Source organism: Tinamus guttatus, unplaced genomic scaffold (genome assembly GCF_059628265.1).
Source record: "Tinamus guttatus ecotype Peru unplaced genomic scaffold, ASM5962826v1 Tinamus_guttatus_pri_ptg000464l, whole genome shotgun sequence".
In the NCBI taxonomy this organism is placed as follows: Eukaryota; Metazoa; Chordata; class Aves; order Tinamiformes; family Tinamidae; genus Tinamus; species Tinamus guttatus.
In genome coordinates this window covers 722,106-1,010,463 of record NW_028288998.1, presented here as the reverse complement: position 1 = coordinate 1,010,463, position 288,358 = coordinate 722,106, and the positions used below count along the sequence as shown (strand labels likewise).

At 38.2% G+C, this 288,358-nt stretch overlaps 1 protein-coding gene across 1 annotated transcript; it reads right to left on the bottom strand.

Annotated features, from left to right (window-relative positions):
* Positions 1-142,363: 142,363 nt before the first annotated feature.
* On the bottom strand, positions 142,364-285,127 carry CHSY3 (chondroitin sulfate synthase 3). The gene is made up of 3 exons (XM_088532678.1): positions 284,440-285,127; positions 282,782-283,065; positions 142,364-144,590 (listed from the first exon to the last, which is right to left on the bottom strand). The coding sequence occupies exons 1-3, from the start codon at positions 285,125-285,127 to the stop codon at positions 143,028-143,030; spliced, it is 2,535 nt and encodes an 844-aa protein (XP_088388804.1). The 3' UTR covers positions 142,364-143,027.
* Positions 285,128-288,358: the final 3,231 nt, after the last annotated feature.

Sequence of the window (288,358 nt, the reverse complement as noted above, 5' to 3'; positions counted from 1 at the left end):
AGGTAGAACTTCTCATTTACTCATTAGCAAAGGAAAAATATGTTGTCAGCTCTAACAGATTTCCCAGGCAAGTTGGCTTCAAAAAATGCACATGCTATTGATAATAAACTGACTGCTTGCCAACAGAATCTGTCTCTGTGTTTGCATCGACTGCCTTTTAATATGGAGATTGGAACAAACCAATAACTATTGCTTAACACAAATTCACCTAAGACCACAGAAGCAGTCTACTGTATAGTTACCTCACTAGCAAAGGGATGTTTTCAATACTATTAGAGCAGCCCTAACACAGTTAAGTTTTTTTCTTCTTCACATTGAAATTCACCGTGAATAAAAGACAAACAAAAAATGCCTGTACATCAGCATCCACACACTGTATGCTGTAGTACCATTTTGCCATACTGACTGCAAACCTCACTTCATGACAAAACCATCTTCATGCGCTTCTCCTTGCTTAGTGACACATGAGCACTTGGTAATTTTACAATGTAAGCTATGCAATCTAAATATGGTATATTGAAAAACAATTCTGTGTAATCAGTAGTCACTTTTTTTCAGATGACTTTCTCTATGCACTATGAACCACCCTCCCATCACATACTTGTGCTCAGATGCTCTTAGGTAGCCTCTCAAATAATATCATTTAAATACAATACACTTCCAGCCATGTGCATGAAAACCAGGAAGGAGAAACAACTACATCCTTAGCTGGCAAACTGTCACAGACACTTTCACCAACTGTGACTCTCTCCCAGGATACTTACCATCCTCCTCTGTCTTGCAACCATCATACGAACAGTGTTTACAAACCTCAGTACAGGGTTATTCAGCCACACTCAGCATTTAGACTTCTAATAAAGGACATAATTTTGAGGTGCTGAACACCTATAAAATACATAACACATAGTCAATGGCAAACATTGGACAGATAGGATCTGTCACTTTGGGAAGAAAAAGTCAGTTTTGTTTCTTCCATTCTGAGATTTTTTTTTTTTAAGAACATTCTCCTCAAGACTTAGAAAATGTCCCGGGTGAGTAAAATTAGTTTCTAGATCTTAAACCCCCTAGCCTCTGTCACGGCACACATGTACATTCATAAGGCCAGAGTCATAAGATGAAATCTGCTTCTTCATTTTTCTTGATTTACACATAGCAAATGAAGAGGCTCTGTCTGTCACTTTCTACCTCCTAAGTATTTAACTTCCTCCCTGTAAGCCCTTTGACAGTCAATAAACCAACTCACAGGTTCCCTCCCACAAAAGACAGCCAAAAACACCCACCTACATTATTATTTTCAAATCACTACTAGGCAGGATATTCTGCAGTGAGGATAATTTGGAACATGTGGCAAAAAATCTACAGTGAAAATACTAGCTTTTCAAACAACAAAAGATTAAAACCACACTGTACTGAAAAAGAAAAACTCCATCTTACTAAAACTCAGAGTACTATTTTCAGCATCCTGTTAGTATTTTTAAGAAAGATGTGAAAGTTAAAGGATGCCAACTTATGGCAAGCTGCATGGCATTTTTACTAGCTTGACATAAAGCCAAGCTAGGTTTCAACCTCTTTTCCTTACCAACCTGTATTTTCACACAGAACTTATTCGTGGCTTCTTTACTGTTATTAATGCTTTATTTCAAAAAATCAATAAGCAACAAGTTGCACAACAAACAAATTTTTCTTTTTTTGTGGAAAAAATATTAAGGTTTGATCTCAACAAGATTAAAAAGCTTGCAGGAACATAAGTATAGTAGAGTTAGGGTAAGACACAGATGAAAAAGGTCTTCTATATCATACTGTGCCTGTGGGGACTGGAGATTTTTGAGCTGACACTGATGATGATAGCACTAGAGTAAAAGATGATATAAGTTTCACCTGTGTTCTTTGAATGAATTGGCAGAGAGTTAGTGCAAATATTTTAATGTTTTGTAGTAGGGCTGCAACAGTGGGAGTGAGAGATACGGAGCATCTTCAACTGGTTTGTTTTTTAAGAAAGTGCTACCGATACTGTATAGTGCCATTAACAGAAATAAAGTAATACTTGGCACAGAGATTGGTTCACTAAAACAGTGTTTAAAAAAATAATTGAAAGGGAATGCTATTATCTCCAATTTATTAATCCAAGAACTAAGACAAAGACAAGGCAAAAGATTTGACCAAAGTGACTCAACGAGCCGTTGGGACTTCCAACAGACCCCAAAGATCCATTCAGAAACTATAATCTAACTACTATCTATAGTTTTGGGGCAGAGGACAGAAAAAAAGAAAACTGCCTTCATGCATTGGATCCCTGGGAGATCTTCAGTACAAATTCTCAATATGAAATCATCATCTACTGTTTGGAAGATTTTTCCAGTTTCCCCAGTGCCAATAGGTCTCTGAAAACCTGAGAAAACACTGAAAGTATTTAAGTTGTAAGAACAGAGAAAAAGAGAAGGTGGAGAGGGAGCCAGATCACTAAAACTCACTGCAAGAACTACCCTGTCGCTGGAGGGCTGGCACCCCTGGCTATCAGAGACCTTGGAGCAGACCATGACTTTCTTCATGTGGCAGAATACTTTTTTTTTTTTCCCTTATTTTTTTCCCCCTATTTTCTTCTACAGATCCTAAAATACTAGTTTTTACATAACCTCTGGACAGATAAGTGAATACATTGCCTCTTCAGCACTCTGGCATTAGTCTCCACAAACTGTTTCTCTTCAATTGGTGCTAAAAGATGAATTCACCTAGCAGGATATATGAGGATCTCTGAAGACATTTATCCTAAATTACTGCAGAGAATTGAATTTGTAGTTCAGCTCAAACAGTAACAGTCTCTATTTAAAGTCACACAGAGAGATACCCACTGGCCTTGTGATACATGTTTTCCTGGATGACCTTTGGCAGGTGTCACTATCTCCCCTGACAGAATAGCAAAAGACAATGCAGCTCTAAATAGAGCCCTTCTTTGTTTGGTTAGTTTCTTTTATTTTATTCCGTAAATTAGTAGAGTTGCAACTATTGATACATTCATGACGTATAATCTCGCCCAGAATTGTAAAGCATCTGGGCCATTAAGAAAACCTGCATATAGGAATCTATCGGAATTGCTATTATTTAGCTGTGAAGAAACAGAATAATGTGTCAAATATTTTTTGGCCAACCTAGGAGATATTTTTGACAATCGCTTCTTTTTGCAGAAAAGCAATTTCACCAGCGTCTGCATTAGTATTTATATGGCTTCCAGACTATACTGAATCGTCAACCTGCAGTTCTGATGAACATTTGTTGGAGTTTACGGACCATCTGTAATAACTTCATACCCAGAAGCAGTGCACAAGTGCACATGGACTGATTCAAACCTGAAGAATTATTTTAACTTTGTAACAATTTTGATTCTAGTAAGTGCTAACTAGCTTCCTAACTAATTCTATGATTTTTTTTTCAAAAGTCTGATTACATCAGGTAAAAATAAAGTTAACCAAGCACATAACTTGATTTAGAGATTAATTTTGACTGAATTAAACAACTTTTGTCTTGGAAGAGATAAGATAATATGAACTGTCCCTTGACAAAATACCAGATCAAACTCTTCCCATTTATAATCTTCTGTAGAAATAGGTATGAATTCATCTGGCATTTCTCATACAGAGAGACACCTTCACTGTTTTTAGGAAAGGTTTGAAATTGGTATTAAAGCAGCTAGTACACACTATTTACTTGAATTAATTAATGTGAAAAACAGAAATATGCCGTTCCCTTGTAGGACTATCATCACAGGCTTTCCACTCTACGAATACTCTGGGAAGGCATCAGAAGGGTTTAAGAATTCACCTCTCTTCCCGTGGAAGCACCAGAGCAGGACTTCTACACAGCCTTGGAACATTCTGGGAGTAATTCCCCTGCTGTCCATACAGCCATTCCCCAATGCCGAGGCCATGAGGTTCACAGCGCCTCAGCCAAGGATCCCATGTCCCATCTTTCTAACCAGCCCACTTGCATTTCTACTCCCCACTCTACCTTGTATAAGGTATTTCTGAAGACATTGGCCTCTCAGACTCCATCAGGGAAACAAAAGCGAAGTGACTCTTTTCCTGCCAAGAGGATCAATGGTTTCCTATTGTGGTGGCTTCAGACCCAGATGGGAAGCTTTTTTTCTGGAGATAGGCTTTACTGAAAGAGGGTGCAAATCTCAGTAATAAGGTTTAATAGCCTGGGATAGGAACTCACACTAGAGGGTCTAAGAGTCACTTCTGGCTTTAAAAAAATTCATGACTCTCCATAACACTTAAGTCTTTGAAGGGACAAATGACCATTCGAGTTCTATATTTTCAAAAGTAGTAAATATTCAGATTACTATAAATTCTCATTACCTGGAATAAGAAGAAAACTTTCAGAAAGAAAATGAATTGCCAGAATAGCAGGCGATATTTTCTGTGATATAAATGTTAGACTGTAAAATGCCTTTCCAAGAATCTCTCTAAAGTGGCTAATTTAAGATGAGTGAAACAAAAATGCTAAACATGTATTTCAGTTTTCACTGACAATCTGGAGAAATGAGTGAAATAATGGATAGTTTACATTTCTAAATTCTATAGCCAATGTTTATATTCTAATACTGAGAATATACATAGGTCATGCAGAAAGCCACAGGTTATCTCACTGCTTCACTTGTGCTGCAGGATATGGCCTTCCTTAATGGGAAGCACTGATGCATTCATCAGTGAGGAGGCAAAGAAAGAAAGTTTCCTTACTGTAAGTAAAGGAAATCAACCCACAATCAACTAAAGGAAATCAACCTTTTAGGCAGGTACAAGCTCAGAACTTAGTGTATGAACATCACCCAGGGAGATATCCCTTCTCTTACAAAGAGAAGGAGATTTGAAGAGCCAAAATTCATCCCTTGGCCCTTCACAGGGAAGTTCTTATGTAGATAGGAAGTTCCTATCTTAAGATTCCTCTTCCTCTTTACAAATGTCTGCCATTTGGAAGACTAATTCTGCTGTGATGCAAAAAAAAAACCAAATATCTTTGAGCTAATATCCATGTATTCCATGTGTGCAAATCACATCAGCACTCACTTAACAAGAGTAATAACTGTACTGAAAGGGTTAAGGTTTTCCTCAGACATATGGTAGATCAAAGTACTTTTTTTTGTCTTTTTTTTTTTGGTTGTTTTTTTAATGCTGAGCAATCTTTGTTGATTTACTGAACATGAAAAGATACTTTTCAGTAATTTATAGAATTACCTTATTCTGCTTTATAGGAATATTGTCTGAAAGAGTACAGTGAGACCAACAGTGCTATGTTCGCAAGAGAGGATAAATTTTTAAAGTGCATATCCTAAAAATGCATATCCACTGTTATCTTGCTTGCAGAACTGAAGAAACCACACTTTTGATTCAGATTACTTACAGATGAATGTTTTATTTCTGCAGAACATTATAGATGGATTTAAGCATACTTTAACTTCAGAGACACAGAACTAATTCTGAATTTAGTGTGAATTTCAATCTTCACATGCCTCTAAAAATCCTCTATACTTGGAATTCCAGTTAGGATTTTGTATTTATATAGGCAAGATCGTATAATCAGATGCACGGATTGTTCACAAAATGAAAATTAAATTAAATGATTACAGATTTGTGGTAATGGAGGGAAAAAAGCCAAAGGGACGCCATAGCTACTTGCAGAAAAGACTTTCCGATGAGTGCCATAAGTAGACCTTAGTCACTGATAAATGTGCTGCATGATGCATTTTAATTCTGCTCTGTTGCACATTTCCAAAAAACAAGGGTAAAGTCCTTTAGAGACAACAAAGAATAATGTTTGACAAAATTATAGATTTGCTCTAAATAGTAACTTCTCTTTTAAAACTGTTCCACTGCTTTTAACTAGTCCATTTGTTTGGCATATATAGATGTGAATATTCTTACTAAATAAAGGGGCTAGTCCTGCAATACTTTGCTGTTCCCCCTGTTTTGACTGACTTTCACAACCTTTGGAGACACTTTTCACTTCTGAAAAGTGTCTTGTCTTCCGAAAAGACAAACATACTGAAAAAAAGAACACACCTGTTGCAGAATTGTCCAACCAAAAGATTCCTGTTTACAGGAGGAAAGAATTTTGTGGAATCTACAAAATACAGGAAGCAAATCAGAAATAATACGGATTTCATTTTATACACAGCAGCCAGGAAATACAGGAGGATCAAGCGTGGTAAGAAAATTCTGGAGGGGAATAGGGGCATTAAATAAGTTTTCCTATCTTCTTAAAAAAGCTATAAACAGGCAAATCTGCTCCTGTATTTATATAATAAACCACGTTACAGCTCATCATCAGAATGTGTGTAAGCTGGATAGTTTTTGCTTTGGGCACGTAAAATATCATTATGCAGAGGTGGTATTGAGGATGTGGGATATTAATTTGGTTATCTGGGGAGAAAGAAAAGTCATTAGAAATTCTATTAACTGACTAATGACTTTAATTTTAATTTTAATTTTGAAGAAGAGTAATGAGAACTTATAAACATTACAAAGAGAAGGCTGTACTGAGCCTTGATCCCTCACAGTAAAACAGAAAACAGAAAAAGTAGGCACAGAATGGAAGCAGTAACTGCCAGCATCTGCACAAGGTACAGTAGTAACAATACTTCCTCAAGGCATCTGGGGAACAATCTGGAGGTTTCAGACTATAGTTTGAACTCAGCCCTCTAAATTCACAGGATGCATTTTTGTCATTGGGCATGCCTGGAACTATTCCTCATCCTGTTGCTAGCTTGAATCACTGGAGAAAAGGAATGCTAAAGAAAAACAAAATTCATGTTCTGCCAAAAAGAAATGGGCATGAGGGTCCTAGCCACTGCCAGTGACTACAGAGCCCTGGATTCTGCTCTCTGCTCCTAATGATGCTCATTTTTCATCTAACAACCCCAATGCAAAATGCATGAGCTGTTTCTGAAGCAAGAATATGAATTTAGGGCTCCCCGATCCTCCCCTCTTCCCCAGGAAAACTTCTCAGCACTGAAAGCAGAGCCAAATTCTCTCTTGCTCGCTGTTTCCTCACTCCAACTAGGCTTTCTCCTTGTATTCCAAATGGTCCACTGGATTGAGACATAGATCTAGGAAATAAGAGCTGTCTGTTGAAGTACTTTCAGGGGGACCTTATGTCCTTCCCCAACTGAACAGGCTGCTACGAGAACACAAGATGTCTTGCCTGGGATAGATATAGTCCACCTAGCCTGTATTTGGTCTTTAGGAATGGCTTAAGGAGGGTACAGAGTCAATGGCTGTGCTTTGAGCTCAACTCAAATATGTCAGGTCTGAAAGACCAGGTTCTGAGGCAGAACTCAGGACATTCCTCACTGAAAAAGATCGCAGGCAGCTCCCAGTGAAACCCTGCTCTTTTTCAGCAGAAAACTGTTGTTCAAAATCAGGCATGATTTTAATTTAAAATGCTTGCAAGATTGGGCTGTCTTGCACAGTAGGTGATCTGATACATTTTTTTGAACCTGCATGCCTGTCATAAAGAAAGATCCTGGGTGACAGAGCCCATAAAGAGGTGTATGGCAATGAAAGATGTTCACATTTTAGAGGAGTGGGATTTGAGCTATGCTTGTATCCTCAGCACTTCCTAATGAGCAGCTATACCAACTGCATCCAGCATGAGGCTCACCTTGGGCAGCTGACTTAGCCAGTGCTGAGGTGCAAAACTCATCTCAGGTCTCAGCACAGAGAGGTGATGATACTTGTTCAGGCAGCTGCCTTCCATCATCTTCGAGATGTCATGGAAAGTGGGGAAAGTGCCGGAGGACTGGAAGAAACCATCGTCACACCAGTCTTCAAAAAGGACAAGAGGGAGGACCTGGGAAACTACCTGGGTGAGGCCAGGCAGCCTCACCTCCATCCCTGGAAAGGTGATGGAGCAGCTCATCCTAGAGACCGTCTCTAGGCATGTCAAAGAAAATAAAGTGATCAGGAGTAGTCAGCATGGATTCACCAAGGAAAAGTCGTGTTTGACGAACCTGATGTAGCCTTCCACAATGAGCTGGCTGGCTGGAAGGACGATGGGCAGCCATGGTTGTCTGCCTTGACTTCAGCAAGGCTTTTGACACCGTAGCCCGTAACATCCACATAGGAAAGCTCCAGAAGTGTGGAATGAACAAGTGGACAGTGAAGTGGATTGAGGACTGGCTGGATGGCAGAGCCCAGAGGGTGGTGATAAATGGGACTGAGCCTAGTTGGAGGCCTGCAGCCCGTGGTGTCCCGGAGGGCTCCGTACTGGCCACAGACCTGTTCAACTTGTTTGTCAGTGACCTGGACAAGGGCAAGGAGTGCACCCTTAGCAAGTCTGCAGAAAATACCAAATTGGGTGGAGTGGCCGACACTCCCAAGGGCTGTGTTGCCATTCAGAGGGATCTGGACAGGTTGGAGAGTTGGACAGAGAGGAACCTCATGAGGTTCAACAAGGACAAGTGCAGGGTTCTGCACCTGGGCATGAATAACCTCAGATACCACTATAGATTAGGGATTGACCCACTGGAAAGCAGCTCTGCAGAAAGGAATTTGGAAGTCCTGGTTGACAAGAAGTTAACCATGAGTTAGCAATGTGCCCTTGTGGCCAAAAAGGCCCATGGAGTCCTGGCCTGCATGAGGAGGAGTGTTGCCAGCAGGTGGAGGGAGGGGATCCTGCCCCTCTGCTCAGCTCTGGTGAGGCCGCACCTGGAGTATTGGGGGCAGTTCTGGGCTCCCCAGCACAAGAGGGACATGGAGCTTCTAGGGAGGGTCCAGCGTAGAGCCACAAAGATGATTAAGGGAGCATCTATCATTATGAGGAAACACTAAGTGAGCTGGGCCTGTTAGCCTGAAGAGAAGACTGAGGGGGGATCTGAGCAACATGTTCAAGTACCTGAGGGGTGGTTTGCAGGGAGAATGGGGCCAAACTCTTCTCCGTGGTGGCCAGTGATAGGGCAAGGGGTAATGGATATAAGTTGAAACACAGGAAGTTCCACCTCCATGTGAGGAAGAACTTCTTTCCTGTGAGGATGACAGAGCCCTGGAACAGGCTGCCCAGAGAGGTTGTGGAATCTCCTTCTCTGGTGATCTTCCAAATCCACTGCCCTAGGTGTCCCTGCTGGAGCAGGGGGCTTGGACTAGACAATCTCTAGAGGTCCATTCCAACCTAACTAGCTTTTAAATAACCAGATTGGCAAACAGGTTATTGCTTATAACCATCCTCCAAAAGAGGTCACTTCCACCAAAATATCATGTATTTTGTAAATTCCACATGATCTTTTCTGTTGCATGATTTTGCAACATGTAACTCCTGGCCTGCATTAGGAGGAGTGTTGCCAGCAAGTTGAGGGAGGAGATCCTGCCCTCCTCTTCATCTCTGGTGAGGCTGCACCTGGAGTATGGTGTGCAGTTCTGGGCTCCCCAGCACAAGAGGGATGTGGAACATCTAGAGGGGGTCCAACGTAGAGTGACAAAGATGATTAAGGGACTGGAGCATCTATCTTATGAGGAAATACTAAGTGAGTTGAGTCTGTTTAACCTTGAGTGGAACAAACAAGTTTGTGTCTTTACAAATAAGGGAGTTTCTCCACATTCTTTGATTGATGAGTTGGACAAAGGAGTATGTGCACGGGGGAGGACTGAGCTGAGCCAAGAGTGCATGGGACAAGGGAGCATATGCCAAGAGTCAAATGCCTTTACAAATGAGGGAATTATTCCCCATTCTTTGGCAAGGGGGACCAAGGAGTCAGCTGACCTCAGAACAGGACGGAGGAAGTGGAAGTTCGATATAGTTTGGCCGGGAAGTCTGCAACTGCAGAGCAGGTGAGAGAGAACCTGCCCCTCTGGCCCCCACCCCCTCCCCCTCCAGGAATATGCTCTGGTGGACTCTCTTTATTTGAATAAAGTTTTAGGACTCCTGTCTCTTTGTCAACATTTGGTTCTTGTCAGTGAAATTTTCCACACAGCCTGGAGAGGAGAAGGTTGAGAAGCGATCTTATCAACATGCACAAATACCTGAGGGGAGAATGTAGAGAGGATGGGACCAAACTCTTCTTGGTGGTGGCCAGTGACAGGACAAGGGGTAAGGACAGGAATTTCACCTCCATGTGAGGAAGAGCTTCTTTACTGTGAGGGTGATGGAGCACTGCAACACGCTACCCAGAGAGGTTGTAGAGTCTCCTTCCTTGGAGATCTTCAAAACTGGCCCAGGTACCAGCCAGGTGTCCCTGCTGGAGCAGGGGAGTTGGACTAGATGATCTCTAGATGTTCCTTCCAACTTCAACTATTCCATGATTCTGTGAGCTCAGAGAAATGCAGTTTATTTGGGGAGGGGGTAGTAGTCCTTTAATATTGTTAAATTGTCCCTTGACATAAAAGAACTAACAAATCTGCTAAAATGGAACAAAGACAAAACAAAAAAAGAATACACAAAAAGGCATCTTACGGCAGATAAAAGAGAAGAACTTGAAAGTGTCAGTAAACTTTAAATGAACTACTTTCTCCTTCTCAGAGAAAATCAATTATGGGCTTTTTTTGCCTGTAGTGATTTTTATTGTACTTCAATGTTTTTTAAAAGTATGGTAACAGAATACTATTGACTATCTCCCATCTGTCTCGTCATTAATTCATCTTATTCTTTGAAAAAAAAAAAGATTAAACAAAATTCCCTTGGTGTTTTCACTAAATATCATTAGAATTGATTTTAAACTTGATATTAATTAATGTATCGTTATGTACAATCTGTTATTTTTCTTGATTTTAGTGATGTACAGTATAGAAAAATGTCACAGGTAAATAACCTAACCAATAAGAATATGTCAGCAAAGAGTATACTCCACTAGTCAAACATCTCCTTAACCGTACCAACACTTAACTTTGTAACTAATCATAACATATGCCTCCTGACTGTAATTCTGAAGATCCTTTGAATGTGCACTGGGTCCATAACATAGACAAATGTTTGTATATACTTGAAGCACTAGAATTTCGATCAAGCAAGCACCTTGGGAAATAAGACATTTATTATCTTTTCGCAGTGATATCTCTTTTTGCTTGGACTGCCTCCAGCTCAGGCTCCAAACTCCAGGATCCGGGATCACTGGGGCTTCAAACATTAGATACAGTTCTTAGCAGCTCATTAGCTGGGAGATGGCTTTAGTGCTTAGCTGGGGCCTTCTGGCACAAAATAGAACATAGCAGTTTAGCAGTACCTAGGTGAGGGTTTTAAGGGTGTCAGTGATATTTGAAAAGTACTGTAGAGGGTTTTAAGGGTGTCAGTGATATTTGAAAAGTACTGTAGAGGAGAAAACTGGAACAGCTGGCACTTACTGACTGTAGCCCAGATGCTCTGCTGTATTGAGATGCATTTTAATGTAGCAGAGAACCAGCATAATAGGAAAACACAGTAAAGATATGTGACTAAGACCAGTGTTGGAATTACCTATCCTTGCCAAGGTCATGGTGAGGAGGTGGCAAGAGGGCATTCAAAAGAAAAATGCCCAGCATACCAAGGACCCAGAGTTACACCACAAGTCTGTCATGGCACAGTAAGCAGCATGCGTAGGATGAAGTGGCCAGAGGGAGTTTGTAAAGTGTGTCAGGATGGGAACAGAAAGGGAGCCACATATGGTGCTCACAGAAGTCTGTATTAATATGAGCATAAGAACTCTACTGCAGAGTTTTAGTAATAGAATTAAGGATTCATAATTTTCTTCTCCAAATTTTGGATAAAGAACTGAACTGCCTGCTTCATCATTAAGAATGCACATAGGGACAATGCAGTGGAAATTTTGGTTCTTTACGCAAGGACATGCTTTTCATTATTTCTGGTTTTATTTTTTTAAAGATTTTTGTCAATTCTCCTAAGAAAAACTGTTTTTTTCTCCCCTGAAGGTTTGTTGGGTGTTTTTTTGTGTGTGTTAGATTATTTTCCTGTGCTTTCTTCAGTAGTGAGAGTTGACTTTCCTTTGCCATTTTTTAATGGTACTGAGATGTCATGACAACTAAGGCCAGCTGAAGAAGCTGGTATACTTCTAACCTTTTGGAGCATTTCAGGAGGGCAATTACCCAGCCTCTTGGCCAACTGATAATGACAATTGTGTTGTTTTTCATCCACTTTTTCTTTCATTCTAAGACCCTTGAGCAGAAGACAAATTGGAGCAACTCCCTAGAAAACTATTGAATGTTCCAAAGCTGCTCTAGTATTCTCATCCCTGGAGTGCCTGGAGATCACATAAAAACACTTTTTAAAATTAGAATTATTGGTATTTTCTACAGCAAGAAGATTTTCTTTTGAATAGACGTGAGGTTATTGCTACTTATCTAGTATGGTAGCCATGTTTCCACATAGATCCATTCCAAGATATGGGACTTCCTTACTTTTTAGGGATAATATTAGATGTTTGGTCCCATGATATATTTGACTGGAATGCAAATATCTGCAAAGCCAGTATTTGAACAGAAGTTCTTTGTTAGAGTTACCTAAGGAGGAGTCAAAACAGGGCCAACAACTTCAGTTCCTGCCCAGAGCCAGAGGAATCATAGCACTGTTTTTGTAAGTGATCCCATTGCCTAACATAAACAAATTGTGAGTATGAGCACCCACAAAGTACCAAAGCATTATGGTCAGCTCTGGGAGAGGAGCTTGAGAGGGGAGAATAGCCCCCAAACAGCTTTTAATTACCCATCAATCAATTTGCACAACATTTAGTAGAGCAGCTATGAGCACAGGATAATTCTGCAGAATATGAATGTTATGCAAGATCCGTATATAGACAAAAGAGAACATCTGAAAATTGGTGTGAGGATAGAGGGCCTTTCCTGTTCTGGAGTACAAATGTATAGATGTACCTTAAACATGCTTTTTTTTTTTTTTTTCTCTAATTTGTTTGTTTGTTGTCTTAAAAAACAGATACTACAGTCAAGGCAAATGCTATTAAAAAAAAAATCTAAACTAAAAGCCCCAGCCTCAAGTGGATCAGGACTTTTCTGAAATACTGAATAATCCCATTAGAATTCCATCAAGATAGGGATGTAACAGAATAGCTCATTGAAAATCTTCTAGAAAAATAATACGGACGGCATAGCAGCTAGAAGAGATAGAATTTCAGAGGCAATCAGCTAAGAAGGTTGTTTTTAATTACTATTTTAGACCAAGTATTTGTCTCTCAACTTCCACAGGTCCACAAAGTATAGGAAAGCTGTTACCAATTGTTTTGATTGCATAAGTTCAGCAAGGGCAGTGAACACTCTTATGAGTCTCTTTTCTACCAGAGGACAAATTAAAAAAATGTTACCTTCCCCAAACACACTCCACTGTAACTCCTCTACGTAAACTTCTTCTTTTAGCTTGTCCAAGCCTCCACTAAAAGAAGTTGTTTTAGAATAATACCAGAAACTGTATTTTGCTACAAGTTCCCTGAGGCTTGAGAAGCAGCAATCCTATTCCTAACCCCCAAAGGAAAGAGGCATCTTTAGAAACTCAGGAATCCCAGATATTTCTAGATCACTGTATTTGTTAACACAGGAAAGCCTGTCAGCAAACACTGCAGCACAGTGGTGAAATACCTTCTCCAGATCAAAACAATGTCCTTCACTGCTCTGGGAGATAAAGAACAAACAAGACAAGACAAATTTATCATCTCCCAGAGGGAAGTGGGGCCTCTTTCATAAGCACTGTCTGACACAGCATATAGATCACGGGGAGGGAGAAGTTGCTCAGTGTGTATCTCCATCCCTTTCACCCAAGCATAGAGTGACTATGTCTACCTTAGGCCAGCTGTGTCCTATTAATATAATCTGAGATCCACATCTCTGCAAAGCACACATAGCTCATCCTCTTGCTGCCTTCCTTTTGACTCTGGACAAGAGCAGCCTCTGAATAATGCCACCAACCTTCAGCAGCCCTGACACATGATTACCATCTCCAGATTGGCCAATGACAGCAATGCCCCAAAGAGCCTATTTCAGATCAATGCTGTGCATTTCTGCCTTCTCCCCAGGTCAGGCTGCCATCGCAGCGTTCATGCCACCAAACCACAGTGACAAATTAACTGCTGAATTGCAGACACTGCACCACAGGCTCTTTTGCCAGGTCATTTGAATAAAGAGCAGCAGAACTGCCTGCTGTCAAGGTTTAACTACCTCAAGCTGCCCCAGCAAAGTCAGGTCAAGGCACTTGGCTTGATGTAGTTAATTTGCAGCAACTAGAAAGCAGACCGGCTCAACACAATGTCATCTCAATCACCTGGTCTGACACTGCCGTCTCAGCAAATTGCTAGAGTCTAAGCTTTACCACATACATAGCTGTTAGATTTGCTGAAAAAACAGCAGCTCTGTAACGTCTTTATCACACGCCTTTGACTACTTCAGCTTTACCTTACCTTCTAATCCATCCTGTGACCTATTTTTTTTTATTGGCAGCTGCAAACAGATAAAAAATAACCCGAAAGGTGCATTTTCTCTACTGTTTTATACATGTTCTTTGCCCAGCTGCTGGGGCAAAAGCAGATTAACTTTGTGTCTTCTCCTCATACTGCCTGTCAGGTAGTCTGAAGTCACTGTGAGAGGGTCCTATCTTAACAGATGCTGCTGTAACATCTCCTTCTTCCAATTCCAGCTCAGCATCCAAACAGGCTGAAGAAATTTATTGAGAGCTATCCAAGTGCCCTGTAGGTCCATCTATTTTTAGGATGATCACATTTGGGGGGATTAAGATACTAACCTTGATTACTTCTTGTAAGATTTTCCAGGCATAAGGCTTGAACAAACTATTCAGCCAATACTTGTCTGTCTTCTGCCTATTGTATCTCTGCAGAGGTCACTCAGTGTCTTGCAACTGTTTTTTTTTTTTTTAAACTCTAGTGCCTTGGCCGTATATAAGGGAATATCTGCAGCATAAAAATAGCACCAGGTAGATAGCACAAAGAGAAGGTATTCTCATTTTAAGGAGGTCATAGATATTCTCAGTGTTGGGAGTGAGGTGTGCTATCTTGCAGCATTCTCCAGCGAGTGCAAACAGCAGAGAGGTGGTAGAAGGAAGGCAGGTGACTATGCACAGTAAGAGAGCAAACACAACCAGTGCGCTGTAGATGATCAGTCTGAAAAAACCTGGCAGACCTTTTTGCAGAATGGCAGAATGCAAGTGCTTTGTGAGTCAACTAGGCCTGCATAAATTTTAGTATTATGTAAAAATAAAAGCATGTTCAACCATACTCATTTCCCACATAGCCCGTGCACTTTATACATGTCTAATAGAGGAAAGCAATTCAATAAATACAGATATTAATCATGACTGCATTCCCTACCAAGTGCTATTGTCTGCTTGAGAAAATATTTGCATTGGCTTGCCCCAATTTTAAAAATACTTAATTTCCAATTCTTTTCCATTCATTTTCTACATTCCATAGGAAAATGTTTTTTACTTATCTCTTTCCCTTTGATAGTCAATTTTGCTTGAGTTTATTTGATAAGTTTATCAATACAAGTGCACACAGCTGTAGCTGAAGAGCAGCTGAAAGGCATGTCTGTGTCAAATGCATGAAAAGAAGAACATGGTTAAAAGGCAATCATTGGTGCTGCCAAGGCTTTGATTATACAAGCTTTAATTTTCAAGTCTTAGTAGCAGTATATACTGACAGATCAGAGCACTTTCCAATTTTGTTTTTAATGTGGGGAAGCAGGAAGACACCCTGTGCACACTAGAGTTAAATTACATGTTTAGGAAAAAAATGTACTTCTATCACAAAACTTTCAAAGTGATAGAGTATAATCACCTTTCAAATCATATAGAATAACAAAAACTCTATTAAGGGTGGCTTAATAGTTAGAGCAAATGGTTAAAAAGGAATTTTATTCTCTGTTCTCATGCAAATCTCTTACTGCTGTGAGTAGTTAGTTGTGAGCCATTGTCTCCTCCATCTGTTCCCAAAATAAATTAGGAACTCACTGAACTACAGGGCCCTTGGATTTTCTAAGTTTCCATTTCCTCAACTGTGAAACTGGAATTGCTGTTTGAGGATTTAAAGCAAGGATTTTAGAGGGTGAGAACCATGCGTGGCCTTGAATGCATGCCTCTGTGCACACACAGAGCCATAACATCTTGCCACAAAATGTCCTTGGCTGATGCACAGTGTGGGCTTGATCCCGCAACCTGCTCTCAACTTGAAGACTTGTTTTTCATGCAGCTCCAATAAAATTCGTACGTCTGTCTTTCTACCCCTAGGAATTGCATAGAAAACTCTTTGCTGGTGATTTTCATTGTTTCAGAGGGATTCTCCCCATTTAAGTGTTCTCAAAAGAGAGACCATCGTCAAAATGTTGGGTCATTTTAACTACATTTACTGAACTGTGACTTAAGTGATTCTCTGAGTTGTAATTCACTTTTCTAGCAAACTATCAATGGAAACACATGCTCAACTGTTCCACAGCATAAGCTCGTTCACCTAAAAGCAATTTTAAAATAATATAGCATCTGAATAAAAGTAAAATGTACAGCTTTTAATGTGCTCCATACAGGATACGGCACTACATCAAGTACTTTCTAAATAGACAAGTACAAACAGCACCACAAATGTGGTTATTACTCACTGCCCAGACCAACAGGTGTGGAAATGATCCATTTATTCCTACTTTCCATACTCTGTAGGCAGGAGCCATGGATCATGATGAATGTGACTTAAAAGTGAAGTGGTGGTTGGGAAAGCATTGCTCATTTATTCGTTAAACTGAAACTGTAACAACTGATTCCCTGAATTTCTGTGGTATGTATTTCTTTTCATAAAAGAACACAAGGTTAAAACCGTTTCATTATCCTCCAAATATACATTTGCTTGCCATTTCTTGCCATCCACTTTTCCCTCTCATTTGTCCTGAATACAGCCAAAGTAAGTAAAACTGTAGAGCTGAATGTCAAGAATTTAAAGTGAGGGATGTCACTCCTTAACCACTGCATCTAGAAAGCTCTGAAGCACCACTCTGCCATCAGTACTACAGATCACAGTTTTTTGCTATTGCTGTTATGTGTCCAATTATCTAAGGATGCATGTAAATGTGGATTTATCTTCACCTACATCTTTCCTTCACACCCTCCCAAAGAGTTCTGTCATAGAGTACTCTATTATCTAAGCAACTTGAAGAAATTCTTTTGAAGTCATTAATATATATGTATTAATATATACCTAAAAAGAGCTATAAAACACAGAACTTGGAAACCATTGCTCAAAGACTTATTCAACACCTTTTTAAAAAAATCTCGGTTACAGAAACAAATCCTCCCTCTTTTTTCTTATAAGTACTGCTGTAAGTATTACTTACCCTCAATAACTAATGTTTATAATGAAAATTATAACCATTGCAACTACAGAAAGTCAGCTTCTTCATTTTTTTACTGCGACCTTACTACCAAATTTGGTAAGAGTTTTCCTTTTACTTTATTTTTTTTGTCCTAGCGGAGAATCAGAATTTCATGAAAATATTTAATGATTAGATTATAACATTGCCCAATCAGCCCAATCTTTGAATTTCAGACTGATAGATTACAAAAACCACTAGCAGCTGAAAGCCTAAGCGGTCCCTGTTTAAGCTACAGGGGAACCATGGCCTAAGACGTGTTTACAAATTTCCAGATAAGTGGAGTGCGATTTTTGTCATGAAAATGCATGAGAAAGAGAAAACTGGCAAGATGCTCAGACTGACTTGTCAGTAGCTTCACAATCAAACTGACAAAGTTCCATTAAAACCACTTAAGAATGAAAGAATGATTATTATCATCAAGATAAAAACTATACAGTTTATTGTATCTGTTAACCTTGATCTAAAGACATTCTTTAAATAGAAAACTGTTTATATTCTTTAGTACTGCATATTGGTTTTGTGCATGTACCAGTGCTTAAGTAAGATAGTACTTTTAAATGATTTTGTTTTGAAATGAATTTTGACAAGTTCTGTTGTTCTGCTTTCTTTGAAATCACAGGTACTTATCTGAATTCCTGTATACTTAAATGCACTCAGTCATTCTCTTTTGAGCTTAAATTTTTATGTGTAAGCTTCCAATTCAAAGGCTTTTCTGTGGATTGTTTCCTTTCTAATATAATCCTCAAGTACAGCTCTGGCCGTTAGAATGGCTGAATGAAGTATTGTTTATGAGCACTGGTTGTTCAACATATTTGGAGGCAGAAAACAGTTTCTTGCTCTAGATTGATTTGAAGAGGTTAGAGAACAGTGATGCTTTTATGGCATGTTGTATTCCCATTTTCTTACAAATCTTATATTGTGAGGAAATGCCTACCTTACACAGGTACTCTATGTAAGATGCAAATGATGTATGTAGTATCTACTGCCAAATATAATTCCTAAACAAAAATCTAGCTGAACACAGAAATGCCTAGATCCTGTTTTTATGCCTGCATTCACCTCTCTGGCATGAAGTTAACTGCAGGCCAAACTCCAAATTCCTGTGTTCAGATCATCCAAATATTGTTAAAGAGTGAGGAAAGAAGCAAAAAAAATCTTAATGGAAGAAAATAAATTTCCAGCTATTTTCTTTACTTAACTAAGTAGTTGGCCTTACCTTTTCAATTAACAAGGAATGCATCCCATGTACTGGATAGGCCAATGGACCGCCAATGGACCACTAATCTTTTTCTATTTGCACAATAGTAAAATGTTTTCTTAGCAACACTGTCTCTCTATATACCTTTTCCAAAATAATGCTTGCAAGTGCTACATATTTCTTGAGAAATATTGTGGTACAGAACACTTCAGCTGAACACATTTTAATCTGAAAGCTAATAGTAATTTTTCAAAAATACAAAGTTGTTACTTAAGTATGAAGTTCCATAATAAATAGGTATATAAAGAAGGAGAATGTAATTTGTGATAGCTTCCAGAGAAGGGATCTGGAAAGGGTGAATGAAACCTTCCTTGATGTTCAGCTTGTTTATATTAGTTGCTATTAGTAAAGCAGATTGTGCAGTCAACAAAAAGCACTCTTAGCTGTTAATTTACTATTTCGGTTGAATTTCCTATCTATCTACTGCATTTAATAAGAACACTAGAAGAGCCACAGCTATTAGATGCTGTGCTAGGAGCTACAAAGAAGATGCATGAGAGCATCTGTAAGCTCAAAGCACATTGCCATGTCCCTGTCCCAACAAACAAGACATAGAAAGAGTTGCAAATAGAGTGGCGAAATAGGTGAAGAACATGTCTTATTCCCTAAAACAGCTGTATGAGAAACATTCATAAGAGATATCCAAAGGACACAAGATTTGATTCTAAATAAAAGGCTAAAAGAACTTGAATATTTCACTAAAAAGGCCCCAAGTGGTTAAGACATGAGAGTACGATAAGACATATCATTGTTTTTCTTGCAGGAAAGCTATTACCAGAGTTATTAGAACATGGTCAGAATTGCTCATCATGGTGTTAGCAAAAGCCTACCCTGGATAGAGGAAAGTGGAGGGGGCTGACTTGAACCCTGGAGAGGTTAGAGGGAATGTTTGCTTTCTTTTTTAAACAGGAAGCCAATATTAGCTAAAATTACTATTGTCATCACTAAGCAAGATGAGATCAACATTTTCAAACCTTGTGCTTTTTCAAGGAAATGAAGATAACAAACACCGGATCTACAAGATGAATGTAAAACTGATTTCAGGCAGAGGTTCTTGTTGGCAGAAAAAATTACCTACCTGTTTTTCTCACTTTCCTGAGATAGTTTTGCTTAAAAAAATAATAAATAGGAGATTATGCATATCAACTGTTTTATTTTTAGATTATATACCTTCAGAGACATTCACATTTAAACAAAGTATAGTTTATATATTACTTTCCATTATTTCTATGCGTAAAGGTTTAGTCTATCTTAAATCTCCTAAGATATTCTAAAGGTTTAGTATATCTTAAATAATAAGATAGCTACTAAAAAGATGATATAGGCAGGCTCAGATCTAGCTATTTTAAATAGCAGCAGAGCATGAATGAAAAATAGATGGTCACTACTTTTTTTTTTTTTTTAAAAAAGCCAGTGTTAGAAATTAATGTCAGGGTAGCTAGGAACTTGCTGGTGTACAACAGTAAAGGCAAAACAATATAGCACAAAGAGCAGAGGTAAGTAACATCCCTACAGTGTTAGCCAGCTGCAGGACACCTACAACTGCTAAGTGAAATGTACAGATTCCAGCAGAAATAGAGAGGAATAAAGCTGTTGGGATGGCTGTTTATTCAGGAAGTTCCCAGAGAGGCAGTGATTACATCAGGCCATAGCGGCGAATCCCCAGGACAGCTAGAAATAATGGGTTGAATACAATCAGACAATGTGCCAAGATGTACCGAGTACTTTGTAAATTTCATTTTGACCTTCCTAGTTAGCTCTTAAGTTTGAAATTTATTATATTAATGCTAATGATCATTAGCTGCTTATGTTATATTTGGTTAGCAGGAGAAGGGATGAAAAACTGTATTTTTTAAGGAGCACACAATCTGAGCCCAGCTTTATTGTGTATGACAAACAACAAAAAAATGCTGATCAGCAAGACAGTTAATGAACCAAGCCATTCCTCAATTCAGAGCAACTCAATCCAAGACAACCTCTGCATTGCAAAGACATGACATTTCAAAACTTTGTTTTTTTCCCCTGCAGAAAAATGTCTAGAAAAACACAGGCACTTTTGCTACTATTTCCGGGAAACCAGGAGCTCTCCTCTTCCCTCAGGTTTCCCTACTTTCAAAATTTTAAAAATGTTGATGTGGTGTAGGAAGGAAAGTGGAGGTAATGATGGAAAGGTTCATCTTCCCAATTTCAGTGCCATTCCCTATCCACCAAAGCACACATTAAACAGCATCCCTTGAGTACAGCCAGCACATGCTCTAATCACACACACACACAAAAAAAAAAAAAAAAAAGAAAAAGCCAAAAGAAGGTTTCACGCAACGTATGTACTCTTTAAGTCTGGCACCAGCAAGAGCACTCTGAGAACAGACAATTTACTGGATGATGCAGCAGTGGGTTTCCTGGCCTTACATTAATACAGTAGCTAGAGATTTGCCTGTACTGGTAAAATATCTGACCCGCTGCTTTCACAACACTGCTCCAGGTTAGCAGTTTTAGAGAAAGATTATTCCCTGCTTTCACAGGTATAGGTGTCAGAGCTCTTCACCACCCTGACAGCAAGTTGCCTGCACCTAAAGAAATGGAGGCAGCTGAAGTCAGACTTTATTGTAATAATGATTCTCTATCAATGCCTTTTTCACTGTGCTTTACAAGTGCTAGCGAAAGAACATGGGCAGGATCCAGGATACTAAAGGATTTGGGCTTTTCTGCAGGTGAACTCTGTCATTTACACATTATAAAAGAAAGAAAAAAAAATCTATGTCAACCCTTCCCTTCTCTTCAGTAGTATTTCACCCACCAGCATACATTGTGTAGTTACATTCAATATTAGCAGATTACCTCCACATATCATCTGAAGGGCTCTTGTGAAACCAGCCACAAAACATGCCTACTGCTTTTATGTTGCTTCTTTCTACATAGTATTCTGATTCACTGCCATATTCAGAAACATTATCTCAAATTGATTATTGGGAAGAAGATATAGTTACAAATTGATGCCTAATTCCATGTTTGTAAGCTATTGATCATTCAGAACACAAAATCACATTAATTTAATAAGATCTACTACTACTCTTTTCTACTACATGAATCCCCCCTTTCAGATCATTCACACAAAATAATAAATTACAGGATCATGGATTTCTAATTTAGAACTGTAAACTCTTTGCGACATATGGTAACGAGAGAAAAACCTAACATAGAAGTGTAATACTGAATATCACATTGTCAATAACATCCCAGTGTTCCTTCTTCTGTTTTCTCAAGCTCCAGACATTGAATTGGCTATGTCCTCTTGCATTGATCTTAGGGTCACTCACTTGCATGCCTGTATGTGGGGGAAATAGGAAACTCTAACTCCTTACTCTGGAGTCCTAGCAAATATGTTTTAGCCGCTTGTATTGGTTAAGTCTTGTTTTTACTTCAGGACACACTCCATTCAGGATCATGCAACGCAGACTGTGAAGGCTGTCATAAGGACTGCATCCTTGGTGAAGGGAAAGGAAAACATAAGCAGAAGTAAAACAGTGACAAAACATAGAAAGCTCCTTTCTCTGCATTTTTCCTTCCTTACGCTGACTGGCACTGTAATGCTTTAATTCACTTGAGACGCCATAGTGCACTGTCCTACACTGTAAAATGGGAACAAGCTCAGCTGCTTTCTGTAGCTTTCCTAGGAAATTTTGTGGTTAATCAGATTCACGTTAAAAATTCACATTAAAAAAACAAAAGCCCTAAAATATCAAGGCTGTCTTGATATTCGTCTAAGGTGTATGCAGTATGCAATAGTAATTGCAAGTAGTTTATTACAAATTTACTAGAAGTATGCAGTAGTAAACTCTATCCTACAAATGTCAAAATCCTCTTGCAGCGACCCTTCTAGCATTTAAGAAGACCTTTTTCTTTTTGTTCCATAGCCATTTTCAGGGGCTGAGGACACTAATCAGCCCTAATGGCCATGAGTGGCCTCATCCACATTGGACATCCACATTGTCCCTGGGACTCGATTCAGCTCACTGAGGCCTCAGACCCACAGGAGAGCTGTCCTGTGTGGGATGGTGCCAGCCCCAAGCTCAGCAACTCATAACAAGAACAACTATTTTTGTGCTAGCATTGCTGCAGTAATACTAGGGAGTTTAAATTATGATGGTGGATAGTGACATATAGCCATAGAAACATTTTGAATGCCATCAATTTAACACGGGCATGTGCCCAAAGACTTTGATTAACTATTATTTTATTAAATGGATAACTTGAGTCCCTGGAATTGTTGTTTTTCTCTTAAGAGTATAGTAATTCCCAGTTTAGATTTTGTTTTCTTAGTTTATTACAAAGTTATCATTATCCCAATTTCATATTTCCCCTTATAAATTAATTAAGAATTTCTAAACACTGAAGTATGTATTTATATCCCCATAGACATTAACAACAGTTCAACAATTCTGCTCAGTTCTTGCACAAACTGAGAGGAAAACCTCTAGCATTTTTCTGCTTAACATCAGATATATGTATGCATTCAGTGACCAATGCATATAGGCAACACAATAAAAAGTAAAATGTTATTTGTAGTAACAGATGGCTTTTTCCTGCCTATCAATGCACAATGTTACAGGTATTAAGCATATAGCTGTACTTAATTATAACATTAAATCTTCACCGTCAGGAACCCAAGTACAGAAGAATGAATGGCAATGGGTCACTATAGAGAAAACTGTATGGTATTCTAGCCTGCATTCAGGGTAATTAGGATTAGTTAAATACATGAAAAAAGTACTTATACCAAAAATGTTATGATCTAAAACTTATCTGACTTTTCATTTCAGTTAGTCTAAGACTCCCAGTGACAAAGAAAGTCATTTTATAGTAAGATCTTTCTCATATAAGGACTAGGTTATGTTCTCTGGAGTCAAAAAAAAATGACCTATGACAGGCAAAGAAAGCCTATGCAGAACATATGTATTCCCAACATACTTCCCTTTAGAGATGTTCATGACATATTCATGATCTAAATGTCAAGTGAGAGGCTTAAAGCGTGCAATAGATGCTCATAAACGTGGGACTGTCCTTTGAGATAATGAGATTGTACTTGTGTCAACAGACAGAAGTGCCTAAATCTTTGCCTTCACAAACTAATTCATCTAAAAATATAAAGAATACAGAATAGACTGAAAGAGGCCAAAACCAAGAAGTCATTATGGACTTTGACAGCCTCCTAGAAGAGGATTGCTGTAAGGATGGTAAATGCCACGGTGTTTTTTGCTCAAAAACTCTGTTTGATGAGAGCTAGGGAATGTTCCTTCTTCATATGAGGAGGAACTTCTTAACAGTGAAGGTGACAGAGCCCTGGAACAGGCTGCCCAGAGAGGCTGTGGAGTCTCCTTCTCTGGAGATCTTCCAAACCCGCCTGGATGCCACCCTGTGCCCTGTGCTCTGGGTGTCCCTGCTGGAGCAGGGGGGTTGTACTAGGTGCTCTCTAGAGATCTCTTCCAAACTCAACCCTTCGGTGATTCTGTGAAAGGAAAAGCAAGAGATGTCTATTTGTTGGAATAGTAAAGACAAGCCTACTATTCCCTTTCCATTTCTGTTATATAGATGCATGTCGGTTTTATATTTTATCACCAGCAGGAATTCCCTGATGTCAGGAGATTTTTCTGCTAGGCTTTTGCTGCCAGTTTATCCTTATGCTGTCTCTGTATAGTTATACTTATTCTACATGATTTACAAGTATTCCTGTTTCACATATCTCTATGTGGAAGAGAATGTCTGCATAGATGTGGACTCAATTAGGATAATACTAACAGGTACAAACTTAGCAGTTTTCCTCACAGTTTAGTACAGTTTTGGATTGCATATCCTGACACATAATGATTTTATGTAACAGAACCAAAAATAGCTTCATCAATATTAAAACACGCAAATTATATCTTTTTAATAAAACATTGTCATTTGACTTTAAAATGTGCATCCACCTCTGCTTTCTAGGAAGAAAGAAAGATTCTTTAGACAGTATCTTATTTAGTTATGAACTATGCAAATCCTAGTCCATCTTTCTGCAAGTAGAAGACTACAGATTTCTATTTCAAGGTCTAAGTCAGCTTTTTCAGTTTTATGATTAAGTCCATTGTTCATAGAAATGGCATGAATGCTTATATAAATGCATCAATACTCAGCAGTTTTCTAAATAGGTACAGAATAAATGTTTATTGTTATGTCTCTGTGTACATATTTCCTAAAAAAAGTAGGATATTGTAGGATTTGTTTCTAAAACTAAGTAAATGACCTTCCTTAATTTACTTTTCTTGTGCAGACAGATCCAGCACATGCTGAAATGTATAAAAGAGTATTTGGACAGAGAGAGACATAAACAAAAGATGAGGCCCTACTTGAGTTGTCAAAGCTGCTTATAGCCCTATTGTCTGGAACAGAGGAACTCCAAGAAAAAGAGAATTTTGCTTAAGAATATCTGGTAGAAATCTGTAGGTTTATGTGGTAAACTTCTTATTCAAGTATGTGTATCAAGAATGAAGTTAATTATCTTGAGCACCATTTTCATTGTTAATGAAATAAATAAACTGCAGAGTTAGTGAAGGAGGTGTGGGACAGAGGGGAAGGAATGTATGGGAAAAGAAACCTTTTCCTGTCTGTATAGATTCTGATAAGAGGTACTTTGAGAGTTGCTTATCTGACTGTTGCTAGCTAAAGTTGGATCTCCAGGCTAACTCAATGCAAATGAAAGCTATCTGGGGAGATGCTAGCAAACTAGGCATAGAAGGATGTCAGTTGATCAGAGGTGGAAGGTGTGGGAGTTGTTGAACAGGGTAACTTGATAGAGGTGAAGCAGCTGCATCTTCATGATCCCAGGTCTGCCTCATGCATAGAAGGCCCCTTTAAGGAGTCACCTTACGCACCCGGTCTGCCCAGTAGCTGGACCCCGGATCCTCTGCTCTCCAGCTGCCTCGTGCATCAAGGCTCGCAAATGCAACAACTCTCTCAAGGAATGCTATTATCAGTCCTTGTTAGCCAGCAAAAAAAATAGTGGCAATGGTAAATGTCCATTAGCTAACTTAGTTGTTATTAAAATAACTTAGTTAAGTTTAAGTTGGAGGCCCTCTTATTAACAGCTGCCAAAGAATGTATTAAAGAGGAACGTTTAATCAAATTGCCTTTAGAAAGAAACTAGTAGCTCCATAATGAGAAATTACAGATTTGCACCAAATCTTAGGAAACTGCTAATACTGGGTGAAAAAATCATAGAATCTAATAATCTTACAATAAAATGAGTTGTCCCCTATACTGACTGAAGAAAGACATCTATCCATCCAGAAATTAGTCGGTAGTATAACCTCAGGTCGGACAGTGTGAATCCAATCCTCAGCCAATGGAATAACTTGCTGGAAACATTGACTTTTCCAATTCAGCAATGGAAAACTCTCAGAATCCAACTTTTAAAATGATCAGTGTTGTCTTTTCTTAAAAAGTGAGAAAAGTAAAGCTGCTTATTGCCTTCACTTACATGAGTTATGATTATATGCTGGCAGCAAATACTACTTGAAATACCCAATGTGGAATGCTTGGAAGTCTTTTTTAAAAGACTTACAGATTTAACTATTTCTTTATTACCTTAAACATGTTCTTAAGATCTAGAGCTAGAAAAATTAATAGCAGTAAAGAAAACAGGTGTCTTCTTTAGCAGAAATCTGATTTGCTGCTGAGTGTGGAGTTTCTGAAGACAGAAGAAAGCATTTTTAAAATAAAGCCAGTTAATTAAACGTAAGCAGGTTATTTTCATTTATTTGAAGAATCAGTTTTGCAAAAGAAATTACGCAGCTTTTTCTTATGCTTATACTAAGAAAGCAAACATAATTACTTAATTGATTTGATAAGTTACTTGAAGACAAATGCCCAGCTTCTTCTTCCTTTAAAACTCAATAAAAATAAAATTTTATTTGCATGTGCTTTTTTTACATCATAAATATGTAACACCTTCCCCTGACCAATTTGCTTTTAGCAATTATCTCAAGCTTCCTCTGGGCTTGTTAAGTGACATTTTGCATGACAAATCTTCCCATCTCATTTGCATAATATATTTCAATGAATATGTTCTTTTACACTTATTTTTCCATGAAAGGGAGTAAAAATGCATAGGAGGAAAGATAGAAGGAACATTTCACTTCACCTACTGTTATGCTGTAACTTTAGCAGAATCCCACATATCTTCAAGAAAAAAAACTCTTCATTTTTTTTACCTCACCTTCAATTTATGATAAGCGATATAATCAACTTGAGGATAGTAGAACACCAAAAATCTAAAGCCATACAATTCTTTTTTTTCTTTCTTTTAGAAAAATAGAGTGTGAAAACCAAAATGTTGTCATCATATCTAGTGTTTGGCAGACATATACTGTGCAATCTTCATGCAAATATAGTCATCATTCATATATTTCTTTTCCTGAAAGCTGTAGTTTTAATCTGATTAGATGATGTATGGTAATTATTTACTGACTCTCCATATACACAGCCATTCTCTTCCAAAGAATCATATAATTCCATAAGTTTTAGGTACTTTTAGCACTGTTAATTAATTCTGTGTTAAAAAAAAAAGGGAAAAAAAGGGGAAAAAAAAAAAGAAAATAAAAACTCTATCCTCTGGTGTGTTCCTTCTTCCTTTTTTTTTTTTTTTTTTTTTCTTTTTATTTCTCCTGTATTTCCAAATTAAGCTTTTAGGGAAATGTTCTTTTATTAAAGACTTTACAGTTGGTGATTTTATTATTATTGTTATTAAGCAGTTTAACAAGAAAATGAACACTTCCAGAATTGTAAAGTCTTAGAGTGCTTCTTTCAAATCAGACTACTATATAAGCTAAAAAGTGATCAAATGAACAGATTTTGAATTTTGAAAAGAAATATAATCTTTGGTTATGGATGAAGTTTTAGATTTATGTCTTCCATATTACATAGAGAGAGTTTTATGTATATTTGTTATTGTTATAAGCATGATGGTCTGAGATGTGAAGAACACCCTTTCTCCTCATGAGCGCATGCAAACCTAGCTGACAGGTTAAGAAAAAGGAATGGGGAAAAGAATGAAGCAGAGACCCTTCTGTTTCAAAAGCCTGTGAAGTAATGGACACCTCATATACACTAAGCAAACACAGGAAAAAGTTCCATTTATATTAGAGGTGCCACGGTGTTGTCTGCAAGCTGAACTGAAAAGCTACATTGCAGGAACACTAGAACAAAATACTTCAAAGGCTGCTTTAAAATGATGGCAATAGAAATAAAGAAGACTATTATTTTCCACAGAAAATCACCAAAAAGAGACTTTGTTTTAACAACATTTTACAAGGGCATATCAGAAGACTAGTTAAAGTATCAGAAAGACTAAGATCATTCAGTTCCCTCACAGTACTATTTTCTAAAGCAAATTTCAACTTTGCACTGAGCTCGTAGTAGAGCCTACTTATTTTTTATGATGTATCAATCTTTTCTATAGTGAATGCTGGGCCAGTGTCCAAAACTCTCTAATGCTCTGAAAACGCTTCTAGTGCCTGAAAATTTCAGGGTTTCAGTGGCTTCTGCAGATGGTTATTCCATTTATAGAAGCTTAGTTCACCTAATTAGACACCAGAAGTAAACAGTCATGCAGCAAAAACTGCCATTAATTCTTAAATTCACATTGAAATCCACACAGTCTATCCATAAATTACAGGGGAAAAGGCTACAATAGGGTCTAGGGAGTAACTGTGACTAACAAGTTGAGCTGAAAAAAAATTGTTTGCTCACAGGCATTCTGCCAACAGAAGAAAAGCCATGTACTTCCAGCAAACACCTAGTTGTCTTCATCTGCATAATGCAAGTGCTGTCACTAACAGCTGACAGCAACATCCTTCCCCTGGGATAGAAGCCGCTGTACTTCTAAGGATGTTATGTGTTGGTGCAATGGCCTGAGGGAGAACTTCTAACTACTGGTAAAAGCTCCAGAGGAGCCCAGAAGCACTGCAGTGATCTTAGAGCTTGTTTGTGCCATTTCCATTGAACTTTGCTTATTTATATTCCCTCATTCTAAAAAGCTAGTACAAGAAAATACCACTTGCTGTAGCAGGTTTATCTGATGTGCCAGCTGGAGGAGCGCTCTGTCTCAAACTTGCTGAAAATTGAGCACTTAGGTACACTTCAGAAAAATGTGCAAGAAACTTTATTAGGGATATGACAACCAGACCAGGTTGGAAAATACTCCCTGATCCATCTTGAAAGATACCTTTCCAACATCTTCTGCCTTTGCAGTAAAGCTCAAGGATTTTTACACTTAGCATGGTATATTTAAATCTATTTAGTATTAGGTAGATTGTGGTGAGGCACCATGCAGAGAAAATCAAACCAACAAAACTTCACTTCACAGTTCTTGGGGAATGTGTTGGTCCATTCTGCCTACCATATTATTAAAACTAGACATAACGTATGTCATATATTCTTCCTTTCCCATTCATCTTATCTCTCTATACCTAAATCCACAGTTTATTACAACCCTTTTAAGATTCTCAGATCTGTCAGAGTTTGCCATCAATCTTTAAAAGAAAATTTGCCTTACATATGGATGTGCGGATATTTATGTATGGAAGGAAGAGACAAAAGAGTAAATGAGCTTTCTGGAAGCAACAATGAAGTTTCAAGATTTAGAAGTTTCTAACACTTGCAAAGATTGTGTTTTAGCCCACTAGCTGTAAATAAAATAATGAAAACATGAAGTCTCCTAAAGGCACAGAAACCATAAGACCAGTAAATATAGCTGAATTTGTTTAATCGGTAGTTATTCCATGCTTAAATTTAGGAGATGTCACTAGAAAGTCAAAAAAAACCCACAGCATTTATTTACATTTAGGTATTAATTAATGTATTAATGTTCACATTGCATCAGTATCCAGAATCTTAATGTAAGTTTACCCAGAGACTTCCAGTAAGTCCTTTTTGTTATTGTTCCAGAGGAGGTATGAGTACATGAGCATAAAAAGCAGACAGCCATTCTGAAGACTTGTGTCTTACACCAGACAAGTTAAACACAATGGAATCCTCAAAAATTTCAGACAGTTCTTATATAACATAATCAAATATTTTTTAATGAACAAAACTAACCTTAAATATTCAGTGCATTTTTGCTCAGTCCAAATCAACTTTTCCTTTGTTTTTGTATAATATTTGTCCCATTTTTGAACAGACATTGTCATTTTCAGTAGATTTGCTGCTTGCATCCATCATGCCTGCTGCATATCTTTGCACCACATATGAATATTCAGTTGTCTTTGTTTACCGTCCTTAGAGATATCCAACATTATTATACATTTTATTTTCAAATACGATAATTTATTAGAAGCTGAAACAAAATCAGTCCAGTTATAACAGCTTTAAAGTTTTCCAGAAGAATATGAAGTCACTCTGAATTTTCTCAGCAAATATTTCTGACCACACATATCTGCCACACATAGTGAATGCAAAGTTTTGAATTGCTTAGTGAAGACTGGAATGTAGAAGAAAGAAGAAACTGTCAACATATGCAGAAAAGCTTGTGCTCTTCAATGTCACTGCACAGGGACAATCCTGAAGATGGAGAGGTAGTAGAGGTAGGAGAACCAGAACTGTTATGGAGCCCATTAGCATTGGGAAAGCAATTCTTCAGAGTCCCCCCAGTGCACCAATAGCACACAGAGCCTTTTTTAAACAGCATATACTGCCATATCCCTCTTTCTTACTACATACACACACAGAGATTGCTCAGTTAATCTGAGCCAACTGGGACAACTGTTATTTCCCCCTGGCCCCACGAATAAAGTCCTTATTCAACAATCTTTCTGGATGAATTCACCTGGTTTTGGGAACCTTATTCTAGCCTAGCAAACACCACTTTCATAAAGTCTCTTTATAAGTCCTGGTTAAAATTACGTAATAATGAGTTTAGATCCAGCGGTTTAAAAAACTTATTCTTACAATGAGGTCAGTAAGATGGAGAAGATGATGACGTACAATTCGGTGGCTGCAGCCCAGACCAAACAGTCAGCAAGCTAAGGTAAACAGTAATAGTCTGACTTTGGTCTGCTCTTCCTACCTGCACCTGCTGAAAGACTCATTCAGGCACCATATGTGAAATTAGGGTGCTCAGTATATACTATAAAAATGGTCTGCAGTTGCCGTGAGCTTATTAAATGTTAACCTGTTCATTAAGAAACAACCCACTCATTCTTCTCTCTGCAGATGTTTATGGTTTGTTTCCATTGTGCAAGTCACATATAACTACTATCTTAAACAAAAAAAGGCTCAAAATACAGTCTCTGAATATTACAAGGTGCAACTATATTTAAAAAAATCCATACTCAGATGCATTTTCCACTTACTTTCCAATCAGGCTCTCAAACAGAGACATTTATGTAGTCATATTTTACACCAAGTTCTAAAGAAGTCAAGAAAACATTGACACCTAATGCTCTTGCTGAATTTCACTGAGATTTGGACACTCTGATCTTATAAAAAAATTTGAAGTCTTGACAACAAGTATCAATCATTATCATTGTATTTCAAGTCCACATAATTAGATGCTGTCCTCTCCCCAGCAAGCCAATTTCTGTGTCTCTGTTGTATGTCACCCCATGTTTTACCTATGTCAGTGTGCAAGTTTGAGATAAATAAAGCAAGACAAACACTCAAGATTATATTCATCAGTGATTGCAGCATAGGACTTCTTGTACCAATAATTTTATTTGTAGAACAAATTAGGGAGGCAGTTCACCATTCTCATGAAATACTTTTCTATAAGTAATGGAAATATATGTGTTTTTTAGGTATGTAAATCTTAAGGACTTGGCCAGAGAATTTGTTCCAACACATAGGAACACATGCAGTAAAGCAGCCAGAAGCAGATTCCACATGTCCTTACACCCATAGCCACTCATTTTGTGGTGCTTAAGATAACTTCAAGAAGCTGCTATTTTAAAGCAGTCTTTCCTGGAAGAAAAACAAAACAATTTGATCTTGAAACTTCAAGCCCCAATTTTTCAGTACATAGCACAAATAACGATAACATATCAATCAAGAATTTTATTTTTCTGTTCACAGGGATACCAACTAGCAAATCCAAGCATCATGACAGCAGAAAAAAAAAGGAACTCAATGCAACTAAGACTAAAATTCCAGAACAGACAAAGTCAAAGACTATTGTTTTCCATTTTAAAACCAAAAGACAGAGATTAACAATTTCTTCTACTACACAATCAAGAAACACACTTCTTCCAGTACTCTCTAATGCAAGCAAGAACATCTTACTGGCTTGAATTCCCTTCCATTTATGCCACTTTGCATTTTTAAATGCAGCTTTCCTGCCTTTGGCTTGTATAAGTGGAAGAGAATTTTGCTTTCTTTCCAAGTCTTGTCTACTTTCAGATTTTGAGAAAAATATGATCTCAAGGTGGGTAGTTCATATATCATCTTTGTCTGTTCCATATGTCCCAGCTGACATCCACTGTGACAGAACAACATATTTCACACTTCACACCTAGTTGTTCCTTTTGGAGTGACAAAATACAAATAATGGTCGAATATTGCTTTAAAATGTAGGGGTTTGTCTTCATAAGAAAAAAAAAAACAGCAGTTGTTTTAAAGAACTAATATAATTTCTAGGATCACTTTAAATGATTCTTGACATTTTACCACTGTGCATCACTAAATGCTATGCTATAGAGTGGGAGTCAACTGCTGCTGCCTCTGCGTTTCCATGATTAATGTCTCAAAACTGATAAAATGGGCATTCTGTGGCCGCTTGGGCATTCTGCAGCTGAGGTCACCTGGCTATTGGAAAAGTGTCAAGTGGAGATATTTGCAATGCTAATTCCAAATATCAATAACTGCATTACATATTAGATTAGGCAAAAACAATTGGCTTTAAAGCACTTTTTTTTTTTTTTTATGAAATGGAAAAGCTCTTTAAATTGGTCCATGTAGGCCACAACCCTTACTTCATAGCAGACTTGAGGAGATAAGTTTTACTCTAGATTGTACCAAGCTAAACATTAAACAATTCCTCTGCATAAGCTGACCACTCTTTTGGCATCTATAGTGTATGTGAGAGCCCAGCTCAGTTGTATTTACGTACTGTGAGGCAGAGATCACAGCTGCTGCACAGCTAGCTCCTTAATATTAAATTAATATTAAATAAAAATATTGATATTAAAAGCACTAGCAAGGAAGGATTTCACCATAGCATAGGTCTTTACCTTATGTTGCATGCCATTTCATAAAAAAATTGTCAAGAACTATCAGTGTATTTATAAGATTACCGCATTCAGTAAGAGAATGCAAGAGAAGGCAGTCCTTTTGCCCCATTGAACACCAATTTTGTTCATATATATACAAATTGTAAATACAACTAAAGACCCCATTAGCTCCAACATGAATGCTGACCCAGTATATGAGCCTTTACTTGACCAGACAAGAAAGACCAAGGAGAGAACGGTTGTTTATTGTTCCTTAATTTACATTTAAATACTAAGCTCTTTGGGATGCTTTTTATTTGGCACCTTGTACATTACCTAGCATCATTTATTTTTGAGCAAAACCAAGACTCTTGTATATTTTTGGTGACATTGTGTAGATTTTTTCCTGGTACTTTTTATTAGCTGTTCCCCATACATCACCAAGTAGGAAGCTCTAAAGTTAGGAATACCTCCAAATTTCTGGGTCTGAAAAGCCAAAAAGCAGAATGGGTCAGCATATACACTTCTTCCACACATTCTGCTTGACACTTCCATCTCCTAAAATAATTATCTGCATGCATTTGGCACAAAAACGCTGCCTAGGCCCACTCCATGACTGAACATGACTGAAACACACCTGCTGAGTTAATTCTAGGAGGTTCAGAAGATGACAGTGTTTTGATAGTCATTTCCATATCTCAGAATGAACACTTCAGATAAGATGAAGAGAAGAACCTAGTGCTTCCTACCTCCTGCAGCATCCTGGGGAGCCACTAAAACCAGCTTAACAGGAGCACAAGAATAACAAATATCTTCTGTTAAGCTGAAAAGAAAATGTCCTGCAAAAGCACATAGAAAAAAAAAAAACTTACATAAACACCGTTACTTCCAGTTTAAGATACAGGATTTAGAAAACCAAAAATGTTTCAGATGGGTATACAGAACTGTCACTTTCAACTTTAATACTTTGTTTGAGGAGGCTGATTGCAGTTTCAGGAAGATATGTATATCATAGGGTGGATAAAGGACCACTTAATGTAAGAAAAATCAAGAAATTCATCCTAGAAAGAAACTAAAGGCCTAAGTCTTGCTTATCACTAAGGCACAACAGAGGGACTATGGAGAAATCAGCTCTGTGCCCACAACAGATCTGTTGATCGACATTTAAACATCCAAGGAGTTTTAATTCCAGCTACCTATAAGGTAAAGACAAAGCAGCACCAGAAATCTGAAGCATGACAAAGAATGGCAGTTTCCAAAATTTTAAAAGGCCTTAAAACAATCTCATTTGAACTACTTACATAAACCTTAGCTCGAATTTGGGATAAGTTAAGAGAATGAATGATAAATTTTCAATTGATGCATATCTATGTCATATACTGAAATGATGTTAAAGTTATCCTGTATAAGTCACCCAAATATCACCCTCACAGCTTTTCAAAAATCACTAAATGTGTGGTCAGCAAACTTAACTTTGTGAAATATTTTTGTATTGCTATAGCCCCTGTCTTAGAAGTTAAGAATGACTTTGATTTATGCTTCAAATCAGAGTGATTATCACAGTGAGTAACATGGGAATAATTTGATTCCAACATTGATTCTAATAAATGAGATATGACCCCAGAAGCAAAATTCCTAACATACAAGGATAGAGCAGACTCGTAGATCCCTTTAGACATTTTAATTCCAAAGCAGAGCCAGTCAAAAGTCAAATGATTGACAAATTCAGAAGCTACATTATTCTAGACCTGCAGCCACTAGAAAAGAAAATATTTTGCCTTCTTTACAATGAAAGTTACATTTTTTTTCCAGCTCAGATGACCAACTACCCTATCACAAGCAAGAGCTAAACATTACTACCATGGTTATATGACTTTTGCTAGGTAACTTTTGATCTGCACTACTGTTAGCCTCTGAATGCAAGGATCTCTGAACACTATAGTCATTGCACTTAATCTCATCAGCTCCCTGGAAAATATTAATAGACAAAACCTATTACACTTCCTCCAGAGTAAGCTCTAGTAAACTTCGTGATATTTGGTTTAGTTAACTTCTAAGATTAGAAAACTCTTGTTTGAAATACCATACTGAAAATTTTCTATAAAGATTTCCAAGATAAGTCATGCATGAAAATGACCATGTTACTACTAGATGATGGGATTTTAGAGAGAATTTTATCATTTCTCAGAATATTTGAGAAACTAAAGACAAAAGCTTGTAAAGATTTAAGTTACCAGAAAGAAAATCTTAAATATATCAACTGAAGACTGGTAGTTAAATGGAGTGTTGGGGCATCTAGGGGCATTTGGGGCATCTTTCAGCTACTTTTTACCTTGCTACTGGCAACTCTAGAATTAGTTTACTTATGCTGGCCATAAAAAAAAAAAAAAAAAAAAAAACTGATGCTTGACGTTAAGCCAAAATACAAAAATAGTTTCTGTTATGTGACTTCACTTCTTACTAATATTACAAGCACTATTGCAGGAAGAACGCCGAGTTCTTTAAAGGCTGGTAGCAACATAATTCACAGGAGTCCTGGAATCTGCTTTGAAAATGTTTCAGCTTTGCTTAACACTATTTGCATAAATAAACTGCACAACCTGTACTTCATGTTTCTTCGTTGCCTCTAGGGGCCTGATGAGGATGTGGGAGCCAGCTCTGCTGTGGTCTGTGTGTGTGCTCCAAAGCAAGCAGAAGGTTTCTATCTTTTTGTACCACTGAACTGACATGCAGCACCAGAAAATTCACCTAGAGAAGACAGGGTGAAAAATGGGAGTTTCGCTTCAACTAATAAGGACATTTAGCTGAGCGAATTGATTTAGCCTTCTCAAAATGCAGTGTTGTTTTCAACATTTTAACAAGGGCAAAGTTGCTATAACAATCAGTGCCATATTCTTTCACAAAAATGGCTTGTGAGTGATCAAAGTAGTGCAAAAGGATAACAATTTGTGCATTGTCTTCTCCTTCACCCCATTTTCAATTATATTGCTTAATTTGGGGGATAGTTGGTTTGGAAAAAAATATATAAAAGTATAAAAATATATTTTTTAATGTAAAAATGTATTTAAAAACATTTACTATAAAGAGAATTAGTATAATGTATTTATATAAGAAATGTCAAGTGCCCTTGTCCTTGAAGAGAGATTAAAGTCAGACATGTCAGTACTGATGTATTTGGCGTTGCAGATAGAACTGATGCACTTTCCTAAACTCCTAGCAGCACACAAAAACACTCAACATTAAGAAATACTGTCAAGAAAAGAACAGTGGGTCATCAGACCTGGGCACATTTACAGAAATGAACCTCAATTTCAAAATGTGGTCATATGGCAAACTCTTAAACTAAATCTTTTCTCCAAAAATAGGTCTATCCAGAAATCCAACTTCAATTTCTCATATACAGAAATTTCTAGATATACACATTCAGTTATGCTACAGAATATTGTTCAAGTCAGTCAAGGTTATCCAAGGTATTTGGATCCTCCTGTAAAATTACATGGGATGCTAAATATCTAGAAGAGGATGGCAATGAGAAGTTTGCACATCAAGATCCACTTGCAGAAGTTATTCAGGAAACAATTCTAAGTAACAGAGCCAAAAGCATTATAAGGAAACCTGGATAATTTGCAAACAGAATGACAGGCTGAACTTTGTAAAACTGCCTGCTTAGTGGAAGTACTACTCTGTAAGCACAGTGCAACTATTGGATTAGTATTAAAGGTAACCACCTGCTCACTAGCTCTCAGTCTACACTTCTTTAGGAGGCATATGTTCATTACTATCGGCTGAAATACTAGTTTGAAAGAGTTGTCAAAATTTCTTTTCTCTCATTCCTGTTGAGATACAGCACTTCACTAGTGAATGTTTTGCTGAACCATTTGTGGAGCTCACAGTGTGGGTCCTTATAATTAGGATGATTTTGCAATACTGCTGACAGCACCGTACCTGCACTTTGTCAAACTGATTCCACTCACCTCCGTAATACACAGATGAAATGAAGTTGTTACACTCAAATGTGTCAGAAAAGTTATTCAACTTTCCTGAGATGCCTGAGTTGTTCTGGCTAAAGTCTGAAAAAGTTGCTTTAATATCTCCATTAATTTTTATTACAGCTCATTACGTATTTTATATCATGGAGGTGGTTCTTTCAGATATGACATGACAATTGGCCAATCCTTCACCAGGAGTTAATTTCCAGAATTAATATGATTCAGAAAAGCATTTTAAGTTGTGGCCTTTATTGACTGTATGGAAGAAAGACAGTCACCCAGTATAGAATATAACCCAAATTCTTTAGCAATAGCAGAGATTAAAGTAAAATTGCTTGTTTTTTCAGAGTATCTATTACAAAGGGTTGACAAAGCAAAGCCTTCCCTTTCAGCAAGAACTGACACAGTCATCAGTAACTGGTCAATGAAAATCTTTTTATGCATAATTTCAATAAAATACAGAGATTGAGTTCAGAAATGCGAAAACAATTAGCTGTTTTTATGAACAATTCATTAGAATTCCTTAAAAACTTTGAACATAATGAATCTAAATTAGAGTCACTGTGAAAATGAAAGTCTTATGAACAGATACTGCAAATAAGTGAGACCTGAGTGACATCCATTCTGATAAATTTCAACCAGCTCTTTATCTATTACCCTCTTCCATTGTTTGCTGTACTATAGGTTTTTTATATTAGATCTTATAACCGAGGAGCCAAATATTTTATAAGATATGGAATCCCATCACATTTTCTTTCTTACTTGGTTTGAAGAGACATTTTAGAGTCTTGTAAATACTGGAACATTTTATTCTATTTTTAATTGAATTTAGGTGGGTGTGTTTGATGTAAGTGATGGTTCTTTTGGAGAGCTAGAGAGATAATGGCTTGTATCCAGCTTCCATTGAAGTCAAGGGAAGCACTTCAATTGATTTAATGGGTCTTGGAGCTGATCCAATATGCTCTTTGACTTAATTGAACTATTCCTGGGAGTAAGTATAATGCCTAAGTGCTCTTATGCAGTGAGTGTTTGTAAGGTCTACCCCTTAGATGTGAGTATCTGAGAGGCAGGAAAAGCCACTGTCATGGTATGACTACTTCTATATATATGCATATAATCACACAGAATGCAGCAACGTTTTTGCAAGAATAAAAATATTTATATCATCAGTGCTGAACAACAGACAATGATTTTGAATTTTGCATTTCTGTGAAAAATAAATATAGGACTCTTTTTTTTCCCCCCAGATTGTTAAAAGCCAAACTCTCAAGTAGTTGATTCTATATAGATATACTGCTGTAAATCAGATTTTGTAACTAACTGTAGTCATTTTTTGTGTAGTCAATAAGAATACAAGATAACTACTATATACACCATTTTCCTCCTGCAAGATCTTTTGTCTATGAGATTAAAAATGTAGATCAAATATTGAAACTGTGGCTTGTTATGTTTCAGTTATAATCTATTAAACTTTACTCACACAAATCTTTCTAGTAAGCTATCAATCTCTACAACACTATCTACTGAAAATGTTAAATACCTTTAAGAGAATTCACTATGAGCCATCACCATTTGCTTTTTAAACAACAGATTTTTAAACAGTTTCAAAATTGCTATTAAAAGTTTCCAATATATCACCTCCTTTCCCTACCAAATGGTGGTATTCCTGAGACTTAGGTTTGACTCTATCACACACACACACAAACATACAAAACTTAAATTTAAAACTAGTTCACAGTTACCAAAGTAATCATTTCTGAACTGCTTCCCACAGCAAGAGTTCTCTGACTTTCTCTTTCAAGATTTCACAGATCTTAACTGGTGTTCCAAAATACTCTGAAAGTATTACATTTTCTGACAGTTCATACCAAGAAATAGAGTTTCGAACAGCTAATGTCGGACATTTTTTCACTGCATTTCCAAGTGAAAAATCTGCCCGAGTAACTGTCGACTGCGTCCCTCTGCAATATAAAACCTCACTGGGCTGAAAATTATTGGTCGCTCTCAGACATGGACAGAAGCATGCCTGTTCCCCAGCAGCTTGGGTCCACGACACTGTGTTCTCCACACAGCTACCTCGTGTCCAATCACTTTACCACCAGCTCTGCCCAAGCTGCCTTACCCACTTCTCAGTCCACTCCATGCCTCTGCTAGTTTGGCAGCAATCAGGTTGCCATCACACCAACCTACAGCTCTACAAATCTGAGCCAGTGACAACCTCCCTGAAGTGCAGGAACTTCTCTGAACAAACCCTGAGACAACATAACCTCTCCAGAAAGCCGCCACTTAAAAGCATTAGCTTTTAGCTATGATAGCTGTGATAGTCCAATACTTCTCTCCGTCAGCAACTTTGAAAACGTGACTGCAGTAGACTTGCATGTGAAAATCCATTTCATGGGATCCTGTGTGACCCATCAGCTACAAATATACCCTGCTGAATGCTACACAGTCACACAGCTCCTAAAGAATTGCTACAAAGCAACAGAACTCAACACTTACAAGCACAAAAATAATAATTAAAAAAAACACCAGAAGGTGAAATTGTAAATTGTAAATGCTTGGAATGTTCAGAGAAGAAATTCAATTCAATTCTATTCAATTGTAACCTATGGGGTTACAATTTGTTTATCTTTCCTGTCTTCCTCTGTCTAGCTCTTCCTCCTTCTCTTTCTTTTCTTCAGTTCTTATACCCACAAATCCATGGGCCCTGATGGGATGCACCCCAGAGTGCTGCGTGAGCTGGCAGAGGTCATAGCTAAGCCGCTCTCCATCGTCTTTGAAAGATCCTGGAGAACAGGGAAGGTGCCAGAGGACTGGAAGAAGGCCAATGTCATGCCAGTCTTCAAAAAAGGCAAGAAGGAGGACCCAGGCAACTACAGGCCAGTGAGCCTCACCTCCGTCCCCAGAAAAGTGATGGAACGGCTCATACTGGCCGTTGTCTCCAAGCACATGGAGGACAAGAAGGTGCTCAAGAGTAGTCACCATGGATTCACCAAGGGGAAATCTTGCTTGACTAACCTGATAGCCTTCTATGATGGAATGACCGGCTGGATAGACGAGGGGAGAGCGGTGGATGTCGTCTATCTCGACTTCACCAAGGCTTTTGACACCGTCCCTCACAACATCCTCCTGGGCAAGCTCCGGAAGTGTGGGATAGATGAGTGGACAGTGAGGTGGATTAGGAACTGGCTGGATGGCAGGGCCCAGGGAGTGGTGATCAGCGGTGCAGAGTCTAGTTGGAGGCCTGTAGCTAGCGGTGTCCCCCAGGGGTCAGTCCTTGGTCCAGTCCTGTTCAATTTATTCATCAATGACCTGGATGAAGGCACAGAGTGCTCCCTCAGCAAGTTTGCTGATGACACCAAACTGGGAGGAGTAGCTGATACCCCAGAGGGCTGCGCTGCCATCCAGAGGGACCTGGACAGACTGGACAACTGGGCGGTGAAAAACCTCATGCAATTCAACAAGGCCAAGTGCAAGGTCCTGCACCTGGGGAGGAATAACCCCAGGCACCAGTACAGGCTGGGGACCGACCTTGTGGAGAGCAGCTCTGCGGAGAAAGACCTGGGTGTCGTGGTGGATGATAAGTTGACCATGAGCAGTGTGCCCTCGTGGCCAAGAAGGCCAATGGGATCCTGGGCTGCATTAAGAAGAGCGTCTCCAGCAGGTCGAGGGAGGTGATCCTGCCCCTCTACTCAGCCCTGGTGAGGCCGCATCTGGAGTATTGTGTCCAGTTCTGGGCTCCACAGTACAAGAGGGATGTGGAGCTGCTGGAGAGAGTCCAGCATAGGGCTGCAGAGACAGTCAAGGGTCTGGAACATCTGCCCTATGAGGAGAGGTTGAGGGAGCTGGGCCTGTTCAGTCTGGAGAAGAGAAGGCTGAGAAGGGATCTGATCAGTGTCTATAAGTACCTCAAGGGAGGCAGTGAGGAAGATGGTGCTGGCCTCTTTTCAGTGGTGGCCAGCAACAGAACTAGAGGTAATGGCCACAAACTGAAACACCAAAAATTCCATAGGAACTTGAGGAAAAATTTCTTAACAGTGGGGGTGACAGAGCACTGGAACAGGCTGCCCAGAGAGGTTGTGGAGTCTCCTTCTCTGGAGATCTTCAAAACCCGCTTGGATGCAGTGCTGTGCCACGTGCTCTAGGTGTCCCTGCGTATGCAGGGGGGTTGGACTAGATGATCTCTAGAGGTCCATTCCAACCCTAAGCATTCTATGATTATATTCTATGATTCTATGATTCTTTATTTCTTCTCATTCCTTTTCAATTTGAAAGCATCTCTTGGATAACTCTCCTTGATTCTATTTTATAAATAACAATATTTTCCACATTCTATTTGTGGTTCTCCATGTATTCCTCTCTCTGTCTCTTTGGATTCTGTGAGTGCTATGATAAAAGAGAGTACAGAAGAGGCAGGACAACCTGTAACTCAGTAACTCAACTCTACATGGTACAAGAGGTAGAGGCACAAGGGAATTCTGTACATGTTCCATTCACAGACAGTAAGCTGAGGTAACTCTGCAAAATAGGATATACAAACTGGCCTAAAAATGCTTTTTATTACTATGGTACATTTTCTCCCATATACACAAATTCAGCAGAAAAATTTCTCCGAGCAAAGTCAAAGTTACAGTATACTCTAGTAATAAATTTCCATGGCCCTTCAATAATCCCATTGCTCTTTTCAAGTCATATAGTACAAGATTAATTGCTGTCCAGCTCTCCTCTGCCAAACCCATCAGTTTAATGTGCATTTCAAAGCATTTACATTTGCTATTTTTCCAAATTTTATGCATTGGATTGAGTTCATCTAGAAAATCCTTTAATTTAACGGAGTTAATAGTAGAGTGAGTGGACCACCTTAATTCTTTTTAAGACTTATTCCAGCTGAACTGGCTTAGTGATTAACAAATTTTAAGGATAATGACAATAGTCTGGTAATATTGATTTAGTGGCCAAAGATTACATCAATAAGAGAATTGCAAATGCAAATTAAAACTGCAAATTGCAGTGACCCATGACTATAATTGACTTAAATACATACTGAGCATAAATAATGAGTTGCATCACACCTGAACTGTATTATATTACCATCTTACAGGCACAGCTACATGAACAAGTTGCTGAGCCCACATGACAATGAATAAATATTAAACCAAAGCACTAAGACACTTATAAGATATTGCACAGAATAATAATAATAATGCACTGAAGTTTAATGCATAGCAAGCTGAGTAATAATAATGTCCTCTTTATAATATTTTCTGTGGCTAGAGAATAAAATCTTCCATTAGATGAGCGTATAACAATGTCCAGCCGTTCAAGCTTTTTAACCATAACTGGCTTGACAACCTTGCACATTGGTGCAAGGCATAACGAGCTTGGCATTCCAAAAAACTCTTGAACAGATCAATATGTACATTTTTCTTGAAATACTGAAAAAAAAATGTATACAGAAGCAGTAAGAAAAAATGAAAACATCAAAATTTAAACGATGAGAGAAACTCCTTTTGCTCTTACAGGTGGCATATGAAAAGTAGATACTATTACTATAGCCATTGAGAATACTGCCATAAAAACTTGCTAAGATCATCAGGCTTGGGTCTCTGAGTACAGTGAGCCAATAAGTGTACCTAGGCAGAGTTCTTTTGTTGTGCAGTACTTTGCATAAGCATTGAGGTGCTTCTGAGACTTAGAAATTTGAGCTAAAGGGAAATAAGAGATATGAAGTGCAACTAACACACAACTGTTGGGAAACCAACTGGCAACATCTCAATCCACACAGCAACAAGAGCTGATCTTCACTAAGTACTGCAAAGGGAATTAATGTCCTCATGATCTCTATAAATCTACAGAGGCAGAAAATATTTTCTGGGCTTAAACAAGACATACAGCCAGGCAGTTAGCAAAGTAAAGCATCTTCACCAACACTAGCCTCTTCAGTACCTTGCCCCTCTTTGAAGTTCTGTAGCGGATATGTCACAAATTTGTTTGAAAAAAGTGTGCCCTGCAGAACACACTTGAACACTTAAAAAAAAAAAGACAGACAGAAAGACAGACAGACAGAAAGACAGACAGACAGAAAGAAAGTGTGTTCTGCAGCTCTGAAGATTACCGTTGTATTTAGAGTTATAGCTTATACCTACAGGCAGGCCTTGCAGGGCTTTGGAGAGGAGTGGTCTGGAAGCTATGCAGATTCACTGTAAAGACCACCACCAGAGATCACAGAGACTATGCAACTCCACCATATTTTCCCTAGGAAGATACTCTATATTTCAGAAAGTTAAATCAAATGACGCTAGGGAATTGTAAAGTCAGTTCAAGTATCTTTTCTTCTAATTAAACTCATTTAACTTCCCTGACAAATTTGACTAACTTCCAGCTTTTGGAATGACCTTCTAAAGGAGACAAAAAGTGTGCCCAAGCACCCTCTGGTTGAAAATGGTATTTGACCATCTAATCTGATCTAATACCTCAATATCAATGTATATTGATTGTTAGTTCAGTTCTGCAAATATTCATAACTGTTAAGACAGTGACGTTAGAAATATTGTGGTCTTTTAATTAAATGCCTCTACCCATATGGCCAACTTCAGAAGTGGCATGTCAGCAAAGGCGAATGAATATAGCAAAACATCAAAAAAAACTGATGATAATGAACTTCATCTCAGACTGATCTTACTTTAACAAACAGGCTTTTCTCTTTCACCTTCCTCAGAGTTCATAAGGATAGTGTTAAACAGGAGATGAACTTATATTTTGAAGTATTATACTGACAATGTTGTTTCCTCACAAACATTTATGCGACGTAAATTAAAACTTGTGAGAAATTAGAGCAATTTGAGAACAAGACAAATAAACTAAACAAAATAGTTCATGAAAACATACAGCTTAATTCCTTTTAAAGCTCTGATTGTAAAATATAAATTTATAAGAAGAATGTTCAATTTCCACAGGTACACTGTCTGATTAAAGTCTTACTTGTACTTTGCTCCTGGAATTTAAAAAAGAAAAAAAAGGCAAAAAAAAAGTTGTTTTTAAGAGCTAGAAGAAGGATTTTTTAAAAAAATCAGAGTCCACTTTCCATATGATTAATCATTCAAACAAGCAAAAAAAAAATCTTATTATCGGATAAAACTGGTGTTTTCTAACAGGAGGAAACCAAATGTCAGAAACTGTGTGGTCTGTTAAATCCTATGATTTCTTTTGATTAAAGTTAGCCATAATTAAAAGCTTTAGTCAATGAGATTTAATTGTATGGCCTGACTGTTATCAAACACTTCCGGGCAAGAGGCTAAGGAAAAAACAAAGGAAACACAGCACTCTTCTCTATTCTTCTGAACAGGATGATGTTTCAAGAAGGAAAAAAATTGAAGTCACATTCCTAATATTCCATGAGTTTAATAAGGTCTGAATTCAGCAGGTGTAGGTCTTTTGTTTGTTTTTGTTATTGTTTTTATTTGTAGGTATGCACAATATGAATCTTTGCAAGAATAGCTCACTTTTAAAGTTTATGTCTTGCCTTCAGACACCTGATATTGTGAAATGGTGCCCTGCTTTCACTTCAATTATAGTCTTGTGACTGATCAGCGCTTTGGATCTGCTCACATCTTTTTGATTACAATAAAAGTGTGATAGCACAATTAAAGACATTAACTTAAAGCATTCTCACAAAAACTCAAAACTTTTTTATCTATCCCAGAGAGTATAATTTAATTTGACAATTTATAGCTCTGCTCTGCCTTCGCTAACTTGGAGAGCCTATCAATCTTATAGTATATTAGAAACAGTAAAACTGAATTTTAATTTATATAAATAAAGTGATCACTGCTACGAAATAGAGTATAACCATGTATATTATATATATATGTATGTACGTATGTATGTTTAAAAAATTAACCTTTCTACTATACAAGGGTTATTTTATTCTTTATTCTTGTATTAAGGAATACTTTAAACACTGAAACACAGAGAAAGCAGCTATGCCAGGTTTTAGACAATTCCATTACCTGAAGTGGATTTCTAACCTTGACAACATATTTTATTCTTAAGAGACAAACCCATTCATAGCTCTGCCTGAGGTGCTTTAAATCCATATAGCTGATTAATGCCAAGCTTATTGAAGTAGCCTGTATCACCCTGATATTCAGCAGCTGCCACTTTCAACAGTGAGCTAGAAGTTACTCAAATCTTATAAATGCTGCAGACTAAGAAGTCATTAAAAAGGAAAGAACATCTGTTGCCTACAATGTACAGTAGCTGAATTTATTGCAGCAACCCTTTACATTTACTACATTCCCACATTTGCTTTTCCTAATATCTTTTTTGTCTGGCAGCAAGCCATAATGTTATTGCTTTATATTCCCAGTCAGTGCTAACCCAACTGTAAAATAAATGATGTGAGCTGTTTTAGAAACACTGAAGTGGCAAAATGCTACAATACAAATTATAGTAAAACTTCCCCTTTCTAATCATCAAACACAGACTTGCCAGAGAGTACAGCTAGAGCAAATTTGAGAGACATTCTGAGGAACAGAAAAGGCAAATCTTGGATTCTAAAGTGCTAAATAAGCTTTCAATTTCTTAGAATTTCAGAAGCCTTCATCACACTGTATGTAATCTTCTTATTCTCTGAAAAAATGAACATTCTCACTCTCTGGAAAAACCAGAGAAACAAGATTCCTGAAGAGGCATAAAACCTCAAAATTCTTCAAAATTTTAAGAAAGCAAAATTGTAACCTGTGTCTTGCTTCTCTGTTTCTCTGGTACCAGGTAAAAACTCCATGTTTCTTAACAGACCATGGAGTTTTCTGCCATAGAAGACTTTGACTCCCAAACCTCCATTTTGCAGTAAGATATTATCGGGTAGCATATAGTTTCACATTCTGCAAAAATTGCTTTCTTTGTGGATTTTCTAATTCACCAACACCACACAAAAAGCCCTATGAAAGAATAGAAAGATAGAAAACAGCTTTATTACCATGGTTGTGATGAAAACCAAGGTCATTATTTTTCAGCCATCTGAACCATATAAATAAAGTTAGAGAACTTTAAAGAGAATTAAAGAGAACAATCAAGATAGAAAGTCACTGGTTTTAAATTATCATTATAATAGCACATGAACTTATACAGGTGCATAGACTAACCAATGTTTACTTACTCCGGAAACATAAAGCTCCACAGAGATAGTAACCATTTCAAGAATGCCATCCTAAGCTGCTTCTGAATTCATGGTAACCATATATAGCTCATGAACCACTACCATAGAATTAAGAAGTCTGCCTCTTCCAGTGATGGAAAGTTTCTCTAGCTACAAAGAGAAGAGGTTGGGATAGTCCATTCTACTCTTAATGGCTTTATGTTTCACAGGTTAAAAAAATAACTAAAAATAATTAAAAAAAAACAGAGTCAGGTCTCCTCTGCTTTGTTTTCTATTTAAGCATTCCTTTTATCGGAAAAGAGCCTGGGGGAACACATTCCTAACAAGGATTTTAGCATGTCCCTTTAGAATTTACTATTACTTTGCATAAGCTAGCAGTTTTGCTCTCTGTTAGCAATGCAGTTAAGTGAAAGAGGAAACTAAAGAACCAGATTGCTTACTTAACATAAAGGGAAGTTTTGGTCCCCAGATCATCATCTAATGGAAGTTGTTCAGTATCTTAGCTAACAACGGCTGTACAAGAACTATATCCTCTCAGCAATCAAAGAATGTAGGCATCTTCTTTCTCTGCTCTAATGGTTAAGAGAAGGATTAGTCAAACAGACTTTTATTTTGTGGTGAGCAAGAGAATAACAGGTTTTTAATACTTCTTTCCCCCAAAGAACCAGGAGCATAAAGCTCTTTCATTTTTTACCAGTTGCCCACAAGAAACATAACACAGGTGGTCACTCTCTCGCACACAGGCCATTAGCTCTGCTTGCTAGTATATTCACTAGAACAAACAACATACCTGAGTCTCCTCATGTGCATACCCAGGGAGTTAATTCCATTAGCCTGTAGAAAAGACATAGCTAGCTAGGAAAGAAATGTACAAAATCCCCTCCATTGATATAAGACCCCATTGGGGCTCTGCCTCAATTTATGGTGCATTTATCTATGTACTCAGCACTTTACATTTCTGTAGCTGGTATGATGTTCCAATTGACTTAAGAACCTAAATTTATTTTACTAAGCTACCAAAATTGATGAACTAGAGACAATTTTCATTTGTTTATCTGTTTCAAAGAGTGATACAAAGGACAGGACTGTAAAATGAAAATTTATGTACTCAGGAAAGCAGAGCAAGAGATATCATTATTTTGATTCCAAATGCCTTAAAATAACTTAGAGAACACATTGCTATGTTACTTGTAGGAGGCATAAAGATTCCACAGGGAGGGCATTTTATAGCCTAATTCACTTTTCACCTCAATGGAAGGCACTATATAGAAACAACAGATCGGCAGGCCCAAATAACTGAATACATGACTAAAACCAATCTTTTCCATGTTTTTCTGTTTGCCCCCCGGATTTTTTTTTTAATATTAGAAAAGGTAAAAAAATAAAGCTGGGGCCTTCATACAGGCTCTTTGACAGTTATCTTTGCCAGGTATCTTTGACAGAAGAATAAGACACAATTGTGCCTTTGGTTTATTGCTCTGGTTTGCAAAGAGGATTTGAAGTTTATGGTTGTGGGCAACATTTGCGGGGGTAGAGGAGAAGCAATTTTCTTTAACAGAGGGTTGCCCAATGACGCAAGTCATTGGGTACATTTGCTGCTGGAAGGATGGCTCTGCTACCTTGAAGAGGAACACATTAAGAACATAGAACTCTAGGATAAAAGTGCTTGTGGTTTTCCAGATGCAAGGTGAAATTCTCAAGCATAAAAGAGGAAGCTCCTTAGTCTGACTTGCTGAATAGCTAGTTTAGGCTCCCAGCTTTCCCAGAGCATTAGGCTGAGCTCACAAACTCTCAGAAAGGAGCAATACAGGCTGTCAGATGCCACCATCAGACGCTGGGAGCCCCTGGAACACCAGCCTGCACTGTCATAGATTAACAGTCTAATTCTCTGGAAAATGAGTTCTGTCTGCCAGCCTAGCTTCAACTGTAACGAAGTAGCCAGAATTACCTCAAAATATAGCTTGGCAGTAGCAAAGCCCATCTTGAGCTCATCCATATTTGCCTGCAACAAGCAGAACATGCATTAAACCAGCAGCCCTTGCTGTGCTGGAGTCACACTTAGATGTAAGCAACATCGACACATAGCAAACTCAGCATTGCTGTCCTTCCTAAAACACAACTTTGCACACTTGCTTTTATCAGCTTACTCTCCCACCATGTGACCTCTCAATCATGGCCTCTGTCCTTAACTCAGAGACCCTTCTATACCCCATTTAATCTAAAACCAATAGCTCTTGTTGGTCTGAAATCTCCGCATCATGTAGTTCAACACTCATAGCAAACAGACGGTCTAAATACAGCCACAAGGTCTGTGTTGGTGCTAGTCTTAAACCATCAGTCCCTTTTGAACACAGCTATCCACCGAAAGTCATGAGATCCTAAACCTATCCCACCACCTTAACATTAGGTCAGAGATCTAAACCAACTAAAGCCCTTAACAGGAGAAGACAACATTGCTAGCACCAGCTGTAGCACAACCCTAGCAGTTTTACTTAGAGCCAGGCTTAATCTATCACAGTGACTCCTTACTGGAAGGCACACAAACCATCTACACCTGCACCTCCTTTTCTAAATATGGTATCAGTGAATCCATCCTGATGCAGATAAGCTGAGATTCAACTTGTTAATTATGCAACTCATTTGCTGTGAACAATGTGGATTAAAAGGGAGCTTTAAAGAAAATGGTAGAAAATAATTCCTCTTGCTAACAATGCTAGAAAATAACTCCAGGATGCCTGGCTCTGTTCTTAAAACAAGTGAAGAATAAAGCTATATCCTAGCTTGATTTGAATAGGTGAGTGAATGCAGCACCTGGAGGAAATGAGCAGCGAGGCAGCTAGTAATATGTCTTTAGGGAAAGTTGAGAGATTTAGCTAGCAGAGCCTCATATACAGCTCCTGCTGTTTACATCAGTGTGACTTTGTCCTTGGCAAGTGAGACTTGCTTGTGAAAACTCAAATCCTCCCTGTGTATAGGATAGGAAGCTTACCTGCTGTACACAGCAAGTCCGATTAAGATCCTGTAAGATGCACTGTTTTGCTTTTGGGCTGTAGAAGTGCCTTTTTTATTTATTTATTCACTGGGAATTTAAGGATTAGTTGTGGTCTGTATAATGATAGACTAAAGCAGCTATAGTTGATAAGACCTCTACAAGTCTACAATAAAATACTCAAGAATACTTAAGATGATGATCAGGGATAATAGAAGCAATGTTCTCACAATACCAACACTTGTACAGTACAAAGGGTTTATTACATGTACTGGCTATTTGAGGCACTCTGAAAGGGAAAAAAATGAAAGCACTTCCTCAAGAGATCTAGATATTGCAACCTATTTAGAAGTGCTCTTCATATCACTAGTCAGTAACAGTTGCAGAAGTGTTACTGTTGACATAGCCATAGGAGGATTCCTTTGACTCATGACCTACTAGCAGCACTTTTCCCTTACAACAGTCTTGGATCAAATCTGCATGTATGTACTGGAAGAAATCAATACAAGTAACATCTATGCAACTCTTCTGACCTACTTATTCCAGACACTGATTAGCCGATGAGTCTGCTCAAACGTCTGGCCAGCAGCTGGCTAACGCAAAAGGACAGCTACACTTCATCGAGATGCAGCCAGAGAATGCCAAGATGTTCTGACATCCTGATGGTAGTCATCTTTTCTTTCATTTCTCACTGTATACATTAGTATTTCCTCATGCAATTGGGTGCAGAAGTTAATGAGAAATATTCTTCTTCATGCTACTGTAGATGCTCTAAACCATGCTAAGAAAACGTATCTCAGAATGTAGTGGTCCTTTCTCTATATCCAAATATCTGGCTGTTCTTTCCACATGTCACCTGAATAGGGCAGGCAGGAATGCACCCTACTGTGCCCGAAGGCATCTTTTGTATTTCAGTAGCAGACAGAAGATACAATGAAAGGAGCAATTTTTCTTTTGTGCATGTTGAGTGCATTCAAAGCCTCATATTACAAACTGGTACATTTTGAGTGATTACAGATACAGCAACTCAATAGCAAAACTCTGCATACTTTTTTTCTGAGCCATGAAAAAGACAGCTGTGTAAGGTTTTTGGAGTACAACTTCCCAGTTGTAGCTAATATTTTTTCCACCTGTGGCAATGTGGACACTCCTGAGCCACGACAAGATAATTTATTTGCATTGGCTTTCATATATTGCTACATCAGAACTTTTTATTGAATATTCCCTTTTGAGCTGCTACTGTATGAACAAAGAGCATATTATTTCTTGTATCCAGATAAAAGGCAGTGTAGCAGGTTTTTTAAGCTAAGAAGGCACAATGAAAAGACCTCTGCCATGTAATTTCTCCTTCCCCATCAGCTCCTCCCTACACACTCTGAAATCACCTGATTTCTCTGCAGTTTGATTTCTGGCAGCTGTGGGCACTTTTGTGGCACCTGCTGTGCCTGATGGTTTCTTCCTGACTTCTTCAATCAATCAATCTCAATCCTGAAAGCACAATGACATGTAGCTCTCCTTTGGCATCCAGTCAGTCTGAAATGGTACATTTGTGAAACAAGCTGAGCTCTTAAATGTGAAGCCTAGGAAGATGGGAACACATACAAAATATCGTTAATCAATGACTTTTCCTGCAGATTCAACATAATCTGTCAGTATGTCCATTTTTCTAAAAGCAGCTTGAGGCTTTAATAATTAAACTAAAGATTTTTGAAAATAAAGTTACTTATGCTATTTTGTCTCCTTTTTTAAATAATGTTATTCATATTTCAGACCTGCGTCACTATTCTAATAGCGTAAACTGATTGAATTCTCTGAGGAAGCAGGAGGAAGAGGTATGCACTTAAGCAATCCAAACAAAACTAAGTTCCATTCATATAGTTAGAGTCCTACAGCACATATCATACCAAAGAGAAATGCTGAGAGGTAATGCCAGAGGAAAAAAAATGCTTCTGTCACAGGTATTTTTACAGAGTCTTTAATTTTGTGGGAATATTTTGCTAACGACTTGGTTCTTCTAGAGATTTGCCAATTATGAACATTTTATAAAGAAAACACCTAGCTTTAATGAGCTGTACCTCAATTAGGAGAACCTCATGAACATAACCAAGTCCTGTAACTATCTAAATCTGTTCAGACTGACTTCAGGACAAAACACATGTGAACTCAAAGAAAGACATATAGCAGCAGCTTGTGTTCTCTACCACAGATTTACCCCTGAGAGTTCATATATAGTGAACGAGAGCATTTTTGAGCAACAAATTCCAATGCAAGATGCAGATCCATCCAGCAAGGCACTAAATAAAAATAAGGAACTCCTAGTGCTTTGCACAAAGGACTATTCTCATAGGAAAAGAATAATAATCTCCTATTTTTCAGCTTTGATGCAGAAGTCAAGCACAGCTTTTCCTGCTTGCAATATTTCTCTGAATTGTCAGAAAATAGCAATTAGATCATAATCTGACAGGAACTTTTAATTGGACTGAAACTAGGTCAAAAAAATGGCTGTATTCTGTTACATAGCTGATATGTAAATTTGTTTTTTTCCTCCTTTCCTGTTACAAAAGTGATATTTGAAAATCTTGCGTATTACGCAAGACCTTTAGCATAACAAGGTTTTCCAAGGTGCAAGACAAGCTGTTTTTAAATTTGTATTCACCACCGAACTCCAAAATGAAGTAGAGTAGACTTCCATATCCTTCAGAGAAGCAAGGCAGTGCACCTCGGAATACAGTACTGTGTAATCTGTTAACATAGACGCTGATATCCCCGTAACAGTATCTTACAATAACAGTACCTCTATTTCTCATTTGTGCTACAACAGAGCAGAGATCATGCTAACAGGACCAGTGATGGATTATATCTGTTCTCTTTAGTTAAAGAGCAAATAAGACTACTGCCTTGTCCTTGTTGCTTGTACTGGCTCAGCTGGGAGAGGCGGGCAGCATGGCTAAGTTCAGCTAAAGAAAGCTTTTGGACTGGGCAAAGGAGACAATGGATGAGAGAGACAATAATTTGAGTGTAATTTTCTCTCAAAGGTAGTGAAAGCAAAGGGAATGAGATAACAAAGATTTTTTCATGGGGGGCAGTGGAGTTGGCCTGGGACTGATATAGGCTAGACAGCGAGAATTGTTTCCAAGTTCTTGTCTTAAGAGTCGCTCCCTTGAAAGATTTTGTTGATTCAGTACCCTGGACCTAGAGAGACCCCTTTCACTACTCTGCTGTGCTGATACTGATGAAAAGGTGCAGGCTGTTCTCTGAGGAGCTTTCTCAAATGCCTGTCTCAATCCCATGACTCTCCACCATTTATCATTGCATGTTTCTGCACCATTTTTGCCTTATCTTAATTTACGTTAAATGTACATTACAGGTTAATATGCACAGATTATGTGGGCAAAACTGTAGTAAAATAATTCCACTTAATTCCAATGTAAAGGGAAAAGTTTGATACTTTGGGTCAGATTTTTCTTGGATGTAACCAACACAAGGGCCTCTGCTAAAAGGCTTCATTATTAGAGCTAAATAGGTCAAAATCTTGATTCTACTTAATGCCAGTGTAACTGAGAACAAAACTTACCATTTAAGTTAAATGGAAAATTGTCTTCAATGGGATTTGGATCAGGCCCATAAGCTTTAGTTTTTGATTCCTGGTCTGAAAGAGAAACTTTTTTTGTTGTTTACTACTCTCAAAAGGTCAGAGGTGTAATGAGTCTTCTCAGTTTGAAAAATAAAGCTTAATATGCAGAAATGATTGAAATGTTAAACTCCTGTAAATTATAGATATTAAAAATTGCTAAATTCAGCACTGCTTAGGGTCCTTTATTATCTGTCACTTGCATGAACATGTGAGTAATTGCAGTTCTCCATTTGCTAATGCCACAGCACTCACCTCATCTGGCATGCTGTTTTTTCTCTTCCATAAAAAAACCCACAATGTAAGAAAGGGTGTTTATGCCTTTCCATAACTGTCTTGCAGTAAACTTTCACAGGAAAATACTACAGTGGCAAACATGTGAAAGATGATAAGAGCTATGCTTCAATCAGGATACAAAATTATTAATTTAATTTGTGCAGGCATCTGACTGCATCTTAATCAATTAGGCCATGATTCTTCTTGAATTATTTCTGTGGAAATGATTTTCCAAAGCTGCCTCTAAGCACAAATTTGGCATTCTCTCACCCTTCTTGCACAGAAAAGACCCAATGAGGAGGATCAATTTCTTGCTGTATCAATGACAAGAAGCCTTACCTTACTTTTACCAGGACTTGGGAAATGTTTCCTCCTGAATCACTGTCTAGTTTTATTGCAAAAATGGATCGGTGTTATGTATGACAGTAGCACAACCAGAATGTTACCTTCCAACTTCCTGCCTACAGTGGAGGAAAACTCTTCCTGCACAACATGGCCACATATAAAACACAAAATTCCTTTATAAAACTTAAGATATAGATATCACAAAACCCAGGATAGATCCTTTTCTCAGGGAGCAAAGATCAAAATCTGTCTACCTAGATGTGTAAGGGAGCACAGCCTGGAGCCCAGGAGCTCACATAATCCTCCTCACATATATGCAGTGTGCTGCAGTTGCCAGTTCAGTGGTTGTTACAGGCCTGCCAGTGCTTTCCAGCTAACTCTTGGAGAAAACAGAGAAACACTGGGGGAAAAAAAAGTATCTTCTTGACAGTCAAGTCAGACCCCTTAGTCTTATGGCACAGTTCGGAAAAGCACAGCTAAAGAGGAAACCTACTTCTAAGGCCTCAAAGCAGTGTTCACACATAAACACTGAAAATATGAGTTTTTTTATATGGATATACTTCCCACAAATCACTACTCTCTATTTCTAGCACAATCCAGTTATGAATTTGCAGTTCCTATGCCTATACGTCCTCTCTTCCTTCAAAAATTCTGAAGTCAAGGCAGGGAAATGACAGAATCACAAATTTAAATCATTAATACCATTGTATTAGTCCAGCATAAAAAAAGCAACAATTCTTCAGACATCACATATGCCATATGGGAAGGAAGCTTTATGAGTCCACTTGCATTACAGCGTATCTGCATATTATGGCACTCTACAGCTTGAGGCTGGCGTGGTCTTTTTAAGAAGAGATCTTAGGACCAGCTGTTCTTGCTCTCAGTCCCATCAAATTCAATACAAACTTTGCAGTACACAGTAGGAGCCAGGGTGACACACTGCCCTAGTTTTAAAAGAATACATGTGGGCAACATAACAGTGAGATGACTAGGAAGTTCTCGCTCTCCACTCCCACAGAACCAGTCATCGTAACAACCCAGCACTTGTATTAAACAGGCACGAGAAGATGCATCTCTTGTTTATCTGACATTTGTAATTTGTGCCTCTGATAGGACAAAAACTAAATAGATTTCTTCATGGTGGCAATTTTTTAAACCTTATCTTCCCTGCCAATAGGTTGTTTTTCTCACTCCTGTTTATGTTTTAAAAGATAACTGAGTTATCATGATCCAGTTTTTGCCAAAACTAGCAAAAACAAGTCACATGCAACAGCAAAAGACAGCAACATCTGAATGATTTCCAGCTATATGAGAAAACACGGTAAAAGTAAAACCAAGTCCTTTGTTACTTACATTACAGTATGTGCATTTATCTCAATAAAACATATATGACTTTAATATGAAAAAGACTTTTTTTCAAGGTTTTTTCAAGAGTACTTTTTATTATTCAAATATATTGAATAATTTAATAAATGTTTGTGCCATTTGTACAGTATTGAAAGAAATTTTAGCAAGAAGTACAGCATTCCAGTATTAACTTCCTCAGAGTATCTCATTTGCTTAGTTTTCCACTAGAGATATCCATCATTTCTTTGTTTCTTTCTGTGCTAAGCTCTGCAGATTCCTTCTAAACTCTAGCAGTGAGTGTATCTGTTATTTTGTTAATAATAATTTCCATTAAAAAATGTCACTTCATTATCTAAATCTGTTTTATCATTTTAGCTGCCACTGGTATAGAAAACTCAGAGAGGTGACAGTCAGATTTTTGTAAACACAGTTGACCTGGTGATTCATCAAGTGACAGAAATGAATGGGTAAGGTGAACAAATGTAACCTGGGAGTCAAGAGGAATATTTATGCATGCAGAACCAAAATTTTCCTGTTTACAATTATGTGGTTCTATTTTACCCCTTGCTGACATCTTGAAATTCATGAATTTCAATGTGACCTCCTTTTTTTGAAGGGCACTGCAATAGAAATGGTATTTGATTTGAAATTTATTTTTCCTCTGTTGGAAATAGGACTCAAAAACTGCAGGGGATTCAGGTGAATCTAAGGACAAAAAACAGTTGCTAGATTTTATCATAATATTGATAATGTCATGGACAGGAGGTACAAACGAGCTAGGTAATGAAGAAATTGAGATCATAATAACTTATTATGTGCCTCCTGAGGGAGTAAGCATAGGTACTTCATGCCCAGATTCCTATCTGTCCATGACACTATACTCTGTTTGAAAAATCAGAATAAAGCCTTTAGCGATATGAAAAGAGGACAGGATTAATTAGAATGAGAAAGAAAACTGGGAAGATTACAAACAACAGGGAAAAGGAACTTGGAAAAGGAATGGAAATATGGATATGGGACAGAAAATGATGTTTCTTTGGAAAAAAAAGAGAAACTGTGAGAAAATATTAAAGGGAGGGTTAAAATTAGGATATTGAAGGACAAAAATAGAGGTAGTGAAGAGCATGAAAAGAGATATGCTAGAAGAGTTACAGGATTTAGTTCCTTTCCTCCTATAGAGGTACCATTTGTCACACAGGAAATGTTTAATCATGTCTTGGAATGATCTTTCTTCCCTGTTGAAAGAACAAGAGCAAACATCTGGAAAAGGAAAGAAGACAAAGTCTGAAAATTCATTATTAGTCAATATGAGCTACACCAGAAGCTTTATGATCTTCTTGTAATTCTGAATCATAAAACTTTTACTGAGGTCTCAGAGTTGGTTTCCATTTGGAGATCTTCTGTGCTGCATAAACTTTAGAATGGCTGGTCGTAGGACTGGTTTATAAAGATACTTAACATTTCTGTTTCTTTTGCTCATAATGGAGAAAGGGATTGAGCCAGTTACTACTTTTTAAAGAATGCTGGACTAGCAACATTTAGTATCATCATTTAACAGACTAATTTTGAAGACTGTATGCTGTCTAATATTTTTCTCCTGAATAGTACAAAATATTGTAACCCATCGGCAGAGTGGCAGAAATTGGCCATAAATTTATGAGTTCCATTTTCATATAACGCACTGTCTGCAAGTGCTTCAATCTGATTTATCATTTCAGTCATTCCTATTCATTTATCTCGTGATTTACAGGTCCCATTTGCTGATGATTGTCTTCTCTAGTGCCTTCTGTTTATGTTTTCTTAACATTTATTTATTACAAAAAGAAAGGAAGCAGCTGTTCCTTCAAAGCACAATGCCTGGCTTTGGAGTGGAGAATAAGAAAGTATAAAAAGTATACGAGAAGACAAAGCATATGCAGCACTTTCATAAATGACTCAAAATGGATTCTACTAACCCCAAAAAGGAACAGTTGTCTAAAGAAGGTCATAAGCTAATTACTTACCTTTTTGTGCATTAACAATAACAAGAACCATAGGAGAAAGAACACTAGACAATCACTTTAACATTCTATGATGAGATCATGACAGGGTAATAAAGGGCTTTCAGTTCTTGTCAGTAAATGCAAGAATTTTATGCAGTCTTTTAAGGAATAAAAAAAATTAATGTCTTCATGAGATGCAGTACTAAACACAAAAGAAACGCTGATAAACATCTTAAAACTGGACTCTTCGAGTCAATTTTCAGAAATAAGTAGGGTGCCAGTGTCCTTTAAAATTTGGTACCTAATAATCAGACATCTTAATATATCTTGATCCATTAAATGTGGGCATCAATCAAACTTAAGATGTAAGATATAGAACTTTAAAAACAGTCATCTTTGAAAATTAAAGTTTGTTTGAAATGAAATATGAGATGGGTCCATTAATGGCTAAATACACTGTCAGAAAGAAAAGGAAGGTTTATAATGACATTAAAGATAGGCTTCTACATTGATAAAATGTGAGGGAAAATATTATAGGTATATGATTATTCCTAAAATAATAACCACAAGTTCAGGAAATTTAGAGTTTGAGTAATGCTCAAAGATGGATTGAATGATGGGCAAGAAACTTATAGTGAAGGTAGCCAGAAAAAAAACTTAATTCTGTGGTAGAAGTCCTGTGGTATAACTCATTTGGCTATACCTGAAAGATGGTAGTATTTATGATGTCTGAGATACAGCTCATGAAAAAAATAAATAATAATAATTGGATTCTCTCTTATTCCTATTTTCCTGCTCCTGATATTTTTAGAAGGAGGCAGCAGGGAGGTTGCCCAGTTGTATGGCAATGAGAGAGCAAAATGTTATGAGCAGTAAAAGCCCCAGAGAGTATAAAACATACAGTCATTATGCATGGAAGCAAATTATCACAATTGGATTGATTAACAATTGAATTGCTTCTTCAGAGTTGATGGTGCAATAACTTGCTATCAATAAAACATGCCTATATTCTGAACATCACAAAGCCTAGCAACTGCTCAAATTTGACCAGAACCTGTTGCACAATATGTCCAGCATTTCTGTAATTGGAGATTCAGCTGCACAACAAAGCTGTAAACCTTCATATTGGGAAATGGATATGCACATTTTTTTTTCCTAGAGGCAGCTCTAATCTTTGTTGTCTGCTGGTCATCTCAGCCTAAAATTTGTATCTGCGTGTACTTAGATGAATGAGTATAAAAAGACCATTCTTTTACAGAATAGGCACGGCCAGCCTATTCCTCTTCAAGATAATATTAACAAGACGTAAATACTTTGTTGTTATATCTAATAAAACAAACAAACAAATATAAAAAAATCCATTACCTGATGAAGAACACTGAATCCTTCTCCATATCCCTTTTGTGATTATCCAGTATTACCACGTCTACCTCTGAGTTTTTGGATCCTACACAGCCACACAACTGCTTCAGAAACCTGCAACGCTTTGAAGCACCTGTTAAAAAATAAACATGTAAAATGCATATATTTGTATATAAACATGAAGATCTATTGGCATGTGTATCCATATTAACAAGATGGTGGTAGTTTCCCCGGTCTGCAGCATGGTGCCCCCTCCCATGAGCTGGGCAGGAAGGCACCAGGGCCATGGACTTGCTGGGAAGAGGAGCTTTAACAACCATCACAGCATTGCCCCAGGCTCCCCTCCTGCCCAGCCATTGCAAAGCTTCATGTTGTTTTTCACTTAATTAGAAATTGAAGGCATATAGTATCTTGTTTGACAAAATAATGAAAGCGATATATACTATCTTATAGTGTCTTTCAAGGTACACAGGAAAGAACCTCTGCTTCACAGAGCCATTCATAAACTCAGCATGTAATTTGGCATAATGAAATAATTTTGAACATGATCTTTTTTCTTTCTTTCTTTCTTTCTTTCTTTCTTTCTTTCTTTCTTTCTTTCTTTCTTTCTTTCTTTCTTTCTTTCTTTCTTTCTTTCTTTCTTTCTTTCTTTCTTTCTTTCTTTCTTTCTTTCTTTCTTTCTTTCTTTCTTTCTTTCTTTCTTTCTTTCTTTCTTTCTTTCTTTCTTTCTTTCTTTCTTTCTTTCTTTCTTTCTTTCTTTCTTTCTTATCTTAACATCCACAGAACCCCTTGCTTAAGCTGTATGTAGGCATAACAACAGAATTTTATTTTCTGTGTTTGATGAAAAAAAAATGGTCCCAGTGAAGTAAGATTTCCATTGACTTCAAAGAGGCTAAAATTTAAATCTAATATGTATTAATTCCTTGCATGGCCATGAGGAAGTACTGTAGAGTACATCTTTTCTTTCTCTCCTTGCCTATGGGAACTGATTCTCTGCACATAATTCAATAGAAAGGTACAATCAATCAATCAGAGCTGTAAAAACTTGAGGTTTGTGAAGGCAATCTGTGCTAACACTTTGCTAAAAAACATTTAGCATGTTTAGCAGAAATTTTAGCAAGCAGAAAAGAAAGAATTCTGGGCTAAGTCAGAGCTGTATATTTCAAATGTTCATTTTTAGTGCAAGCATTTGTGAGAAACCAAGAACGTGTGAGTCACCGGGACAAAGTCTGATAGAGAGCATTACATGGGATTACACTACATTTCTGCAGAAAAGTGACCTGCATCCAGAATGAGTCATTTGTTCATTCCCCAGCAGTAGAGCAAACCCAGTCCCAGAAAAAATAAGCATACCAGACATTGTTGCTTGGTATTACTGGCAATTGCAAGAAAATTTTCACTGTATCTACATTGTCTTACCCATTGACCAGACATAAATCAAGTGACTCCTACTTGAAAAATAGACAGTCTAATGGGGGGAAAATCTCTGAATAGGTGTGACTGAAAAAAAGGCGACATTGTCTGTCCAGCCTGTAGACCTCTTTATTTAGCTATTCTGCGTTTATTCGTAGCATCCAGAAATGGCCCCGGTACGAGAGCTGGCTGCAATCACTTTATATTAGAAAAGATGGTTTTCCTTTTTTAAGGAAGCAGTTCAAAGTTAGTTTTGTTCAAGAATGTGTGCTATTTTTTACATTATCTTTTCCATATAGAAGTAGGCTAGAGAAAAATATACTTTTATTTTCTTCTTGGGAAGATATTTGTGTCACAATGAATGCTAATAAGGCTACTACTTCCATGATAACTTCAGGAAGACTAAGAAAGGAGCAACACTCCTATCTAAGACCAGTTGTGAAAAAGAAAATGGAAAGGGAAAGGAAAATTCAGATGCAGTACCTCAAATAATTACTCTCTCAAAGAAACACCCACACTCCTTTGTCATCTGCAGCACCTATAGACACTAATGTAAAGTTATATCAAAAAGGCTTCTTAGTCTTGTAGGAAGCCCTTCACTATTCATGCAGTTCAAATTCAACTTGCTTGAATCAGATCCTGCAGGTTTTTTTCAGGCAATTTTAGAATAACGAAAAGAAATGACAAGTGAAAGGAAGGACATTTTAATCTAACCACTTTCAGTTGCTGAGTATAAGTTTGAGAGATATACACACCCTGCAAAAATCATTACTGTGTAGCTTCACCAGTTTTTCTGACATCTTAAAGGCTTCTATCAGCTACTGATGCTCACAGAGACTTCTTGATTACCACAGTATATGAAATACAGTATTGAAAGACTGAATCACAACTCATTTCCCAGTTGGGAGGTGCTTGAGGTTGTGGGGTTTTTTGTTTGTTTGTTTTGGTTTGGTTTTGATTTTGTTTTTAATTTTGGGGCTGTGCATAATTGTCACCCAGGAATACTGAAATCATCCAAATAAGCACTGCTTTGTTTTGTTTGTTGTGTACATTCTTTCAGATACTGTTGTCTCATGAGCTCTAAAAATATAAGAACTGGAAAAAAAAAGGGGGGGCATGCTTTTAAAAAACTGCAAAATTGAGGGAGAAGCTACACATGAAATGTACAACATGTACGAGAGAAGAATAGCACAAGACATGGAATCTATAACTTTGCGTGGTGAAATTATGCAAAACTATCTGCTGTGTTAACAACCCTTAAATGGTGTGAATTATCTTGTTACTATACCAGAAAAAAAAATCATTTGATTAGCTTACAGTGTTCACTAATTTGGGATGATTAAGCTGTTGAGCGCAGAGCAGAGCAATCAGTAATAATGTTTCCATACACAACTTGTTTTCACACAGCCAACAACTAAATTGGCATTATTAATTCTTTCAATTATAACTGTACTTATTACAAACATATATATATATTTTCTAGCTTCTAAAAGGACATGTTACATTATCATGTGTATATATCATGCGTCTTATATAATACAGTTCATAAGCGTTACCTAGGCAGTTGTAAGTGCTAATTTCAGTATCTTCCTGTAATTAGAATTCTGTAATTTATCACGTCTATCTTGGTAAAGATGAGTCTTGAGAATCAATATTACCTGCTTTCATAGATCATCAGAAGTTCAGCTTTTATCTTAACTGAATTATGTAGAAAACACTAAGATAACTAATTAATACAGCAAAAAGATTAGTGTACTTTGAGGAGTGGACCTTTGTAAGGGCTCATCACAGCAAAAATATTTTATTCTTTAGTGCAATTCATTATACTAGAAAGGAAGTGGCACAAAAGGATTGTTTTGGTTATTCTTGATCTAAGATTGATGCATGATCGCTACTAACAAAGCAATCCTACTGTATGCTAATTTAATGGTTTGATAGTTCATTAACTTTAAAATAATAGCCACATTGTTTTTAAATTTAGATGTTTAATATTCCAAAAATCTTCTATGACATGTACTAGTTAAGAGTTAGCATTTACCAATTTCATTAAGTACTCTGCAGTTAGTATTTCTTGTGAGATGTGGTCACAGAATTCATGGTGAAGGAGAACATAGATCATCACTAAGATAATGAAGTTAGTAGCATAGAGTAGAAGGATCTTGTGTGCTACAAGATGTATGCAGGTTTTTAATACACAGGTAAATAGTTACACTGAAGCTAATTCTTCATTGTATCTTGGTATTTGACTCCAAATTACTACTTTTTAAGTTTCCTACTCCCTGAAAAAAAAAAGTACTTGGCAAGAACTTTGCTGATTTAAGTATGAAAAATACACGAAATTGGATTAAATACAACAAAGTGTCATATTTTCAATCATTAACTTTACAGAAAACAAGAGTTTACACAAGTCAAGAATCCAGTCTTTCTATTGAGCTGTAAGGATGTCTCAAATACTTTAGTTCAACATATTTCAACATATCATATCTCTCTATAAATACATATATATATATCTCTAAAGCATAAGGCATATACCATATGCAATACACATCTTCAGTTCCTAAATTTGCTTGCTTTGTAAATGTATTTCAAATACCAGTTTCAAAAGTTTCCTACAATGTTTCATTTGGTAATATAGACAGGCAGCAAAGCTTAAGATTTATGCGGAAACATTTTTTCAAAAAGACACTTTCCTATTGAGAAACATGTCAATAGAAACATCGCATATGAGAAATAGCAAGTTACTTTGAAGATGCACTCACTTTTAGAACATCTCAGATGTTCTGAAACATTTATTATTCACAGAAACTACTTGAAATCTACTGACTACTGCTCCGAGTGCAGGTTCTGGGTTAGCACCAGAGTTGTTATTCAATAACCTTGTCGCATTTTTAATGTCCTTACCTTCCTTTATTGATGTCTGCTTTGCTAAGAAATCATAGTCATGTAGTAAAGGATTTTTTTACTCTAATTTTCCATTTATTTCTTTGTCTTCAAATTTAACTATAACAAAAGCAATGCAGGATTATCAACACTGAAATGGGAGGAGACACCCCAGTCAGCTGCAAGCCTTACTGAAATAATATTTTTTCTCCACGGCACCACCAGTTGATCTCCTGAAGCTTATTTTTTTCCCAGGCCCATAAACTGAGGGGCTGGTGGACGACAAGTTGACCATAAACTGCTACAAGGTCTATGAAAAACAAGCTACAAGGTCTATGAAAACAAGGCACTAAGTGGAATGTGGAAGTTTACAGATCTATAAAGCCAGTTGAATGGAAGCAAAATCTATTAACTTAACCTTGAAAATTAAAAAAAAAAAAAAAAGCCTTTTTGAGAGAGAACCGGAGTGAGAACTGCACATGTATATATATATATGTATATATAAATAAATAAAAGATATATGTCTATGTGTATATATATATATATATATGGATGTGTATATACAGACATCCAAATGTGAATGTCTGCCTTCTCTACTCAGTTGTCTTATGGTACACTACAAACCTGCCCACTGAGAGCATACAAGCACTTCAAAAAGCTTTTGCACAAACCTTTTTTAAACCTACTTTCTGTGCATGAAATCTTTGCATACTCACCGTTTATATTTATAAAAGGGAATATATCTTTTGATTCTTCATCACAAGGGGATTTTTAAGTTAAGATTCAGATAACTGAAATTATTTTCATAATACTTTACAAATCGGCCCATATATTTTATCTGATAGACAACCAACACATACACTTATATCATCTTTGATGTTCATCTATTCTATTTGATACTGTACAGGTTGTAGTATCAGGCAACTATTCACACTTGCTCAAAAGTTATCAAGGAGCATACAGTAATGATTTTTAGTCAGTAAGTGATGCATTTACTAGTCATACATAGTAGTAGAGTAGAATGCACTGGAAAATACACTGAAAGTATCTAAAGGTATTTTTGTTAAGATATTGGAATCTTAACTGGAATCTTCACTGGAAAGTGATAGAACAGCTCATCCTGCCTGCTGTTTCCAAGTATGTGGAGGACAAGAAGGTACTCAGGAGTAGTCAGTATGGATTCATCAAAGGGAAATCATGCATTATTAACCTGATAGCCTTCTGTGATGGAATGACTGGCTGGATAGATGATGGGAGAGCGGTTGTTGTCATCTATCTTGACTTTTGACACCATCAGGGTTTTGACACCGTCCCTCACAGCATGCTCCTGGGCAAGCTCTGGAAGTGTGCGATAGAATGAGTAGATGCTGAGGTGGATGGAGAACTGGCAAGAGGGCAGAGCCCAGAGGGTGGTGATCAGCGGTGCCGAGTCCAGCTGGAGGCCTGTGGCCAGTGATGCTCCCAAGGAGTCAGGCCAGTTCAATTTATTCATCAATGACCTGGATGAAGGCACAGAGTGCTCCCTCAGCAAGTTTGCTGATTATACCAAACTGGGAGGAGTAGCCGATACCCCAGAGGGCTGCGCTGCCATCCAGAGGGACCTGGACAGACTGGACGACTGGGTGCTGAAAAACCTCATGAAATTCAACAAGGCCAAGGCAAGGTCCTGCACCTGGGGAGGAATAACCCCAGATACCAGTACAGGCTGGGGACTGACCTTCTGGAGAGCAGCTCTGCAGAGAGGGACCTGAGCATCATGGTGGACAACAAACTGACCATGAGGCAGCAGTGTGCCCTTGTGGCCAAGAAGGCCAATGGGATCCTGGGGCGCATTAAGAAGAGCGTCTCCAGCAGGTCGAGGGAGGTGATCCTGCCCCTCTACTCAGCCCTGGTGAGGCCACATCTGGAGTATTGTGTCCAGTTCTGGGCTCCACAGTACAAGAGGGATGTGGAGCTGCTGGAGAGAGTCCAGCATAGGGCTGCAGGGACAATCAGGGGCCTGGACCATCTGCCCTATGCAGAAAGACTGAGGGAGCTGGGCCTGTTCAGCCTGAAGAAGAGAAGGCTAAGAGGGGATCTAATCAATGTATATATATATATATATGTATGTATACCTGAAGGCAGGGAGCAAGAAGTACAGGCCAGCCAATAGAACTAGAGGTAATGGCCACAAACTAAAGCACCAAAAGTTCCACAGGATCTTAAGGAAAATTTTCTTTACAAAGAGGGTGACAGAGCACTGGAACAGGCTGCCCAGAGAGGTTGTGGAGTCTCCTTCTCTGGAGATCTTCAAAACTTGCTTGGATGCAGTCCTGTGCCCTGTGCTCTAGATGGCCCTGCGTGTGCAGGGGGGTTGGGCTAGATGATCTCTAGAGGTCCCTGCCAACCCTAGAGGATTCTATGATTCCATGATTCTATGATCTTATGTGATTTGTAAGTGGAGGCACATCATCTTTTTTGATTGACTTCCATTCTAAAACAGTAATTCTAGCTGTTAAAAAAAGTTTCAATAGCTTCTAAGTTGGCTATTATCACTCTAAAAAAGAGATCTGGATCTAGATATCTTTGAAAATATCATTGTTTGGTGGAATTCAATGGGAAAATACAATCGCAGAAATAAAGAGAAAAAAATCTAGAACAAAACAATTACACCACCAAATATGTCCCATTTGCCTCTATGTCCTACATTCTGCACAAGGATGCACAAGGATGCAATTATTTCATATCAAAAGGATATGATAGAGCTAAAAACCTACAAAGCAAGGCAGCGAGAGTTATCAGAGCTGTGGATCAGCATCCATATAAAGTAAAATTAAATAGACAAAAACTTCTCAGCCTGAAGATGAGGCAGTTGGGGAGTTTTATGTCACAAGTCTGTAAATTCCTGAAGGTGAGAAGAAAGAGAATGATTAAAGTACCTTTTTTTGAAAATACATAATTACAATGCAAAACTCGTTACTACAAGACGCTCAGGAAACACCGTCAGTTAGCTAAGAAAGCAGTAGAACAAATAGATTAAGTGCATTGAATGTGGATTCAACTTCTAGTTCAGAGAGTTCCTGAGCAATTGCTGGGGACAACAACTTTCCCCTAGAAATACTGCACTGCCTTTTCCCCTCCATAACTTTCTCTGGTAGCTAGTGCAAGCAAGGGATGCCAGGACCGAGACCAGCCATCATCTTCCTTAGCACACTTTGGCAGTACACCCTCATCCAGGCTCTGGTGACAGATGCGTCCCCTACTCTGATCAAAGAGTCATCTTGGGTTATGCAAACATGATAGGCTGGAGGACATTCCAGTAAGAAAACTGGTTTTCCTGAGGTCACCTGTGGCGCTGCAAGACTTGATAAAGAGTTATAAGACAACAGCTGTTTTCTGAGCAGGTTGTGGTGGGGAGAAAGTGAGAGATTTAAAAGCAAATCATTCAAGTATAAAATCAGGGGAAAGTCGAAAAAAAAAAAAAGAAAAAAAAAGGAGTTGCACATTGCATCCCTAGAAATGCATTTGGGAATGAGTTTGGGATTTGGGATTTTGTAAGCTGGGGAGCCAGCCTACAAAATCGTTTAGCTAGGAGACCGGAGGATTTTATTTCAATCCTTGTAAAAAACAGCATGTAAACTTTGATTCTTTTATAGAAGACTTTCCCCTCTTATCATAGTTACCTAGGAGTGCAGACTCAGTACCACACTGAAGGAAACATGAGATCCCTTCTGGACTTGGTTTCCCTATATGAAAGAGTTCCTCAGTGGGAAATGGTCTGTCAGATGAGTTTGGTATTGAAATTGTTTCTGTGCTCATTGCTTCAGCCCTCTCAGAGTCTGAATTTCTTATTAATAAGGTGACTTTGTCCCTGGAAATTAGTAAGTGTGGTAAAACAGATTATTATACCTGTTTGAGCTCTGTGACCCACAGGAAGATCAGGTAACAAACTGACACTTCCTAAATTATAGTGTATCAGTCATTCATGAGGGCATGTAGGCTGGGTAATGGGTAAGAGTCAAGTACTTTCTGAGCTCCTCTCTTATTCTATTTTCTTTCAAAATCAGCAAGAAGAGCACAGTTTTAGGGAGAATGGTGTTGTGAAATTGTCCTTGGAAATGACAATAAAACTTAAAGATACTGGATAGAAGAAGCAAATAAGAAAAATGCGTAAAAATTCACTCCTCAAAAAATAAAAAAAACACTTACAAGGCGGTTCAGTCTGTCCTGTTTTATGTATAGAAAACTCTTTCGACTCTTGTTTATTATGAGTTCCTCACCCGATTCTGCCCATCCTTCCTGAATTTCTCCAAATTCATCTTCTCCATGAGAATTATTCATTTTTTCCACTGTTACTTGAAATCAAATAGAAATCCACAGTCCCTAAATCCAAGACCTCTTAAGTATCTTCTGTGAAGATCCTAGTGCACTTTGGGGCCCTATAAAACACTAGTTTACTAGCAAAAAGGCCATTTAGAAAAAGCTCAGAGCAGGGCAACAACAGTATTTGTTGTGATCAACACTAATGTCCAAGTCACTGTGGAACGTTTTCTCTCTTTTAGTTCCTTTCCATTCATGATTCTCTTGTTTGAACTCAGAAATAGTATCACTGCATCAATACCACCAGAGGAATATGAACAAATTTAAATTGCAAGGAAAGGCAGTTACACAAATAGATAAAGCTAATCCACACATACATTTCTCTACCCAGCTTGCTGCACAAAATCTCTCATCCTTGAGGAATGCTCGTAATTTAACTTTCCAAAAAAGAGAGTTATTTCAGGATACTGGCTATGCCCACATGAAAAATCACTACTAAACATGTTTTATAGAATTAAAGCTCTCTGCTATTTTAATAGCATCTACAAGCTGGATCTGTAAATCAGGCATTTCAGAGTAATTTCCTCTTTTTTTTTTTTTTTTTAATTGAAGTTAAAAATAAAACATGAAAAATATCATTCAAAAGTTAGAGAAGCAAATGATTGAATGCTTTAACGACACAGTGATTATTACCGTGCTGCATTTGGGAACTGTCAATAAGAGGTTGATTTCTTTCGAAAATGGTCCCATCTTATTACGGCTTTGGGCTTCAAGGATTTTTGAAGATTGTGCTTGGCAGCCACTTGCCACCCATGAACCGTTGCCTATTAAAAACAGATTATAATTAATTAGATATAAGACATGATATTTGCAGTAGAGTTTTAAATAGGTATATTAATCCCCCTCCTTATGTTAAAGAGGAAAAGGTATCATTTCCAAAGGCCTTGACTTCTGAACGATTCAGAGCATTTTCTCACACAAGGCTAATGGAAAAAAATCCTTATTGTAATTCACATGAAAGAGAAAAGTCATAGTGTCACTGGTGAAATAGAATGATTTTCTGCAGTCTGCTTTTTAATAAATATTGTCATTTAACAGAAGAAGAAAGCCTTGTAAATGGCTTAAGGCTTTGCTCGGATGATACTTTTAAGTACATGTGAATAACTTCCTTGTTGAATTCTTCAACAATATTATTTCCAGACATCCCTGGCCAGGACAATCTCCTTGATGTCTGTTTGTGGATGCTCCTATATTCCAGCCTTGCTTCACTTCTCTAAAATATATATCTTGGTCACTATTCTCGGTCTTTTTTTCCATCTGTACACCTCAAGCTGTGATAAGTAGAGAGGTGAAGATAAGTTGACTATGCCATCCACATGCTGAAACTCACCTGAATCCTTTCAAGAGCTTACAGGATGGCTCAGTGAATGTTGCTAGGCTGCAGAGCAACAATTCGTGTTTATATGCTCTATGGTTGTCCTGCAAAAACTTTGCAAGTGGTTGTAACAAACTCCTGATGAGTGATGAGGGCACCACTAGGTTCTCCTTTTTAGTGTTACCTCATTTCCTCTAGAAAGGAAAGACTGGCTAGCCCATTACAGCAGTTTCAGCAGAAAGAGTCTTATTCCCCTCTAAAATGAAATCCAATGCATGAACATGCACCACTTGCCACACACTCCAAAGGTACTAACATTATACATAAAATGTTGGCTTGGCTAATTAACTTCTGTACTCAGGATGAGTAGCACAAAATTCATATTGCTTGCCTGAGTTCTTCTTAGTCTCCCAGGCATTCATAATTTGGGATTTCAAGCTATTTTTGAAACCCTGTGACAGTTAAGTTCTTATCATTTTGGTTAAATGTTTTAACAGTGTCCTACCAGAAAGGAGCATGTGATGTAATGGGCAAAGTCCAGCAGAGAAATGCATGGACTCCATCAGTACTGACTTTTGACAGCTAAAATATGTATATTTCAGCTCTCCTGCTCTTCCTTGCCTAGGGCAGAGACAGTGCACCATGCTTGCACAAACTGATCTCGAGCTGCTGAAAATATCCTGATGTTCTAAATATGGCTTAGCATCCAACATAGCATTCCATATTTTTAAATCTTCAGAAGATGTGAAAAGAGAACTCACATGACAAGAAAACTTGTCAGAATTGTGACATGTCCTTAAGTTTTACAGTATATTTTCCTTGCTTAGAAAGTAGATATTCATCTTAGATATATGGAACGACTGAAAGAAAAATGCTGATGTAAACTAGTAGCCCTGTCTTAAAGCAAATTATAGTACTTTTGAGGCACTACTATTAACTGACTACAGTGAAACTATCTTTCAGCTAGCCTACTTGCAGGCTGAGGGAACTTTTAGCAACTTAGAAATGTCAGATTCATTAAGGATTTTGGCTGAGAAACTTCATTTTCAGATCTTTCATTAATTAGACATCTTGGTATGTGAGCATATCAGCCGTGGTAATGAGGAGGAGAAGGAAATCATTTGCATTCAGTGTACATTAATCGAAAAGATCTAGATGTGCTAAAGATCTGCTGATCCTCTTGGAGAAATCTACTGTGGCCTGTGGCTTACACAAAAGTAGAAATACTTTTTTTTTCTTGTTTGTTTTTAATTGAACCTGTGAAAACAGATGTAATGGGCACATAGATGAATTATCTTGAAGTGCTTCAGAACCACACTGTGTTAATAAAGTGGCAAAAACACAAAGAATGTGAATTGGGCAACTTTTTGTGTATACTGTTACTTTGGCATGTTTTGTTAGAGGCTAAAAATGGGAAATAAGAGTTCAAATGGATACCTTGATGCTAAGATAAAGTGAAAATAGAATGTCTATTAGTGTCATAGGTTTCATTTTTCCTCAAATGTGACCAGACAAGAATTCAAAGATGTAGGAAGTAGGTCTTTTTTTTTTTTTTTTCTTGACGAGGCAATAACAGAACAAATTAATGTCCAAGATGACAATTCAAGTTTAGCAAATAGAACACTTTCACTAGTTATTTTAGTTTTTGATCTTCTGACCAGACAAACATATTTAAAAAAAAAAAAATCCCAGACCTACAGACACAACCTTCATGACTGATCTACACTCTTGTTTCAAATGGAGAGCGATTTGAACAATTAAATTTCTGGGTTTGGTAGAAAGTAATATACCATGGCTGAGCAATGAAGACAATAAACGGTGCAATCCCTTCCTCTATGCTTTGGCTGCTGCAAGGAACTCAAGAAAGCAGCGTACGTCTAGCTCTTCAAACCCTATTCTTTCTCTCCAATTGCATTCCTTCCCAAAAAAAGAAAGCTTCAAGATTTTTCTCTGCAATCTAGAGCAAATCCACTTCTATCTTTTGCACCCTAGAAATTTCTGAGTAAACATTTTCATCCTGCTTTAGTACTTTAAATTATGTATATTTTAAGAAAAGAAAATATGTCCCAATTTAGAAAACCTTTAATTCTTTTTTTTGTCCAGCACTTACTTTGCTAATGTTACTATATTCATGTTCAAGGAGAAGAAATGATGGCAATCTGTGCAACCTGGATTTTATGCTAGTTAATTTCTTTGGAGTTGGTATTTATTTATTTATTGACAGTTTGCTTACATTAATCTCCATGCTGTCTGAGCAGCTGCTTATTGTAATTTTTATATACAAGATAAGAAAGAATATTTCACAGATGTGTATGGGAGATGAAAGCGTTCTTTTGGATATATCATGCCTAGTTTTAAAAGGCATATTCATAAAGATTTTTAATATATGAATTACATATCCAAATACAGGAGAAGAATTTTATTCTGAACCTACAGTGGTCTAACATGTTGACAAGCACAGGATAAATATTTATTTTATACACACATTAATGATTAATGATTAATCCTGACCTACTCACTGGGTCAGTGTCATTCAGTTCTTCATTATATATGTTGCAGATGTCTTAAATTTTTAAAACAGCATTCAGAGAGATGGGTAGATTTTTAGATTCACATCAAAATATAAATCTCATAGTTAAGCAAGCTCATAGAGTGTTCGAAGCCCATCTATTTCAGGGATAAATCCAATATGTAAATAGAGAAACACAAAATTAATTATTACTTATAAAATGGTCAGACAAACATAACATAAATCAAAAGCTAACCAACCATGGCTGCTATCATTATCACAAAGTGAATTGCAATCATTTGGAGATTGGATGTTTTTATGATTAATATAATTTGTACTGTCTGCTTTTCCTAAGTACTTTCACAGTGAAAATGACCACAGGAATGATCTCTTCTAGTAATTTCAAAAGCAAGAGGAGGTCCTCATGCAAATTACTACCACATATATGAAATTGTGATATCTTCTAGTTTGAAACATACGTTTGCCTGATTATTTGAAATAATAGTAAGAGTCTTCTTATGCAGTATAAGTAATAATAATGGATCCTTAATTGATATTTAGATGTTAATTAAGCAAAGACTCAGCTCTCTTCTGAGGTAATATTACTGATACACAGCAATTTAAGGATACATGCAAGTCTGCTCAGAAAACAGTGTGCAAAACACCTCAAAATCCAAATGTGCATAGAAAAAAAAAATCAGGTACATCCCTTCCGATAGGGTAGGAATGGACTGTTTGGAACTTACTGAAACACAGTAAAATACATAACTAGCCTGATTAAGGGACAAATTGCCACCTTTGCCATATAGGTTTCAGCTCTTTAGCTGGGTGTAGGTTATAACTTCTTAACTGCAGACCATGACTATAAAAAAGACAAAAATCCTTCTGCCCTAGCAGGGACACATTCCATGAGGAATAAAGTGGAAGAAAGTGTGTAAACCAGGCTGTTTGGTTCAGGATCATCTAAGAGATATTCCTGTGATGTTAACTGATGACATTACAGTATTTGCAGGGAAACTAGTATGTTTCTCTGACCTCATATTTGGAGAGTGATGTCTCACAGAAGTACTGAGTTGCAAATCCCGACTCAGCGTTTGAAGAAGAAGAGCGAGCATCTTGCTCCACTACGACAGAGCTCACTGAGGGGCTCTGAGGGACCAAGAAATTGAGAGGGGTCTGAGATAGCAGAGAGTAGGGTCCTACCCGGCTGCCGTGTATATCCAATACGCCCACCAAGTGATAGAAACTCCCAGAAGACTGTTTTGTTTTGTTTTGTTTTGTTTTCCTCCGCTGAGTTATCTTGCCTTAAACTAGTTACAGACAAGGCTAAGTGTTACTTCCTTCACCAAGATAACTGTGGTCATTATACCTGAAAACATGAAATGCTGCATAGCAGGTATCCGCATGGCAGGTTTGTTCATGTGTTTATGCACATGAATGTGCATAACATATGTGCATTCCTCATATTAGAGCAATCTAGACATCCTACTAATGATTAAGTAATTAACCAGTCACTGAAGTGACACCAAAGATATCCACAAAGCTGTGGAGTATTTTCATAGTACTTTCAGCCTTGGTGAATAGTTAATTGCAACTATTTGGCATAAGTACAAAAGATGCAGATTAAAACAGGAACATTGAGGAAGACATTTGGAAAACATTACCAAAAACAAGATTTCATAATTAAATTTTCTGAACACTTTTTTTTCACTCCGTTATATGTAAGGGTAGTGAAGCATTACCAAATCCAAATGCACAGAAGTCTTTTCTGCAAAGACACAGCTCAGTGAATAGGATGTTATCAGTCAAAACATCATCATGGTTTTACACTGAAATGACTGTTTTTTAGAGGTTAGCAAAACTACGAATAATCATTCAAATTAACATAATTTTTTGAGATCTAATTGAGTGCATTTACTTAGGTAGTAAAACTGGAATAAAGTTAAGCCTGAATTCTAACTCACCCACTAGGCTTCTTCATCTGAGGTTATATTTTAACAAGTCCACCTGAAAAAAAAATTATTTTAATTATATTAAGTTATATTCTTTCACATAAATTGGAAGCTTAAGGATTATTTTTTGTTCCTATCAATGTAGATGTTCCATTGACTGCATTCGTGTAAAAGAGGCAGGACAAGAAAGAGGACAAGATCTTGAAGCTCTGTGGGAAGTGCAATATTTCCCATTTTGGATGCAATGAGCTGTTAGATAGGTTTAGGTGTTTCAGGAACTGCATCAAACATGAATATTTATAAAACACTGGGAAAACAAACAAGCAAACAAAAACCTTGAAGGTAGGAAGTTGAATACTGTTTTTCTGAACAACTGACTACTGATTCAGAGATGTTCGGAGCCATTGAGTTCCCTCTTGTTTTTTGATTACCTCATGACAATTCTCCTATTAAGACAAATACACATACTAATACAATTAACAACCACGTTCATAAATTATTACAGAATATTAATTCCATCATTATACATACATTAACAATTCCATCACAGTATCAGTTTGTCCCTTAAGAGAATAGAAAAAGTTTTTTTCTTTTCTTTTAATGTTGGGACTAACAATAATCCCAAAGCCATTATTGTCTGTAAAATATTCAACAGCCAGCTTCTTCATTATTTTATATTATCTTTGAAGTAATGATGTAAATTGGAGTTCTGCTACTTTCTTCCAAAAGTTAGCTTAAAGACATATGTTGCTTAAAATATTCTCTCAACTATGCATCTTTTTTTTTTTAATCTAAGTGACTTTTCCACATATACACTTATAAAGAATAATTTGGTAAATGAGCTGAGAGGCTATGTCTTCAAATTATAGTTTATAGTTCAACATATAGTCACTAAGTTGAAATACTTTGAATGGTAAAGATAGTAGAGCCATCAAAGCCCAGGAAGGCTGTGCCACTGCAACAAAGCACATTCTCAAGTACATAGAAAGCAATGCACTGGACTCTTCTGGGAAAAGTACCCCAGATAATAAGCCCAAGATTTGTAAGTCAAATAGAACAGTAGCAGAACATGAATCTTTAATCTAAGTGACACTAAATCTGTGTTCAGCAAGTTGGATCCCTTGCAGTGCCTTCAAGATTTTTCAACGGTTTTCTGAAGGAGAAAGAATGCATAACTAATGGCCATGAAAAAGAAAGCTTAAAGAGTTACAGTGAACTCAGCATCAGAAAAAAAAGAACCAGAAAAAAATATAGTTCAACAAGCCCTTGTATTCTCCAGGAGGCTATTGGTTATGCAATAGATATTTTCTTAGGACATAAACTAGGGTTTAAACAAGACAATAAGGTAAAAGCCCACTAAAGTGATGTGTGGACCAAGCCTTGTCAAAACACCATACAGCTGTTTACTGCATCCTATGTTCTCATGTAGCATGTGGGTTATTGTCGATTATTTATATGCCATAATGATTCTCAAAGTGGAAAAGAATGTACAACTGTAAATTGCACCAGCTTTCATCATTTTGCTGTTCCAAATTAAAATGTCTGTAGTAGACAAGCAGATGACTGAGTGTCTGCCTTTGTGGAAACAGATACCCTTCATGCTCACCTCGAGGAACATTACTGATGTACGCTCAGCTACGCACTTTTGTCCATCCGTGCCTGTGCGATTCGTGGGATTTTCATGCTAAATGCTCTGCAGACAAGAAATCTGTTTTGATATTTTGGTGAGAAAATACAAAGAGAAAAAATGTCTATATATGCTAGCTCAGGACAGAATAGACTAAGTTCTAATTGGATAGGAAATTTTTTAAAAAACAGGCCCTTATAGCTTTCTGAAGTATTTGCTGAACTGTATCAACATTCAAAGTCAGGTGAGAAATTAAATAGGAAAATTACATTAAGTTTACATAGTGCTGGTTTCACAAACTTTGCACTGCTACTTCTATTAAGGCCAGAGAAAAGGAAATTGCCAACATAAAAATGTGAGATGAGAAGTCTCACATGTTAGTTATATAATCACAATCACCATGCTTTAAAATGTTTTGAAATACAACACTTATATGGAATCCACATGAGAGGATAAAGAAAGAGATGTGAGCAAATATGATATTCAGGATACAGTGGTGGTGTCTTCAGTGTAATGACAAAAGAAGGCAGAAGGAGGGAAGATCAAGAGAACTGGTTTGCCAGAGTGAGTTTGTACAACTGCATCAATATTCAAGAGAGATATCAGAGACACTGTAATTTAGAAAGCAATGACTTTCAAAGATGCAAGCATGAATAACAAAACTATAATTCGAGAAAACTTGAGAAAAAATAAACTGAAAATGGAAAAAGTGCCCTATTGGCAAATACTGGAAATTTTCTATTGGAATAAACAATTTCTTTGGTAGTTACTGCAACATAAAACCGCTCCTTTCTTTACATAAGCATGTATGATAGCATTTTTCTTTTTCCAAGTTTGGGGGTAATGTCAAAAGTTTGGTTCTTTCTTAATATACAAACGGTTGCATGAGTCCATAGTAGAGACACACACGCAAACATAACTTTCAGTTAAAAAATATATTTGTTGAAATGTTTAATTATCTGTTTAAAACTAGTACATGAGAGAGAATTCATATCATTTTTACCTAGAAGTCTCAGTCCACCAGTGTAAATAGTGATACAAGCTAAGGTTCAGCAGATGAGCAAATTTGTCATTACATTAATACTGAATATGAAATATATATACAGAATATTTGTATGTGTAATACATAGAATACATTTTTATAAATATTAATTTAATACAGAATAATAGGAGTTATGACCAAAATCTACTAATGCTGACAAATGAATCAAAAAAAAAATTGGTTAATTATATCGTCAATTTTATTAATGATGAGAATAGAACAATTAAGAAAAAATACAGAAGTCAATAAATATGAGAAAATGGTGTGCAGACTGGCACTTTAAAATGTCCATTATCTTAGGTAGCAGCTTACATCAGAATGAAACTCAACAAAAATAGAACAAGAAAACCCATTCATTGTCAGCCCTCCTAGCAATGAGATCAATGAATCTGAATTAAAACAAATGCTCGCAAAATTTCTACTGCTTACAGAAATGAGCCATTGATGCTATTTTTTAAAACACATTGTAAAAAGTAAATCTTACGATAGCAAAGTGCTTGCCAAACTATTATACAACATTATCTTGGTGTCAGTAAAATAAAAAAGAAAGAAAAAAGCACAAAAAAGAAATATATCTCTTTTTAATTATATACATATATATTTCATTACAAGCATAGACTCCATTCAGGATACTCTTTTGTATGTAATAGTGTATTTCAAGTATTTCACAGAATTGTTTAAAATCAGAGGAAGGGCAAAAGGATGATTGCTAGAGAAAGTTTTGCATGTTGGTCATCCCAGAGGACAGGAATGCAATACAAGAATGCAATGCAACCCAGCCCAAAAGAAAACTCAGGCTACAAAAGCATTGGCTCTTCTAGCATATACATCTCAGTCTCGAAACTTCCTGATTATTACCATAAATTTAAACTATTTGGAAACAAGGTTTTCAAGGTACTAAAACTTTTATAACACTTTCTCTTTTTTTTTCTGTCTGCTTCTCTCTATCTGTGAGCTTTTAATTTTATTAAACACAGCAGACATTCTCTTGAATGCATACACCATGCATTTTGTGGACTTATGTTTAACAACTTTAAATAAATAAAAAAAAAGATGTACACAATTAAAATAACATGATGCTCAAACAGACGCTTTATCCTAGAGTTCACTTGCCCACTGGTCTTTTTATCGTTACTGCTTTTTGTATGATGGGAAATATGAGATATCTTTTTAGTGTTATGTAATCTATTTAGTAAGGAAGGAGGTAAGTTTTCATTTTAAAAGCTGCAGTAAATAAGTGTTTATAGGGGCATGACATGCTTTACCTTGGCATTATTGCTTTCTTAAATTTCTTCTGCCACCAATAAGAACAAGTTATTCACGTATTCGTCTGGCAAGTCTTAGAAAAACAGGACGATGACAACAGAAGAAGTAGCTGTAGGAATGGAATTATCTTTTTATTGGATTATTCATATCTCAGTTAAGCTCCCCCTATAGTAATTAAAGAGTAAGACGTTCATCTGGAGGATAAATCATTTCTGCAAAATAGCAAGATGAGAGCAGAAGTAGAAAGGAGGGGGTGAATACTCTGTGACTAGATCAATTGTTTGAAATATTTTTTTCTATTATGCATTAGGTGTTAAAAGGGATTATGGAAATGTGATGGGATAGAGACGAGTGCTCTGTTCTTGTCTCAAATGACTTTCAGGACAGCAATTAATTGAACTGTTTATCACGTAGGAAGGTCACACAAAACATGACTGTCAGAAGACTCCAGAATAAAGTGCATTTCATGCTAAAATAAAAGCAGACCCTTATTTTCATTTATATATATATATATATATATATATATATAATTCTAACATCATTATTTAATCTCAAAGGAGAAATACTTGTCTTGATGATGACAGAACTGTTGAAATCAGCAACTCATCCACTCTGTAGTGGATTTCTCTGCAGGCAGCTTTATATAATATTGCAGAAAAAATACATTGGTTATTGCTGGATGGGGAGTAAGAAAAGAAAGTAAGGCAAACAAATTGCATATATGAAAGAAAGTTAAATTTCTAGGTTACAGAATTATGCTTCCTCAAATCAAACCAAGCTCACTGGCAATTTCATCAAATGCTGAGACAATAGGGCTGTGCTCTGAGTGCTCCTCCTAAGAGCTGATTGCCAAATCCCAAGGAGGGAAACTACTGATAGAAGGAGGCATACCTTTTCATTTTCTTAGGATTTGCTCCGTGTGCTGCCAGTGCTGAGTTCACCTTGGCAAGTGTCCTGCAGAAGGGACAAACTTCGTAATGAAAAGAAATAACTAACGTGAAACTTTGCCTTTCACTCACCTAAAGGATTTCTAAGGCACTGCGGTGCCTTTTGTGACAATGAAGATTTTCTCAGAAGTTTTCCATAAGGTGGACAGTACTAAGAGACTCTTAGAGTGGGGTTTAGTGATGAAAGGCATTTTAGTGATGAAGGTCCCATATTGGACTTTTCCTCTTGGGGGGAAAAATCTTGCTAGCAAATATCCAGGCATTGGTGTCTGATTTCTTACATCAAAACAGGAACAGCCTGGACACCAATACTTCCATCCTAAATATCAACTGTGAGGAATAGAGCCCTTGGTCTTCCCTCATACTCATGCTGAAACCTAGATTGTGTTCCCTTGGCTTATGAAGATGGGGAGCATACAGCTATAGCTCTCAAGAGACATAAACTGTCCTGCAATATTCACTTTTACATGCGTATCGAGTTTTGCCTGCAACAACTATGTATGCACAGTTTCTAAAATAAGATCTTTGTGCAGTTCAGGTAATTTTATTTCCAAAGACAGAAATTTGCTCTTGGCATACATTAAAATTTAAGAGTTTTTTTTCTAAGAATGCTTCACGTTTCTTTTCTCTCCTACCCCCTCGAAAACTGATTGCTTTGATTATTTATAGAATTTTTTTTCTGAATGTACATGAAACTCTGCAGCTTTACAGGGTGAGCACTACACACAGTGAATTAAAGCACGATAACACTCTGATTTAGTCCTATCACTCCTGATATAGTCAAAATAAAACTTCACTGGAAATTATATTTTATTTAGGATATATTTGGAGGTAATCTCTTAGCGGGTTTTTTTAATACAATAAATCACATTTTCAATTATCTTCATTTTTATAATGCGTCTGTATCTAGCTGCCTTCTGTTCCTGCTGATGTTTTCTGAAAAGTGGGTAATACCACAAGTTTGGAAGCACAGGCAGCAACCCGTTTTGTGTCTGCTTATGGAATTAAGGACAGTCTTTGTCACTGAGTTGAACAAACATTAATCTGAGAAAGTATAGGTCACAGGGAGTCAGTCTCTAGGTTTTATCTAGAACCTTGGCAGAGAATGTCTGAGACAGCCACGTCCTGTCACTTTTCAAACACATTGTCTTATTAAAGGCTGAATCAGCAGGAAAACCTAATCAAAGAAAGAAGCATCAGCCCCCAAGTCTTTTGTTAAGTTCACCACCTTTATTAGCTCAATATTATGAGGTCCTTGTGGTATTTGTAAATTTGCACAAACAGAGACTTGGAGGAAGGTAAAGAGAATGTGGCATAGGCAGTCCCTTAGGACAAGAATGAGGAATTTCACCTACAAAAAGAAGATACAATCTTTGCCATGTGTGCCATTCTCTTCCTAAGTTGTTTTGCTGAGTGATAGTAAATTTCAGAGCCAGTGTCCAGTGTCAAGTTCAAAAGGTATTTTCATAAAAAGCTTTTATGTATAAAGATGTTTCAGCCTTCTGGGATTCTGCTGTAAGCAATGACCCAGCTAACCCTGAAGTGCATTCAGCTCTCTCAGTTGCTTTCACTGATCAGGAAAGGCCAACCTGAAGAAGTAATTTTGAAATACTCTGTAAGTTTTTTTGGTTGAAGACATTTTTTTTTATTAGAGTGGATTTAAAACTCTATAGAAAAACCTAAGAAAGAAGTGGCTTCCCATTGCTCAAAAGCCTAAACGGCTTTAAGTATTACTAAGAGCAAATATTCAGTTCAATTGGAAGTAATCTTTTTCCATTTTAATCACATGAGTATTTATCTGTCCTGTTTTTCAGTAATTCTTTTTTTCTAGAAAACTCTGCAATCTGTTATCTAACAAGTGCCAAACTCCCTTAACTCCCACAAAGCTCCAACTACTTCTTTCACAACCATGTTCTTACTTTTAAAATGAAAACGGGCTATGGAACTCAAGCTGATCTACAGGGCTTATTGCACTGAAGTTGTCACATGAAGAGTCGTCGCATGAAGAGTTGTCACATGAAGTCCCTGCATTCACAGAGAGGTAGGTCCTACTAGGGCTACTATAACCTCCCACTGCTATTTTAAAAAATCTCAGTGTCAGTAAAAGAAACAGATTTGATTACTGGAATTTTCCAAACAATTTAAGGAGGTGAGAGATCCACGTTGCCCCCAGATCAGCAAATACGAAGTGCTTTAAGATTTTCATATGGAGCTTAACTCCTTTGCTCATCACAGTAGTTACTAGTAAGATGTGTGCAGAGTTCTGTGGTGAATGAACTGAATGCTCTCAAGAGGACATCTCCAACTAGTCCATAATAACTGAGATTCCTGTTGTTTTTAAGAAGACAAAATCTTTCCTGCAATCTCTCTAGATTCCTATGCTTCCCTGCTGCTCATATTTCACTTATATATCATTCAGGTTTTCATTTCATTTTTAACAGGTACTACTGGATGAAAATATACATGAAAAAAATCACTTTTTCCAACAAGAGAGGCTTTCTGTAACATTTTGATGTTGTGATGTTGTGCCTAAGCAATTACAAGTTAGTCATAAAAATATTGAAAAAATGTCCCAAGCCCCAGAGGATTAAACATGTAAGGTATTGTGAGGTAAGGTTAATAAGAATCTTAATCATTTCAAAGGGCTCCACCTCTGAAGCCTTTGCCATCTTGGTGACCTTTGTTTCCATTCAGCCCCCCTGGACTAATACATCCCTATATTATGGTGCAACTCTGGCAGCTTGTGCTTGATGTCAACAGCCCCACACTTAGCCTGGAAGCCTCTCAAGAAACCATCAGCTGCCAAAATACCAGCAGCATTTCCTCTCCATTTTGGGCAATTGAGGGAAGCTGAAATAAGCTGCTTCTGCGATCCCTCTCTGAAATGAAAGCATCACAAGTTTACTGAGCTAGCCCAGTCAGAGATGGCACCCAGAGCTTTGGTAGGCCCATCGGGCACTGTGTTTCAGTCCTGATAGATTGGCTTTTCTAACAGAGTTTCTTAGCTGTCTATACCTAAAATCTAGAAGAAGGATATACTCTCTCAGCAGAGCCCAATTCCTGTCAATGTTGCAACTGCCTTATAAAAAGCCTAGCACCTTTACGCAACACTAGCTGGCTGGAAAAGACGTGGTCTGACCCCTTCAACATTCCTCACAGAGACTCCAAGCAAGGCTGGTCCTAATCTACAACGCCATTATGTGTGCAGTTTAATTTAACAGGTAGCGGTAACACTGCAAGTATCTTTCTGCAGTGTGTTTTCGTGCCCACCTTGCTGTGTTGTCTTTTTTTTCCATGTTGAATTGCTTATATTGATTTTATATTGTTTAGTCTAATGATTTTTCTTTTAAAACCCACTTAGTATGACTTATGATCTTCCCTCCTCTGCCACAAATCCAGCTGGAGGAGACTTAATCTACCAGTAAAGCAATTATCTGAAACACCATCTCCAAAGCTCTCCACCCCACATTTCTGCATCATGCCTTCAAGATGTGCTTTGGGGTTTTGTATGCTGCCCTTTCTTACTCCTGTCACCTCCAATTTTGCTGCTTTATCTCTTCATGTGCACTCTCTCCTTTCCTCTGCCCTTCTCAAGCACAGCTGTCCAGGACAAGCTCACCCGTGGCAGGTGGGCTCCCCTGCCCTCTTTTAGCACTTGCCATGAAGCTGATGCGTTGGATTTATCCACAGCTGCAACCTGGGAAATGTCTAAAATCTTTAATTGTTAGAAGTGGTTGGCTTGTCTGGGTTCGCTTGTCATCTGCATCATCAGAAACAAACTATCAAAATCCTGGGGAGTCATGATTTGAACCAGCACTTTGGAGAAGTTTTCCATGTGTGCCTAATGAAATCAGGTTACAGGGTTTGATCTGCTTCTGTGGTATGAAACTACAGAGCCATGCGATTCATCAACAAGCAGGTAGTTCATCTTCCCATGTGCACTTCACAGTTTTAAAAACTAAAATGGCAAAAGAGCAAGCTATGTGGGAGAGATTTTTGTGGCTTTTGTCATGGAAAAATCTCATTTGTGGTTTACATTTTTAGAAGTATATGAAAGGAAAGAAGCCTAGCATCTCTCACTCATGACATATAGCTGTATAAAGCAGCAAACTTTATGAAAGGCTAAAAATAATCATGCTTTTTTGTTTTCAATTAAAGATGAAAATATAACAAAGCGGAGAATCAACTGATACTTCTTTGCTTTGCTCTAAACTGATTTTTGGACCAAGACCTAGACTAACAATAAAATATTTTTATTATCTCAGATTACACAATGGAAGCAAACAGGTTTACCTCCACTCAACTACTGAGAAGCTCAAAAATCAATAAAAATGTTAACCACAAGGTTGGAGCAGTCTTACCCTACTGCAACAGGGATAGTGGTGGTAAAGGAAATGAACAGAATATACAAGAACAGGCAAATCTTACTTGCCATTAGTTTGATGAAGCAGAAATTGCAGGTGTTGCTAAATCAATAGATTATACTAAAATAGTCGTATTTGACAAGCTTACCCCTAAGATACTGCCATTGTGGTTGTTTGTTGGTTTCCTGTAATTTTTTTAACACTGACAATTGCCTCTTCCCCCTGTCCCTTGCCCCCCCAGTTTATATCTGAGTAATCAAAACCAGAATTTTTCCCAGGGACATATAAGAAATAATTTCCTTTTAACAGTGAGTCCAAATGAAAAACAATCTTGCTGCTAAGTTTGTCTGATTGGTCCAGTTAGACATGCTGCATGGCACATGTTAATGAATCTGATGGTGCTTCTTGCCTTTGGCTTCATGTTTGGGTGAGGTTATATTTGAGTGGCCTGTGTTCAGTAAGTGCTCAGTCAGCAGCTGTTCCAAACTGCAGACCCTAGAGCATTCCTGCATGCTGTAAACTGAGATACCTTTCCTCTGAAACAGGCACAATATTTGGATTCTCCAATGAAGGGAAGATGTGATAGATAGTACTGAGGAGCCCACTGACCCAGAGTCTTATAGACTGCTTAAAATTAAACAAGCACTTCGCCTCCACTGGGCTAGGGAGGCCTGAAGTGTTTCTTGTCTCCCTTTTAAGTCATTACATTTGTTCAGATATGTAATTTAGTTGTGCTTCCTGCTTTGTGTCTCTTCATCCTGATAAATTGAAGAGCTCATGTATCATGCAGTTTGTTTTCACAGACTTCTTTTAGCTATGGTTTCCTCATGGGAATACCACTCACCCCCAAATAATTAGATTCTGTTTTAAATACCATGAATATGCAGTACTGCAAAGTAGCTCTATTTCATATCTCCTGAAGCTATATAAAGCTCATATCTTCTGAAGAAGTGAGAGTGACACTCAGAAGCATCACCAATTGTTCAGTGCCTGGGAAGAGCAGAATAACTCACAGCTATCTTGGCAAAAGCATATTTTAGCTCATAGAAGCCCATTTTTATATGGGACTAGAGGAGAAAAGAAAAGCATTCAACATCTCTTATCCATGAATTCTAGCCAAAATACCATGGTTGCTTGGCTCAGTATGCATTCTAATTTTATTCCCAGCAATATTATTTCAAGGCATACTCTGTACAGAAAATGTTAAACATCAATGAGTACAGTACATGCACTTTGTGTTTACTGTGGACACCCTTAAGGAAAAAGAAAAAAAAAAAAGAGCTAATTAATTTTCATTAGTACAATTATATAGAATGTTTTCATCTCTCAGATCCAAAATACAGTACTTACTTGGCATAATATCGCTGAAATCACTGAAGGGATTTTATTGCTGTTATGCAAACTGCGAATATAGAGGGCAAATTTTGCGCACATCAAGATCTTTTTGACTGTCATCTTTCATTCAGGATGACGGGGCTAAAATAAATGCAGCACCAGGAGTAGCATTGCATGGGTAATGTTTTTAAAAGATTAATTATTCTTGAATAATTCATTCGGTGTGTGTGTCAAACAAAAATATGTCTTGAAGGAGCAGGCAAGCAAAGGTCTTTTCCCTTATACCACTGTCTCCTTTACATGATACCCTGCTCCTGCAGGCACTGCAGAATAAAGCTTATTTCTTGTCCCTTTGGGAAACTGTAGGACAGTTGCCCATAAAAATGCTCAGGCAGTGCCTCATATAGTAGTCCATGGTCCTACTGGGGCCTGTCTCATTCCTTTCCTCCTTCAACATTTACATCACGCCTCCTCATAAATCTCACAGAAAGGATTTGCCAGGACAGAGGGAGCATCTGTCTGCAATGCTAGAGGTGCTGGAGGCATGGGGCTGCTGGGTAGCAAATGCCACCACTTGCTTGGAAGATGCTTGGAGAAGCTGAGTGCCCTGAAAAGTGCATTAGTGTACCAATGATTTTGATCACATGCACTCACTACCAGGATTACATGCTGACAATTGCTGGGGTGTTCTACACCACCCTTCAGCCCCCACAGCAAGAAGAACTGCTATTCCTAGCCTGATGCGTCTCCAGACCCACAGAAATGCATCGATAAACTTGGAATCTTATTTGCCCAGAGAATTAAGCTATTAGAAAGCCATCTATGAACACTTTTGCCTGCTTTCCTACATCAACTAATGATGTATAAATCTAACAATCTTTTATAATGTAGATCTGCACCATGGAGCTGATTGCTTTGTACACGCAGGAGATGCAAAAAGAAGTCCCTTTGTTAGAGCCAAATCCCATTGTCCCTACAGGGCAAGGACCAAGAAATCTCAGAGCATTAACTATTACTAATAGTTTATAAATTAAGAAGCCCTTTCTTGTAAACGGAATCTTTCTAACTTACAGAAAAGAAACCACAAGGCAGTTTGATGATTTTATACTAAAAGAATTATCACCTGCCTGCAACTCGCTCTAAAGTATTCAAGTAATTACAGATTGGCTATATGATACATCAATTCTATATGCTAATCTGCTCACATCCTTGAAGCATCTCAATCTCTAGTGAATACAGTACAAACAGATCAAGAGATCCCACATGCATTATAACAAGATTACAACTGCTTTTAATTCAGTCTTGCTGACCTTCCAGCAGTGAGCTTAAAACAGCTGAAAAATGAACCCTTCAGTGATAAGGCTGACTGTCATTGAAATTTAATTGTCCCTGGTGTTGCTGTGATTAAAGGCCTCACCTTGTCAATGCTTGCATTGGTTTTGATAGCACCAATAACCAGAATGCTTTATCAGCTCTGACAGTCATGCCTGAGAGCAAGTACTTAAAACAAACTAGTTAAAAGAACAAAAATAACCTAGCTGCTATTTTTCCTAGAAAAGGAAAATTTACTTTGATTTTTTCCTATCCAGGCTTCTAGGATCTGCAGTTTAATTGTTCCAAATACTTTGCAGGGGGGGCTTCAAAATACAATAACTTATTCATGAACTGAGTTCGCATTAAACTTGCATTAAACACACACACACACTAAAGAAAAAAAAAATCAAAGCAGAGTGTCAATGATTATTTCCTATGACAAATAAATATCACAGGTGGCAACTTACCCAGTGCCATACTGAAAAGCATCACTCTGCTAAAAAAATAAGGAAACATATAGTCACACACTGTTTAGCTTTTAAGTGGAGATTAGTGGTAAGATACATTTATATTTCAGAAATGTTAGTAGTTAAATTATCCAAGTACCAATTCAGTGAAAAAAAAATTTGAAGAGAGTGATAGGCTAAATTTACTTCACTTCTCACAAGATAACTGGAAATGGGCAGAGGGAAGGTCCTGAAACATCTTTGCAGAAGACATTTTCAATAGAACTCTCCTACACGTTATAAATTTTTTACTTTCCTTCTCAGAGCAAAAAAAAAAATCTGTTTTCAAGTGTGCAAATGGTTCACATTAATTTCAATTAGCAGAGCAAGGCCAAGTTTATAACATACAATGTCAGGGCTTCCTGACAAGGACAGATAGGAATAGAGGAGTAGGTTGCTTAGGAAAACTAATACAAATAACATAAATGGTATTTTTATGATGACTATGTCAGATATGAACTGCATGAAGAATAAATGGCTAACTAGAGGTCATGAATTTAATAAGATGCAAATATGTTGAACTGTTTTATGATATATGATATTTATAAAGTGCTGCAATAGTCCTGAAAATGGAGCTAGCAGCAGAAAGACTCTTGGCGCTGGAAGAACTGTGCTGAGTGATACTTAGAAAGGGATCAAAGTGAAGTCTTGGAGTGGGCAGAAAGCTACCTCTGTCCTCCGGCTGCCTTTGCATTGGAGTTTCCACCCTGACAATGGGAAGAGAAAGCAGATGAAAGATAAAAAACGGAGAATCTTCATTGCCCATTCTGCACTCCCCAACTGCCTGCCCCCGTGTACCCTACTTCAACCAAGGGGAAATCTCACACTGAAAAAATTTCCCATTATCACTGTTCTATATGAGCAGTTTCCAATTTGGTAATGAAGAATTTGACCATCTCTCCTGGTAGTCTAGACACACAGAAAATTTTAAATAAAAAATGAATTTAATTTGAACATGGCCAAATATGGTAAGTGGATTTTGCTGAGATTGTTTGCGGCATTGCAGATAACCCCTTTCTGTGTCTGCATGTAAAAGCAAGTCTGGAGCATCTGGAAGTTCAAATTTGCTTTTCCACTATTGCAGGTCAATTTGGAGACTGGTGGAAATGCAGTCTGTAATGAATGTAAGAGCATAGTTTCTGAATCTAGAGGTACTTAGCAAATGAGTATCCGGAATTGTTAGTCGTATATTGACCCTTATCAAATTTCAACTGGAAAGATTTGAAACACAGAACCTTACCATTGAAACAGAAAAGCAAATCTTCTGGTGCATTGATTTCTAAAACTACAACTCCTTAAGGAAGGGCAAAAAGGCAATCAGAAAAAAAAAATTTGATGAATGCAAACTATCAGAGGAGAACATTATGTTCTTCAGGTGTGTATCTAGAAAAGGAGAGAATTAAAAAAAGTACATCCAACTTACCCTGTCCTATAGGGCTCAATCAGGCCAAATCCAAATCAGTATAAAGGCAAATATAGAAGAAAAGACAAGAGTAAATTAATAGAGATGAGATCAAGTCTGCTACTGGCTGAACCAGCGTTTCCAGTGAGACACACTCCTTCCTGCTCCTAGCCAGGGTAGATGACTACGTGTAGACACGAGAGTGCCAATACCTAAATCATTCCTAAATATCTTTAAAAGAGAACTGAAATAGTGGATTTTCATCTTAAAAAAAAACAGAAAAAGAAAAAAGAAAAGAAAGACATATCTGACCACTACTATAACATTAGGTTTAAGCTTTCAAACAAGTCCTTCTTCCCCCTCCATTTCCCCCCCTCCACCCAATTTTTCATGATTCGTGGGCTCCTTGGCAGTTCCAGTAAGGTATAAAATGGAGAGTGAATGGTATGCTAGTCAAGCTTCCTTTCATAAAGATTATGAAAACAATCTGTGGCTCCTCGGTTTTCCATCCCTCAGGTGTCTTTTAGCACAGGCTGAAGTTTTTCAAAATATTTAGCCTTGTTAGCTGAAGGTGTTGTTCTATCTGGCCAACAGAAGGTCATAACTCCAGTCTTCAGGCCTGCCACAGAGCCAGCTCATAGACAAGACAGGCAGAGACAATGCTCTTCTTGGCGGCATCTCCTGCGCAAGCTTTGCCTGAAACTGCCTGAGCAGTGCTGTAATGCACATTCGCAGAAAAACACCCTACATCACTGCCACAGGCATCACCTGAACATATGCATTCCCCAATGAGATACATCCATACAGAAGATGCTACCACTGTAACAATTTCTTGTGACTGTACTTCTTTCTGAAATGAAATGTTTTTCCTTTAGAGCTAAAATTCATTTGCTCTAAAAGATCAGTAAACAACAAAAAACAAAGACATATACATAAGAAATTATGCATGCATGCGAAGACATGATAATTTGTCTGAGATGAAACACAACCTCCTTATTACCTAAAATACATTTTCTTTTTTTTTTTTTTCCAGAGACATCAGATTTGGCATGTGAAATTATGAGATCACTTTTGTAATCTAAAGAAGTATGAAATAATAGAATCTAACTTCAAGTCACAATATTACTAATGCATTCCCTCCATTCATATTCATTTAATCCAAAAACTCCAATGTTATTAACATAAATTAATCTGTAGAAGAGTACATTTATCTATTACCTCCATGCAAATGAGGAATAATTATTAATTAAACTCAAAATTCAGATTGCCCATCCATCTACACACTACACACTAACTCAAACACATATTTTACATAGAAAAATTCCAGATTTGGGCCCAAATTTATGATCATGTTAATTCAGGAGTTGTGATTCTTGTGAAGTTAAGAGCTAAAATTGACTAAAGGAAAAGTCTAAATTTTTTTGATGTCGTTCTTTTTCAATTTGTAGGTTTGAGCCTGTCAGTACTTGTTTGTACTTCTTATCTATCCACTTATCTATATCTAGCATATAAAATGCATAGCCCCACCACCTATCAACACTATTACCAATGAACTGGAGAATATATTCCAGAAGTTGGTTTACCAGTATTTTGATATGTAATGTTTGGTAAAATTTTTACAAAAATTGTTCTTGAGCTCTCTGAACCTGCATATTCAAAGCATCCACACCCAGCATCCCTGTGTGTAAGAAGTCAGGCAGTGGGGGCAGGAGACCTGTGTGGATGAGCAGGGAGCTTGTGGCAATACTCAAGCAGAAGGTGACGGTATACAGAATGTGGAAAAAAGGACAGGCCCCCTGGGAGAAATACAGGAACGTGGTCAGGGAATGCAGAGATTCGACAAGGAAAGCTAAGGCGCGGTTGGAACACAATCTGGCAAGGGACATTAAAAATAACAAGAAAAATTTCTTCAAATACATTAACAGCAAAAAGAAGATCAGGGAAAATGTGGGTCCGCTGGCGAACGGGATGGGCACCCTGGTTACAAATAACACAGAAAAAGCAGAGTTGCTCAATGCCTTCTTTGCTTCGGTGTTTACCAAGGACAGCCCTTTAGAGCCCCAGGCCCTAGGGACAAGAGAAGAAGCCGGTGGAGAGGAAGACTTGCCCTGGCTAGAAGAAGATTGGGTCAGAGAGCACCTAAGGAAACTCGATACCCACAAATTCATGGGCCCTGATGGGATGCACCCCAGAGTGCTGCAGGAGATGGCGGAGGTAATAGCTAAGCCACTCTCCATCATCTTTGAAAGATCCTGGAGAATGGGGGAGGTGCCAGAGGACTGGAGGAAGGCCAATGTCACGCCAGTCTTCAAAAAAGGCAAGAAGGAGGATCCAGGCAACTACAGACCAGTCAGCCTCACCTCCGTCCCCGGAAAAGTGATGGAACGGCTCATACTGGCCATTGTCTCCAGGCACATGGAGGACAAGAAGGTGCTCAAGAGTAGTCACCATGGATTCACCAAGGGGAAATCTTGCTTGACTAACCTGATAGCCTTCTATGATGAAATGACCGACTGGATAGATGAGGGGAGAGTGGTGGATGTCGTCTATCTCGACTTCACCAAGGCTTTTGACACTGTCCCTCACAACACTCCTCACTCCTTGCCTCACTCCTGGGCAAGCTCCAGAAGTGTGGGATAGATGAGTGCACAGTGAGGTGGATTAGGAACTGGCTGGATGGCAGGGCCTAGAGAGTGGTGATCAGCGGTGCGGAGTCTAGTTGGAGGCCTGTGGTTAGCGAGGTCCCCCAGGGGTCAGTCCTTGGTCCAGTCCTGTTCAATTTATTCATCAACGACCTGGATGAAGGCACAGAGTGCTCCCTCAGCAAGTTTGCTGATGACACGAAACTGGGAGGAGTAGCCGATACCCCAGAGGGCTGCACTGCCATCCAGAGGGCTGCGCTGCCATCCAGACTGGACGACTGGGCGGTGAAAAACCTCATGAAATTCAACAAGGCCAAGTGCAAGGTTCTGCACCTGGGGAGGAATAACCCCAGACACCAGTACAGGCTGGGGACCGACCTTCTGGAGAGCAGCTCTGCAGAGAGGGACCTGGGTGTCATGGTGGATGACAAGTTGACCATGAGGCAGCAGTGTGCCCTCGTGGCCAAGAAGGCCAATGGGATCCTGGGGTGCATTAAGAAGAGCGTCTCCAGCAGGTCGAGGGAGGTGATCCTGCCGCTCTACTCAGCCCTGGTGAGGCCACATTTGGAGTATTGTGTCCAGTTCTGGGCTCCACAGTAAAAGAGGGATGTGGAGCTGCTGGAGAGAGTCCAGCACAGGGCTACAAGGATGATCAGGGGCCTGGAACATCTGCCCTATGAGGAGAGGCTGAGGGAGCTGGGCCTGTTCAGCCTGGAGAAGAGAAGGCTGAGAGGGGACCTGATCAGTGTCTATAAGTACCTCAAAGGAGGGAGTGCAGAGGATGGTGCTGGTCTCTTTTCAGTGGTGGCCGCTGACAGAACTAGAGGTAATGGCCACAAACTGAAGCACCACAAGTTCCACAGGAACTTAAGGAAAAAAATTTTAACAGTGAGGCTGACAGAGCACAGGAACAGGCTGCCCAGAGAGGTTGTGGAGTCTCCTTCTCTGGACATCTTCCAAACTTGCTTGGATGCAGTCCTGTGCCACATGCTCTAGGTGACCCTACGTGTGCAGGGGGGTTGGACTAGATGATGATCTCTAGAGATCTCTTCCAACCCTAAGCATTCTATGATTCTATGATTCTATGATCCCAAAGTGTGCCATCTGTCATATCCCACAGCATAGTTCCTGAGGGGTATTTCGAGGCTTTCAGGTTCAGTTTATTGTAGAGGTACCAAAAAAGGATGTTCCTTAATTCCTTCACAGACACTGATAGTGATTGACCTTCCTGCAGTAAATGTAGTTAATATATTCAGCTCTTAGTGTCGGTAGGTGATATTCTGCGAGGACCATGCCTAGAAAAAATTATAAGAGATAGGACATGAAGAAGGAAATACAGGAAACTCTGTTCACAATCATACCGTAAAAGAAAAGAACATTAAAGTCTCCTTAATATACGATTACAGCATATTATCTTCACTCGTCGCTCTTTTCTCCCTTTTCTCCCTTACGGAAAGGTCAGGACTTTCCTTCTCCAAGTGTTAAAAATTTGTGGTGTTATATCATCACAAATGTTTCTTCTGTTTGCCTTTAAATCCTCAAAAAAAACAGATGAATAAAGCTTTTCAGAGCAAGTGTTATTCTTTTTTTGATTTAGCTTCACAATATACAAAGCCCATTGACCGAAAATTAGGAAAAAAAATGTGTTTAATTTATAAATGCTTCTATTTATTTCTATTGTTTCTATTAACTGACTACATGTTAAAAATGTTGTCAGCTTTAAAAATCTTCCTAACCAATTCAGAGTGCCAGCAGAAATTATAATGGTGTTAATAACATTACTGCATTATTACTCGTTGTCTGAGGAAATGCTAATCTGTTGTTTCGAGTTTGCTGTGGGAGCAGCTGGGCTCCTCCTTCTCGCCCATACACCCCTCAAAATGCCTGCCACACTCTCAGCACAGTGTGCCCACTTGTAGGGAGACAATTAGGCTGCTTTTCCTTTTGAAGTTTGAGACTGCAAGAAGATTTAACTTCTCATTTAATGAGGCCTAGCATTCCCACTGGTTCTTTATTATGATCACCCTTTGGCAAAAAAAAAAAAAGTAGAAAAGAGAAAAAGAAAAAAAAAACCCAAACAACTAAAAGAAGCATCTCTCCCCAAACCTTACTGATGATGATGCTGAATTTGTAATCCCATTCTGTACTCATTTATAAAAAAATAAAATACGAAAACAAAATAAGAAAAAAAAAAACTGGCAGCCTGGATTCATGGCACAGTATTGTCACCAGAGAAGAGAAGGAGGGAGAAGGAAAACACTCTACCCAATCAAAGAAAGGCACTACAAAGCTGCACTTTGCTTCTATTCGTGCTTTCATACAATATGTCTTCAGCTTGTGATTGGAGGCACATGTGGCAAATTCTAGGCTTTTCCTGAAGGCTGTTGGCTTGTCTTGCTCACACACACACTGATTTGTAGAAGCTCTAGAAACCCCTATTTTCCTTCTCCCTGGGTTTGCACTACCTTGGCACACATAGTAGTCACCTCCACAAACACCACCACCCTGCTGTCCACAACCACCCCCACCCCTGTAGTTAGCACCCTCCAAGGGAGCATCCTGTGCACATGAGCATTGCCATCAGCTCCAGTCCACTGAAAATGCAGCTTGTGTTGTTCTTCTTCCCATGGAGATATCCTTGAGCCTGGTCCTCTCCACTGCTTTCCACCTCAAGACACTTTGACTGTTTCTTCACTTTGCTGACAAGAGTTCTTGAAAAACTTACAGCCAGCCCAATTAATTTACAGACTATTAAAACAATAAAGAAAAAAGAAAAAGAAAAAGAAAAAGAAAAAGAAAAAGAAAAAGAAAAAGAAAAAGAAAAAGAAAAAGAAAAAGAAAAAGAAAAAGAAAAAGAAAAAGAAAAAGAAAAAGAAAAAGAAAAAGAAAAAGAAAAAGAAAAAGAAAAAGCTTTTCAACTGGCTAAGTTTGCTGGGTTTTAAGCTAACCAGCTCCTCATGTACTTTTTCGTGTTGGAATGGAGGTAAGCCAGCACCAGAAAGGTTTCCTTGCCAGGGCCCCAAGTCCTGGTTAGATTCTAATTTCTGTAGCACTGCTGTTACAAAACCAAGTAATAACATATTTAACAATAACAGGAATTAAACAAAACTCACTTTGTGATGTAGCACATAAAATAACACTGTAGGGATTAAGAATATACGTTCTAAGATGCCACATGCAGATCATGCAGCATGGTTGATCAGAGTACATAATATTTAAAAATCTGACAAGTACAGTTAAAAGTAATATTAGGAAATGCTTCTGAAATCTAAAAACTGTTTAAAATCAGAAGCATAAATCACCAGGAACCTTTAAGACATATTTTTTACTGTAAATTGTGCCAATAAAACTAATAGGAAGAGAATCAGCAATTCTCACACATTTTTCACATATGTACACTGACACAGAAATATATATGCCAGATTCTTACAGGAAGAATAGCATCTAATTTCTCTTGCAGTTAACAGAAGTAAGGCACTTAATTTCACTTTGAAGTCTGGACAGATTAGAAAATTAGCATCCAGCCTTTGAAAAATGCCACATGCTTCTTGGGACATATTCAATAGCTGGCAGAGCAGCGAATGCTTAGCTGAAAACTTAGCAGATGTGGTGGACTTTAATTATGGTGTTGCAGATAAAGAGATAGAGCTGTGAGTTAACATCAGTCAGCTATTATGCTAATCTGTTATTTAAAGCTGTAATCCTCAAAGATGGGTAAAATATAATTTGTGCCCTTTCCAACAGAACACTTCGTATTTCAACATTGTATTTCTGAGCAGCTGTAATAAGTAACAAAAGCAAATATCATAGGATCCTGGTTCTTCAGATTTGTTCGTGCCATCATCCTAGGAGCAGATTTCTAATGGGTGTTACTACACAAACATCAAACATTAGTCAACACAAAACTTTGACTAAATTTTGCAGGGTATTATTGAAGACAGGTGATGCCTGACATCAAGCATTTGTTCCCAAAAGAATTTCAGCACATTAGAGGTGTTCCAGTAGCTGGCTACATATTGAGCAGAGGAACACGTCCTGGAGCAGTATTATTTTCCAATTAGTTGGAAAGAGTTTCCATCAACTCTGGAGAAGGAAGGGACATGTTGATGTCAACAGCAGTAGGCGGATTAGGCTGCTCACCCATCATGGATAGTGTTTTGTGCCAAATATCCCTTTTATTTGGGTAAATATTATTTATTTGGATAAATATATTTTGTTGGATGGATGGCAGAGCTCAGAAGGTGGTGATCAGTGGTGCAGAGTCTAGTTTGAGGCCTGTAGTTAGTGGTGTCCCCTAGGGGTCAGTCCATGGTCCAGTCCTGTCCAGTTTATTCATCAATGACCTGGATGAAGGCACAGAGTGCTCCCTCAGTAAGTTTGCTGATGATACCAAACTGGGAGGAGTAGCCGATGCCCCAGAGGGCTCCGCAGCCATCCAGAGGAACCTGGACAGACCAGACAACTGGGTGGTGAAAAACCTCATGCAATTCAACAAGGTCAAATGCAATGCCCAGACACCAGTACCTCAGACATCAGGACAGGCTGGGAACCAACCTTCTAGAGAGCAGCTCTGCAGAGAGGGACCTGGGTGTCATGGTGGATGACAAGTTGACCATGAGGCAGCAGTGTGCCTTTGTGGCCAAGAAGGCCAATGGGATCCCGGGGTGTGTTAAGAGGGGCGTCTCCAGCAGGTCGAGGGAGGTGATCCTGCCCCTCTACTCAGCCCTGGTGAGGCCGCATCTGGAGTATTGTGTCCAGTTCTGGGCTCCACAGTAAAAGAGGGATGTGGAGCTGCTGGAGAGAGCCCAGCATAGGGCTGCAGGGACAGTCAGGGGCCTGGAACATCTGCCCTATGAGGAGAGGTTGAGGGAGCTGGGCCTGTTCAGCCTGGAGAAGAGAAGGCTGAGAGGGGATCTAATCAGTGTCTATAAGTACCTCAAAGGAGGCAGTGAGGAGGATGGTGCTGGCCTCTTTACACTGGTGGCCGCTGACAGAACTAGAGGTAATGGCCACAAACTGAAACATCCAAAGTTCCACAGGAACTTAAGGGAACATTTCTTAACAGTGAGGGTGACAGAGTGCTGGAACAGGCTGCCCAGAGAGGTTGTGGAGTCTCCTTCTCTGGAGATCTTCCAAATCTGCTTGAATGTCATGTGCCATGTGCTCTAGGTGACCCTGTGTGCACAGGGGGGTTGGACTAGTTGGCCTCTAGAGGTCCCTTCCAACCTTAAGCATTCTATGATTCTATGATTCCTATTTCTATTTCCATAAAGAATGGTCAAATACATATATCTTGCTTTCATGATACTTGGGCTAATTGGCTTAAATCTGATTTCTTTTTCTCTGTGAGATTTACTTTCCTTGGCCAAAGGATCGTTTTAAATGTTACCTAGAGACCCACCTAAAATTAATCCAATGCCAAAAAATTAATGTTTTGCATGCAATTAGTCATCTTGAAAGGAAAAGCAAGCCCCAGACTAAATGTATAATACTCTGCAACAGTTCAGGGACACCATTAACACCCTTTCTATGTCTATGGTTGTAGCCAATTAGATTATCTGTGCTCTTCATTTGCATAGCCAACAAATACAAAGAGCTAAATTTATATTTAGTTGATATGTAGTGGAAATGAAAACCAACTACTTTCCCTGTGTGTGCACACATATATCTTTTCAAAACCTGGTGCTGGCATTTAGTTGCCTTTATACACACTAGTACCATCTGATAGCACAATAGGGATTTCTTAATCTCTACATCCTTCTTGGATTAAATATGGTTATTGTTGAAAAACTATCATGGTTTTTGAAAGGAAAATGAACAAAAGGACAAAAACCAAGCAATAGACAGCAGAATAAAAATCATGAAAAGGGCATCAATCATCTCTGCCAATAATACTAGTGTTACGTGGTATTAGTTTGCCTTACTATTAAAGTATCGCATTCAACTCCCTATGCGGAGATGTAGAGCAACCCTCTCCTCTATAGAAATAGAAGATTTTTGATCCAGAATTCTGCTTCCTTGCTGAAAATATCAAAGAAATTTAATATCCATACAATCACCAAGCTGATCAATACAGCTAACATATACTTAATTTCTCCTATCTTGTTTTCAGTTGAGATGTCTTTATGGTTTTCTTTTGGAGAAGTCTGTCACTTGCACTCTTGCAAAGCATGAAGTACTCCTTTTGTCAAACCTTCTTCCCAGTTTGTGGGAATATACATGGTTGCTTGGAAATTCAGACAGAGGTTGAGTTATATTTGAGAGGCTGGTGCAAGCCTACAGTTATGCAATACACAAAATGAGATTTTAACTGAAATGAGTTCTGCTATATGAAAGAGGGAGGAAATGCTGGAGCGAAGATTGTCTAAAAATATCATTTCTGAGTGTTTTGTCTGTCCTGAGAACTAAACACTCAATTGCACAGTCTTATAAATAGATTTATTTTTCCATATTTGTCATCATCATAATTCTATTTCAATCTTAACCTGAAGTGAATGTTCCTTGCTCAGTACATAATTACTAAAATAATTTTGTAGCAGAATATAAAAATTACTGATTACACCATACAGGGTAGATTGTGCCTCTCTTGTTCATATTCGAAACCTGTTATTGTCTGAGAGCGTAATTTACTATGTGGGAGCTACAGAAACAGCCAAGGATAAAATGCAGAAGAAAGTTAGAAACCCTGTGCGCCAGATATCCAATTCACTTTCCATAGACTGTAACATAAAAACACTTTGGTTTTTCAGTAATCTGGGTATCTTCTGTCTCTTCTGACATCTTTTAATGGAGTTCCTCTGCATTGCTTGCTTGAATGTGTGAAATAACAAACTCTCCTCACAAGTGTCCCCTTTAGCACATTTAAGTGGGGAGGAGCTCTCAGAAACTTCTTATTGCATTGAGCACTCACTCACTGGCAAGCACTGGAGCAAGCTTCATCATCAAAAAGCTGCTTAAGTATTTGCTTCAACTTTAAATTAAAATGTTTGGAGCTGAATCCTAAGCCTGCCTTCAGCAAGCTATAGCTATATGAGAGATAACAAGTAAATAGCTTTGCTCCGCCAACATTTAATTACAAGGGATGGAAAAATGAAATCCTTGCTAACATCTGAAGCATTTCAAATTCTCCAATGGTCTTTCAAATATAAATTATGATGATTCAGCTCTAAATAGGTTCTTTGTAATGCCCTTATTATGTCTGTTGTTGCTGCCTGAATTCTTAACCTTATACCACAGCAACATATAAACCTTTTACACTGAATAAAACTCCAAAACAGACAACTGAGAGGGCAGAAGGCTGTGCTGAGGCTGTACTGATGAAGCCATCATACAACGGAGTGCGACTCTGGACAGCCAGGGCCCACTGCTGCTACCCTTTCTCCTGGTCCTTCTCCCCACTGCATGCCGGGAAGAAAGCGCAGGGTTCAAAAGAGAGGCTCCCGGCCACAGGGGCCTGATGGTACACGATACCTCACCCAGCTTCCTGATCCCTGCCACAAGTGCAAAATAGGCATGCATGCTGCTTTGTGTTTCAGTATTTTGCATACTGAAAGAGAAAAGGAATGTTCCTTTCTCTCCCTGGAGGAGATTTGGGAATCCCTGCAATACAATCATTTGATCTTGCCCAAAGTTCAAAAGAAACAAATCATACATTTATTTATTATAATATTGTTTTTTCCCTAAATCAAGTCCTTTAGCTTTCCCAAGTCAGCCACATAAAGATCTAGTGTAATTCTCAGACTTAACAGCTCTTCCTTCAAACAATAATAATTATGTGGTTGCACAAACAAGGGGATGTGAGGCACTATTTTTTTTTATTGGGTAGTTTCTTCCCTATAAATATACCACTCTGTTTTTATAAAAATAGAAGAGCTGGTTTCACTCTCTGGGGCTTGAGATAAAATATATTTTTTGGCCAGTGTCACTGCTTACTGCATGTGGTCTTACCCTTCTATTGGAAAATGAACTCTTTGTTGTACCAGTCTGAAACTGGAAAATACACAGGTGGAAGAACCCTAACTTTTCCTGAAATCCAAGGTGTCTTAAACATTTAGGATATTATGTCGCTGTTAAACTGTTAGATTTGGGTCAGTGTGCTATTTCTTTTGAGATTATAAAACCATTCTGACACAGATTTTGATAGTATGGTGCTGTTTCACAGTGGCTCCTGAAGCTGGCAAGCTATAATGTGTTAACAAGAAAAAGCCTGGACACTATTCTTTTTGGATACTGGATGGAACTCACAGATTTTTTTTGGAAATTATTTGTAGCAGGCTTTCAAACATTATGAATCATTCTCAACACATACACAGCATTTTGCCCTAGCTGCTTCGAGATGTATGAAATGGGATGCTAAATGTCTCTAGCAATTACCTCGCTGACTCTGATTTGCTATCTGCATATACAAATGAGGAGAAAATCAATGTAGTGGTAAGAAGAAAATCAATACTGTATTACCTTAGATTACGCACTTTACTGGAGAAGACATCAGTACTGTAATGCCTAGCAGCTATTTACACTTTTACTTCATATAGAAACCAAATTGTGATAAATTTCTTTCCTTACATAGGACAAAATTTTTACTTGGTCGTAGCAGCTCTCCTGCTCAGTCAGGATGGACTTTCCTTTTAGATGGTGTTGAAGTTGTAACTCCCAAATCTTTATGAACAAAACTGAGAACAAGAACGGTAGGGCAAAATTACAGAGGGTAAATGGTAGACAAAAAAGTGTGCATCAACAGAGTACAAGCTACAGGCCCTTCATTAACTTCTCTATTCCCATGACAACATTGTGCTCCAATCTCTGTTTCATTTTCAGTGAAAACTCAGAGTGAGTAGTGGTTTCACCATGGAACAGCAGTGACATATCTAGTGATTATTAGCCTTATTATTTCTCATTAACAGGTGATTATGTAAACTCTTCCATAAGCTTACCAAATGTGAGCTGCCTATTAGAGTGGAAACTGTTTCTAATTGGGCACTGAACATGCAATGTAAGACCTAAAAGAAGGAGAAGTGGGGCTCACTGTATTACATAAATCAAGATGAACAAAGAAAACCAACTTTTCACATCCCTCTGTCTTCTGGTTTCAGCGGGAGTCGGAACAGATTCATAAATATTTCACTGAGAGCTGAATAGAGGCTCAAAATAGCAAAAGATCTGGTCCAGCATTAGGAAGCAGGATTGTCAAACAGCTTTTAATGTACACTTGTGGTTTCTTTTATTGCCTGCAAACCTAATTGCTTATTAATTAAATGTCAGGCCTCTCATATTCATGAATCCATGAATGGCAGCTAAAAGTAGAAAACCCATCAAATGCTGTGAAACTCATACTAAAAACTGTGAAACTCATGTTAAATTGGCCAAAAATGGAAATACATACGGGTCTCAGAACAATAACTACTTTCCTCAGGATGCAAGACTTTTACCAGGAAGTCAAGCAAGGGCTACACACTACATTTGCACATATCTTGCATTAATTTATTTGGCAAAATTGTAGATGGAAACCGTTACAACAGCTGAGTACTTGAATATTTATAAAACTGCAAATAGCTAATCTGTATAATTTTGCTTTCTGAATCAATACTAATACTGCATCTAGTGTTGTTTCTCTGCCTTTTTCTTAGGCCAAAGACTTTTTCAGCAGTATAAACGGCATCTTTCAACCTTTTTTTTTTCCCCTGCTAAACTTTATTTATTCATCCATAATGCTAACTACTCAGCTTCAGGGAGTACTTCTTTATTTTCAGCTGGACGTATTTCAGTATCTCTGCTAGCAAGTCACTGCATCAAAAAGCCAGATTTAATGGCATCTCAAGAAAACAACCTAATTCCATGTGCAGAAATCAATCGTTTTTCCTCACGAGGTGAAGCCGTGCTCCTGTTCCATGCTGAGATGCTGAAAAGGGAGGACAGGATCTGACCTCCTGCAGAAGATCCCAGGGAGGTCACAGCTGCTTGTTCCAGAGGGGCAAAAAGAGCAACGGTGAAACCCAAACTGAGCATCTTGCCAGGAAAATGCCTTTTAACAGGATTGCAAAATATTCAAATTTTGGATGGCAGAGTTTGAGGATTTTCTTATCCCTTCTAATCATAAGGCTATGTACTCTAGAATTTGTTTTTCATTTTATCACCATGTTACAAGCAAAGTAGGAATGAAATATTAAAATGCTGTGAGCACACCAAAGTTTGAGAGAACTGCAAGTACTTTAGTTGCCTTCACTTCACTCACTTATTAAGCAGTCACTAATCCTTTTAGTTAATATTCACCCAGAGCTATACTTTAAAGAACTAAAAAAATCACTCTGAGAGGTCTACTGCATTTGAAGAGCTGTTTTTCTCTGCCTCTGTGCAAAACTATTGCTCAGGAGTTTTGCTGTAGTATTCTAATGCCTACACAGAGGCATTGTTCGCTGTGCTTTTCCTCTTCCCTTCTCTTCTCTTCTCTTCTCTTCTCTTCTCTTCTCTTCTCTTCTCTTCTCTTCTCTTCTCTTCTCTTCTCTTCTCTTCTCTTCTCTTCTCTTCGCCTCATTTTTTTTTTCAGATGAACAGGCCACAGAAATGATTGCTTTAATTGACATTTTAAAATCTGCTGCAGTAAAGTGGACAAAATCCTCATTTGCTATGTGTCGTCTTTGCTGTATGCCATTCAATCTACACAGTCCCAAATCTGTATTAGCCAGTTGCAGGCATGGTATTATATCCAAGATACTAGTAACTACCATACATAATGTAGTAGTCAGACATATGTACAAAGGTTTTTTCTTAATTCCATGGACTTCACCGTAGCTAATAACATTATGTGAAATCAGGGTACATCAAAAGATGCAATTACCTTAAATGGAATCCACTGCTGTAATACAGGAAAAGATAAAACAACCAATATTCTACATCAAAGCTGTTTCAGAAACAATTGTGACATTTTAGAGAAGGAATTTATAAACTAACAACCTGGACTACATGGAAGGAAATGGTGTTCCGTAATAGAAAGTGCTTGAAATCTCCTCTTTTTGTCAGCACAAGCACCTACAGAAACGTATAACAGGCGTTTTCTTCTGTTGATATACTATTCTATATTTTGCTTTGCTGTCTAAACACTTTCCCTTCCTTCTTCCCCTGCAGAAAAGATGACTTATTCATAGACATGCTTCTTGCCCTTTTCACACATAATAAATTTGTTCCCAATGATCTGAAACAATCAAGAAATCAAAAATGTCCTGATCTGAGTGAAGGCATATGGACACTGAGTTAATAATCCTCAATAAAGCTGTCTAAGCTCTATTGCCTTGCCTAAGTGCTTTGGCAAGACTCTTGCTCTCCACAACCTGTTGGTGAAAGATATTGTCCTAGGATCAGCAGATCCATGGACAGATCTATACAGGGACAGGGTGGTCTTCACTTTCCTCTTCTCCTTTCCTTTCCTAAGAAACACCTCAATGTCCTGTTTGCCCTTTCCATCACTCAGAGCTGATGCCTAGAGAACTGTTCATAATGAACCCATGATTTTTTTCCTTAAGGATAACAAGTAAGGAAAGCATCTAATGAAGTGAAAATAGGCTTGAGTTAGCCCTGTGTTACTTCGTCCTTAGTGATACTGAATGCCATTTGCCATCTCATTTGCAGTCATGCAGCATTAAAGGATCTTTCTGCAGCATTTCACTTTCAATATAAATATTCCAGGTAATTTTGTTTCATTTGCAAACTTTGTCGCTTTACATCTTTTTTCCAGATCAGTTATGAAGACATTAGACAGCACTTCAGAAATATCTGTGAGTCTCTATTGACCAGGAAATGGAGTTATTTCCTTGTAGCCTTTGTTCCTCTTCCTATCATCAGCATGGATGCAACTTTCTCAGTTTCTCATGTTTCTTTTAAAAAGCACTAACTAAATTTAACTGAGAAAACTGCTAATGTTATAGGGAAGCATGAGCCTGAAGAAGATAGTTCTGAGTAGTTTGTAAATCTGGGTGCACCTTGTTCCAAACTGCCCTGAAATGCTGGTGATTTTGTCTGACTCTAATGGGTTCAGAAGACCAAATTTCAGACATTATTATGAAGATGTATCTTGTGTTTTGTACCATCCTATCTACACATTGCTTTTTTTTTCTTTTCCTTCCAAGCCTCATTTAATTTTAAACCTTATTTAAGCCTTACTTAAGCCTAAGATTAATCTTTTTTCCATGTTTCTATTCTCTCCAGTTGGATAAATAAGCTTTTGTAAGTACTTGTTTCCAAAGCCGTACTTTTTATGCATCTAACATTTTCTATAACTTTAGGATCACTCACCTCTGAGGGGAGAATGTTAAGAGGATGGGGCCAAACTCTTCTTGGTGTTGGCCAGTGACAGAACAAGCAGTAATGAGTACAAATTGAAACACAGGAAGTTCCATCTCCATGGAAAGAACTTCTTTCCTGTGAGGAACTTCTCTGTGACGGTGACAGGCTGCCCAGAGAGATTGTGGAGTCTCCTCCTTTGGAGATCTAAAAAAAACAACCTGGATGCAGTCCTGTGTCACATGCTCTAGGTTTCTCTGCTTGAGCAGGGAGATTGGACTAGATGATCTCTAGAGGTTCCTTCCAACCTCAGCCACTCTGTGATTCTGTATAACTGCACAGACTTTATGATTTTATGATACTTTACATTTTTGCTGTGCGAATGGAAGTTCCTCAGGACAAATTGAAGACATGATTTAATTCCATCGAGATTCTTAGTGATATTTTGTGTAGATTAATTTATACCAACGTGCTATGCCTATCTGTATCTCTATTCCAATTATTTTTTGCTCTGAAGTTACTCAAAGGTTTTCTGTAGAATAGTTTTACTCATAATCTGCCCCAGTTCGTTTAAGTCTGATCCCTGTTTCTCCAATTTAAAACAGTAACCATGTAGATAATGCATTAGAAACCAAATCAAAATGATGAATACATGTATGTATGTGAGGACACATATATGTGTGCATATATATAATAAACAGACATGTATTTGTATATATGTATGTGTACATGTTTATGGATATAAATATATATTAAAATATAAAATATATGTAATTCTCCAAATATGTTCCACCTGAAGACCGTTGAGCAAGAACAGTTACTTCTCTTGTGAGTTATTGAATTACTCTTACCTGGACAAAGAGAAATCTTAATTAATTGCCATGAATTAGTTTGCATGACTTTCAAAGACAAACCTATAGCAAAATCTAAGAGAGTAACTCTATAGAAAAACCACAAAACATAGATCAGTGTTTTATTTGTTTCACATTTTTTCACAGTAATTATGGGGCATTATTACAGAATCACAGAATGGTTAAGGTTGGAAGTGACCCCTAGAGCTCATCTAGTGGGACCTCCCTGCACACACAGGGTCACCTAGAGCACGTGGCACAGGACTGTGTCCAAGTGAGTTTGGAAAATCTCCAGAGAAGGAGACTCCACAACCTCTCTGGGCAGCCCGTTCCAGGGCTCTGTCACCCTAACAGTAAAAAAGTTCTTCCTCACATGGAGATGAAACTTGATATGCTTCAATTTGTACCCATTACTCCTTGTTCTATGGCTGTCCACCACAGAAAAGAGTTTAGTCCCGTCCCCTTTATATTGTCCCCTTAGGTATTGTAAATTTTGATAAGATTATGGTGTATTATCACACCTTATCTGGGAAATAAACACATCCTGGTGCCTCTCTGAGGTGCCTGTAGACTAACACATGCAACACAGGGAACAAACACAGGAGGCATTAGAGGTCTGCGAGCAGTTGTAGGGCTGTTGTCTCATGGGGTCATGGAGATGTGGTGGGAGTGGAGTGCTGCCATGAAGAGATAGGGGCTGTTTAGGAAGGCCAGGGTGGTGCCAAGGGGAAGATGACTTCTATTGGAAGGATGCGTAAGGCTCCACCTGGGGACAGGTGAGGGGCCAGCTGAGAGCTGATGCTTCAGGATTGATTGGCTGATGTACTAATGAACATATGAAGGACAAGATGGTGAGCGGGAGTGGTCAAGGACTTATGAAGGGTAAAGCATGCTGGACCAACCTGATAACCTGCTACGACAAAATGACTAGCTCCTTGGATGAGGGGACACCAGTGAACATTAGACATTCATTTTGAATTTAGGAAGGCTTTTGATGCTGTCTCCTGTAACATCTTCATGGTCACACTGATGAAGAGGAGCTAGCAAGGTTAACTGAAAACTGGCTGAACTGGTAAGAGTCCAATGAATGGTCACGGAGATGTCTAAAGGACTGGAGTATCTGACATATGAGGAGAGGCTGAGAACGTTTCACCTCAAGATGGAAAGGCCCTGGAGGATCTTCTTAGTGTGTATACATACCTGACGGGAAGGTGAAAGGAGGGTAGAGCCAGACTCTTCTTAGGGATGCCCAGGAAAAAGACAAGAGTCAAGGAACACAGACTGAAATCCAGGAAATTCCATCTGAATTTCAGAAAAATCTTTTTAACCTAAGAACGGTCACACACTGGAATATGTTTCTCAGAGAGATTGTGGATGTCCTTGGAGATATTCAAAACTCGACTGGACACAGTCATAGGTAACCTGTTCTTGCTGACCCTGGTTGAGCAGGAGGCTTGGACCAGATTACCTCCAAAGGCCCCTTCTGAACTCCGTGACTGTGACTATATGACTGCTGTTTTCAAGCAGAACATACACACTGAATTTATCATCTCTACATCCTTTTAGTGTTTTGGGTAGGAAGAATGTCAAGAATGGAATGTCATAGTTCCCTAACAAATACGAAGACAATGCACACAGAAGCACTTTGACAGAAGAGAATGTGTCAGAATGTGTTATGGTCTTATAACACATTTTGAACCACAGAACACGACTCTATGCAATATTAAATGTAATCTTAAAAGAAATAGTTCATCATATGAAGAAAGTTTTCCTCATTTTAAGTTACTCATGCCCTCAGATAAAGGAGGTTGTTGTTGTTCTCTTTCTATATAATGCAGGAGAAGACCTCATATCTTCAGAGTTAATACTATAATCACACAGATTTTGTTCATCTCCTCTAAATCTATGATTCTGTGATAGTAATAATTATTGTTCTCTGTTAGTGAAATGCATTGACATGAAACACAATAGCCTGCTGGAGAGTAGTTCTTCTGTGAGTATATCTATTTATTGTTCTTTTGTGCCTGTCATTATAGTGCTCTTAAGCAGATCACAGCAACCAGATCTGAAACTATACTTTCATTGTAATTGTCCATTTCCAGTTGTTTCCAATTTTCCCTAATATATATCTTTGGGGCCAACATTTCCTATACTAGGTTTCTGTTTAATACATGAGTGTTTTTTCACACACTGTACCACAGTTTAGTTTCAGTTATGTGATCATGAAAAGTCTTTCTGTTAGTATTTTCCAAACAGAAACATCATTCTCAGACAACCCAATAACTCAGAGCTAGAAACTCTCAAACTGGAAAGTAGCTTATTTTGTAGAGATCACTACTATCAAGGTGGCAACATATTTAGCAAATAATTGTTTAAATTTTCTGCTTCACTATAAGCAAAAGTGATTCCAAGGCATTTTCATGCTAAGTACTCACTGGCTGACGATTCAGAAGGTTGTCAGCTTCATGGAGCAAACTGAATCTACTAAAAACTCATCTAAAAGATCATAATTTTATAAGGGAATGCAAAGAATTGTGGCTGCTAATGACTTGGAGCCTACAGCTTTTGGAAATTCTGCCAAACCACTACCAAACAAGAGGATTAGAGAATCCTGAATTTCAAAACACTACAAAATAAATTCCTTTTCTTTTTTATCCCCCTTGGTTTTAAAAATGTCAGATATGAAAGACTAGGAAGAGTTCATATATTGCTGTACCACAGCAATGTCAAGCACTCCAAGTAGGCCTGCACCACAGTTTTCAGGAAATTTTATTATGAGCAAATAATGATGATGCAGGTAGACCAAATTAATTAACAGCCAGATCAGTTATTTGACTTGAGTTATTTGACCCTAGTACTGCTAGGGAAAAACAAATAATAATAAAAATATCAAATTTAGAAAACCAGAAATTAAACCAGAAGTTTATCACTGCAGACTTATTGCAGCAACAGAGAAGCAGAAGGAGGCAGAGAGTGCAGAGCCATGCAGAGTCATCCTCTGAGATGGCTTCATCCTAAACATTTGAATTTTTTTTAATGCAAGAATGCATTTCTCATTTGCTCTGTTAGAAGTGTTTAGTCAAGATTTTCTGACCAGGAGGGATTCTTCCCTGTAATAAATGTCTGCTGAATATATAATAATGTTCTGAAGAAATCTCTCAAAAAGCAATTTATGAATCCGTAATGCTCCCACTTCCTTGTGTGGCCTGCTTTTCAGTTTATTATCAGAGTCTTAGCTCATACCTCCAATCTGCATGAGATATATTGAGCTGTACTTGATGACATGCACTTGGGAAACCTCTGCCCTGCAGAATTAGGGACAACAATATGAAGGTCAGATTTGTTCCTTATACACTGGGTTTACAGCAAAATCTCAATGTGGCATTGAGGAAAAAAAGTGATTGTTTATAAAGAAAAATAAGGCAAAACTGAAAACATTATGATCCCATTGCACTGAGCCTTAAATGATTCAGTGGCATGCCTGAAAAAGATTATGTTAGCAAGCAAATAGAAATGGGATTTTTTTTGACATCTTAGACGTGATTTTCAGTAAAAACAGGCTGCACAGTCCTTAGCTATTTGCATTAATGGTTCACCAGCTTCTCTGGTTTGATGAAGGGCTGCAAACACTGGCTGAGAGCAATTCAAAAGGAATAATTATATCACCCTGTGAATTAAAATCTCACCCCCAAAATCGGGCAAGTAACAAGAGCAAGGGAAGCCGCACTTGATTTCTGCTGTAAGATGGAACTCAGTTTTGCAACAGATATATTCAGCTTCACAGCTTCAAGACATAAGGGCTGACAACAACAGCAACCAAGGTTAACCAAGACATATGCTTTAAGGTACGGTCCAAATCAAGCACAGGTTTCCATTGCTATGGCTGGGTTCAGTTTCATGTTTTCCTAGCTTTGCTGCAAACATGCTGAAAGGCGGCTGGAAAAGGTGAAACTCATTCTTGTTTTATCTTATATATTGCAGAGTACTGCAGGGTGGTCAGCAAAACATAGCTGCACTGAAATCAATTAGACTAGTGTGCAGACCTTAAGGCACTTTTCATGGCTACAGCTGAGCCACTAAGGCAGCTGGCCACTCAGTGAAATTAAACATAGTAAATTAAAGGCACATGTAATTGGCTCTCTTTCTGTATTTATCACTCCCTTCCTTTTGAGTGCATCTGAATATATTTTGGACTGATTTCCTAAAATCTGTTTTGGCAGAATTCCTCTGTTCTCTTTCTTGTACTTTCCTGTAAGAAGGACCTCAGTGAGCACCTCAAAATAGATTATAACTAGCATTAAACTGAGGCATATATGCAAAATGGTCCTTCAGGGGCTTGCTGGCCCCACAGTTATTTGTTTGCTTCAGTCCAAGGGGGTCTCAGAGGAGACAGGATTGACTGTTATGGTCTGAGCTGAGTCTTTCTATTCCATTTTGTGGGCCTGAGGAAATAATCTCTCCTGTTTTACAGCCTTGGTTGAAGTTGGTAATGAAAACAAATATGTACAAATGAAAGCTATCTTTTCAGTCCCCAGACATCTCTTTTGACTTTAGCAGCCTGGCAAAATCTGTCATTGGTGCCATAATTACCATACTAACTTAAAAAGTGCTCCGATTCCATTTCCTTCAGTGCCTGACACATCTGTCACTGGTAAAATCAGTGCTCTCTTGCACTGGCTAATTATTTCCTAAGTGGCAAGGTAAAACTTAACAAGTAAATGCAATATTGATGCAGTAAGAACTCTGGAAGTGCCACTTTTCTTCATGAAGGTCTTCAAAATTACCTTGTTATGAGATCTCCCAACTAGACTAGCTGTTTGGCTATGAAATGCCTTCACCAAGCAAGAGAGCACAGCTTTAACTATGTGGAAGATGGGAGAAGGTCAGGCTGTAGCCTTATCCCTGCACAGCATTGCTCATGGACAAGCCGCACAGCATCCTCCCTCTGTCACTAATTTATTGTAGGATGCTAAAACACATTAGCTGTTCCACATTACCCTGCCTTACCTCCGTTTCATTTGCACTGGGAAGTCCAGCACATGTTGTGGTCAGCTCTAAGGACAGAACAGCTCCCCTAGGACAATTTCTGCCCTGCTCTTCTGCGCAGGTGCTGCCCAGGACAGGACCAGTCCTCTGCAGCTGGAGAAAACTGATTGGCCTTTCAAGGAGAAAAACAGGCTTTGCGTCATGTTAACCTTGGGCTAATTACTCCACACATCCTCACTACATTTTGCCAAGCTAGGCAGCTCTTGTCATTTATAAAATTGATAGATGGAGCTGACACAAAAGTGCATCAATCAACACCAACTTTAGAAAGTAAAAGAACATGCTTAACAGACTTAGAGTCCTTTGGTAAACAAGAAGGATTTTCATTATCTTTAACTTAATGGAATACCAAATGTTAACAAAAGCAGAGTCTTTCTGACATATCCACATTAATATACCCCGTATTTTCTAGAAAGCAATTAGCTATTGGAGACCTTCTAAGGCATAATTTTCTTTTCTTTCTCTCTTTTTTTAACATGCAATTTAAAATAATTAAAAAACTCTCTTCTTTTATAATATCTGTGGAAAACAGAATGATTTATTTTGCTTCATGTACAAAATGCACACCTCAAAAGATATGTTCAAAATTTGTAAAAATCCTCCTGCAGCACAACAGAAGAAACCTTTTACCAGAAAAGCCCCAGAAAAGAAATTAAAATGGAATTTTTATATAACATTTTATACATCCCAGCTGCTTCCCTAGGTTATTTTTATCCTTATATCCCAACAGGCAGTTTTAATCCAGGCAGTTCATGTCCTGATAACAATCTAGCTGCAATGGCAGAGTTTAACATAGGCTGCTTAACCCAGTTGATGTTGTTCTCAGTGCCAAAATCAGCTAGTTTCAGTGCTGAGACCCTCGTATAAATAGGTTTTCTCATCCGAGCAACAGAAGATTTGCCCAGGGGAAAAATATTGACAACACACCAATGACCTTTCTAAGATTTAGGATGCCTGTCAGCTTAGCTACTGGATTTGTAGCCTTACAGGAAAGGAGTGAGTTTGCTTTTCAGTGCAGGTGATTCTGCCCAGTGGTGAAAAAGCTCCTCTTTTAGTCCAGCTTTGCAAACATTTCACTCAAATTATGCATTTACTTACAACTTCAGTTTACATCTTTCCCTTTTTTTTTGTGTTAGCAAATCTCTCCTGATGCACTCTTCTTGAACATCCTTCATACTTTCCAAGGACGAAAGGTGAGAGGAACAGTTTGAAAAGTGGGAGAAAGTAACTGGGAATGGTGCAGATGCGTAGACGGGGCTCTGGTGGGGAAATAAAAAGGATCATGCAATCACATAAGGAGACAGTAGAGAGCAAGGTGCAGAGCTGCTGAGTCAGTTAGGTTGGCAACATGAATCGCCACCATTTGTAATTTTCCAGATTGATTTAGAGGTCTCTGCCTCTCCAGTGCAGGCCTCATGGTCGTTGCGCAGGAGGCCCAAGTCTCCCCTGGCCTCCCCAGGCAGCCAGCGAGGCCAGGAGCCATCGCAGCAGCCCCACACGGCCACATGCCACCATGCTTCTCCTCCACAGGCAACTGGCAATCCTGAGCTGCCCGTGTGACATGCTAAATTATCAATGAATTCCCTCTTGCTTTTCCTCTCTCTCTCTGCACCCATCATTCTTTAAAGAGCTGCTCAGTTGACCTGACAGGTCAGTTCTCTTATCCCTGGGAGGGAAAAGAAGCTGGTTTATTTTCATATGAATCTGCCAGGCTTGATTCATCTACTTACTACCATGTAAACAAGTTGGTGCATGTGCTTCAAAACAAACCAAAAACAAACCAAAACCAAACCAAACCAAAAAAACACATTAGCCCCGTATCACTAAGTCAATGCATTTCCCCACAGGAGCACAAGAAGTATTGGAAAAACAGCCTTTTCCCCTCCACTTTCTCTACATGGCCAAGGGATTTGCTGAAGATACCATGGTCTGAAGTCTTTTCTGATCCGTTTATGGATCCAAAATTGGACTGAGAATCTTCAGTCTTTTCTTCCCAGACTAGACCATTTCTAAACCCAAAGAGGACAGCCTGAATCCAGTAGCCAATTAAGGTTAATGCAAGGCTAACAAAAGCAACTGTACTTTGTAAACCAGACATTGCAACCAGCAGAGGTTAACACATTTAAGAAAAGGGCCTTTTCAAGAAGGGTCATATGGGGAAGTTTGGGAGGGAGCTTCTCAGCAGTGTGGCAGCTTTGCAGACCACTGAACAGACCTGAAAGGCAAAAGCAACTCAAGAAGTGCAACAAGAAAGGGTGCCCTTGCTGACTCGACAGAATAAAAAAATTATGTGAGTGCATAACCCCAGCGAGAATAGTTGTACATTTTTCTGAGCCATGTTATTCCCCAAGAATGCCCTCAATACAAGGACCAAAACTTATAACTCTGAATGTGAGGAAACTAAAGATTGGAAGCTTTTATTATGGAGCTGTCTAGCACCATTAGTGATGGCATATTAGTCTTCTTCCAATGAGCTCTCCCTTGCCTCAGCCTCACTTATAGATATAATAGTGAGGACAGAAGAAAATTGAAATAAAATTGGAATTTCCTTTTCAGGGAGCTAAGTGTGTGCTGAATTTAACAGTATTCCATCTCCATCCCTCATTTTCATTCTAGTCATGCATAGTTTTCCCAAGTTCTGACCAGGAGAGGAAGAGATTTTTAAAGCTGAGTAGAAAAATCCTGATGAAAATTTTCTTTCTGTTTCATGCGCCTTTGCCTGCCTCATTCTGGGGCAAACGTCCATAAAAACTGTCTGCATGGATTCTATTATCCTGTCTTTCAGCACAGGGCACTTTATTACATTTACTTTCAAACATTCCAGGAATGTTAGGGAGAGGTGGAACAAGCAGTGGAGAACACACTGAGGGGGAAATATACTGTATTTGCTCGATAGGGAAGATATTATGGGGAAAGGGTTTAGTAGATAACCCTTCTTTAATGCTGTATACACTATGCATTATCCTGTCAGTGGATCTGATAATTTGAGGAAATTTTCAGAAGTGGTGAGCCTCAACACTAACTGCAGTGTGGTGTTAACATCCTGAAAATACCACAACATGTGTCCTTCCTGTCTCGAATTTTTGTGAGAACAGTAATATCATCAGAGACATCTTACTTTCTGGAGTTACTCAAAACTGTGGGGAATTACATGTACATATACCTCAAAATCAGGTCAATCGAAATTTCTGACAAGAAAAGATAAATCTTTGAAATCTTTGAAATAGGTTTTAGTAAGCATAGATATGATGGGAGAAAAAGAGGAAAGCATGAGGTTAGCTGGTGGAGAGAGAATAGGAAGGTGGATATCTGGAAGGAGCAAGGTATTTTGGAGTCAGGGATGTTCAGAGCCTTCTTGCTGCTGTGACTTCGAAGGAGACAGGACAGATCAACCTTGTGACCTTACAAGGATATCCTGCTCATTCTAACTTTAAGGATAGCCCTACTTTTTGATAGAGATACTTTCAGTATGTACCTACGGAAGAATTTTGCATCAAACAGGGAAAGAATTCTGCCATAGCTATTTCAGGGAGAGATATTGAATCATTCAACTAAGAAAAAAGTCAAAAAGATACTGAAATGAAGTTTTAAAATAACAAAACCACTCCGTAGCTCTCTATATTTTTTTCTCCACTTAGTACTCAGAAGGACTATCCTGTGTACTGCACTAGTGATAAACAAGCCTGGTTTAGTTTCATGACTGTACTTACTTTCTGTAACTTTTCCCATCTGATGTGACTTGTAATATAGAGAGTTTTCATCGAGTTCCCTCGAGTTTGCCTTTCACAAGTGCAAAGCCTAAGACTATAACTTCAGGAAGGACAGTTTAATTGATTCACATCAGCTCAATTCATCAATTCAGCCACATTCAACGTACACTAACACTTTTATTAACAAAATACAGTAAAACAGGAATTTAAGTCCATTAATGCCTCAAGTCCAGGGTTAGCTATTCTAATACAAACGGTAGAAAAAGTGGAAATCTGTGATTCAATATGTGTGTACATATACATATATATATATATAGAAAATATATGGAATAATTCAGGCAAAAAGCACACTTCCCCCATGAGATGAATTAGTGAGTGTTATTGCTAAGCTGCTCTCCATCATCTCTGAGAGGTCATGGAGAGTGTAAGAGGCACAGAAGGACTGGAAGAAAGCCACCATCACTCCAGTCTTCAAAAAAGGCAAGAGGGAGGACCCTGGAAACTACAGACCAGGCAGCCTCACCTCCATCCCTGGAAAAAGGGATCTCTAGGCGTGTGAAAGTAAAGAAGGTGATCAGGAGTAGTCAGCATGGATTCACCAAGGGAAAATTATGTTTGACCAACCTGATAACATTCTATGCCCGAATGGATGGACGATGGGAGAGCCGTGGATGTTGTCTACCTTGACTTCAGCAAGGCTTTCAACAACATCTCCCATAACATCCTCGTGGGGAAGCTCCAGACATGTTTGTTACATAAGCGGACAGTGAAGTGGATTGAGGACTAGCTGGATGGCAGAGTTCAGAGGATGGTGATAAATGAGGCTGAGTCTAGTTGGAGGCCTGTGACCAGTGGTATCCCCCGGGAATTAATACTGGGCCCAGTGCTGTTCAACTTGTTCATCAATGACTGAGGGCACAGAGTGCACCCTCAGGAAGTTTGCAGATGACACCAAACTGGGAGGAGTGGCCAACACTCCCGAGGGCTGTGCTGCCATTCAGAGGGACCTGGACAGGTTGGAGAGTTGGGCAGAGAGGAACCTCATGAGGTTCAACAAGGACAAGTGCAGGGTCCTGCACCTGGGGAGGAATAACCCCAGGCACCAGGACAGATTAGGGGTTGCCCTGCTGGAAAGCAGCTCTGCGAGGAGGGATCTGGGAGTCCTGATTGACAACGAATTGACCATGAGGCAGCAATGTGCCCTCGTGGCCAAGAAGGCCAATGGGATCCTGGCCTGTATGAGGAGGAGCATTGCCAGCAGGTGGAGGGAGGGGATCCTGCCCCTCTGCTCAGCTCTGGTGAGGTTTTCCCTTCTAGGGAGGGTCCAGCATAGAGCAATGAAGATGATTAAGAGACTGGAGCATCTATCATATGAGGAAAGACAAAGCGAGCTGGGCTTGTTTAGCCTGGAGAAGAGAAGGTTGAGAGGGGATCTTATCAACATGTACAAATACTTGAGGGCAGAGTGCAAAGAGGATGGGACCAAACTCTTCTTGGTGGTGGCCAGTGACAGGACAAGGGGTAATGGGTACAAATCAAAGCACAGGAAGTTTCGTCTCTGTTTCAGGAAGAACTTTACTGTGTGAGTGACAAAGCCCTAGAACAGGCTACTCAGAGAGGTTGTGGAGTCTCCTCCTTTGGAGATCTAAAAAATCAACCTGGGTGCCACCCTGTGCCACATGCTCTGGGTGTCCCTGCTTGAGCAGGTGATCTAGATCAGGTGGACTAGATGATCTCTAGAGGTTCCTTCCAACCTCAACTACTCTGGAATTTTGTGATTCTGTGATTCTGTGGATTTTATTTCTTGGCTTACTGAAGCTGAAATGTTAATGTCTTTGGTTATTTGCTTTGATTTTTTTTTTAATTCATAGGGATAATTGCCTTTAGCAGCAGTAGCTCTAATTGTAGCAATTAACGGTGTCACTTTTTCCTCTAAAAAAAAATCCAGCTGAGAGTGTGAAAAGAAATTATGAAAGAAATGAGATTAAAAGTACTGAAGAGTTCCCATGATGGCATGTTTCATTTATACTTCCACTAAACAAAGAGACAGCAGGATGATTTTCATTTTCAAGATTACTGTGAAGTTCTGAGTAAAAAAAGAAAAATAGAAAAAAATCAGCACATAAAGGAATCACATAGGCCACAGAAATTTCTACCCAGCCTAGAAGATTATCTATTCTTCACCTGAACAAAACCTCACGGTTTCAGTTCATAATTGCCTTTGTCCTGCTGCATTTTGTATCCAGAGGGAGATCAGTGGTAACCAAATCTTACAGACTACCAAGAAATAAATATCAAACTCCTGGCATCTGCAGTGTGTCTTACTTTATTTCTCCTCCCTAAACTGCCTATTAGTACATCTGATCTTCTCACTGAACTCCACATCTTATGCTCATTAAATGCAGCACTTAACTGGGAAAAAAAAAAAAAAGAAAAAAAGAATATATAATCACTTAAATTTCCAACTTTTTCCTGAAATTTTTCTAGGCGCATGTGCATATGCTACATATGCAACCTATACGCAAGCATAACTGCTCCAGCAACTGGTTCATCCTCTGGAGAATGATGGAGGAGCCCCATAGCCCTCCTCATGCCCCATCCTTCCCCTGCATAAGGGCTGCAGCTCATCTGCAATGTAGCAAGGTCCTACCCTTGCTGAAGGAGCACTTTGTTAGGCAGACAAGGAGTGCAGTGGCAGGGAGATCACTTTTCCATATAGCTTTCTGTTTTTTTTCAGTCTGTCTACACTGAGCAAAAGGGTATCCTACTTTCCTCAAAGCCAGGGCAGCTGCTTTATCTCTCCTTTTGAAACCCATCTCAAAACCCCACCAATCAGTTATGGGAGTGTTTAACACAGATTCTGGGCCCACAACAGGAACTAAGTCATCCCAGCTGTGTCAGCCCAGTGGAAAGAGCAATACATTTTTGAAGGAAAGATGAAGAGGCAAGATGCTTGGGTGGCCTTCAGATGAATAGCTGCGGTATTCCTAGTACGGCTCTTGGGCTCTGTTTCCGATCCCATTAATATACTATAACTAAGCAGCTATATATTCAGGTCATTTTTAAACCATTCCCTCCAGCCAAACAAGCTGCACCTCTCCAGCAGCTCAAGTATGATCTCTTACTTTTAGCCAGCACACAGTGCACTTAATAATCTATTATTAATCTGTTTGAATTGAGACACAGCATTTTTTTTTTCATTAAACACTGATTTCCAGCTCAGCATCGCTTCTTTGCATGTCATGTCACATCTTAACCTAATGGAAGATGGCCAGCTGAGAAAAATACTGCTAGAAGGCAAAAAAGAGAGGAATATGTAGTTCCTTGAGTACATATCATGAACAGAAGGCCTCTCTGCAGTTGAACCTAAGTACTTTCACTGTATTCTCAGACTTTCCTTTTATGCTCCAGCAAGTAGTACGATCAAAGTGAATTTAATTCTGGGGAGTTGCTTAGGTGCTCTGGCAATCTGAGCTTTATAGCAGGAAGGGAGGTTAGGGGCAAGGAGAGAGATGCTGCTGTTTTGTGCAGGCTGTAAATATCCGCCTTGCAATAAGGAGGAAAGTCATTGATCAGACACCAAATGTTTTTCTAGAGAAAAAGGAAAAAGAGGAAAGAGAGAAGAATCAAAGTAGTGGGAAATGAAGAATTAGCAAAAACGTAATAAAATAGTTAACTGGAGAAAAGGCAGAACATGGAAAACGTGCATAGGAAAAAAACAAACACATCTGAAGAAATCTGGAGAAGTCTAAGTCAGTTTGGATCTTTGGAAGTTTTGAGTATTGATCTCCTGTTAGACACTAATATCAAGTTTTCAAGCTAGAAGGTTTGTAGAAGAATGTAGATTGGGTCCAGTGAAAAACTGCAACATAGAAAAATATCCAAAGAAATTAAATTATGATTGTGAAAGGAGTACAGGTTCAGGCTCTCTATCAGTTAGTTGTATTTGTTCTTAACCATCTGTTTCTCATCTTGAATTAATATTAGCACTTTCCCTGGTGTGGCTATGGAGTCTTAAATAATTCTGCTTCAAGAAAATAGCAAGCACAACAAACAGGTGGAAGTGGCCCTGATCAACATGAGTGATGTCCAAAGGCATTGCTCTGGGTAGCAGGAGCATCTGACAATGTCCCATCTTCTTCAAGCACATGTCGCATTAGGTTGTGTGAATGCCAGGGCTGCAAAGAGAAGAAAAACAGATTACTCATGTCTAATGACATGACTATAAATGTTCAAAGAGGGAAAACAGTGAATCACATTTTTATAGATTTTTTTCATATAGGAATTATTATTGTTTCAGAGGAAATTCATCTAACTGATCAAATATCATCTATTCTTCACATGTTTTCATTTCAGGCTATTTTAAAAGGAAAATGTTTTAAAGAGGATAACTTTCCTTAAAGCAGTGCTCAGGGGAGTGATCCAGCTGCACTAAAATGTCTGGCAGCTGAGTTCAGTTTCCTTTAAACAGCAATTTGTTATAGCAAATAGAGACCGACTGGCAAGATACCGAATACATTTGTGCTATCAAAATATTAGTACAAGGTCAATTTTCATTAACAATTCCATCCCACACATTTAACTTATTAAAGGTCAGGCTTTCATTTCTATGTACACCATCCCAGAGAGAGCTCTTCCAGTCCTGAACTGACAGTATGGATACCCTACAAAATGCCTCTGTATCATTATGTTCAGCCCTGGTCACTGGTCCTCTGCTGAAATCATGAAAACATCGCCTCAAGCATACTTAGGTTATGAAATCTAATGCATTGCTGACTACAGTAATAACAGTAGAGGTCCACATTCATCCCCCTGTGGCAATAACCCTAGATTGTTTTTCAATAGAGGAACAGAGCAGCTTCAATGAGGACTACATGGAAGGTGTTCGTGATGTGACATTATCCTCACTCCTGGGATTTTGCCCTGGTAGGTTCCTGACATGTAAAACTTCACAGAGTTTCCTACAGCTTTGATGTAAAAATGGACAAGTATGGGAGACTTATCTTCCATATTTCTACGGAAGGTTGTTCATCACTTGGTGCTTCTCTTTTAATTATCAGGTCAATGAATACTTCAAATAATTAGCACCTTTTCCTTTTGCATTTAATGAGAATATGCAGCATGATGCCTCTCTCTTGCTTTTTCTAAAGGGTGTGTTTGCCTTTGTAAATGCAGCAGTTTAATATTATATTCTTTTTTTTTCCAAACTGCTTCCATGAGACATGCTTTCCCTCCCTTCCATGGAGAATTAACAACAATCCATGGCTTCATAGTCAGATCTGTGAAAACAGCAGTTCAGGTATAATCTTTCATAGGATTTTAGCTCCCTTGCAACCAGGAAGAAACTGGCAGGGTACTGCAGGAATAGGAATGTGCTGGACTTAGGGACTGAACTGGTGCAACCTCATGAACAATGGGAGGCTGCTTTGTCTTAATTCCGCTCGCTACTGCTCATTAGATGGAATGGACTTTGATTTTGATGCTTCCGAAAAGGTGTAATGCATAACTTAACCCTGTGTGCAAATCATAGAATCCTTAAGGTAGGAAGGGACCTCTAGAGATCATATAGTCCAACTCCCAAATGCCACAGGGAAGCAGCAATTGCCTCCTGCACAGTGGGACAAGTCACCAGGAGAGCGGCCTGCCTGCCCTCCATTGGGGCACATATGTCCCCAGGACCTCAGAGAAGGGGACAGATGTTTCCTCGTTACTAGGAAGGCAGCATGTTGTAGAGCTCATGGGGAATCCTAAGCAGTCCACCGCTTTTCATCTTTTTAAATCTGCCATTGTTTTTAAGGCGGTTCTCTTTTTTGTCTCTTTCTGCCAGAGGTGGCAATGTGATTATTTCAAGTATCCAAAACTGTACAAGTTACTTCCTTGCAAGTAGTTCCCTTTGGATTAGATAAGAAAGATTGATGAGTTCAACTATGGTTCAGGTTGGGGAATGTGAAGGTAAATCAGATAGATAGAAAAACTTCCTACACTCAGGATAATTCCCTGAGAACCCTTGCGAGGCCTTACATTTTGCAGGTAAACCCTAAATTCATTCTCTCTATGTAAGTAAAAGGATGCTTGGGAAAGTTTGGATGCTCTGCATATCTTTCATTTGGTTTCAGCTTTGACATTACACTCGCTGTAGCCCTCCCCCTCCCATGGTGTAAGCAATGCAAGCAAAAATGTTAAAATATTAATTCCTCAGTATCTGGACCAACAATTGTGTTTCAGGAAGAATCTCTTCCAGTAGTTTCACTACTCTTTAATCTTTACAATCACATATTAAATGACAGCATGGCTGTAAGTATAATTGATTTATCCAGAAATCCTGTTTGGGATCTCTAGCCAGAGCAGCTGCAAAGAAACTTAGAATTTACAAGCCTCAAACTGGGAGCAGTTTTAACACAGTTGGCAAAGCTGAGAGAATTATATTATCAGCAATACATACAAACAGACTATGATCTGAATCCAGAAAAAGATTTTTTTTTTTAATGCAGACTGAATCTGCTAAGACACTGCATCCAAAAATACTGAAATGTTCTCAGTTGGTATTCATTACTCTTACTCATAGGACTAGCCCACTCAAATAATGTCAGCCCTACAGGCTGCAGAGAACTGAATTCCTACTTACGCTTTCAAGAAATACAACCGGAGAACACCTGGCAGTGCCATTTTGCAAAGATCTGGCAGCTATCGGAACCATGATTTTTCTGGCACATTTTTTTCGTGTGTGTTTTACTTGAGTGTGTGTTTTACAAAGTGTCTTCAAAAAACTAATATATTATTTGATTCCTTTGCCATTTAGCTGGATATTTATACTGGGAAAGGGAACATGCTTTACAGCATAAAAAAAAATGTAGTTTTTAAAGAAAAAGAAAATCACACAACCCCCGTTTTTTTTTCTGCAGAATTCAAAGGCAGTAATCTTCCTGAACTAAGATGCTGCTCAATGACCAGCATCTGAACTAAGCTACTTATGATCTTTAACCCCAGTGATCCCAAGAACTACTAAGAAACACCATATTTTCACCAGCCTATTTCCTTGGGCAGAAAGTGATGGCTGAGATATAGTGATACTGGAAGTCAATCCTGGAGATCATCTCGCTTTACACCACTGAACATGACCTGTGACTTGGGACATCACTGGAGAGAGCAACTTTTGTCTCTTTATAGATTCAAGTCCAGGTCATGCTGAGAGCAGCATATTTTCTTACCTAGGGATGTGAATTTCCATCAGAATAGGTGATGCCATACCCGCATTATGCACCATCTCCACTGAAATCCAGCAGTTTTTTCTGTAGTGGTGGTGGCAGGAACTCATCACAGGCAGCACCGCATCTATGCCAGCTTGGGTCACAGAAGAAGAGAGACTGGGGTATGAGTGAATTATGACAGCAGGGGCTGAACATGAGGTTTGAACAGGTAGAGACAGTTCAAGTTTGATATGGAGGGCTTGTGCATGCATCTGTGATAGGTTTGACCTGCAGCTATGCAAACAATACCCATGAATGTCAGTTTATAGGTAGCAACAAGCACTAATTTCATATGGCTGTGTTAGAAATAACAATAAATCAAAGCAGAGGAGATGCTTTTGAGACAGAGAAATCATCACTGCAGAGAGAGACAAATCACCAACAAAACAGTTTTATTTAATGGTTGATTTTATCTGCTAATTTCAATAAAAGGAAGAATGGTAAAAACGAGAAATGGTGCACGAAAGATCTAATATTCACAGCAGCTTTGCAGATGATAAGCAGAGTAATGTAAGGGAAAAACATGAATGTTTCAGGCTTTCCTTCTTAGCAAATATGGCAAAGCTAGTGAATGGGCATAAGATATTTTGGGATAAGTACTCATTTCACATAATGCAGAATAGGCAGCTGTAATTGTGCAAAGCTCTAGGAGATCTTTCAGAGATACAGTATGAGGTATCTGAGCAAACTCTATTATTATTTTCCTCCCGCTATGTTTATTTCAAATGTCACACGTGGTGATGGTTTCTCTAAAAAAAGGTATTGATAGGTTGCATTTAAGAAGCCTAGTATTTGCTATCTGCTAACAGATTCTCCCCACCAAAACACCTTTGTAAAGTAGTCTTTGTTGTTGCTGAAATATTCAGGTAATTTTTCTTTTAGTACAAAAGGTTAGGACAAATAGGTGACATCTCCCTGATCTGAACCAAAAATGAATGGAGCAGACAAGCATTTGCTTAGCAACAGCATAATGTTTATTACTGTCACATGTAGATAAAATAGAATTTGTTTGCCTTTAATGATTTTTATAGAGATTTTAAAGTCTCAAATTGGCTTTTCACAAATAAAATGCATTCAAAGCCGTGTTGTAGATTTTACAAATGTTATTTATAAAGCAAAGCACCATTTTGATCAAAGGAGATGATAGGCAATTTTTTGAGAATCTGAATTAACTAAAAATGACTAATTTAATGGCAAGGACAGATTTGGCCTTTAATAATCTTTCCTTTAAAACTGTGATGATGTTTCTTAGTTATAAAAATATAGCCAGCATCTTAGAGTTATCACCCTTTATGTCATTTCAGTACACACTTATATTGCTGCGAAGGATTCTATCCATATGAACACACAGTTTTAAAGTCAGTATCACCATAACGTTGTCATTTTATTTTTATGATGTAGTGCATTTATTAGTAGGGCTTTCACTCGTTTAATAATTATTATTCACTCTTCAAAAAGGTTTATTTAAGATAGCGGGTTTACCACAGCATCTGCTGCTATTGTAAAACAAGGTTTTTTTGTGGATCAGCAGCACATAGAGGCTAGACAGAAAGAGCACGGCAAGCATCACTTCAGGTTCAGATTTCCTGTAAAATGAGAGCCCTCCCTGGCAGACACTTTCTCCTTTGTTCCCATTTCCACTCCTTTTAATTCTCTTTTACAGTGCCAGAAAATGTGTGCTCATAGAAACCAGCCAGAGGACCCATATATGGCACATCTTCAAGAGAAATATTTCTGTAACAAGGCAACAAATTTCCAGGCAAATGTAAGAAGTCTGCAGTGGGGCTGAAAGGCAGGGAAAGAAGCCAAATGACCCAGGCATGTGCTACCTGGAGAGTCTTATGAAACTGACCTTTCACATGGAAGTGCTGCAGCCAGATTTTGCAATAAGCTTAAGAGATCTCGTAGCCATGAGTGTGACAGCACCCACAATCCCAGAGAAAATACCATGTGTGGCATACACTCCCAAAGTATTTCAAACTTTTCTGCATTTCTCTGAATATGGAGCAATTTGCTCTTAACCAATTTGAAGGAGTAAAATGGCAAAAAGACAGCAAATCCCGTTTTCATGAACGACTCTGCTAGAGTTTCATAACGAAGGGAATGTCATGCTCCTGGTGCCGTTCCTTTGGGTTCCCAGCTAGCGCTGGAGCTGCAGAAAACAAACCTATTTGGGATACCCCCTATTTCATCTGTAGTTGGAGAGAGTTTGTGTAGCAAAATATACCACAAAAATATATTATTAAACTTAGCAGTTTGAGCATCACAAGCACAGACCTTCACCACCGGACTCAGGGCTATTACAGCTAGGAATCATCCTTTTCTAATTTATTCAGAAAAAATAGGATCTACTCTTCCATAATTAATAGTCTTGGTACCATCCTGATGGAAACATTGCATGGAATTTATTTTGTAACATAAATACAAACCGACTCCTTAGAGCCATAGGGTTTGTAATCATTTCCATGTAATGCAACTGTAACGCAACTAAAGGAATGTGTGAGAATAAGGGTCACAAGCTTTCCAGTCAGTGCAAAAGCATGAACATCCGTACCCCATTAGTTAACTGTGTTCACTTAGGAAACAAAAATGTGCATTCATCTGTTGTTTCTCTACTCATACTCAATACACTTTGAATCAAAAACAGAAATGCAATTAGTGTCAAGGAATACAAACATGCTGTGGAAGTTCTACCCTTTTATTCATCACTTTGTTTATTGTCTACTTTGGATCATTTGCACTGAAATTAATTTAGGATCTTCTCAGCTGGCAATATGGGATGTGGCTCCAGGATGTTCTGATTGCACCCAAGCTTTGCAATAACTAACTTTACTTTCTCAATAGTGATCTTCCAGGCTTCATGAATTATGTCCCTTTTTATAACCTGATTTCAGAGAAGTGGAGATGCTGAAATGCAGCGAGGAAGCATGATGTCATAACACTTCCTGGCAAGAAACTGTAAGTCTCTCAAGAGCAAATCTGTTCCTGTGAGATTTCCAGACCAATTTCCCAAGCAAAGAGCTTTGATAAGAATCTGAACATCAGGGCACTTCATCTGAACTCGTAATCCTTTGAGGTCTGCCCTTCACTAATCTTTACATGTAATTTGGCTCTGCTGGAGAAGAGTTTAAAGATCTCAGTAACGGAAAATACTTACCAAGGAAGGTGCAAGGTTTGCTAAATTATGGGAGTTTTCTGAGGAATAACATGACACTGAAATCACCATTAAGGAAGGTGGAAATGTGGAAGTGGGATGAAGAGCTGCAGAGACAACGTACATATAGATAGGAATGAAACTTAACTTTCTCCTCAGGATTTGCTGTGAAGCATGCAATTGTTTATGATAATTAAACAATGAGTTTTATTTCAGACTGTTTCATAGTCCATTTCATTTTATGATACTTTTCTAACATGTTAACATTGAAAATAACATATATGACCCCCATCTGCCTAATTTGGAAGTCTCTGTTAGTACTGCCATTTTAAGCCCACTCTGCAGCACACTCTTGTTGGTTTGCTCAAAGCTTCTTCCAAGAGTATCAACCTAGTTCTCTTTTTATGAGCAGAGAAATAGATGATTTAGTTCCCTTTTCCCTTCTCACAGAGCCATTTCATTTAGGAAGGAAAAAGAACCAAAAAGGCTGCTGAAGATTCAAAAAAATGTCGAGCAAACCCTATATCTATTTGTCTGCACATTCTTATTTGAAAAAAAAAGTCAGTGTCTCTCAGGATTTTGTTCTCTTTTCGGTCAGTGGAATTACAACCAAATATATCTTGCTTCACATTGATTTTTCTCCTTTTTAAATCTGTTTACTGTTTTCTCTATAATTCCTGGAACTGTTTCAAGAGTTAAAAGACAGGTATGAATACTGAGCCACAGGATTCATTGCTTCTCAAGAGGCAAAAATGAAACTGGTATCATCTGGAAATGTGACTGTCGCCCAACTCAGTAAGAGGGCACTAGATATAGGGCGGCCTTCAAATCTTCCTTGTAATCTATACGTACATACCCAGAGAGCTATTTATCTTAAAGCGATTGTTCTTAAAATTAAAAGGGACAGAGAATGCTATAGCAAGGAAAAGCAACTTTGGAAGAACTTGTCTCTGCTATCCTTTGTCCCATTTCACGTAAAGTGTTTTGTTCTTCATGCAGAGATACTGAGCTTTTGCCAAACCCTCTAGCATGTGCTGAAAGCCAGATGATATGTTGTTATATGGCAACATGCATGCATAACTTCCTTCAAAGCACTCCAGGTGAAATACAAGGGATCAGGACTACAGCAACCCAGCTTCCAAATGGTGTGCTTTTGACACATTTTCTTATATTCTTACTGGCAGGAGATGCACTTGTGCATCTAATATAATGTAATAAGGCTTGATTCCTAAAATGGAAACAGCTAATTTTTAATTTGTCAGACTGTAAGAATTTGTTAGTGATATTCTGGGTCCTGAATGAAAAGTTATTTCTCCATGGGCCACTGATATCCTAGTTCTTCCTACAGGTAGCCCAAAGCTCTCCCCTCAAAGAGGCCACTCGAGCACCACACTGGAAACACCACATGGCTGAACCAGTATGGTCATTCCTTTTCATTCTATGGACAAGATAGGATCCAGCATTTTTCTTTAGGACTAGCAGTCGAGCCCACAACTTTCATCCAACTGACATAATGAAGCTGCAGCCCCATTTCTTCTTGGGAGTCACTTGTAAATGCAGAGGCTGTCAGACTGCAGGGGAATCTATGAACACTAAAAATGCTACCACTAATTACTATGGCAACTCTGAAAATGCCGGTGTTAAAATTAGACACTTTTGTTTATATTTCTTCTGGAGGAAGAAGAAAACCAAAAATGTTTTCTATATCTTACCTACAATGAAAACATCTACACATATTTACATTCTTTTCATTTAATTTCTTTAAGTCAAGATAGGAACCTAATCACAACCTGATCCATGTCTGAATCACAAGCTTCAGATCTGAAATCCATTCAGATTCGTATCTGAATCACAGATTCAGATCTGAAATCCATGAAAGATTATACATGTGAAGTGAAAATATTCTATAGCAATATTTTGCAGATAGAATTAAGCAATGAGGAGTGAAAAGCGGCCTGAGAATTTTTTTTCCACTCTTACTTATCTCACTAGCTATTAAAATGCTTTGTTTTCAAAATAGCAAACAGCAAGTTTTCTACATTAAGAAATGGAAACTTGTAAAATGTCATACATTGAAAAAGCTAGAGGAATGACAAGGGTGCTTTTAAGCAACAGAGAACATAATCTTTGATGATCTAGAATTAAAATTTAATTTTAAGAAAGATTGATTTGTGGAGTGGGGGAAATAGCAATTAAAAATCAATTGGAAGGATATCAAGTGTGATTTCCACCTTGATCTCAAGAATTCAGGTTGCCCAGGATAAAATTAAAACTGAGCTACTCTACAGTTTAAAAGGAAAGGTAAAAATAATATTACTAGAAAACCTTACAGATTTTCCTTGGTAGGCACTTTTAGATAGCCTTTAGGTAGCTCCTGCTTTAATTGGATGTGGAAATGAGGTCAATAAAGCATGAAGGCAGCAGAGCAGAGCAGGGGCTGCTGCCAGACGCAGCCGCTGTGCTCACAGAAGCAGCCAAGCGGCCGATGGAGAGGCAACCCTGCACACAGCAACTGCTTTCCATCCTGCGTGTCAGAGCCTGCCTCCCCAGCCCTGACCCTCTTGGATGGCGCTGCAGCTCATCTCCACCCATTCATGCAAATCCAAGCCCTGGGAAGTGCATATGGATAGAGCAAATTGGGCACATGCAGGTCCTGTTCTGACTTTGAGCTGGGACAAGCTGTGAGCAGAGTCAGAAACCAAAGATAAAATAACTAGCAAACAGGATTTATGTAGAAATCAGCACTGCTTCTCATGAGCTAGGTGTCACATTCAGGCCTTAACACTAAGTCTATCTTTAAATTTCAGACATGCTCTTCCCATCTTTGAGGTTCTCTGAGCAGAACCATATATGTTTTGTCTGTCTTGAAAGAAATAGTCAACAGGGAATTTTTGACAAAGGACTGAATGAGAGTATCAAAGAGAACGTGCCCCCTCTATTTTTAAGTAATTAGATATTGCTCAACAAACAGTGGTGAAATGGTGTGGGATTTTATGGCTCTGCTCACAGCTCTCTCAAAAGCCTCTAGCAATCAAAGTGATTCTGAGTACAGTCATCCATCAGTTTTCATCAATTTACAGTTGCTCACAGTGACCCAGGTCTACAGCACAGCAATGATACTATCCACTGTGTTATCCATGTGATTTCTTGCCTTTATATGCCTAGAAAACATGCTGGAATTTAGACAAAGACAGGCTTCTTGGCAGAGCGGGGAGCTGCTCTCCTTCCCTCTCTCACTTTTGTCACAGTTGTCAACTAATATCATGGAAATGCTTTCAATCTGCCTTTCTGCATTAGCCCATCATTAGTTTTACACTTTGTCCCTTCATCGATGCCTCTTAATTATTGTATTTTTTTTCTGTAGTCTTTGATAAACTCATGCCATGCCCCCTTTTCACATTTTCATCCTGCTGAATTGAAGGTGATGTTTCCAGGATTTGCAAACAGTGTTAACGCAGGATTAAAATACCCTGACACACACACAGGGTTTTGTCTGGATACTCATATCAAGATGTTCATGCTAGTGCTAGAAAGGCCAAAGTCCAGTACTTGTGGAAGGGAAGAGAAGATTTTCACATTGTGATTTCATTACGTTTTATCTGGACCTGGTTGTGGGCTTCATGCCAGGACCCTGGCAGGTTCTCTGCTGCCTGCGTCCAGGTAACCATCAGATGTCCCTGACTCCTTGCCAGCAGGTGGACTGCAGGAATAGACTGTAGCTTTATAACACTTAAATGAATGGATGTGGGGAGGTAGACTTTGCCCACTGCAAGCTGAAAGACTCCTAATCTGTAACTAGATACAGCTGCAAACACAAATGTTTCTCTGAGGACAACTTATAACTGACAGCTTCAGAATGAGTGTGTTCAGAGGGACTGTGACCTTCTCTACAGACAACCTTGACAAGACAACTTTTTTTTATTATTATTATTGGTCCACTAAAACCAACTGCTTTTTACTGGCACTGTTTCTCTCTTTTCCATGCAAGAGACATCAAAGACAAAAGTGTGCAAAGTTTTTATATGAGAAAATTAATTGCCTTGTGCTCTGAGCCTGGTAGAGGGGCATTTAAAGTAGGAGATATAAGCAGCAGCAGGGGTAAGCCTCTGTTAAGCAGACACAGGGAATGGTTTTCTGGGACATACGCATTTAGCCTTTGAACACTCTGGCTCTAAGCTTCTAAACCCAGAACCATTCAATTAAACTTTGAGTTGCAAGGGGATTTAGCTGCAGCACTCATTGATTTTAATAGGAATTGCATGGCTAGAATCCATGCATTGCTTTGCAAATGCCTGTGTAGCCATTCAGTCAGTTTGGTTATTTAGCATTTTTAGTGACTGAACTATTTATACCTATTAGAAAGCAATTGGAAGTCACTACAAAGTGATTGAAATTATTGTAATATGCATTCCCCTATTTTCATGGTTAAAGTGTTTCTAAACCTTGGGAGAGATCTAATGGTTATCATGTTATAGAGCACTGTCACTACAAAACTGGCCTAATTAGACCCTGTATCAGTATATATTTTTATTTTAAAATATGTTATTATTATTTATGTCTAATATAAAAAAAGAGTAAAATAAAGTAAGTAAAATAAAAGTGAAAATCATAGAAAGCATTTTTCTTGCTGTGGTGTGCAGAAGCCTGCAACAGGACTTAGCATCGGCACTGTGCACGGTACAGACAGACCAAAAAGTTGAATAAGCCCTAGAGGCCAGCTAGACATGCCTCAGATGACAGGGGAAGGCAGCAGAATGAGGCTGTCTTAGTGAGCAGTGGCAAACTGAATCTGACCAAAAATACCTGCACGAGGTGCGTAGTTTAAAGACATAAGGACAGAATTCTGCAATATCTGGAGCTGGGCTTGGTTTGTTGATCATCAAAGAGAGGTGGTGAATAGAGCAGCAATGCACTGGGCTGAGCTCTGAAAGCACAGGAGAGCAAAATACATTGTAAGGAACAGAAAAGGTAACTGGTTGCCATGATGCTGTGTTCCTAATGTTCTGTGAGTTACAGTCCCTTAATAAAAATTAAGGAAACTGTATTATGCAAAGCAGAGCATGTGTTAAGCAGTTGAAGGTTACTCCACCCAGACAGGTACCTTCCGCAAGCCATTGCTGTTAATTGAAAGTGATAATGCTGAAACTTGGGAGGGTTTCTGTGGGGACAGTTGGTGATGGTGATGATGATGTTTAATGGCATCCTATTTCCATGAAAGGCATCCTGATCTCATAGGTTTTAGCAGGCTGTCAAATTACATCACTTTGATTAAACTTTGAGATGTGAACTGATTGTTCCTAGGATCAAAATGTACTAGTTGACAAAGCTAGTCACACTTCTGCTTTTGTTCATGAACAATTCCTGTGGCTCTAGAAGCTTTTCACCAGCTTCTGCCAAGCCTGGTCCTCTGAGCCCTTTCAGCTCCAACACACACAGACACAGTAGTAGACTTTCTCAAACAGTTCCCCTAATTCAGGGCAATTTGCACCCCTACCTTTCCTGTAAACAAGTTAATAATCTTAGGTAACATTAATCGCCACAACTTCTCATTCTTATCTGTGCAACTGTAACACGTAGGGGCTCTGGGCATGGTGCAGGGTGCCATGGAGGAGGGCTCTGTGGGCACCCCATCATTACGCCTCCCCAGTCACTGGCAATTTCCTGTCAAAATTCATCTCCAGAATCTTTTCTACTTTTTCTTTTTTTTCTCTTGCACCCACTGACAGGCAAACCTGAATCTAGGACCACACTCTTGGTGTGACTTGGCAGTGCCAGAGCAACCCTTTTCTTCTCCAGCTAAAGCAATGTTTCCACAACAGGTATTTCTGCCAACTTGTGCTTCTTGGAGATGTCCTGCTCATCTCACCAGGCCAGAAACCACTGGCTGATGTAGCTTTCCATGAGATATCAACAGTACATGCAGTCATCTGAGATATTAGCTAGTATCTCATGTGACTGACCAGTCTTGACATAAATTAAAGCAATTAATGGGGTTGCTGCAGCACATATTCACCTGACTTTTGGACTCTTGCAGAAAATGCGACAAGCTGAACCAGAGCAATCCTTTACCAATGTCCTCATAAGGTTTTGCTAACTATCCAGTTCAGGAAAACCACCAACCTAACAGTCCTAACAACCTCTCATGGTCCAGGTGAGGACTGTCAGCAGCTACCATTCCCTCATTCTACATATATATGCATGTCAACTCTACCTTCATCTTCTGCAAACTTTTAAGCTGTGGCTTAGTTTCAGTAATGAAGCTTTCCTGAGTGGTTAGTCCCTGGTCTGCCCCTTCTAATATATGTGGGAAATCTGCCACCTCTGAACCTGGTATGGTCTCACCACCTGCACCCCTATTTTCTCTGGATTCTGGAGGAAAGTGGAGTTTCTTACCTGTTTAAGCCTGTGTTTTCCCTTCACTTGCACCTGTGCACAGTCTTCCATAACATCAGTAACTGCTTACCTTGCCAACGCTGAAGCTTTGTAAAGAGTGACAGACCTCAGAGAGCTACATCTAAAGTTTGTCTTAACTTTCAATTCAATTTTGTTCAATAACCATCTGTGTTTACATTGGTCAGTCTTGCTTTTTCCTAGAGAATCTTTACTGCAGTCCTTTCCCAAAAGTTGGTCTTCCCATGCCACAACAGCAGAGCTTCTGCAGAGCTTCTGAGCCAGTTTAGGCATTTCAAACAATGTCTGGAGTAGTTGTAATCTGCCAACTACTGTTATACAAATGACATTCATCCTTCACTCTATTATTCTTCCTCACAGAGATATATTTTAATAAAAACTCCCTGCAGAAAATCTCAAAAATCTCACATCAAAGCCTTCTCATCTGTGAATGGACCATGAAATAATAACAGAAATCCCTTCTGTCTTACTCTGAAAGTGAAGGCAGATGAAGAGGCAATTGTGATTCACTCATACAGCTGAATGAAATTTGTACAAACTTCAAAAAATCCTAACAACTAGGTTATTCAAATACATTACAAAAAATACGGTTTACATAGAACATGGCCTGCTGCAAACTGCCTTATCAACCTGATTTATGAATCCATTCTAGTTAAAAAAATAAAAAAGCCCTCTAAGCCACCTCAATACCTCACCAAGATAGGCAAGACATATTCTGGGCTGAAGCACTGAAGTTCAGTTTCTCAGGAACTGAAAGAGCTTCTGGAAAACACAATTAGTTCAGCTCGCTTGTGTCTCCCCACAATGCCCTTAACTTTCTGAAGGTGGGTGAAAAAGAATAAAAATATTTAAACAACGACAACAACAAAAACAGTTTGCAAGAGAAAAAAGAATACTTAAACATATTTTGTAAGTAGCATCATAAGTAAAATTTCATTACATTAGAAAATAGATGCAGGTCCAGACCCTGTGTCATCTCCAAATGCAATCTCAGCAAGTGTTCACACAGATCTCAGATGCTGTTTACTATGGACCATCAAGTTGTACTCATCATGTCCATCTTGTTTAGCTTATGACCAAACTCAAGGTTATCATAATATCATTCAAGCTATTACACCAAGTTGAGGAAAGAGTGTGCCACACTGTCTGATGTGGTATGTTAGACAGGAACCATAATATCTTGGCGCTTCTCTTGCAGTGCTGAGGCACTCTCAAACACAGTTTAGGAGTTAGGTTCCAGCTCTATGTGCTCTGATTCATGCTGAAATTAAATATGTAAGCTAACAAAGGAGTTCTTGTCAAGAACCCACAGAGTATACTTCTAGAAAAAAATATCTAATTCTTGTGGCTTTTAAAATGCACTGTCTGTATTGCTGATATTAATCTGCAAATCCTGAAATTGCTACAGTAATCTGAAACATACGGCTTGTCATTGCAAGATCAATTGCTTTTTAGTTACAGGAAACATTAGGGCACTTCTGCACTGAGTTCTAACAGATGCTTCAATCTTAGAGGCATCCTCAATAGCTTTGCAAAAGTGTCATTTCTTCCTCCTCCTAACTGTTAGAATACCATCAGCAGTAATCTAATTGGCTACATGCTGCTCCCAAGAGCTCTGACTTGCACAATTCTGCTGGTGAATTTGTTCTGACAGGCTTACGATGAGTTCATTTTCATATATCCTTCTTGGCAGTCCTGATGACCACCACATATGGAAAACTTAAGTAACCCAGAGCAGACAAAAAAGAAAGTAAATCTATTGAAGGAGCCATATACTACTTTTTCCAGGAGGAAATATCGCTGCCTAAAAGACCCCAAGTACTGGCAAAACAGATTTTTCTTATTTCTATAATCCTAACAGACAGCAGTACGTACAAGACTCTTCCCAACAGTGTCAGTAACACTCACCATAGTGCATTTTCTTTTGTAATCAAAATGTTACTATTGCTCTTTGATGGTTAAGGAACAGGTGTGCAGGACTCCAAAGCAAGCTGAAGTTATATCCATTAATAGCCAAGATTATTTAAAAAGATTTTGAATAACCATGAAGATTTTGAAGGGCAAGTGATTTAACCATTTATTAGTAGTAGGTCTTTGTCAAAGATTTTTAACCCTCAGGTATGTTAGGTTATCAACACAATACTGGTGCACATTACGGATATCTCCGGCCATGCAGGTAGTTAAGCTTCTCAGCCTTTATGGTCTTGTTCCATTCTCAGCGCATAAATGCCTTCTTAACATAAGTAGCACTCTTGTCTCAATTATTAAGAACAACAAAAAACTTCTTTGAGGATACATCTGCCCTATGAGGAAAGGCTGAGAGAGCCTGTTCAGCCTGAAGAAGAGAAAGCGGAGATGGGACCTGATCGGTGTATATAAACACCTCAAGAGAGGGAGTGAGGAGGATGGTACTGGTCTCTTTTTAGTGGTGGCCACCGATAGAACTAGAGGTAATGGCCACAGACTGAAGCACCAAAAGTTCTATAGGAACTTAAGGAAAAAAATCTTGACAGTGAGGGTGACAGAGCCCTGGAACAGGCTGCCCAGAGAGGTTGTGGAGTCTCCTTCTCTGGAGATCTTCCAAACCCGCTTGGATGCAGTCCTGTGCCACATGCTCTAGGTGACCCTGTGAGTGCAGGGGAGCTGGGCTAGATGATCTCTAAGGGTTCCTTCCAACCTTAAGGATTCTGTGATTCTGTGATACTATATCCTCTTTTACTGCTCACTCATGGATCTTCCGTCTCAGAAGTCATTGGCTAGGACTGGCATGGACAAGATAGGCTCTGGACAGAAACTTGCACTGACTATTTTCACATACACATTTTACTCTGCAGATGTTTCTCAAATGATAATCCAATAGGGTTTTTAGCATGATGATTTGGATCTTAAGATATGTCTATGTTACTAATCCAGAGTGAAATCAGTGATTTCCACTAGAAAGCTGCCTGAGTTTGAAATTCTGACAAAAGAAAAAGATATTGCTGGCAGCTTTCCCAGCCATTTCTTCTCACATATAATTCTACTGCATTTTTAAAGAACATAAAATTGTTTCAAGAGGATTCAGAAAAGAAATAATAAACACTGTGGTACCATTTCTTATATAGTAATTTACAGCAAGATTATAATCCAGGACTTTAGGAGTGCAGATTTTGGCCTGTTCAGGGCCCTGCTTGGAAGAATCCCATGGGAAATAGTTCTGGGAAGAAGAGAGGACCAGAAGGTCTGGTTACTTTTCAAGGATCCCCCTCTGCAATTTCAAAAGTGGTCCAGATTCCAGATCCCTCTCAACAGAAAGTCAAAAAAGAGTGGCAGGCAGCTTGTATGGATGACTAAGTAGCTCCTTGCAAAACTCAGACATAAAAGGGAGTCTACCACGGGTGAAAGCAGGGACAGATGACTTGGGAGGAATGTATCTGAGTGTGCTGTGGTGGGGGAAGGGCAACAAGAAGCACCTCCATAAGAATATCAGCAGCCAAGAAATAACAGGAAAAAAAAAAAAGTGTGGTGGCTGTTGAATAGGACAGGGGAACTGGTGACCCAGGACAGAAAAAATAAAGAGGTACTCACTGCCTTATTCATCTCTGTCTTCTCTGGTAATATGTGCCTTTAGAAATCCCAGTCCCAACACTACATGGAAAGTCTGAAGCAACAAAGACTAACCCTGTGAGGAGGAAGTTTGAGTTATAGGACACTTAAGCAGACTAGAACAAACACAGATCCATCAGACATGGTACATCAGTGGGTGCAGAGAATGATGAGAATGATGGATGATGTCACTGAAACGCCATGGTCGTCAGGGAAGTTTTCTGAGGACTGGAAGGAAGCCAATGACACTCTTATCTTTAAGAAGAACAAGAAGGAAAATCCAGGCTGGCCAGGCTCACCTCGACCTCTGGTAAGACAATGGAGTCTTACAAACCATTGCCCAGCCTATGAAGGGCTTGATGGTTGGGACTAGAGGTTCTTGGGACTAATCAGCATGAATTTATGAAGCGAAAGCATGCCTGACCACACTGATAGCTTAATATGATGAAATTACTGTCTCAGTGGATGAGAGGAGAGCAGCAGACATTGCTTATCTTCACTTTAGCAGGTTTTTTAACAGTGCCCCACATCACATCCAAGTAAACAAACTGAAGCACAGCTATAAAAGTAGACAGTGAGATGGTATGAAAATCAGCAGAACTGCTAAGTTCAGTGGGTTGTACAAAGCAGCACAAATCCAGCTGTAGTTCAGTCAGTAGTAGTATACCCCAGCTGTTGATATTGCTACCGATAGTGTATAATATCTTCAGTAAAATAATGGGACAGAAAGCATCCTCACTAATGGTGAAAAATTAGAAGGACATTTTGAGACACCCATTCACTTGATGATTGTGTTGCCATTCAGAGGGACTTCAACAGGCTGAAGAAATGGCCTGACATGAACCTAGTGGAGTTCAGTGGAGGGAAATGTGAAGTCATGAGACTAGGGAAGAATAAGAAAAGGAATAAGAAAAAATAAGAAACAAGAAGAATGAAAAAAATTACTCTCAGGGTAGTCAAACACTGGCACATGCTACCAAAGAGGTTGTTATGAATTCTCTATCCTTGGAGATATTCAAAGCCCAGTGGACACAGCCCTGTGCAACCCGCTCTTGCTGACACTGCTGGAGCAAGCATTTGAACTGGATTATCTCTAGAGGTGCCTTCCAGCCCCAGCTATTCTTTGACTGTGTGACCCTGTGACATATGTGTAATACACCAACCTGAAGGCCCCTGGGAGGGTGCTTGTTCATCTCTAGGGAGCCCACCAGCTTTGTGAAAGGGAATGTGACCTGCAGAAGCCTTGCTGACCTCCCATCCTGGGAGCTCTCACAGAGCAAGGTGTGGAGTAGTGCCATGTGGGTGCATTTCTGCTGTCATTTTTCCTTTCAAAGCCTTTTTTTTTTCTAACATTTAAACATATTTTGCAAATGATGTGATCAAACAACACTTAGTTTAGTCTAATAAAGCAAGATAATCACAACCTAGGTGCTAAGCACCTCTCTTCATCATTTTCTCTCTCCATTTTAGAGGGCTCACTCCTGTGTGTCACTGAATCTTTTAACATCTGCTGGAATCAGTGGGAGTCTTGTATGCTTCAGCCTTAATTTTGGAGATGTATTTTAAAGTCTGGAAGATTTTGTCTTCCTGGCAAGAAACTCAAGCTGTCAGAAGAAGAGACTAAGGGAAGCAGTAATAAAATTCAGGATACTTTAAAGTGAAGTGACAGGCAAATGGAAACGGCTTCCAGTGGAGCTGGGAACTCATTCAACAAAGTGCTGTAGTTCAGCAATTTGACATACCAGTGACATCATTACAGTGTCTAACTTAATCATACTTGCATAAATAACCTAGCAAACTAAGTGTTGAAAAATCACTTTATCTGGAATATCTAATACTGGATTAAATGCATGTGCTCACAACAAGAGTTGCGCCCAAAACCTGATTCTTTCCTATAATGATACTAAAAAGCAAATACCTTTCCGAAGTCCCCTGTCCTACCTAAATTTGTCAACGGAGTTGACAGGATCTAAAAACACTAGAAGATGGAAATCTGAAGGTAGAAAGGAAGGCAGGAGAAGTCCCCAGTGCCAGCATTTTGTCTGATTTTTGCTATTTTAGGGCATACTAATATCAAAAGAAGAGAAAGAATTTGGTTCAGAAGACCTAGACTAACATTGGCATTGCTATTTCTCTACCACTAAGTAACAGCTACCAGTATTAAAAAGAGCTCGCTTGTCTTGTTTACCACATTCAGAAAAAGAAAATCCCAACAATCTTGAAAAAGCATGCTACACCTAAAAAGAGTGAGGGTAAACCAAAATGAAAACAAAGGCAGATAGTTTAGATTCTCATACCAAAAAACCCCAAACAAATAAAGTGATATTTTAATATCAGTTTGTCGTTTGTACCCTCACTCATTGCAGATAAAACATGGTGGTTCTTGCTGCAGAAATCTTTCTCATGATCATTTCTTAAGCTCAAACAGCAGACAAAGTCTACTCTGCCCAAGAATTACTTAGGTTATATCTACCATGGCCATGCTTTTCTATTTCAATTACTTCTACATTATTAAATCTTTCCAAGTCTTTTTCCTGTTCTCTTCCTGAAGTTTCTTTCCTTTTATTGCTTGTGATATTTTTAATCCATCTATTTTATGCTAGTTTTTCTCTTTTCTACAATCTTCCATCTATTGTAATGTCTTTATGCCCTTTTTTTCTCTCTCACATCATTGGCACTCCCCTTCTGCATATCAGGGCTGGTAAATATTCTTGACCACAGACCTGAACTGCTGCTTCACAGGGAAAACATTTATCCAAGGACAAGTGCAGGGTCCTGCACCTGGGGAGGAATAACCCTAGGCATCAGTTCAGATTAGGGATTGGCCTGCTGGAAAGCAGCTCCGCAGAGAGGGATTTGGGAGTCCTAGTTGACAAGAAGTTAACCATGAGGCAGCAATGTGCCCTCGTGGCCAAGAAGGCCAATGGGATCCTGGCCTGCACCAGGAGGAGCGTTGCCAGCAGGTGGAGGGAGGGGATCCTGCCCCTCTGCTCAGCTCTGGTGAGGCCGCACCTGGAGTACTGGGGGCAGTTCTGGGCTCCCCAGCAAGAGAGGGACGTGGAGCTTCTAGAGAGGGGCTAGCATAGGGCCACAAAGATGATGATGGGACTGAAACATTTATCATATGAGGAAAGACTAAGAAGTGAGCTGGGTGTGTTTAGTCTGGAGAAAAGAAGACTGAGAGGAAAATTGATCAAAATGTTCAAGTACCTGAGAGGTGATTGTAGGGAGGATGGGGCCAGGCTCTTCTCCATGGTGGCTGGTGACAGGACGAGAGGTAATGGGTGTAAGCTGAAACACAGGACATTTAATCACCTTATGAGGAAGAACTTCTTGACTGTGAGGGTGACAGAGCACTGGAACAGGCTGCCCAGAGAGGTTGTGGAGTCTCCTTCTCTGGAGAAGGGTGCCACCTGGGTGCCACCCTGTGCCACGTGCTCTTGGTGTTCCTGCTGGAGCAGGGGGGTTGGACTAGATGATCTCTAGAGGTCCCTTCCAACCTCAACCATTCTGTGATTCTGTGATTCTCTGATTTTCTTGGTTCCTTATATGAATGCCCATGTACTTTCCTTCCTGCTACCCACCCATATCTGTTCCTCTGGCATACAGATAGTTTATGCTCCCCGTCCCTACCACTTGCTGTATGGGATTCTTTCCTACTGCTGCTGGATCCAAACCCAAGCATACCTGGAAGTCCTTTACCCAAGCACACCTAGAAGCCCCTTTCCCAAGCTTGTGATACGAGTCCTCTGGTCTCCTCTTTTCTTCTTTCAAATTACGGTCACTTTAAAGAATATAATTCTGCCACGCAGACCAAAGCAACGTGCCAAACAGAAAGGAAGAGACCTCTTCTTCTCCTACTGTGTGCTCTCTTTGCCCCCTCCCTATGTTTCTGTCGGAACAAGCTTCCCTCTGCTGGAGTGCTGGATTGCTTTGGGAGTCCTTCCTACATGAAAGCCAGATCCAGGAATTTACTCTTGTGCACTTCCCTTCAATGGTTTGTTAGTGTGGAAACAATTACTGTGATATAGTTGTATAAATTGCAGAAATCCTTCACTCATTTTTACCAGAAACCTCTTTTTCCAAAAATGTCTTCCTATAACTTACCTATATTCTCCAGATATTCTCCGCTCTCAGTACATGTTGGGAGCAGAGCTCATTGCATTTCACTGCTGGTGCTCCCATTGGTAGTTTTTATGTAAAGAAGTTTGTCCACTTTGGTGAACAGAAAATATTCAGAGTCATACCACACATTTATTCTGGCTTTCCCATCAAGCAAAACCATCACATCAATTCCGTGGATTAAAAATTGAAGTGAGCCTACTTTATTTCAGCTGTGTAGCTGGGCTTGCTAAGTTACACCAGAGTTACACCACTACCCACAGTCTCTGTTTAAAGAAATTCCTTTCCTGCCTTGAAGCAGTGATGTGCCACCAAACAGGCACATCACACGGCAGGAAAGCTGTAATGGAAAGACTAGAGCATCCAAGACACAGATAGAACAAACTGTCAAAGATCTCACGCCTAGTTAAATAACAATAAAGTGTGTCATGCTTAAAAAGGGAAGAGGAAAAGTTGTAATTGCTGGTTAAACTTGCTCTGCAGTGAACCTGAGTTTAGTGCTCAGAGCAAACCGTGTGTGAAAGGTCTCTAGTTTTGGTACTGCTCCAGATGGTTTCAGCACTTGTCACTACACATGACTTGAATGCAAAGCAAAGTGAAAAGAGCTCTGGGGAAAAAAAAGAAAGGAAAATAAAGCTCTTTGTTAAGAAGTCATCTGTTTTAGTCTCTTTTTAAAATAATACAAAACCACACATCTCTGGATTTACAGAATTTTTATCCCTCTATGAGTCTTGCAATAGTTTTTCTCAGTCACTTCTTTCACATGAAGGGACAAAGCAATCCTTTCAAAAATACCAAAACACACAGCATCTCCTCCATGGCTGCCTGTCCTACCCTTCCAACCCTTCCTGAGTGTAGTCCATGCCCCAGTCCTCCTTCTCCTCAATATTCCTCAGCCACTTGCTCTCCAGTGTCTTCTCCAAGTATTCCAAAGAGCTGTAGGCTACATTTCTTTCCTACCTTCCAGCTGCACACTTACACTTCATTAAACCCTAGTGCTTTTCCTTTATATGCATAAGGCTTCCATTTTTCATTGTCCTTTCCACTTTTAAGCTACTTGTGACTAATAATACCACTGTTTCACCTACCAAACTGATCCTGCTCTAAACTTCGCACCATTTATTATCTCCTGCTGAGGATGCTAACAAGCTTTAAAGGTGAGGCATGGGCTGGAGTGGAAATGAATATGCTTGCCCAGAGTGTTTAGCATCCAAATTGGCTCCATACAAGGAAGCACTAGGTGGTGGTGGGACATTGCTAGAGCAGAGAAAGAAGGGGGCTGCAATGACAATTCTCACTGAAGTGACTACTGAGAATTAATGGACTAAAGGACTTGTTCCAGAGCTCTCCTAAACTACAGAGAACACATTAAGAGCAAGGCAGTTGTTAGTTTTCTAAGTCAGCTACATAAAATGGCAAAATGCCCAAGCATATGACAAGCCAAAGACCCACATAAAAAACTTGAACAATTCCACACACTCCTTAAATAACTGCAAATAGGTGCCCTAAACTTAAAAATACTAGACCAATCCACAAGTGCATACTTGCATACAAGAAATTAATTCTCTGTACTCTGTCTGGCAACTATTACTATTCCACAAATCCTTCCCTAGACCAATTTCTTTCTGCCAACTTTCTGTTATTTTCCTTTGCATGTTTTACTTCATAGTATTAAGAACGCTAAAACTGAAAGCAACAAAAAAGTGTTATACATTGGTAAGTTCGTACCAAACCTAGTTGGCTGTCGTATGGTTATTGCATTGCTCCTTTTTTTTTTTTTTTTCTGAAACTGGTGGTAGCACTGTGATTGTTCCACTCTGCAACTGCTTCCCAGTATTAGCATGCTGTAAGCATAAGGCTGGATCCTCCAATATCTACAACCCTCAGTACAAACTCAGGTTTCTCCATCTTACATCTGCCCAGCGCAGCCCAAGTCGGTAGAATTTTCCTCACCTGGCCTGAAGTCTCGTGTGAGAAGCATCAAGTTTTGGTTTTGAAGCAGAACCATTCTCAGCAGTTCTCTCCCTTCAGTATTTCACAGTCCAGCCATCATCATCTTCAAAGCATTTGAAGTCTGCTTGTCTTCTCTTTAGCCAAAATAACAGCATGCAAAATAGGCAGGGGTTATTGCTCCACATGACTCCAAATAGGGGCAAGAGCAATCATGGAGCCTTCCTGAATAGCCCATAATAAAAATGTGATCTCAAGCACACTTTGGCATCACTCACCTTATTTTTTCTGTTTTTTTTTTTTTTTCTTCTTCTTTTTCTTTTTTCTTTTTTTCTTTTGACAAAATCCACTAAAGGTCATTTTCCTGCACTAAGTGAAGCATTTGGAACCCAGCTCAGCTAGCATAAAGCTCTTTCAGGAATATCTCCAGATATCTCCCATGGTGTTGATGGAGACCTAAGGGCGCACACAGAAGCTGTAGCAGGAGCTGCACTTGACACGCAGTTCCTTTTAGACTGTGGACTGAGAACGGCCTCACTGGAGCTCCTCCAAACCTGTGTGTTTAGAGGTCTTGCACACTCACGTCACTCTGATACCTGCTCTACACATGTAGATGCTCTGCCATAAGAGAGACCAAAAATAGCTGCTTCACAGGACTGTTTTGTGGAGAAAGTTACTCTGCCACAGGCCATCTGTGCACAGAGGCCCTCATCTGGAGAAATTCTTCCCATCAGCACTGAGGGGAACAAAGCCCAGCAGGCTACAGTACATCCTTTACCAGTGCGACTGAGCTTTTCTCTAAGGCTAAACAAACACAAGCCTAGCAAGGATGCTTTAATTTAGCATAAAGTTCCTATAAACAGCAAATTTTGCTGAATCATTAGGGATCTGGAAAATAATACAGCAGGATGTACAAGTTCAGCTTGTATTCTCTAGTTCGCAGAAGTGCTGCCTTACATCCTAATGACCATTGTTTATTTTAGTAAAATAATTATGGAACCAATATATTCACTTCATAATGAAAAAAAAAGTGGGGGATAAAGAAAAACCCAAAGTTCTATTTGTTTTTCTAGATGCTAAGAAATTGAAAGCTTTTGCATTTCCTTGCCTTGCTGAAATTACAAGATGAAGGAGACTTAGAGGGAGGGAGGAAGCAATAATATTCAGAACACTTTTAAATTACTCCAGCAGGCAAATGGAAACAGTTTGAAGGAAGAATGGAAACTCATTCAGCAGAATCTCCAAGTTCAGCAGTTTTCTATGACAGTGACGTCATAAAACCACCATGGTTCCAAAATTTCCAACTACTGTAGTAATATATATTGCAAATGGGAAGACCCTAAGAAAAGTAATATGGGAAGGAGAAGCTTGAGTCGCAAAAAGTCAGATCATTAATCAAGTGATTGGATGCTGACAGAAGAGAATGGAAATAAACTCACTCTATGAAACAGAAGAATTAAAAAAAAAAAAAAAAGGATTGATTTAGCTTTATACATTATTTACAGACCTAAAACCCTTCAGTGACATTCGGCTCTAGTAAATAGTTCCACTTTTGTCATGTATCTCCTTGTGCTACAATTGAAGACCATAATCACCACTGCTACCCTAACATTGTGGCTGATTTTGGTATGCATTCATTATAGCATATTTCACATATATATGCTATGTATATATATATATATATATATATTTTCTCATCTGAAAAATAGAGCGGAAACAGAAATCATTCCTCCAGTTGGTGACTCACCAATCCTCAAGTCCGTAGTTTTTTTTTTTCCACTAATTTTAATTGATTTCAAGTTGCAGGAAAGCAAGAAGATAGTGACTGCAAAGCTCTTTTAGCTACGCTGTCTTAAATATAGCTTTGTTCTTTGGTGCAAAACTCTCTGTGTGACAAACTAAGTATTAACTAATCATTAGAATCATCTTCTAAGACACAGAAGACATTTAAATGATCTATTTATTCTATTTAAGGTAAGTGGTTGTTAACTCCTGCTCCTGGGAAGTCTTGACACGTCCTCACGACTGCAGCACGCTTCTTTGAGCTGTTTGGGCAGCGCTGTAATTTCCGCAGGAGCTGAGGGGCACCCTTAACCACGCACCCATCCATGGGCATGCAAAGCCATCTGGCCTTGGGGGAGTGCAGGAGGTGCTTCTCCCTCAGCACTGCTTCTTGGGAAGACCCTTTCCCACAGGACTCCCACACTGTGGCAGGACTCCGAGGACGTGGTCTCACCCTCTAGCTGGACCGAGGACTGGGAGTGCAGTTCCTGTCCTGCCTCCCCTTCCCTTAGGGAGCAAATGAGTAACATCAGCATGAAAATGCGGACCCTGTGCCACGTGCTCCAGGTGTCCCTGCTGGAGCAGGGGTGTTGGACTAGATGATCTCTAGAGGTCCCTCCCAAATTCAACCATTCTGGGATTCTGTGATTTCCATCTTGGGATGGGGAGGACCTGTGCTGCCCCAACCTGGCAAAACCTCTGTTCAAGAGCCTCCTCCCAAGGCCATGTTTCCCTTTTGCACCCTCCTCCTTCGTGCTGCCCTGGGCTGTCCATGTGCAGCTCCCTTGAGATGCGGCTCCAGGGCTGAACCCCTTATCTCCCCAGGCACTTCTCCCTTCCCTGCTTAGAGAACAAATGTTCTAATGCAAGGTGTACTCGGAAGCTCTTAGGAAGCTCAAACTGAATGTCTTTCCTTCACCTGGAAGATGCAAGCGTTGTATTAAGTAATGGGAATGGGAAAACATGTCAGAATGGGGGAGAAAATAGGAGAAAAAATATTTTTTAAAATTTTTTATTTTTTTTAAGAAAGGCAGTGTCTGAAAAGCCAAAGTGCGAGCAGTTTACATCCCACTTCCCAGCAATCAAACCTGGAGAGCCTATTTCCAAGCTTAGGTTTTGGAAAAATTAGTCATTGTGTTGTATTGTGAAGCCATTAACTACGCATATACAAAGAGATATAATACACACTAGAAATTTCATTTTACAGTCAAGATTATGATTAAGACTGGACAAAAGCAAACAGTCAATTAGCACAAACATCCCCATATTAATTTATACATTGATAAAGTTAACACTTTTGTGCTTTTTTATTTTTAATATGATCCCCTTTAGAAGGCATAATATTCCTTAAATGAACTAACACAAGTTCTCAAGTTATTTCAGGACAGTTATTTCAAAAGACAATGCAATATTTTATAATGAACACTTATAATCAAGCTTTTAACAAAGAAGTAATTCATTATATAAACAAATGAATCAGTCAAACACTAAATAAATATCTGCAATGGTAAATACTAGCATTTTGTTAATATCATGTAGGACCTGATCCTGCAAGCCCCCTATATACAGTTTCATCCCCATTGAAAAACTGGTTTAATTTCTTCTATTCTGCTATTTTATTTTGAGCTGAACAAATACTTTCTGCCCATTAAGTGAAGTCAGTGAAATTAGCACTGGAAAACACCCAAACATGTAATGATTTCCTTAAATATGCTTGTAAATCATTATTTTTATTCATGTTTATGGAATCATCACAAACATTTGTCAGTGGCTATTCATTTTCTGATATTTGCAATCTGAGTTGCATCAGTGAGTTGAGATTGATCAGATAAATCATATGTTCCTTGTTCTTGGCTCTCTAAGTGAACAAAGCATGAGTTTTTCTGGCAAAATTGCAAAATGCAAATTTAAAGAGAGCTTTCCAAGAATTTATTGCATAAGCAATACTGTATTTTTCTTTCCCCAACATTTGAGTTAAGAGAGTGGGGCTGGCAAGGCAAGAGTCTCCAGGAAAATAACAGAGGAGGGTCATGAATTATGCCTGTTAGGTCCATATTACCTCCTCCTCTACCAGAACTACCCCATTGTCCAGGGCATTGGGAAAAGCTTTTTTTTGAAGCATACCGGCGGTGTCAGAAGAGCCACTGGTGTCACAAAATATAGCAGTCTTCCAGTCAGATCATCTGCCTCAGCTCGTGCATGCAGTCCACACTGACCTTAGCAATATAAGCACGTGCTACGCAAGAGGGGTGTTTAACATCACCCTGCCTCCAACTCTTTGCAGTTAAAACGTGCCAGGATGAGAGGGGCTGGCACGCTAACTCTGACTTGACTTTTACTCCTTTTTTACAGTGATGGCTTTTTCCCTGCATGGTAAATCCAAAACTGACAGCCACAGATAAGAGGTTTTAACTGACCTACGCATCCTCAGGAATGCCTTAGGAAAGTCATATGGTTAGCTTCATACAAACACTGTGCCAGTGAAGGCTACTCATTTGTTTGTTTTTGGAAAGTGAGCACAAAAGAGGCCAGCCATAGCCAAAAGCATTATTTAAGCATATCACAACTTAAATTCCAAAGTTACTTAATTTATTTGCTCAGTTCAATTTGAAATATAGTTTAAAATCAACAGTACTTAAGTTCTTGGATGGACAGCTTTATATCAATTTAAGTTTGGCTGAATTCTGATGATTTCTTGGACTCCTTGGAGCTCCCACCATATGAAACCATGAAATGTTCCAAGCATGTAGTGAAAAGAATGGCAATGATTGTAAGAAAACTCCACCTGAACTGAGAAAAAGAACATCTTTTGAAATAATTTTATGTATATATATATATTTATATAATATATAGGGATATATACACGCATCCACACATACATACCTATATACATATATATATATATCCCCATATAAATATCTCTCTAAAATACAAAAATGATATTATCTCTTACGTTGGTATCATTTTAAATACTTTACTCCATAAATCCATAATATGACAACTTCAGACTGTTCAGAGAGACAAATCTTAATAAACTCCTACAACCTTCATTAATATAAATATAATGGCAAGGAACTTTGACCAGCAATAGTAGATTTTCAAACTTAAATAATTATTTTACAGCTATTTTAAATTTTAACAACAAATCGTTTCTGCGTACCAATATTCATGGACAACATAAAGAAAGATGCAGCTTTAACTTTCAACACTCTGTATCAAGTGCAGCTTTAAGAAAGGAATGTAAAAGAAAACTATATATTAGACTCATTCTAGGAAGAGAAAGAGCAACTTATACTAGGTGTCTGAAAAAAAAAAGAATACTGTACGTCTGCACTTTATTATAAATAACCATGGTATGCCTTAGTTTGTTCTTGCCAGCAAATGAAGGACATCATTGGTTCACAAAGCTTCTAAAGTGTACATGAGTTTTTGATTAAATCCTGTTCCTTGTGAAAATAAAGTTCATTCATACTTAGACTGAACAACAATGAGGAGCTTGATATTATAATAAGACATTTAAGGACCTTGGTAGCCAGTACCAGTTGCATTTGCAAGTGACTCCTCAGTTTTCTTTTCTTTTCTTTTTTTTTTTTAAAAAATAAAGGTACAATCATAGTTATTTATTTACTTTAAAAATTCTAAAGATGAAGAAAAGTAGTGTTTATATATTTAAGTCCTCATATAAATTATAAAACTCAGGTTTATGTTACAGAGTTCCTTCCCCAGAGGAAGCATAAAGCACTTTTGTGGTACCTTCACCAGTAAATATTTGTATCGCATTAAGTCTGAGAAACACAGTAAAGATGATATTGCATCCCAAAGCCCAAAGAGAACATTCTTCTGATGCAGTCTCTTGTAAGGAATGAGCTCCATGGGATCACAATTGCCATGACTTGACTGAATTTGAAATAAAAGAAACATGAAAGGTGGCACCTAACCAGTTCAATAGGAACAAAAAACATCAGCGAACAGCAGACTCATCCTGTTTGAGGTCAACAGTCTTTGGAAGACAACGAGGAGGGAGTTTAAAAATATGACAAAAAAATAAAATAATAATAATAATAATGAGGTAAACTCCCCTAAAAAGGCAAAATGGGCCAGGATGTCAGGAGAGAGTTCGATTGTACCGGACACCCAGATGTTTCTCTAGCCAGAGTTCAGCGAGCTGCATGGTAGAGGCAAATGTACTTGCTTTGGACCCCAAGCACATTTTATATTGTTTCGGATCTAAATTGGGATCACACTGAACTGGATGAAAAATATGTACAACTCCTACTTCTTGACTTCTAAAAGCCTTTAAACCAGAGGTTATCACTTTAGTAAAGAGGTCTACATCCTCAAGTCCCCAGCCTTGAATTGAGGTATCAAATCCACCAGCAGTTAGCAGATCACTTTTATAAATACAAGTGATTCCATATCCATACTCTCTCCAAAATCCAGTTCTTTTTGTGAAAACAAAACTACTGTCAGCTGGAGGGCTGCCTCCATATACAACTTTTGGATCATATTGGCTAAAGATGATAGGGTAGTAAACCTGTTCTCCCTGAATAGTGTTATCTCTGCATCGCTGGAGAAAGTCTGATGTGAATATCAGATCAACGTCACAGAAGAGGAGCAAAGTGTCATTGTCAAACCGCGATGAGGCCATTTCAAGGCCTAAACCTCTAGAAAATTCTCCTGCCATAGGAATCAAGGTCATATCGGCCTTGGGATACTTGTCGCTATATTCTTTCAGCAGCTCTATGTGTTTGCTGGGGTCCTGGCTAGACTCTGAACCAAAGAGAATTATTGCCAGCTTTACATTCTGCCCAGGAATCAGGCAAGTCTTCTCAAAGTTATCCATAAATCTTGAGAAAATATCATATCGTCCTATGAGAGGGACAAGAATATGTATTTTCTTGTCACTGTGTCCTGCAACATCTTTGGTGCCTTGGAATGATGAAAAAATCTTTAACGAATTTGAAAGAAAGGAGAAAGATTGAGTGTCAGTGTTGGTATCTTCCAGTAGGCTTCTTACATCGAGCTCCTCTGCTTCTCTGAAGAAAGGTTTGCTAAACAACTGCTGAAGGTAAGCATGACGTCTCACTGGAACTGTAACTTTCCTTCCTTTGTGCCTCTTGTACAAAAGCAGTAAATCCAGGATGTACTCCACGCCATGCATAGGGTCAACCCTGCGATAGCCGTACTGTATTTCCTTGAAGTCAATGAGCCTTCCCCTAGACTTGGAGTTCTCGTTGATCATTTCCATGACTTGCAGGACCGTGTCATCCAGTGCGGCCCGCAGGACACTGCTTAGGCTCTGCCGGGGCGGCTGGTTCTCTGCTATTGAGTAGAGAAGTTTTCCTGTCAGGAAATCCCACTCGATGACTTCAGCCCTGTCGCGTGGCTGGAAGTGATTGAAAGATGGCATCACTCCCAGGCGCTGGTCTTCCTTATTTACTTGGCTGTTACTGAGCTTGCTCATCAGGGCACTTTCCCTGTGGAGCTGGATGGTCCGATAGCGCAGCTCTGAAATTTTGCGGCTCAGGATGTAGTTGTGCAGTCTGTACTGGTAGGCTGGTCTTTTGTTTGGATGAAGTGTTATGGCCGTATGAATTTTGCTGTTGTGAAGATCTTGAATGTAACCCTTCCGGTTGTGTTCATAATTTTCATGGAACAACTGCTGCATCTGGAAAGACAGAGAGGAAGGAAGATATTGAGATATTATTAAGATATTATTTATGGATGCTTCTACTCAGAAAAGGGGCTCCTGTTAGTACTACTGGTAATTAACGATTTCTAGAGACACTAAGTTTTATGGTTCTATGGCAGTAAGGGTGACAGAGCACTGGAACAGGTTGCTAAGAGAGGTTGTGGAATCTCCTCCTCAGGACATCCTCAAAATCCGCCTGGACATGACCCTGTGCCACATGCTCTAGGTGACCCTGCATGTGCAGGAGGGGTTGGACTAGATAATCTCTAAAGCTCCCTTCCAACCGTAAGGATTCCACGATTCTGTGATTCCTTTTGGGCACAGAACTTTAAAGTGTTCAAGAAGGAATTAATCATTGTCTGCCTCCCTTTCAGTACTGCCCACAGCGAGCAAATACTGTTGTCTAAATAAATCCAGGGGCAGACACCTTGACCATATTGACTAAACGAAACAACCAACAAAACTAAACCAAACACTTAGTTACTAACATATTTCTGATAATGCAGGCTGAGCACCGCCAAGAATGAAACACTAAGTCTCCAACTACATCTAAAACCTTATTAGTACAGATCATTATTGAAAGCTTAGCAGCACAGAAGATCGTTTCTTAAAGAAGGTCGTGGATTTATGTCTGAGGAGAGCAAAGCTGCTTGTATTTCCTACAGCGATACGCAAATAGATTGTGCTTCTAAATGTTGATTAAGCATATGGATATCATTTCAATAAAACTGCTGTTTTTTTTTTCCTTTTTTTTTTTTTTTTTTTGTTCCATGGAGACAAACAATTTAAGTGACTGAAATGCAATCACTGGAATATGCATGTTTTCAATGATACATGCATATGAGTGCATCAAATAAACTGTATGTCATGCTGGTATAATTTACCCTGAGTATTTTCAACTTATTTCTGAGGCAAGAAAACACTTTCTACTTCTGTCCTATTACTACCTGCAACATATTCTAAACAGCAAAGAAATATAATCTATGGCTAATACACAAGTCCAAGATTTAGAGTACCTGGCCTGTGTATCTTTATCTGTCAATAGCTTTAGTAAGAGCAAATCATAAAAGTATCTGACTCAGTGTCACAGATCCAAAAACCGGTCTCCCAAAACTTAATGAATTTATTACTCACTTACTTCAGTGAATACTTAAACAGGTTGCACTATGGAAGAGAAAAATACTAATTTCATAAATAGATTTAAAGCCCACAGTGCTTTGCTAAGTGAACACCTACTAACTCCACAGCAACAGAATCATGTTCCCATGAGTGACAGACAAAGGAGATGAGGCTGCTCTTTTTGATCCAAGACCATACAGATCTGTAATTAATACATATAGAAATGTGCTAATTAGATAGAAAATGTTCAAAGTGGTGTTGTGAGATCAAGTTGTAATCAGATTTTGAGACTGGTATTGAAGTTCATCTTTTACGAGCTGAGCAGATCAAGAAAGGTGGCATCTGGTAACACAGTTATCTCAGGCTCCAAATGGTTAACCCATTTTACTGCATTTCTTTCTGGAGTAGAGGCATTGAGACTAGAGGTAACTTTAAACCTAGACTAATAAATGTAAAACAATGTAAAATAGCTTGCAGCAAAGTTAAGATCCATGACAATAACTATTACATTAGCATGTACAGGAAATACATACTGCCATATTTAGAAAAGCAAAGCTTTAATGCATAATTTCTAGAATCCCCCCTCCGCCAGTCCCCAAATGCTTTAACACATACAGCTATTATGATTAGTCATCTTATTTTTTTTAGGCTAATATCATAATATGGAGAAAAGACTATTTCAGAAAAATGCCTCAAACTATGTTAAATTTGCCTGTAACATACCAGGTATCTCAGACAAAGCACAGCACTAATAAATATATATGTATGTATGTATGTATGTATGTTTTGTAGTTGTAAAACGACTCAAACCACTCTGCATTCACAGAAAATGTCTGTCAGAAGCTCTCCAAGCACATCTGTCCTGCCTGTGGTCTCATCACTTGGAATAAGATGCTGGAACTCAACAGTTTGGGCCGCTTCCTTGCTGTCACAGCGAAAGGTTTTAGAATTACACAGTAAAATTCATGCTTAAAGGAAAACTTACGCTATGAATTTCGGAATTTTTTTGTTTCTCTCCAAAATCCTCTAATCACAAAGCATCACTCCATTTCCCTTCTTTCCATCCCCCAATTGACACTCAGTGATACTTGAATAAAACTCAGATGACCATTACTACCTATGCACATACACCTATGGTCTTGCCACATTCACGCATATTCACATATTTCTTTTAAAGCAGACAGTTTATTCTATCTCCCATTTTTTTTAAGCAGATGACAACTGCCCTGTGTTGGGGCCTTAGCGCTTTTTGCAAGAATATAAGGAACTGAGGTAATGGCATTCGAGGTCACCCAGAGGACAAGAACGTGCTTGTGGACAGTTTCAGGGGGCACTAAACCGGCCACAACCAGATAGACGTCCAGGAGACCCAGCAGCAGAGCACCGAGAAGAGCGCCAATCAGCTGCAAGCTAGCGATGCATGGACACTATAGCCTAACCAATGAGAATGCTGTTGCTTAGCGCGTGTCTGCGTGTACGATGTCGGAAAGGTAGAAAGTTCTGTTGCAGACACTAGTAAAGCGAATTGAACCTGCTTCACATTGAAGTGTTGTTCATTCCATCTCGCGGGGTGGGCCTCGGCAGCCCTGTAAAGCTAAAAGCTGTCCTTCTGTCATGGTCATTTTTCCACACCCCTGGACTTAACTACAAGTTCAGCTTCACAGCAGATTCATTAGCAGCACTCATTTAATAGGAATATTCTGTTAACATAATAGTGCATTTCTATTATATTCCCATTTCAGATGCCTTGGTTTATTAGATATGCTCCAGTGAAATCACAGTAAGAGTATGTACTCCACTATACTAATGAATTAGCTTCTGATAATCAACAGCAGATTAGCAGCAGTAATGAAAATAATTTTGAATCAGGTTAGTAATACAGTATTATCACACGTATACAAACCAGTATTTGTTTGCTTTCAGTGCTACCACTGAACAATTTTAATACGTGCCAGTATTGACAAAGCAGTTTCTAACATACATGCATATAAGTGAAACTGTAAACTCTATTTTTGAAAATCATGAACAATTTTCATACTGCTTTGTCTGCACTGAGTAACTTAATGTGCTCCTGTTACTTCCTTGGATTCCCACAGGCTATTTTAATACAGAAAATAAATAAAAGGGAAGGAGATGCATTTCTGCTTGAAGCATTATGCTAAATACTAACAGAATACTCAACTGTGAGATGAATTCTCCCCCCATTTGAAAGCAACGATACAGCAAAATGCAAACTTGCTTGAAAGAGCCAATTCAATTAGTTAGCTCAAATTTCAGTTTTTTTGAAACCTCTTCATAATAAAACATTTTTGAAGAATTTTTTGAAAACTTTTTAGCTGCAGAATCAAAATCTGTATTAGAATTACCAAAGTGTTTTGAATTATTACATTTTGTCTTGCTGCAAAATAGAAATTTGTTTTCTGTGTTGTTTCATTGGAGAAAAAACGTCTTCTCACCATTCAAACTGACATCTCAATTAATGCAGGTGTAAGTGATCCCAACTTTCCTTGATATTTAGTAACACTATAGTCAAGCTTAAAAAGCAAAAGAAAAAAATATTAGTTTTCCTGTGCAATGGCCTGACATGCACAATACAGTCACAAGTGATCTAGAAAAAGAGGTGATTCAACAAGATTTATTGACTCTAAATTGAAATTACTTGGAGTGGTAAAAGGGAAAGCCACCTAAAAATTGTCCTGATTTTGAGTGGCTAGGCAAGAAAACTGCAGATGAAACTTTGTGTAGATAAATGTAAAGTACTTGTAAACAAGGCAATTCTATCTCTGAACAACCAAGGCCTATGAGCTAGCTGCTAGTGCTCTGGTAAGAGAAGTTAGCTGCCCAGCAGACTATTTATGCAAACACCACCTTGATATTTTCAAAAGCAATCATCAGGAATCACCAGAAGAAGCATAGAGGGAATCAGAAATATTACTGCATTGCATAAATCCATAGTGCACCTAAACCTTGAATGCCTTTTCAACATCCTCTTTTCCCATCTGAGAGTGAGAATTTAGGACTAGAAAGATACTGACCAAGGCAAGGAGATGATCACTGGCATGGACTACAAGGTGACCAAGCAAACAGATGGAGACTTTCCAGTGAAGAAGAGAGTTGTCAGACAAGAGTCAAGCCAGAGGTCTATAAAATAAATATCATCATAGAGAAAGGGGAGAGGAAAAATCACCCTCTCTTTCAACATACTTATAGAACATAAAATTATGTCATCCCCATTCAGAAACAGAAAAGGATGTACTACGTATGTTCATTGGTGTAGCAAGCTGTAGGTATTAACATTTTACATGGGTTCAATGAAGGAGTAGACAGCGTAATGGAGGATTTGCATCACTCCTATTTATTAAACACAAGGTCTGATCTCTCCCACTCTGACACTGTCAACTGCTGCAGCCTACACTGAGGAAACGTCACCATAAGCCTTCACTGTTCCTACAGCCCTCCCTGTGTTACTTCTAGCGGCTGCTGCAGAGAGAGGTGCCACTGGTCTGGCATGATACAGCTTGCATTCACTGAAATTCAATGAACAGGAGCAGGGATTCTGCATTCAGAAAAGGGAACCACATGTTCGTTATTCATACTGCATGACTCCTTTTTTTTTTTTTTTTTTTTTTTTCTGAAGGGTTTGCTCCCTTCTGAGCAGTTCTTACACCACAACTAAGATGACAGTTGGCAAGGATTTCTGCTTGCCTCTGTTCCTGCTAGCCGAAACTAGAAAATTGTGAGAAACTTGGATAATCTAATCATGCTCTAAGGAACTCTGAATTGCAAGCAGGAGCAGAAAGAAAAAGAAAAGGGAGAAGAACTGAATTAGAATAAATGCAATGCTTTATTACCATGGCAGAGAAATACAATAGTTAATATGTAGGCACAATGTAATTTGCATTGCAAAACTCTGAACTCATGGTAATCTCCATGATTTACCGATGCAATAACAAGTGAAAGTTCTTATTACACATACACAAAAGCCCAAACCAACACACTTTTGTTACTGCAAGACTATCACGTACAAAAAAAAATCTGCAAAAAAGCCAAACACAAGAACAAAAAAAAATCTGAATGCAAATGCTGCTTTTTAAATTAACACATTTTTTATTTTTAGTGTTGTTTATAAAAAATATTTCCCATTTAGCAGGTAAGATATGGAACTTAATCCTCCATCCACCCTAGCTCTTTTTAACTCTACATCGCTACTAAAATGTCCAACATTCTAAACTTGGAAACATGTTTTTTAATAAATTAGATATGAGATGAATGGGAACTATTCCTTGGCTTTCTTCAACCCACTCAAAGATTTTAAAATTTAGAGCTCTTCCACAACATGTGAATACATGTCATATTTCCAGGGACCTCAGGGGTATGAAGAACATACATAATTTCATAAATCCACTGAGTCCAGGATAGTACTTCCTGGCTGAATAGTGTCAAATTTACTACCTTAATTGAAGGACAAGGAAAAAGACATATTCAGGTAGCAAGAGGCATGACAGAATGTTACGTTGAAATGAAGAACTAACAGTTTGGAAGGAACTTACTACAAAAGCTTCTGAGGAAAATATGCACAAAGTGATGCTGGCACAAAACCTGGGACACGGTTAGCTCATGAGTCAAAGCTGGTGGCATCATCAGAAAAGAAACAGAGAAGATGCCCCACAAGAAGATCTGGGGAATGCAGAGAAGCAGCACTGCAGAAAATCTGCAGAGCCCGAATTCTGCACCTGCAATGCGAAGATGTGACTGAGTATCTTTGGAAAATTGGCATCTTGAACTGGAATGGAGAAGAACAAGATAAGCGTATTTGTAGACTCTCAGGTGACACGGCAGGTCATGGGAGGGTGATGCCTCCACAGAAAAGGAGTAGAGCCTAAACAGGCAATTTTACATGTTTCTGCGCTGCATGTGACCGTATTAGCGCAGATCAATGACAAGGACTGGACCTACCCTATGGGAAGATGTTAATATTAATTAGTTTGCTTAACCTAGCAGGATGAAAAAAATGGTATTTTTTATAAAATTAAATTCATAAGAAAAAGAGAGCACACACACAATGATGGTAGGTACACCTGGATAGGAAATCAAAGGAAATATTTGCAGCTGCCTGGAGAGGAAGATTCTGGATCAGATTTCCAATGGATCCAATTTAGAGTTTCATCAGGTTATATAAAAAGTTAAGACTGCTTGTGAGTAGGGCAAGCAGTGACTTGAGAGATCCCATCTACTTCTCCTAATGACACAGCATTCGACATTTAGTGAGAGAGAATTAATTACACATTAACTGGCAGCAGCCAAGCTCTTTTGAGATAGCCATTACACTAAAAATGCCTAGCATCATCTTTCTATTCACAGCCATTACGCATCACAGCTTCCTTATGTTGTCACTGGGTCTAATACATAACATAAAACAAGTCTATATCCCTAAAATCAACAATTAGCAATGTAATAACTTTATTATTTTATAAGCAGCCCGATTGTAGTTTATAACGTATCTGAGTTGCAATGTCAGGAAACTTTTGACACAAAAACAGAATAAGGCTTCATTATTGAACGTTTGGCAAGAGAAAAAATCTGCCAGTATGTTTATATTATGCCCATCACTTTAATATATGGCACACCCAGAACATAGTGAGAACTGGAGTGTAATTAGTATCTAGCAGTGACTGTAAAATGCCATTTATACAAGAGTTATACCTCACTGAAAGGCATGTCTGCTAGTTCTTAGAGAAATAACTTTAAGCCCCTATGGCTGCAGAGACTGCTGAATTCTATTCTGTTTTTCACACGTAATTTAGAGACACATTAACTATTTTAAGATATGTGAATCAATGGCTTTGCTGCTGACATCCTTCCCTGATGAACCAAACTTATGTTTTGATTCCAGCCCTGGTACATAGGGGTTGGTAAAAGGAAAAATTGCAATCATTGATCACATAGGTCATCATTTCAATTGTTTCTTGAGCACTGGGACTGAAAGAACTCCTCAGAAAGAGATCTCACTTTACTCCAGAGTTAGCTAGATGTGATAGCGTGCAAAATAAAAATTATTTTTTTTTGTAAGAGTAGAGCTGTGCTTTAACAAATTATTTAGACAATTTTTTTTGCCCTCCCCTCGATAAGGCTAATAACTGAAGGTTAATAAGAAACCGTTCTGGATGATTTTTCTCAAGTCTTCTTTCTCACAGCAGTCATGACTTGGACTGAGACCAGCTCAGCGCTTTTCTAACCCTGCGCTATCAAGGGAAGACTGGATGAAAGAAGGTCACTCTGTTAAGATTAGTAGGGTGTTTTTTTTTTTTTTTCTGTTTGTTCTTTATGGACAGGTTTTTAAAAGCAAAACAAACAAAATAGGCACTGTCCCCTCCCCCCCCCTGCCCCCCCCCCACAAAAAAATAAAAAGAGCAGCAAGCATACCTGAAATGGAAGGAAAACGATTAAAAAGACCCTGCTGGGGAGAAGGAAGAGCTGAGGTCTCTTCCCCGTCTGTCAGCTCTTAGGCAAAACCCAGATGTGGAAGGACTATGTCAAAGGCGCTGACTTTGATTAACTGTCACCTTCCTGTCTCAGCTTTCTGAGGGGTAACATTTATTCTCAAATAGCTGTTTGGTAAGGAGTTGCTCTAAAAACAAACCTTTCTTTCAACAGCATCATATAGAGCTCATTAAAGCTGAATAACTTCTTAGAGCAGTATCTCTACCAATAATTTGGAAAGTATAATTCTCTACATATCAAAATTATATTTTATGATTGAAACAGCTATGATGATCAGTGTCAGATTTGCGAGCTGTACCATTTGATGTTTTTGTGATGAGCTCTTAGGTTATTTGCTATGATGAAAGTGAAGAAAATCCATTTTCTTTACAAATAGTAGGACCTGAATTTCAGTAATGTCTCTGAAACATACAATATGCGACACGCAGTATTTCATAGGCTCTCATTCAGCATTTCAGGCACAATAAAAAAAGAACTCTTTCTTTTCTATGTGAAACCCTTAAAATATTTTATAATTAAAATAGCATGCTTGATTTCATTATAATAGTTATTAATTACCATTAATCTGAATCGAGTACGTACCACATACTCGTAGTTAGAAAATATATATCACGTTCATATCATTTCAAAAAAAATGAGCATTACAAAAACTTCTTCCCCATAATTACTTTCAAGAAGACAAAATTCACCTTCAGCATACATCATTAAAACTTCAAACGCTCACATACAAAACTCCATCATGGCATTTTAAAAAAAGAGTTTTATCTACAAAATACTTTTTAAATATGCAGTTAAGAATATGCCTTAATCCCTAATTTTAAGCAGCAGAACAAGAGAAAAGTTACTTTGCTAACATCTCCTCAGGCTAGAAACCCTCTAGAAGTATTTTGCAACTGTCATGGAATCATAAAATTAACATTTTTTTTCCTTTTAGTAAAATGAATAATTAACAATTTAATGTGATTATAGAATTATTTATGAAAGTAAGTGAAAGATACCATTAGCAGGATTGCATAATACATGTAGTTTAAGGTGTGTAAACATTTTGAGTTCTCAGTGTGAAGGATCTAACCCTTCTACACACTGTTAAGTAGCAAAAAAAATCAGAGCCTGTTTGGACTGTCTGGTATCCACCTGCCTCCCTTTATGGCACTTTGTTTTTCCTAAGCCTGGACTCATTTGATCCCTTGTGTCCTTATTCTGCCAACGCTCAAGGCTCAGCAAATCACTCTAACTTGGTGTGCTAATAAACCAAGGACATAACTAGTGTTCATGCAAGACTACTTCCCTGCATTAAGTAAATGCTCCTAATGCCTTTTCAACACTTACTGGCTAATGGCTTCTCCATGGGAGTGCAAGCAACAAAACTGCATTTGTGCAACTGTTGCAAGGAAGGTGGGATGAGCAGTCCAGCACCCGTTAAATACGAGCTTTGGCCTTCACAAAGGCAACAATATTGAAATCCTTTAAATCATTAGTCCTTGACACTTTTGCATCAGAAAAAAAAAGGAAAGAAAAAAGAATAAGAAAAAAAAAAAACCTCTTTAAATGTCATACATTTGGTCTCAAATATCAAACTGTATCCTTTGGAATACAGAAGAAAACAACATGGTCATTTGGAAACTGATTATCACCTGTGAGTCATTTCACTGCCTTTTTTTTTCTCTCTCCTGTGAAATGAGCTAAGCACATCTGTTTAATGATAAACCTGATCAAAACATAGTGTGGTACATCTGTATATCCAATCAAAGATCTGAACACTGTAATTATTCTTGTAAGCAGCTTAATAGCTCAAGAGCTATCAATCAATTTACAATTATATAAAAACTGAAAGTTTGATAATTTTCATGCTATATGGGTATTATTACATTTGGACTAACAATATCCCACTTCACAGGAGTAGCCAGGAAGGAATTTTCACTTAATTTTTCTTTTGCTATAGAGACTTTGGCTATGAGCCATTCCAATATTTTCATATGTTTTCACAAAGCAGGCTGGATTTCTCGAGGCTTATGATTCTTTAATCTGATATTCTATTACGTAGAACTAGGAACATTTAGTATCTTGTGCTGTTCAGTGGACACCCTTTTGCATCCTGCAATAGGATGTACTTGCGTGTATTGGTGCCTATAATCTATAGGGATGGCACAGCATCTTTTTGGCACACATAAACCAACGTGGTAGCATCACTGCCTCCATTTGCACCCTTGTCTTAGGGGATGCTAAAAAACTCAGCCATTTAGTGAAAAAGAGTAGCGAATTTTTCTCACGCGCCTTGATTTTATGGCACATAATAAAAACAAGTCACTCTTCCTACATACTCTATGCTACAGATTACTCTCCATAGGTCATCTGAACGCACCGGGAGAGACCAAAATTTAGATAGCTGGAGACAGCAGTGACCTCCTGGCTACGTGTACGAGGACCATGTTACAGGAAAAATCCTCGTGTTATTTTATAAGGTTTGATTCTCCAAATGAACTAGTGGGAGAAGAGTATATCTGCATAGTGCAGCAGCCTCACACAAAGGCTCTCTGGTATTCATGAGAATAAATTCTCATAAATCTCTTATTCTCCATAGGAGAATAAATCTAAGCACATAGTCTGCATGCCTGCAGCTTGCACAAATTACTCTGCAGCAGACACTGCATGTCTTAGGTTGCTCTACAGAGAAGTTCTCAAATTCTTTTTGGCTGACTCGGGTCATAAATCCCACTTCTGCAGTTCCTAATTCAGAAATTCAGATGTCGCAACAAAAAGAAGCCTTTTTTGCTTCTGGCTCATTTGAAGACAGTATAAAGAAAAAAACAATCAAGCTTCAGGACTACCAGCGTTTCAACATTGAGTTTCAATGTTGAGAGGTAAATGGCTTTGCATTAGGTATACTTCTCTGCCTCACTAATTCATATCACTGGCTAAATGAAATGAGCTGAAGAAAAGCAATTATCTGCATTTAATATTCACAATGTATTGTTAATATAGCACATGAAAAAGAAATGCTCTGTGATATTATGTACAGTCAATTATTAGAATAAAAGTTTTTCCTTTTCTGTTTTGATAGGCTTTTAGGAGACTGTACAAGTATTATTGTTTGAGGTTAAAATTCAATGAAATAAAAAAAAAAAAAAGCTTTTTTACTGTTTTTTTTTCCAACTTCTACCCAATTTTCTGCATACTCAGTCTTGATACATAAGACTATCACAGCAAAAACAAACAGCTCTACCCATTCCCAAAGACAAGAGCATTTAATTTCCCATACTTTAAAAAAGTAAAATCCTGTACTGTAACTACAGAATTTATCCATACAAGTCATGTATCAAAAAACTTTCCATTTTAAATATAGTAATATAATTATTCACTAGCACTTAATTATAATTTGCCTTTGAATGGCAATAAGTATTCTCCCACACCATTCTATCAACCCCAAAATTCATGTCTTCTGCAAAAAAATGAACTTTGTGAATTTTCTTGGAAATGCTGTTAATCCAGAGCAGCCTGATTCAACGTCGATTGTCGACCTTAAAGCTGCACGCCGAGGAGAGTTCAGGAAAGCACATGCAGGGCTTATTTCTGTGAACCTATATGTTCTTTAGGCAACCACTGAGCAGCAAGCTCACTGCAGCAAGCAGCAAGCCGCCACTGCAAAGCCACCGTTGTGTCCCGCACCCATCTTGTGCAGTGAGACTGCGCCTGGGATACTGGCAAAGCTGGGATTACAGCGTTTAGCTCCTGTGGAGGTACAAGCACCAGTTTCCTGCAGAAGGCAACTTTTCAAATACTAAAGGGCTGCCAAGCAGACGAGCTTCAAAGGGACTGGAGCTGTCAAGTGGCTCAACACAGAATCATTCAGATCTCTGACTGCTCTAAGAGCAGATGTATAAGAGAACATCTTATTTGCCTTTACTGTGCCTTGTATATGATTACTTCCAGAGAGAGTTTCTCCACGGCTATATGTAAATTGGAAAATAAAAGCAGCTCAAAGTGTTTTCATAGTGGAAATTATTCATAACTCATAGCGGCAAATCAGATTAGTAATGAAAAATAACTCGAGCACTGAAACGAGAAAAATTGTTTAAAAAATCTTTGAGGTCCTCAGGAAAAGAAAATGAGATTGATTGGGAAAAAAACTGCAACTCTATCCGTTTCAATACAATCCATAATAATTATAATGCATCTGAAAGTTCATTTATTGGGAGGCAGAGTCACGTAGTTTATTTCCTTCTTGTTCCTCAACTACAATTTTCCTTTTTTTTTCTTTGCTATCTGAAAAAGTTATCATTCTGCTGAAAAATACACTTCAGAAAACTGCTGCTTTACCCTTTAAAGCAGCTTTTCAAGGCTCTAATTATTATAAGAAAATTCAATACAGCTGCATAACCAATTAAGTGCAAATTTATACTCCAGCATCGACAAGCAGATAATGCAGAAACAACATACAAAGTAGAGCAACCATAATTTCCACAAAGCAACACCGTGCGTATCAACCAAACAAATTAGCTGCCTGAATATATCACCTACTTGTTTTTATTAATGCCTAAATTCCCTATAATAAAAATGGCATAAGAATGACCTCAAATGTCTTGGTTTATCCAAAGTGGCAATGCTTCACATCCTACTAGCTTAAATATTTTAATTCACCCACTCTGCTAGCCCTGTGCGAACAGATTTTTCACAGGAAATAAAGGCCAGAAAGCTATTATAAAGAGACTTAAATAACTGAAAGCCTTAAAATACTTGGTTATCTGTTTAAAAATAGAGATTAAGAATTCAGTGTGCAACACCCAGTTGAAATTACGCTACACCAGGCAGCATCAGATAAAAAGATCACCAAAGTCTTTCATATGGAGCTGGCATAAGAACACAGACAGGAATGGGACTCAGGGGTAACATGTTTTCTGAAACCAACTGATCTAAAAGGAGGATCTAAAAACACTTTTAGGGGAACCAAACAATAAGAGACCTCCAAAGTTGCCTAGAAGCCTTTGGACGGTTTTAGTGAAGCCATTTCCTTGCTTCAAGCACTGCAAATGATGGATTTTCTGTCTTCTGGTAAAAAAATGCAAAACGCTGACAAAACCATGGCTGGGCTCTCACTTCATGAGATTTTGGGAGCTCTTTCTTTGACAATGAAATGACAGGTCACACGCGCTGAGGTGCGCTTGAGCCCAGCCATCAGTTATGTCTATGCATTTACATGGAAATGGCTTGGTAGGCTTTGCCCTGCAATTGTGAACTGCCCAGAGCTGGCAATACTGTCACCTACTTGTCTTGACTTGGCTTATATTTGATTAAGAAAGAAGCCACAAATTGCACAACTACTATGAGGCACCAAGCAACACCCAGTCCAGGAGATGCCAAATCCTTTAACCTGCATTGAATGAGGGAGAAAATCTTCATTCCTCCACCCAACTTTCCAGATGTCCAGACCCCCAGCAAGCACCACCAGCCTCCTGAGCTGAGCTGCTTTTAGCCATCCCACAGGTCCCCCAGCTGCTTCCAGACCTTTTGTCTTTTTAGATTTAGAATTAGTGTCTGCCTCCCAGTCTGATTTTTCTATCTACACATACAAACATTAACTTTCGAGAGGACACACACAGCCGGCACGGCTACGACAACACAGGAATAATTTACAGATAACGGATGGGGGAAATCAGATGTGTCTATTTATTAGGATGATGAAGCAGAAAATCAGCAGACGCAAAACACTTTGTGTAATAAAGTACATTGCGAAGTACATTAAAATACATTAGCAAAGTGCAGAACTTGGCGTGAATCTAAGAGGATTAAGTGCACAGAGCGCAGGAACATCCAAGCGGGCGGCAGAAGGGACAAGAGCGGTGTGAGCCCTTGCGGATCTGGGACAAAAGCAATTTGGCAGCTCAGTAACGGCCCGTCGCAAGGTCTTGGCACCAGATCTTGGCACAAAGATCAAGACTACTGAATCTAACACTAATTACTCCGCACAGAAAAACGTCTTCAGTAAAAATGAGAATTTGTATGCTCCTGCATATGCAAATGCAAGTGCAATCGTGAAAAAGCGCTACTCATTAACAGGCTGGAAGCAGAATTTCATTACCTCTGGACAACAAAATAATTAATAGGCCAGAGGAAAAAAGAGCATAGAATAGAGAGCGTTCTTAACTTGGTGAGTACTCCACACAAACACTTAAAATATAGTATCAAATCTCATTCTTAAGCTTGTGTTAAATAAGAATGGACACAAGTATGAGTGGAGCCACATGATAGGGACCAAAGCGCCTGTCTGCTGCTACTGATTAAATGCTCTTTTCTGATAAGTTAAGCATAAATTTGCAAGCAAACTCTACAAACTTTGAGAATGATTGAAAATTGGGTTTAGTGGCTGGGAGAATTAGAAGCTGCTTCCCAGATTTTATCAGTAGAGAATTTTGCAGAAAGCTGGAGAAATCAGAAATGCCTTAACACTCAGAGCTCGCCAAAAGAAACAACAGGAGAACAAAACCAAAATGTTAGGATTTTTGGTAATGCTTATCCACCTCTTTGACAAAAAAGGCTGATCAGCAGTCTGCATACTAGTAGCCTGCATAAGAGGCCAGATCTAAACTCCCTTTGATTTAATTTTGCTGCACTTGTACTGCATCCAGCCATTATTCAGCTAAAGAACTGAATAGCATGATCTCTTTGCCAACCTAGTTTTCCTTTCTTGCATTGTCAGTAAAACAACAACAACAGAAAAAATAGATGTTTGAATTAAGACTTTAGTCCTTATAGTATAATCAAGGGGATTAAGTACAGCTTCCTTCCAGCTGATTTTATTAACATTAAAGTTTATGATAAATTATGAACTACCCTTGAGCTAAACATCCAATTAAAATAACATAAGCATGGCAGGATGTCTGTTATAATGTTTTTCTTAGAAGAAATCCTAATTATGTTGCCATTATACTTTTCCACAGGCATAGCTGCGACTTCTGACTGGATGGGATGAAAATATAGCATTAATTAACATGAATGCAACCTCATTACTTTACTGAGAATTAGTCTTACACTAAAAATAAACACAACCCAAGACCATGGAGTTATATGCTTCATTAAGACTGAAGAAGTTGCATTGAACTGTAACTCTTCATCTTTCCAGGATTATAAAGTAACCCCAGGAAGATATTTCACTTTTGAACTTCTAGTTCAAAATAAAGCTTTAAATAGAAAGTTTAGGCACTGTTTGGAATTGCAGTGATTTCTTTCACCAAATAAGCATGTTGTATTTAGTCAGTTTGTAAAATGAATTTTTTTCCTGTTAACAAACTCATATTTAAACCTTACCATGTTTAATCCAGCTATGAAACAGCTGCTATATGCTGATGTATTTCAGTCACTACCAGTCTCAAATATAATTACACTGGTGACCTAGAATAGCTTACCAACATAGTAATAATTAGCAAATCCATCTAGTCAAAAGTGAGTATTTTAAGAATCTTTCTACATTAAAAAAAATAGGTTTCTTTTTTTCACATTGATACAAATATAGAGATGAAATGATGCAACTTACATGCTTCCTAATTATGTACATGTAGAGAGATTCCAAATATATTCTTCTTCTCTTTCAGCTCAAAAAAACCTGCAGGTTTATGAGCTGGACCTCAATTCTCCTTCCAAGATAGGCGTACACACACACAATTTCCTTACTCTTTCTTGATTTTAAAATACCCACATCATCAGTTTTGCTGCAGGAAGAAGTATTTTTGCAGTTTTAATGCAATCAAACACAAACTCAGGGCAGGAACTCAATATTTTTTTTTTTAGGCAAAGAGTTACGTTAAAGGCAGAAGGATATACATTTGAATAATATTCTGCCCAGATGTGGTTCATAACTATCCTAAAGCTCAAAACTCTGAGCCTCTCTAGTAAATTAAGCAAACTCACTTAAAACCAGACATGGAAAAAATCTGCTTATGAAATAAAATTTATAGGAAATTGCTTCCTAATAGGAAATAGTATTAAAAAAAAGAAAAACCACCACAACCCAAGCCCATGTCTGACACCTCATCAATGGCAATTTTAATAGGCTAAATTCCTTAAAAGGCATACAGCCTTTTTTATAAAAGACTAATTCAGTTGATTTTAAGACAAATCTAAAAATAACTCAGAAAGATGGAATTTTAGTCCTCTTTTTTTCTTTTTCCTTGTCAATCCTTCCCACAAAAGACTTGGAACACAAAGCAAAACTTAGGCATAACCCATACATAGTAAAGACCATCCATACTATTACGTTTAATAGCTACTTTAGCATGCTGCAATTTAGGATACTAAAGATCTGTTTTCCATGCAGTCTTAACTGTTAATTTGTCACAAATAGCTTAGAATAGACCAAATGGGTGGGGGAGAAATGCAAATATACTTAAAATACGAAGTTAACCAAAAGCATCACTTTGTATTAAACACTGTTCCTTGTGAACCCTGCATACCAGCTTTAGGCATCTCCAAAAGCACACAAAAAACATAGGCAAGCAACTCTAAGGTTCTGCCTTCGCAAGGTCCAAATAACTTACAGAGTATTTCTGAGGATGTGGCCACACAGTGACTTTTTAAAGTCCCTTTAAACGACTTTTGTTAACATAAGACAGTCACGAAGCCCCTGACTTTGAAGGTCTGCAGGCTATAAAATCAAAACCTCCTGGAAAAGGTCCTGTAGTGGCAGGAATTCATCAGTTAGCATCTGGGAAACCCTTTAGTTTTATAAATATTGATTCAGTGGGCAGCAAAAAAAAAAAAAAAAAATCAAAGTTGATTCTGTTCTTATGGCTTTTTTGCCAAACGTATCAAAAATCCAATTACGATAATTTCTATTACCTTGCTCCTATCTGCTTAAATTACCGTTTTTCTCATGCTATATCACATTCCATTTCTTAACAGGCTACTAACACTCTGAGTGTAACTGATGCAATATCTTAAATGACTACCTCTCTATTCTTAATTCCTATATAAATAAACCCAGAAGAGCCAGAAGTCATATACAGTATTGTTAGCATAATACCTTCATTAGACCTGGAATAATGCTTTACCTGCTTATTGCAGAGTGTGTACAGGGAACACACCTGCTGGTGAGTCCTACTACCTACCTGCAAACAAAATACACGTTTACTGTACTTTTTTTTTTCCCAAATTGAACATTTATTATTATTACTTTTTAAATAAATTTGAAACAGATTAGTAAAATGCAAGAGTGTCTTTCCAACTTAAAAAATGACTCAGGAGTTTTACCATTAAGACACCATGGTAAAGGCTTGTCACCATAAAATCAAAGAGTTTTTCAGAACACTTGTTTTTAAAGCTCATGATATTAACACTATTTTTCTAGAGAGACAGCCTCGTGGGAACTACAACAAGCATATCAATAACAAAGGTCAAAAGCCTCTCTCCTACATGTTTACCTTTCAGAAATGGATTATAAACTCAGTAAATTCAATATCCCCAGGCGAACAACCCAAACTATCAAGGATAAAAACCTGTGTGAACACAGCATTGGAAACAAAAATAGCTAAAACATGTGTTACCCAGAAACACAAAATAAGTTACAAACTCAATCCCCAGTCAGTATAATTTTAAACTTGAAAATTAAGATTCAGATGTTAGGAAACATGAGGTCCTTTAGCAAAGGACACCTCTCCTGCTCCCCGCAAACTTAAAACAAATAACTGCTAGCCCTCCCATCTGATATAAATTACTGCTCTGCTCTAGTTCTGGACATCATGAGAAATTTCAAGATTTTGAGATCAAGGGAGACAGGATGTCCTGGAAACATCCTGATATGGCAGAACAGCAGCACCAGGCTGTATAATATCACAGAATCACACAGAATCACAGGATCGTTGAGGTTGGAAGGGACCTCTAATGATCATCTAGTCCAACCCCCCTGCTCCAGCAGCGACACCTGGAGCACATAGCACAGGGTGGCACCCAGGCAGGTTTGGAAGATCTCCAGAGAAGGAGACTCCACAGCCTCTCTGGGCAGCCTGTTCCAGGGCTCTGTCACCCTCACAGTCAGGAAGTTCTTCCTCATATGGAGATGAAACTTCTTGTGTTTCAACTTATACTTGTTAACTCTCATCCTGTCACTGGCCACCACGGAGAACAGCCTGGCCCCATCCTCCCTACAGTCACCGCTCAGGTACTTGAAATTGTTGATCACATTTCAGCCTTCTCTTCTCCAAACTAAACAGGCCCAGCTCACTTAGTCTTTCCTCATACGATAGCTGCTCTAGTCTCTTAATCATCTTTGTCTCTCTCGGCTGGACCCTCTCTAGAAGCTCCCCGTCCCTCTTGTGCTGGGGAGCCCAGAACTGCCCCCAATACTCCAGGTGCGGCCTCACCAGAGCTGAGCAGAGGGGCAGGATCCCCTCTCTTGACCTGCTGGCAACGCTCCTCCTGATGCAGCCCAGGATCCCATTGGCCTCCCTGGCCACGACGGCACATTGCTGCCTCATGGTTAACTTCTTGTCAACCAGGACAAATATGACTGAATAAGTGTTCTAGTTGAATGACGGGTTCCCTAAATTCTCATAGAGAATTACTTTTTTCTTACTAAAGCACAAGGAAATATTTTATCAAAAGTCTAGTCATGTCTACGTAAAATATTTTGTTTTACACCAAGTTTCTTATCACAGCTACTACTATAGCATCTGTATTTGATAAAGGTTGCTCTTACAGCTATTTGAGTATTACTTTTCATTGTGTAAAGATTTGCTTTGAAGACTGCACTTGAGATTTCAAATATTTGAATTTGCAATTCTTTCTTCTTCCTTTTATTTATATTTCTCTTACTCATTTTGCACCACTTTACTTCATATCTTCTTTCAGCTATAATCACAGCAGGTTTTTCTTTTCTTTTTCTTTTTTTTTTTTTTCACTCCAGAGAAACAAGGCAGTATCAGGCAACATGTCCTAGCCTCAGGGCATTGCAAATTTCCATCTTTTAGACAAATTACTGATCCTGAAGATTAACTTTATTAAGAATTATTAATCATAATATTTGTGCTTCCTGTTTGCAGAAGAGTAGCCAATGTCTCTTCTGTCTATGGTGGGCAAAACCACTTGATATTTTGTATTTGCAGATGTTCCTGAAGATTTCTATTTGTAGAAGAAACACCTTCACAGAATCACAGAACTGTTGGGACTGGAAGGGACCTCTAATGATCATCTAGTCCAATGCCCCTGCTCCAGCAGGGTCACCTAGAGCATGTGGCACAGGGTGGCATCCAGGTGGATTAGGAAGATCTCCAGAGAAGGAGACTCCACAACCTCTCTGGGCAGCCTGTTCCAAGGCTCTGGCACCCTCACCTTCCTCATATTTCCTTTGGACATTACACAGATAGAATGTTACAGCTAAAAAAGAGATTGTAAAATTTAGGTCTCCCCAGATTTTGCCATGTACTTTTTGAGAGGAGTAATTTTCGAAAGTCAGCAATCCAGCTAATATAGGGAGATCTTTTTTTTTCTTTTCTTTTTTTTTTAGTCCAAGATGCCCTGGGTACTTCTAATCTAATCTAATCTTCTAATCTAAACTCAGAGGACTAAATACAAGTTAGGGATTTTTTCTGCCAAGGTATTTCAACATATATTTGAAATAAAACCGAAAGCACAGAAGTCCATAATCTGATGAATAAAAAACAACAACAGCAACAAAACCAGCAATAAGAAAAACAAACCCAATTCTTTGGATTACAGATATATCTACTACTAAAATAAACAAAAAATCGTTGTCCAAAATACCCCTTTCCTAAAGCATGGAAATGGAAGTAATGCAGTAAATGGTTTTAGAATTAATTTCTCTTTTTTAAAAAGTTATTACTCTTTTTCTCCTTCAATAAAATTCCTGCGGATTTTATTCAGAAGGCATGAGCATGCAGACCATGCCTGCCTCCATTACTCTATGGTAGGATGTAGCAGGGAGACAGAAGCCTAAACTGAGAAAAGCCTGGAAGCAGGCTCATGGCTTCATTTTGACAAACCTTTGAAGGCAGCAGTCCAACTTGCACTTGCCTGCTCAGCAGAATGTGTATTGTATTTATAGACATCTACTTGTATGAATGAAATCTTTGCTGACAAAGGCAAAAATACAGTCACTTACACTAGCAAAGTGCTTTGCACAGCTGTTCAAGGGCTACAAAATATTACAAGTCAAGCTGATTTTACATTTGGTTATACTTTCTTTTACAGATGGGTTTCTTTTTATGGCTGGAAAAGACAATTTTAAAAATATATTTTAATTATCTCTATTCCATCTGTGCAGTTTAATTACTGATTTATTTCCTTTTTTTAGTAAGATATCTATCTACATGTATTTAATTACTGCCTGTAGTGAGGAATGCAAATAACTTCGTTTCCTTCACGAAAATGCATCTTTTCAAGACAATACAAACAAGAACATGTCATCACAAATATCTAAACTAAATAAGCTATGAACTGCAACTGCAATTGCTTTTACCATTCCCTGTATTTTATCAGTTTATTGTAAAAAAAAAAAAAAATCTTCTTGATGAGCCAAAACAATACAGACAGACAGTAGCACAATGTATGATTCCTGCCTCATTTAGCATACAGCTTGCCCAGAATGGCATTACCATTGACTCTGCATCTACACACAGTCTACCTCAGGGCTTCTGAAAAAGCCTATCATTTTTAATGTAAACCCTAAGACACAAACAGGGTAATTTCCCTGTTCAACCCTGGAGAGACCTATTCTGCCTTTAATGCAATTCTGCATGTATAAAGGAAACTGGCACCCTGGAGAAGGTAGTTTCCTTTAAGCAAGAAAATCTATCGTGGGTTAGCTTATGAACATTTTTCGGCCTTTGAGATCAACCCTTTCCAAAGGGGATAGACATTTAAAGGAAATACAACAACATAGTAAAGAAATATTTGGACTGATTCTGTTCCCAATTTGCAGTTCAGAGTTATGCATATACATGTTTAAAATTTAGGAGAGTGTTAACTACTTAGAACTGATCACCTGAATTAGTAAAACTAACATAGTTGCTCTAACAGATACCACACTTTTTTTTTTTCTTAACCTTTGCTTTTTTCCATATCTAAGACGTTTCTCATCAAATAGAGTGTAATAGCCATTTATTACTATAGCTGATAAGTTATTTTCCTTTCTAGGATTAATTGCTGAGTAATAACCATACATTTCAATGGTGCATTTTACTAGCTGAAGCTAGTAAAGCTTCAGTTAAAGTAAAGCTTCAGTTAAAGTAAAGCTTCAGCTTCAGTTAAGTAAAGCTTCAGCTAAAGCCTGAAGAAGTATGATAGTATTTCCACAGACTAATATGTATATTAATCCAAATTTTAAGTCTTAAGAATGCATGTTACTTTCCAATATTCCAAACTGCATGAAATTGTACCTGAATAGATATCTTTTCCATTTCAATTAGCAATAACCAACACTCAATACTGATGATAGAAAACAAAAAGGATATGCTTCTAGTCGCTTCAAATAGCGTCTGTGTTTACTTTATTGGAGCGCTGCTGTGAAATATCAAGACTTTCTAATCACCCTAAGAGAGCAGAAATGTATTTCAAGAAAGAGAATTGCCCCAGAGGATCCTGCCCCCAAATTGCACAAGCCAGAAGGTGGCAGCAACAAACGACATCAGCTTTAAGGAACCATGCTATTATCTCTTTTCTTGTAACTCACGCTGAAGAAGTTTGAAAACTGTGCTTTTGTTCTTTGTGTGCTCGATCTTAATTGAAGCTTAAGACTACATTTACACCAGCTGTCCAAAAGCATGAAGATTTACAAAAATAAATCATTAATCAACCCAACTCGTCTCATCTGGGACTGGTAAGTAGGGGTTAGAGCAGTTAGCCCAACAGGTTGTACTTCAATTACTTTGCTAACTTTAGTCTCAATGAAAGCAGTCACTGCTAATTCTTATAAAAACATTCAATAAGATAAGACAGGACACGGTAAAAACAGACAAAAGGAAATGTAGTTATTTCATCAAGAGAAACATAAAGGAAAAAATTTCAATTTAAGAATGTACTCCTTATCCCAGCATTTCTTAAATCTCAAAATAATAAACAGAACTAGTTTAGCTGATCACCCTATTCTCAAATCCCCAAATTTTAAAAAAGCCAGATCCAAACATAAATAACTATATTACTATGCCCATTCCCAAAGAGCTCCAGGTAAATACTCAGAATGTCTCATGATAATATTCAATAATGCTGGCTCTCCAAGAGCAAGGTCTAAAACCAGTTATTTCAGAAGGTGATAGGTTATAACCTTTGCAGATTTTGTTGATGCCGTTTCAGGCATCAGTCAAAAGAACTACTACTATGATACCCTACTAAACCATTTCTGACCTAAGACTTAACTGAATTTTCTTCCAGCTGAATTCATGACTATATTTCTTTTCTTTCTCTACAGGCTTCAAGGTGGAACCTCAGGTTATGTCTTAGTTTGCAATTACTGTAGCTTGATCAAAGGTGAAACTTTGAAGAGATAAAATTAGAAACAGGTAGGAGCAGGCAAGTTTGTACAAGACGATGAAACCAAAGCTGAAAAGGGAAGAAAAGTCAACTGCAACAAGGTTTCTCCTCCTCCTCAGTTAGTATTTTGTGCCAGGGAACAACATTACTCATGCAAACAGTGATTCAGCAAGATAGAATATGAGTAGTATCTGATGAGCTATGATCAAGATAAAACTTTAAATACCTTTTTGGAAATAAAAGCAAGTTATGAATCTCATTTAACAGGTCTCACTTCTTGACCATCACTACCTCCTTTTGCCTTAACTTCGGATGACTGCTGTCCCCAAATCTCTTTTTCTAACTGGAAATGTTCACACAAAGAAAATATATTTGCCTTTCAGACAGCAGCAAGGTGTTGCTTCTGTCAGATAGAAGAAGAAAAAAAAAACTCTACAATTTAAGAATGTATTTAAATACAATAGGAGACATCTCAATATATTCTCTCTGTATACTTTGGGTTAATATATGGACTCTGATAATATCAAATCGGAAAACAAGAGCTGGTAAGCTGCTGGAAGGGTACTTTCACATATTTAAGAAACAACTGATACTTTTGTAATGCAAGGCTTAGCCTAGAGTCACCCATGCATTCAGGTTTATAAATCGTTCTCTAGACAAAACCTATGCTACTGAATTCTTGAGGTAACTCCTCAAAATAAACACTCCAGGAAACCTTGCGTAACTGCTTTATTTTACTAGAGAGTTGACTATATAATCTCAGGAAACTAAGCAGCTTTGCAGAGGCATGCATGTTTTGCATTTTAAATGAGATAAGCTTAAAATTGTTTTCAACATGAGCTCAGGTCATGTTAATTTTCATGAAAGCCTCAGACCAAAAATAGTCAGCTTGGCAGTCAGACTTCTTCAGATTTTACGGTTTGCGTTTTAGTGTCTCTTGTCACAAGCATGACTATCACGTGTGTTACTGGGAAAAATCTTCCAGATATTACTAGGAAGAATAACCATGAAAGTATTGCTAAAAAATTTGTTAGCAAACCAATATTCTCATGGTTGTTCCTCCTAGTAATATCTGCCAAAGCTGATCAAACTATGACTTTCTCATCATATTTTTCCACCTTTTATGCTTTCTCCTAGCAATGTTTTAGCTTTCTCATACACAAAACAGTGCAAGAAGCCAACAGTTTTCTGCAAATTGAATTTTCTTTTAATTTGAAAAACATGTTGAGAACAACTAATAGTGCTATAAAAATATAGCAACTGCTATTGTTACTGCTGTTGCCAACTGAAATGTGGGCATCTTGTAGATCGTATTCACAATACAATTGTTCTTTGGCACTCATTTAATTTGCAATATCAAATAGCATGAGGAATAAATAGCAATACTAAGGGAGGCATGAATAACAATACTAAAAGCACTTCCATTGTCTGCATGTAACTCCACCTGTGGCATGTGTACAGCAGCAATAAAATTTTAAGGTGGATCTCTAACCATTTCAATTGCCAACATTACAGCCTAAGATAGCTGCAAGCAGATAAAAACAGATTTTTTTTTCTGCAAGACTGTTCTCCTTGTGTCTTTTGCTTCACACATGCTACATGCCACAAAATATATGTTTATATTACAGCAAAAAAAGATTTTTTTAACCTGTATTTTCCAACTGTTTTCACTGTTCATGAAAATAGACAGTATGGGAACATGTATGGGAGAGGAAACTGTGTTAAGACTATATAGCAACTTCGAGGTTGCTATATAGGGAAAGCCACTAAAGGTGGCTCTTTTCCAATTAAAAATATGGAAAAAGAGGAAAAAAAGAATCTATGAGAATGCCTATTTCAGTTGTCGTATCCTATTGCCTGATCTGCAAATTCTACTATGCCTGAAATGCTTTTTCAAAACATGGAGTTTGAAGTTATTACCCAGAACATAACAGAATATGGTAGTTTGCACACAAGACTTTCTAAGACATCCTTTATCTGGGAATTTATTCCCAAAGCAGATAGTCAGATGCTAATTTTCTATTTCAATATTTCCACTAACATTTCCAAGAGAAAAACAAATATAAACAATTAGTGTCCCCAAAATTATCATAATCATCTATCTTCTGATTTTTCAACCAGTGGGGTTCCCAAGCACTGGGAAAAAAAATAGACATGTCACTATTAGAAACTTTTGAGTAAGTGAAGTATGCATTGCTATTCCCTACTTTTACATGTCAATCATACAGAAAAAGAATGGCTTCAAAGACTATGCAAGGGAGAAAAAAAAACCCTCTGAGCTTTCAAGGAAAAAGTTTCTCATTGCAACAAGAAGGCTTGAGCTTTTCTTTGTTGACTTTCTAGCAGAAGGCATCTGCTTTTGGTTAGCTTTTTCAGAACCTCTTTTCCTGGGCATCTGATCCATGTGCCAAACATGCCTAAAAAACACTGAAACGAGATTTCCATTAGGGAACACCTTGCAGCTGCAGGACACTGCAGTATGACACCTTTCTGCTATGTTAACATATTTTATCATACGCTTTCTGAAAGAAATGGGGTCAAGCAGGAAGAGGACAGGTCATGTCTTTCGTTTTCTCTTTAAATTGGAGACAAAAAAAAAAAAAAAAAGGGTGCTGGGGCTGAACAGGAGACCTTACAACAAAACCCTTCACAAATACGCTGCTGCAACATCTAATGGTAGAGACTATTTAACAGCTACATAGAATATATATTTTTTTAATGAAAGAAAAAACCATCTTTCCTTTGACATTCTGAAAGCTAGGAAATACTCAGTCCATGTATGAACTGATATAACATCAATAAAAAGCCATCTCTATCTTTATTATACCTCAAAGGTCCATTAAACAAACAGAACAAGTACAGATAAAAAAGAATGAGAAGAAAGACAAAAATGTTATTGTTAGGAGTTTGAGGAACCATCTTTAATTCCCTATAAACATTAAGACTTCCCAAGGAAGGCTAAGAGCCGTCTTTCCCATAAACTCAACAAATACAAAAAAAAACTCTCTACAGTTTAAAAAATAACCAGGGCGGCGGGGGAGGGAGGGAGGGAGGCAGGGAAGGAATTGCAGAGACTGTCGAAAATTCAACCTTTGCTTAAAAAATTGTATTTCAATTTACTGGTTTCCTCCCTTTCTGCATGTTAATGAAATGTTTAGAAGATTTAAGTAGCAATTATTTGCCAGATATATGGGTCTGTACTTGAATCTCAAAGCCTGCATAACTGCTTAGCATTTTTCAGTGGAAGGATCATATTAATCCAATTGACTTTTTGGACTCCTCTAGGCTAGCAAAATTAATGTACTTAGAACAAACAGATACTTCCAAGGCAGGTTTTTTTTAAGATGACACTTGCTTGAAGCATGGAAAATCTGTCAGTTATCACCAGAAATAAATGAGTTTTTTAAAATGTGGTGGAAAGCTGCTTAAGCCAAAGGTTTGAAGTACTCCAAACATGTGGAGATACCTTCACAGTCTGTTTGCAGCTGTCAGCAAATCCACATGTTCTGTCTGGGTCCATTTGTCACACAGTATTCAATGAAATAACATCTCTTCTAGAGAAAGGGATTTGAAAAGTCAGGCAGACAACCCTGCTGGATTGTTTTTTCCCTTAGCAGGCAATTATGTTGGTTATTCTAACACTTTCCTTGCCTATAACAGCGATTGCTGCTGGTAGCTTTGAGAGCACATGAACAAGGACATACCGCAGGGTTTCCAACCAGACACCGGAAAAATTTTAGTTGTAACCATGGGCCTCCTTCAAGTGTGGAAGTGCAGACTGCTTCCACTTTAACTTGGAAACCTTATCCAGAAAGCATTTTTCTGAAGCTTAAAATCTGGAAGTGTGGCATGGGAGATTCTTCATCATCATGCGTTTCTCCTCCCCATAGGTATTAAGGCCAGAAAGTTGTTAAGACACTTCAGTTTGGACTTCTGTGTTATGTATTGAATTTCCTTGAATTGCCTCAAACCACCTAAAACTTCAGATTGAAATTTATCTTTTTTTAAATCTTTTAAAAGATAAATTTGATAAATCCTTTCAAAAGTTAGTTGCCCCGATTCCTAGGAAGTGTGCCTTGATTCCTGTCCAGATTTGCATTTTTCAAACTTTTACTTGCTTTTGCATCTTGCAACGCCTTTGGGATGGAAGAGTATTTACCAAACCAAAGTGTCTTACCCGTGTCAAATTACTGTATGAAAAGGGATTAGAAATGCCTAAGGAATGCAAGAGCAAGGAGGAGGTTTTGTGGAATTCCTCAAACTTCTAGAGCAACTTAAGCACATGTGGATTTTAGCAAGTTTACCTGTATTTACCTAAGAATAACCAAAGATTAATGAACTTTCTGAGAGTGAGGAGTCAGTGTATGTAGGAAAAGAGAGAAGTAAGAATTTCTATCATACACCAAAACTCTTGAATTTTCTGTTTTGCTGCTCATACATGTGGCTCATGTATTTCTAATGCTTTGTCTCTTGCACACATACAAGTACGGTGCAAAGTATTCGCACAAAATACATTATTATACATTATTTTATCATTCAATTCTCCTTTCTGTCTAAGCTTTATTACTAGAAAAAGCTCTAATTTAAAAGACAGAGAATCAGTCTGTCTTTAATGTTCTGGGACCAAACTAATAAGGCTTCAGAGAGAGGTCAGCACCAATAAAAGGCACAAAGAAAATACTTACAAAAAGCACTGTGATTCATTTCTCATTTTCTCAAACACCAAACTGTATTGATTCAATCAGCCTTTTAATGTTTCATGTTTTAGCATTTTCTGAAATACCATAAGGAAACAAAACTCCTTGCTTCTCAAACAAGAAAAAAAGATGAATTTTCATAACCTCTCCTAATGGAATCTTTAGTTAGATCCCCGTCTTGCTAAACATCAGATGCACACAGAAAAATAGCTCAAGTCTTCCAATCTAGGCTAACCATGGTGTCCAAATGACAAGACCATTACCAAATTCTTCCACTAGCTCCTCAAAACAGCATTAGTTGATGGCGTTTCTACAGGCGATGCACAAGAGAGGCTACCTGCAAGCAGCACACAGTGGGGAAAGGCTAAGCCGTTGACAAGAAGGGCACAGGCATCATGTCACAGAGGCAAACAAAAAATACGAATAGAGAGAAGGAAAGGTGAACATCTAGAACAGGGGAAAAAAAAGACACAACTGGAATACAAACAAACAAAGTTACACGTCTGCTCTTGCCAGCTGAGCAGAGAAACAGGGATGAAAGAAGAAAAAATAAAAAGGGGAACAATGCAATAACAATGCTTTAAGGAAAGGACAAGGACTCACCCTCCTGAAATGAAGCAAGTGATAAAAAACAAAAATATCTGACCACATAAAATGATGGGTGTTTTGTTGTCACAATACTGCTAGTCTCAATATCTGTTTATTTTTTTATTTTACCCTGTGCAAAAAAAGCAGATTGTCTTTATTTTAGTTATTTCGCTGCATAATTAGTATAGAAATTATAGCATAAAAAACATAGAATCTCTGTATAAATTAGTATATTTAAATTGCTAGAATAATCTTCATTTAAAGAGATTTCTAGAAATATATCTCTGGGATGCTGCTGTCTTGAGCATGGACCGTCTACGTGTTCCTCCTTCATGGAAAACTGTTAAGTTTCTCTCCTACATCCTCAGTAGCATAAAATCCATAAGACAAGACATCGTGTGAAAAATACTGCAAAGCAGTATTGGCCAGAGATTCCACTGAATTTAAAAGTTTATATTATAAAGAAAATTACTAGATCCATGGGAAACTAATAGGGCCTTGCCAAGCCAATACTGTAGGAAAGAAAACAACTGGAAAGTTTTACTTTTTTTTTTTTTTTTAATGGTTGGTCTCTTTGGGAATTTCTTGTTTTTGCAGTAAATTCAGGATGCCCAAATTTGGTTATTTAATAAACTGTTACAAGCTTTAGCATTGGTAAATAAAAAGTAAATAACTTTTTTTTCCTATTAATGTATACACAAGATTAACGTTTCATTTCAATAGTCCATAAGATAGATAGGGTTATTTTTTACATATGGCAGTTTTAGTATTGAGTAATTTAGCAATGACTTTCCCTTATTATACATATAGTGGGAAAAAAATCTCAAATTTTGAATCACCACCATCTATAAGCCTGGCAACAGAATTCACTCAACAGAAATAAAATAATAACTTTGCCCATTATTGTCTCAATTCCACAGGGGGGAAAAAAAGTTAGAAAGGGCTGTGTTAGAGTTTGAATAACTTTTCTTTTTCCTGGATTTGTTCTCAGACATAAAAACAGCAGGAAATTTAAGCCTTCTCTTTTTAAGATTTTGTTTTACAAAGATTATGTGCATGCAGCAAGACAGCTCTGTTTTTTCTGCCTTTATCTGGAGACACTTGGATATACTGAACTGATAGCAAATAATATAATTTCCTTAATCCCTTCAAACTGTAATTGAGGTATTAAGCCAAATTCAGCTTTAAACATTAGGAAGAAAAATCACTTCCTTTTCTGCATCAGTTTGTGTTTGTTCCTTAGCTCAAAAGATAATAAATGACACGGCCCTGTCTTTTTGCCTTCTTGGGGAACTACAGCCAAACCACATATATATAAACATATAATTTTTTAATGCACAGTAATGAGAAATATTTCAGATTTATTATTTGCATATCATATTTCACAAATTAAAGAATGTATATATATGAAATGTTTTGTATTTTTTTAAAGAATCCTTATTTTATACTATGTGAAATTTTGCATTTAAAATTCCTAGCATGGTTAGTGAAAGGAGAACACCTATTAGCATTCTAATTGTCCTACAAGTTCAGCCACGGTGTTTTAATGCTTACAACCATTACTTAAAACAACAGCAAATGTAAGACTGCCTAAATAAAATGCACATCCAACTGTGACAAACTTGCAAAATCTTCCATGGACAAGCCAAATCCAGAGATCCTCACTTCAAAATGAGTTTATACAGACGTGTTTGTTTATTCATGTGACAGGGAAATCACTGAAGAACTCCACAAATTAGATGAACTCACTACGCTGGACATGTGAAGGGGTGCTTTTACCCAGTTATTTTCTGCACTGGTTTTGAGACAAGAGTGATGACAGTCATCATGTGGCTTAACAAAGCTATCAGCTTCTTAGTCTGGCACTGTCTACCACATAGTTTCTGAACTAAGCATCATTTGTACCTCAGTCTGGTAAAATGCCCTTCAGCCAAGAAAAAGAAGCTGTAATGTCATCTCCTTTTGGAACTTACTCAGATTTGGAAGAAAACTTTTTTTTTTTTTTTTTTTTTTTAAGTTGGTTTGTTCTTAGGCTGAAAATATTATTATTACTGTTGAACTAATTTTAACATCTACCAGATGCATCCACATGTCTGGTGCATGATTGCACTAGCTTTGCGGAGGTCCTGACTGTACCTAGAAGAGGAAGGCTGAACTCTACTGCACCTGTGCAATTATTTTTTACTGACTAAGCACGAGAATCATGAACGGTTCTCCATTACCCTGGTGCAGCTGATTAGAAGAACGTTTTAGTACAAAACAGGACTCACTGGTGTAACAAAAGATCTCTCCACTGAGCTGCTGTTGCCCCTTGAGGCAATCGCAGCCGCACATAGGACCCAAAGGACAGATTTCACCCTACCTGTCCTCCTGGGCACCACATTTGCCTGCTCTATTCATCTTTCCCTACCCAAGTTTGATACCTGTCTACACCATATCGGCTTTACTCTGATCAAACAATTGTTACCTTCTGTTTCGTGTGCCAACCTGGCCGGTTTTTAACTTGTAGTGTTGACAGTTCTCAACCTGTGTTTGATTTTAATTATCTTAGGTTATTATTTCATCCCATCAGGAAGTGTCAGCAACACTGCTGGGATGTTTAATATGCTCCTTCAGTTGTTGTTAAAATTATTGCTCTACTTATCTCTATTAGCAAAAATATTGATAGTGATCTTTTAGGACTTTTTAATTACCTCTCTCAGCACCTGCTGTCCTTAGCTCCTCCACCTTTTCTTACTCACTCCATCTTAACCTCAGCACTGTAATCACACTTTTTTTCTTCCTACACTGCCATGCATACTTTCTTTCTCCCTCCTCTGCCATAGCTTCCATGTTTAACACTTGCTTTACTGAAGGAAAACATCAGAAAAACAACTTCAGAAAGACAAGTTAACATATCCAAGAGCAACTTGGCAGCCACTAAGCCAACCACGATCATCCATTCTCATGCAGGAACATCCCAATAGACTAGACCCATTAAAGACCACAGCTAAGCTTACATTCAACAACCTTTTATATACTTTTGCTCTAAGTATCTAGAGCCAGTAATTTTTTCACTATTTATGTTTGGAATTACATATACCGAAATTGAGTTTTCTATAAGCAAAACCATAACTATTATAATAACCCAACATAACATACTTTCTGTAACTTTTGAAGTCTTCTGGTCCTTTTTTTGAATTATTTTCACTTTTCAAAAGGTAAATACTATACATATACCTTCAGGAAACATTCTTGAGTTTTCTCTGGAGAAGCAAAAACACTGCCTTTCTTCTATTCCCTTTATCCATGTTTCCAAAGATTTCACTTGCTTTGGTGACCATACTCAGAGCTCAAGTTTGGCTGTTTTCCTGTTCTGACTCCCCGAATCCTTCCTAGAGTTGTTGCTTTCCAGGACACAAAGCCTCTAACCATATCATGTAGGAAAGGCTAGCATTCCTTGTTCTTAAAGCATTAACTCTTCACTTGCCACTGATTAAAAAAAATGTATGCTGGTCAGTTTTACTACACAATGCAGCTAATTCTGCTCTCTTTAAGCCAACTTTTCTATCATGCCTTTTGCCATCTTTGTCAGGTCTCTGAGCAGAAATCTAAATTCCTAGAAAGATCTTATGATAATCACTCCCAGTTTTTGGAGATCTGACACATGCTAATCTGTATCCTAATGCCTTTAGCAAGCACTTTATTCATAGTATTAATGCTATTAAGAAAAAGAATGCCATAGAGTAATTAAATACTTAAAAAAAATTAGTTCTACACAATTTACCTTTATTAAGCACATCTGAATCTAATCGAGGAATGCAATTGGATCCGGCTGACAATTTTTATTTTCCATATAGCAAGTCTCATTAATCATGTTCTTTGCTTTCAGGTCTAGTGCATTCTCTTTCATGATTTCTAACATACAGTGGAAAGATGCCACTGAACCTAAAGTTGTTCATTTAGTTCCAGTACCATTTTTCAGACTAGTTATGCAACAAGGAACAAAGGAGCAAAAAGAGTCATATAGGTGTTGATGTGCAGGTTTACAGAAAATGAATAAAAAATAAGCTTGAAAATAAGTTTGATCTGAAAAGGGAGAAGGGCACATCACTCCCTAGCGCCACCTCACAATATGAGGATGAAGCAAGGCTACCTCTCTATGGACTTGCCGAGAGGCACCACTGCCAAAACGTAAGAAAATTCTCTGGCATCTGTAAAACAGCTGTCCAAGTCTACAGCACGCATGGCACGATCCACGTAAGTAAAATATTTCATGAAGTTACTAATAAAAATACAATAAGGTCTTACCGTGCCACTATTTCAACTATATTCCTGATGCTGATAAAAAAAGAAAAAACAAGATGAAAATTACTTTTTCTTTTATCAGCCAAAGCTTCTCGTCCTGTCCATCCCCTTAAGCACAAAAACCATTTTGCTGTTTACAGGACATGATCAAAATGTCAAGCTGGAAAGAGTAATGTCTTAGTTTTTGCTGAAGAAAAATATCACAAAATATTCAGGTCAAGCAGTTTTACAGAGAAAAGCAATCATAAGAGTAGCCACAGTCTGAGAGAAGGCAATATGCATTTTTTGGACTGCAGCAGTTAACACTCCAAAGTGAACAAAGGTTCTTCTGTCTGAACATAACCCACTAAGGCCAGCAGCCAAGAAAGCAAATAGTCTAACCTCGCTTTTACAGTAAATTACGTAATTTCACAGTTATAGATCCTATTAGCAGATGACATCATGTTTTTGATCTAATGCTTAAAACTCCTGGCTAAAATCTCCTATTGTGAGCATACTGCCAAGGGCTTCTTCTTGAACACTGTACTGCACGTTACAGTCATCATTTAATGCACTGATAACTACAAAACTGTAAAATAATACAATAAAATGAAAGCTCTGTTTTACCAATAAAATGAAGAACTAGAGTCAGATATGAACTACACAGAAATTAAACACAACAGATATACTGCATGCTTTCAAAGCAGCTAGTGTTTGCTGCATGGTAGTGAGGAGGCAGAAAAGCTAGTGTTTGTTTGTTTTAACAAGGCATTATTATTAAAATGAAACTGGAATGAGCTCATAACATGCATGGAATACATTAATCAGGTAAGACCTTTCCCGGGAAGGTTTACTTGTATGATAAACCTTAGGTAGGAATCACAAGATCACAAATTTTAGTATACAGGTAGCTCCTGCTACAAAAGTCTTCTCACATTTCAACTAACGTTATACCAGAGGAATCACTTCTGTTATTATCACTTACAGCATAAACTGGAACTGAGGAAAAACTGAAATCCTCCTAAAATGCCACCAGTAATTTCGGGATTCCAAAGGGATTGCTTTAGGAAACTGACCCTCATATAGGGCTATTTGTGCCAGGATTTGTAACAGGACACAGATGATTCATCTATAAACTCAATTCTGAAATTATTTTTTGCTGAAGAACACAGTATTACCAAAGAGGGAGCAAGAGAACACTGTCCTGCTAATCCCAGATTACCTTTTGCTGCATATTACATAAACACCTCTGAAAAAAATAAACACACTTAAGTTACAGGAAAAAAAAAAAAGAACAAGAGTACATTCTAAAGTAAGTAAAAAAGTAAAAAAAAAAAAAGTAAAGTAACTTCTTAAGGTTGTATGCAGTGGTCTTCAAAGACACACACACATGCACATGCACACACACAGTCACTAAAGAGGTTTTTTGGGAAGGGTAATCTCTGTTTTCAACAGAGTTTTCAAGCTTGAAGGCAAATGTATCATTCTTGACCTACCCCATTCTTAAACACAGAGCGATGGTATGTAAGACAACATCAGCCTAAATTTACCATCAAATGTTCTTCTGGCCACAATCTGTGAACACATCTTCTTGGACTAAAAATCAAGATAATTGATCTCTTCTGATTCTAACATCTAGTGGCATTGGTACCCAGCTAGGATAAGACAACAGAATGCAGTTCTAACACACATTTCAAAACACTTCAATTTAAAACTTATGAACTTCAACTGCCAAGTTTTCTGAAATTGAAGTCTAGGGATTCTATGTACTATGATTTCTTGAACTAGTTATCAGAACCACTGCAAACTGTTGTTTGCTTGGCTGTTTAACCCAGATTTGTCTCCTGAGAATCTAATTTTTATATATAATCAGATGCTTTTCTGCATTTGTTATATTTCAGACTCTAAAACCTTTAACCTTTCACTTTACCAGGCAACCAAAATACACTATACGAATCCCACAGTAATGGCATAGGTAATGTTGTAAGGAAACAGAGAAAAAGCTCCTGATTTTATGGTGGCATCATTAGGTTACACGGATTTCATCTCTCAGAGATGAAAAGAGAGATTTCATCTCTCTTTTACATTTCTTCTCTTTCCGGAAGCGAGAACTCCTAGACTCCTGCACATATATTTACAATTATGCTTAGAATTTCAGAATTTTAATAGTAGCATTCCAGTATATTCCATGTAGTCTCACTATAAGAGAAGCCAAGTCAATTCTAATCAAATTGTCAATAATCTGGTCTGGTTTGCTCTCATATGATATCTGCAACTTATTCAAAGATGAATTATTCTACAAGCAGATGATCTATACAGCCAAAAGAATATACACTTGGTTACATGAACCACAAAACATCTGCGGCAGACACGGCCTTTCTAGATAACTTCTTAAGCAACAGATAGGTAGCAGCGTCTCCCAGATGTTTTTCATTTCTCCACTCCCAGGTACAATGTATTTTGCTTGGGCGAAAGGAGTTGAAACTCTCATGAGTTACTAAACGTGGCTTATAGCATGTAACATCCTCCAACCCCACTAGAGATCTACGACATTAAATACATCTGCCAAACGTATGTCATGGCATAGGACTGCTGTGCAAACCTACTGTTACACTGCTTTTTCAAGCATTGGCTACTCTCTGTTCTCCTCCATCACAAGTTCATTCATCTTGGCAGGCAGCTCCGCACAAATGACCAGCAGCTGCTGTGTCAGTAGATCCTGGCAGCAGATGAGAATCCGCTTTAACATTATCTTAACATTATCTGTGCTACCTGTTTCAGTTTCCTCTCTATAGAGAATGGTCAGCATATAAAAAATTCATTAATTCAAATGTAAAATAACAAACAAAATCAGAATAAGTCATACTCTTCCTTCCAGCACAGGCAAAAGCTTTTTGGTGCAAAATAGTCGCTTAACTCCTTGAAACACAGTAGGAAACAGTGTGACAGTAAATCATGTCACACTTAGTAACAGCAATTATTGAAATTATTAACAGTTCTTAAAAAAAGAAGAAGAAGAAGAAGAAATAGGCTTGCAATTGCTTTATAGATAGTAACACCAGAAGGGAAAGATCCATCTCTAAACAGGTCCTAACAGGATTATGAGCTATGCTATTGATAGAGAATATGCTGATAACAGTCATCCCACTGCTACCGCTATGCCCACAAATGCAAATAGATATATCTGAAGAAAGCATGAAGCCTACTAAATCAATAAATAACCTATGTGTTAAGGAAAAGTGAGGGTTTATTTTTGATTATTTTTTAAGAAGAGAAAAGGTTTTCCTTTCTTCCTCCCACACAAAAATTGCACAAGCTTTGGAGTGTGCCATAAAGCAAATGGAAATGAAATTCCACCCAGTGTGCAGTCTTCTTTTTAGGGTAAACTCAGTGTGACAATATTGCTCTTTCTGTGTGTTGAAGTCAGTAGCAAGTTGTTTATTTTCTACCTTGAATCTTTGAAGTGAAAAATAAAATGTTTTCTGCACTCAGTGGGTAATATTTAAATTTGCACTGTATCAAGAAGTACATCTCTCCTAGCTCCTAAGAAGTTGGGATTTTACACTGCATATCAGAATCCATTTTCTGGATCAGCTGCTCAGCAAGTAGCTTCCACTTTTCCAATGGCAGGTGTTGGAGCAACAGTGTCCAAAGCTTTCTACAGCATGAACTGCTTTCACCTTCCAGATGCGATATACTATTTCATTACGAGTCCTGTTTCACCGCCAGGATGCATATAGCCAAGGACATTGTGCTAGCAAACTGAAAACAAGCTTGAATGCAGAATAATTTCAGGCTATGCTAACACCAAACTAGTTCTTAATATATCCTAGGTATAGTAAGCTAGGTAAGATGGCACTGAACAGCTAGCCAATATAACGTGCTTAGTGGACAAACAATACTGCAATACTGATTTTAAGATGAAAGCATACACTGAATATAAATGAGTCTAAATGGGACTGATATATTCAATCTGCATCTTCTTCAACGTGTTTTTGAGGGTTCAGCTGACCTTCTTGTCTTGAAAATATGCAAACCAGTAGAGTACTCTTCAAAGACAGAATTTCAATAATGCAAAGTGACAGATAAGAACTGATAGTACTTCCTTAATTCTTCTTAGAAAACACATTTTCAAGTTCGGTAGCATTTGTATTTTATCACTTCCAAAGCAGTGGGAAAAAAAATGATTCAAGGGTGATATTCAATGTTCTAGATCTCATAAAACAACTGTTGCCCAATGGCAGTCAAAAGAGAGGAAAACCAACAAACACCGCCAAAATTTGTTCTGCTCTTTCCTTTCTAATACAAGATAACTTTATATGTTCTGGAGCAAAACCATGTAGAGTATGTGAAGGAAATCAAGAAAAGCAGAGTTTAGGGACATGGAGAAGTAAATTGCTTCTCAGTTTTTTACCAAAGTTTTATTTTTTGGCATACACACAATGAAGTGGGCAGGTAGGTCCAAAAATCAACTTTTATCTGACTTCTAATGATGCTATGATGAGTAGAAAACAGGGACCATTATCAGAATCACTCAGGCCAGGAGCTGCAGAAAGATGACAAAGTCCTTCCTGCACCTGCTGAAAATCCAAAGGTCACAAATAAGAGGAGTAGTGTGTATCCATTAAAGAGGAGAAATGGAGAACCACAACAGGGTATGTAGGATATGAACAGAGGGCACCCTCAGCAAGGTTGCAGATGACACCAAACTGGGAGGAGTGGCTGACACTCCCGAGGGCTGTGCTGCCATTCAGAGGGACCTGGACAGGATGGAGAGTTGGGCAGAGAGGAACCCCATGAGGTTCAGCAAGGACAAGTGCAGGGTCCTGCACCTGGGGAGGAATAACCCCAGGCACCAGGACAGATTAGGGGTTGGCCTGCTGGAAAGCAGCTCTGCAGAGAGGGATTTGGGAGTCCTGGTTGACAACAAGTTAACCATGAGGCAGCAATATGCCCTCGTGGCCAAGAAGACCAATGGGATCCTGGATCCTGCACCAGGAGGAGCGTTGCCAGCAGGTCAAGAGAGGGGATCCTGCCCCTCTGCTCAGCTCTGGTGAGGCCGCACCTGGAGTATTGGGGGCAGTTCTGAGCTCCCCAGCACAAGAGGGACGGGGAGCTTCTAGAGAGGGTCCAGCTGAGAGAGACAAAGATGATTAAGGGACTGGAGCAGCTATCGTATGAGGAAAGACTAAGTGAGCTGGGCCTGCTTAGTCTGGAGAAGAGAAAACAGAGATCTGATCAAAATGTTCAAGTACCTGAGGGGTGACTGTAGAGAGGATGGGGCCAGGCTGCTCTCCGTGGTGGCCAGTAACAGGACAAGGGTTAATGGGTACAAGTTGAAACACAGGAAGTTCCACCTCCATATGAGGAAGAACTTCTTTCCTGTGAGGGTGACAGAGCCCTGGAACAGGCTGCCCAGAGAGGCTGTGGAGTCTCCTTCTCTGGAGATCTTCCAAACCTGCCTGGATGCCACCCTGTGCTATGTGCTCTGGGTGTCCCTGCTAGAGCAGGGGGGTTGGACTAGATGATCCCTAGAAGTCCCTTCCAACCTCAGCCATTCTGTGATTCCATGAGAAGAGAGATGCCAATATATAACATGAGCTCTACATGTCATCATTCTTTGGTCATTGACAAAAAACAGCATTTTTTTATATATACAATTCAAGGGAAAGAGAAATAATTTGGAGATCCAGGTCCAACTGTCTGCTTCTTCTTTTAATATTGGTAATACTGTTTTCTAACAAGTTGTTCAAAAGCGTAAACATATAACTTCTATAGAAAGTCTCATCAGCAATATAAGTTGAGAAAAATTCTTAAATTCCAACTTTTTCAGAGCATTTTTTTCCTTCATTTCTTGTTATGATTAAAAGAAGTCTGACATCTCTGCTTGTGGCCTCAATTCGTCCCAAGGAAAGGACAAATGCTGAGTCAAAATGTGACAAGGAAATACTTCACTGCTGCTCTTACATAACCCAAAGCAAAAACATTAGAAAAGAGGAAAATCCAGCAAATATGACTAACACATCTGTAATACATAAGTAGTAACCCTTTCTTTCAGCATTACTATAATGCCTATTGTGTTCAGTTAGAAAATACTAAGGATAAAATGAGGGATAATATTGGTAACTTCCAAGGCCTAAAAGACACGATCATTTAAAAGTGATTGAAAGAACCGAGAATGATTAAGAAACACACTCATGCTAAGAATTATTGTCTCCATTAAGAATTAGTATTAAGAATTAAGAATTTGTACCAGTAATGATTCTTTGTAAAATGTCTGAAGATTCATGAGATAACAGATTATAAACAGAAACATCTTTTTTTCATATAATTGCAGTCTAAAAAGTTCTGAATTTTAAGTAGTATCTAAAGTCAAAAAAGCTGTCCAATGAAGCACTGATTACTACCATATTAGAGTGAAGATCTATGAAGATCTGGAAGGAGATCACATTCTTTCAGGAGAACTTCTAGTAACCTTCAAGTTTTCTAAACTATTGAAAACCATTACTCATTTCAGTAATAATGAAAAAACAATATGGTTATAACTCAAAAGTTATGTTTTGCTTCATTCTAAAATACAAAGACAGGTCAAAATATTCATGATGCCTTTCATGTACCAGCAAGTGAGTGCTGTATCTACTCTTAAAACTATCAAAGCTTTTGTCAGTTAGAATAAAGTGTCTTTCCCTTATGTTTATCCCCTGGAAGACCATTACAAACCTCTTGCTCAAAGGCATGCAGGTTTATTATACATCTTGCATTGCTTTTTTGGTACAGTTTGACTGTTTTGCAAAGAGGAGAAATCCAAAGGTTTTTTTTTTTTTTTTTTTTTTTTTTTTTTTTTTTAAAGCATTCCCAAAGGCAAAAAGGCTGTAACATTGCATTGCCTCATGAAAGACAGAAGAGCTCTTCAGGACATTGAGAGAGGCCACAACACATTTCTGTAAAACTTGAGAAGAGCTGAACAGCACCAATACAACCATCAAGAGCAAGCACCAACATTGGAGAGTTTGAATGCATCGGAGATTACCCAGGAGCTCAGAACTCCCTTGTTCACATTCAGAGAGCAGTACTTTAACCTTAGCTTTCATAGCTTTCATGGGGAAAAAACAAGTCCAAACGAACAGGCATACACACAACCCGCACCTGTAAAGTGAGCACTCTAGCCTCCTCATAGTGTTGAATTTTGAACTTTTTGCACTGATAAATAGTAAGATTTTTCTCTTGTCTTTATTCCTGATACTATAGTTTCAAAATTATATTGGGACTACTTTTGACTAACAGACAAACAACATCCAAATCATAAAGAGGCAAAGCAATAATCAGCAATATCAAATAAGACCTTGGCATTTTAGTAGACATCTAATGAAAATTTCCATACTGTATCAGTGGTCAAAGACAGCAAGTAGCATTTTAAGAGATAAAAGAAAAAGAACAGAAAATGTCAGTACCTTGGTCAGCAAATCCTCGTCTAGTCCTTTCTCTTTACATATGGTAATAAAGCAGAGAGGAGGAGAGAAATGGACATACAGTGAGAAGTGTAGGAAGGGAAGTGATGGAGAAGAAAAATTTTATGAGTCATATGAATGCCTGAAATTAAGAGACCACAGGAGGAAAAATCAGAGCAATTACTGGAAGGGTTTTATCCTTACTAATAAACAAAATACAGCCTGGTATAAGATACCTAGAAGAAGCCATGCACAAAGTCAGGAATATTTTGGCATCATTATAAAAACTCAAGTCAGCAAAGCGAAACCTTTCATGATAATGTGAGAAGTGAAATGAGATTCCATGACTATAAACAAGAATCTACATTTCAAAGACTGCTTAAAAATAATAACACTTACAGAAAAACATTCTCAGTATCATTCCAATACGCTAATAGGAACATCTGTTCAAGATCAAGTCTTCTGGTCTTAGAAAAGGACAGCCCTTTAACAATACTCTGAAGACTCACATTTTTTATCATTCGTTGTATTTTAGTGAGACTTTTGATTATATATTATTCATTCTAATTTACTACCATATAAAATCAAGTAAATGCAATACTTAAGTTACTGCTTTCACATCCTTTTACATCCTCAGTTTTCTCTTCTTTGAAGTAGTAATCCTCATGTTTCCATTTCTTATTGCAAACCATGATTTTTCCACTCTCACGTTTTTTAAAATCTTTCTTCCAGCACAGAATTGTATTTGCTTCCACAGTACTTTTTAAAAAAATCCCAAACCCTCACTCCCTTTCCCACTCCCTTCCCCCAGTACAAATAAGGAATATTAACATGTGATTTGACATATTAAAAGCAACAAAGTAAGCACTGTGGGAAGGCAATAAATCCAGTTTTGAAGTTGAAATATTAGCTATCGCCATGCTCCCAATTGATTAGGTGTCAGCTAATATATTACATAACAAAGCTTCTCCCTCTCCTTATAAAGAAAAATACACAAAGTCCAACCATCAGCCTAGGCTTGCCTGCTAAATTTTGGTCACTTCAGGGAATACAAGTTTGAAGAAAAATGAGTGGTGGTGAACTGGCGGTGGACCGCTCATGTGCTGTGGTCCAAGACAAACCCTTCAAGCACTCAAGGTTGCTTCCTTGGAGGCATGAGGGAGTAAAATACACAGTAGAGTAGTAATGCCTTCCTGGCATTTAGAACAGAGATTTACTACTATTTGAATGGCCTAAGAAAGCTCCTGTTTTGTATGTGCCTTTTTCTTGGTAATGTTTAACCATACATGCATGTTTCCATGGCCAACATGACCCAGGATTTATATCTAACAAGTCTTTGCCACTGGGACCCTTGCTGTCAGAGGACACACTGCCTTACCATGATCATTGATGTGACCTGGGAACAAGTTCACACTCTGCATAACACATGCTTCACTTTTTAAATGAGCACATGCTTTCTGTACAAGACAGTATTAACAGTTTGAAAAAGAACAGACTTTTAAATTGCTAAAAATATCTACAGGAATTCAGCTAAGCTGAGGGAGTTTTATCCTAACAAATTCCTTATTAAAGGAAGCTAAATGAAACTAAGCTGCACTGAAACCAAATTAAGCGTTTCTGTCAGTTTAACTAAAGGATTTAACCAAGTTAAAGCATTTGAACTATGAAGATTGACCAACCTTTGGTTTCTTACCCTCAGAATGATTTCCGCACATTCTGCGTGGACACAAATGCTGAACTTTCACTGCAATTCCCTTCTGCATCAAAAGAATATAAGCCATAGTTATGGGAAAGGGCTACATGCCCTCTGAAAATGCGCCCTAGTTTGCCCTTCCGTGAGCTTAGGAAGGACATCATGAAATAGCATTAATAAACTTTGCCGGTATTGCTAGACATGGCTAATATGGTAATTTTGGGCAATCAAACAAGTGGTGTTTTTGCCATCTTTGCACTGAAAATTCATAGATGAATTTAACTACATTCGTACAGAACGTGTTTCACAGAATCCCAGAATGGTTGAAGTTGGAAGGGACCCCTACAGTCTAAAAGCTCGCTTTGCACTTGGTCCAGACCTATCTGTCTTGTTTCTATGATCTAGTCCAACCCCCCTGCTCCAGCAGGGACACCCAGAGCACGTGGCACAGGGTGGCATCCAGGCGGGTTTGGAAGATCTCCAGAGAAGGAGACTCCACAACCTCTCTGGGCAGCCTGTTCCAGGGCTCTGTCACCCTCACAGGAAAGAAGTTCTTCCTCATATGGAGGTGGAACTTCCTGTGTTTCAACTTGTACCCATTAACCCTTGTCCTGTTACTGGCCACCCTGAGAAGAGCCTGGCCCCATCCTCTCTACACTCTCCCCTCAGGTACTTGAACATGTTGATCAATTTTCCTCTCAGCCTTCTCTTCTGTAGACTAAACAGGCCCAACTTGCTTAGTCTGTCCTCATACATATGATACACGCTCCAGTCCCTTAATCATCTTTGTCGTTCTGTTTGTATTAGTACAAACTAATTAGTATCCACTACAGGAGCATTCTCCAAATATTTGCAGGAATCCACAGTTGCTCTTAATCAGATTAAAAAAAAAAAAAAAAAACTTTCGACCCCCTATCAGTGTATCAGATGTATGTGGGTTCCCCCTCATAAAAGCACTGTCCCAAAATGGGGCTGGCAGACATGGGGATTCAATGAGTTAACATAAAACAGCCAGTCTGCAATACGTCATCGGAGTCCAACTGCTCACCATGCCTGACTGGACAGATACCAGAAGAAACTGTAACTTACTCACAGAAGCAGAAGACAGAGAAGTGGAAGATATGGAACAAAAACGACAGTAGTGAAAAAAGTACCTGGCACTGCAGGATACAGAACCTGAACTGCTTAAAGAAGAGCCTGTGAAGCCACCGTCTCTGTATCATGCTCTGGAGTTATCTTTCCCCAGTTAGCCCAGGAAGAGCACAGTGAGGCCCATCGATTAAGCTGATACATATCTAGCTCGCACGAAGACCTCGAGGTACCTGACCAGAAAACTCCTATCTGTATCTTAAAAGGAATTATTATTCTGTTATTACACCTATCTTGCCTCACTTCAAGGAGAGAGAAGCAACACAAGGCACTGTCTTAGGGCGTTCACCTAAAAGATCACCCCACCAAGACCTGCACTGCAATGCTAATCAGACGGGTTTACTCAGCATCCACTGTTAGCTTAACGTCTTACCATACTCATAATTAACTGCAAGACAGCCATAGAAATAACAGAAAAATATTTGGATAATAAGAAATAGCCTGTGAATAATATTTAAAGTGCAGCAATAATATCTTGATGGAAAATGAGCTATGCGGAAGTCCTTGAATGCTGACTGCACCTACACATTGACATAAAAATTAATAGGTTATGGAAAGCTAATAGAGAGTATTAGAATTGTAAGACTGCATGTGAGGACACTGACAATGATCCTGGAGGTGTTCACAAGCAAATATCAATATCCAAGTGCAATAAAGCCTTAAGGTGATAGCTGTATTCCACGGTAAAAAGCATCTAAAGCATATAAAGGATTAATTAACAAGCAAAGAAAACTGGAGACTACTTGGCATCCAGATTTCTATCTATATGCATTTAAGGCTACACTTAATAAATTCTTTCCCTTCCTGCATTACTCTATCCTACAGTTACTTTTCCTCACCCAACCTAACATCTAACTGCAAGTCATTACTGTCCTTCCAGACAAGCAGACAACTCTTTTTTTTTCCATTCAATGATTAAATAAAAGATGCAGGCCATTCTTGCAAACATTCCTGATTACCCAATAAGGAGAGCAAGGATACTGGTTTGGCAAAACAGTACTGGGAGAGTAACACTTCAAAAGGGTGTTGTTTTGCCCTTTTCAACTTTGCATCACTAATAAAACCTGTCCAGTAGCCTGTGTGGATCTCAACATGCAATTTACAGCACACACAAAAATGAAAGCTGTAAGCTTCTTTTAAAAATGAAACACTTCATTGCACAGGATTTTTTTTTTCCAAGGAAAACATGGTGTAAACAAATCTGATTGCACTAACTTGCTGTTAAAGAAAAGATGAGATAGACTGTAACATTGTGGACTGTAACAAATTTGAGTTTCTGAAGTCACCTTAAACTCTTTCAAGCAAGTATTATATATACATGTAAATAAACAAATACACATGCCTATACATATATACACATATAATGTATAATTATGTAAGTTTTTATTAATATATAATTTTATTATATAATATGCACTTGCTGCCTTTGCACAGAAGTAAAGTTATTCACCCACACAGACAACTCCCATCACTGCGAACAGACAGAAGAGCTCCTTTCGTGCACGATTTTGAGGGCACTGGCATTCATTTAAGTTGAGTGTCAGAGGTGGCAGATTCTATGTTTGGCTACAGAGACATGCTCCTAGTTTCCATCAGCTTGAAAAGATTTTATGGACTGCAATCCATTTGCTCCTCAAATCTTGTTCCCTCATGTGAGCTAACAGTGAAGCGCATGGAGATGGTTATTCTCTATTTTGTGGAGCATTCAAATTTCTTTACGCTGCCAGAAACAGATACCTAGAAGGATATGTCATTGAGGAAGAACTTGCGCAAGGAGACATATATGCACAGTAAAAGCACGCAAAAAATACATATCTCTTCTTTAGCTTCAACACATGCTGAGGACTGCACAGCAGTGAGGCTTTGCCATGGCTTTAGGGAGAAAACAGGTGGATGAAGGCAAATAACTTCTGTCCTATTCTCCTGCTGTTAAACTGCTTTTCTTTCCCCCTGGCTAGGCATCTTACAGTGAAGGGCTTCCAAGAATCCAACACTGCATTTCAGTATTTTCTTTATGTCCTCCTTCAGAAGGACAAATAGGTTTTTAAAAGTCTAAAAGTATTTCTTTGAAAGCAACAGTGCAAGCTATACCTCTCAGTTGATGTATTACAAGAATTAAGCAGTTTGGTATTCACAGAAATAGGAAATGGTGTGGGGGGGAAAGTGAACCAACTTAGCAAGAAATAAAATGGGAAATTCTTCTGCTTGGAGAAGACCAGGTCACCAGCCATCATTCTGCAGGCAACCATCTTCTATTTCATATGTCTTTTAAATTATTTTTAATCAGAACATACTGTTTCTGTGTATGAAGCTTCACAGGAAAATAAGTCAGAGATGAATGTCTAGTGCTGGTGTTTTAACGCATTAGTTTCACTCTTTTTCTCCCCACATTTTAAATCTAGCATATAATACCCAGCCCAGGGGCTTAGCGGGCAATCTCACACTATGGCCCAATTAAGCATAATGTTCCTCTCCCTTTTCACGTCAATGCAAAAGCCATGGCACAGAATTCTCCAGCTGAGAACTACTCCACATAAAGCTCTTTATTAGCCATGTCCTTCGGGACAACTTATTTGTATTTACAGGCTTATCAAATGTGAAGGGATCTGCCATCGCTGGGCCAGATATATAAAATGCCTTGGGAAAAGAAAAACCATGTTCATGCTGGGCCAGCACAAACAGTCAGGCATCATGATACAGAAAACCAATTAAGTGAATCAGAATTGATTTGGGGAAAAAAAAATGCTTTGCTAGCTTTTACGCTCCAAATGTTGTTAAAATTTATTTCTATGAAAAGTCTATGAATTTGCACAGTACCTGCAGAAAGAGCTTTTCTGTTTAATGGCTTAGATTTTTAGACCAAAGTGAAAAAAATCAGTTAGTATGGGTAGTGAGAACAGAGTGTAAGTGGCCATAATTGACAGACTCAGTTTAAAAACATACCCTGATTGCAACTAAAATGCTAGTATTGACATACTTGAAGTTTTCCGATTAATTATAGAAAGCAATCAAGCTCACAGGAACACAGTCAAGCAACCAAGCCCATAGGAAGATTTTTCATAGGACCAACACGGGTTTTTCAAGGTTGTCTCCTAGACCAAAATATGTATTTAAAACATGATGGCACCTATAACATATGGCAGACAAATTTATATCTATATAATCAAGACAAATCTATATCTATATAATCACAGCTTGCTTATTATAGTAGTTTAGTAGTTCTAAATAAAACAAAATTAGCACAGTAAGTTTCGCATGCTATCTGAAGGTTCAAATGAATTACTTTTTAATCTCTAAAAATAATGAAGATGACAATTGCCTCAAACAGTAAAAAAGTACTACACTATCAGTATATATTTATAACATAACAAAGCATTTTGCCTTTTTTGCAATTGTGAGATACTTTCTTTTTCATCACCCCCTCTATATAATTAACAATTAACAACTGAAAAGCATTAGGCACTAGATTGTGTGTGGAAAAATATACTTGACTTTCACAGGAACCATCTCCTCTTCAATATTTTTCCTCATGCATATATGCCACTATCAATTCCAGAAAATTATAATATCCTCATTAGTTTTAACTTTCAGGAAGAGATGGCAACATCTGGTAACTGGCGACATACTGGTATTATTTCAACTTTAATGTCTCCAGGAACAAATGCACTCAAGGAAATCCCTATAAGTCTGCTTTTTATTGTGGGAACAGCAGCTGGACACAGGGGAATGGAATCTGAATGCCGTTACTAGATAACTATGTCCATTTTACTGGCACTATTTTGATAGGCTAATCGATGCTATTCTTGTTTGCACGACACTGTGGTCTTCAGCCTCCATTGCTTTATGCTCTCACTGCATTTCATGGTCAACACAGATCACTTTTTAGTAGGTTTTATAAAGTTCTGCTGTGGAGGTACCTCCATTACAGTCAAAATGCATTTCCAGTGCTCCATGAAGTTTCAGTCAACACACATCCTCAGTCACTGAGGAATGAAATAACTAAGCAGCCACGTAAAACGTGAAAAAACTTCCCCCATCTTCCCACCAATTTTCTCCTGCTGGGGACCCCCATGTTCTCAGAAGCATCCACAGACAGGCCCTGGCTGTATGATGGTCACTTGGGCTGATTCAGGTTGAAAGTGTTAGTTTAAAACTGCGATTTGCCACACAAATCTGTGAGGATATATAAATAGTTTATAACAGTATGTTAGGAAATGTGGAAGTAAATAGTGCTAAGCACTATCATCACATTCATTTTCACTTTGAGCTAGAATATGAAGAGCACAGCACAAATCAAGATTCCTGCAAGCTATCAAGTGATGACAGACCTCGATGCAACTAATATAATTTTAAAGGATTTTTTTTATTATTTGCCTTCAAAATACATGATTTTTCAGAAAACCTTCTGCTGGACAGCTTTACTATGTTGTTTATAGCAAAAAGAATCAGGACTACATTGCAGCATGCCATCTATCCAGCTGTAAAAATCTTTCAAATAAAATTGCAAGGGCAAGTGGTAAGAATAGAAACTTTTTAATTTATTTTATAAGAACTGTGATTCTGTGATTCTGTGAAATATGGACTTTTTGGAGAGATATGTTTACCCATGTTTATGCTGAGAGATAGACAACTTATTTATCAGCAGTAGGTGCTTGTAAAGGTCTACCTCTAAGAAACTGTGTTTTTTATCATAATGAAACCCATTCAAAATCAAAGATACTATTTTTTTCAGCATTTGCTTAATTGTATTTTCACCTGCCACTAGTTCCTCTTTTTTTCATTAGATTTAATGAAAATAAATTCTTTGTTTAACTGAGTGTCTCCTCACTAGTTGTCTTTCCGATCCCTGGGCTCTTATCTTGGTAGTACCAAGTTTCTTGTTTCAGATTACTGCTCATTTCTCACTCTCTATTACATCCACCCGGATGGACTCTTTCTGGGACTTATTTTACCAGATTTCATTATGATTACAATCTAATAATGTGTTCCTTAAGCTTCCATTTATTTCTGTTCATTCACCTTTTTTTGATCTTTTGTATTCAGGCTCGGTACTTTCCTTGCTTGGTAACAGTAGAGATATAATGAGAATGCACATCTTCCACTCCGAAGTCACAGGCTAGAATACTGGCAATTGTATCCATGAAACTGGGAGAACATGCATGTGTCGATGTTATGGTAAAGAAACTGTATGTTTAACCACACCACATCAGTCCCTAACACAAGTCCTAAAATCTGCAGATCCTGTAACATTGCTTTTAGTTTCATAAAAAAACACACCTCTTGTTTCTGCATGAGCTGCACTTCTTCCACAGTTTGCAGGACAAAGTGTGTGTTTTGTTCCAGAGACTACCTTCAAACATCACTGTAGCTGCTGTAAATTCATTAAAAAATATGGTAACATTCTGTTGCATAGGTAGAGCATAGTAAACCTTCACTCATAACTGTAACTTGTGTTAAGCCAAGCATGTTGCTTGGAGTACTAAATTACAAGTCCATATTTCCTCAAATCTTACTCAGATTTAACATCTGGTACTCCTGCCAACAGAAGATATATTTTTTCATCCCATACAATCTTTAGATCTTTATTAGGTATTTTAAACTACTCTAATAACTTGGTACACTGCACTACATGAAGGCAAGTTTCCAAAGACAACTCCAGTGAAATTCAGTAAAATACAGTAACCAAAAGATAACACTGCACAGCAATTAAAATGGTGAAGTGACTGTAATGGCATAACCACAGCTTTAAACAAAACAACCATTTGAAGCAAGGTACCACTTAGAAAGAAAGTAAACACTCAGTTTTAATGCAAAACGTGGCATCTGTGAGTATGCTAATAACTGATTTTGGATGCAACAAAGACTTAATACAGAATTCTGCTATAATTATACTTCTGCTACCATGGCTTTCTGTAAATTGCAATATCCATGGTCAGAAAATGTAGTTCAAACTCTTTAAGGCAAGTGCATAGTTCTTAGAGACTTCTTAAAATTTAATTCTACCTGGTGGCTGTGGATAGATATGCAAAAATATACTCAGTATGTATTATTCAGTTTTAAATGCCCTGCCCTTGACCATTGTCTTTTAGCTTCCCTAAGTGCTTCTCAAATAAAGTTTTTCAAAGATGAAAAAGTAATTCTCTACCCTAAAAACTAAAGCCAACTTGAATACTACTGGACCACAGCAGGAGAAGTTAGCAGCATATTTGCGGGTGCAATTCTGGATTGCAGAAGCAGTATTCATTACTGTCCATGCTGCCAAATTAATTAGATTTCTTTCAATAAAACATGTAATATTTTATTGTAATTTGAAATAAATGCGATAACTGAGCTGTATGATTATATGGATTTCAGTTTTTCAATTATCTAGATGAGGTTAACTGGAATATCTTGGTGATGGATTTTTTTTTCCTCATTCTTGTTTCATTTTTAAACTAGTCTTAGGAAGAAAGAAAGACATTTTGGAAACTTAAGAATCCTTTTCAGGGAGAAAATTTTAAAGTCATTTGTACAGTTTAAAGCATGTATTGGAGGACGCTTGTTCCTAACTGAATCTTTGAAAATGGAGAGCTCAAAGAAAAACTCATCTTAAAAAAGACTTTCTAAAACTGCTGAGACACTCTGTAAGACGTGTATCTGTAAGTACACTAAGAGAGCATGGTGTAGGACCACCAGCAGATTTTGGAAAGACTTGCCTTTAATAGGTACCATCACCTTGCATTATAGGACACATTTGCATTATACAAAAGGTATAAAAATATATATATTTGCATTATACATATGCAAATTTATATGTTAATGGATATGTTAAATGTTAATGTATATGATGAAAGTTTTCTATTATACCACAATTCTTCACACAAGTAGAGATGTAAACATATTTTACACATCATAACATTGCCATCAAACAGCTTTCACAAAGTACATCAGCAAGAGAGAATTGGTTTTATCTTTTCTGATATCAGTGAATTCAGCTGATACTTTTCTGAAGAGCAGAAAATCCTATGATTAAATTAGCTGTCATGAGAATATCTGCTGATCATTTGATAACTGCAGCAGAATCTTCACTCCTTATAGCTCTGAACTGCCCTCTGATGCAACTCTGCCAAGTGGTGACTACCCCATTACTCAAAGTGATCAACATGTTTATTAATTCCCTGAAGTCATCTAGCACAAGAAAGTTACAATCCTGTCAGAAGGGTAAAACTTCACTAATTCAATCTCACTCAGGAGAGTCCATGGCAGTAAACATTTGCCAGAAGGACAACACATATTGATACAACATTTATTTAAATCAAATAGTTAGACAATGCACTGAGCTTTTAATCAAACATTTAGCAAACTTTTTAATCAAACAGTTAGATATTTAATCTATTTTACTTTTTGAACACATTTGTTTGTATATATTTGGTGATATGTAACTTGCTCATTTAAGAAAGAAGGAAAAAAACACTTGATAAATTTTGTAAATATTTTGATAGTTATAGATAACAGCAAATGTAGTATATTGTATAGTCTCTAGCATACGAACTGTTTTTCACCATGAAAACATCTCCATCTGAGAAAACTATTATTTATTCCCTGCACTTCTGCTAGAATTGGATTAATGATCCTGTACATCCAAACTCAGCTCTGTTTTTTTTTTCCTTCATCAAAAGAACATCTAAACCAAGCAAGCGAAACATAAAGGTAGTTTTGGAAAGCAACATATAGTACCACTGTAAGTTCACCACATGGAAACGCAAAGAGAATAAACTCTGTATCTGTCTCAGAAAAAGATCTGAAGCAACAAATTATAGGAGTGAACATAGAGAAATTACGCAAGCTAAAAAACTAGACCTGCAATTTAGTTAATCCTATTAGTACTTTCAAAATATATCGTATTAGTTATTTCCTAGCGGACAAGTTTCACCATTATAATGGCACTCCTTTTGTTTAAGTTGGAAAGGTGCTCATATTATCCAAGACAGGGAAAGACATGACTTCCAAAACCACAGCCCCAGTCCTTCTGGAAAAGCAAATGAGATCACTCGGAGTCCCGACTGCCTCATCACACTTATGAGTCTCTCAAACTGCATCTATCAGTCTCAACTCTAGTCCTCTCCTGTTTCTAGCTGATACTAATGTTCAAGGCAACAACACCCACAAAATATATCAGAATTAACAACATGATCCTCATAATAAAGTAAGCAGTGAAATAAAGAGATTAACTCCAATAACAGAATATGGGAGAGTGAAAGAAATAATCCACAGGAGAATAACTAAAGAGAGTTTAAAATTACGGTAATTATGCAACAAAGAGCACCATACACAAACATGGTAACCGGTTAATATCAGAATATCAGAAGAAGGCAGAAAGGATATAGACTGCAAGCAAAATCTACATCTTTTCAGCTGACAACGAAAAGAAATCCAAGAAAGGTACATAAGCCTGAAGAGAGAATTAACAACAAATCACAAAAGTCTCCTGAAGAATTTTCCTGGCAGGTTAGTTAGATCTTGTAAGAAATTTTATGATTTACTGGCTACAATGCAGAGTTACTTTGGTTACAATTACTAATTCATTAATCCATTTATCAACCCAATTATTAATCCATATGAATTTCTAATTTTACTTAAAATAACACTATTCCAGCTCATTTCTCTAATTAATTGTATAACTATCATAAAACTTTAAGGCAACTCCATTAATAGTCTCATCATGCAAAATGCTGCCCTTTATTTTCAGTATATACATACTTATAATATATATGATACTATATATCCAATTAGTACTCAGTACCTTGTGAGACAGTTTCCATCAGCAAGGCACCAAAACAGTAGATATTTTAACATTTAATTTTCTCATGAGATGAGAAACATTTCTTTTGCAGATATATCGCTGGCCAATGCTCTTAGCAGATTTACTGCATTAGATCTTCATCATATGTATGTATCATCATACATACATCAACTTTCTGTTGCATGTAGAAACATCAACTTTGAGCCTAACAATGCACACTGTTAGAAGTCAGCTATTACTTTCTTCCTGTAATTGCCAAATGCCACATAAAAGAATTTGCTCAGGAACACTCAAGCAGCTCCATACTATAAATAATGCTGCCCGTGACAAGTCATATCTCTTCTGCCCACCTTAAGCGTCTTCCTCTTACACAGCTTGCTCAAAACACATCACTGGACTGAAGACTATGTGAAAACACAGTGCAGGGTTTGCCTGGCATACACCAGCAGTGCAACTTTTTAATCTGGCCACCCAAAAACGACGACCCAAGACGACGCTTGACAGATGGGAAAGGATGGAGGAAAGCGGCAGGTTTAGTAAGAGGTAGGAACCAAATCACCATCTACAAGCTAATGTTTGGGTCTGAAATTTCTTATTAAAGATGGCCTTACAATACCTTGTCAAAAATATGCAAAATTCATCTATGCTTTTTTATTAACACACAAACACACATGTAGCTGCGTATAAACATGAGATTTGTAGTAATGATGTCTGAAATGCAGAACTTGATTACTTTTGTAAAGAGCCAAGTTTTACAACTTTTTCAGGAATATGGTAACTTTTTATACATATGGAGAAGCACAAAACAAAACCCTCATCTCACACAAAAAGGTAGCCTTTAAAGGAGTTTATTTAAGTATATCAGCCATTGATACAAGCAACTTCAGTCTCATAACTGAATCACCATGACAAAACAACTAAAGCACAATTCACATGTGCTTTCGAACCTCTCCCTTGGCAACACTGCTTGCTGATTTTGCTCTTTTAATAAACTTGTCTGATTTCTAAAAACAGGGGATGTTCAAGATAATGATCTATCAAAAGAATCAGAGGAACAGTGAGATAAAATAAATAGTGCCTGAGTAATTAAAAAGAAAGAAAAAAAAAGAGAAGAAAGTAAAAAAAAAAAAGAAGAGAAAAGAAAAAAAAAGAAGAAAACCTGTCTTCCTGGCAAAGATCCAAACTCATTAAAATTTATCTTTTGGTAAAACATCAATTATAAATATTTCACAGCAAGGCTGCCAACTGCATTCCAATGCTGATCAACCAGAAAGTGTCACTGCTGTATTTTAAAATATGCAGAAGTTTCTGCACCGAGTGGCATCTTGTAGCCAAATCCCACGGGTACAGGAGGCTCTGCTCTGATGTGTGTGCTGCACAAACTCCCCTTTTAAACACACAGAGAGCCATTAAAGTCAAAGAGAAAGAAAAAAAAAAGATTAAAACTGGATTAAGAGAAAACATAGGTCAGAGCACCTCAAGGTCAGAGCACCTTACATTATATATAAAAAAAGTATTATAAATATATATTGTTATATTATATACATATACTCACGCACACATATATACACATGTATATATATGTATGTATGTATTTTAATACAAACAAAATGATAGATATTTTTAATATCGCCATGGAAACAGACTTTCTTGCTATTTATAATTGCATGCATTCACTTTGACAGTGCCATTTAAGTTTTTTTTTTTTTTTTTCAAATCAAACTGTGTTTATTAACCTGCCCCATATCACTCCCAGTAGCTACAATTGGGAGATTTGCAATTTTATAGATGAAGAGTTGTTGCAAATAAATTAACTGTAAGGCTGATACTAATTTGGGTACCACGCTATTTTATGCTTGCAGTCACTTGCTCCCTTCATTAGGTAGCATTGCTGTTCCCCATGCAAGAGCTCCATCTATGTATTTCTGAAGCATTATTTTTCCTATACCCAAGACAAAGAGCACACAGATAGAAAACAGGAAATTATAATGCATATGAATAAGAACAAATTAAGCTGGGGTGGCTAGTCTTCACACTGACATTTTTGATGGTAACTCTGCCGCACACCTTTGAATAAATAGTCAAATAAGCAACCATTTGCAGAAGTATTTTAACTACCTTTTTTGAAGATGTCAATGCAGTCTAAAGCATAGATTTCCAGCTCTGTAAAAATCAGAAGCATTTTCTGTGAATGCTCTTACTAATGTTTTACAGATTAAAAGAAAAATTTCTAGACTTCTTCTACCACATGGAATCAATAAGATACAAGGACAGAAACCTGTGAAATTTCACTCTATAAATTATTATTTTTTTACATCGGCTAACACCAGTTAAGACAAGACTAATCTGCTATCAAAGTGCATGAAGCCAGAAGAGATGCATAACTCAACCAAAAAGAAACTCAGTGTTGCCACTTGATAAATTTGCATATTCAAGATTTTGACAACACAACAGTTAGTTAAAAAAATCACTGTGTCCCCCTGAATGTTTTATACTTTTTATGTGGAAAGGTGGAAAGTATCCTTTTTTTTTTTTTTTTTTTCTTTAGGACAGTAGGCAAATGTTAAGTTTTATCACTTAGCAGCACCTTAGGCTTACTCTATTTCAAAGAAGGTAGTCAAAGATGATAGCATGATTTTAAGTTACTATTTTGCACAGTGAAAAAGCATATGAGGGTTTTTTAGATAGTTACTTTATCACATCACTCAAACAATTATGTCTAAAACTCATCAGAAGGAATAATTACAGCTACATGACAATTTGATCATCAGCAACATACTCCAAAAAGCTTAATAAATCATTCACTTAGTAGCCATTGGAAGATGGGAAAAAATAGTAAAGGTAATTCAAAAATAACACACAAACTAGAAATGAAAGAGAAAACATGTATAATTTATTCTACAGATGCTATAGCTGACGTATACTTCTTGCAAATGGAAGAAGGCTGATAATGGCCAGTGCATTAATAAAACCCCTCTGACAAAACCAGATAACCTGAACATAGCCTATACCGAAAAGAGAAAAAATCTTGAGCCTGCACATTCTCAGATGCTAAAACACAAACATTTGCACTATTCACATAGTTTTTGTTATTGCTTTGTTAATTTAAGACAACTTAGCCCCACTTTCTAGTATCTCACAAGCGTAACCAGTGACACATTAGCCAGGCTGAGGCTTTACACAGAATCCCTCCATGGCTTTACTGACAAAGGCAAGTACTGCACCTCCGCGCCAAATTCAGCTACCTTACTTCGGGGAAATAGAATAAGCTCTAACACTCAGATCACCTAAAAACGAGTTTCATAGAACCACTAGTATAAACCCAATTCCCTCTCATTTCAACTTCCCCCTCTCTACAAGATTTCCTAAGTAGCTAAAAACCATTGAAATCTGCAATTGCTTGCATTAGCCAAATGCTGCCTAACAAACTAAATAATCTCTCACCACCAGTAAGAAAAAAACAAATAAATAAATAATGTGTCTATAAAACAACATAACCTTTTCCAAGGTGCATTCAGAAAATAGGAGAAACTAAGGTTTGCAACTAAAACTTAAAGCAGTGCTCTCATTTGCACTACACATTAAGGAACATCACCTCCACTTAAAAGGTCTAACTGGGTCTAAATCTAATTTTCTTTACTGACTGGAACTCACTCATGTTTTTAGTGTTTCATCTTCCTTATCTGTAGATATACATATACATGCAGGCATGTATTCGCGACTTCGAATAACATAAACTTTGCAACTATTTTGCAGATTTTTCACCTAGTTACCTTCATATTTTCCTGCTCATTTTCGCTCTTCATATGAACAAAAAATTCTATCAAGCAGGGGCTTATGGTAAAAGGGCATCAATGTTCTCCATTAGTAAACAGTTCTCTTGCTACATCCACGTCCATATATAAGCACTGTGTCACTGTACTACTCAATATTAAATTCTGAAGTTAAAACTTCAAATCTGCACTACTCATTATTATGATCTGAAGTTGGATTAGAGTGTAAAAAGAGCGCTGGATGAAGGCAGTGAAAGGAAATGGACAGTGTGGATGCTACTGACCGTCTTCTCTTCTTGATGTAAAATGAAATCCAAAGATGGGGAAAAAAGCTAAAAAAGAAACAGGGAACTATTTTTCAGTTAAGCAGATTCCATTTTAACCCCAATGATTACCGCTAAACTCAGCAGAACAAATTTCTGCAGCTTTTCATAGTGGAAATGTTTCTTTGATTGCTTTCTACATAGTATGAAAGATGCACAGGAAAGATTACAGGAGTTAGACCATGAATCACTGCTAAATGGCAGAAGCTGGAACCTTATCTATACAGAAAGCTGAAGTTTGGAATGGTCAACACCACTGGCTTTCCTGTTTCTTTGGATATTACACACTCTATGACTGCGGCATCATAAGAACAGATTCACAGCATTGGCAAGTTGTGAATCGTTAATTTGAAATGGCGGGAGGGAGAAATTGCTATTCTGGCAATTTCAAGGATAGAAAGATTAAATGTATTACGTCTGATGAGTTTGACCATGGAAAATGAATTATAAAGAGTAACTCTTCCTCAAAGAGGCACTTAGGTATCTCCGGTAAAGTATACTTGAAATATACAATTCTTTCAGCACTCCTGTAGAACAATGACAGAAGTGAGAAACTACTCATGTGAATGAGACCATAGATTCTCCCTGGAGGAGAAAAAGAAGATACTCTGCTTCACATGTGTTTTCCACAAGCATATAACTAAAAATAGTTGACATACAATGGTTCTGTAGATGATGTGCAAAAAAAATCCTGTGGCTGAAATCCAGGAAGGTGAATATTTAATCCTAGCTATCACAGATGTGTCATGTTTAATGTTTTCAGGAACTGTATTTTTTTTTTGGTACATTTGTCTCCACTCTTCCACTGCCTTTCACTAAAGGAGTAAGCAAAGACACTCATAAACCATGCACATGTCTAGTTGTCCAACAGCACATTTTAAACACCAAGTGACAAGCCAGCAGGGAAATCATATGGGTTTTCAGACTTTAGTGTATTGCTTAGCTGTCAAAAAACAAAACAAAACAAAACGCAAAAATATGTTTTCAGATAACAGGACATTATCATGACGTTTATCTCTCTCTCTCATGCTGGAGCAAGAACGCCAGAAGAACTCTGACACGTAGAAACACACCGACTCCAAAAGCAGGATCCATCAAGAAAATAACTGGTCATCCAATGAAACAGAGGTACATGCTGGACAGGGATTCAGAATACCAAAAGGCTCAATCCCGGAAAGAATGGATTTGTCTAAAACTGGGTCTCCAAAATGGCTTTAGGCACTTAGAAGAGTGTAAAGTCAAAAATCCAGTAAGATCTGTATTTCCACTTTTCTGTCTACAGAAGACTGATTTTTGCATCTCAGACAGCTTTGAGTAGGGTAAACTTTACAATTGTAGGTTGGCAAAGATAAGCAAATTTAAGCACATTTGGAAGTTTTCACAAGCAAGTTGAGGAGAGTTACAGTGTGGTGCAGAGTTTACCTGGATTCCTCTCCTGAACTCATAAATCCTATTTTTATTCCCATTCAACTTTCACTGTTGAAGTTCTTCAGTCTGGTTCAGTTACTTCCACCATTACAGAGACCTCCACAGTAATGCTGAAAGCATGTAGATAGGTAACTTTCAGAATAGGTGCTACACTTTCTCCAAAAAGACAGAATTACATTGAGTAAAGTTTTAACTGCTGACTAACTGACTTACGGCTGTAATAGTAGACTACCTCCTGGAAATATAGATGACTGCTAATGAATAGGGACAACAGCATATACTTCTGCTTCAGAAGCAATAAATGTACCTGTTGTAATCCCTGATAATTATTTGTTGCCAAAGAATTAACATCAGGGCATTTTAAAATTTCAGTTCTTTAGACTGCATTTTATGTAGCAAGAACCTGTAATATCATAATAAGTAATTCTCTTTAGAAAAGGAATCAGAAGTCTTAACAGACCATGAAACATACAAAGCACCTTAAAAAGAACCTTAAAAAGAAAAAAAAAATCCTGGAACCACACAAAAGGATTTTTTTTAATATAGTCATTGCTTTATTTGAAAACCCAGACTGAATTATTTCAGAAAATGTTTAAGAAAGGATTCAAAAAGAAACTTTGAAGGATACCACAAAACCGTATTCAGAAAGAGCTTCAATTAAGAATTCTCTTATAAACAAAATTACCCAAGATGCAAGAAAATCAATTCTACCTTCCAAAATACTCCAGATTTACATTGCTTGTAAAGAAAAGAAAAAAAATCAATAAAGCCTTAACAATAAGAATCTCTAATTTGATTATGGAACAAATTGTTTCGGTTTCCTTTGCACATCTACTGAGAAGAAAACAGATCTGACATTTGTAACAAAGCTCTGAAAGATGCTGATGGATTTCCTTCTGTCTGGCGTATTTGTTGTTTATCATAAAAACAGAGAATCATCTCAACACAAGAACACTAAAGATTATTTCATCTAGTACGTTTCAGAAAAATTTTCAACAAAAGATGTCTTTAGCTACTCCTGAAGGTACACAGAACACATCTGAATGAAAAATTTTTACACGATTTAGAGTTAAGCAAGAGATCAACAGAACCTCTTTTTAAAGCAGTACTTTAAAAATTATCTTCTTTCCTTTATTGATAACTTTCAGCATTTGGTAACATCTTAATTTAGTAGTTCAAGTTTCCTAAAACTATTGTCAAATAAATATGGATGCAATATTTTTAATAAGTAAAAGCAATAAAGAGAACTCTCCCTATTTCACCCCTTCTGCCCCTGCAGAGAGTAAGACCATTACAGTCTTTTTAAATAAATGTTTCAGGTTTTATTATTCAATCATAAAACTGAAAAATAAGGCAAATCCATCCTGTTTCACAAAGATATTTAACTGTTAATGGGTCTAAACACTTAAAATTTTCATGAACATCTAGCATGCTGATAAAGTGACTTCTAACCAACAGCTTTCAAACACGGCAGTTCAAAAACTGTACAAAATAAGATAAAATAACTGATTCACCTTACACTTTTTTTTTTTTTTTGGATATGACACATATGACACCCAAGTGTAAGACGTCTCATGCTTCCCTGCGTTCCTTCCTCAAGACATTTTCAAACCAACTCGACAGACTTGAAGAATCCCCAGGAGTCAAGCTCTTTTGGGAAGACAGGGAATGGCAAATATCCCCTGCATTTCTCTGCCAGTACGAGGCTACAGAGACACCCTTGCAGCAGCCTGCTACAGAACAACCTCCTTCTCTGGAAGGAAAGCAGATGGTGAAGGCTGGCAAGGCGTGGGGTGTCTGTGTCAATGGGAAGGAAGATGTCACTAGGTTAACGCAAACTGATTGAAGTCACAAGACGCAGTTTTTTGAGGGTTTGAGGGTACTTAGCTCACGGGACCAACAAGCTATAGGATGGAATACAATCAGTCTTACCTAAAACCAGGTAGGCAAAGTTATTCCTTTGTCTATTTCAAAAGCAACAATTGTTCAATTGTTCCTAGTCAAAGTTACCGTATTTAGGGAAGTCAGCATCTTTTTTAAAGTGTCAACAGTTTAAAAAAAAAAAAAGAATTAAAAGACCCCAAATTGTTAACAGTGAATTCTGATAAATGTGTGCCGTCTTTCATTGAATGAAGACTGTCAGTAAGAAGGTAAATGCGTACTTCTGGATAGAAAAAGGCAACAACGCCAGTTATTGCTATCATCTGTTTTACAGCAGTGCTCAACACTGCTCTCCCTAGACCGCCTGAGGACTATTACTCTACCCCTTGGATGACAGGAGAACTTAAAGCAGAGCCAGGCACATGCAAACATGCTGTCTATGGCGGCTTTTCTTAACCACACAGCCTTAGAACAGAAATGTAATTAGCTCTCACACCTGTTTATTGTAGATTTGCAAAACTGGCTCATGTAACTGATGCCTGACGAACAAATAAAACATTAAGGCAATAACTGCGTACCTATCAAATCAAATAAACATTGTATTTCCTTCATTTGTATTGCTACAAAAAGAATGTGAAGCTCCCATTAAAGAAAACCACAACAAAGACAATAGCCTTTAAGGAAAGTAATATTACTGTGAATTCGTACCATATTAATTGCTGCAGATTTATCAGTATATTTATCAGTAGTCTCACAAACCATCTATCCTTTGGCACCAGAAATTACTTCATAGCCAAACCTGTCAAGCTTCATTTACAGAAGTCAAAATGTAATCATTCCTTCTGTGGAGTAATAAGGGCAATGGAAATTCTAATATCATAAACAAACTTAGTGATTTAAATACAAGCGATTTCATTCTACCCATTTTATGAACAAAAGTATTGTACAAAAAAAAATGTGACAAAAAGAAAGTAACTGAGGGAAAAAAAAGATATCCTAAGTAAAATGAACACATGTGTGGGCATGAGCCATGACTAGGATGTAAAGGTTAGACTTATACGTGAATTGCCTCTGGGAAAAATTCAGGTAATGATGGATGGAGTTAATGACTCTGCACTGCGGGGCTGGAAGCTACATAAACCAGAAGAGCCAATGGGAAGAAGGCAATGTAATTCACTTTGGATTCAAATAAAATAATTTTGCACTTGCTTCCACCAGATAAATATCAAGGTGAGAGAAGAAAGGAGCGCAGCTGGAGCCACCCCAAGTCTGAGCTCGTGGAGAGCAATTGGAGGAGAACAGGGATGAGCTGAGTTTCTAAGTGACCTGCCACCGCAGCAAGCCCTACCTCAGTATCAAGTAAATAATACACATGATATTAACAGAACAAACTCTACCAAGTCTAAAAGCTTGTGGCAAGGCACTTTGCACAGTGCAGGCGATTTTATATAGCCAAAGAGTTGCAAACAACCTCATTCTTGGCCATGATTTCCCACTGAAGTTGAACAGTATATAGAGGTAGCATGATGACACACACATGAAATATCAGGATTTGGAGGAATTCATTAATTAGTGGTGGAAAGAGCTAAGGAAGATATTCTAGTTGCATCAAAAAAAAATCAAGGAAGAAAATTTATTCTGAGGAATAAACATGTACCTCTCTGATACCAGCAAAACACTGCACACGCAGTAACCAAAAACGCTGTACAAACCAAGTCATACTTATTACACACAGCAAGCAAAATCAATGAAAAGAAGAAAAACTTCCACCCTTTACCAAATGTTCCCTGGTGCGTGAGAAATGGAGAGTACAAACTTCCCAGTTTCCAAAACCAGCTAGGAACGTCACTGCTGTTGCCCACAATTACTTAGCCCGCCAGGTCTGTAAATATGGAAAACTTCAAAAAGACCCTTTCTCCTTTAGTGTTAGCAGATCTCTCGCCAAACTGCATGGTAAGAGCAAAGCCAACTGAATTTATTTCATCCAGGCAACATCATTTCAGTATCTTTCCATTATGCAGCACTCACCATGAAACTAAAATCAAAACCTTCTGCATGAAAAATAACCAAGTTTTTTTTTTTCCCTAATAATCAGCATATTGCAATATGGCCTTGAAAACAAGGAGGGTAAGCAGTAAGAATCATAGAATGCTTAAGGTTGGAAGGGACCTCTAGATGTCTTCTAGTCCAACCCCCCTGAAGGGGAAAAAATAAATAACAGAGCTGCAGTTTGGTTGAACCTTTTTTACTTTCCCCTTTTCTCTGTCACAAAACCAATTCAGAGTTATGCAGAATGCTGGAAGAATGAATAGTATCTTTGCCATTAAAAGGAGTATTTTCATAAAAGAGGAAAAATTGGAAACGTCATTCTGGAGCAAAATGTGTTACCTTTGTAATACTCACCCCTCCCCTACTTCCCTCCCCCCACCAGCCAAATTACACAGGTTTTATGATTAAAATCAGGATGTTGTAGTTAGCCATTTCAGAATCTTTTGAGAAATCACCCTAAAAAGGAAAAAAAGAAAACCCGAAACTTGCACATCTCTCTTGATGGAAAAAACACATCTCTCCAGCAATCCTTCTCCAGTGAGGACAAAAATACAACCTTAACTTAATGCCACAAGATTACTGAGGCCACAGCAATGAACCATGCATCAAAAATAGAAATGATGCTAAGAAATGTTTAAAGAATATTTTAAGATTAAGCCTTACCTTCTGTCACCCAGCGAGAGCAATCTACTAGACTTTTCTCCCGAGATGTGTAGTTTGCACATCAAGAGGATAAACCAGCTGTTACAGGGAGAAGGCGACAAGCACTGATTTCTGTTCCTGTTTTGGTTAACGAGGCTAAATTCTAAGTTAAAAATGTAAAAGGCGGGGATGTCATTTACACAAACAGAAGCAATCAAGCAGCTGGTGAAGGTATTATTAATAGTTTTGTTTTTGTTTTCTGGAATTAAATGGCATTTAAGTGCTTTATTATTTTTAAATTAAAAAGCTGTTTTACGATCTAACTTCTGCACTTGATTTCATCATGCTTTTTTAACGCCTCTATTAATCATAAATCAGCTTTTTTTGGTAACTGTTCTGATTACAATGAATAAATCTTCAATATTTTGGAGTTCATAGGGCTGCCAAAATAGTTATGAAAATAGCTCAGCTTGGGAAGTTGTTTGAAAAGTTAACCACCTTAGCACAGCACTGCTTGCCAGAACATCTATAGCTCTATATTAAAGCAAAATGGATTTTTATTGAGTTTTCCTGTTTGTAAGATTGAAAACCTAGAGCTAAAACCCCCTTGCAAGGACATGCAAGTCCTTGCACAGGAACAGCAGGAAATGCTGTCCTCTGAGATCTTCCTTCTCCATGAACACAATTTTCTAAGCAACAAGCAAAACTGCAATAAGCAAAATCAAAAAAGGTTCTTTTTTTTTTTTTCCTGTTTGGAGATAAAGGCAAGATACTATGTTACTTCAAGCAAAGCAGAAGGGAGATGGCATAAAAACCAAAAATATTTGGGGCTTATTAATGCCATGCAATAAGGAAAAATACTTAATAAAAATACATTAGTGCTGCTTCCGATCAGATCTTCTTCAGTAATGGAATTAATTCCTAGTTTCCAACAACACACTGTATCCTTAGGCTTCTACACAAGCAAACTGAATCAACTAGAATTTAAAAATGAAAACCTGCTCTTGCTTAATGTGTGTGTATATAATATAAATATATCTTCATTCCTGCATAAATGCTTTGGTACGAGATTAAACCAATGCAAGATGCATACACACACACACACCCCTCCCAGGAGTTAAGTATGAATTTGTCTCCTACTGACAACCTATTTGGGCATATCTTGTATCCATCTTATCAGAATCCACAAGACATTTAAGACCAAAATTACCATCCAAGCTAGTTGCCAAATCCAGGGCCAATGCAACTCCCCAAAACATTTCTAACCCAAGTAATCCACTGGACTACATCCAAACTAACAGTTTTTGACTACTGGATTATACAGAGATTTTAAATAAATTGTTGGAAAACTAAGCAACACATTCCTCAAATTAAATAGCGAGTATCAGTCTATAGCAATGACAACATTCCCACCTACCACTTACTTACAGAAAAACAGCTTCACTGCAAGCAGGGATTTGATTTGTCAAGTGTGGTGTTTATTATTTCGGCTTTCTCATATTTATAATGAAGTCATCTTACAACATTTCCACATTTTAAAGACTTACATAGCCTGTCCCAAATGAGCAAGTGCTAATAAACAAGGTAAGACCTCAAATCCCGCATCATGTCTTTATTCAGAATATATTCAACACTTTGGTCCATGAAAACATTTTAATCCCAAATGAGTTTCAAAATTTTCTCTCCAATTTTACCAGTACTAACCTGAAAAAATTCACAACTATGATTCTTAGCCACTAGCCTTTTTTTCTTCCATATGCATATGCATTTTTTATATATATAGTATATATATATATGTATATATATATACATGTATATATATACATATATATATACATGTATATATATACATGTATATATATACAAGGGCAATCAGAGCCCATGATGCAAATTCATACGGTTAATCAATATAACTAAATGCTATTTTTTTTCTAAATTTAATTTACTAAGTTTTTTTCTTTAAAAGTTTTTTTTTCTTTTAAAAAAAATCTCTAGATATTTGTTGATTGCAGGAATGCTTCTTTAGTTTGAATCCCACTGCTCTTTCTAGGGCATCTATACCTGCTGAAAGCAATACCACTCCAAAGTCCCCAAGGCGCTGGGCAGACCAAGCCAATAAGCAAAAGTCCGTAGCAAACCCAGCTCCTTTTCTTTAACACATAGCTCCAGGAGCAGGATAGTATTATTAAAATGAGAGAGGAAAGGACTGTGCTTCTCAAGAGTTAAGGAGTCCGCATATACAAGCATTTGCCTGTGCACAATTATCCACACAGATACTCTCTGGGCCAAAAAATATTAAAATTATAAATCAATAAATAAAACATCCCAGTAGGAAAGTTTTCAAATGGAAATTTCTATCACAATGCAAAATAACCAGGAATAAAACAGCACTGGGCCTTACTGGCTTCTTGAGCAAATTCAAGCAACTTCATTTCAAATACGGTGTTGTCATACAGCTTTCTTCTCCTTTTTGATACCGCACAAATATGAAGCAGCCCCCTAGTTTAGTCAGTGAATGAATGAGGCTGAAATTAGCTGAAATTGATGAATTTTATGCAGCTTCACCCAAACTAAATCTTCAATGAAGGCTGCACTCTTCTGATTGCCTTTAACGTTACTTAGGTTACTTCAGGTCAAATTTCATTTCTTGGTATAGTACTAAAAATAATGATAAAAATAATTTTAACCTAATTCAGTAGTAGTATCTGATGCTTGGATGAGTTCTATTCAAAAAGGAGATGGGAGAAGGCAAAAATGCTCTTGCTCAAGGTCCTGTCCCCCTTCTTTCTTCCTTATACTAAGGATGGTGTCTCTCAGATCTTTGTCTACAGTTATGTTTCAGAGAATGTTATTAAATAATTTAGCATGTTTCCACTCTGTACATATTTACATAAATGAAAAGCTTGCAGCCTCTGTACTTACTAATACCAATTATTAATGGACATATATAACAGTGTTGGCAGTTGCTTTTAAATGTATAAAACATTAACCCTCCATAATGTTTCCTTATGTATTTCGATAAAGAGATCAAAGCATTTAAGTATGTTCAACTTTAAGCATGTGAGTCAACCTGCCAGCTGTGTTTGTGTAGTCAGAGCTAAGATTATTAGAAGTGTCTGCTGAGTATGCATCTTTGGCATTTATGCCTAAATTCAGGCTCAGAGTGAACTGAAGTTTTGCCCGTAAATCCATCTGGAACTGTAATTCTACTCCTAGAATTCTAGTTAAAGATTTTTAACATACACCGTGATTACAGTCAAAACACCTACATTCTACAATTTAAAAATAATATGTAGTCTTAATAATCATATGAAACTGATTATCCAAACTATCAGTAATAACTGCAGTTTGACTCTGAGAAACAAGTGAAACTAAACTTTAAAAGCTTCAATCTGCAAATTAGACAAATGCTGGAAGCTTGAGAACAGGTTTCTTGCCCATAATCTCCAGCTAACCATCCTTTCTTTACTACAGAAGTAAGTGTGGTTGCCAAAATTATTATTCATATAATAAAAAGTATATAATAAATAAACAGTGAAAACGCTACTGACCATTTTGAAACCTGAAATTCTTCTGTAAAGTCTCTTCTGATATACTGAGCATAAATATCAAACCAAATATAATTCTGCGAGACTGTTTTTGGCAGTTTTAAGCTAGCAAAGCAAAGGCCTATACAAATCAAGAAAGCCTGCAGAAGTAATCAACCTGAAATCTATTAAGTTTATTGCAGGTCCTTGTAATAAATGCAAACCAAATGTTACTGAGGCTGCGAATACACCCATTCATAATGGTTTTTGAAATGTGGTCTATAATGACATGCAGAAATGTGCTATGTTATGCCACCTATTTAGGGAGCATTTAAAGAGTTTTCCAGAGCTCTGCACTCACAAATTTCAAAAAACAATTTTAACTTAGCAAGTGTGTAACTAGGAAGTCTGTAGATCATTTTAATAGAGGATGAAATCACAATGCAATATTGTAGACCCACTGTATGAAATTTCAGCCCTGCTGCCAGCACACGTTTTTGCAGCTGGCTGCAGAAAGGAGTTACTTATGCATCCTCGCAATCTGCTCCAGAGAGCAGCTCTCTGAGGAGCAGAAATCAGTCATTCAACTCAGACGCTGAGAGAAAACCACAGAGATAAAACAGGTAGAAGTGTATCATTCCTATTTATCCTTAATTCAAGCAGTGCCTTTCAGACTTGTGGAAGCCAGAATAAATGAATGCAATAAGAATCAGCTCATTTATAATTTTACAATTAGTGTCCATGACTGAATGCAAGGTAACATTTCCATTTTCCCTTTGCATTAAGAATATTTCTGGGGAACACTAGAGAAATAAGAACACTTTAGCAAATCCCTGGGTACATTTTTTTTTTTTTTGTCTTCTAAGCTGACTCCACTTTGAACTTCAGTTGATTTAATTTCATATCCTCTAAGGTATTCTACAAGTTTCTTGATTGATTCCACCTAAAAGCCTGATGCTGCATTTTACATAACAGAATTGCATGGTAGTTTGAAGAAGACTAATTTCTGCAATACTTTTAGAAATCAGTTTGCTAATAGGCATCACAGTTCATGAAGGAACTAGCCAGAATAATTAACTGCCGGTTCAGAAAAACGCTGTGTCCTTCATAACTTAAAAATATGAGAAGGACAAAAGTAACTACTTCATGAATAGGAAAGTACTTTTAATGTATTTAAAAATCTAATGCTCAAGAAAGAATAGCTGTTAAAGAAGCTACCAATTCAATTTATCACAAACATGCTTCACATGGCAACTAAAATTTATATCACAAAGGGCTGAGCCCCTAACGTCCACTGATTTGTGCCTGCCTGAATCAGTGGGACTGACCTGAAGGGTTTCTCTTCATAGGTCTAACACAGGAACATCTCCAAGACCCCTATACTGAACTAAAATGAAGTTAGCCCAGCTCCCCTGAGCGCTCTGGCCTAATTATGGCTGTTTTGCTATACTGATAAGCCCATGTAATAACTAATACCTAAGAAAACTACATCAAGAGAACAATGCAGCTTTGTCCACTGTTTTAGTCCAGCTATATCAAAGGAAGAAGAAACAAAAGGCAAAAAAAAAAAAGGTTTTCAAAAGGAGATGCTTCATCTGCAATGCTACTTAGCCACGCTTAAACAATAGCTCCTTTGTCCTTTTATCTCTGAATAATCCAGAGCTAATTCTGTCACAGCTGGAAATTGATAAACCAGTTGAAAACATGGAGATGATAATTCTTTCATAATGCAGCCAAAAGCTCTCATCTATGCCCTCTTAATGTAAACACAAGGGGGGAATAATGAGGAAGGAAAGAAGTCCCCTTTTACTATAATGATTTTCAAATAAGAACACCTGTCTGACCATTACCCATTAACTAGTAATAAATCCCACTTCCTACACCATGTCCTTCTCCAGGTAGGATTCTACAATAACAGAGAAGAATCAAGTACTGATGGAAAAGGCATTTTCACAAAATAGTATATTCCATTATTCACACACACACACACAAAATAAAACACAGAAATTATTATAAGATCACTATGGCAAGCATGAATACAATTTCTGCAAATGAAGTGTAGCTTGAGTGATAAATCTTACGTAGTACTGTCCTGCTCTAGGAAATCCAAATCCCTCAAATGCCTTTAACTATGCAAAACAGGTCAGGCAGAAACCAGCATCTATGTAAGATATTATTTGCAAACAGTTGCCAAAGCTCCCAAACCTGAGGTATTGTTAATTTCTTGGTCTGCGATCAAATTTCATAAAATGCAGCCACCACAGTTATTTAAAAAGTCATAGTGATATTACAAAAAACTATTAGACAAACGACTGTTATGCACAAAGTCCGTAAATGCAGACTTCAAAAGGCAAACCCATCTGACATCTGATGGGCGTTAAAAGGCTAACAACAAAACTGGTGAAGTGCGTGGGGAAAAGCCTACCAGGCATGGCAGAAAAGCCTATCAGAAATGTGACCATAAGACTTCAGGCGTTTTCCCTAACAACACAGTCTTGTGGAGGCAGGATAGTTCTGCTTCCCTAACACTTGCAAAGACTCAACTCACTGAAGTTGAGACACTGGCCTGAGGGGCCAAAGTTGCCTGAAGATACTGAAATAACCACTGTGTGAGGATGACCATCACAAAGGCACGTACTCCTTTCCAAAGGGTATAAAGGACAGAGTCTAGTAATGATGAGCTGCGCAGTGACCAGGAATGACACCTGACCGGCTCCTCCACCAGGACCCTGAGCATCCCTCCCCTTAACCTGTGATGTGGGGCTGAGGTCTCTCCTGGTGAGACTGAGTCCCCTGTAAATTCAGAGTGTAGGAATGCTCAACTGCAGCTGAGTCCCCTGTACACTCAGGCTGTGGAATCGCTAGCATTTTCATCTCCTTGCAAGATTGAGAGGCCCCTGTACACACAGGGTGAAGTAACGAGCTATAGCATTCTACTACATTTTATTTTTATTTCTTTGCTTTTTTTGCTAATTGCCACTTGAAAACTACTAATTGGTAAGCCTATCCCTATGACAGTTGTGCCAGTTAATGGTGGATGTTGTTATAACAAAGATCTTGATCTTATGAATAAAAACCAACCAACAGGCCTCTCTGGATTATTTTACTGTCTTTAATGTGGAGCTAGCACAACAATGCCTGAAGGTGGTTAACAGACCCAGTTAAGAGGGGTCCTATATTCCCTGTCTTCCATACATGTTCTTTTAGAGACATACCCCATGCAAACGTTTACAGGTCCATATGTTGGTGGCCGGGTTAACACCAGCACAAACTGATTCCTGGCTTTGACAGCGGGCAGCAAAGTATCTATTATTTCTTGCAATGCAGTTACAGTCCAACCTCCTGGTAATTCCATTTTTCTGGAAAAATTGTTCAGGTATTTCTCTCTATCTGCAGAACAAAAGCAAATTTCAAAGTCTTGAAAATGGCCATGAAATGAATTCTAATCCTCCTGTCATGCTATCAAATACACTCCTCTTTGCTAAGGATACACAGGCTACTCCAAAGACAAAAGCAAATGTAACTTGTAAGTTTAAGCCACATAATTTCATGAAGGGCATTTGTGAAAAAGATGATGCAGAAAAGAATAATTAACAAGTGAAATGAGCAATTTAGGCTAGCTCAGACAGAAATTACGGGCTTAATACACAGACTCTTCAAAACCAATTCTTGACTTGACTAGATTTTAATAGAGTTTCCTTCAGATTTGAAACACAGAGTCACTCTATCATTTCATACTTTTCTTCCCGCAGACATCCAGAAATTACTCCCCGTCTCCCTCTGCAATTGCTCAGCTGCTGCCTGGGGAACTCGGCTGTGTTGTGTTGCAGCACGGGAAACAGGCCATGCCGCCACAGCGGCCCTTTCCGTGCGATGCCTGGCACAACAGATACAATTTTTCCTCATCGCTGGTGGGAGATGCGCCGTCTCTCCAAGGCAATGAAACATTCGATAGCTTTTCGCAGATGGGTTGCCCAAGTGGGTCCAACTTGATCAAAGAAGGTTGCCTTTGAGCAAAAGACTTTGCATCCATCCTCTCACTGCACTAAAAAAGCACAGGCGGGCACTTGCTTTTACAGCATCTCTTGGGGAAACACAGCAAAGCATGGTGCAAGTTCCCCAGAAGGCCAGAAAGGCAAAGAAAGCCTCAGCACTTTGCAGCAAGCTGCCAAGCACTTCTTTCTCCCAAGCTAATACATAACCAGTGCCAGCTCCACGGTCCTGGGTGCTGAACCTCCAAGGAAAGATCAAGCAGATACTTCTTAAAGACGCACAATTAACTCCAGCTTATGCTTCATGCAGATTGCTTTTCCTTGCAGGATATCCATATTCAATTTAAATTGAATTTAAACTTTATTCAATTTAATATGAAAGTGTATCCTTGCCGCACAGTTCTGTAAACACCCAACAATTTTAATGAAAATATACATATATTTTTATACATATACATATATACATATATTTTGAAACAACAGTTAGAATGGCTCAACAAAAGCCATTCAAAAGAATGTTACTATCATGTTCCTTAAGAGTATGTGGTGGAGTCTTTAACTTATCCCTATGATTAATATTTAGTTGTTAAACCTTCACTGTTACTAATCTTGTCTCACTGATTTACAAGGGGTACCTGTTTTCAGGAGACTACAGGAGTCTGAGGTTTTCTTCCAAACACAGCAAAGTCTGAGATTTAGCTTCACTGAGCATTGACATTTGCTTTGATAGTAACTGGTCCCCTAGGCTTCTTCCACTGTAACAAATGCTTGTAACTACCATCCTAAATATTTCATATCTAAGCATCACATCTTTATTTACATCTTTAATAAAAGGTAAAACTGGAATGTGTGACTGTTTATGTTTGTACCATAGACCAATATACAAAAGGTATTAACGGCATTTCTAGAATCATTAAAACATACTAGTAGGCTCAGTAGTGTCTTATACAAATAACCATTTGGAAATGTCTTATAGAAATAACCATGAGATATTTTAATTATTAATTTGTAATTGTGTATATATACGCTATTATTGGTATTAATAGTATTTTAGACGACCTAACTTCGCTGCTTTTCTTAGTGTACTACCAACAGCAAGGCTGAGTTTTGACAATGACATTTCCTCCGAAAGAAACTTCAAAGCATTTTTGCTGAAGTAAGAGGATAAGCACATATAGACACCTACAATGCGAGGATTCCTCCTCACCTCCAAGCCTCCTACAGTTAATGCTGCTGTGTGGCACGAACTGCCGACAACAGAAGAATTGCTGAAATGGAGTATCTTCTGAAAACAGATTTCAAAATATAGGAATTAAATACAGAGTATGCTGCTAAGGTGTATTTGGTGAGCATCACGCAAGATCACACTCTAACATTCAGTTTCTATATTGTGCGTATCTGTGTATGCACATACATTGTAACCAAGTCAACTACATAGTAGATTTCATTGAAAGGCAACCTCTTTCTTTTCATTCTTCCCACTTTTCTAATGCTATTAACACCTATTCTCCCAAGCCCAGCTCCAAGTTGGATAAACAAATTCCACAGAGCCAGAGGGCCTTCCCTTTTCACTGACAGGGTGTTTTTCATGTTCCGTGCTAAGGCTCCATGCGCTGCACTAGCAGCCAGTTTCATTCTAGAAGCTGTATGTAAGCTCTTCCTCATCATTTATTCCTTGAATCATTAAGGAACTAGAAAGAAAAGTTTTCTAACAAATCAGAAAATAAAAATTATCTTACTGTTGAAAATAAGAAGGAAAAATACCAGCCTTGGGGAAAAAATTAGAAACATTAAAAGAAGCATGAAAAATATAGACTAAAAGTGAATATGGATAATATGAATGGCTGAGATCAATATAACATGGATAAGAACAGACCTGTAAAAAGAAGAAAAAGTAGCTGATCCCTAAATCTTACAATTTAAATTGTAAGATAGCATCAATGAGAATAGTGTATGTCCTCTTTAAATATAATCCTAAAAAGAAATGTGCATTTATTCCACTTTTCATGCAGGATAGATAAAAAGAAAAGTACAATATCAAAATATTTTCTTCCAGCATTCAAACGGAAATTTCTTTTAAATGAGAAATGATAGGATTTCTGACCACGGATTTTAAAAAACAATGTGATCTGTCCTACTGAAGTTGTATGTTTTTAATAAGCAACTGTTCTAATATTCTGCCTCTTCTTCTCAGGCATACTCTTACACTTTAGCTGGAAAAATGCATTTGGCTTCTAAATACATATAGTTCCTATTTCTAATTTTCAAACAAGAAAGGTCTATCTTCAAATGGAAAAAAAAATCAGCCCTCTTCATTTCACACAAGGTTAAATCTCAAAAATTAATTGTTTATACCTACTTCAGTACAAATATTTCTCAATGTTTAACATATTTTGAAAAATAATTATCTTTTTCTGTGCTTGCAATATTTTCAGATACTGAAAACCTAAATGAGTGTTGAAGCGTATGATGATGATTGTTTAAGACTGATCTTCAGGAAAACTCACATGAGATTCTTCTCTGCACCAACAATACCTCTGCTTAGTATAGTTGCAAGATTTTTCTTTTCTTTAAACATGATAATATTAGAACATGGACTTCAGCTATGGTAGAAAAAAACTTTTGGATCTTTGGACCTCTCTACCTTTCCAACAAGGTTTTCTATCCAAGAAAATAAAAAAACACAGAAAAATTAAATCACCTTTTCACTTTTTTTTTTTTATTCCATTATACTTGTAAAAACTATTTAATCATCCTATTTGTGACATATTCCTAGATATACAATTTTAAGTCATGATAGTTCTGCAGAACTATGACACGTGTGTTGACAGGTAGAACATGCCATACTCTTGCATTTGGTGTATACTGCTAATAGTAGAGAAACTTTGCAGTTTCTGTACACATCTTCAAAAGGATAAAAATTCAAGATCCAAAAATCAAATTTTGCTTTCTTTGTAAGAGCACCATTTTAAGAGATGCTGGCAAGGTTCTTTTTTTTTTCTTTTTTTTTTTTTCCCCCCAAGCCAAATGTTAAATCCCAACTCTCTCCCCCAAATAATCTTCCAGATTGTTTTTGTGATAGACAATCTGTAGCAATCAGCCAGCAGCCAAAGCAGGACTCATTCTGCCAAACAGGTTTTCAATTCTCCTGACAGTAATTATGCAAGTCAATCAAACTGAAATGAAAGAGAAAAAAACAAAATTACCTCCTAAGCTCCCCTCCATGGAAAAACATATCGGCTATTATCAAAGTTCTAACTGCTAATATTCAAAGTATCAAAATGTTAATATTTACAGATGATACAGGCGTAACCAACAGAGTAACGTATTTTTTTTTCCAGAAAATTCTGTTTTATCTCCATCTTCGATTAGTTTGTTGGAGAAAAGAAAACCCACAAAGGGCGATCAGATCACAGCATACTCAATCTGATATATAAAACACAGTTAAAAACCTGCTTGGCTCAAACAGGTGGAAATCAAAATAGCAATTGGTACATTCTGCTTCATTTTAGGGACAGGAGGAAAATTCTCCTTTACTGCTGAAAATGGACAATGTTTAGAAGACAGCTTATTCCCCAAGCAGTTCATAGCTCTGATGTTGCAGAAATGGTGAAACAACATACTTGCACGTCCCCGGTGCACTGACAAGAAGTCACCTAGACAGTATCTAACATATAGGGCATTTTGTTTAAACAGTGGTTAAACAACGAAGCAACTTCCTTGTAAGCTAGAAGGTGCCTGGAGAAAGGTAAATAGCGCTGACCATGTAAATAAAACTTTTATGCCTCTAGAGGGATAAGAGTTCATTAAAGATTCTAGTATTTAGTATTTTCTCACTTTTCCATTTCTTTGCTATCTTACTGCAAGGTGCCAAATGGAGGGAGATGCGCTAGAGGGAGAAGTGTTAGCATTAATAATTTTGTTTTTTCCTTTGTCAGTACCAAGTGATTAAGCCCTTCCAGACTCTGAGGGAGCCTGCCTGTGTTGTGGGATGGGCAGAAAACGAGGACAAGGGAGGCATCAGGTGACAACTGCTCCTTGGGGCACTGACTCAGCCACCTCATGGTCCTCCTGCCCTCTCCGCGACCCAGGACGTTTGCCCTATAAACTGGTGATGTCTGTCCCAGATGCTCTGCCCATAGACACAGCTTGATAAAACCAGCACTAATTCACTCGTGCTTCCACATGAAAATTTGAAAGGGCTGCAAGGCTCTGAAATGTTAAGCAAGATCAGAAAGAGGTTATATATATATATATATATATATATATATATAAAAACCCTGAGGTTTTATTTATGAAGCATAAGTGACAGAAGGGGAGCTTCCTTCCTTCAGTTACATGTAAATCAGCAAGTTCACTTTTATCAGGAAGTTTACCAAATTCAAAGTTGGAAAACCAAAGTAAAGCCTGCAAGATCATGACATACACAGAGCTGATTTTCTACACTAAACCCCATTAATCAAAAACCTAAAACACAAGCAAAATCTAAATGGATTATTCAAATATTTTCATTAACTTTTTATTTATATAAAGTTCAGTGAAAAGTGGAGTTATTAATGGGATCATGGCCCAATTCTCAAATAACCATAGTCTTTTTTTATCTAGTGATACATTTCTGCAGAACTAGAAACAGATAAGAGTACAACAACTGGCTGGTGAGATTCAAGGAGGTTGGCATACAGTAGTGGTATACCATTTGATTCTATTTCTTACAGCAGTGCTTTTCACAGAATCACAGAACGGTTGCGGTTGGAAGAGACCTCTAGAGATCATCTAGTCCAACCCCCCTGCTCCAGCAGGGACACCCAGAGCACGTGGCACAGGGTGGCATCCAGGCAGGTTTGGAAGATCTCCAGAGAAGGAGACTCCACAGCCTCTCTGGGCAGCCTGTTCCAGGGCTCTGTCACCCTCACAGGAAAGAAGTTCTTCCTCCTGAGGAGGTGGAACTTCCTGTGTTTCAACTTGTACCCGTTACCCCTCATTCTGTCATTGGCCACCACCAAGAAGAGTTTGGTCCCATCCTCCCTACATTCACCCCTCAGGTATCTGGACAGGTTGGTCAGACCCCCTTCTCAGTCTTCTCCAGGCTAAACATGCCCAGCTCGCTTAGTCTTTCTTCATATGATAGATGCTCCAGTCCCTTAATCATCTTTGTCGTTCTAAGTGTTGCTCTAATGTCGCTCCAATGAAATCTTTTCTCAGATTTCATTAACGGATGCTTTTTAAAGATTTGTACAAATACTGTCAATCATACCTTTCTTTCTCTATTAACTCAATTAAGTCTCCAAAGCAGAATTTTATGGATGTAAATAGTTTTAATTAAACTCATGAAAAAAGCTCAGTATGCGTCAATGAAAAGTTTAGCACATAGTTTAGCAAATGAATAGTTTAGTTCAGGTGCAGAATATGCATTCCAATTCCCTATGGAATTTGGTTTAAGAAACAATTTCGGAAATAATATTTTATTTGAAATAATAATAGCAGCTTCAGGAATTCCATCCACACTGCAAACACAAAAACATTTGAGAGATACAATATAATTAGAGAAATTATATTGAATATATGTATTAGACTCCAGTCACTCCTAACTTTTTGGAGCAAGCAGCTACTTTCCTCTTTCCTCCTCAGCCAAGAGGTGTCTGTAGGGCCATAAAAGGGAGAATTTCGAAGTGAGAGATGGGAAAATGGCGACTCATCCAAGCCCAAAGATGGGAACAGAAGACACACTGCTTCTGAAGGCAGTTTAGGATGAAATGAAATCAAAGTCTTGGACTCAGAAGGAAAAGCTTCCTTCTTTCTCATTTCTTCTGAGTTTTCTCAGTTTCACCACCTGGTCTGATTTATCATCTCCCAAGGCTATTTGCAAAACCACTTTCACCTCAGAATGCTCTGCTACCCTACTTTGCCTTGAGCAGCATAGCCTTTAGACACCCCTGGCTTTTCTTTTGCATGTCTGACCTAAGAAATCCACATTTTCAAAAAATCTTAACTTGTAGTACATTCCACAGAGTTAACATTTTTTTTAGGCCAACACTACCTAAAAGGACTGAGCAAACACAGTCAACAGTAAAATTAAACCAGATCACACAATAGGAGCTTCATGTTACCAAAAAAAAAAAAAAAAGGTTGAGAGGTTATTATGTATGCATGTTTTTTATGAACAATAAGAATGTGAAAAGTTCGTAAGTAGAGACAAAATTGGTTTGGTTGTATCATGAGTATGGTTTTCCTGAAAGAAATCACTATATGCAGCTATATATTGCATTTTGCTTCAGTTACCGTCAGTAGTAACTACCAACTTCCTACTTATTAACATATGCTGCAATACCATGATATTGTACCACGGTTTGTGGTTCTCTTCCCTGGTTACCTTGAGAATATTCACTGCAACTGTAATTAAGATTGGACATAAAGCAGATCAGTGCATTTTATCCACTTTCTTGGCTTTTGGATCTGCTGCTGAATATTTTGTCCTTAAATCAGTTTTGGACTCATTCACAGTGCCTGTACAGGAAGCGGGGAGAGTGGGAACCCTGAAGATCGGCGCAGCCTGTCATGACCAACCAGCAAGCTATGCAGCAGGGAACACGCTCCACCCCAAAGAGATCACCATCCCCAATGCTTGTCTTCTTTTTTACGTGACTAACCGACGAAACAAAGACATTTTTCAATGCCATCCACATTCCTCCAAGCATTAGAAAACTACAGGTTCCTGAGGCAAAATATGTAATTTCTCCAAACTATTTCTGGGCAGTGAATGCTTCAGTTCCACACTGATTGCTGGCCATAGCTGGGTCACCTCCTAGCAGCTTGAGAGCTATATTATCAGAAGCTTAAGTTGATCAACTGAATTCTTATTAAACATGTTTATAAGAAGCCTCACTTTTCCCAGGTCATACTTTCAGTCAACAGTACTCAATACCAAAATTTCAAAATAGCATATTGAATTAGGTTTTAAGCTTCAGTATATTTTTACTCATCCCATTATCCATGTTCCAGGAATCATAAATCAAAAACGCATGCTTGCTACAGAACTGCATTTCTAACGGAAATACTGTCAAAGGAAATCAAAGGGTAAAGTAATCAAAAGGGTAAGTGATCAAAAATGATGCAAATGGTATTTTTGAACTGAAAATAGAAAGCTTCTACCACAACACCTGGAAAAACAAATTATACATCAAAAAGAAAAAACAAAAATATTATTCTGTTTCAGCTATTGAGTCAGAATGCTTTTTTTCATCTTCCAGAGACAATATTCTCAAGGTTTTGTTTTATAAGAGAATTTTTGAGAAATCCAACAGAAAATAGAGGAGAGATGCAAAGAGACACCCTAAGAATGGGCATTTAAAGAGACAGAAACTAGATTGAGAAAGTTGCTCTAAAGTAACAATATTAGCTTCACCGTCGTAGAATTGGATCCAACAGGAAGAAGACAACCATTCTCCTCCTCCAGCCTGCTCATTTAACTCTGCAGCTTGCATATTCTTTCCATCAGGAGCGTGCTACAATAATTTTGCTTATAGTTGTCAAAGAGCTATAGATATTTTACCTGAGCTTTGTATTCATACAGTCTTAAATAAGACATAAAAATCCCAAGTGTCTTATTGATAGTTTTTAGAACACTTACCAAAAGTCAAACTAAGTCACGGAAAATTTTCTGTTAAATTCATGCATGTAAGCATGTTTTCAGGCTGCATTTCAGAATGAATTACTGCAGACTAAAACCCCCACTCTTTTAGTTCTTTTTAAACCTCCAGGAAAAAACAAATTATACATCAAAAAGAAAAAACAAAAATATTATTCTGATAAACGTCCAGGTCCAAGTACAAAAATGTTTAGGTTTTTGTTTTGTTTTTAAAAAATGCTGCAAAAATTGGTTATCATATCATGTAACAAACTCTGCAGCAAAGAGAAAAAGGGTAGATAAATCTCACCAACAAACATATGAGCATATCAAAGACAACAGAGAAAGAAAAAATGATAAAACAATCATCCTTTTTTTTTATGTACAGAACATTTGAAATACTTTGAAATAAAATGCAATTCTCTCTGGAGAGGAAATTAGATACTGGTAAAAACTCTTGTAATAACTATTAAAAATACCGTGGGAAAAGAAAAAAGCGAAGTCTTCAAGAAGCAGAATTACTTTAGGAACACTACTGCAGTCTACATTGTAGCAAGAGGACATCTCTGCTAGAGGACATGTCAAGACACTTGACAAAACCTTGGATCTGCTTTCAACAGAGATCCCAGTCAAAAAACATTAGCTGAGGTGGAATCCGTGGCTTTCACTAGAAATGAAGGAAATCTGCAACTAAGCCTAAAATATCAGGGATTAAAAACATGAAAGCCCACACAAATTAATCTGTGAGGATCATTACAATTTTGTCATATTAAAACAAAATGACAACAATGGAAAACCCTCTGCTTCAATAATCCAGCAAACTCTTTCGAAAATTCCCAATTTTAACCAGAACATTCTTAACATCCTATGTTCAAAACAGGTAGTAACACTGATTCTGAAACATTTTCCAGGTCTTTCTTTTTCTTCTTGCTCTGTACTTTAAAAGACACCCAGAAATTTCTTTTTAAAATATAAAGGAAGCCAGAATAATAGACTTCTCACTACTACTTTGTTTATTCAAGGTATATGCATATTTTAAAACTGAACCAAAATACTAGGTGTCTGTCATGATCTAACAGCTACTGCAGTTTTCTCTCTGCGCAGTTAAAAAGGGAAAAAGTACCTTTGACCACCACAGGTTTTCAAATTGATACAAATATAAAAATTAAGTATTTTTCATATGCCTAACTATGCAGAGAAATTATTCCTCCAGTTTAACTTCAGCACAGCTTTTGTAAGATTTGAAATATAGCTGATGACTTAATTTTTCAGCTGTCCAGCAGCATCTCAAACTATTGCTTTGCTCCAGCAGCCTCACCAAGTGAATTACACACTGTTTAAGGAAAATTCTTAGCATTCATCTCCCTTGACAGTGTTTACCTACCTGAACAACGTGCTCCTTGTTTGAGTGCTGACCCTCATGCCTGCCAACTAAGCTACTCATGGATTATCATAGAAAATAACCAACCAGGCAAACATAGTGGGAAGAAAAAAAAAAAAAGAAAAAAGAAGTAAATCTGACTGCACGTTGATATCTACTGACAAAAAATGAAGTAAAAATTGGACTGAGTTCCACCTACCAAAGGTACATCAATACAAAAAAAAATATATATAAATCTATCTATAAATTCTGTGGACAGAAATATACAACATATGCATATATTCTATGAGATTCTTGTCCAACTACTAAAAACTCCAATGTTGAAAACTTTGCAGATAAAGTTTAAGGCTAAGAACAATTAAAGCCAGAAAACTCTTTAAAAACCTCTTCAGTAAAACAGTCTGCACTCAACTACTGTGAAATCAAAACCAAAACATTTCAGTTGAACTCATATGCTCTCAACACATTTTTAATGAAAGAGAATTTCAAATAATTCTTTTTTCATCCTGTTTCTTTCTCTACTTAAAGAGTGCAATTCTGTAAAAAGTGTTACTGTGGATCCTGTATTAACTATCAAAATGTTTCAATGGATCCAAACCTGTGGGAGAGACGAGAATAAGGAACAGCATGAAACTGAAGTTTCATGCAGACAACTTGCTTTCTCCTCTCATTCGTAAGATTGCAAATTTCTCCCAGTTTTCTGCAAACCAGACATGAATAGCAATGCATCAGGGTTTTTTTTTTTTTTTTTTTTTTCTGGTATATCTACTTTCTCTTGATTAGTCACAGAATTTTCCTGCAACTGCATTTTCTTGTGCAGGGTAATAAGTGAGACCAGGTATGACAGAAAACTCTGCTGAGCATCCACTATATTACTGCAAATTCCTTATTTGAACCACTCCCTTCCTGGGCAGCAGCGGGTTGGGGCTGATTAAAAAGGCAGAGGAGAAGCGAATCGCCCTCTGTGATGTACACATACGCACTTGGCAACATTATGGCCTCACGCATATATTAAAAGATACATTAAAAGGCAGTTGTCAAATAGAAGCAACCTCCGCATAATCCTCCCCCCCCCAAAAAAAAAAGTACAAAAGGGCATAAAATAAAATAATTAAAACAAAAACATAAAATAGTGAATCAGATCCTTCTCCAATTTCTGCTTCCTATCTCAAAACTGCAGATACATCAACATTAGGTGAGACTGAGCCCTTCCAGGATCTGAACTGAACAGTGCATACACTGGTGCAGAGCACATGAAAAAGTGTCGTAGCACTTAATGGCAAAATGTTACCTCCCCAGAGAGAATATACCATTAGACAAGGTAAAGAAAGCTAACAGTGGAAGTCACAAGCCCTGAATATCAAAGAGGCTTCAAAAGACACTGAAAGGCATATAAAAGAATAAAAAATGAAATTATAGAATGAATAATAGTGAAAGATAAGAATAAACACAGGATAATAAGGAGATTAATGCATAATAGGAATATGAAAGTGAATTGAGAAAGGACGCCTGGAATATGACTTTGAACAGCTCTTCCTGGACACCAGTCTCAGGCGGAAATAATACATTGTGATGAACACAATAGATTTCATGTGAGATTGCAGTAAAGAATAAACCTCAGAAAAAGGGTTCTGGGGAGACAAATAAGATATATATAAACTCAAATGTAAAGGAGGACACACCGAGGAACTAAAGAATCCTCCAAATTGAAACCAAAAAACGTTGTCCGTGGTCAGCATGAACACAGCTACCATTCTACCGCTGAACACAGGACAGAGCGGAAATGGGAAGCAGTTTAATACAATGACAGACTGAAAAAAGCATAGCTCCAGAACCAAATTGTAAGCGTAGATTTGCAAAAGAAAGTCTTATCAACTGCACTGAGATGACTACCACTTCCAAGAGAAATCTGAGCACCTCCAATTTCACAATTAGGAAACCACAAACCAACCAGAGTCCAGGCAGGACCTGCATGTTCTCAAACACCATCTGAGGGATGTAACACAACAGAAAGGACTCAGATAAAACCAAAAAGTTGGTACTTTTCATGGCGCATTGATGAAATGAAAGGCGTAATAAGTTTCTACACGTGATCTGGGAAACAGCACTGCTAGGAAATTTAACAACAAAAACAAACTGAGATATAATTGCCATAATTACTTCATAAACTGCCATAAACTGACTTTTTTTTTCTCTCCTTACTCCAAAGGAAAACACCAGTATCTTGTTGTTTTCAAAATATAGTGTTGCCTCTGGGAATAGAGCCATATTTCTGTTTATGATACTATGCAGAATGAGCTCCCTATATTAGTGATTAATGTACTGTGAGTTGTCCATGCATTCTTTCCTAGAGCGACATTTAGGATGAGCAGTCAAGAACATCTCTTTAACCTAATGTTAAAATGATACAGTTTTAGTTAACTGCAATAGCAAATAAAATTTAAAAAGTATCTGATAATCTGCATAATTATGGTTTGCTCTGTCTCTTTTTTCTCTGGTTTCTTACACTCAACTAGTGCCAGCTGCTTTACATAAAAAGAATCCTAGTGTGCCTAATGTGGCTAGAACATTAAAACACTTAATAATAAATTAAGTATTATTGCAACACCCACCACAAATGAAATGAATGTGCTATGACTGAAAATAAGGTTTATTTAAACTAATGTTACACTGACCTTTGCATATATTCACTCAAAAGTGCAGCCGTAGAATTACCTTGAAGAATACCAAGTTCTGTACTTACTCTTCATTTTTATAAAGCCTCACTATGTAGCAAGGAAATAAAATGCCACATCCTTTTAAATGAATTACTCTCCTCTCAATGTAATGTTTTAACATTAAGTTCAGCATTTTTTCTTTTATTGTTTTATAACAGTCAAAGCCTCGTGTTTCACAGTAGATTTGTCTCATTACTCATCCCTGTGTTTTATTAAGTCCTCCAGCGACACTGTGGTACTGAAATTATGAAATCTTCATGATGATTTTGGATTGCTAAAAGAGAAAAACCTTCAGTATTATATGTGTGTAGCATGAGCTGCATAATCTGCCTGAAATGCTGTCTGAGCTTCTATTATAGTTTCCAATACAAATGTGAACAACTGCCACCACTCCTCTCTTCAAAAACACAAGTTGACAGCTGTGGTGGAACGGAGCAGCCTTTTATTAAACAATACCTTCTCCTTTGATATCAGAAAAGTTACCACAGAAAACAGACTGTACAAATACTCCCTATTTTGCAGTGAAACAAAGACACACAGAAATCTGGCTCAGAGGAAGAGGCAGGCATTTTGCAAGCACATGTTTGCTTTGCAGAGCTCAAGAGCTTCTCTTCTTCAAGAGGGGAGCTGGAACTCATCAGGGTCGTCTTGGCAGGCGAGAGATTGAACTGCTGAATGAACAAAGTAACACTCTGTAAAACTAAATTAAAGAGGAAAAAAAAAAGAAGAAAAAGCCAGTACCTCACTACAAAACCAGAATACTTGTGAGAAACCTGCAAGTTCCATTTCTGATGCAAATCATAGCCCTGAATATCTGCATGCATGCGTGCATCTGGCATGCATTGATAATTCAAGCTTCACTGTATATAGGGTGAAAAACAGACTGCTTTTAAAATAGTAAGCCTGCAAACTGACAATATTTCAGGAAAAGAAAACAAAAAAAACTTAGTTATCTGCATGGAATAGGAAATGAGCACATCTCACATTTAAACATTGTCAAAACAAAGTTAAACATATACTTATAAATAAAAGTAATTGAAATGTACCTTTAGCTGATGCTATTACTGCGTTCAGACACTCCAATGCACCTAATTTGCCAAGTTTATTAAGACAGAAATCACTGTTAACTTTTTTCAATGAACTGTCACTGCAATTAACACATCGATTTTAAAACTTAGGTCTCTTTTCTGAATCATGACTTACTCTTCCTCTTTCCTTAATCACTTGTTTCTCCTGGTGCAGGTTCTCATCATTCCTTACTTGGAGGAAGACACAAGTGGAAATGGGACAAATCACCTGCAATGAGCACACAGATCTGGCTCCAGCTGTACCCAATGCCACATGTTTAGTCTGCAACAGCATGAAGCACAAAACCCTGTTTTCGGGAGCTTCAATCTAACAAAATTTGAAAATTGAGAGGAATCTAGAAGATTTTCTGCTTTTTCAGAAGAAGAAATTTCTGAATTTCTTGAACTTAATGTAAATAAATCAGCATAACTGCCAGGTGGGACCCCGAAGAGACCTGTGAGTTCAACATGCTCTTCTGTCCATTCTCCTGGGGGAAGAAAAGACACTTACAGAGTGCATGAATGTCTGAAGGATAAGTCCTCTGCATGAGCTTAATACTAAACCTCACCATATTCTCCTAAGTCTTCACTGACTTGCCCTCTTCTACTAGTCAGATGTTCCTGCTTTACAGTGCGTGTCTCCTAGGAGGAAATCTTCTTGGACAGCTCTAACTTACCAGTCCTTTCAGTAGCCCCCAGTGACTGTCATGCTCTATCATTTCTCACTTTTTCCTCTGTCCAGTTCATTTCTCACTTTGAGTTATTTTCCATATACTCTGCAAGACATTCTTCTATTATGAGTTTTAGCATATGACATCTCAAGATAACCAGAGGCAAAAAGAGACAACAGGTTTTCACAGTGTGCTGTGCTAGTGCTTCCTCTGTATGTTACAGAAAAACAGCTTCATTTTCAGCTATAAAGTAGATTCCATTGCTCCATTAATGTGTTTTAACAGGCATTATCACGTATCTTAAATGCCTTTAAATTATTTGCCATCAATAAAATAGTTGTTTTGGTCCTAACTTTTTAAATGAGCCAACTGTGAACTGGCTTAAGAAAAGATACCACTCAAATCCTAGTCCGGGTAGTTTCTTACTTATACCAAACTTATTCAAAAAGATGTTTAGGAAGCATGCACTAACGTGCTAAATTATAGCATTTTTGATTGTAAAAGCATTATGTACAGAGTACAGTCCTTACTATAATGTACTATAGAAAAATGTGCAGGAAACCAGAGCAAGGCAAGCAGCAGAATATTCCATTTTAGCCCCTAGTAAATACATCGCTGAGGTAAACTGTTTAGAAGCAAAGAGAAAACAATCACTTTATGGTTACTGATACCATCTAATATTTTAATACAACATGCTAATGCTACAGTCTTCCTTTGCTCTTTAACTATTTAAGACTAAGTTACTCCTGTTTCAGAGAGACAAATCACCTGAATTCATTGATGGATACGGAACACTAGCTGTTCCAAGACGCTGCACACTGCAAGGAAAAACCTGAAAAGAAGAACATACAAAGTAAATATATTTTTGATGTTGTCTACATGTTTCGTCCAAACAATACATAAGAAAACCTTTTCTACATTGCATACGGGGAAGGATGCTGCTGTGCTGTGGTTAACACAGCCACCTGGCTGCTGCCATGTCACTTGCTCCATGGCTTGCATTTGTGGAAAATTTATGTACACCCCTTTCTTGCTAGAATCCTCCTAGAATACACCTTCACCACACTCTTCACCACTAAGATCCAGCATGGATATTGTCACCATCGGCCTCAAGGTATTTTTTTTTTTTCTGGGGAAGAAAGGAGAGAGAAGAGACAAAAAAAAAAAAACTCTAGACAACAAAAACAAAATTGTTTTATCACACAAAATGCTCTTGCAGCGGTACAGGCAACTCTCTGCAAGAAAACAAGTGTTTGAAGTGTGGTAGACACTGAGCTAAAGTTGCTTTCTGCCATCCTTTTGGAAAGCATGAGGCGGAAAACTATTCCCATAAAAGCCGAAACATTTTATGATATGTTTAAACGACCGCAGTTGCAAAGCGCAAAACTCAAAAGATGAGAAACAGTAGTATCTAGGTCCCCAGGCAGTCTTAATTTGACCATATGATTAGTACAACATAATCTGTGGATATATGCCTCTCCAAGAGGAATGATGCTTCCTTGAGCACTCAGAATCTACTACAGCTGTTAGCAAACAACTATCCAGTAACCTTCTTTTTCCTCCATCGGCTTTAGTCCTTGTGCATGACTCAAATTAGGTTCCGAAGGGACAAGCATTAGTTTTTCATAGGCTGTTCTGAAGGCAGCACACAGTCAACAGGCCTCGTAAACACTATTAACTTCCCTCCCCACAAAGGGCTGTATGCTAAACACACATATTAAGATCCTAAGTGTGCATAGATCTGCATAAATTTGTGAGTGATTAAACACATAAATCACTATGCAGTGCTAAACACTGTTCAATACAGTGGCAGCAGTGAATGTACCAGAATTAGAGTGATTTTGGACTTCAGTTATTCTAGTTAGTTCAGTCTTTGCTCAATAAAACATGCATTAGCCACATGTGATATTGCAAGTGACCCTGCCCTTTTAGGCATCAAGAAAACCCAATTTTTTCTTAACAAAATAAACAAATGGTTAGATGGCCATAATAGCAGAACACTGAAGTCTTTAGCCTTAGTTGACATCAGTGAGATGTCAGTAAGAGATGAAGATCCTTAAAAATATGACCAAAGTGCACAGGCTCTAAAACAGAACTATCTGTATTGGCTCATGTCACATTCTTCACCATTTCCCTCTCTTCAAGAGGTCAGATATTTAGAAGATATTCCCAGGCCTTAGTTCAGACAAAACACATGGTAGAGTTTTTAATAAACTTGAAGGAAAAAAAAAAAAGGCCAAGATGTATGCAGATATGCATTTAAGACCAGCTTTAGCTCACATAGAAAGAAAACATACTCTTGCAGTACATAAGTACAATTTGCAAGGAATTATGTTAGCAGTGAAGCATATCTAGACCACAGCACTGATGTAAGCATCAGGATAACAATTTAACAATTTTAGACAATGCTAAGTCACCAAAAACAGTTCTGTTTTCTCTCTCCAAACTAGATTTGTGAAGACTCTTGATATGGAAGAAAAAAAAAAAAAAAGAGGCAGATTTCATGTTTTTTTAGTTACAGTTGTGCCCAAAGTTGTCAAGAGATTTTAGATAGAAATCAAGATTAAACTTTAAAAGTAGGAGAAAATCTTATTGCACAGATGTACCAAATGCCCTGGAACTTTATAAACACTAGTTGAAGACAAGGGTTTTACTTTCTGTCCTTCTTCACTCCCTTGCACAACGGCTGTATTTTATTTAAATCACCCCAAAACTGAAATTACCCAAATTGGTAAGAACCGAAAACTAACTCCCAACTGGTATGTTTATACTGATCAACTACTGATCAAAAAACAATGACTACACTCTCTTCAGCTGAAGATACTAAACAAAGTAGGGTGATGCCCCTTGGCTGCATCTCAGGCACTTGCAGTACCTGAAAGGTGATAGGTACTATCTGCAGCCATGGCACAGCTGCTTGCAACAAGCCTTGATTCAGTTAGTTTTGGAGCAGCTTCAGTCTCAGAATTCATCCCTACAGTCTTCCAGTCATGTAACATCAATGCAGTTTATTTCATCTCATATACATATTAATATACCTGTATTAATATCAGTAAAATAGGATATTGTACAGTATACACTCTACATCCATACTTCCCTCATGTAAATATACAGTAGGGTAAAACAAGGTGCCTTTGATTTAAATTTTAAGACATGCAACCTACCAAAAACTACTCTTATTTTGAAGTTGGGTTGGCGTTACTATTTTCATATTGCTGCTCACGCTGGTACTCACGGCACACGGTACCGGAGCACAAACAAGGGCTGAGCCAAACACTGCCAGCCCATGCTGCAGCGTGCACTTCAGGGATATTATTTGAGAAAAGAAAAAAAGAAAAGCGCCCTAGGGTAAAGGCAAATATGTAGTGACTAAGTATGAGCCTTCATTTTTAGCCCGCACCTCCTTCAGAATTGTGGGCTTTTATGAAAATACTTGCATTTTCCTAGCAGCCAAGCAAACATTTGGCTCATTTTGTTCTGGCCTCAAATAGGGAGTCCTTACCTGCTGGTTGGAATTCTTGTACAGCTTTATAAATTTATTCCCTTTTTTCTTTAATTGAGAAACTATTAATACAAAGGACTAAGCTCTGTGCAACCCTCCAAATCTTTCTTCCGTTCAGATCACCCAACTACTGATCCGTCACAAGTCTCCTGTTTGATTTTCTGTTTTTAGAGCATCTCACGTAATGGCAGCTGTGTGCAGCACTTGATTTACTCCCTGAGAAGGTTTTCTGTTTTAAATCAGAAGGATCACCTAATCCTGTCTCCAACACCTTCAACCTGGTCAATAACTTGACATGTCTGAACACTGCGTGACTGACTAGCTGCCTTGGCAAGTGTATGAAAAAACATTTCATGTGATGCAGTATGGGCTTTTTTTTTAAATTAACTACCAACAATTAATATATCTTGTATGCTGAATTTCTGGATTCTTTTCAGTAACATAGATACTAGAGACCTAAGATTAAAATTAAAGCTTCCTTAAACATTTTCAGTGAAAGAGAAGAGCAGTAAAAATACACTGGGCATTTGTATTTTGCTCACAGAGCTAAGCCTGCAATAAAATGGTATACTACAGCAAGGAACAGGCTATGAAGTACCAAACATTCTTGTTCAACATGGGAAAATGCTAAAATGTTACAAGTTTACAATAACTACATGGCCCCCTTCAAATGCTCCTAAAGCACATCCTTGGAAAAAAATTTCTTTCTCTCTGGAGATTAAATTGGCCACTGAAGATTCAATGGAAGGTCACTAAAAAGGGCATTTGCACATAGCGTTTATGGGAAGTCAGCACTTCTTTCCATGGGAAATGTACAGAATTATCTTATTGGTTCCAAAACTTACAAGCTATTTGATACAAGTAACTATGCATTCTTACAATTTAAAGGCTATTTGAACAAAAGCATCCATATTAAATTGAAACACTGAACAAAATTCTTTACATTTGTTATATTAGAAAATACTGAGAGAACAATTCCCTCTCTGGGGGTATAGGGCATGACTCTCAGCATCTTTACTCTCAAATATTAAATCTATACACTACATTTATAAATCAGATCTCCTGATCTGATTCTGGATTACATTCTGCAAGTACTGTATTCCATAAAAAGTACAAACATACACTTTACATTTTTCCTACCTTATATGTGTATGTGCGTACATTCTTCCAAAGCAAATTAGAGAAAATGGCAAATACTATCTGGAAGTATTTTAAACCTCAGAAGCCCATACGAGCTTAAACCAAAAAGAAAAAAAATATATAATTAATCAGGTTGAAAATCCTGAACATACTGCTCACAGTTTTGTGCCTAAATAAAAATATTTTCTAATCTTTGTAATCAGATTGCATGTCACTCATTTGCCTTCCCTTTGCCATCAACTTATTTTTTTTACATATACACCTTCAAAGCTGAAAATATTGTTTTCTTCCCTCTTGTCATCTCAAGCACCTCTCATTTCAGGAGACTGGTTTTGTGCTTCTTGTTGTTCACAGGTTCACTAACTGATCCTTCACAGCTCAGGATAGCTTCTTGCAGGAAGAAGAATATGTTTCGCTCTGTGGTAATGAAAGTTGGTGGGCATCTGTAGCAACAGATCTCCCTCCAGCACTGCAAAATGCTATGGTTGGCTGCAATGTATTTGTGGAAAGATGGAAAGAAAAGAGCTCAACAGTGCAGTTAACTTGAAAATGTACATTATTCCTAGTGTTTTCCTGGACACTTTTCTGAATAAAAATGTGAACAGATTCAGTAGTACCCTGGGAAACAGATAAAAAATATGGATGCACAGATGAAATTAGAGATTGCGTATCATAAAATAATTAGGGTAACATCAGCGAGGATTTTCTTTTCCCAGAAATGTTACATTTATCCTTAGAAGTGTGATTCACTTCCTGTGTTTCAGGATTTTGAATCAGAAGACAAGGCCAAACTATTGAATAAATGCTTTTCCACTATCAACTCAACACATATAGACTAAATATAGACAATTAAATTCATTCAAATATTAGTACAGAAATATTATTATAGAGAAATACATTTTATATGCAGTAAAGACTGAAGGGTGAGACTGAAACTTCTGGGGATCCATATTAGATGGTATATTGTTTATACGATAACAAAAAAGGCTGCAAAAGGTAACTGTTAGACAGACTACCACAAAATAACGTCAGGAAGTCAGGTTGTGCTGAGGGAACATATTTATGAGAACTCAATTGGAGGCAGGTAGTACAAAGGCACTGAAGAAGACTGAAAGAACCGAACATAGCCTGCAGTTTTAAACTTCACCTTCCGGATGCAATTATAGCACTGATGGATAGAGCCAGGGTTTCAGAGGCACACACTCTGATCCACGATACGCACTTTTTAAGTGAAGCAGAAATAGATCAGACTGACAGTTCTTAACGCTAAGCCCTCTTTGAAGTCTTCTGTTTTCCAGAAACATTACACTGAGCTGCAGTTTTAAAGAGTGAGTTCAAGCTCACAGAGCAAAAGAGCTCCAAAACTGAAGGAATACAAAGAGTACTTGCAAAAAATATCTCACCTTTCTCCAACCCTGATGGAGCATGGAAAATGTTTTCGAGATGTGCCAGCCCCTTGCCTATGTGACCATGCTAAATAAAAACAGGAAAATAGCCACATAACTAAAATACATTTCACCAGGATTCAAATCCACAGGCAATTCGGTTCCCACACAATTGAGCTAGAATCTTCCTTTCCCCAGCTCTCCACAACCAGACAGTTGAATGCAGTATATGGACTATATATAAGCAAAGGCCAACTTGACTGCTATCTGACGCACAATTTCATTTACTGTAATCCAGCTGAAGCAGGCAGAATTACTGCGCCTGAACTACACGCCACCACTTCTTCTGCATTTCTCTCATCTAGGCCACTTCATTTGTCTTTTTATTGTCCTGAAGTCAAAGTACGAAAATACCTGCTCCAATGAAACAGGAACATCATCACTGTCATTTTCTAACATGTATAATATTTACTGCACTGAAACGCAGCCTTGCACTAATCTAAATTACCAAAGGCTCAAAAAATACCAGCTGTGCAACTTCATCAGAAACTAACTTTACTTCATATTTAACCTGCAGTAAGTTTGAATGAGATTGCATACTATATTTAATAATATTATTCATATATATGTCTTTTAAAAACTGTTACTGATGAATTTCCCAAATAGGACTTAAATTATTAATATTCAAGAAATAATTGCTGCAATGTTAGGAATAACAAATCCCATCCTTGCAGCAGATAAAAATGCTCAGAAGTACTCCAAGACTCCTCAAAGTAAAACTGGCAGAATTTGTCAAACAAAAAATGTTTGTACCAAATACATAAACGCACAAAGCACCTGCAAAAGTTCAATGGTCACGCATGCACGTATTTACTGAAGTAGGTATAAAGACTTTCCTGGTTAGATCCTCCCCACTCTGCCACCTCCAGAAGAGGTCCTCTTCTGGAAGGCAAGTTCCCAGGCATTGAAGCTGCGGGACCGATGGGGAGACAAGTGCAGGCAAAAGAGAGAAACTACAAAAGGGAGGGAAAGGATCCTCACTGGTTTTCAGGAAGAGAGAAGAGAAGCAACCAAGGTGCAGGCCAACACGGTAAGTTGTTGACACAGTCTTAGTGTCTGGAAAATGCACTGTCTTCTCCTGACCACTGCATGTCGTGAGCTCCCCAACACCACAAACATACTCAGCTGGGCCTCATTTGGACTCAGTTTCTACATTTGGGTGGTCATCTATATGTAGCCCAGATACAGAATTTAAAAAAAAAAAAAGATAAAAGATGCACAAAGAAGAAGAAAGGAGACCAATTTCTAAGCTGACACCCTCAAAAAAGACAGTGGAAAAGAGCAAAAAACTGGCACTCAGTCGCAGGCTGGAAAGAGCAGCAAGGACAAGATCAGAGAGTTAAGTCTAGGAGGTATCGCCAAGGCTTTACTCAGATTGCCCCCAGGAAAAGATAGTAAAAAAAAATCCAGAGCTACACAGGAATCCAGACACTTTAGTACTCACTTTCAAGCACTGCCGTGGGACCTTACAAAACATTTATTTTCTATTTATCTTCCAAATGTAAAAGACAAGTGCTGCCTAGTGAGTTGTTCCTGCTGAGGATCCTCTGCAGCAAAGTCATGACAAACCATGCAACTCCTCTGCCACATAACAGTAAACAGTGCACATAAAACAAATATTCAAGAAACCTGCAACCTCATCCTAAAGGACATAAAAAACCTCCTTTAGCAGAAAAAAAAATGAAAGAAAGTTAATAAAAATAAACTGGCAAATTAGCAGCCTTTCTATCTCTAAAAGAACACACTAATATTATTTCTACTTAGTCTTAGGTTCTATCAATCATTTTCTTATCCCCCTCCAAATGCAAAAACCTAAACTGGCTTATATCTCATAATTGAAGAAATTAAATTGTCAACGCAGAGATATTAATATAAATCAGTTATGTAAATTAATGGAAGCTATTATAAATGTTTCACACTTCTAAAAAACTGTTCTATAGTTGATAATTCCACACTTCTTAGAATAGCTTCATTCTGCAATCATTCACACAACTCTAAGTGATAAAACTTGTTAAAAACTCTACTAATGCTTGTTAAAATTCATAACAATCCCTTGATGAATGTAATGACTAATTACAATAAAGGAAAAATTATTTCAAGCAGGGAAATGCCGAGTAGCAATTAATTTCTTTATTTCTATTAATGTATCTGTAAGAGTAAAGCAAGTACAATCTGTCTTCAGATAGATGATCCTGACACACCACTTAGGGAAAAACCACCGGTAGAGCTTTAGAGCAGTTGTTTCTACAACAATGGCAGAAGGTCACTGAAGATGAAAATTGTAAAATAAAATTCAAGCAAAAACAAACAATGGATTTTTTTAAGCAAGTCAAACAAACAGCAATACCTGTGATAGTCATTACTCTTAGTAGCAAAATATAGCTGCCTATTTATTAAGTCAAAATTAGAAAATACTTCAAGGACAGATAAGATAAACGGTTTGACAAATTCTGCTCATAGATTTAGCAACAGTCTTTTCTTCGGGGGTTTGCTGTCAGACAACCATTCAGAGGTCTCAGATTTATGCTTCTGTTCTTTCACCAAGGACAGTTAATTCATATTTCTATGAATGCTGCAAGACAACATGAAAGCTAAAATAATAAAATATTACGCAAATCAATTCACATCTACTTTCTGATTCAATAAATTCCTAAAAAATGTATCACATTATAAATTTCTTCTGCCCTAGTGCTTGAACTGGAGCACAATAAAAAATCCTGCACTATGTATTAGTTTTCTCCTTAATATATTCATATTCATATAAATAAAAGCACTAAATAAAGAAATGCGGAAGTCACCATTTAGTTATACTTTCACCCCAATTACAGAACTGACCTCAGTAAGTCCTACTACTAACATTTGACATGCCATCTCCCTCTTTGCAAATCCCAGAAAGAATCTGTTTTACGGAAATAAAACTTTAGTTTAAAAGGTCAACTGCTTTTCTGAAAAATTGATCAGTATTCTTGTTACTATATCAATATGTTGATATAGTAACAGCCATAGTAACAGCTAAATCAGTATGTTCAATTACAGTTACATTGTATGTTGTGAAAATAGACCCATAAGACCCAATAGACCATAAAGAAGCCCCATTTACAAACTAAACACCAAAGTGATATATTCAGATTCGAAGTCTGAACTTCAGTTTTCCTAAGCTGAACAAAATATTTATTTAAGACCCATCTGCCATCATGGTGGCCGAGCCTGATTTGCTCAAAATAATCGGTTGCATTTATAAGTTTTGTGGTTTAATCCCTTACTCTCTGACATGGACTGAAAACAAATTTCATAGAAAAATTGTGATTTCAAATCAAGAAACTACATCCAGGATATATCCAACAATCTATAAGGCTGGATTTCCTTTGACTCTCTCTGCCTCATGTTAGTGCTACATTTACAATTCAGGATCAATTAAAATTTCACGCTTTTCATTTCCTGATAAATATATACAATATTAGATGCCTTTACACATCAAACATGTTTAACACAATTTCTTTTGTTTGTTCGCTGTTTCTTCCTAGGCATGCCATTTTCTAACAACACAAATAACAGTCGCACTGGTCACAAAACACAGCCTAGCTGTAAGACTCTACCACCTAAAAGTCATGGTTTTAGCACATGCCCATCTAAACTATCTAAACTCTGCCTGCTCAAGACATGCAACCATTAAGAGCACCATAAAACACAACATGAAAGAGTTCAAAGGTGAAATGCAGGTCTTGCAAACAAAGCAGGACATTAGCTGTGGCAGCAGAAGCTCATGTTTCACAAACTATGGAAGAGTTTAGATTAAGTAACTAATTAAACAAATAAAGTGTTTAAGATTAGTTCCTACCCGGATAGTAGGTAAGCAACTGAAACACACTTCTAGATAAGCAACAAGATAAAGTCATGGAGGGAAAAAAAAAAGGTTAAAAGCAAATGTAATGCATATAGCAGACTCTACGGGAAGCACTAGAGACAGGTTCAGGAGTGCGTGCCATACTGCCTCGCAGAGTCACCTCGGGCACCACAGTCTCAAACAGCCTCTTCTGCACCATATCATTCAGGTGAAACTCTCTGACTGGGTTCCTACCTTGCCGTTGCGTCTGTCCCCTACCTTCCTCTTCCTCCTGTTCTCCAGGCTTTAAATTTGAAAATTTTGACTGCGTCAGTCACCTTCACCTGCACAGAGAGGGGTCAGTCTCAGAGCCCTTCCGAGCTCTCCAGCATGGCAGTGAGCAGAACCACTTCTGGAGCAGGGATATCTCTCAATTTCACTCCTCAGGTTGAGAGAGTCCATAAATGCAACAGATTCTCACAAAGTGATTAAGAACATGCTAAACTTTTCAAACCTTTGAGACATTGGTAAGTGATTGGTAACACATATAAACCCCTAGATTTAAACACTGACCTAGTCTGGAACTAGGATTGGAGTCTGGAAAGCAAAGGAGCCCATTCTGACCCTCATGGTTCAATGGGAGGCTGTTTCTGCCACCTCCAGCAGACTTTGTCCTCCACGCAATAAACAGCTGGGTGACCCTTACCTACGAAGCTTCTTAGTCTGTTTACTGCTGAACTTTGCTGAGTTGGTCTCTGACCTCCATAAAATACATTGCCACTTCTCTCTAATGAGGGAAGTGCGTCAGTCCTCGCTCACTCATGGCAGACATGTCTACCTGTTAGGCTTCTGGCATCTTAAGGTAACAGTTTTCCACAAAATACCTGTTAAGTGCTCCACAAAATTGGGGAAACTTAATGGTCAGGAGCTAAAGCAAAAAACCAAACAAATACATAATGCAAAAAAAACCCTAAAATGTTACCCTAGCTTCAGTATGTTGATTAAGTCAGCCAAATGAAACATCAAGTAGACAGATGTGTCTGAAATCTCACCGCTTTTCAGGCCTTCTGACTGCAAGTCAGATCCCTCATATTGAAAGAAAAAGAAAGTCCTGGGGAACAGGAGGGGGTCAGGACACCATGGCTGGCAATGAGGAGGTCTTCTAGAGATGCACCTTCCAATGCACCACACTTCCATGCCTGTTCCTGCATTAAACCAACAGCAAAATCAACAGGGTTATGATACACAGCTAACACTGAAGACTCTTGGATGTGCAACAAGCAGCTGCTTAAGTCTACAGCAAAACTGCTTCTTCATACAATTAACAGCAAAGCTCAAGCTCTCATTGGTCTACTGACCACGGAGGCTAGGCGAGAATCCAACTCTCGGACTTCAGCCTCTAAGTTCACTCCCCCTGCATAGATGTGGACTTTAGTTTTATTTGCTGCAGGCCAGAGAGTTGGCGCTTATTGTTTAGCTCTGTGGGAAAAGAAACCAGCAGCTGTGAAATATCTGCTGTCAAATGAGCCTTGAATAACTGCAGATGGCAAGGACTTGAAAACAAACACTTGATTTTTGCTTGTTCTGCACAGAGGTCGGCAGGACAAAAATCTCTAGGGCATGTGTAGTGATTTCATTTACTTCCGAAAAAGCTGTTGCAATCAGAAGGATGTACCATAATTTTTTAGCGAGTACACAAGGCAAATGTGTAACTCACAACTGTGAAATAAACCTTAATATTCAAGACTAACTCCTTGAAGTGTAATTACAGTCGGAGAAGAAAAATCACATAGCTAATAATACATTTATTCCTTCATTTAATTCATAGATTTGCCTGATTCAGAGCAAATTGTTTCAAAACACTGACTTCTCACTATTTGTCACCATGAAATCAAAAATAAATATGTAATTAAAAAAAAAATCAAATCAGGTTCTGACTATTGCATCCCATCTATTTTGCTTAATAAACTTCCATGCAACTCAAGCCCAAGGGGACAGTATGTGTTAACAGAAGCTTTTGGATTAATATACAACAACTTCCAATTTTTCACCTATCTTCATTAGCCATGTGTTTTAAGGAGTACACTATCTGGAAGCTACAGTGTAATTTCATAAGAGACTACAAAAAATAGAACAAAAAACCCCAACTCTAAGCGATTCGGTATATACTAGCAGGCTAGTTGTGAAGCAGTGCTTTATGAAAGCAACCCTGCTTGTGCGGGTGGCCAACTGCCGCAGCAGATCTGCACTGCAAGGATGGGGAATGCCATATGGATGATTCACGAGATTAATACTGGGATTTGCTTAGCAATTCCCTGTGGTTTACAGATCTTTAATTGATGCTTTTCCTGAAAAAAAAGTACATAAGGGATTAGATAGTCCTACATCCTAGATTACAATGGATTTAGAATCGATTTACAGGCCATTGAGCGCTCATAATTCCAGTTAAAAGCAAGAGAAGTTGTGGTTGATTGGCATTTGTGGGTGAAAGCCTTCAGCTTCTAATTGCAGCACATAAGCCTGAAATCTAATCATACCACAGGCACTCTCAGAAATTTCCACGTACCTGATTCTGAAGTTCCCTGTATAAACCCTGAGGTTTTATAAATCGTATCAGTATCAAATGCTCTTTGTTTTTCTATCACACACAAGATCCAAACCCTGGAAACTGGAGTTGCTTCATAGAAACAATAGCAGAACTAAGTTCAGAAGTGTTATTCTAAAAGCAAAACAGTAAATCATTAACATCATATTTGTAAAAAAGGCTGTTTTCCAATAATCTTTTTTTCCTTAACTATTGTTTTAGAGTGGTCTTTTGCAGCTTAACTGACACTAAAAAAGAAAAAAAAAAAAACACAAACACACCTATTTAACTGTTCTTTGGAGAGAAACTCCAATGTCACAGTATGTTACCCAGGACTTACTTTATACTAATGCATGGGTATTAATACTTCCACATTATATATGTACTCATTAAAGTGGATTACTCTGCAATACTTTAAATACGAATGACATATGAAGCGATCTTCACAATGGCTCTTGATGATTGCAACAACTCCATCTTTAATCGGATCAGCATATATACATGCATTTGCTTAAAAATTGAATCTTTCTGCCATCTCCCTTGGAATATCCAGGTCCTGTGGTGTCCAATATTGCTACTCATTCTGTTACTTCTCTGTATTTCATCATAATTTAATAGACATAACTTACCGTTGCATTTTAAGGAATTCAAACAGCATGTGCTGCAGTATATTGCAATAAATTGCTGCTAAACAAGATTATTTTAAAGTAACATCATCATTCCTCGCCTTTCCAAGATAATTTACTCGTCATCAGCCCTTAAAGCCTGCTACTTGTTATTAATCTGTCTAAATTTTGCTACAGGTGACAAGGCAATGATTAGGCCCTTGCAACTCAATAATAAAACAATCAAGAATACTCATTCTTTATCCTCTGATGTATTTTATTTAGAGAAACTGTCCTCCCATTGCGCACATTTTAGTCCTATGCCAATCTTCTTGATAAATACCGAACTAACAGCAAACACTGGACAACAGCCACAGATATTCAGAAAGATAGATTTGCCAAGACATGCTAGGTTAATTAAGTGGCAAGTCGCTCTCCTGAGGATGGGAGCAAGGGACACTTGCAAAGATTAACTTGCTTCCCTCTACAGTCCACAGGAAAAAAAAAAAAAAAAAGGTAAGTCCATACCAAAAGACTGAGGCTAATGCAGGGCTGGCATCTCTTTCCAGCCATACAAAATTACCTGTCCATCTAAACTTAGTGCTAAAACATCTCAGGATAATCTTGTGGTTTAAAATAATAATTATTTAACCGCTGCAAGTATGAGGTTGCAGAGCCCTTAACTAAAATACCAATCGTACAAAATAGCTCCTGTAAAACCCTATCTGGGGGGGAGCTTGCTAACATTTTTGCAACTTTTTCTAACGGAACGTCTTACCCCACGAAGAGCCCAATTTCCCACTCTGCTACTGGGATATGAGGCAGCAAAATCCCTGATCTGCACCTACTTCTCTTACAAGCACTGGATACTAGTCACAGAATTACAACTGCTTTTCTAATGCAAAGTTTAATGTAAAGTTTTCAATTTTCAATTTTTGTTCAACCTCGTTATTTTGGCAGCGATAGAAAATATCCACCATATATCTACCAATTTGACAGGTTTTGGAGAGGGAGCAGATGTTTTTCATAGGCTCAATAACACAGTATTTTGAAAACCCAGCACTTAGTTGCTGTAAGGAAGAAGCAGAGCAAAGCGGGAATGAAAGCTTTTAGAAACTTAAGAAAATTCAAATAGCCCTTGAGATTAGAGGAGTTAGTTGACTATTCCAGCCAGCTAAGTGGAATAGAGAGGTCTGAATAGGGAAATGTACCTCCAACTTTGCAAGGACCTGCTCTTCCTTTCCCAAAGTTTCCTCTTGCAGCACCCTGCTACACCAGCTTCCCAGTGGTAAAATGCAACAGGGAAGTGAGAAACAACTTCACAGAAATTCCCTCTCTTCTTGTAAAGAAAAATAAAGCAGCAGCCTGGTTAAGGATATATTTTAAATTTCCAAAACAGTTTCAGAAGAGCTTAGAAAAAATGTTTATCCTTGCTGCATTGTTGGCAAACAAACAACAGGGGACTGTCTCATAATTTGCATGTATCTCAAGCATTTTGCCTGTTTTCACTCTGACATCGCTGAAAGAAATCACTAAATTCTTCAAGTTCTATCAGTTATGAAAAATACCCAACTTTTCCCCTTAGGAAAATGCAAATGTGTTTCAGAAGCCTGAAGCTCTATTCCAGCTCTCTGAGTCACAGAAACCAACCCAGCAGACTTTCTACAAGCAACTGTGCAGACTCACATGAGTTAGAGCCAAAGAATAAAGTTAATACTCTAATGGATATGCCATTATTAAACCTGTTTTGTGTAAGCCACTTATATCAATAAAAGCTCATTTACACTAGCAATGGAAAGGAATGGAAAATAGAAAATAAAATTAAATAAAAATATATTGTAGATATGGTGTTTTGTAAGACTTTGCCATATGATATTCACAGATCAAAACAGTGAAGCACAGACTGTACAGCTAGCAGCACTTTAACCCTTTTCTCTATCAATTTCTATCCATTTCATGTCTTTATTCTGGGCATAGAGTGAATTATTTCATTGTTACTAGCTTCAGGCTTTTTTATTTTTATCCTTAAGACCGATTTGCCAACATGCTGCTCTAAAGCCTCCCATTGATTTGGAGAAGGTTTGGGAGAGGCAGGCTTTCGTACGCCTCAAACGCCATTCCGCGAACATCACTAGGTCAGTACAGACATGCATCAGACGAACACAGCTCATCAAGAATTTGAGATTGTAAGAACTGCCATAAACAGAGCTATGACTCATTTAATTCAGTATCTTGCCTTCCACTTGGACACATATGACACGTTAGAGGAAGATCACAAACCACGTGAGGATGAAGGAAACATTTTCATTGCCTTCAACAATCAAAGCTGATTTACGCCATGAATGATTAAGTCTGAGTCATTTTTTAAATTATCCTTAATGTAACTGAAGATGTTAATCATCCATAGAAATTATCTTTTCTCCTCCAGGTTCTTGACCTTACGCTCTCACAGCCATGGGTTTCTAAGCTTACACACACACACCATGCTGAGAAGTCCTACTTCTTTTAAGCCAGACACTCCGCAATCTCACCAAGTGCCCTATTTCTGAAAACATCAAAGACGATAAAATCAAAAATTACATTCCAAGTACTTTGTCTATATTTTTCATTCCAAACTGAGCAGTACTGCCCAAGCAGTAGACAGGGACAGTATTTTCCCCTCCTTCACGTTTCAGTACGAAAAACTATCCATAAAGAGTCTAAACTGTTCTAGACTCTAAACTGTTTTTTGGACTTTGTTCACTTCTTAGCTACCGTTTCTTCCTCAAGTTATGGTTAATAGTTACTTCCACCCAAGCCTGCCAAGGCAGAGAGGTACCTATTTTTTTCTTATGTAATGGTTATGTTTTAGTATTTTCCATCCCATTTCCTAGCCACAATAATTTTTTTTCTTGCTTTAGTCCTAAAAGCTTGTGCTGCCTATTCGCAACCATTAGGCTTGCTAAGGGGATTCATGATTTGGCCCAGCATAACAAAAATGCATTTTTCTCACTCCAATAAAAGTTGCTCCAGTATTTTTCATAACAAGCACCGAACCTGCCCAATGACTTGGGGATCAATGGAAGTTCTGGGTTGCTGTGCAAACCACAAACCAAGCAAAGTAAGCTCCAGACCGAATTACATCTTGTTTCATCGAAAACTTTTTGGTACATTTTAAGTGTTTTACATTAAACTGACAGGAGTTCCCAAACACAAAGTTTGGCTGAAGCCAAGAGACTGAAACATTGCAACCTGCTGACTTTGAATGGAGAAAAGCGTTTCCCCTACTAGCTCAATTAGCTTAATGAAATTCATGTGAACTCAGTCAAAAAAAAAAAAAAAAAAAGAAATCAACGCAGGTTTTTATCCCCTGTAAGTTGTTTATCTGTGGCTAAGCTACTTAAATGAAAACATATATGCCTGCCCATATGATACACCAAAGATTTTTAAACACTTTTCAGCTGTGCTTTGCTGTTGAACTGATATACCAGGAAGGATCTGTTGAAGTTTCTGTAACAGAATTATCTTTTTCTCAGCGTCAGTCAGTCCTTGCCATCTGATTTCTCATCTGTACTATGTGAAAGTTGTTGACTTACTGGCTATGACTATTAGCTTACTGCTCAGCCAGATCTCTTCCTTGAGGCAGACTCATTACACACCGTTATACCTAAGATAATACTTAAGGTGACTGCTACTATGCAGTCACCTTAAAGCCTGCACTTTAGTACACTCCATATGAAGAAGTCATAAGCCCTGGTACGAAACTGTTAAAAACTGTTATTTGCCTTGGCTTTTGTATACTTTAAATTAACAGTTTACATATATTTTGCTTGGCCATCTTAAAAGAAACATCCCTTATTCTAGATGAGGTTCTCTGTACAAGATCTTGACACTCCTGTAGAAAGCAGCTTTATAGTTTTTTTAAGAGCTTATTAATAAAAAAGGAGAGAAATCATGTGGAGAATTTTTGCACAACACAAAGTAAAACTGTCAAAGATTCGTTGTTGCATGGACACCATGGCTAGTTAGTCATATACTTAACATACTGTTGTATGATCTAAAACAATTTACAATATAGATACATCTCCCACTAAGTGGAAATGAAATCCGAGATCATCAGTGTTCCTAGGAAAAGCACTGCCTGGTCAGTCTACAATCACTGACTCCAACTTCAGGCAGGCAAAACATTTTACTCCCAGTTTCCCAGAGGCATTTAAAATGGCCAAATTCAGACTTGCTTAAAATAGATGAGTATTTTATCAAAATATTTTTCTTTCCAACAGCACTACGGCATTTATTGGGGGAGAGAAAAAAAAAGAAGAAGAAAAGAGCTTTTCCGGCAACATTTAAATATCATTTTGAGGCTTTTTGACCACATATAAAATATTCTGATGTTTAAGGGGCACAAACTCCCAAAAACTGAAGTGGAAGGAAAGCTCTGGAAATAGCTCACTGTTAGGGAAAGGCAATTTAATTTCAAAATCATTGCAGATACTCATGCTACAGCATTCTAGGAAAGCTCTGACAGAAAAACAGCCAAGCCCTGATGTGATCACCTCCAGAATGCAGGCAGATTTCTCATCCATGATCATCCATCTCCTCACCAGGCTGCAGTGATTTGGCCACTACTCCCATCACTCTACAAACAAGCAATGAAAAGGCAACCTCCCCAAGGTCCTGGTTAACAAACGCAGCAAATCACTAACCTTCAGTGGACCACAGGACTTCACTCTTTGCTGAAACCAAGAGGAAACAAAATCAACTGTAAAAGGGACTAACTTCTCTGTACTGCATTAAGCTATTACTCCTTGGTGCTACCTCACAATTTGGAAGAATGCAGACTGCCAGCTCTACAAAACAGCCTTACTGTGCTCAGGAAGCATATTGCTTAAGTGAAGGTCAATGCCTTTAGACTTGGTGTAATCAAGCTACCATTATTGATTTCAAGCCCCTAATGAACACTTCAGACTAGAGAGGATATCACAACTGTAACAGCACCTGAAAAAAAGTAGTTTCTTCACATGATTTCTGGCACAACATCAGATCACAAAGTTTTACTAGCATCTTAATTTGCTGTATATAGATATATAATATATAATATATAGACACATTCAAATATCTGCTAGTAGATCAGTTCTTCACAACAAGCATACATGTATATAGGTAGATTCCAATCCTTTGCCTTTCCTCTTTCTTGGCATTATTTTCAATTGTATTTTTAACAAGATTTCATACAGCTTTTGCTTTCAGTTTGTGATCAATGCTTTTCACTAACTTCCTGCCAGCTATCCTTCCCACAAAGGTATTCTTCAATCACTTGCTTTTTTTACTTTCTTTTTATTTTTTAAACTCATTGGTGTAAGATTTACATCCTAATGAAGACTACAGAAATCATAGCATTTTACCCACTTAAGCAATTTTTGCGAAATAAAAACAAAGCCACGCTTATTCCAGAACTAATTTCTAAATCCAGTATTGGCTTTACCAGTCAAAGAACATATGAATCAGAGTAATAATAATTAGACAGAAATAAGAATTATCTTGCAATTGTGTAAAATACATATGCCGTGGAAATAAGTCATTTTTAAGAGTGACTCAGTTCCAAAACAGATTCTAGAAAAAGAAAAAAAGAGTCATTTGGGGGTTATTTTGCATGACAGATTGCACATAAAATTGTTCAGGTGGTGGATAGAAATCTTTCTAACTGGCAGTACTGCAAATTTGGACTAGGCTCCAAGCCAAGAGGGATTTTTTCCTCTCATACATTTACCGCAAATACTAAGTTCTGTAAGCCCAGTTACCAATTTTAGCAACTTTTATAAATGAACTGAAATCTAATGATTCAAAAATTTATTTCTCCCAGCAAAGACAAGGTCATTAAACCATAGCATGGTTAAAGCATGAAATCTAACTTCTTTTCAGAGTTCTCCACAAGTTTTTCAGGGCTTTATCCAAACCTTGTTTCAAGCAGAGATAATTTCTCTATTGCAGAAAATATTGGTGTTAGAGGGCGCATTCCCAGCAGTTATGCTGACATTTGGTCCTCCCAGTTTTACTGGGTGCATTTTGACCACACACACTATGATCTATGGGCACTGTATAGACTAAATACAAAAGGTTTTATTTTTAAAAAAGGACTTAACTCAGAGATATTTTCATTATTTTATTTATTCCAAAATATTAATTTCTCACTTTTTATTTATTTATTATTTTTTAATTTTGTTTAATTTTTTATTACACATTTATAATTTAAGAAGACAGAAATTCCTGCAAAGTTCCTGCATCCAGACCGCATCACTTAAAGAAATGAAGATGAGGGGCAGAAAGTGTCTTTATCATTGCTGCTTTTTTTCTGCTTTCTTTTCTTTTCTCTTTTCTCTTTTCTCTTTTCTCTTTTCTCTTCTTTTCTAACTTGTTTCCCTTTGTCTCTACAGAGCCAGTCTAATGAAAGCACCAGAAAATCTTCAAGATTAAGGTAGCATATCGCCCAACTATTCACCAAGTTCCTTAACTATTCACTCAACTCATCCTATCTTTTGACATCACTAATGATTTTAGTGATGTCAAACTAAAGATTTTACAGCTCTTTAGCAGACCATATGGCTGCCTCATTTTTCCCTGTCAACAGACCAAGTTTACCTAGGATTTAGACTAAAATCATTTCTTGTTTACTCTTGCAACCTATCACAGGTCCTCCAATCCCCTCCTGACACACATCCAGAGAGACCTGAAGCACATCAGTGCCTCAAGTATTTACTTATTAATGCCTTCGATCAATACTCCGTTACCTTTGCCCCTACTTTAGATCTTTAGCCAATCTCTATGTCACACCATCTAAAGTTCTGGGTCTTTTATAAGATGTGTGCAGCACGGTGATCCCATAGCACACAGTTCCTCCAAATTTTAGCTGCTTATGGTAAATTTAATTTCATTTTCAAATAATGTTATTATTAGGTTGTCAAAAATATACCTTGTTCCCTTTTTCAAATCCTGCAGCCATAACCATGTTTAGCTATATAACCCTGGCTAGTATAAAATAGTATATTCCTCATAAATGATGTGGTTAACAAGGCACAGTATACTCATTGACACATCTTCATAAAAGCTGTAATTATATCTTGAACAGCATGCCTTTACAACACAGTAATATACTACAGTATAACTCACAGTGACACTTTTTAACAGCCTGCTATCATCATTAGGAATAGCTATGCATTAAGAAGGACTCTCTATTTCTGTCAGTTTTTTTTTCAAACTAAATTCTGCTACTTTTCCGGTTATCATACATAAGCCTCCAACACAAGATTTTATATAAATGACTTGACAATACATTAAACCTAAAAGGGATCCAAATACAAATGACATTTTTTTATGTGATTACTAAGTCTTTATAGTAACAAAAATATAAACATTCAGTTTAATTAAACGTGACAGGTAAAACAAATAATGCTGGGGACAAAATGAGGTTTGAACATAACTCATCTTTGAATCACACTTTTTATTCATCCAGTGTCTCTTGTATCATTAATAGCCACTCTACAAAATCATAAGTTATTTGATGAGATGCAGATAAAGGCTTAAAGATCTGCAATGCAATTCTGTCTTAATGACAGTGTAACTTGGCTGAAGAGCTCTGAACACATTTAGCTTGCCCTAATAAGTGGCAGAATTTTAGGTCAACTAAGGACTAGAAACAGGTAGCAAAGCACATGTCAAGTGTCAAAAGATAATAAATTTAAGACAAAATCCTTTTAGAGTAGCTTTGTATCTTAAATCAGTCATGTATTATCAGCAGCACTTCAGAAAGAGTGGCATATCCTGGGCATATCCAATAAGAAGAGTCTCTTTGAAGATACACAGGATCATGCTGATACAGACAACTCAAAAATATGCCCCGGTGAATCACAGGTATGTCTTTGGTCAAACTTCTATTTCCCGGGGGAGGAAATTAGTAGATTTGTAATGTTTTTGGCAGCATACCACAAAAACACGTCTCACAGCAGAAGTCGGTGTCATGGCTGCAGCCAGATACCATCTGTCCGTAAGGACAGGGGATCAGCAGAGTGCAGCCACGTGAAATCCAATTCCGGTTGCACTTGCTGCAGTAAAATAGGTAAGATGTTTTGCTCTACTGAAATGAAGGGGAAGAAAAGGAGATTCTATTCAAGCAGATCTGGAAAAAGTTATAGCAGAAAGTCAGTCCATGGAAATTCATATTGTGGGGGAAATAACTGGGGAGGATGGAGAGGAGGGAGAAGTGGAAAGAGGAAGCAGAATCCTACAAAACTGAACAGGCAGGAATAGAGCTGTTATCTCAAGGTCTTCGAGAAATTGAGCAAGCTAGCAGGTCAAGACACAGACTCAACAGAATTGAGAATGCTCTTGCCACTTCACAGAAGATGAGTTGCGCAGGATGCTATCAGGAAGAGACCGAAAGATGAGAAATTGGTAAAAATATGCAAGCTATACTACATTTGTGATGTTTCAGTAGAAGCCCACTTATCACATTCTGCATAGTACATGAAGTGTTCAAAAAATTTATCTAAAACTTTCATGCCTTCTATACGTGTCCATCAAACAAGTTCATCTCGACTGTGAAGTGAAATCTTCCAAATTCCGTACTCCTTTCTGTGAAGACCACTGGTTCAGTATTTAAATTGATGTGAGAAGATAAAACGGAAAGTGGCAGGTGGAGTACTAATTCAAAACAACCCTTTGGTATAACTGCTTGGAAGAAAGCTCTTCAGTCTGAATGAAAACACTGGGTCAAGAAAGACCAGAGACAAAGGCAAGAACCATCTTTATAAGCTGCTTCCCCATAAAATTCAATGGCCTAAAACTATCGGCCCACTGCTCCAAACGCACATGATATTGAGCGTTACATGACAGAAAATACTGACTTGAAATTAAGCCAGTACCTTAAATTTTGTGCCAGAGGCATGGTACTTGGCAGATATGACACCTAATCTACTCAGACAGTGACTTCAAGTCCTCTCAAAAGAGCAGCAGAAGTTTGTATATCTACAGTATGCTCCCATTGACGAAAATGTGGGCTTTCTTCTCTTCAATGCTACAGAATCAAGTAAAGCAAAGAGCACGTAATTAAAAATATAGTTCAGTATATAGAGCAGTTTAGAAAAAGGCTATTTCTGACAAGTGTGACTACACAGCCAGGGTCTGCTAGGTATGTTTTACAGAAAGCATGTGGGAAAATATTTTCCTGCCTGTTACAAACAGTGATCTAAATGAATAAGTATACTTCCTCATTCTACTACCTGCCTATATATATAAAAATACCTGCTGATGAGTGCCTGGGACTTCTAAACACCTCTAACCACAGAGCTGCTATTTCCCAAAGTATCCCAGGCTAACTCTGGCAAATCTTCAGTTATGACTTTCACTTTGAGTAATACTTCTACATGGTCTTAAGCAACAGGTATGCAAGACCAGTTTGATGTTTATCTTCGTAACTGAACAGAATGCCCATCTTTCCACAGCTTCTGAAATCTTATTGCTAAAGTTTTTTTATCCTATTCTAGTCCTCTACATTCTATAAAACTTCTGGCTGAGTTATCAAAGCAAAGTGTACATGATAGAACTAAGGGCACTTGAACTGCGAGGAGAACCACTAAAGCGTCTTCCACCGAAGTTGAATGCAGTTGGCATGCTCAGACAATAGGCAGGTTGCGCCTGTGGTTTGGACTTTGGTTACCCTAGGACACTGCAGTTGGACCAATGCAGAGTGAAAGCAGAACAGATAATCAGAGACAGAAGACTGGATAGTTCAGAGACACACAAAAAAATGAAGCACCTGCGTATTATCTTCTCTCTGGCAGTGGAAGAAGAAAGAGAATAATATTTGTACTGTTCATTTATAATTATTTTCACCCTAGATTACTGCAAGAAAAGCTGAAGCAGTACCTTTGCTGTTAGTGAATATTCACAAAATTCCAAACTCTGGACCCAAAAAAAAAAAAAAAATAGAGTTGTCATAAGAAGAAGAGGCTCAAACGCTGCATAATTATTAAAAAAATTGATAGCAATTAAAAACATAAATCAACAGTCTGATTGATACACCTATTGAGAGAGCTCTGAACATTATAGGACTGATATGCTGTATGTATAAATTAGACACTCCAGTTAGTTTTGCAGACCTCTGTAATCTAAGCTTTGACAAGTTCAGTTCAACAGTGCAACATCAATCCTTAAAAATAAACTATTTGAGTTGATCTCTTTTCATGGCAATTATATTTCAAGACTTACAAGATTTCCCAGGATTTTTTTTTCTTCCTCCTTTAAAAAAAAACAGGCATCTAAGCACACTTTTCCACAGATTTTCAAAATTTTAGTGTTACCAACTCACAAAGAATTTGTCATAAATATTCATCTTCCTTATACATACTTCTCCTAAAAATATTTTTAAATGAGAAACTCAGAAGAACAGAGGGTGACAAGAATCTGTGCAAGAAAAGAAATAATTCCGTAGCACTCATCTCAAGAAAGAACATACTCAAACAGCAGACACACACAAACTGTTCTACAGTAGTAGATAACATCTTTCAAAGCTAAAATATCAGAATTTATCTTGCCAAAATATAGGTGAGTCAGACTATATTATCAAAAAAAAAAAAAAAAATTCATCAGTGTAATGCACTGTTATTGTCTTCATTCTCCAAAATAACAAGGTGACACCAAAGGAAACCAGAGGAGACTCTACAGGACAAAACAAAAACAACAATAACAACAATAGAAAAAATATGCATACATACATATATATATATCTCCTGATCTTTTCTGTGGGAAAAGAGCTAAGGTTTTTTTTTTTTTTATGTTTTCCAGAGTGGAGAATGAGAAGGTATTTTGGGGAGGGACTAAATACTTCAAAGAAATTCTTTAAGAATAGTCAGTCAGAGAAGTATTATGACTGTCCTGGCTTCACTAAGGCTAAGAGACTTAGACCTAAGATGAGATTTCAAGCAATATTTATCCACCAAGAGATGTAGATGTGTCTAGAGGACTTTAGGCATACCTTAAGATACCTACTGGTTTAATTTATAATAGAAATACTCAGAAATCTTAACACAATCATTTCACCGCGTTAAAAAGTATCACATAGAATCATAGAATCATAGAATCGTCAAGGTTGGAAGGGACCTCTAGAGATCATATATATGAAGTGAGAAAGAACACAGCTAAATACTTTGTGATAAAAAGAAGACATTCAGATTTTCTGCTAAATATTTTGATTTAAAGTTATCTTATCCTGAAGTTTACAACATGTTTTCTTCCTTCCTTCCTGTTTAAAACAACAGGAAAACTGAGCTAACTAACTACTAAACAATTGTCTCAGGTTTTGGATATTCTTCACTGTAAACCAGGCCAAACACCAAGTGCTCCAACAATATTCTTCCTATTGCGAAAGATCTGAATCATTTGCCTAAGATTGCACTAACCAACTTTATCATCCTTTTATCAGGAGGCAGAAGATATTGGGCATGGAGAAAAATACAAAGATAATTTTTTTGCAAATTCCTCATTGTTTTTTCTTCACAACTGTTTTATTTGAACACCCAGAATAATCACCAAGTAATTACAAACAATCAAAAAGTAGGCTGTGCATTGAGTATTGCCAATTATACCAAATAGCAAAGAATGTAGCAAATCTGATGCTTACCCTATCTTAATTTTTAATGTTAAGTTATCAATATATAACTTTTTTGGTTTTGGTCTGAACTAGGAGAAGTCAATAGTCATATGGAAATACACATCTGGAAATCGAAGTAGTTTGCATTTCTGCAAGAAGCCTTTTTTAATTATTATGATTATTAATTGTAGCTAAAGTAATCCTTTAAAAAGTTATGAGATGCATTAAGGACAACTTCTATATGGTAATGCAGAACATGACAAAAAAGATACACAAAGTAAGAAAATATACATGCTACTGCCTTATGAGAAATTGCAAAGGATGAGAATTAGAGGATCCTTATGAGGATGACTACCTTTTACAAGTTTAGCTAGCAAAACAAATAGGGTAGAGCAATCATTAAACATGCACACTGAAATGCAGAAATAAATACACACCTTAAAATATTGCACTGCTGGAAAAAAAATCACAGGATTAAAATGTATCTGATTCCACCGGATAGTTGAAAATATTTATACATGCTTAATCTGTGTATTATGTTCAAGATTATACAAACGAGTAAAGCCACACTTGCAATCCAAAAGTTACACAGGCCTTTTCTCTCCTAGGCAGTCATGCTAGCCTGCGACATTTCAAAACTCTTTACTTGTTACATGCAGTCCAGAGTCTTTATGGATTCACTTCCTCTCTAATAGCTATTTTGAATAAAAATGACCGAAATAAGTAATTCATCAGTACAGAAGATGACGTCTAATTGGGTAACAACCTACACTTAAAACTATGGTCCGCTCATACAGAAATTGTTACCAGCTCAGGGATGCCTATGGATATCTGTTCCAACTTACTCTAACGCTTCACCAGGTGTCACATTCTCAGCCTGGTGGAAACAGCATCCTACGCTCCTCCAAAGGAGAGTGCCATTAATCACAGTTTTCTCCTTCGAGGTTGCATAGTTTTAAATGCTGCTGGGAGCACAGCTAAAAAAGCACGATAAAAATAAAACCGTAACCTTGTCAACTACCTTTAAGTTTAGCTTGCATACAAAGCAATGGAAGAATGTATTTTCATGTTTCTGAACTCTTCTGGATAATGTTTTCTTACAAGCTCACTCAAAAGCTTTTTCTTTTCTTTTCTTTTTTTTGCTTTCCTTTTGTAATGTAGCTCCAGATTGCATGCAAAGAGAACTCAGAAGTAGAAATAAAGTGTATTTTCAAATGTTTGAAAATGATGATTTTTGAAGTGATAGTTCCAGCCATTTGAGAATACTCTCCTGCCACAACCAATCTGAAGCACAACTCAGTGTAAATGAACATGGAAAGAAATAATGAAGATTTAACTCAAGTCCCTTTGAGATGAAGAGACCTGCAGTACTCTAGTTTTACAATTCCAGCAAAGACTGTACATTATACGCCTATAAAAATGACTTTAAATTTATCAACCTGTCAAAACTATAATGATAGTGAAAGTTCAAAGCAGATGAATACATAACATGCAGGTTCATCATGCAACAAACAAAATAAATAGGTAGTTAAGAGGACATATTTATATAACACAACGCAAATTCTGCAGTTTATTCCAACACGTAGAAAATAAACAACGTTTTACATAATTGGGGTAGCTGCATCCAAATTTCTCTCCTTTCAAAGACCATTAAAGGTTGGACACATCTAATGAATCTGGGAAAAGGAGCACTTCCCTGTATAAGTGGGCTCTTCCTAAGTGATTCAATGCTATTCAGAAGACATCTAGCACCAAGCATTCGAAGGGAAGCAAATCTGACACATTTGATTCCAGCAGCCTTGGTTAAAAAAGGAGGCCTCATCACACAGAGTTTATGGTTACTAAACATTGCCGCCATGGAGCAAAGCACCATCATGAAAGTCAACTTTGTGTGTGTATATGTTTTTTTCTTTTAATCATCAGGTGGTAGAATTAAATAATCAATGTAATCCGCAGGGCTCTGAGGGTTTTATCACACCTTGAACTGTTAATTTAGATTACTGCATAGCCTCCTTAGGCCCTCTTAAGGTCACACATAGGAGAGCCATGAAGTGACCCACAGATAGCTTGCCTATCTAAACTTTTAGCAAACTTCTTTTTTTTTTAAATAGCAGCTTCCATATATATCTCTCCGCTGAAAAGCTTCATAATTTCATATGAAACATATAGATGTAAAAATAAGATAAAATATAATGTCTTATATTAGAAGTTCTGCCCATCTTTTCTGGCTATGGTTCACTAAACAGACCTTTTCTTCTTTCTGGAGTTTATGTATGTGGAGGAATTTTTTTTAATTGACTTATATATGAAGAGAGGCAATCTATAATGCACAAGAAAAGTCCCTTACATTTTTACTGTCCTTTTAGAGTTTTCAATCTTCTGTTCTATCACACCCTACAGAAAGGTTATAAGAGGTGGTAACTTTTGCATTTCCAAACATTATGTATGCCTATATGATACAGCAGAGAGAACAAAAATAGCATAAGCCAGAAAAGCTCACAGTAACTGAGCTGCTTTTAAACAACAAGGGATTTCCAGTAGGCAGAAACGGCTTCTAAATGGCCCTTCAGGCTAACATATTTTTGTGTGCATTTCTGCATATTGTGACGGCCACCAGTGATCCCACTTACGGGGCAGTTCACGCAAGCATCCTGCAAAGAGGCAGTTTAAGAGATATTAAAAATGTTGCTTTGTGCTTTGTGGTTTTGGCAGAATCTTTAAAGTCACTTAAACTGTTAGAGGACTTTTTAAGTGAAATGGCTGAAAGGATATGAATTTTCCACTTAAGGGAAGGTAATTTATATTCCAATGTGATACACCTATACACTTCCGCTTTTTTCATGAAGAACTGCTGCTTCTGCAAAAGGCAGCAGGAAAAGGAGCAAAAGTCTGTAACATACTTCAGAATTTTGTATGTGACCACACTGCTCAACCTGCAAAACTTTGCCCATGGTAAATAAATTGAATCCCTTACTTGTAATTACAAAAGGAACAGCTGGGGCTTACAATATCCAACCAGGGAATATATTGATGTGTCTTATATTTAAACAGCTTCAGGCAATTTTAATAGGTCAATCTTTTTTTTTCTCTCTCTCTAAAAATAAATAATAAGCCTAATCCAATGTGTGTGATCCTCAAAAAATTGGAAGCACGAACTTTTGTGAAAATTGTGATAATCCCACTCCAACTAATTAATATTTTCCAGCAACATACTGAATATGCAGAACTTGTTTGCAGTGAAATTGAAATTGCTGTTTTATTTAAAGTCCTTCTTAGTCTTTGTTTCTAATTTTTAATATGCATAAATAAATTTAACTAACAGAGTAATTTCCATAAAACAATCTGACTCATCTACAAGCTCAGCTTTCTTGCTTGCTCACCCCTCAAAAGCCTTGCAAATTCATAAGCATATTTAAGTGTCTGAAATCAAGCTGTAACAGACTTCAACTTATACAATATATTATGCTTATAAATTATGCCTACAAAATCATTTTCTTGTTTTAGAAGAAAGATCTTTGAAGTGAAAAGAATGAGCACTGTAGCTTCTATTTCTAGAGAAGCTACAGACAAGTGAGTTTTTACTTCATGTATTATAAAACCAGGTATGTGTGGAGATTTTGTTTCTATAATAAGAAAATACTTTTTTACCAAAATGTCCAACACACACGTTTTTGTCTAACCATGAACAAGATGCAAGTAGAACTGCTCAAGTGCCTTCTGTGAATCCTTCACTGACAGGGACCATACCTGCATTTCTCTGCATGTTAAGCCACAAGAAGTTGGGGTGCCTGCCTGTGGTATAGACCCTCTCCCCGTGATGGCAGCGAAGGCAGTATTCAGTTAAAAATCAAGCACTTGGATTATGTCAACAGAGCAGGGAAGGAGAGGGGCAGATATCAGTTTTAAAAATTGACTATAATTTTATGGTAAGCACTCATTTAATTTTATATCAACCCTTGTGCTAAAAACTAAGAATTAGGGAAAATGCTTCGGGTTCAGAGTTATCCTTCCTATCCTTCCATAAAATCCTAACTAAACCTTTTAGGTTAGTTTTAATCCAGTCCTATCTTCTGATCCACTTTCCTTAGCTATCTTCAACTCTGGTGCAATGAGAAGAAAAAGGAAGCCAATGACTTAAAAAAAAAAAAAAAAAAAAAAAAAAGGAGGGGGGGGGGGGAAATAGCCACAGCCTCAACAGCAAAACACCACACAAAACAAGGCTAATAGCCTTATTTGTGATCATCAATACTTCAGGACCACAAGCCTTAATTGCAATTACATATTACTAGTGACTGTCATTAGAGAAAAAAGATCATATAAATGTCACGACTGTGCAATCAAGGTGTTTTTTTTTTCCTCTTAGTACATGAATTATAAATTTGAAAAAAGTAAAAAAATCCCTACGATAAAGAAAAATATTCGTTCACCTTCCGAGAGACAAAATATTGCAACAATTTCACATTACTACTACAACATATATTCCAAAGACTTTTTTACAACTACCATAAATTTTTAATTAATAAAAACTGAGCAAAATCTGAGACACAACTACTAAGTAGTTTCAGTGGAATATATGAGCCTTTGAAAGGTACAGAAAAGGTCACAATCATGTCTGAACTGGGTTTATAAAAAGTAAAATGGCTTATCCATATAATTAAACAAAAATTGCTGTTTAAAAGCAAATTGTTTCTCATTTTGTTTTTGCAAAACTCCACTTGGGTTCAAAACAATATGTTACTGGTTTATATCATTCCGAGTTTCTCAAAATTAATTTGCATTTATTTTTTGACTCTGCTCAGATATGAGATAGCAGAAATTCAATTTTTTGACAATTTTTGTGAAATACTACTGCTATAACAATTACTTTTATAAAGAACTAGCAACCATGAAAAAAAAAAGCTCTTTTTTTTTCTGTTCAGGTAAATTCCTGTTTTATTTGACAGCTATCTTTCTAAGAGTAAAGGGAACATGTCTACTACTATGCAGCTATATCTATACCATGATGTGGGAATATGGAGTCATGTGAAGTTGCAGAAGATAAGATTGGTGTTATGACACTTCATCTGAACAATTTGCAACTTTGACAGCTCTTCCTAGGACGAGACCACATCCTAGATTATCACTGGCAAGGAACAGCATCTTCGTGCTTTTTTCATACACAGTAAATCAGTTCTTTTACAAGCAAACCACTGTCTGGCTGACACGATCCGGTAAATTCTCAAGTCGTAGATTGGTATGACACAAATCTGTCCACATTTTTGCACAAACTTATTTAAATGGGTAGGCCCACCACAAAATATCTCAGAGCATCCTTACCAAAAGCCGTTAGCAATACTGAAACTAGGGTATTTACATTCAAACAGGACATAGAAGCCAAGATTCTTCCAAATTTGTCCTTGCTGCATTGGTTTTGCCCCCCTGCACAGCGCTTACAAACATGGAGCAAGCCTGGCTACCCCTGCTGCCAGCACAGGGTGAATTTACTCCATGCAGTTGCATCATTCCTGTGGTGCAGGCAGATTGGCACTTTCCATTTTAAATATCTAGCCTGTTCAGACCACATGGCCACGCAGAGGCTTTTACCAATATTCTGCAAATGAGGGGACTGATGTTGTAGTGGTTAAACCAGATTAACTGCCTTCTACACAGGCACCTAAATTCCCATCCTGAACCCTTTGGCTAAGTAAATGCACCTCACTTTAAAGAGCTGGCAGAGACTTAAGATGACCATTACAAGAAAAATACCAAAATCAGATTTTTATCTGAGGTTTTAAAGTAAGTTGGCTTTCTGGAGATGTAGGGAAACCACATGATCTTTTCTTCTCAAATACCAATATTGAAGCTCTTATTCAAAGAATGAGAGCTTGAAATTTTCATCCCACTTCCATGTGCCTGTATAAAGTGTTTTGATTAACTTCTGCTCTGATTTTGCATATGGAAGGATGTTATTGTTCTTTACGCCAGAAGCTGCAGACATACAAACAGGCTTGCAATTTTTCATATATCTCACTGTCAAGGTTTCTCCACGGGCAGGCTGTTTCAGGTGTTGCAGAAGCAGTAGTTCCTCAAAGACCAGACCAGTCCTGTATGTTCCAGTTCAGAGACACCACACCAGAAGCCTGTGTTGCAGACCTGGACCCCAAGCACATGTTGATCTCGGGTCAATCTCTTTCAGAGCACCAGCTGTTCACAGTAACGTCAGTGGGATGGGGCTTCTGGCCATCGCCTAGTCTGGCCTCTCACTCTAAGAGTGACTTGTCGACCTCCCCAGCAGAGACCACACAACCCCACTGGGTAAACCTGTCCCACTGCTGCCCTGCCCTCCTCTTGTTCATAGCATCTAACACGAAGATCTCCAACTACCACCTGTGACAACCGCCCCTTGTTACACCGTCTACAGCCACTGAAGTGCACAAAGCTCCATCATCTTTGTAAGCCACCCTTTGAGTGTCTGGAGGTTACCATTGTCTTTAATGCCCAAGCCCGGCTCCCCCACACTTAGCCCCTTGCCATTTCAAGAGCCTTCTGCTAGACAAGCTCCACTTCTCAGCATCTCCCTTATGTAGATCAATATCTGGTCTGGCTTTATTTGCAGTATGAGCAGAGCACGGTTTTGGCTCATATACAATTTGACATCCACTGGTCCATCCCGACACTGTATTGATGCTATTTCACCCAACATGCAGAACTTTGCAGTGTTTCCTTAATGTTAGCCTTACAGGTGTTTTCATGGCCCAGTCCTCAAGAGATTCAAGGCCTCTCGGTAGCACAGCTCTCTTCAGTATGTGTAACTCCCTTAATTTAGTGTTCTCTGGAACTCTATACCCTCTGCAAAGTGAGGGCATAAACCCCCTCAGCAATCACACTGTGGATAGAGACACTGATCAGTATTACATCCAGCGCTGCACCCACAGGGTGCAATGCTTCTCAGACACTGAGTTACTGCTTATGACCCATTTAGGTCCTTAGTCTGGTTGTTTTTCGATCCATCTAATGCTGTTCCTCCCTCTTATACTTCTTCAGCCTGCAGAACAGAATAGCACAGGAGAATGTAAAAAAAGATATTCTAAAGTAAAGGCATGATAGCTGCCTTCAGATTTCTCTCATTCAAAAAGTCTACTATCTCATCATAAAGGCAACACTGGTCAAGAATGACCTGCCCTTAATAAAGCCATGTAAACACTTCCCAATTGCCTTTTCTTTTCTTTTCCCTTTACAAGTGTTCATGGTTTCTTCTCCCATTTTATAGAATGCATTGTGGTCATCCCTGGGGATCTGAGCTCTTTGAGCGGGGTGCAGCAGTTGTATAGCTAAGGAGAACTGGAAGATTCCTTGCTACTGTGCAGGCCTTGGTAAAGTCAGTGCTCCCTTTTTTTTTTTTTTTTTTTTTTTTCATACTTAGCACATCTATACAGAGCACAAAAGTAAAGAGACTACACAAAATCACAGAGCTCTCAAAATCCATTTAAGACTATGAGGAAGAAAAAAGGAAGAGAATTACTCCAGGGAAAACATCTCAGCCTTTCTTTTCAAAAAAAAAGGTAATGCTCATTGCATGAGTTACAGAGTGAAAAAAGTGAAAGATGCTTGCTTAAATGTTGGCAATAGCTTTCTGAGCACCCTCATTACAGTGGGATTTTCATACAGCAAATGCCTGAGCTACTGATGCCATTTAAATGAGACACGACCTCTTAAAAAAAGAAAAAATGACAAAACAAAGCTTGAATAAAGGACAAGGTAACAGAATTTCTGAAGCATACGCATTTTTACTATAAATGCCTTATCTCAGAATCCAAAATGAAAAAAGCAGTATCTACTGCCTATGAGAGGGTGGCCTGCAGCTGTATTTCATCACTGGAAGAAAAGACAATAAATGCACAGTTTGTCATTTTCACTGTATTTCTCGTTAAGTTTATTTCCTGCAATACTTAGTAACTCCCTCACTTCAAAACCAAATATTTAAAATGGCTTTTTTGATATAACCTACTGACCTGCCCTACTAATGAACTGTAATAAAACTCACTTGATATATGCAAATAAATGCAAAGAAAATATAATGTTTAAAGCAAGAGATCAGAAGTAAATTAGAAGTAAATAATATATTTTGAAACCAAGTGATATATTAACTGCCTTTCAAGGACTAAAAAGACTCCTCTCTCCAACTTCCATCTCTCTCTCTCTTTTTTTCTTTTTCGCCTAATGTAGACAAACAAATACTTTGCACTCAGAATTATATTCTGAACACATATTGAATGGCAGCAGGAAGAAAACTCCCAGTCCACACTGGAAATCATGCAAAAACACTTCTCTTTTGGAGGTGTCATAAAATATTTCTATCTTCTCTAATAATAATCTAAGTATTCAACAAATATTTAAGTACTGCATTCAGTTATTTTAAAAAGTACCAGCTGAGAGCGTTTTGTACAGTTATAATCAATTCAAGAAAGCACAGCTAATAATAAAACAACAGAGGGGTTTGCAAACAGAAGATATGCATCAGCGCAGAAGACTGTTCTAAAACAACTCAAGTAAATGAGGTACCCAGAAGGTGAGGAGCTGAGAGCAGATGAAATGACAGACCTCTTTACTTCTAATTAGATTTTGTCAATTTTTTTTTGATTGTGTAAGGAGTAATAGTAGAAGACAAGTTTTGTTTACCAACCCTTCTAGAATATACCATCCTGATATAATCAAGGAGAGGAGTGGGCTGGAGGCGGGGGCAAGGATACAGTAATTGTCGATTAGGAGCCAGAGTGCACAAACGCATCCAGCAAACAAACTCGTCTAGTTGCAGAGCAAAGCCACGCCAGCGAACTCATCAGATTTACACACGTCTGTGTTAAAACATATGAGATGCCATTACTTAAGAAACATAATCACAGCAAAAGTCTCTCCAGCTCTGCTAGGTATTCAAGAGGTTTTAGCACTAAGATTTCAAAATTTATACTGCATAGTAGTCAAAAGACTAGATTTACTGTCCAACAAGATAAATACATAAGACTATGTGTTCCTTCTCCATCAATCTAAAAATAAATCTCTGTATCCTTTGATTACTGCATTGGCTACCTATGGCATTTAATCAAGGCACCTCTACTTGATATTTTAATCACAGACATTTTTGACCAATAAAAAAAAAAAGTGCTGAAAAAATCTCTGTATGTTCTCAGAATACTTAATAGGGAAGAAAAAAAAAAAAAAGCCAGACAAATCTTCCCTAGTACTTGTTTTTTGCTTAATTTTTTATGAAACAATTACTAGCCAATTGTTTTAAAAGCTTAGTTGGCTATTAGATAACCATCAAAACCATTAAGCATAGCAGGAGAACATTTATAATTTAAGAAACTAAAACAACACTTGTACCAACATAGTGAAAAAAAAAGAAGTCTTAAGAAACAGTAGGGGAGAGGAGAAAAAAAAAAAAGTGTGAACTGTATTGCTATTCCAGTATAGTACACTTCATGAAATCTGAGACCATGAGATAGAGCCCTTAATATACACTGCTTGTATTTGAACAAAGTATATTGTTTTAGAAATTTTTAATAAAAGCTTTAATAGTTCTTTGCTCTGAAATTGGAAGATAATCACATAGTCAAGTTTTGTATGCCAGCAACATAGTTGACATCAATAAACTAGTCACAAGGTAATAGACTCTTCAAGATAGTACAGCATTCTTACAGGATTTCTATGATTTTTTTTTCTACTAGCTAAGGGACCACCTCCTTCCCTGCACCTGAGATATCATGACATTGAGACGCTAAGGACAAGAGAAAACTGGGGCAAGGGGAAATTTGTAACAAAAAAACTTGTAACAAACAAATGGCTGGAGAAAGAAATAAAAGAACAGGTATTTTACACCTGTTTTCAAAAAAAATTATAAATTCATAATATATGTATCGATATGCATGTTCCCTCTACATCTAGACAAAATGAAATAGCTGCCAAATCTTGGTACAGAAGTGCTGCATCTTGTAAATAACCCAGGTTTACTTATTAGAAAAGCTCAAAGTAGTCCATGTAACTCCAGAGGCGATACACACCTTAAATAAAAAGTGAGAATAAAACCTTGTTTATGTGAAACAGTCCAATAACCTGATCAACTAAGCAGAAGAGTACACACAGTACTAAACCTGGCAAGAGAATTTACAAATTCTCTAAAGAACTGGATTTTTTTCCTTCTCTTTCAGGAAGATTCATTCAAAATATATCCAGAAAGGCAAAACATGCCTTTTCCATGTTTAAAATGAATATATATATATATATATATATATATATATCTGTACACACAGATATTTTTTATATATATATATATATATATATTTAACTGTTTTAAATTTGCTGCAAGAATACAAACAATGTCTGTAATCATACTGCCTTAAAAAGCAGCTGAAGACAGTAAGACTGTGCTGTGGCATATACATCTTAGTTACATCAAATACCCAAAACACACAAAAAGTGTTTTCAGAAAAGGCTGTTATTTTACAGTTTTGTCCTCTCCACACCACACCAGTACGTTATTTTCCGACCACACTGTGCCCACTGAAGGTTGGGAACATCCCCTCGGGTGGGCTACCATCAAGCAAAGACCCTGCATGAACCCAGAGCTCCCAAGGATGACGAGAGGCAGGGCTCAAGGGGAGGAGGGAGGTAAGGAGGGATCAGCAATATTAATCTGTTTCTACACGACAGCTGTTCTGATCTTAGCTTACATCGAAGGACACAGTCTACAAAAACTGACAATTTATTAAGGAACCAAAATTTTATCTTGAGCTAGCGCTTTCGGAAGCTGCCACCATACACTGCAGCATATTAAAGTCTGGCTTGCTTTGGAGTAAGCTTACTGGCAACAGTTGATAGACATGAAATACAAGTATACACTTCAAACTGAAAATCTATAGAAAGGACTGAATGCGGCTTAAGATATAGTGGCTAAAGATAACCCCCCCAAGAAATCACAAAGTAGAATCAAAAAAAAAGAAAAAAAAATGATTTGACAATGAGACTGCCAATGAGGCAGAACAGTAAAATGGGTAAAATAAATAGCCATGGTTGTCCAGCCTGATTATTTTTGTTATAATAATTTCCCATAGGAAGAGAGTAAGTCATCTGGTAACTGAAAAAAAAAAAAAAAAAGTATTTCTAGCAAGTCCAGAAACATGTAGTTAGTACAGAAAAAAAAGAGAGTAAGTTGAAAACCTGAAAATGCTTCTGTAATACTTATTACACAATTCACCCTGGACAATTCTCAAAACACAAACTGAAAACATGTCTTAAGAGTTATATCATCTAAACTCCTGCTACTGCAATTGGAGCAATATGGACAACCTGTTTTATATACCCAAACCTCCAATTTTAAGTTCCCTAGTATAACACTGAAAGACATTTCAGTTTACCCTCTATTTTAAACACCATATAAAGGCATTTTTAAATTGCAATTTTAAAAATTATAGCTGTGTTTTAAAATATTATGTAATTTCTATAAAGTGCACAGCCACTTTTAAACATATTTCAATTAAAAGGCAATCATCCATTTTAACTTGCTTTCTGGAGACACTGAGCAGCCCCAACGCTCGAAGATCATCTCTGGGGTCCAGACCCCACGCTGCTCCCCTCGGCCCTGCCAGCCCATTTCAGGTAGGCAATAACTTGGATTATAGAGGAGGTGCTTCACTTCTACACAGCAGCCACAAAGCAGCAGCTGCAGAGAAACAAAAGCCTTACAGGCACTGGGGTTGGGTGTGAGGCGGGGAAGGGTACATGAACTTCTGCCTAATAAACTTACAGAAATAATATCCAGAAGTCAGAAAAGCTGATAGTTTACTTTTTTTCCTTGCCTCGTGAATCATCCACTGAGAATTTTTGCAATTACAGAGATTTTAAAAAAAAAAAAAAAAAAAAAAAAAACAAACAGTTCCTCACAAAAAGTAGGTCTACAAGCTACTGTTTCAAACTAGTATTCTCAAAATAAACAAGATGTTGCAGTGCTCCTAAAGGAACCAAGATGAAAAAAAAAATCATCCTACTGTAGAGATTCTTCCTTTTTTTTTATTATCATGAAAGGTTGTGGAAATTCATTCCTAACCAATTACAGTTCACGAGTACCTTAATGACAACATTATTCCATTATGTCTAGTGAATAAAAACACCTCTAACAAAGAAACCATCAATGAGGACAAATAAGTATAAAACATGCCATACTTTTGAATATATTTCCCTAAGTTAGTTTCATCCACGTATCACTGTTTCATTGTATAGCTCAATTCATTTTATTTAAGTTATTCTAGATGCCAATCCCACTGTTTCTGTTGTGCAGAAACAAAACCAAAAAAAAAAAAAAATGAACTAGGAAAGCTGTAAAGAAATTCATGATTTGGGAAAGATACCTAAAAAGAAGATTTCTCATTATTAAAATCACAACTTACTAAACCCTTAATTCAGACTTCACTTATGATATATATAATAAATGGGATCTTTTGGAGAACAGGAGTACAGCACATCGCCTCCTCTGCCCACCACATATCATGTCTTAACCACTACACAGTAGTTTCAGTTCATTAAGCACATCCCATCACCACTGAACCCTGGAACGGGCTGCCCAGAGAGGTTATGTAGTCTCCTTCTCTGGAGATCTTCACAACCCGCTTGGATGCCACCCTGTGCCACGTGCTCTAGGTGACCCTACGTGTGCAGGGGGGTTGGACTAGATGATCTCTAGAGGTCATTTCCAACCTCAACCAGACTGTGATTCTGTGATTGCCAGGTGGAACTGACTCTTGCCTTAAGAGTTACTCCAATATATCCTTCCCTCACCTAATTAAAAGAATGCCAACAGGATGTCCCTTTGCAGCCAAAGAACCTCCCCTTGCTTGCAACTAGGATACTTTCAGTTCAGAAACCTCAGTTTCAAGGTTGTGCCCCAAGGTTACACATATCACGCTAGACTAGACATCTCCAGCTTTTATCCCTTTCTCACACGACCACGTTTTTTCCATACTCTCTGATTCTCCCCTTCCAAGCTCTCATTTGGCCACGTTATGCTTCCCGCCACAGGAGAAGGTGGTGAGAGCACTGTGAGTGCCTGCTCAAGTGTCCTCGCTCCCTCTCGTAACCACCACCACACAGTTTTGCCTTCGCTGTCGCACCCCGTCCCCAGCGCCCATCATGCCACATGCGCGAGCCGTGTGTTTGATGCTGCGCTGCAGACCCCCCTGGTCCTTCACCCCTGCAGAGCTGCAGGGCTTGGCCAGCACCAAACCACGCGCTCCGTCAGGACCTTCTCTCATGACTCTCTGCAAACAACTGCATTCCCTGTCCCTTAATTGCTGTGTAATTTCTCAGCTGCGTGGAGAATAACCATCAGCCACAGAAAAGGCAAATTTATGGTGCAAGGATGAAAATTCCTGTGCAGGCTTCTGAAACATCCAGATGACAGTGACTGCCAGTTAAATAATTATTCTAAACCTAACAATATGGGCAAATAGAGTATGTAACAACCTATTCCATAACATGCAACAGGAAAGCTTACTTTCAATATTCTTTTCCTCCAGAAGAGTTAACTTACCCTCCTCTCGTAAAGTACTCAAGTATTTTCTAATATAATCTGCTCTTTACATTGGACAACATTAATTCAAAAGGTGAATAACTTGTATTTGTTCCTTCCAATACCATATGTTCCTTTAAAGCACATTTCCATCAAAATAATTGTTTTATTCGATTTTCCCTATAATTACATTTCTGGAGCACTGTACTGTGCTAAAACACAGATTCTGCAGACAAATGTGCCCCAATGGCATGAACTAACAACTCAGGATCAAAACAACCTGCAGTTTTGCCCATCATGGATTATGTCATATTTAGATTGCTCATCAAGCACAGAGAAAGTGAAACAAGAGTACCTACAATCAGGTCAGAAAACTTTTGAAGAGTGAATCATTTTTAATTACTTAAGTTGGATACAAACCCAAAGAGTTTCTCTCTTCTAGAGGGTAAGAATTCACTTACAGACAAAATGAAAATTAACATGCTGTCTAACAACACATAGCAATACTACAACATTTTACAAAGACGTTACAGTAGACTGACCATAAAATGACAAAATTAGACAAAACTGGCTGCCAAATGGATTAACAGCATGTTTTTTTACACAGATATGTCTGGGGGGCCAACAAAACTGAATTTCTATTCAAATAGGTGCCATGTCAAGGCAATACTTGGGGAGAAGCACTTGGCTGTTTAGTGCTACGGTGCTGACATAGACAGAAGAACAAATAGCAGCATCCTCAACGTCTTCATCACTGTGTAGGAGACAGAAACTGGTCAGCTTGCACCCTTCCATGCCACTAATTAACATAACGACTTCCCACCCAATAACATGAGATTACAAAAACAAAAACCTTATTTGACTTCCTGTGAAGCCCTATTCTTATATGTGCATATTCTATTAAAATATAGTCAAGGTTTCATGAAGAAAATGCAGTTGAGAAGTATCTTTATGCAAACACATTTAAGAAAGCAGAGAAAAGTGGACTGTTTTTCTAGGACTTAAAAAAATACAAAATTAAAAAATTAAAAAATTAAAAAAAAAATCAAGAACCGCTGGAAAACTGTACTTCCTCCTCAACAAACTCCAGAGGTTATTAATGTTTAATGCACTGCAGGTGACACCTTCCCTTTCTAGGTGTCCTCAAACTATTCAAAATAAAACTTTCAAATCTACTGCAAGTAGATCTTGACCCACTTTTAGGACTGTAACTTGTATTAGTTAATTTACTGAAGAGAAGCGGGTTCCTGCAAAACTGGGCGTTTTTCTTTCAAGAAAGCTTCCAGAGTTGGTAAAAGAAAGATGTTTATGAGCAAAGACTCAATTTTTTGTTTCATGTTAGTTGTAGGACCGATGCTGGCCCCAAGGCATCAGGCATGCTCTAACCTGCTTAAGAAATATAGGTACTCTAAATTTAACATGCATATATTTAGCAATAATTGAAGTTGAAAAGCTCTGAAGTAGCAGTAACACCAAAAATATTCCTTGCATTCATCAGAATTAATTTTAAAAAACATAACTGAAGAGGTAGAATTTGTATGTGTCTGTGTGCATACGTATTCTGTATATAAAAATATGACACACATCCCAGTGGACTTTTCCCTGCCAGATGAAATTTTATACGTGCTTCTGAATTACTCTTTTCTCCAAAAGTATACTCCTTGTCCTAGATTACTGAGCGTATCACCATCTACCAAATGTCATGCAATTTATTTGCACTTCAAAGAAAATGTGTACTAAAGACTAAGGCTAATTTCACACAGCCATACATTAAAATTTCCATTACATACACTTTGAATGAATTTATTGAAGCTACTTCAACATAGTTTGTTGCAAAACTAGAAAGGGAACATTTATATTATGCTGGCACTACTTTTTAAAACAGTAATTCATCCATAGTCAGTTGAAAAACGGTCCATACAATTATAAAAACAATGTGGCTTGACACTGCTGAAGCTCAAAAAAACTAAAGAATTCCCCTTTATGTACTCCAAGCCTCAGCTTTGATTCAAAGAGGGACCACCGTTTGCCACCTACAAAACAAAGCTCTTCAGCTCCAGAAGCTAAGACGGTCCCTCCCAGACCACTAAAAACTTAATGGCCATCAGCTGTGCCACAAAGAGGAGGAGAGAAAGGAAAGGAAGGGGAGAAATGATAGTGATCCACCACAATAAAACTACTGCATAAAATCACAGGACATCTAAACAGAAAGATATACTTAAGATATACTTAAAGATACACTGGCTCTGCCAGTGGCTGGACCCCCCCGCTTGCAACTGCCTAACAGGTCTCATTTGGCTGGCTATATGGTCCAGCAACAAGCTGCTGAGCATGAAGTGTGCTCAGTGTATCATGTAGCCGTGGTCCAGAGCTGTGGTCTAGTTGAACAGACTAATGGCAGAATCAAAACACAGGGATGCCTACTTTTCCCTTCTCACTGTCCCAAGTCATCATGAATCTCACTATTAAGCCTGGTGTACAGGCAGCAGCAAACCTTCAATTAAGACTGGATGCAATTGTTTTTTTTTTTTTAAAAAAAAGGGTAAATTAGTCCCATCTGAGGTCCTCACCCAATAGAGAACTACCTTATCTCAAAAGGTCAAGCAGAAACCCAACAGTATGCTCTGCCCATTAATTACATACATTACATAGCTTCGTGCTTCATTACAGAACCATCACTATACTGCTGTTGCTTCTGTGCCTTATATCATGGCTATCAACAAGGAGTAAGCACCAGGCGTAACTGAATACCACCCACTTGGAAAAGCCCCAGTGCCTGCAGTACCACCTGGGCGCTTGAACTTGTGGTAGAGTCCACATGGTCAATGTCTGGAAGGGGAAAAGGAGTGGTTAAAGATGCCTTACAAGGGCACATGGTAACAACTTGGCCCTACACCACATGGGCAAAGGGGCAATTGAAAACTGGACAAAGACTAAGGGTTAGTAATAGATACTATTGTATTGGATAGCTGATCAAACCTTTTCACCTCTTGCTCCATCTATAGTAACTTTTAATTGTTTTTGACCAATATATTCTTTTACTCTGTATGTCCAAAGCTTACTCATTGCTAGGCAGCCTAGAGGTGCGAACATTAAATTGGCACACATGTAACCACCTACATGTGCTCAAAGGTTGGAGTAGAATGGTTGGTCAAGAAAATTATGCTACAAGGAGTTAGTGATAACGCCCAGTATAACTGCATGTCACAGAAGCCTGAACACCATGCAACCATTACTTCACCCTAACAAATGTGTAGTTAACCAATGAAATCAATGTGTACTTCATCAGCAACGTATGTGTACTCCATTCCTCTCTCCACTTGAAAGCACTCACCTGTTTAGGAACTACAGGTTTATCAAAGAGATAAATATATTACAGCATATTGCCCACGGGACTCCTTAGAGCTAAATGCACATTTCAGATCCAACTACAGATTAATCAGTCACTGAGAGCATTGTAAGCAAGACTGTAAGGACATAAGCAAACACACAGCAGATGAGCCTCACCACAGACAGGATCTGCACAGCATGCCATGCACCGAGAGGTCTGTCTGATATTCTCTCTTCTTAGAGAGGGACACAAGGGACCCACAGCACTGGAAGTGCCCTTCAACAACTTGCTACCACCTTTTCAGTGATAGTAATGAAGTCATCTCTCCTAAAAGTGTTCATGCCTTTATACGTGTGATATAAGAAGAAATGGGACCTCTTGGTGCAAAACACAGTAGGAGTTATTCGAAAATTGTTCTGCAATTATGAGTGCACCAGCTGGTAAAGAAAAAAATCTTCTCAGAGCAATGCTGCCCTGCTCCTCTTTCTTCCTTGCCTATATGCTCCAAGTTAGGAAAAAGTTAAAACTAAACCTAGCAATGCAAGACCATTTTATTTCTGCACTTCCCCAGAAATAAATTCTACTGTGAAGAACGTTACCAGAAGATTCAAAGAGACAAAAGATATAAACAGAATCTATCCACAAGAATCACAGTTACCAACAAACAAGTCCTACCATGTTTCATTACTGCTTGCTATACAGTCACTGCCACTGAAGAAATAAGATACTTAATGTAATATGCATGAAAGAAAAAAGTGTGTGACCTCCACAGTGTCTTACATATACAGAGAGAATTTTTACATGCTTCTGTTCTTGTCAACAACCTAGAGTTCCCTTCGTGCCTAACATACTCTACCTTATTCTTTGATGCAAGTTCACACTTTTCTATGAAAAATAACAGATTAATAAACTGCCTGATGTGGAAGTTGGAGCTAAATTAGAGAGGAATCTTGACTTCAAAGAAACAGTCCTCTAAAAGACAACGATCTCACTCCAATGTGATCCTACTCCTCTAAAAGACAATGAATGGTATACATAGTATATAATTAGTTTGCCAGCACAGCTGATACTTAGACTACCAAGTGTTTATAGACAGTATTTGGAAAAAAAAATGGCCTCACATGAAGACTTTATGATCTTTGGAAATAACAGTAATCTCATCTTCAACCATACGTGAAAGGGAATCTCACACACTCAGCCAGCACTAAGTGCCTTTTTAAAGTGAAATCTGAAAGATTGAAGAACACAGCTATTCAGCACCAAAACTTTTCACTTTGCATTTTATTTTACCAAAATAGTCTGCTTGACACTGTAACACCTTTCCTAAATGACGCATTTTTAGCAGGTAATTTCCCACCACCACAACCACTTTCCCCTGGGAGCCCTTGGTTTCTGGAAATTAATGCATTTATGGAGGTCTTGTTTCCATAAGAACATATTTTTCCAGTATCTAAAAACCTCCTTTAAACTACTGTATCTTACTGTAGACATTTCAAGGAAATTACCTCAAGCTGCCATATGAAAAAAATACTGGCATACTCATACATACATACATACTCACACATTTATTCAAGCTGAAGTTCCTTAAACAATTAATTGGACTTGACTTCCTTTCACTCCATCTGAAAGGAGGCATTCATAAACAGCACACACATGAACTCTTTTTTCCAAATGAGGTATGAAGTCAGACCATGAAAAATTCTGCACAATAGTCTGGGTACTTCAATTAAAAGCACCATCTCTGACAGTGAAATAGAGCATTTATTCAGTATTTGTCCTGCCTACAATGACCGCACAGCAAAAGCTGGAAACTATCAGGCATGCTTATCTTCCACAGATGTCCAGCTTTAGATTCAAGTAAGTAACTTTAACAAGAAAGTATTCAGTGATACCCCTTTGAGTTCCTCTGGAGGTTTGTGACCATTTATACATTTGATTTGGAATATTTTCAGAGTAGAAGAAAGAAAAGATTATGGCAAATCACAAAACGTTTAAAGACGAAAAATCTTAACAATTCATACCATGTGCAACTAAACTCTTTGCACATGGATGTCTTTTCCATTGACTAGTCATTTTGTCAGTAGCCCATCTTAAAAGAAAAAAAAAGTTTAATAATTGTAATTGAGAAGCGATACTCATCTTCTGCCCTGCATCTCAAAGCACAATCCCACTTTCTTCAGAGCTACATGCTGCTCATTTCACCTGCACTGTAGCTTCTACCCAAAGCTAAAACACAAAAAAACACCACACTAAATCAAACAGTAAAGTCCATATATTCTAAGAAACATGGCAGACATTTCCAGAAATAATACAATAGCCTGCAATACCCTTTTAGCTTCAACCATGTAGGAACTTCCCAAATTGGCAGTATGTTTAAGTAGTCTCCAGATTTGCCACTGTAGCAGTTCCCACTGCTGTCAATAGCTAACGCAGTAGCATCTTCAAGCCCTCCTACAAATGAGACATGAATCTACTCGAAACATAAATCTGCTATTCTTACATAAACATATAGTTTTGCCTTTATGGAGAGAATTATATATAGCAGAACTGAGCCTCAAACACCAAAGCTGTGTGTTGAATTTACACAGGCCAACCTGCTAAAGCAAGTTAGACACTAATTCAGTGCAGTTCCACCACGGTGCTACCGTGGAGGCTGGGCAGAGATTTGGGGCAGCAGGGCACTTTCCTGCACACAGCCCCACCACCAAAACCCACCAGCAGACCTTGAACACCCCCAGAGACACGCTGGGAACGCAGCCATTGACAGGAGGGCAGCTTTGGCTAACTGAGCTACTTCTGCTGTTCCAAACAGCTCCCAGAGAAAGGGCAGATGGTTGTAGCTGTTGGGACAGGCTTAAACTGGGAGGGAGGGAGAAGCACCATCTACTATGGAGGCACAAGCGCACTTAGCACAAACGCTGTTATTTTCCAAGGGGGTACATGATCATACGATGCAGTATGTCCCCTCTCCAGCTACCACACAATCTGTCCTAGCTCTGGGAGTCATTACGCTAACTAACAAGCACATTTGCACTCTTCATTTCAGTGGCAAAAAGGATTTTTATTTGCTTTGCAAAGAATAGGATAGAACAGTCTTCCCATAGCAACAGGATTACCTATTCTTGTTGACTATATGTTAGGGTAGATTAAGATTAATGCATACTTGCAGATTTTTAAAAAAGTAAAACACATTGCTACTTGGATGCTCAACACTTAAAAATGGCTGAAGATAACACTGACCTGGGAGGACTAACCAAACAGAAGGGAAAAAAAAAAAAACAAAAACCTTAAAATACAATGAATGCAATTGTAAAACATGGTAAATGTAATCCTGAGCGGCAGCAGTAAAGCTGCTGGAAACAGCAAAGTAAACACAGATGCTACTGAGTAAGCTACAGTTTCAGAAGGCAGTGCTATGTCTTATTCTTATCACATGTTTTTATAAAATTAGAGTCATTAAGAGAAGCAACAGAAGGCATGGATTCTTTCGCCTAAGGAAACAACAGCTTAAGGCATTTATTAGGATGAAGGGGCAAGCACCTGAAGGTACACAGGAGGTTCCTAAGATAAATGGTAACAACAGGACGAAGAACAAATGGCTCTAAATTGGCCATAAAGAAGTAGCTGCTCACTTAAAGCAATCACGTTTTTCCAGTGGCACAGCATAAGTCACCACCACCTCCCTTCCTTTTTTGTTGTTGTTATTGTTTTTGGTTTTGTTTTTTTCCTTTTTAAACAGAGATCAAGAAGTAAAGCAAAGACAGGAGGTGATGCTTGTACTAGCAGAGGAGTGTAACTAATGTATTCCCTTGAGAGCCCTTCCAGGACTACAAGAAAAGAGAAAGAACACATCTCTAAATCAAAAGGCTACAGAGTAATTCAACCCAAGAGCCAAAGATTAAATCCAGCCCTAACAATCCTGAAAGATGAAAGTAGGAGGAAGGGTATTTAACTTCTGAAAATGTTTCGGAAGGTTTTTTTTGGAATTTGGAGTTGGTTTGGAAGTCTTGTTTATTCATTTGTAATAAAGAAACCACCACCAACAAAAAAACTTTCAAATGAGTGCTTTAGCTGTCTATGACACTAAAAGCAGAACGCATACCTCAATACTGTATTTCAGGACCTGCTGATCCTAATTGACCTCGGTGATATTCTTCTTTTATTTTTTTGGTATATCCAGGGCAGAGAAGGAAAGACACTCCTGAACAGAAGCACTGAAGGGATGCATTAAAAATGCATTTAGGTTATGCTTCAAAAGCAACTGGGTTTGTGTGGTATTTGCAACATCTACCTTCCAATATACCATTTAGGAATAATTTCTTGCTCAGGTTTGGAGCAAATTAGAGCTGACATGTGCCAAATAACTATGTTCTAAGAAAAGTAAATGATACATTTGAAGCTTAAAAGTTTAGTTCAAGCACTTTAGATGCAAATTTTCTATAAGAAAAGATTTTTACTTGCAATCCTAAATATACCTTCCCTGGAAGCTAAAAGCACTGCAGTATCAAACCACTCTGACTGTGAAAAGCTCTGCACTTTTTATAAAGTTGGCTTAAAAAAAGAAGCAGAAAAAAAATAAAAACAACCAATAACATGTTTACAAGCGCAGACTGAGAAATACACAGCCACACAAGACGCTTCAGCACGTATGATTAGGACCATCAGCATTAGAACTCAACCCTCGGTACTCAAGTTTTAGCCTTTACCGCCAACGCAACATGTGCAAGAACATACAAACGAAACACATGGCTTTTAGCACCAGTTAGCCAACCAATCCTTCAGCAACCAAGTCATTTTTAAGCAATGTGAAAGCAACAGAAATTGGTTCCAGGCTTACTGAGCTCTCTTAACTATTTCCACACTGCTTGCGCATCAACAGAAGCATCAGCTTTCTAAATACAATGGTGTTTCTGTCTTATTGTCTATATCAATGAACAAATGTCCAAAAAAAGCCCTAGGCCTGCTGTTGATGATTACTACACATTTACCCCTGGTGAACAAATAATAATAATAAAAAAGAATATACACTAGAAAATACACATCTTTTTCTTTGAAATGAAAAAAAAACTGGGCAACAATATGTGATTCTTGTTTTGTATTATTCAATAAACTTTCTCTTCCCATAAAAGTATTTTTACTGCATGCTACCTGTACAATCACAATGCATGAAGTGGTAAAAAACAAAAAAAGTCAATTAATTTACACAAGATAGTATCATGCCTCAAAGAGAAAGATTTATTTTGACCAATCTGATTAACAGAATTGTGATCTAGCATAAATAAATAAATGAAGTCAACAAGTAGAGCATCAATTCCTTCCCCTGCTCTCCTTGCCGCAGGGCATCATATTTTATTACTTTTGTTTAGGTTTCAAAGGACTCAAAGTGTAGCCACACCGAAGGTGACACTGTGAAAGTGACACAGATTTTAAAGCTGCAGTGAAATTACCGGTTGGCGTTAGCTGTACCAGAGATTTAAAATGGAGCTTCCAAAGGAAACAGCAGATCCCTAAATGATATTTATCAAGGGAAAATTAACAATGAGGTTACTTTACTAAAATGATGAGTTCAGTACTAAAGTAAATATTGCAACCAGCACAGCTATTTTAGTATCCTAAAAGGAAGCTCCTGCACTTCTCGAGTTACTTGCAGAAATGTTACTACTGCAGCATGTTTCCAGACGCTAGAGTAGATACCACCAAAGTTCAGAAACATGAAAAATTTGAGCACTCCTATTTAATCAAGCCAATAACTAACCTACCTTCAAGAACAGACAGTGCAGATATCTAACACGGTTGTTTCGAGCACCTCAGTTGGATTCTCCCATTCCGAACTAATGCACTCGTATCGGCAATCTCTCAGCAGCACATCCAGTTAATTGAAATCCTATTCGGATCAATAGGGGAGCCGCAGTGTTTTCTGAATGCACTCACACAACACTGATCGGTAAACAAAGGGTTTGGAAGACCTCAAGGTCAGATCTGTCGCCCAGCACACCAATATTACCGCGTCACGGTCTTGCCCAGAAAGGAGTGAGGGTCCTGTGCTCCCAAAGGCCATGAAGGACCGCCCCATCAAGAATGCTTCACCACGGGCTCCAAAAACAACTGGTGGGGATGAAGGACCAGTCCTGAGCCACCGCAGGTGGCAGCCCTCAGATGCCCCGCACAGCGGAGGAAGGATGGTCTTCTCCTCCACCTCATCTCCTCCCAGCATCTCCCTGTCCTGCTTCTAGCAGTGTGCACAGCTGAAATAAAGCCACCCACGCTCCCAACAGCCTTCCACCAGGAAGCTCAGCCTAGGCTGGGGTAGCTGGTGAGCATATCAAGGCAAGACGCCTTGCCCTTGCCCATTAAAAGGGCTCTGTCCCAAGAAAAGTCACATGTCCCTTAGATATGTCTCCTAGGACAGAGTTGTCACCTTACAGCATAAATGCCAACAGTGCAACTGGCACAGGAATTTAAGGGAGAACCTAAAGCCAGGTTTATTCCTTGGATTAGTACATAAAAACACTATGGCTAAGGGGTTGGGGTCACATTGTTCCCATAACAGGAGTGAGCTGAACACCCTTTTCTTTTGGCCACGATGCATTTTAGAAATGCCCAGTGCATGGTTTTGGTAAGGACTTCAGTTTTCAAGATACATAACCAGTTCTCATTTCTTCAAAGGGAGAACACATACACTCTAAGCAAAGCTCAAAGCACCAAGATGCCACACAAATGAATAAATAATAAATAGAACACATATGGTTTCATGACTGTCTTGGTTATACAAATATTAATAGATCCCAAGATAACTATAAGCAAACATTAAGGAAAGTTACATTCCCCTGTTTTATAATACTTCATATTTTAAACATTTCACTATGGCCACTTCCAACAGATATGTGAATTCATTCCCCTCTGTCATGCAAAGAGAATTCCTTCCAATACAAAAACTTAGAGTACAAGAAAAATCCACGGTAGGTGGACACACGCACATGTTTGCAGTGTACACACTGCGACACAGTGAGCCCACGTATCCCACAGTGCATTCCTTTAGCGTATCCAGAGGGATGCCGGCATGCCAGGAAGGGCTTGGTTATACAAATGCACCCCACGAACAAACACCTCCTCAGAAACAGCAAGAAAGAGTCAAAGGAGCATCTTCCTTGAAGATCAAATCATCATTCTGTGCATATTAATATGCTCTTGGATTGTAGTAAAAATAAATAAACGGGAATTAGAAGAGAGGAAAAAAAGAGTAAGCAATCATGGAAAGATGAGGCATGTTTAAAACCTCTCGGGTATCAAGTGCATCCAAATTAGGCCTGCTCAACTAGCACATACCTGCAGATTTTAGACTTTTTTTTTATATAATGTTCCTAAACACTAGCTCAGTAAAGCTAAAAGTTAAACTGACAGGGAGAGAGACTAGTCTTTCTAAAGAGGCAGGAACTTCCATTTTCCAGCTTTGCTTCAATATTAGGTTATTCATAAAACAGTATTAAAATTCCCTGTGTCACTTACCAGGCTGCTTATCCTTCTCCAGAGTTGTCTGAAATAATACCTTCAGTTTAAGATGTGCTTTGCTTCCAAAATCACATATATATGCATATATATATATATATATATATATATATATATATATATATGTATATGTTAAAAAAAAAAAACTTAAAATCTGGCCAAGAATCTTCTCTTTCTGTAATATCCAAGAACCCAAAAATATCATAGGTGGAGTGAAACTACACATTCACTTGTTGTCCAGTCACAAATATGTATCAGAGAGTTACCAATAAATTGACTGATCTTAAATTTATACTATTAGAAAGCACTGGTCAGAAGGAATAAGCTCCTCAAAGCTTGATACAATTTATTTAAATAATTTTTAAAAATATATATTAATAATTTAAATTTTAAAAGTTATTTAAATATTTAAGAATATTAAAGAATAATATTTAAATAAAGCCATATTGCATACAACAACATATACAATAGTTCTCTATATAATAGGTACAAATATACATTTATATATATATATATATATATTTATACGTATAAAAACACACACACACCTTCACATAGGAGCATCAAAAATATGTGGAAAGCTGTTTTGTAATGATAACCATGGAATAAATAAAGCCCCAAGACCTAAAATGAGCTAGCCACACATTACACTCGTATGTCAGTAGCACAGAATTTCCAAGAGAGATACAGAAGAGTACCTTGAAAGCCTACTCTTCTAAAATAAGAACCAGGTCCTATTTTTGCTACCTAATGAAATAGCTCAGTAAACATAAGCGTAATTGATTAGTGCCTATTTCAAATACTTTACTATGGAAACATTGTGTGTTTTTTTCAATCCTTGTTGTTTAGAATTTGCATTTTTTTTCCTTTTGCAGCATATTCTATTTCAATAGAATCTGGTCTTTTGATCTCAAAGTATGCAAAGTTGGAAAGTCAGAAAAAAAAGTCCTCTTTTGATATTCTGTAAGACAGAACAAGAAGAGAGAAACAAATAATAAAATATGCCTCTCCTCCCCCTCAAAAAAGTAAGAAAAGCCTAACACTGGGGGTTTGAGGAAAGGGACCAGAAGGAGAGAACCTCTGGACTATTAGGGAACCCTACATACACTGGATTATGTACACTTCAAGAAACATTACGCCATTTGATTTACATGTTAATCTGCAACAAAATTTGTCTTCAAAAAAAATCAGCAACACAAGTTTAGCAAAGCTTTTTGTCTAACCACAACCAAACACGATCTAAACTATGTGTGAAAGGAAAAGACACTTCAGAATAGGCAGAAGGCACAAAACTTTGAAAGCAAAGCTAATCCTAGAAATATCTACATAAGCTATTGCTCCCAGATGTTTTGACTTGTGTGATTTTAAGGTCAAGTACATGATACAATCCAAGGGTAAAAAGTAAAAACATAAAAACACAGTGTTTCCTGTATTCACTTAAAGTACTAAGCACACTGTTGCCTCTAAATTGGATCTAATGTTTTTCATCTGTATGTCTAATAATAATAATAAAAATAAAAATTGTTGCTTGTATAATGTGACAAGTATGGACAAGGGGGATGGTGCGACAGATTTAAGTCTGATGACTATGACAATAGAAATGCTAGTGTTAGAAGCACCCATCCTAAACTTAAGACTATTTTTTAAAACACACCTTAACAGCTAGTCTCTTGCACTAGACTTTCACATAAATACCAGTTGAAGTAGTGCAAGCCATCAAAATAAGAATTAATAAAAGAAGGAATAAGCACGATTGTAGCATGGAGCTCGCAGGGTTTAAGGGCTGGCAGGATGCTCACACCAGCCTCAGAGCTACTTTCATGAACAGCCAACTACTGCCGCAGGATTGTGCAGCTACCTAATGAAGACACCCAAAACTAACAGCCTTGCTAGGGTGGTTGTTAAAGTGTACAAATGTACATACATATACAAGCCTGCAACCAAAAACAACTAGTTGTGGGTGCTGCTGCTTCAAAATTGATCACTCCTGTATCCTGCATGTACAAAATATGGTGTTATCTTCACCGAAGACCAACACACCCATAATGCTTGCACTCAGGTTAATGTCCAGCTCTTGAAGTTTGGAACCCAGAAGAGAAAGATAGATACAAAGGCTTGAATCAAAAATTAAAAAAGATCAGGAAGCAGAACTGCTTACAAAAAGGAAAAAAAAATGAAGTGGTTTTAGTTGAAGCAGAGATAGTTTTTAAAGGCTGCAGTACCTCAGGAGATAATTTCCATGCCAATACACGAAATGGGGAAGGTTTATGAGTATATAACTTGATCTCATGCAAGTAAAATATCCGATGCAAATATTTAACTACCAGAAATCACCAATAAAAAGGACATTAAAAAGCTTGATTTTTTAAAAATAAATATGGTACATCAGTCAGAATGTATTCTTTCTACAGTTCTCACAAAACTGCACAGAAGGACAAAACAGTAAGAAAATACACATGCAATCACTAATGCAGATTGCTTGTATGTAGGCTTGAAATAAACGTCTGGAAGAAAACGTCTGGAAGAAAACGTCCTTTTCTTCCAACATCACAATACATGATACCAAAAGGTCAGAAGTAAATGGGGTGCTTTGTATGAAATTAAGTTTTAATGCATTTCCTCTCTTACAGAAGGGAGAAAAAAAAAACTCAGAGAGAGGAAAAAATAAAAGAAAAAAATAAAAAAGCACCCTCCAAACAACATTGTAATAAACGCCTCCAATACACTGATGAACAGTCATCTTATACCTTTTTACCTTTCCATTTACCATTTTTCATTTCCCAAAATACTCCTCTGCTTCACTGATGCTCAGTAGTTCCACTCTGACAACATTTGATTCAAACTAGAATTGTTAAAGGCAGCCAATTCATGCTCTGCATTTTATCTTGCCCTTTTGCAGAGCTGAACTATTTGTTTTGTCCTGCACGTGGACTACAAATTACAAAATGGCCTTTTCAAATCAGAAGCAGCATCAAGGAAGAAAAAAAAAAAAAAAAAAAAAAAAAGGAGCAAGGGCAATAAAGCAACTGCTTTTATTTTTTTTTTTTCTTTTTATTCGAAAAGGTCTTTATAGTCAGGGTACGTCCTGGCAAGGCAACAAAAACACCGTAACATCTCAATTTTTAACTGTATTTTTATTTCAGAAAAATAAAATATGAGTCACCAACACCAAAGCTAATCTCTGCATTCATTTAAAGGGAAACATTTTTCAGCTGGGAAACATTTTTCAGCTTCACAACTAGGGGAGGAGAACAGAGCATGCTAAACTGAAAAATGGATTTTGGAAGTTTAGACACAAGAAGCCCTTTCTATTCCGTTACTGCTCTTGTTACTGATCAACCAAAATAGAAAGACTTTTTTACATCAGCGTGCCTGGCTGACTGTTCATCATTGAAACCAGGTAATAACCACTTAAACTAAAATTTAGTTCAATCAAAACCAAGAAAGAAAGAATGAAAGAAAGAAGTGAGAAGTTTCTGTCAGGTTGTTTCCTAAGACAGCAGGGACATGCCCTCAATTTAGGGCTGCAGTCCAGCTACTGATGTTGGCCAGTTGAGTGTAGATGAGCTATTGAGCTATCACGCACTGCTACCTCCTCTCTTTCTTCTTGGTGCTGCTACTCAATAAGACTTTGTGGTGATTCCTGATCCAGATAGAAAGGAACAACTTGGGCGAGGCCCAGCCTCTGTGCGGCTGGTTCCCCTGCCCCAGCTCACCTTGAGGCTGCCCAAATCACGAAAAGAACAGTCACCCTTTGCCAAAAGCCCACAGTGATGCTGACTTAGAGAAGCCATCAATTGCAAACCACAGGCAGGTTTTTACCTCCTGCTTCCAGACAAGTGCACTCAAAACCATCCCATCTGGCTCCCCCTCTCAACACTCTGATGACTGATTCTTTATTTAAAGTGGAGGGGCTCCTAAAGGAGAGGCAGAGACCAATCGCCTCCAAGATGAGTCAGGAGGTGCATGAGAGATGCAGACTTTTCACTCTCTACAACTACCTGAAGGAGTCTGTAGGGAGGCAGGGGTCGATCTCTTCTCCAGAATAACTACCAACAGGACAAGAGGACATGGCCTCAAGTTGTGCCAGGGGTGGTTCAGATTAGACATTAGGAAGAATCTCCACACAGAAAGAGTAGCGAAGCCTTGGAACAGGCTGCCCAGGGAAGTGGTGGAGTCCTTGTCCCTGGAAGACATTCAAGAAATGTGTAGGTGAGGCACTCAGGGACATGGTTTAGCAGGCACGGTGGTGCTGGGTTTACATTTGGACTCGATGATCTTGAAGGTCTTTTCCAATCATGGCGGTTCTACGATTCTCTGACTTAAGCCCTGCCTCCGAGTCCAGGCCAACAGCCCTGCAGCATCCTGCAGCGCTTCTTGTGCTTGCGCATCCACATGCTGAAAGTCAATGTGTTAATTCTGTCCTTGCCAGGATAATCTACCTTGCAGACAACCTAACACAGGACTACTTCTTTCTAGCTATCCCTGAACAGACAGCGAACAAACCCAGATGGACTGCCCGTCTCACCTACACACCTTCAGCCACCCTGCCAAACTCCAATGTTCCAGCTTTTCTCATGAGAGCCTCAGTCTCTCCTACGGCCAACCCGCAAAAATAAAAAGATTTCAAATTCTAATTTTTGAGGGAGAAAAAGTAACAATGCCATGACACAACCTTCAATTCTTTTACAGCTTTTCTACATCTATCATCTTTAATGGAGTTGCAACCTGTGTACATTAGTCTTAAACAACATATACTAAATGCACACCAGGTGCGTTCTCAAAAGCAATATGAGGTCCACAGAGGCCTACAGCCCAACAGGACAGTTTCACAAGCTAAACACAGTAAGAGCAGCTCAGAACAATTTTTGAATCGCCTATGCAGAAAGCAACAGCCTCAATATTGGGATCTGTACACATGTATCTGAGCAGGTAAAAACAAAGGAAAAATCCCCTGTTTATACACAAAGCATGCTGCTGATCTAAATGAGCCATGAGAAGGCACACAGCAAGAGTTTCAATGCTCTAAGAAAAAAAAGAAAGAGTCACACCTGGGGCAGTCTAATTTAACAACCTGCAACACTGCAGTCAGTTCAGCTGCAGTATCACAGGCTGCTTCAAAGCAACCTGCTAAATAAAGAGATGAAACGATGCCGAGGCACACAGTCTAAGGATCCTCTGGTTCATCAGCATAGCCAAAGCTCCACTGAAATCAGAATACTAAGCTCCCAACTCTGCATCACAGCCACCATGGAGCTTGACCCATTGGACTCTTGTGAAGTGTCTGCCTAAAGTATCTTCGATATTTGATGGTTTTATATTAAAAAGTGGATATCTGAAAGCAACATTCTTAAGTAATTCAAAAAAAAAAAGAGAGAGAGAAATCAATTTGTCTGCAGCAGTTGTGGTCTGCTTTACAGTATCTCTAAATGGAGACTGAGGAGAAAAACAAGGTTCTCATAGCCTTAAATGATTGGGTTTTCGTGCCCAACAGCAGGATACATTTTTTTCACATCCTTCCACAGAGATTTAATATTTAAACACTATCTTAAGAACAACTCTGTCTAATCATTTGTATATTCTGAAGATGTTGCACAGGCAACAACATTGAAGATTCTTCTCTGGGCATATCCTTCTCCCTAATAAACACCTGATACTGCGGTGCCAAACACACACTTCTTTAAAATTCTCTCTTATATAACCACATGGCCTTCAGGAACAACCAACTGCCAAGACTGGCATCACTTTCCCTCTAGATCCTATAAAAACACACAGCCCCATCCCACCGTCTTTACATTCTCAGATCCCAATCCTACTGGGAGAAGGTGAGCTTCTGGGCAATTGTGTAACTCTGACTCCAAACAGAAGAAAATGAATGTATTGTTTACTCTATACCACTCACCCTCAGTGTCTGGAGACAAAGTTTACCAACATTTTTATAACTGCGGAAATAATTTTACTTACCATCAGTTTTCTTCCCTTCCCTAGGCTTCTCCCTAACAAGAAAAGCCCAGAGGCCTATATATATATTTCCAAGATACTACATGGAACTTACGGTAGAACTGTAATTCAGCTACCTGATACAGACCAGCAGGCATCAAATACCTCTAAGGTTTTCAAAGCTAACACATTCAGACAACAACCCAAACCTATCAGAATATAAGATGAAGCTAGAAAATCAGCACCCTGTTTAAAAACCTATACTAGTACTACTCAAACACTTCATCCACTCACATGATAAACATCTTCCTCTCGGGCAGTGTAACCAGTGTATTTAAAAAAAAAAAAAAAGAAAGAAACATTGTAATATGCAACATGTATTGAAGTCATCTCTAAAAAGGACATTTCTGTTGTGGAGAATGTGAATCCCACTGCTAATTAATCTACTTAGTAAGCCTTACCTACTTAGGATTTACTTTCATTCATCTATTACATTTGCTGTAGCCTACCCATGTTAAAAAACAGCCACCAGAGCCTTTCACACCACCTAAGCCTTTCAGCAAAACACTTTTGCACAAAACCAATTATTTTTCTTGTCTTTTTGTCTATAATGGCACCTAACCCCTTTCAGTGGCCCATTTAAATAACTTTCCTTGCTTAATGAGGTAGTGCCACAAGGGTGAGCATATATTAATATTCAAGAATCAGTTATAATCATATTCATCTTCACCCTTTCTGTCAGCGTACACATGGTCTACCTTGATCTACAAAGACAATCTTGCAACTATCCACAGCCTTCTCTGTGAAACAGCCATGGGTGCTAGCCACAGCCTTGCAGTCAAGCTTTACTGCTCCTGTAACACACCCATATCGCTTTAGAAAGTGCCACTGAATGAAGTCATTTGTTTCCTCAAACAATTCCAGCATAGTAAAATTTGCTATGCAGCTCATACCTGTAAAGCACATAAGAACGGCTAATGTAATGAATGTAAATGAAATACTGTTGAAAATATAACCTGGACACAAGCAGTACAAAACTCACTTGTGTACCAGAAAAAAGAAATATCCTGCTTTCACTTTTGAATATAACGACCTCTGTTAAAAGGCACTGGAATAAATTTATATATACATACACGCAAATTTTCTTCAAACACTGCTATGTATTTGAAGGATGCACGCTGCACGATTCTACAAGAAGAGTTTTTAAAGCGCCAGTCCTAAAGGCGCTACCCCTAACGCCGCGGCTTCCCGTGCAGCGCTGCACACAGCGACGCCGCAGGGAGCGCGCGGGCAGCTCGCGGCACCGCGACACCGTAAGCGGCGACAGCTACCGCGACCCACCTCGTAGGACCAGACGCACTGGGTGCCGCCGAACCTGCGGACGCAGCGCCCCACCTCCACGTCCTCGTGCGTGGTGTACATCTCGCGGAGGCACTCGCCGATGTGCGGCACCATCCTGCGCAGCACCTCGCGGCTGAAGATCATGCCCGGGCCGCCCATGCAGAAGTTCTCGCCGGGCTCCAGCCCCAGCTTGCCAAGTTCTTCGATATTCCCCAGGCCCGTCTGCCCCAAATAGAGCGGCTTGCTGCTGTTCAGCGAGCGAAGGAACTCCTCCAACTTTTCACCTGGAAAAAAGACCACGTTTATGCCTCTTGCTAGCCTGCCAGCGTCTTTTTCCGTATCCCAAGCTTTCCTGAAATCCAGCAGAGGCTTCCAAGCTTTCCAGTAAGCGATCCCAAGCACAGGGTCTGACACCTAACTATAAACATCCGAGGACAGTTTTGCATCTTTCAAAGACTCTTCTTCAGATAATACTGCAATGACACTTTCATACAGTCAAAAGCCAGAATATGATCGAAACAACCTTTACAAATAAACCCTGTCCTGTTAGACCTGTGTTGGTGGAAAACACCCCTTTTCCAGTGCAAAACACTCTCTAAAGTAGGACAGGTTGCCAATACAGTCCCAGCGTGGGGAAGAAGTGAGGGGAAGAACAACAGGTATTTTATTTGGATTAATTTTTGAAAAGACTGAAGCAGACCTAAATTAACTAATATAAACAAACATGTTTGACACAAAATAGTTTTCTGCCTGCACCTCTAGCAGCATGGTAAAACTCAAGCACTTTCAGAACTCAGGCACCACTTCCAGGAGTACAAAGTCCACACATCTCTCCTTCAAACAGCTTTACCGATCTGACACAATTAACTGTTATTTAATATTTATAGCTTTTTTTCTTTTTTTCCTTTTTTTTGAATTTTCGAGTTGGTAGTTGGTAGGCACATTTATCTCAGTGCCAGATAGGGCAGGGCTCACTTCAAGGCAGAAATGACCCCAAACAAGAGTGACAGCTTTTAAGTCTGGAACTAAATGTGTGTGTGTGTGTGTGTGTGTGTGCATATACATATATACACACAGAGAGAGACGGTTGTACAGTTAACCGATGGCCGACAAGCGATGTGCCCATCACATCCCTCCAACAAGCCACGGGGCGAACAGACAAGTCTGCAGCCACCCCAAGTTAACTTCCAGTATATCAGTATATGCACTGTGCTCACACCCTCAGCTGTTATGCTTCCAGCATCATTTTTTTCTTCTGTCTGAGTCCAGCACCCTGCAGGAAGAGCAGCGATTTTTCCTCTGTTTCTCAGAGTGCAGTGCCCACGGAGGCGGCCGCGCGCCAGCACCTCGAGAGCAGCCCCTGGGGAGATGAGGGAAGGAGTTTGCAAGGAGGCAGAGCTGAGCACTGAGAACGGCTGGAGGGAGCCAAGAACTCCGGCTAGTGGTTAAAAAAAAATAAAAGAAAAAAAAGAGAGAAAAGGAAGAAAAAGAAAAAAAAAGCGGGGGGGGGCGCGAGAGAGAGCGAAAGGGAGGATTAAAAATAAATAAAAAAAAAAGGAAAGAAAAAGCCGACGGCGGGTGGGAAATAAAAAGGATATAAAGCCGCGGGCGCCGGGAGCTGCAGTCCGGGACTGCCCCCCGGGGCCCCTCGCGCTCACCTTTGATGTAGACGTCGTCGTCGGCCCTCATGAACCACTCGTACTTGTCGAGGTAGTGGTCGTGCATGTACTTGATCATCATGAAGGACTTCTTCTGCGGCGGGTACGAGTCGTCCACGCCGGGCAGCGCCACGACGGGCAGCGGCGGCGGCCCCGGCGGCGCGGCCGAGCCCTGGCTCGAGAAGAACTCCACGCGGCCGGGCACCGAGGGCGCCCACGTGCGCTGCGCCGCCAGCGCCCGGCTGCCCAGGTACTTCTGCGCCGTCATGACCCCCACGTAGAGGAAGCTGCGCGGCCGCGCGCAGCCCCCCGCGCCGCCCCAGTCGCCGCTGCCGTTGCGGCCGCCGGGCCGCGCGCCGCGCTTCTCGCCGCCGCCCTCCTCCTCCTCGCCCTCGGGCTCGCCCTCGCCGCCCGCCGGCCCCGCCGCGGTGCCCTCCTCGCCCGGCAGCTCCCAGGGGCTGCTCCTGGCGCTCGCGCCGCCCGCCGCGGCCGCCGCCGCTGCCGCCGGGGCGCCGCCGCCGCCGCCCGCCGCCGCCGCGCGCCCGTAGTGCGGGCAGAGGCTGGAGCCGCGGCGCTTCCTCTCGCTCATCTCGGCCACGCGCGGGGCGATGAGCCACGAGGCGGCCGTGAAGCCCAGCACCAGCCCCAGCGCCACGCTCAGCCACGGCCGCCGCCACCGCGCGGCCATGGCGCGCCCGCCGCCGAGCCCCGTCCCGCTCCGCTTCGCTCCGCGCCGCCGCCGCTCGAACTTCTCCCTCGCCGGCAGCAGCAGCCGAGGCAGCAGCAGGGGCAGCGCTGGCGGCCGCTCCGCTCCGCGCGGCGGCACCTTGTGAGCGCCGCGCCTGGTCCCTCCCCGCCCCTCCCACCGCTCGGCCCCCTCCACGCGGCGGCGGCGGCGGCGGCGGCGGCCCCCGCTCCGCTCCGCGCTGCTCCGCGCTGCCCCCCGCGCCGCCGCCCCGCCGCGGCTGCGAGCGCCTCACGCCGCAGGGCGCCGCGGAGCCGCCGCCGCTCCGGAAGGAAGCGATTTTTTCACGGCGCCCGCCGGCTGCCGCTGCCCCGCGGCGGCCGCCCCGACCGCAGCCGGGCCAAGGGGCCACGCAGCAGCCCCCGGCCGGGCCCCGCTTCGGGATCGCGGCCGGACCCCCAGGGGGAGCACCGGGACCCACGGCAGAGCCCCCCGGCCGCCACCGTCCCCTGGCTGCCCAGGCCTCCTCTCCCAGGCGCCTAGAGGCCAACTCGGTAATCAGAGGCACCCCCAGTATCCAGATGCATCTCCAGTATTTAGAGACATTCCCCCTTTGACGGTGCCCGGTGCTGGTCTCCAGCAGAAGCGGGAGAAGGTTCCCAGCATTGCATGTCACTTTGTTGCAGTAATTGGCAGCGACTGCAGCTCCTGCTGCACATATTTCATCAGCAAAAGCGCCCCTTTTTGTCACCCTCGACGTCTGGGGGAACATCTGTCACTTGACGTCCACCTCCTGGATGTTAAGGCAGATATGCCGAGGTAGGGGGAGGACGAGAAAGTAGCACAGTGTGAGGGTGGCAACATGTTGGAAGAGCAGGGAGAGACAAACTTTTTTCCTTTTTTTTTCTTTTTGAGAAATAGCCTCTAAGACTATCTTCAACCAAAGAACAATCAAAGAGCTTTCTTTCTACTTTTGTTCATGGCAGGAAAATCAGTACAACTATTTTACATTTTGCCTAAAAGCTCCAAGCCTTTTTCCAAAAAGACAAAAGTTACTTTGTCAGCCTAAGGTGGGGGAGAAGCCCAGGCTGCATAATCTTTAGCTAGAAAGAGGTCACCTGCTCAAATCTTTTCTGCTCTCAACTTGGGTCTTGTGCAGCAAGCAAGGTGCTCTCCACCTTCCCAAGACATGTAGAGCATGTTTTAAAAACAAAGAAAAGGAAAAGAAAAGAAAAAAAGAGAAAAGAAAAGGAAAGAAGAGAAAAAAGGAAAGAAAAGAAAAAAGAACAGAAAAGAAAAGAAAAAGGAAAAGAAAAAAAAAAGGAAAAGAAAAGAAAAGAAGGAAAAGAGAAAAAGTCTCTTAAACTGATTTCCTGGCTCAGGAAGGTGGCAAGAGTTGATCTCAGGTATGCGCATCCTTTGACAAGGCTTCGTCACAGTGTTACTGCTATTTTGAGCATCTCAGCTGTTGATATGAATTTTCTGCTTAAAAATACTATCCTTGCACTCCTTTCCTCTCCCACTCACGATTTTCTTTGTCGCCATGAGTCATGCACAGCCTCTCAGTGAGGGCACCTCTGCACCTACGGGTCCCCATCATCTATCACATCGTTGTGCTCACCCCGGTTTGCCAGCACGTCCTGGCATGGGCTTGCGGAGGTGCAACGTGTGACACCTTCCAGCCCATTGCATTGCACGCACACAGCACGCTCTGGGCTTACTTCCCCGCTCTGACAGCTTATTTTTGTCACGAATGGAACAGATAGACTTCCAGGATGCATCCCTGAAGATCTTAACCATGAAAGTGGACCTTAAGTTGGTGTATTATCCAGTTTTTAAAGGAATCAAGTATAAGGACTTTTGGGGCAGGAATATTGATAGGCTGCAGCTACACTTAAGCTTTTAGTTCTGTACATTGTATTATACCCATTTTTTTATGCTATTGGTAAGGTCTGTCCTTTAAAAAAGTCATTCAACAGATTTTAAGTCACACTGAAATGCATTTATACAAGCAACTGTGGCATCTAGTGGCTAATAATAATAATCCCCTATCTGTGTCAGTGAAGGAACCCACAATGTTTTCCAGATAAAATAAATACTAGATAGAAAAACAAGTTTGGTTGGTGATCAGGAATTCACATGTAGTTAGCTTATTACCTTCTATAGTGCAGTTGTTAGGGATATAGCAGTTGCACTATAACAGTGTGCACTGTTACAGCAGTGTCACACTGAATCTATTTGAAAGGAATAGAAGAGCCCAATCCCTCAGAAACTTGAAAGAAAAAATTGTGATAAGAATTAGGATGGTAATTTGGGCAAAAAAAAAAATACATGTATATATCTGTTTGCTGTCCACTGTGCCACATGCTTCTAATTGTAATCCCTAGAGCATCTCTTAATGGCTTCGCTTTTTGTCCTGTGAAAAAAAAAGGAAAATATAAAAAATTCAACCTCACATTTTATCTCAGTAGCTTTGTAGCCTTTAAGTACCTTTTAAAAGCAAATGAGATCCTTCGAGGATGGAGAAACATAGAAGTACCGTTAGTAATACTTTTAGATTGAAATAATATTGCTTTACTTGTCTGAAGGTAATTCTGGCCATGCAGAATCTGGCAATTTTGTTTTCAAAGTCCAGGAGTGAAGGACAGGCTGTGCTTCTTCAGTGTAGGAAGGGAGATGGCAACATTACGGAGCTGGCTATTCCTAAACTTGCTCTCTCACCCATTAGCCTTATTCATGGGTCTTCATACATTTCATCCATAGGTGCAAGTGCAAAATCATCAGCTATAGATTGCCAGGAAAAGCAAGCAAGATTTCAAGACTGGACATGAGAAAAACAAAAACATCTGAGATGGCTGCTTGGATGTTTCGCTCCTCTGCTCCCGGAGGCACCAAATACGATGCTGGTGCTCGTTCTCTCTGCAGATTGTATCTGGTGTATAAAAGAGCATGCAAATCAAGATCATCTTACTAATAGCTCCAGCCATAATTTCTTCTCAACAGGTTTAAGTGAAAAGCAGCAAGCCAGCTGAGTGAGACTGAGAATAAGCCATGAAATGTTGCCTGTGGGCACAGTCTTGTATCCAGCTAGTCCCATATCCTTAGCCAATAACCTCAAGAAATGATGCTGCAAAGGTATAGGTTTATCAGCTGAGAGATGGGTATAGCTCAGGAGCAGACTACAGGGAGAGAAAACATCTGATTGAATTTCACTATCAGCAGGGAGATCACTGA

Coding starts and splice junctions, on each gene's coding strand:
- CHSY3 (XM_088532678.1), bottom strand. CDS start 285,127: ATGGCCGCGCGGTGGCGGCGGCCGTGGCTGAGCGTGGCGCTGGGGCTG. Junction 283,066..284,439: donor CGACGACGTCTACATCAAAG/GTGAGCGCGAGG, acceptor TCTTTTTTCCAG/GTGAAAAGTTGGAGGAGTTC. Junction 144,591..282,781: donor AGTGCGTCTGGTCCTACGAG/GTGGGTCGCGGT, acceptor CTGTCTTTCCAG/ATGCAGCAGTTGTTCCATGA.